Below are 230,337 nucleotides of genomic sequence, written 5' to 3'. Positions count from 1 at the left end.
TCAGATTGAACCCAGGCGTGCTGTGCATCAGGGATTAACCCAAACTACCGCGCTGTCGTCACACTGTGGCCTCAGACTCCTCTGAAATGCTGCTATTTGAGCTGAATTCTAATAAAAGTACCTTAAAAAATACCTTGGATGAGGAGCAGCTGCAGAGGTCTGGTCAGCTCCCTCCACCAACTCAAGTGACATCACTCGGGGACACTGAGACCTTCCACAGCTCCCTCTGGAGGACATCAAGGCTTTGTACAACTGTGCAGTCTGACTCCAACAACACCGACCAGAGTGCATTTGCGCACAGACTGGACGGTGCAGTTTGTCTCTGCTGGGACACTGCAAGGCCACGCAGGACCTGGACCTCAGAGAGCGCCTGAACACCCTGGCCGGTTTAGATAAACTGCATTTCACAGTAAAATTTAACAGCATTTTGAGTGTCATCACCAGCAGTTTCATCATCTGCTGCCTCTCCGATGTGACTGAATGGGCAGTTGTCCGGGTGTATAATTGCTTGGCAGCGAGGGTGAAGCGATTAAAAATGTACAAAAGTGCATCTACTTTGGATTGTCAATGAAAACGTTACCGGAGGAGAAAAATAGTCCAATTAAAAAGATGCCAAACAGCATTTCCGGAAAGGATTCTGAATTATTGAACCAGCAAACAGTGTTTCCCAACTGTAAAGCGTCAGCTCAGCGTGGAGCAGCCCACACTGAATCTGTGCAGCCATCACTTCTCTGACAGCAAAGTACAGTTTGTGCTGCTGTAATTAACATCGCAGTATATCCTCCTCACAGCCAATTACCCCACGTGTCCACGCTGAAACCGAGCGAGGGGAAAAAAATCTGTCAGAGGTGACAAAAGCCACCTAATGGAAAAATCTGTAAGTCCTACAACAGGCCTGCTCTATCAGTGAAAATCAATGAGCCTTTCGCCAAAGAGGTCTCAGCTGGACTGTGGCGTCGAGGTCGGCCGTGGATCAAACGAGCCGGCCGCACCGACGGGATCAGCGCTCTGTGCACCCTCTGATTAAAAACTCACGTACTGTTGAGTTCATGAAGCTTTATTGCAACCAGAAGACGTAACAGAAATGAAAAAAAAAAAAAGAAAGGGGGGAAAACCTCTTTATTCAGACGCAAATGGACGCTGGCAGCCGTCCAATCAAAGGAAAACACAGCTATTAAAGCAAAAGGTGAAAATATAGCCCCGGTCGATCAGTCGGATCGAGCAACATAGAAGAAGAAACATCCGCTGCACGCCAGGTGCATTCAATCAGCATCAAACAAAGCTAGATATTGGATAAAAGAGTAGAAGTATGACTTTAAAACCTCAGTACAAAAACACAGATTAGTCAGAGCACTTCGTCTCTCCATGGACGCGGATGTGACAAGTACACGTGAGCCTGATTGTGAGCTGAATTCATGAGTCGCCGTCGTCCTCGTCCTCGTCGTAGTATCTGTTCCTCTTGATCTGCTCCTCCACCGTCAGGGCGTCGTCGTCGTCGGCCCACAGAGAGGAGCCGCCGCGGCCCGCCGCCGCCTCCCCCGCCTTATCTGCGCCCTCTCTCGCCTCCATCCCGAAATCCAAAAGGTCATCCAGCGCCGACCTGAGGGGCGCCTCCCCGGCAGACTGGCCGAAGATGTCGGATTTGAAATCGGACAGCAGGCTGGAGCCGCTCGTGCTCAGGTCGGCGAAAATGTCCTCGAGGAAGCTCGACGTGCTCAGCTTCGGCTCGGCGGCCTCGTTCTTGAAAGCGAACGCTCCCTCGGCTGTCTCTGTAAAAAAATGCGCGTCTGTGGCTTCGGTACATTTGGCACCCGCTGGCACAAAAGCATCCTCCCTCTGTGCCAATTGCAGCACTTCACTTGGCATCCATTTTGGTTCTTCACAGCGATCAGCTCGGGAGGAATCTGTTGCTCGAGTTGTCTCCGTCACGAAGAGTGACTGATTTTCCTTCCTCTCATCCTCAGCGAGCCCTTCAAACAGGATATCTTTGTCAAGCACCGTCTGGCCGTTATTATTATTATTGTTGGAGTTAGCATTCAGTGCCCGTCCCGCCGTCTCCTCCTCATCTATTAACGTGACCTTTACCGCCTCCCCATTGTTCACGCCATCATTACTTCCTTTACCCGTCTCCTCCTGGCGCTCTGTCTCGTCTGCTGCGCCTTCTGTCTGCCTGTCATGTCCGTTTACTTTCACCTCCTCCACCCTCTCCTCCTTTTCCTTCTCATCCCACACGTTCGCGCTTTCCTCCGCTGCACCTCCGTCCTCCTCCCTCTCCTCCACTCCGGGGTGCACTTCAGAGTCCGTTTGAGGACCGGCTCGCTCCGCGGCCTCGGAGCCGCCGTCTGACTCCTCGGCTTGTCGAGTGTGAGTGACCCTCTCTGATGCTCTGGGGGAGGCCGGGGCCTCACACTCTGCTGGAGTCTCTTCAGGTTTCCTCACGTTCACGCTCTCCTGCGCCTCGTCGTTTTCCCGGGGCCCATTTTCCACTTCAGCGGCGGGAGCATCCGCCTCTCTTAATGAGGGCTGATCGAGGGGTTCGTTTTCCTGAGACGGGCCCTCCTTTGGGGGCCACGATGGCTTTACCAGCTTCAGCTCGTCTTCGATGGTGAAGGACTTCTTCGGGGAGTCTGACAGAGGAGGCCACACCACCGAAATCTTACTTGAGAGCTTTTTGCTTTCCTCCCCTGATTTGCTTTCCTGAGCGCTGGAATATCTGGAATCTTTCTTTTCAGGCGACGGCGATTTGATTTTTGGCTTTTCCGCTGAATTCTCCGTGTTCTTATTACTCCATAGTTCTTTGTGCGGTTTGTGTCCAAATCCCTCGTCGTAATTTCCTTTGGACTTGAACAGTTGTTTGTAGTGTGGCGTGCAGTACATCCGTCCATGGAGAGAGGCGTAGTTACCAAGACTGAGGAAGAAGAGGAGAGAAGAGGAGGTTAAAACGAAGCACAGACAGACAGAGCTGTGTGCTCCTGAAGCAGCCTCACCTTAGTTTGCCTCTGCAGTGTTCGCAGCGGAAGCAGCTTTTATGGAAGTTGTGTTTGTCTGCCGTCAGCGACTCCATGGGGTACACCCTCTTCCGACAGACCCTGCACAGTTCGGACTCTGGAACTCGAATTTTCTGCGAAGAAAAATGAGGTTTTAATTTCCAGGTTCAGGTTTAATTTCCTGGAAAGAACCGCGTCATTTGGCACAAAAAGTTCATTTAATATCAAATTTGTGACTTGTGACCCCCCCTCAAATGAGGCTGTGTGGGCTCGTCTGGTTCTGCTTTCACTGTCCCTTTTTCCCTTCATATGTTGTGTTGTTTGACAGGTTTTTATGGGCCTGAAGAGGTCAAAGTATGCAGTATTTCACAGTAAAAATACAAATAAATACTTGCAGAAAAGCACTAAATTATCTGGTGACCCCCCCAGGTTTACGTTGGGACCCCTTCAGGTGTGTGTAAGTGTATGAGGACTTTAAAGTTTAGCCAACAGTCGCCAATCTAAGCGTGTGTGTGAATTTTAAAGAGGCCTTAATTCTTGTGAATTTAATTTTCCATCCGTAAGAAGAAGATTGTCCTTTTTGAGGGAATAAATATCACAGTCTTGCTTAAATATGCAAGAAATTTGAAACTTTCACTGTCGGCGTATTAAAGTAAATTACTGCAAATTACAATTCAACACAGAGCGATAACAAAGTCCGTTAAGTGGTTAATTAATGAGTGTCTACCTGGCTTTAAATAAAGAGTTCCTGTTCTATCTATAATTGCTATTACATGACACGGCGCTTTCCAGGAAACTTTGGAGGAAACTGTTAAAGGACAAAACAAAGTTGAACCAAACGTGTTAGAAGTGCAGTCAGTGAGCGTGTCATTAGCATCACCATTACAAATGCAGTAACTGTCTGGAATATCTTGTTTTTGTTGTCTCGCGCTGAAAACAGCATCACACACCCACAATCATTAGTTCAATATGTTTGCGTCGCTGCCAGCTTCACACATCAGAGGCATGAACAAACAGGAGCGAGTGTGTGAAAGTGACAGCGGCTAAACGTTTCGGATCAGAGGAGATCAGGTGACGTCCAAAGACAAACCGGTGTTAATGCTCCTTTTCTCTAAACGTCTCACACACAAAGCATGTTAAACACACCGTCACGCCTGTTAAGCGTCCTCATGCCGCACGGCTGGGTTTACCCGTCACGACAGTCTCCTGCTGGCGCGTTACGACCTGCGAGCTCCTCTGCTCCGTCACACTGAAGCCCAGGTTCTGGAAGACTCCCTGGCTCTTGGCCCACGACTGCTGGAAGCTTCTCAGCAGCTCCTCGGTGGAGGCCTCGGGGGGCATGGCGACCGTCGGAACGCTGCCTCTCACCACGTCGGCGTAGGACGGAGGGCTACCGCGGGTCAGGGAGCTCCCAGAATGCACCTCGCTCCTCGTCTCGCTTGTCATGTTTCCGAAGTCGTCGACGCTGCAGAATTGCTCGGTGACTGCTGTGATTTCGGCGCGACCCGCCGGCTCAGAGTACACTGATTCAGGCTCCCTGCGTTCTATCTGTTCCCGGAGCTCTCGGGCCGCCTGAGAGCCGTGCTCTCCCGTCTCAAACACGTCCTTTATGGCTTTCACGTTGAACGTGGGGATCTCCTCGGTTTTGGGGGTGTGCGGGTCAGCCTCGGCCTCCTCTGTGTCGCTCCCCAGCCTCTCCGTGATGACGATAGGCTCTTTCCTGGCGTACACTTTTGGCTTTGGAGACTCAAATTTGTTAACCAGCTTGGACAAGTCCACTCTGGGGAGGTCCTCTTTCAGGAGGTCCACAGTCGCGGCCTCGGCGTTCTCCTCAGCGTCAGCTCCCAGACGTTCAGGGATGTCGATGGGCTCCTTCCGGATGTACGTCCTGCTCACCTCGGCCTTCTGCGCCTCCTCGAAGAAAGACTTTTTGTCCCTCACAGTCATCATGGAGTCCACCATTTCTGTCACATCCATCAGCTCGTGTCTCTCTACGGGGGTCTCCCTGCTGCCACAGGGGGACGGTTGCTCTCTTTCAGGCGCTAAAAACTCCGCCCCCGGCACGGGAGGTGGAGGGGTCGTGATGCGAGACAGCTTGGAGGTGGTGTCCCTCAGTTTCACCAGCTTCTCCGAGCGGCTCAGGGTGGGAGACGGCAAGGCCCTGCTGAAGGTCGATGTGGGTGTGTACGACTTGCGAGGAGGAGGCGGAGGCGTCCCGACTAATTTGTAGGGCGGAGGAGAAGGAGTGACCCTGAGCGGCGAGTCTATCCTCCTCGACTCGATGCTGATGAAAGTGGGCGATGGAGTGCGGATGCTCGCCAAAGGGGAGGACACTCTCTGCTCCGGCGCCTCGCTCAGCTCCTGATGCACTCTGCTCCCCTGAAGCGACCTTTTCTCCTCCGCCACCTTCTTCTCGGTTTTCGACGACCCGATGCTAATTTTTGATATCTTTGCAGTTGCTCCACTGAAAACCGTCTTGTCTGGCTTTGCAGGCACCGGTGGCGGTGGCGGCGGCGGCGGCGGCGGGGGCGGTTCCTCCTTTCCTTTCTCCTGCTTGTCCACGGCTGTCAAACTGTCCCCAAAAAACACGAGCTTCGCCTGAACGATGTTTTTCACATAGACCATCATCTCTTTCAGCTTTTTCTTACTTTGCTGTTTTGCAATTTCGCTTAAATTCCTCCTCTCATCCGAGCCCATCACCCAGTCAGGGAATTCACTTAAAATCGTTCTGACAGCGTTGGAGTCTATTTTGCTCGGTGTGCCCTCCAGCTCTTTTATTTGAGCGAGCAGCTTCTGCATGACATTGCATTTCTCTGAAGCTGTTATTTCTTGTGAATTAGCCTCCTCTTCACGGGTCGTCTTCCCCGTCCCCTTCGCGGACGCGTCCTTGGGGTCACCTTTGGACTTTGCCGCCTTTATCTGCATTTTGTTTGTTTCTGCTGCTTGCGTCTGCACCCGAGCCGCCTCTTGCCTGTGAAGGCTGTGCTGCACCACGCTCTCGGTCACAAGCACCTCCTCGTGTCTGTGAGTGTGCTCCGTCTTCATGCTCTGCTGACTGAGGGAGACAGCACCATGGCCTTGTCCTTGATGACTCGCTGCAGATGTTATCTTAGCCGTCTTAGGCATTAAAACAGCGGCTGATGGGGACAGCTTCGCTTCAGTCTCATTCTTCTGCAGCTGCTTTCCCTTCTTCCCATGAGCCTCCACTTCAGGCTCCTTTAAAGGGAGGGTCATCTGACTCTTCTTCTCCTTCATTTTCATTTCGCCTTTTGTCTCAGCTCTCGCTGACGTCAGCTGGTTCGCCTTTGTTTCACTCATCTGTGTCACATTACATGTCTCCTGCTGTAAGTGCATTTCACTTTTCATCGATTCCTTTTGTCCCAAACTGTCACATTTATCCTCCTTCTTCTCTGTCGGCATCTTAAATGTTCTCACCTTGAAAGTTGGAGCTACCTTTGGGATTTTAGTGGGTTGAGAGGGACTCATCTTTCCCTCCTGTGTCAGAGGCACATTAATATTCTTTACATCCTCAGCTTTCAATGTGACCGCAGTCTGGCTTTGAAGATTTACATTCTCCTGGACAGCACTCTGCACGGCAGCGATAGACTTGACGCTGGATTTCTTAATAAACTGCTGCTGCTCCGTGACTGAGGAAGTGACCACGCTCGAGCGTGACTGGACGTCAACATTCGAGGCCTCGCGATGAGACTGAGACACAGAAACAGTCTGACTCTTGGGTGCAGTTTGGCTCTTTTTAACGACGTCGGTTGAGGACGACTGCTCGCTGACGACACGCTTTTTATCTGAGGACACGTTTGAGGCTGATTTCTTATTTACCGCTGAGATCAAGGGCTTGCTCAAAGGGATCTGGGAGGGGGTTTTCTTGGCAGGTGAGTCTTCAGTTTTAGCTTCTTCTGTCTTTGCTTTTGTCGCCTCAGTGGCCACTTCTCTCTCAGCGGCCTGCGCGACGGAAAGCTCAGAGGGGCACGGTGTATTTCCTGGAGGAGAAGTGGGAGTTGTGACATTGCTCCTCTGCATTTCCTCTTTCTCCATCTTTTGTTGACGAAACCTTTCCTCCGCAAGCATGAGAGGGGTTTTAAACTTGCGAGCGTAAGGTCTCGACTTTGGCGCTGGAGCAGGTTCAGGAGGAGCAGGCAGTTTAACGGGAGGGACGGGCACTCTTTTCGGAGGCTGTGGGCTCTCTCCTTGCTTTGCTTTCACAGCTGGGATGCTCGGGATTTTTGTTGCTGATTCAGACTGAATCTGCGTGCTTGTTTCAATCTGTTTGCCTGTTTCCTTTTTCACCTCCTCAACTTTAGCTTCTGCTTTTGTTGGCACTGTTGTTTCTTGATCAGGAGGGAGCTGAGGTGGAGGTGGTGGAGGAGTCGGCTGCTTTTTCTGCCATTTGGGTTTAACTTGTATGTGCTGCCTCTGTGTTTCTGGCTGCTGGGGCACTTTGAATAAAGGCTTTCCGACGGGTTTCACCAGCTTTGCAGGGGGAGGCTGAGGCAGTGCGCTAAGCTCTTGCTGTGAGGGAGGCGGTGGGAGAAAGTCTTGCCCTCCGACAGAGAGCGGAGGCGGAGGGGGTGGAGGAGGAGGGAAAAATTCAGGCTCAGACTTCATGCATTCCACCGGAGGCGGAGGTGGTGGAGGTGGGAGGTCGCTGTCCTGCCTCATGATAGAAGGCCGGGATGTGGCGGAGGCAGGGCTCTCCAGCACCGGCGACGGGGGTGGAGGGAGGGAGAGTTCAGACTCTGAGGGTGGAGGAGGTGAAGAGGGAGGAGGGGGGAAGTGAATCTCCGGCTTCGCCTTCTTAATCACACCTTTCCCTCTCACGTCCAGGTTCCGGTACTCACCCTTCATATTTTTGATGTTCTGCCTTTGTGCGAGCGTCTTATTCTCCGCCTGCCTTTGCGCCGCCGCCGTCTGCTCTGACACCGTGACATTCTGCTTGTGCGTGACAGTTTTCTCCATCACCGTCGTCTGCACCTGTTTGATTGTCTTTGTTTCACATATTTGCCTGTTGGAAACACTGGTCTGCGAGGTGTTTTGCACCTCTTTCATCATATTCACGTCAGCTGTTTTAGTCTCTGTTTGATCATTATTAGTCATTTGTTTATTCTTCATCATAACAGGCTTAGGAGCTTGTATTTTCTGTGGGGGCAGCGCTTTGTGCTTCTGCTCCTTCATGCTCTTCTGCTGAGAGGCCCCGGTAGTATTGTCTGTTTTGGCTACAGTAACAGAGTGGCCCTCTTGGGTTATTACCTGTGTTTTCACTGATTTGCTTTCGTTGTGCCTGTGCGTGTGCTTCTGTGACTCACCGCTCTGAGAGAGGTTTTTCACAGCGGGGGCTGGATTGACTGCCACACTCTCACTCTTGGCTTCATGTAAGCATTCATGCTCCACTTGCTTTACAGTTAATGGATTTTTCATGGGCACCTTTGCTTTCTTGGGGGGATACATACGTTTTGGCTTTGAATACTGTTTTCTTTGCATGAGACACTTTATCGCCCCTTGAACGTCGCCTTTTACTACCTCCTCTTTCTCCACCTGTGTTGTCTCCTGCCCTTCGTAGAGAGATTTTATGGATGTTTTCACGTCTCCTTCGGTGCTCCCCCTGCGCTGCATTCTGGGAGAAGTCGTCGGCTCTAAGAAGAGCTGGATCGTGGCTTTAACATCACCTTGTTCGCTCACCTGATGCTGGTAAATCTTCTTCTCGCTCGACGCCTCGTGCAGACTTTGCATGGCAGTGTGGATGTCCCCTCTGACGATCTCCTCTTTTTCCACCTCTTTCACCGCTTGCTTCGCCTCCTCCAGGGACTTCAGGGTCCCCTTGATATCACCTGGCACTAAATCTTCAACAGTGGCTTCCGTGTTGGTGGACGCAGATTTCTCCAGTGACTCAAGAGCACCTCTGATGTCTCCCCTGATGATTTCCGGCTTTTCCGTTTCTTTGGCTTGATGCTGGGCCTCCTCCAGAGACTTCAAAGTAGTGTGTAAGTCTCCCTTCACCACCTCCTCTTTCTCTATTACTACTTTCTGATTAATGGCTTGGGTGAGTGAATCCAGGGCTGCACTGAGGTCACCTTTAACAATGTCGTGCTTCTCCATGTTTCTGTAGGTAGCAGTAGGCTCTGTCATGAAGACTTTGACAGAGCTGTGCACATCACCGGGAACTATGTCGTCCTCTGCCACCGTGCGACCGATCTGTTGCTGATTCCTCCTCAGCAATATTTTGGTCTCCTCGATGTCACCACCTATGATCCGCTCCTTTTCCACCTTTTCCTGGGTTTCACCTGATTCATACTGGAGCTGCTTCAGGTAATCCAGGGCTCCCGACTCAATGCACGTGGAGTAAAAGCTGACGTTACCCCTTTCCGTGTCTCCGACCCTTATTTTTTTAGAGCCCTCCTCTCCGGAGTTGGAGAGGAGACGATGAAGGGTTCTGCTCACGTTACCTTGAACGATGTCCTCTTTCTCCATGCTCGCCCTCTCCCCTTTATTCAAGAGGGAGTAGATAGTCATCCTCACGTCTCCTTTCTCGTCCTCTTGAATCAGGATACCGCGCTTGGAGGAGCCCTCGTTCTGGAGCAGGCTGTTTATGGCCTCCTGAATGTCACCGCGGATAATTTCCTCTTTCTCAACATTGACTCCCCTCTCCTGGTTGAACAGCTGCTTCACCGTGGTGTTGATGTTCCCCCGCTCCTCCTTGTCGATAGTTATCCCCTTTTCCGTGGTCTCCCTGCGGTTCAGCAGGTTCATCATTATGTTGCTCAGATCCCCTCTGATGATCTCTTCTTTCTGGATTTGCGGAGCCTCCTGGTTCATGAGTTTATACTTTGCCATGCGGACATCGCCGATCTCATCTGCCTCGATGAGGACGCCCTGTGAGTCGACCATCTTCTGAGAGTAAAGCTCCTCGAGCGTCTCTTTGATGCTTTTACCTATTATCTCTGTCCTTTCCATCCTGCTCTCATTGAAATCATGGAACGGAGTGGTTTCAAATAGCCATGTTGTCGTCTTCACGTCGGCCGGTGGGATTTCCTCCTTTGCGACAACAAGCTGCGTGCCATCAGTGTCTTTGATTCTGTCAAGGGGCTGCTTCTCAAAGAGCCACACAGACTGTTTGACATCCCCTTTCATTACTTCCTCTTTTGTCACTCTCTCCATGCCGTCGTACTCGGCGCCTTCACCGCGGATCTCGTCAATCGTGCGGGTTTCAAACATCCACGTCGCAGATCTGACATCTCCTTTCTGGATTTCGCTCACGCTAACAGTTCTGATGTACTTTTGAGACATCTCATCTGTCTCAAATCGGTGCTTGTTTGTCTTCACGTCGCCGCCTTGGATGTCTGCGACTGTTTTTGACCTGACTTTGATATCCTCAGCGATTTCATCCAGCGGTTGTGTTTCGAACTTCCACCTGGCAGAGCTAACATCTCCTTTGTTGACGCCTTCCTCAGTCACAGCTTTAATGACATAGACCTCCTCTGAGTCTCTAATGGAATCCAGCGGCTTGGTCTCGAACAGCCACCGCGCCCCCACCACGTCTCCTCTCATAATCTCTTCCTTGGTAACTGTAGTCACTTCGTGGTAATGGCCCTCTTTGTCGCGGATGGCGTACAGCGGCTGACTTTCGAACATCATGGTGTAGTTTTTCACGTCTCCCTTCTCAATTTCATCTCTGAAGATACTGGTGAGTTTAGAGATATCGGCCTCACTGGACTCCTCTTTAATCTGATCCAGAGAGTACGTCTCAAAAATGAAGCGGCCTTTGTCAACGTCGCCCCCCTGGACATCGGTGACAGTGCGTATTTCCCTCGCCTCGTCACGGATGGCGTCCATCGGCTGGTTCTCGAACATCCAGGTGCAGTTGACCACGTTTCCCTTCTGGATGTCCTCGGCCTGCTGCGTCTTCAGCCTCTGCATTGTCTCCTCAGAGGTGGAGCTCATGATGTCAGAGGAGCGATTCTCAAAGATGTACTTCATCCTGGAAACATCGCCCGACTGGATGTTTATTTCCGTAACCCTCCTGAAAGAACCGCTGTCCTCGCCCGTGATGTTTTCCAGGTTCTCCGTCTCAAAGAGGAAGCGGGCCAGTCTCACGTCTTTTCCCTGGATGTCCTCCTGCTTCACGGTGCAGGTTTTCAGGATGGTCTCAGACTCAGTCTCCGTATGATCGCGTATGTTGTCCAGTGTTTGGGTCTCAAAGAGCCAGGTGCACGTTTTCACGTCCCCTTTTTGCACTTCCTCAACATCAGCCTCGCTCCTTTCCACCTTTTCATACAGAACATCCATTGGCTGAGTCTCAAATAACCACCTACAAGTCTTAACGTCCCCTTTTTCAATTTCAATACCTTCCTTGGTTTTATGCTCTTCATCCTCAGAATAGTTGAAGGATTTAATGGCGTCCAGCTGTTGGGTTTCAAACAACCACTTGGCTGTTTTGACGTCCCCTGACTGGATCTCCTGTTTGGAAATACCTTTTATGATCTGAAACTTATTGATGCTTTCGTCAAACTCGTCAATCGGCCGCGTTTCAAACATCCATCTGCAGCTGTGCACGTCTCCCTTCACGACCTCCTCACGCCTCACGGTCCTCACCTCATGGTAATGGCCAGAGCTGTCTTGCATAGCGTACAGAGGGGCAGATTCAAAGAGGACTCTGTTGGATTTGACTGATCCGCTCGTTACCCCTTCAACTTGGATTTTCTGTGTTCCTTCACACTTGCTTAAATCCATACTTTCAAACCTTTCTTTATAATTTGTCACATCTCCTTTGTCGAGAGCTTCGACATTCACAGTTCTTGTAATCTCCTTCTTCTCCTCCCTTATATTCTCCAGGGGCTGGCTTTCAAAGACCCACTTTTGATGCCTTACGTCACCCTTTTCTTCCTCAGATGCAACCATTTTCTGCAGTTTTCCCACTTCCAGCAGCTCTTTCAGATTTTCCATGGGCACCGTTTCAAACAGGTGTTTTGCTGATCGAACATCACCTCCTACGATCTCCTCTGAAGGTAAAGGTCTCGCATTGGCGTTGTCTTTCAGAGAATCCATCGGCTGAGTCTCAAAAACCAGACAGTGCTTCCTCACATCAGCACCTATTATTTCCTCCTTTTGCATCCTGGAACTCTCCCATTCCTCATCCTTGATGGAGTCCAGAGTCTTTGTCTCAAAAAGCCACCTCCCTTTGTTCACTCCGCATTGAACGTTGTCCTCCATGGAGATGCCACATATGAGCTTCACCCTCGCCGGGTCTTTGTTTATAATATCCAGGGGCTGGGTTTCAAACATCCAGCGTGACGTCTTGACGTCTCCCCTCTCAGTCTCCTCCCTGCGTATGGTGGTGATCTCCAGCATCTCCCCCGCGTCCCCCCTGATGACACACATGGGCTGCGTCTCAAACATGCGAGTGGTTGTCTTCACGTCCCCTTTGATCTCCTCCAGCTCAGACTTCAGGCTCAGGAAGTGGCTCTCCTCAATGGTTTCCGTCTTACCCAGAGAATCCAAATGCTGGGTCTCAAAGAGATATCTCGCGGTTTTCACATCCCCGCCAGAGATGTCCTTGGTGACGACAGCGTCTGTCTCCTGCTCGTCTTCTTGGTAGATCTTATTCAGACAATCGAGCGGCTGCGTCTCAAAAAGCCACGTAGCAGTGCGAACGTCTCCTCTCGCCAGCTCAGACTTCTGTGACTGCTCAGCTGAATCAGCAGTCTCTGACCCCAGAGCATCCATGGGCTGAGTCTCAAACATCCAAGCCGTGTATCTGACATCTTTGCCAGCGATGATTTCCTGCTGGCCGATATTCCTCACCTCGTTCTCATCCGGGGTTTCATCCTTGATGGTGTCCAGCGGCTTGTTTTCGAACATCCAGCGCACGGACTGAACTTCTCCTTTCAGGATCTCTTCCCATTCCACCGATTCTCTGTCAGGGCTTGAACACTTACTCGAGCTGTTGCCGTCATTTTCAAACATATAACACGTCTGCTGGACATCTCCCATTTCCTCAACGTCCAGGTCCTCCAGCTCTGCTTCGGTGAGCTCCGCCTCGAGGTTCTTGCGGACCTCTGGGTGAATGTGCTTGTAGAGACGCTTCAGTTCAGCCATGCTCTTGTGTTTGAAATACTGCTCCTTACCAGTAGTCTGCTTGTGCTGGGAGGCTGGCTCCTGAGGCTGGGACTCAGGGACTTCCTGTGGCACCTGCAGCAGGTTTGAGGGTGGGGGAGGGAAGTGGTCTGTCACCTCATAAGCCACTGATGAGGCAGTGGCAGTCTTTAAGGTGGAGGAGCTTGTCATAGCTGAAGCTTTGGAGGACTGGTTTACTGGTGTCCATTGAAACTGGTTGAAATCCACATCAACCTGTGGTTTGTAAGCGGTTTTAATTAAGGAGAGAGGGCCAGTTAGGATTGAACTTTCACCCCCAAATAATAGTTATTAGAAATGTTTGTGCAGCTGAGTCAAATCTCTTTCCCAAAAATAGAAACAAAAGCCCTACTCTGGATGAAAAGCACAAATACAGACACACTTTGAGCCAGTCCGACCTGGACAGGTTCAGTTACGCACGTTACTGACTTGATTGAAATATTCATTGAAGATCACTTTAAATGCAGACAGTCACGTGAGTTCTTGATTTAGCCTGCGTTTTCCTTTTAACACTGAGAAGACTGAGAGGCTTTGGCTGCGTAATGACATGAGCTCTTTCATCCAGTCCAATTTATTCTCCATCAACTCCACAATTTCCATATGATGATTTCATGATGTGTCCTCATCATCATACTGATACCTCATAAAAACCCCAAACTAACATTTATTTAGATAAACAGACAGCATCATTACCTTAATTTCCTTGGCTGGTGCAGCTTCCTCGATTGTTTTTTCATACTGCTGCTTCAAAGCCTGAGTGGAAACCTTTGGTAGGTCCTCTCCTCCGACGAGCATAACTGAATTAGACACAAGAAGAAGGCTGCCTCATTAAGTCGTTCGCAGTGAGGGAGCTCAGGGGGATTGGAAAGAGAAATAAATCATTTCATTAAAAACCTGAGTAGTTTTCATTTTCTGAAACCATGCAGCGGTGATTGCCCAATTTCCACTTTCCAATATTTTACCTTCCTGACTTTGCCCTGATTAGATTTGCTGCTATGCACTGAATAGAAAATCATCTGCAGTCATTTTCATAGCTCATCCCTTATTCAGCAGTAGCAGGAACAATCATTAATATACAGGACACAAGCAGTGCTGTGATAAAAATGTGCAAATTACAATATAAAAGGCATGAGCAGAATAACCTGTTTCATTGTAATGGTTCCCGTAACTGGCTGCCACATTGTTATGGTGGACTCTTTCATCACGGATCACCTGTGAAAAGATGGTGGGAAATCATTAGTATACTGGCAACTGCACTGCAGCCTCCAACTGTTTTCAATCAGTGAGAAGTGAAAGGCTTAGCGTGAGGCTAATATTCTATATAAGGCACATCAAGTGCCACAGAAAGTTCTGAAGTAACCCAAGAAGTCAGAGTGGGTTTATTAGCAGCCTTCCGGAGGTGAGGTGCTGCCATCCAGCTGGTGACAAATGGTGAGTGTAGCAGCCGGTACCTCTTGCTGATTGTGAAAGAGGGCTGTGGCGGGGACGAGCTCTCTGGCACTGCTTCTCACTGTCACCTCTGAGGAGCTTGACATCTCCTGTCAAACACAGAGACACGGGAAGGTGGACACACTGAATCCCTCTCACACTGAAAACATATGCACACACCACGCCGTGGTTTTATCACCTCATGACTGTCAGCTGGAAGAGGCCACAGAATAAGTCATTTTTACATTGTGAAAATTAATAAAAACCCCCTGTGGCCGGTAACAAAAGCTCTCCCATTACAGAGCTGCAGCTTTGGGAGCCACTGGGTTTATATTCCACTGATGGAGGATGTCAGTGTTTGAGAGAAAAAGCAGGATATTCCAAAAACTGTGCAAAACTGCATCAGCCGTTTCTTCCGGTGAGATTCATGCAATTTGAACGAGATGAAAGAGAAATATAATATTTGAGCTTGTATCATCTGCTGTTCACATGAAAGATACATAGAGGGTGGAGGTGCTCTGTACCTCTGAAACCACTTATGTCAGAATAACATTATCTTTCCTGCTGCACGGGCAGTTTTAAAACGGAGCGCAGACGTTACACCTGTGAAGAAAACTTGAGTGGAGAGCGGTTTGCTGCTGCAGCACAGACGCAATAACTCGATCAAACGTCCCTTCACAAACCCCTATGCAAAATTTAGCATTCAGCGAGGTCCGCGTGCGCTCGATGAATCCACTCTGCTGCTCGCCTGAATGAGCAGATGGGGGGAAAGCACGGAGGGGCGGCGTTGACCTCACTTCACTGAGATCGGGCCCCGACCCGGGCTGCTAACGCGTTCTGGCATTTTCCTCACGCACTGGATGACAGAGCCACACAGACCTGCAAAGTTCAAGGTGCCCTCTTTGATTTGACCCACGAGGACGCCTCGGAGTCACGGCCAAGTTTTTCCAATAAAGAGCTCCGGCTGAATGTAAATCACTCTCTGGCATTCATATGTTTCTCACTTTACGCTGAGCCGGTGAACAGGAAGGACGGCAGTGCTCTGTCTTCTCGACTACTGAAGTTTTGTTTTAAGCTAAAGGCCCTTATTCAGCTCTGACCAATGGTGGAAGGCCACTGCTCGCACCATGACGAAAGATGGAGGACACCTTTTCATGTCACTTGGCATAGATACATACACCACTTCATGCTCGCTGCGGGAGATGTAAGAATCCGGGATTACGTCCTCACCTGGACAGATCTCTGCTCGAAATGATACTGGGTGACGCTGGACTGAGAGGACGAAGACGCAAACTCCTGGTTCTCGAACTGCCTCTTGACACTGGCCAGGCCGCCGGGCAGCGAACAAGGCTCGGACTCCTCCATCACCTGCGAGCAGGAAACAGATCGCGTGAAACACACCTGAAAATACATTAAACACACTCTGAGCCTCCAGTTAATCGGAGCTTTAGGAGGCTGGATTTGACCTCGGCGAGCCAACACGCTCTCATTGATTGTGACTATATTTTACATTCACTTATGCAAATACGAAAGTGAACGAAAGGCATTATGGGAAGTGCTTTTAAGGCCTCAGTCAGCACCGTTGGTGTTCTTTCAAACGTGGTGTGAACGCTGTAATTCTCAAACATTGACAGTGGAGATAAGATACGGCCAAGTACAGCATGTAATACCTGTAATAACACTGAGAGACTGGATGTAAGTCAAAAGCAAACAGGACAAACTTATATCGCTGTGATACAACTAGCTGAGATGAAATGAAGCCTAAATTGAAGTCCTCTTTTGTGTTTACGTCTGACAGAAATTTCTGAAATAGCAAAGATGGCAGGCACCCAATTTTAATGGATTTACTCTCTGCACATTTATCCTGCAACAGAGAGTGAACCATCAATAGAAAATGTAGTCTTTCAGATTAGTCAGTTTAATGGAACAAAAAAGCTTTTCAATAATTTTTATTGGGCCAAGGCAAGAATTAGTTCTCAAAGCTGGAAAATAGAAAAGCCCGGTGTGCTTTTGCCGGGAGGACGAAGAGGAGAGAGGAAGACTTTGTAAACCTCATCAGTATGGAGGCTGCGGTCCTCGTCCTGCGATCCGGGCGAGAATGCACACCGACTGTTTGATACAATAATCTCCTTTTGGGATTGTCAATTACTTTCCTAATAAAACATTTATATGTAGGCTTCTGCATATACAGCTGCCTGGAAACTGCAATATATATGAGCTGCTTGCTGTGTGTGTGTGTGTGTGTGTGTGTGTGTGTGTGTGTGTGTGTGTCTGTGTGTGTGTGTGTGTGTGTGCTGGCGTGTGTGTATGTTGAACACGCCACCCCGTCACCTTTCCCTTTTTAATGCAAATGAGGGAACAATGCAATTTGCAAGTTATTGCAGAGGAGTTTAGGCCGGTGACATTTCACGGCAGGGCAGCGCGTTATCAATATTTTACTACCTGAGGGCACAACGGCTCCACTGATATGACATGACATCAACAGCTCTCATTTAAAATGACTGCCGCAGACATACGGGCTTCTCATTTGTGTATTACAGAATCTCTTCTCTTGCTCTGACTGCTGAGAGGTCGACGGGCGAAGCCGACACAGAGACAGCTATCTTTGATTAACAATATGTCTGTTATCTGAGGAGATTGTGCATTTGATTAAGTGTTAATTAACTGTCTTACCCTGCTTAAGTATAACCAAATAGCAGCAGCAGCACGCCGTGTGTGTGCGCGGTGATTTGCAGGGGACGGGGTCGGGGGATGACAGCGCGGACTGAACGGTGTCCATCAGGGTTCTGCTATCTTTAAACACCTTGTCACTTGTGTGTGGACGTGCAGACAACAGCTGCAAAGGTAGAGAGGAAAAACAAGATTCCTACGCTGATTCCCTCTGGCAACCACCCCCCGCATGTGTGCCCACCGCCACACGCCCCTCCCCAGCGCACAAACACTCAGCTGTCACCACGGCCGCGTGGAGGTGGGGGCGGCTGCAGCGCTGCCACGCTGAGGTGAAGAGTCAGAGAGTCACTGAGTGAGTCCTGCTTGTTTGGGAGCAGCTGCGCCTCCCGATCTGTGTTATTAAACCACTGATAAAAGACTGTAGAAGATTTATTGAATTTGTCCCATGGTTGTTATTTGTGTTGCAGCCATTTATAAAAAAACAACAAGTCGCTTGAGGCAGTGCTTTACCGTGAAAGCACTTTGTGTTGCGTTAATAACGCCTCTCATCTGCTCTGAAATGGCTGTAAAGCTTGGCCTCAAGTGGCTTGTTACCATGCAGACCTGTGACCAGCCAGCAGTTAATGCACTCACTGAAAATCACCACTTACACTGGGACAATTAAGTAACGCCGCATAGCAGAGGACAACATGGAGATCTGTCATTACTATTAATTAGTTCTGGAATATTTAAATTCCTCAGCTTGAGATTTGTCATCTTTAATTCTCTGAGCTTCGTGTTTTTTTTTTTTTTTAATCACATACAGTAAAGATGCACCTGTCCTGTCCGCTCACGTATGCTGAGCACAGGCTGCAGAAGGCGGCAGGTCGCCCTCTGTATATTTACAGAGTGATGGATGACGTGCTGGACACTGATTACTGATCACCTAACAGACCAACAGATGAAGGGATTTCAGGTGAAGCTCACACACGTATGACAGTCAAAACGGCAAAAAGATTGGCAGCTATTAGTGAAACAGCCTGATGATGCCAGCTCAACAAAATGAGACGTGAGATGGGCGCGCTGTGGTCAATCCTTTAAACTCCTCTGACGAGATTATTATTCTGCAAAAAGGTAAAAAAAATGATTTATTGGCCTACTTAGGGAGGACCTGTTCCTTGCTGGACTGGAGCCGCTGGGAGCCGTTAAAGTCAGGAAAAACATGTTTATGTGGGAGGAAAAGGTGAAGTTCTGAAAAGTAGCAGGTTGTTGCTGCTCTGTCGTCTTGATGTGCGCTGAGTGGAGAACTGGGCAAAGTAACTTCATAATGCATCCTTTCATTTGTGTTTCCTCTGTCACAGCAGTGAGTCAGCGGCGATAAATCAGGTGCAGCAGATCCTCGTATACACGTCCTCCGCTATGCTATTTTCATCCCTACTTTACCTTATTTTTACTATTATTATCAAGTGAGTTTTATTCTCCTTTTCAGTGTGGTTTTATCTATACTGTGCCACACACAACACCTCTTTCTTTCATTTATTCCCTGTATGAAAGGGGCTACTATGAGCATTATTATGACTATTTGTTGCAGCAGCAGTAGTAGTCATAGAAGAAGAAGAAGAAGAAGAAGAAGAAGAAGAAGAAGAAGAAGAAGAAGAGTAACTCTGCTTTTCTGATCAGTTTGTCAGAGTTTAGCAGTCACAGGCGTCACCAGGTCTGCTCAAACCCCTCAAAACAGACACCACAGCACACCTGAAAGTCATATTTCCATTAAGTTGCTGTATTTGCAGACACAGTTAACAAGCAAAGACAGGATATTTTGCAGCAGGTAAGGTTTTGTTTTAGACACTGAGCTGACTTACAGCAGTGGCCTTGGCTGAATAACTGCTCACACGGTTGAATTAGCGGGTTTACAAAGTGCACGCAGACTCTTCAAAGCCGCTGAAGCTTTTTGGTCCTTGGTAATGACTAATGACTCAGGGATATTCAGAAATGTGTTTTGTGTTAAATCAAAGGAGGAATAATGTGTGAAGGCTTGCTGGTGTGCTGCCTGCGTGGGTTCATCTGAATTTGCTGCAAAATACACATTATTTTCTCTCTGCAGATGCAGTTAAAATTACTCTGACATGGTTATTAGTGGCTTTGTGCGCTGCCTCTTTGTAACGAGACGTGTGTGCATGTAAAGCTATCTCTGCCAATGCATATGTCTGTGCAGGCTGAACAATGTCAACAGCTTAAGGACAGGTTCTGCAGAAAAATGCCCTCTGTGGCTAATGTTTTTATTAATACTGATTCGTCAATCAGTGCTCCCTACAGGCCTAATTTAGATTAAGGATTTTTCTCTCTTTAGTCCATGTGTCTTACATGTGATGAACAAAACGTCACCATCCGGTTCACCACATCTCAGTGGAAAGTAGCATGAAATGGAAATACTCCACTGAGGTACTTCAAGCTTGTACTGAAGTACAGAGCTTGAGTAAATGTCATTAGTTATGTTCCAGCAGATGATTCCTCCTGCCTACATTCACTCTCTTTGCCTTTCCTGTCCAGCTCTGAGCCTCATGACACTGATAAATACTCCCTCCACCCTACGTCAGCCCTGTGGCACCCATTCGCCCTCATCCTGCTCGACAACGGAGCCTACACGCAGGCCAGCGCTCTGCAGATTTACCCTTTTAGGAAAACTCAGTGAGAGATTTTTGGTCATAAACATCGGCACCAGCAACAGTTTCCTCCCAAGCCGCCCCCCACCCACCCGGCTGCCCGCATGCCCTCACTGCTGTGTGGAAGCATCGTCTTACCGCAGCAGAGGCGGAGCTGCCGGTGTCCTTCTTCGTCACGGCGGCCTGATACATCGCCAGCCGCTCTTTCACCGACACCTGCTCGGTCTCCTGGTCCTCGGCGCTCGGGGCCCAGTCCTGGGGATGTCCTGACCTGGATCTGCCTGCAGCTACGCACAGACACAGAGAAATCACCTTCTAAGGTGTGAATGGCTCTCGCTGATGCATGTCAGACACAGCTTGACCTTCAGGAAGTGGATACGCTTTAGTAACAGCATATAGGAGGTTTGCTACATTTAAAGGAAGGGCGGTAAAATGAAATGCATGTATGCAGTAAATGTATCCAGGTGGAGTCTTTGATGTCTGGAACATTAAAGCTGAGTTTGATTCTGCACACAGGAAATGACCAGAGGCAAACAACCCGTAACGAACACTGACGCGAAGCCGAAGCAGAACACTCATCAATCACAAAGCGCGACTTCATGATACTTCATATCGCTCAGCACATCCCTGCGGATAGCCAATTAGAGAAGACCACTGATTCTACATTTGACTTTTCTGTGCTACAAAGCATCATTAGGTAAGAGAGAAGGCTCCATTAAGGCTCGGCATACACCCACGCTGGACCTTTCAGCTCCTGGCATGTTCTCTCTCTCCGGGCAACAACACCGTGGGATGAAAGAAGACCCTAAATAGAAATTATTCGCTCTCATTATGTGCTGACGCTGTGACCCTTTGACATTTTGAAATCCTCCTCCTTGTGTTTTCGTGCTCGGCGCTTACATATTTCCTGCACACATATGCATACTGGGATAAGTTTGGCATGGAGTAGAGGTCAGCGTGAGTTCTCCTTCAGAACGGATTGATGCTGATTTGAAAACTCTTCCAGCAGCTGCTTCTTAAATGCATCCTGTGAAGGTGTCCTTGGTGCTGTCGTAGTATAGAGATTAGTAACAGATTCAGCGCTTAGTGGTGTCGAGCAGCCTCCCGCTCATGCTTGGCTGTGCAAAGCTATCTTAACACTTCTCTCAGCCCATTTATAGTACATCTAAGAGTACACTGGCTTGATTTAGCCCACTCCTGGTATCCATATCATCAAAAAAAGAAATCAAACACCCACTAGTTTGACCCAAAGAAGCCAGTCAGAGCTGTGGTGAATTTAAAATGATATAAAAACATGGTGCATGGTGGGAAAAATTGTTCCAAAATTTAACCTGAATCCAAAAGTGATTTAAGCTGCAGATGATAAAATCAGTTCTTTAGCATCCGCCTGCCGTTAGCGCTGTTTCTCACACAGCGTTAAATGGAGGAGGCTGTTGTAGCTTATTAGCTGCGTTGCTTCATCGGATTGTATTTAACAGCTCTGTCGTAGGAAAAACTGCTCCACAGAGGAGCAATGGATTAAAGACAGAAAGTACGCCTTTTGAATAAATTCATTGTCTCATTAGCGACCAAGCTAACGATCTTGTTAACTGCCAGTTAGCAAGCTCATTAGCTTTTTTCTCGTCTTCTGTCACTGTTACTGAATGAAACGGTGTACAGTCGCTGGAAATAAGTGTCAGGGGAGTAAAAATGCAAATAAAAACAAGATTGGGGAGCTGTTGTGAGTCACTAGCATGTTCCTGGGTAGCTAGTGTATTAGCTGTGAGCTGCACCGCTAAGGCTGTTTACCAACTAGCCCTGCAAATAGTCCCTGAGTCACTAAATATTTAGCAACAATGGACGGATGAATTTGTGCCACTTGTTGGTGTGAACAGGTCTTAACAGACACCATGTGACAAGAGCACGCTCGCCTCATCCCACCAATTTTAGCCTTCTGCTACGTCCGGCATGCTAGCGCAACCAACAACCCGTCAGGGAGAGAAACAGGCCGAGGCTAACCTGAGGCCGCGGTGTAACCCAATGCCAGCTCGATGACAGAAGCACAAGGATAATGCTCTCATTTATCACCCCAGATAAATGTTGAAGTCATGGTCTGGAGCTGTCAGAGGGGCAGAGACGCGGGGTTTGACGGGTGGGAGCGGTGACAACAACGCTTTGGATATCTCTGGCTTCTGAGAAGGGTATGTCGTATGCAAAGCTGCCATAACATAGAGGTGAGGTAACCAGGGCTCCGAGGGGGGGGGGGGCAGGGTGGGTGGCTGACTGGAGAAGAAAATAACCCCAGCCTTTTTATAAACCGGCTCTGTCTGCAGCGTCATGTTCCCCCGTGACAGGGAGATTTACGGGGTGGAAGTGTGTGTGAGAGACAAAAGGAAGGAAGGAAGGAAAACAAAGCAGAAGCAAAAAGTGAAGGACTTCTAAGGAGACGAAGTCCTTTTAAAGATCTGAACGTGGTTTCACCAAGCCGGTGCTCACAGTGTGGCTCTGACTTGGCTTACACTTACGCCCTGTGTCATTTCCGCCTTCAATGGAGAGCATACTGCACTGCTTATAGGCATATTTACCGGCAGACTGACCATTATTTTCTTCTCAGAGCATTAGCTTCTTATCTCCTCAATGCCACAGCGGCCGCACAAGTGACAGGGACGGGTGTGGGGGGGGTAATTGAAGTGGGAGAGGCTGGGAAAAGTCAACAGGGAAAGCCATGCTGCTGCCGGTATGCACGACTCAGTGGCTATATCGAGCCCAGCCCGGGGCCACTGACCTCCCTGTCACTGCCTCCTCGCCGCCGCCTGCGCTAACGCGATCAGAGGTGAGGCGCTCGCACAGCCGGCTGGCTAGAAGTGAGGAGGTGAAGGGCTGCATGGGGTGCTGGGGCACGAGACAACAGAGGAGGACGTGTCCAGGAAAGAGAGAGAAAAAGAACAAACGAGCTTCAGGTTTCGAAGGTGCGAGAGACGGCAGCACGGCTCGGTCGCTCAAAGCTAAACCAAGGCCCGCAGATCTGCGTCAAGACAGAGGCCGTCCGCTAATCACGGAGGTGTCACCCCCTTCTCTGACCTCCCCTCACAGCAGAAGCCTTAAGCAACCCAATTTTCTGTTCATTACTTACTGACCGAAGCTTTTGGCTGGCAAGGTTTGACAGGAGAGCCAGAGCGAGCTACACTAATTGAAATGTCAGCCATGGAGGGCGATTTCTTCCTTAGCGTCGAAAGCAAAACAGGCACAATAATTGAGCTGTCAAATCTATCAAAAATAACTTCTTTACATGGAGGCTGGATTGCCCTCTGGTGCTTCCTTATGCTAGGCTAAGCACTTTGTCTCCGATTTGCTATGCTTTCAGAATATTACAGATCAGATTGCTGCTGGTTATGTCTGGTGGAAGGAAACAGGAAGGGCTCATGCATGTTTTATGACAATGCACGAATCCTGGCGGAATCACAGAGACGCACTGCGATATCGCGGCTCGTTCTTTATGAAGCTGCGGCACCTGCCGCCGCAACACAATACAGCTTCACTTCATCTTATTTCCAATTTTACAGCAAAGATTCCTCACGTCTGCGAGGCCCGGGCACATCAGCTCGATTCATTATCGGCTAAAATGTCATCTAGCATTTCCAATCTGGCTCCTTCCACTTCTACTTAGGTAGAAAATCACTCACACGCTGGAAGAACTGTGCTGACAGTGGGGCTTACACAAGAGCCAGCCTTGAAACGCTGATAGCCCACATACATTTCTTACCTTCTTTAAGTGTGTAGGTCGCTCTGTACGTCAAACAACAATAGAATCCAACAGAACAGAAAACGGCCTTGGATCTCCAGAAAATGAAATGGGCTCAGTCGGCCGGCCTTCACCCGACGCAGAAAGCAAATCCTGGGCAGAGGCAGACAGTGAGGCTTGGAGACCAGCTCCAGCAGTGAGACCTACAGCTCAGTGAGGCCCAGGCATCCAGTGACAGCTGATTTTATTTTAGAAGTCCCCCTCAGTAAAAAATAGGATGGACTTAGGGGAGAGGGGACGCGGATGTGGGTTGGCTTTTTTTTAGTATCCTGTATCGAGGTAACCAACATTCCCTTCACCTTATGTCACACTGGTCTTATGGACACCGTGAGCTGGAAAACAGACACTTGGCACACCCTTCATTTCAGCAGCAGAGAGCAGGGAGACACTTGGCATTTGAAATCACTGCTTGTTAGCACGGTAAATACGACGGCATGAGATGGATTCATACGTACTGTACACAGAGACCAACACGGGGAACGTGGGAGTAGTTTGACATTTTTGGTTAGATGAGAAGATCGATGCCACTCTTACATCTGCATGCTTAATGTAGAAAGAGAGTCGGGAACGGATTAGCCAGCACATGAACTGAGATGTGATTGGTTTTAAAGGAAGTTGTACGCAGGAAGTATTTCTTGCCAACAAGCTACGCTAAGCTAAGCTAAGCAGCGGCTAGCTTTAGCTCTATGTTTAGCATAGAAGCATGCTTTTATAAAACAGGCCGGGCCACGTTCAAAGTCGTTGTGTAATACTCCATAAACACACACCTGTGACCGCGTTACATCAGTGTTACTGCGCCAAATCGTCTCAAAATGTCAGATTTGTTGTGAATTTTGAGTTACTGGCAAAGTGGACGAGTGTTGGGAAGAGACGGGATGCAGGAGGAAGATAAAAAGTGGTGGTGGAGGTGCCTGACGGTGCTCCTCAGCACCAAAATATCCAACTATTCATTTAAAAGAGATGGCCGGGAATGAAATCGACTTGCTCACATCATACTAATGGACCCTTTCTCTGCATAGCCATGCCTGTCCATGTGCAGTATTGATTATTGATTCACGTGCTCAGCATCAGGTTGTGTGTTGCCAGTGCTTCTAGATCAATGCTTCCTCTCAGACACTATTTTTGCTGATAGCACGGCTCCTTAACCACGTTCAATGTGTTAAACACCCTCTGTGGTTGGGTCTGACATACATGCTTTTGATGCCCGTCTGGAGTCAAATATCGCCTGTAAAAGCTGCTCAACTTTGGACTTTTTCAACATAGTGAATGATTTAAAACACTCAGCTGAGAGGACTTGAGTGTACCTTCCTCTGTGAAACCTTTGCTCCCTCTAAAAACCCATCTTGTACACTTTACGCCTGCCGTGAAGACGCCTTTGAACTTTCTTCAAAGACGGCTCCTCGGATGGACAGCTGGGCGCTGCGGCTAACGCAAAGCGGGGAAATTCAGTGCAGTTCCTGCTGTGCAGAGGCCAAAACAAGTGAGCCGCCAACTTATCGATCAAGACACGCTCAAGCAGGTAATCAGCCAATGACAGGAAATCATTTCCTTCTTTTTTGACCGAGTTGCCCTGAAGAAACGTCAAAGCTCCTCCTTTAACGCTGCAACCTTACGTTTAAGTCTGATCAGCCTGGGGCCTTTCAATCACCCTTTTCAACCTGCTTCCTTCTTGACAATACAAGGGAATCCAGCTTACATAACCCTAGAATCGTTTATTATTATCTTTTCTTGCCATATTATTTGCTATGATCACGACTGTTTACCAGCCTCGTATATGTAACACTAGGCGCTCACCGGGAGCCCACCCCATGAGGTGCCGTTGGCAGCGCATCGACTGGAGAAAAACGTGGTTATCAGGCTTGTGGAGAAGCTGCACTCTGCTGATAATCCCACCGAAATTGCACATGGATTTCCTGTTCCTAAAGTGGAAAATAAACATACTCCTGTAGAATACCTAATGAAGGGGCCTGAGAATTGAAGTCCAGGGTGAGTCCACATTCAAGCGAGTTTTAAAGGAAAAATAACTTTGCGAAAATGAAGCGCTGAATGTGAATAGTGTGTTTGATTTGTTAAAGTAAGTTGCCAATAAAGAGCTCTCCGCGTTATGTAACACTGACTCTAATAAATCTGGGTTGGAGAGGGATGTGCTAATCAATGCTAATGACTCAAGGAGCATTTCACCTGCTGTTTTTGTCTGTGAGAATGCAAATTCAATATCTTCCCAATCCCCTACTTTTTCACTTTTGGCTCGCCAGGGTTGGAGAACGGTGCCAAAGCAGTGCCATGACATCACTGAAGATAATGAGAAATCACCCTTTCATGTCTCCTCGGTGTTACAAACCAGCTTAATTTTCTCTCTTATGAAAATGAAACGTATTCACAGTATTGGCCTGAATGTAGGAATATTTCTTTTAGATATTATGTTTGAAGAAGTGGGGTTGTATTGTCTTCTTCGTGTCTGTTTAAAGCGTCTTTTACAGCTTTAGAGCAGCGTGAAATGTGTTTAGGAAGCCTGGTTAAAACCGGCTAACTGACGAGTGAATCGCAGTGTTTGAGCTAAGCTTGAAAATAGGCTCAGACAAGCTGCAGAAATGTGAACTTTGCACTTTGATTAAGCTTTAATGGAGGCTACTTTTTAAACCATAAATGAGGCAAAACCTTCAATCTCTAACAGAGAACAAGGAGAGATAAGGGGAAAAATATGACCTGATATTTTTGGATAATATCCCCAGTTTGGGGACCTTTGTTTCACGTCATCCTGGACACCATAATTAAATTACTATGAATGGAACCACAAGCAGCAATGCAAGCGTTTTATTCTAATCTTATTACTTTGATAAAGCCGTTTATCTGTCAAGCTAATGTGCATTAAGTTGAGTCAGACTCATGAATTCATCTGTTTCGTCTTTTAAAAGTGAAATAGTCTCACTTTCATCATTAAATGTAGATAACAGGCACAGCAAACAGAAGAAACAGTGCCAGCAGTCAAGGTGAAACCAGAGATATAAACAGTGTAATCATTGTTCAAATCACTCAGATTGGAAGATGCTATTTGCTCAGCAAGGTTATGAAATGTTCTGCTTAAATGCCAAGGATTTCAGAGAACGACCGCCTTACAGGTTTCCATTCACACTGAGCCCATAGATATTGTATTGATTCACCTGGAGGAACCAGAAAGCAGCCTTACATCAATACACATTACAGCCCCAGTTTTCAATTTCCAAACATCAATCACGCCTTAAGGGCTAATTCGTGTCCCATAATAGCCGCTGAGGCGGTCACGTGCGAAGCTGAGAGGAGGAAAGCCTTTGGTTTTCCCGAGGATAACGTTATAAAGAAGACATCATCATTTGGCATGCAAATCTGGGAGGAGATTAATTAAAACAAAAGCAGTCTTTTGGCAAATGAAGCTCCAACTGGCAGCGTTCGCACACTCGGAAAAAATCTCCTGGGCCGAGTGTGTCTGACAAGTTTAATCAGCCACACGCTAATATAAACACATATACGCACAACTTTAGAAAAATATAATAAAAGCACCACTATTGTGTGCGCCGCAAAGCCAGCCACAGTGTCATGGTGGTGGTTGTGGTGTAATACGAGAGGAAACAAGTAAACAAGGTTGTCTGTTTAGAAAAAGCAGCAGCATGGAGATTTAGAGCTGAGCTTTGCATCTGTTTAAAGCACGTTTTCTCCACCACCGTGCTTTATTTAAATGCTCCGGCTTTGCAGGGAGCAGCTCCCGTAGCCCCCCGCCACCTCCGTCAGTCATCTGACCTGGCAGATTATGCGGCGTTTGCGTGTCAGCTTGTCAGCAGAGACAAAAGCCATCGCTCAGTCAGGACAACAGGAGCGCAGAGGATCGACAAGGAGCTCCAATTTTAGACACGGCACGGAGATTTAGAGGCGTGGAGGGCGACACGAGCGCCTGACTGATCTCAGGTAGAGATGCATGTGTGAGTGTGACGAGTGGGTTCATCACCTGGATGCCACTTTCAGGTCAACACCTCCATCACTTCTGATTCTCACTCTCGACAGTCGTCACCTCACGCATGGAAGACATGCTGGTTGCCAAAACAAGGAAAGCATTGACAGTTTTGATCGGCCTCAGCGGGGCACTGACTTATGCAGGGGAGGCATGAAGGATGTGCGCGTGCACATACACACACACACACACACACACACACACACACACATTGGAATAGCATTAATTCACCATGTCTCATATCTACTTTCATTACTAGCTTCCATACTTTAGTCCTCAAAAGGACACTGTACCTCCAAAGGTCGGCTACATGCAACAGTGGGTTCGAACTGAGGTCCCGCCTCTCACTGGGCAGATAGCCAATCATACTTTAGGATAATGGGTTGGCACTCGGGGTGGCCAATCAATTTCAGGGGTGGACACGATGGCCTGTCCACGAGCTGCCCAGCACCAAACAGCAGGCAGATAAACTTAGCAATTAGCTGGTGAACAGTTAGCGTTTAGCAGCCAGACCCTGGGACCATAGAACCCTCAGGAGGACCTCCAGAATGCTAAAGCTTTTAGAGTATTTTGACAAACTTAGTGCACTTTTACAGAAATCAGGTTGTTTTTTAACTAACACTCGCTCCATAATCAACACACTGTGTTACCTGAATAGTTTATTTGTGCAGAGTTTAAAAAAAAAAAAAGGACTGCACCTCACACTGTAAGCTCCATCTGTGTGTACACCGCTATCAGCATCAGTGGAAAACAAACTGGAGGTAGCCACCATAGCGCTGCTATCACAGTAATGGAAGCGCAGTATCTAGCGAGCCCCCAGCTTCCCATTAAAAAGCTGCCAGGGAGGCGGCCTTATCTGGCCATGAACAATCTAGTTTTCAAAAGCTGCTTTCTGCCAAATGTTTATCTTATAGAACAAATGGGACGCCGCGTTGCATTAACCACCTCGCAGCCTTGTTTGACAGAGCTGGGCCTCCCGTCTTACATTACAACACATCAGATGTGGCATCGAAGCTTTCTGAAAAGTCACATTTAAAAGCACCTTTTGTAAATTAAAAACAAGGAAGTACTCACAAAGACTGGTGTCCGTCGGCGAGGCCATGGTCTGATCTGTGGATGACTGAGTGTGTGTGACAAAACTGGACGTTACTCTCTTGGACGGGGAGGTGTGGACGGTTGTCACTTCCTGGTTGAAGGAAAGGGAGAGAGGGCTATCAGAGAAAACACCTGTGCCGTTTCAACAGGGAGATGGAGAGGTGACGCTCCAGGTCACCTAAACCAGCTGGCTGTGCCCAAACTGCCCGTACACAACCCCAACACACACACACACAGAAAAACAGGACACACATGCTCCCGCACACACCTTAAGTATGAAAAACGACAGGTGACATTTAAGCTCTGGACTCCAGTGAAACGCCGTCGCTGTCGTCTGGTCTGCACACACAGCGAGCGAGCGACCTTGACCACGATGAGAGCGGCGGGCATTGACTGGAAAGTCAGTGCAAACAACACTTGGTTGAATTTTAATAGAGCTGCGTTCACCGTGACTACAGGTGTTTCACAGGCCTCTGTTGATAAAGGTGCAGCAGTGGTTAATGACATGTCCTTGGTGCACACACACTTGTTTTTCCCCTTGAAGCATTTTGTCAAAACTTAGAAGTCAGCCGGTGCTACATGCCTATTCAGTTGCAAATCATCCCCGCGGGGAACAAACACACCTGTGTCTGTGTGTGTGTGTGCGTGTGTGTGCATATGTGTGTGTCTTTGCAAATGTGCCGGTGTGTTTTTTTTTCATTTGCAAATCAAATGTATTCCCAGTAGCGTTTTTTCGACAGCGTCTTGCCGTGCGTCAACGCGGAGTGACAACAAACTCTGCACACGGCGTTGCCACGTGGCACACACACACACACACACACACACACACACACACACACACACGCAAACCTGCATCTGTCTGCCTTGGTTTCCTCCTCTCTGCTGAAGGTGTCAACCGTAATTTCACAAATGCACCAAAGGACAAAACATTGTCTTGAAAAATCCCATTTAGCAAATCCCTGAAAGACGTGCATGGTCATTTGCATACTTTCCTACAGTATCACGCACACACACACACACACACACACACACACACACACACACACACACTATGGCAAAACAGGGTTGCAAACATAATCTCTCCCTCTCTGTCACTGTCGCTCGCTCTCTCTTGCTGAAGTACCACTCACATCAAATGAAGCTCAAATCAGCGAGCTGCAGGGAGCTGAGGCACAGGGTCCACAGCGGCCGCTAACCGCAGCTCCGAGCGCTCCGTGCACGAGGGCTGATATTAAACGAGTATTTTGTCTACACCGGGGCGTTTCTTTGCTCGGGGGATGATTAAGTGCACGAGCGGTGAGGATGTTTCATGTGAAAAATGTGTGCGTCCGTGAGTTTGTGGAACTCATTACGGCTGGTTACGGAAGTGAAAGCCACCGAACGAGAGCCATTAAAGGGATTCAAACATTTATCTCTCTTTGGTCGTCTGATGGGCTTGTTTACACTTGACTTAAAGCCAGTGTCTGTAGTAAATGATGCATCGAGTACATGTGGTGTGTGGGCGTGGGGAAAAAACACGTTTTGAAAGATTTCCTCAGTACGTTAATGATGCTTTCACAGCAGATGGAACAACATACAAACCCATGGAACAATTGGCTGTACAGTAAGTACTGTGTGTCCTAACCAGGCCGAGCCAACGTCTCTAAACCTCCACCCTCTCCGAAACTGGTGCATCAAGGTCAGTTCACCATCGCTCACCACACTGGGGCCGCCCACCCAGTTTCTATAGCCTGAGGTCCTCACATGTCTGGTTTTGTCCACCCAACAGTTCAGAATCCAAAGTTATTGAATTTACAATCATATAAGACAGACAAAAGCAGCACATTCTTACATTTGAGAAGCTGAAATCAAGTGTATTTGTTTGACATTTTTGCTTGAAAAATGACTCTAGATCACTTAACTAACGAGGCATTTTGGCTCTACGTCACTGATATCAGAAATGTATTAATTAAGGTGGTCAACAGGGCTGAGGTCCTCAGGGTGAGGCACTAATGTAGAGCAGCGTGTCATCTGCATCTCATGCTTTTATCATATGATATCAAAGATTAAAGATTGGGGTTTTTTTTCATATGATGTCACAAAAAAGCAATTTTTAAAAGCCAAAGAAAGAAAGGAGAGACTGATAATGTGCAAAAACCAATGGATCTCTTTACAAAGCTGGTCAAGGACTCGTAGAGGCAGAGAATGCAGTGTTGAGACAGCATCAGCTGCAGGACACTGAAACAGGAGACAGTATTTCAAACAGTATCTCAGAGTACATTACAGAGTACAACCAAGCTTTGGCTGTTCAAGAACGGGGGCTAATCTGGAGCTCGCCGTGTGCTGTGTGATGGAAGCGAGGACTGCAGTTATCCATTCTATGAAACACAATAACAGGATGAACAGCAGCAGTGCCACAGCTCAATGTCTCATGCAAGCGTCACCAAGTACTATCCAGCTCTGAGTCCCTGCCATATGTTCTCTTTGGCGCAGGCTGTCGAAGAGGAAGGAGGAAGAGGGAGGGGCTGGTGGTGGCGGCGGTGGCGGGGGGGTGTCTCTGCATATCTCCGACAGACTGACAGAGGTAATAAGGGACAGCGCTTGGTGAAATCTGTCTAAACGTTGCTGGCCTGTCGCGAGAGATAATCCCTGTGAAACAGTGAAAAACACTGGATCCTCAGCTAATGAAATCAACGTCGGCCATCTGGGACTACTGCATGTGTGACAGACGCCTACAAAGAGGCCAGTCGGCGCTGTGATGGCGAAACCATGGTTATGGGAAATATTAATACACGCACTGCTAGCCTGGGGAGGTGACACCGTGACACCCTCCACCTTCACATTGGTGCCTATTAGAAGGAGACATCAGCAGAGCGTAGACCGACCCGGGAAAGTGCGAGCTCGCCATCACACGTGCGGCGACTTTACCGTCTCAAGCTGATCGTCTTTTGTCAGCTGTTGACATTTTTATCCTCTAACAAGCAGCGCTCCTACTAGTAGGACTTTAATGACATGCCGAGGTCCACGGAGGGTCTCTGAGGAGAGCTGTCCGCCTCCCTCCACTCAAACGCTCTCCATCCGTCCTCCCCCTCTCCCCTCTTGTGTCATCCTCTGTTTCAAAAATGTCAGTCTTAATAAGTCAATTAGCCAAGAGCCGAGTCCAGAGGATTTCTTTTCCTCAGCTTCAGTGAGAGAATGTGCCAGCTGGGTGAGATAATGGCAGCTGTGAGGATGTAAAAATTACTTACAGGGAGGGATGCTGTCGAAACCTGAATCAAGAGGGTTTACCTGTCCTGGACTCTTCCCCTTTCCTTTCAACTACGGATCACTGGGGATCATTTGGCGACTGAACTAAAGGCCTGAAGCTTCAAACAAAGAGCTTGTTGGACTGTGAGGCAGTCAGGCAGCCAGCCAGCAACTTACCCAAACTAAGAACCACTAACCAGCTCTCCTGCTGTGGAGCCGAACAGCTGGGAAACGGCTCCTAGTGCTTCTGCTGGAGCCGCGGTTGCATTTCAGATCGATAAGGTCGGACGGTTCGATATCAGATGTGACATTTCGGAGGAGAGAAGGCGCCCACCTCCACAGGATGGACTTCTTAAACACTTTTGAGATCTTGCTTTTGGATTCCTCTCCGTTCCTTTTCTTTCATTTTGCGACCCTGTTAATCCCAGCGCTCCTCTCTCCTCCTGTCCTCCTCCTCTTTCTTGTCTTCTGCTTCAGGCCTTGAATACAGGTAAACAGATATTTTGGGCCTCACACAAACAGGATTTCATATCGCTAAAACAGAGATTTTTGTGCAGATTTTTCAAACTTTAGCGTACCTTTGGTTAGCACTGCCGGGCCGTGTGCCAGAAAGGCTTTAAATACCTACAGATAAAGAGTTTTTAAGATACCACTGAAGGAAAATAAGCTCTCCATACGTACATTTTAATGGAGGTGAAAAACATCGTGTACGTGTGGTCAAGGCCTGAGTGCGTCTGCATGCTCCCGATCTGGACTGTCTTGCAGATGAATGGTGGGCTGGGTTTGTGGGCGTGTGAGAGCACCCAGGAAGACCCTCTCCATCCGTTTCTAATGTTTATTTCTTTGCTCTTCTGTTTCTGAACCTCCTCATAAATCCACTCGGAGGCTTCGCTGATTAGCACGCCACATGTCCTCTTGGCATTTTGCAAATGAAACGGTTAATTTAATGCCTATGACAGAGACTCTGGAGCAGCTCTGTAGTTCTGGCGAGTGACTGAAGGGACCTGCCAAGAAAAGAAGTCACCCACACATGACTCACTGTTTGGGTGCTTCATTTTGAATTACAGTATTCCTTTGTTGGCAAATGGTGCATACATGAGCGAATCTGTGCACGTGGACACAAACACATGTGGCCACATGCACACTCGCTCTCACAGCTCTTGGACCGACTGCTTCTGGCTGTCAAAGCTGCCTTATGGGTTCGCTGGCATAACGCACAAGTGGCTGCTCTCAAAAATGACTCACGAGACTGTACAACAGTAAACAAATCACTGGGCTGACCGAAGCAACCAGCTGCTTTGGACTCATTTCTCCAAACTCGTCTGACCTTCTCCAACAAGTCAACGAGCCAAAGGTCTTAGCTGTCGCTTCAGACTGCTACGGCGCCAGGAGGAGCTCCCCAAAAATTGTTGTTAGGGTTTGTTGCCCAGTTAGCGGTTAGCTGCAAAGATATACAATACAACCACAGGACTAGAATGTGATGCACCCACCATGGGAGCTTAAAGACCCCTAACCTGGACCTGGAAGACCCCGTAGGTCCGGGTTCTACAAAATGCATTTCCTGCTCAGTTTTAAAATGTCAGTATTAAATTAACAGAGGAGCCCCACTCGCAGTAAGAGTCCGACAGAACGAGGCGCAGAGCGAGGAGGCGAGACCGACCGGCTCTCCGGTGCCGGGCGCCTTCCTCGGGACGGATCGGCGGCCCCTGAGGACGCGCCGTCAAGAACACATCCAGCTCCACACTCGCTCCAGCTCAACTCACGAGCTCCTGTGGTGGAAAAAGTCTAAAAGACAGTTCAAAATAGAGTCAGGCAGCATCTGCTGCCAACACGGAGAGGAAAACGAGGCAGCGTGCCTGGAGAAGGGGAATGAATTCACTGATTTGGATGGATTTCGATCCCTCATGATGACTTGGAGACTATCATTTCTAAACTATACACAGTCTAGACTCTTGCTGTCTAGTTTCCATAATTCAAACTTTAGCATTCAGAAATCTGTATATTCATATATAGAAACTGTGTTGCTGCTCACTTGCTGTGTCTGTTTCAATGAAGTTCAGTGAAAATAAAATAATTTCTAACCCAGCTGTGAACCCGAGGTCGACTTAGGAGCCTTTTTGTCAGAGCTTTCAATCACACCTCATGCTCCTTGATCCCCTGATGGCGCTGCTGTTTTTTTAAAATGTCAGACTACTTTCCCACGAATGAACTTTCTCGGTTGCTATTTGGCAAATGTAGCATGGAAAATGGACCCATGCGAGGGGCTAAAAGTCAGGACATGTCATCGTCTGCTGCATCTGAGATTTTTTGCAGCTTTTTGGAGGAACTGTGTCCTCAGGCGCTTCTGCTCAGACTTCAACATTCAGCTGTGGTGGTTGCAGCTGGCTGTGCGCCCTGCAATGCCTCCACCTCTGGGGCTAAATCATTCAGGCTGTATGAATAAATAGATGAGTGAATGAATGCATGAGTGGCTTGAGAATGGCTTTGTTAATTACATGAGCTAACTGTCCTCTTCAACGAGACAGCTATTGTGCACAAAGAGACTGATTTGCACATAGGTTTCATCCGCAACTCATTTACTTTCCATGCTTTTTCCACATTGATGTTTTAATGTAAAGATTAAAATGCTACGGTGCATCCCGACTAACAAAAGTCGGATGTCAGGTGATTGATCGTGAGCATAATGGGAAAGTAATTAGATTCAGAAGTTTCTCTTTTCAGCTCCACGTTCACTGTGATGGATCACTGTGGAGGCTCTGTGTTATGCAGGAGTGAAACTGGACATTGTCCTGAAAAAAACTGGAAAAATAGACAAACCATGTAACACTATCTCTTCAAGCTGTAGGTTTTGTTTCTGCTGTGGCCACTGTGACACTCATCGGACACCAAATACTACACCGAAGGGTCTGTCAGCAGCTCTGTGAAGCTGTGCAGGAGCTCTGAGCTAAATGATAATGTCAGCCTGCTAATGCAATAACAATGCTCACATGCTGATGTTTAGCGGGGATTATGCATCTTAATTTAGCATGTTAGCATGCTAATTTGCTAACTGGCACTAAACACAGTGCAGCTGAGGCCGAGGGGAATGGCGTTAGTTCTGCAGGCGTTCATTCATGAGCTTAAGTACAGGACAAAGTGTTTTTGAACTGCAGATGGCGTCAGATGCTGAAGAGAGGTGGTGAAAATTTCCACCTGTTTGCAGCACTAATCTCACTTATTGTACACGATTTAAGTACCTTTAAAACACCTTTGTAGTAGTATTTGTAGTATGTGGCATGTGAGCACTGGCTCTCTTGGCTCCATTATCCATTAAATCCTGTTCAATCTTCTACTCAATCACAAATAAAATGCACGCCTACTCTAGCCTGACTAAAGCCAAACGTCCATGTCTGCCTTCACTCTGATGAAGACTCAGCAGTGTGGAAATGTTAGACCGTCTCCACCATGACAGAATCCACCACACGGTCGGCGTGCGCCCGTCCTCTCTTTTCCTGTGAAGATTTCTTTCCTTGATCTGAGACGCACTTTGAATCAGCTGCACATTTTTGGAAGGCGCGTGCAGAGCCCTTTTTCATCAGGTATAATGTGCAGAAAATAAGCAGCCTGAACCACAGAAACGGTTTCAAAAGAAGTCATCTATATTTCCAGCGCATGTCAAAAGGCACCAGCGAGCTGGAGATATGGCATCCTTCCTCAGAGCGAAGCCGTTTGTTAAAAACATGCTCAAAGGTCGCTCCATGCAGAGAGCAAGAACACCACTAAAGCATTACAGTCGAGTCTTATAATGTCTGAATTTGGATCTCCAGACTAATTGGTTGCCTTCTTCTATTACTGCTCTTTGTTGGTGTTATGTAACTGTGTGCATTGTTCATTTGAAGGTCATCACAGCTTTCATGCCCCCCCCATCCACTCTTTGGCAGCTGCTTTCTTTTCGCCAGTGTTTTTGTTTGCGCCGGCTGCCATAAGCGCTCTCTTTTGCAATCCAGTAGAAGTATGAAAACCTTTTTTTTTTTCGGGGGGTTCAATCCTCTATCAGCTGTCCTCATTATGACTAAACAGTGGCACATCAATATTTCAAGCACTCTTGGGCAAACGCGGGCACAAAAGAGACACGGTCCAGAAACAAGGAGGGAAAAAGGCCAAAAAAGGACGTGAAAAAGTAAAATAGTCTGAGTGAAAAGTACACGGAGAGACAGAGAATGGCATTATACGGGAAAAACAAACGGAGGCAGAGTGACAGGAGGGTGGAGGAGGCAACTGTGGGAGCTGGAGTCTGGTTTGTAACTGTGATTTGAGTTGTTCTGCTAAGGCCAGCTGGGAGAGAAAGGATTAACGAAAGGCCAAACAAGCAGACAGAGTCACAGAGAAAATCCAGGAGGCGGACAACAGCGAGTCTGAGAGAGTCTGAGAGACAGGAGGAGGAAATGAACAAAGCGACAAACAGACAGACGTATAGTGAGCCAGAACAAAGCCTACGGGGGTGTATGAGTCACGTTTATGGTCAACACAGCTGCAACAGATGGGATGTGTTCATACCGAAGCAATAACCTGTCATGAAATATGAGCAAAGGGGACGTATATCGCTGCTCTGGTCACAGATTCATTTTCCTCTCTGGCAGCGTTTCAGACATAAAAACTTGGGTGAAGTGTTTTCCTCGCATCCCATGTTGGTGAAGAAGGCTGCCGTTTTTTTTGTTGGGGGGGGGGTTACATGATGCAACATTTAGTCAGAGTTTTCCCTCAGCTGTATTTGTGGTTCTGTCCTGTCAAAACCGTCCTCCCATGTCTGCTTGACGAACAGTGCAGCGGTTTCTGCTCTTTATTTTTCACTCTTTCAAACCTCTGATTGGTGGAGCGAAGTGAAAAATGGCTCAAGCTGTTTTTTGATGAATATTTTCACTTGGATTGTGACAGGGGATGTGTTGGAAGCACACTGTGCAGGAAATCTTGGTTGCTGCTTGAAAAACAAAAAGTCTTTGGCTTATTTATAGCTTATTATTGGACGCCTGCTGCCATCTTTGCAAAATATCTGGTTCTAGAAGCCTGATGGTGGTGACTAATCGCTGGGCGAGGCTAACTCACTAGCCACTGCTAATGCTAGTGCTATTCAGTCACAGCAGTTCCAGAGATTCACTCCATTTTCTCTCTATTGATCTGTTTACTATTCCCGAGCTGACGAATTTGCTCATTAGCCCAGGGAGTTAATAAATCAGTCGGCTTAGCTCGGTCGCTAACGGTCAATAAGTTCGGTTTAGATTTGTACCGCTGACCTGCATCATAACTGTCTGAGATCAAGTTGAAGCAGATGTTGCGACACTGCTAATACAGTACAATGGATTCCTCCATTTCTGTCCCCGGCTCTGTGTCCACAGCTCGGTGCTGGTCGATGGAGCAAATTCGGGGATCAAAGTTGACTGCAGTTGTTGAGTGAGTCCACTGGAACCGACTGAAATCAAAGAGAAATTTTGGTGCAGAAATGGGATATTGAAATACTTCTAGTTGGTTCTATGTGACGAACATTTGTGACCCACCCGCTGCAGGTCACTGAGCAGCTTCACTGCAGCTGTTATGCAGGTTGCACTGCAGGTTATGACCAAACCTGCTGCTGCTGCTTTTAGCATCACTCACACTGTGGTAGCTTTGCTGAAGGGAGCGAGTCTCCCCTTAGCAAACACCCATGAACATTAAAGTGCAGTCAAACCAATAAAAACAAAAATCTAGCACATAAGGAGGAGTGGGAGCATCAGGTTGTGACCTCAGTGCTCGGCCTGCTCCACTCTGCCTGGTAACACCAGCATTTATGAAAGCCATCATAACAATGCTAACAACACCCCTCTAGCAACCAAGCTAACAGTTAGCAAGCCGCTTTTTCCACTCTTCAAAAAACTGATCCACAATCCAGAGAGGAAAACAGATCTATTGACCAAATAATTGGCAAAGACGTGCTGATTGAATCTGCTCTGACAACTAGACAAAACATAACATTTTCTGTGACATCGGCAGTTTTTAGCCAGCTTGACGCTGCGTTTCTGCAGGGTTAAGTGCGCTGCTCGGGGACAATCTGGGACAGAAGCTGTTAAAGGAGAGTAATTTAGATTGCCCAACTGGGTCCATCTGCAAATGACGAACTTGACCCAGATCTAGCGAGCAGCAGATAAATTAAATCTTGACAGACGTCCCATGATTTTGAGGTTCAGAGCTTGGCTGCAGAAGCTCCCTGTGTGTACTGTCTGCTGAAAACAGGCCGGTAAAGCATTAATTTATCATATGATCATGCACATGTCTGGTGGTCCTTATAAAATAAACAAAAATAATATATATATGAGCACACTGATATATGATCCCACTCATGTTGTGCATCTCGTGGCCTGTGGCAGAGCTCCTCATTCTGCATTCAATGTCTCTCTCCCCTGATTATCAGTGCTCTGAACCCAGACTGAAACCTGACAGACGTGATCGTCTCCGGGGAAATAAAGTTGTGGGAAACGAGAAAAATGAGAAAATGGCACCAAAAAAATGGCCTGTGTCAGAGCCTGTGCAGCCCTGAAGTGGGGTGTGATGAAGCTTATCATTATCGAAACATGAATATAATTTGTTAATCAGAGTCTGACCTGCTTTACCTCCTAAAATATGAGCTCACTCTTCATTTTGATTTTCTCCCTCTTAACGCCCCTGCTGATCCACTCTGAGTCTCTATCACTCCCTATCAATCTCCATCTTCCTGACTCCCTGCCTTCGCCTCCCCTCCGCTCTCTCAGCCCTCTCTTTCACAATATCGTCCTATGCTCGCTGAATGTAAATCATATTTCAGTCTCTTTCATCAGGCTCCGCGCTCTCTTAATGCTCAGCGAGCAATGCCAACATCACCAGGCACTACTATTTATACATGACGACTCTAAAGTGGCTCCGGCTCTGTTTTCAGCCTCTCCAAATATACACCGAACCACGGATCTGACATCGGCTGACATGCCGCATGCCTCATTGATATTCTGGGGATGCGTCTCTATAATTGTGCAAATGCGTAATACAAGCTCATGCATGTGGACCAACGTCGCGCACAGTGAATCAAATGAGACCAGGACGGTTGATCACTTTGTACCAGACTGAAATATCTCAACAACAGAGGATGACTCTCGTTGACCTTGATAACCTCCTGACTTCTTCTTCTGCCACTGCCATGACTAACTGGGCTAACACTTCACCACTGCATGTAATTTGTTACCAATTACAGTAAATAGAGATGGCGTTCAATAATTACTCACAACTTTAAGTGTAACCTCTTTCAGTCAGTGCACCGCAGGTTAGCTGAAGATATCACCGTGTCAAATGTGCCTACAGGCAAACTTTCGACGTATACAGTCTGAATAAAGATTCAAATCATCAATTAATAACGCAGTTTGCACGAGGCTGTTTTTTAAAGAACTTCCTCTGGAAACCAACACACATAATTAAACTTTTTCTCTGTTTTCCAGAAACAAAAATACAGAAGAGTTCCTCAGAAATCACAGTAAAATGTGTCACCATAAGAAAAGTGTCACCAAATTTGGATGACTTTGATTACTTTGGTGAAGCTAAGCTCAACATAGCATGTTAGCATCGTCACCGAGAGCACGCCGAGAGCGAGTTGGGCCTCACAGAGCCGCCAGCGTGGCTGCAGACTCTGGTTAAACTGTAACCTCGCTGTTGGTCGTGTCTCCATGTTTCCTCTGCTCCAATCAAAAGGTTTAATGATTGAGCTTTTATTTATGACACGCAGCCAAAAAAATTTGCATTGAAAACCGCTTCCTCCTTTTATGAGTCAATTCCAAAGTCCTGTGCGACTCTCAGCGTGAATGTAAAGGAAATAAGAGCGAAACACGGTTGCATCCATTACATTAAAGATTAAAACATCAGCTCAGATCGGCTAAATGTCTGGACAGTCCAAATAAGTCCACTCTGCGTCCTTTGCCCAGAACATGAGAGGACACAGTCCATGGCGAGCTGTGCAGTTTGCCTTGCACTCATTCCCAGTTACAGGACCGTCTGCCATTCACAGCTCGACTCTCGGCCTCTTTCCTTTTTTTTACTCGCTGACATTTTTAAAAAACCACGTCTGAGTCTGCGTGCCGTGATGACACTGACTGACGGACAACTCTCCTGTCATTGGAGGTGTCACCCTCTTTTGATTTTATCATTTCTCGTGTCACTCCAAAGCGTGCAAAAGCCTCGTGTGTGGATTAGAGCAGGGTGTGCACAAAAACACAGGACAAACTGCATCCTGTGTCGACTCACCAGGGGACGACGGTGCCTTTTATTAAAAAAAAAAAAAAAATCTTACACAGGACAGGTGGAAACCCTCTGCAGCCATGAGGGATGGCGTGGTGCGTCCCTCCTGATGGCGCGGCGCCATGATAAATGATTGAGAATGTAAGCCTTGAGGTTTTTGGCTAATTGTCGAACACACGTGCTCTTGAGGGGCTGCGGGTGTGAAACTGCATTAACCAAAAGACAATCTGAGTCACACAACAATCCGCACTGAAAAAGGCCCCGAGACGCTCAGGCATCACTCAGCCATGGGAACGGATTATCGCACGCTGGAGTAAATATGCACATGCTACCACAATACCTCGTGGATAAAAGGGCTGTCTTAACAAGTATTGACAGCAGCACAGATCTGACTTCATGCACGCTTCGATTCGCCAAATCCACACACAAAACAAGCGGCAGGTAGGCAAACGAGCCGTTCAGAGCGTCAGATGAAGCGGGGAGTTTCAACGCTGCGTTCGGCAGAGCACGTCACAGCGCAACTATTCTCAGAGGCAAAGGCGTCGAGCAACAAGTCATCATCACACAACAGGCCAGCAATGCGTCACGCACACACACACACAAACACACACACATGGCTCCGCTGCCAGCTCCATTAAAAGATTTGAATCTGTGAAACTGAGACGAAAGAGATTCCTGGTAGAAGTTAATGGAATTTTTACGAGCTCAATGGACTTGATGAGGACGCCGGTGTCCTCATCAAGTCTGGATCAATTTCTTGCAGGCACATCGCGGCTTTTAGTTTATTTAACGTTTAATTAAGTGCGTTTAGGAACGGTGGCGCATATTGATTGATTTCTTTTTTATTGTTATTTGGGGAAAATGGCTCGCTATTAGCCAAAAGGCTGCCTCGCTCTCATCTCTCAGCATGTCTTTTGACACCTTAAAGTGCCATTTTTCAACATGGCAGAGTGACAAGATTCACGCTCTTTGCTTAAAAGCTGGAGAAAGGTGATTTGAAAAAGGCTGTAGAAACAAACCACGTGAAAGGCCTAATGCATCGCTCCGTTTAGTGTCTTTTAAATTGAACGCTGCCTTCCTGAAAACACGCCCACAGGAGGAAAATGACGAGCATCAGATACATAAAAAACCACGAGCGCCAGTCGGTGACAGCGATGATACGAGTTATGAAAATAACCAAGGCAGCGTTCCAGACCTCTAGCGCCACGGTCTGAATTTATGCAGCTCGCTCAGAGGCCAGAGAGCACATGAGTCCTCCACCCAAAAAAGTTCCCCTCCGCCTGCCTCAGCGTGTCATCCTGTTAGCCAGGTGTGACTCGCTTCATCCCGAGCAATCCTTTTAAACACTTGTGTTCATTTAAATAACATATCAAAATTAGATATTTCCCCCATTACGCTAATCCTGATAATCTGGCTGCCTCGGATCCAAGAGAAAAGCCATTTTAAGACACCTTCGGGCTTTAAAGAACGAGTCAAATTAACAGCAGGTGATTAGTAATTGTCTCACTGAGATGAACTCCTGATTAAGAGCGCATCATTTATCCTCCTGACAGACTCTTGTTTATACAGAGGCTGTTCTCACCATCGGTTCAGCCTCACAGATGCTACACTGCCACCCACTGGCCAACAGCAGCCATCGCAACTAGAATGAATGCCAAGTTGGGTCATGAGTATTAGAAACATTTAAGTTATGTAACTATTGATCAATGCATAATGAGCCGGTGCAGAATAATGGAAAGGCCTCCAAAGTGCAAATCCTCCACATTCTTGGTTAGTGGTCTATTTCTGTGCATATGTGCATGTATGTCAGTACTTCTCACCTCATGTGCATCAGTATGTGTGTATTCTTCGCCGTGTGCACAGTCATGACCAGAAGGTCAGACAGATGTTGTAAACACAAGCCAGCGTCCCTCGAGGATCGGCCTGTCACACAAGCGGAAAAACACGCTCTTTGCACTCAAGATAAACCGTTGCATCACTTCACATCTGCGACTGTTGGAAGCGCGGACCGTCCTCTCCCCCCCGATGAGGATTTCAGCCACGGCTGAGCAGCCACCTGGGAATCCATCAGTCTTTGTTATGGCTGTCCGTCCAATGACATCGCGCCGTTTAAATAAATGAAATGGGGCACAGAAAGAAAAATACAGTGCATCATCAAATATTAAGCTCAGCATTACAGATGAGTTGGAGACAAGGTCATGTTTTATAACCAGCCGGCTGCAGAGCTCCAGTCCTCTCATCTCTCTGGGAATCTGGGAACACTGCCCATATGCTCCATTAACACAGACTACAGGCTTTTTCTTTTCAAGAGAAGATAGACGATGAGCACTCATAACACGAAGCCAAGATGCAGCATGTGTTGCAATACCAGCACATGACATGCAGACGTTTTGACCAGCTGCACGGCTTTTGTTTCAAGAAGAGCATAAATAAATGATTGTTTGCTCTCTTCTGGGTGAAAAAGTGAGGGCTCAGTTTAGAAGTAGAAGACAAAAAAATGGAAAATCTGTTGGAAATGACTCTTTAGTGGCAAATCAGCCAGGAAAAGGTCAATATATTATTCCATAAAGGCTCAGCTTCCCAAAATGAGGATGTTAGCAGGATTCACGCTTTGCCATCTGCCAAATAAATATATGATAAATATGAGCTAGGAAGGTTTAAAAAAAGAGAGAGATGGAGGAGAATGATTCACAAGAAAAACAATAGCGTCAATGGTTTTCGCAAATGTCTACGCAAAGGTTCAAGTCCTCTAGTGGTCATTAGAGGTATGACTCATGTCCATCTGGAATAAAGAAGGAGATTATGTGACGTTTGTCCACACAGGAAGGAGGCTGGGGTGGCTGAATGGGTTGTTTTTGCTTTCCTACCAACAGTCCCTAACCATTTAATGAGGACGCTGTTTTCACTAAACCACAATCGTTACTCATGCCTGAAAACTGCACTTTTTGTAGCGGCGCAGCGGCTTTGGAGTCACTGACGATGACGCCATCCTGCCAAGATGCTGGAAATGATCAGTGAGACTGGACCAAAACAGCAACGGTGCCCAGAAAGCCAAAACAACAAGCCAAAAGATGCTAAAACACTCCACAGCGGTGAGCGTGCAGATAATCTGTCAGTGTGTCGACCTTTGATCTGCGTTAATATGAAAATACGTCGTAGCCTGCAGCAGCTTTAAACAAAGAGACTGATAACAGTGAAGCACACAAAGGGCTCAGTGACCCTTTGTTTATCAAAAGCCTGAGAAAGTTCCCTGAATGGTAAGCAAAAGATAGGAGTTTTACGTATTCCTAATAGTAATGAGGTACTGGAATGTAAAGCAGCCATAATAAGGGCAAAGTGGAGCTCCTATCTCTGGAGACTGCAGTGGCTCATACCACTGTAACCCAAACAGACAGAAATAAGGACATATAAGCCTTAACAGCTGGACTGGAAAACAAAAGAAAACCTCAGAAGAGGCCGTCTGGCTTTAGTGATGTGGATCATTAACCACATTAAAACGTTTTTCATCTCAGGAGCCAGATGTGATTTCACTCCGACACATCCAGAATCTCTCTCCTCTTTGTCTCCGGCCTGATGGAGAAGCTTCGCGCCGCTTCCAGCAGCAGCCGACATGCCAATTACAGGGTTATTTTTAAAACCCTGCTTAACCATAAAGCTCCCCGAAATAGGCCCTAAATAACAGGGTGTCGAATACCGGCAGCCCAGTGGCACAGCCGGCGTGTATCTGTGCCACCAGTCGGCACTGGCACACACTACGCTCCCCGTGATACCGTGGCTCCTCCACCAGTCCTACGAGGAGAGAGGTTTCCACGCATCACTGAGCTCATTGTCCTGGAACATTCTGAGGGGTTAGATTTGATGTCACAACCACATCAGGAGCTAAAAGCAGGTCATCTGGGCCTCATCATCAGACATTTGGTAAATGGGAGGTTTTCTCATAATGACCCGCTTCACTTCCAGCAGACTTAGATTTTCCTCTCAGAGAAGCCAGCTGAGATGGAAAAACAAAGCGGGAGAGCGAAGGCCACCCTCCTCTCTGGTGAAAAACGCTTACAGCACACGTCTCCCTGCCAGAGTCAACGAAATGATGGAAAACCCCAAATCGCCAGCGCGCGAATCACACGGAAGCAAACATGAGCAGCATCTACAGCTTTTCCCAGAATGTCCCAAAATAAGGCATCAGGAGGGTCACCCAATATCATCCTGCGCAGTCACAACATAAAGCAGAGCGCGCAACAGTGAAATCTGAGGCATGACCCCGCAGTCACCACTGACTTCACAAGCTTCTCTGAGGGTTGTGAAAGCTCTGAGTGTGTTGAAATGCAGGTCGCATCAAAGCCATCTATCTGCCCCTTTCAGCACAGAGAGTGAGGCAGCGCCATTACGTAACCCTCAATTCACCTGGAGAAAAGTGGAATTTGACTGCCTTAAAAAAAGAAGAAAAAAAAAAAGAGCAGAGCTCACACCGGGAGATAAAAATAAAAATGCACAGCGGTGGTACTTACTGTGTTTGCCACAGCAGGCTTCTCAAACATCCTCTTCAGGCTATCAAGTGGGATGTCAAACCTCTCAATCCTCTTAGCAGCCTGCAGGTCCTCTCTGCGTGCTGGATCCTCTACCTGCGACCCACAGGGACTACAGGAAACGGAGCCCGAGGTCGCCGACACCGCGCTCGCCACCTCCTCTCCATTTCCTGATTGAATTTCCATTGTTGCAGAGAAACCGTATCTCCTGCTTTTCCCTTCAGGCTGCTGCTCGAAGGGGAAGTCTATTGTGTGAGGTGACCCAGGAGGGGTGAGGAAGTGGGAGTTGTGAGAGGGTGAGGAATACAGATGGAGATGCAGGAGTTGCTGCTGGGGTTGTCTCCGTCTGGGAGGCTCTCTGGGCTGTGCAGGCGCACCGAGCGGCTGGAGGAAGGAGGAGGAGGAGGAGGAGAGAAGAAAAAGTTCACAGGGGTAGTTTTTCCCTCTCTCCTCTGCCCTGTAATGAATCACACACACACACACACACACACACACACACACACACACACACGCTTCTGTAAACTCACATGTGGGCTCAGAAAAGCAAATTGAGATATGAGTTGTGAGCGCAGGCCGAAGGAGGGACGGAGAAGGAAAGAGGAGAGAGAGGACTTTTACTCCCCTCTTGAACAGCTCAAAAACATGCCTAACGTTGTTTCATTACCCCGATGCTTCACGACTTTTCCTCATTTTACAATAACTGCTTTTAAACATTATCTTGAACCGATGACCTCTGCAGAACTCTTGGTTCAGGTCTGGTTTAGAATCTACTTCAAGTGTGCCCACAAGCCAGTGGTGGGAAGCAGTTTAATAAGATAAGATATAACTTTATTGATCCCACGCTGGGGAAATCAAGATGTTACAGGCAGCAATAATGGCAAGAATGAGAGCGATAATAACAAGGTGATGCAGAGAAAGGGCTACAAAATAAAAAGTAAGTGTATCTATGAACATTATACACATGAAGAGTGTAAAAATAAGAATGCTTTGAATATCTGGATGATAAAAATACAGTGTTTTGGACTATTGCAGTAACGCAGTAGTGCAAACATATATATACTGTCTTTGTACTGATTTCAATTGAGTATTTATCTGAAAGGATTAGTGAGTTCTAACATTGTCTGCTTCACGTAGCGTAGGTGCACTGTAAACCCCGAACACACCAGGATTTAAAATCAATTCACTGGAGGGGAAGCAGCAGGATAAGAGGATCTGCCCAAAGAGTCAAAGTTGATTCGTGCAGTCGTTCCGCTCAGGGTTTGGTGACCTTTGACACGACGAGCGACAGATGGAAAGAAATAGTTTGGAGTTGTTAGCGACCAAGCTAAAATGACACGCTAACAAGTTTGCTAACTGACCAAGCTTGAGTAGGTTAAAACTATTTGAGTTTATGTGTTATTTTCCCTTTTCAATAAGTTATTAAAGAGCTAAATGGTGTGTAACAAACAGAGCAGCAGAGAGACAACAGTGTTTTTGAGCTAATGGTTAGCTCGCTAGCTAGCAGTTCACCAACTAGCCCTGGTAGCATTTCACTCCTGAAGTTTCCAGCATGGATGAGCCGGTGTCACTTTGTGGTGTCTTTTGGTACTTTAAACACACGTATTGTTGTTTATACACCGTAAATACAGAATAAGTTGGTCGTGTTGTGAGGCTTTGGTCTGGTTTGGTGCAGATGAGCGAAAATGAAGTAGTGCAATTATTTTCTAATTGAGTAATATGTCACAGACTGAAGTGTTGAAGCACCTTGGCCAACACTGAATATAAAATATTTTCTTAATTGATGTAATAACAGCACTTCATGGTAATTTATGTGTTTTTTCACCTTCATTTAATGAACAAACCCAAATTGTGGCAAACGACAGGATGACCGCTTCAATTATTTTCCACATATTGGGTTTTAATAAGGTCAGAGGAGAAGAAAAAATGGATTTTTAGAGTTATTATTTCTACACATACAGCATTGGGGACTGTGGGACCCCAGAAACTGAAGTGAAGCCAGCAAAAAAAAAAAAAAAAAAAGTAATCAAATCTGCTTTACTTTTTGATCAACTGGTCATGAGGGACCCTCTGCAGGCTTTCAGGAAACAGATTAGCAGCTTTCTGCCTCACCCATCCTGCCTTGAACACCAGGTCGGGGCGGGAATGAAAGCTCATTATTCCCAAACAAATCAAGGAAAGCCCTTAACAACTAACCCCACTGGCCCATGATGGTGGGCATATTGTTAAATTTTCACCAGCCACACCAACGCTTCCACGGGAGTGTTTTCCTTCCCTCTGAAATTAACACATTAACTCGGCTTCCTCCCTGACTCACATGTCATCTGCTCCTCATCCTGTCATGCTCATTCTGGACCGTCACATCCTGGAGGGAGCGGGGCCACGTCAGTCCAAATCTTCACCCTGTTTATGCTCCCATGAGCCGGGAAAGAGGAGCATGGGTCAAGTGATGGAGAGGCGGCTGACAGAGGAAGCCCTGAGAGATTGACAGCTTAGTTACAGGATCAGGTAGGAACAAAGGCCGCGGAGCTACAAGCCCGAAACAGTCGGCCAGAGCCACAATAGGAGCATCAATACGGACGCAGAGAGAGCTGAGAAGCAGCCCAGATAATCCAACCTTAATGAATGAACGGTCATGATATATGCATCTGATAGTACTTTGCAGGACACACTATCACTCCAGAGGCAGATACATTATTCAGAGAGGGCCAAAGGTATGTGTGTCACTTTCAGCTGGATCCTGTGTCCATTCAGGCCACTCAGCTTACAGCAGCTCCCCACCAATACAACAGCGTTACGTCTGATCGCGCTCTGGACGAATTTTCTGCGATGTGCATCTTAATTTTGTGCACAGCGACAGCAGACGCGCACACACATGCACACACATACAGCTTTAAGTGCAGGGCTGAGTGGAATTCAGCGCGAGAGCAAACATAATGCCCCCGAACTCACAGCTCCAGAGCAGCTTTTCGTTAATACAACAAGACAATATTTCAGCCCTAGTGGGGCTTCAGAGAGACTTTCTGGTGAAGTGAAAACACTGTCTGCTTCTATTAAATAAAATATGTTGCAGGTTCTGTGTTTGCTCCCCTGTTGAATTCCTGGCCGAAGGCTCCAGACGACTTTATTTAGAGGACAGACTGAAATATGATCCCTCTTATAAGATAAGAACAAGTGGCAATTCTCATCTTATTTTGTCTACAGTGTCAGAAACAAGCATGCACTCTCACAAACGTCCAGCGTTTCAGCAAACTATTAAAAGCCGCTGTCAGTATGTTCCCCCTCTTAACATACTTTAACTGGGTTTCTTCTTACGGAGCCAAAAGGTCCTGCTGGTTCCCAAGAAAAAGTCTGGAAACACAGAAGAAGTCTATAAGCATCTGACAGGACTGACATAGATTCAAGCAGAAAATCTGTTCAAGGCTGTAGCCAGGAAAATCTGTCACAGCTCACCACACATTTTTCATTCTTGTTGGTTTGTTGATATTACAGGGCACGCCATACTCAGAAGAAACTCTGATTCCAGCTCTCCTCCTCAGCCAAAGATGACATTTAGTGGAAGCTGAGCTCCTCTCAGTCGATCAGTACAGTCTTAAAGAAACTGTGTTATTTAGCATCTTTCAGCTAATTGTTTTCATTTTACAGCTTCATACTGTTCAGGTTCAAACACAACAGGCAGCTGTTTCAAGCATATAGACTCTGCTAAATGCTAACGCTACCTACTAGCAGCGAATTAGCTTCTAGCTGGCGAACAAAGTGGAGCATTTAGCAAATTATATGCCCAGTTTTGTTTGTCACAGGGGGAAACAAAGGCTGAATATTGGACTTCAGCTCATGCTAATGTTGCTATCTGTCTGTTGGATGCAAACAAGCTACCGCTAACATGATAGCCGTCGCTTCTACAGCCAAGCTTCATGTTTAATGATCAGAAACGTTAGCTTATGGCCGCTAAGAGTGATGGGCTGTTAAATACGCTTATATCGTAGCCTATAAAGCTACATGTTCACATACACAGTACATCCTGTGTTTAGATAAATCCATCCTCCATAATTACTGCGATGACTGACAAAAACACTGCTTAACAACACCCTGTAACTGTAAACACTGTGTTTTATTGTCTCCTTGTTCAGTATTTTAACGGTTAATGATTTCTTTGTTGGGTTTTTATATCCCTCTATTTGTCTTGTCTTTCCTCCATTAGTTTGATGCTTCAGTAACTTAATTTTTCAGCGAGGATCAATGAAGTTTTATCTTATTATCTCATCTTAAATGAAAAATCTCCCCGCAGACACTCTCACAATGTTTAGCTGCAGTTTGATTTTTTTTGGCCTGATCATTTATCCTCAGGCTACCTCCTCCAGTTCGTCTTCAGGCCCTGCTTTCCTCCACTTAGCACAACGCCTCTCGACAGCTCTCAGAACAGTGTTGGTTTATTCCTCTATCCTCCGTATATGATCAACAGTCAGAGTCAGATCAGGGTTTAAGCCACGTCACGTCCACTGTTTTGGTGTAGAGGCGACCACAAAGTTGTGCAGCAGACCTCTGACCTCCTTAGCATTTAAATAAGTCTCGAAAACAAGATGGACAACCCAGTTTAAACGGGTTTACGCTGCACTGGTGTGGCTCACAACGTCAACAACCACACAGCCAAAGAATCTCAAGAGATGGTAGTTTAAAAGGTGCAAAGTAAACACGAGTAATTGCTGGATCGCTACTTTGGAAGCTTTGATAGTAGAACTTTATGGATGAATATCATAGTTTTGAGATTTGGAAAAAACAAATGACATTTCAAGTCATTTCTATGTCAAAAACGCTCCAAATTCACTGGTTTTACCTTTTCAAATGTGAATATTTATTTGTTTTCTGAACCTTCTTCGGTTTTGGACTGTGTTAAAAAGGGGCTGTAATCGACATTTTTCTGTATTATCTGACATTTCATATCCAAAAGATCAATCAAGAAAATAAACACATAATCATTAGCCTAATGTAAATATTAATGGACCAAGAATAGACCTCTGCGGAACCCCATTACTGATGGCATCAGGGACTGTAGTGACTCATTGCTCTCAGTAATGGGGCGATAAGCTTCTGTAATAAAGTGAGCCACAGCTGAACATTTATCTTCACATGAATGTCCAGAAACTCCACAACAAATGAACGTCACTATATTTCAGTGCTAAATCATTATGTGTAGAGAATCCCTTGAACTATACAATTCCCTCTACACACACACGCCATGATACTTCCTGCTCACTTTCTAGGCACGGGGTTAGACTCAGCAGTCAGCCAGGATCAGGTGACAGCTACAGCACTCCAGTTACTGAGGTTTTACTTCCTACCTCACCTTCAACAGGTCATCTGATAGGACCAGAGCATAGCGATGCAGAGTAGTAAGAGTCTCATCTAGCAGTAGTGAAAACAGAGCGTTGCATGCGCAGGAGTCTTTTAAGGCGAAGACACGGCGAATGAATGGAAACGCGATCAAAACAACAAAACAGTTAATGGCAGGAAAAGTGGGGCTTTAGAGTGGGACACAGTGCTCTGCGCAGGCAGGGTTTTAAATCTTCATGTCTTGAGGATGGAAAGCGAGAGTGGAAGCTCTGAGATCATCCCGGGCCGTGTAGCTGGCTTGTTTGACTTGGGGCTTCGCCTGCAGTGTTCTTTAAACAGAGCAGACAGACGGGGATGCCATCTGCTCTGTTGACCGGTTCTCAGCCACCTCCTCCTCTCTCTGAGTAGGAAAAAATGACTCGGCTCGTCTTTTTCACATTCATCACAGCTGGCTGCAACATTATAGCCTGATTTAAGGGGGGCAATAAAACATGGTAAAAGATGGACCCGCTGTGTATTGGAAAGGTAAGGCCTTTAGAGAAATTGCAGGGCTGCGTTGGTCTTTCAATGGGCCACTGGGTTGACATGCTTACAAAATCTCATTTACCTCAGGGTTTTATAGAGAAAATACCCCACTCAATCTAACAAGAGAGCCCTTTCTGGTTTCCAAAGCAAGGTCTGGGCACCTTCCAGGGTCTCTGTATAAGCTTCTGCTGGTCCTGAGCAAAGCAGGAAAAAAAACAGTGGGGAATTCTTCCATTGCAGGGCTTATTGACCCATTTCCACATATAATGGTGACAGTAAAATGAATCATTAAGTGCTATTTCAAATAAAATATGCCATTAAATGTGGCGGCATGGGCATTCATCTTAAAATGAGAGTGATAGGATTTTGAAGGGCCCTCAGATTTCCCTGCTCTTACTCCATCGCCACATGTCTACAATGTGATTTCAATGCCAAGTCTGCCCTCTAGTGTTCACTACGTGGAAGCGCAGCAGAGCGTGATTTAACTGAAGGTGATGTCACTCCCTCAGAAACTTAAAATTTCAGGTCAGTGTCTGTTGATGGTGTAAATATCTGCCTCAGGCCTTTTCAAAAATCTTCCATTTGTGGAAAATAGCAGGTTTCTGTGCATATCTAAAGCTCCTGAGTGTGGAGCTTCCCTCTGTGCCACTTGCCAATGAGTTTGATTATTTTGACATTTTAGGAGCTCAAGATATAATCAATTGAATCAGCATGTTGAGAAGGGATAATAGATTGAGATTTGTTCATCAGGATTTTAATTATTGAGGTTTTTCTGGCTGAAAGCAGCACCTGAAGTCATTATTGTTGGTAACAAACAATTAAAAATAAAACTGGGAGCGGAGTGGCGTTAATGTTGCCTGCTGTTATTCATCACAGGAACATGGTTCTGTGAATTTTCCCTTTTATCCATTTGATGAGGGTCCAATTTACTCCTGCGACACCAGGTGAGTGCAGCTGTAATCAAATAGCCACTCTGATACAAATCTGCAGCAGTGTGCATCTAGAGGGCCAGGATTCAAAATAAGTGCCGTTTTAAAGGCCATGTCCGCCCACACAGGTGTTTTCTCCTGTATCATGACTGAGCAGACCTCTCCTCAGGACTGCGTGGGCATAGTATTAGATTTGGTTTGATTAACATCGGCCTCACTCTTTTTTCACAGCGCACATTTTGAGTTCAAGTGTCCCTGCAAACCACGACAGTGGGACAGTGAGCAGACCAGGACCCTGAAGCTGAAGCAGCTTAACTCAGCCTTAAATTCAACTTAACATTCATACCTGTGCCTGTCTGTGACATCAGAATGTCTCAGGACTGGTCACACCACACAGTGGTGAATCAAAGGGGACCTACTGTAGCAAGATAACATGCTAATGCCAGTCAGTCACAATCAAGCTCAGTTGCTAACAGGACTATAAATTCAAATAAAGTTGATGCAATGCAGCAGGCTAGCCTCCTCCATTTCTCTCTGTCAACTTCAAAAACTTGTGCATCAATGCAGATTTATTTGTCCCATGCAAGTAAATTAAGTTGGTGATCACATGTAACTGCTAGCACAGCTTTAACCAAAGTCAACCTGAGCAGAGAAGCTACGTGAAAACACCTGTGTGGTTGTGCTGGGTTTCAATTCCCCTGCACAAAAAGCCACAGTGCACGGCTCAATTCAATTTACACGCAATGCTGCATCCTTAAAAACAAACAATTCGTGTTGCATTTAATCCCACAAACATCCCTCTGAACAGTTTTGTACAGCTTTGTCTGGTTTTACATCCAGCTTTTGTCCCCAAAGTGATGCCAACAGGAGGACAATGAATCACTGATGTGTTAATTACAGCCGAATGGAATAACACCAGTGGAAATATGCATGGCACAAAGTCTCAGAGGGGAATGCAGGTGGGAACATTAACTTGCCAAGTAAGTAATGTGATTCATGCACTGGAAGAGTATTTTACAGACTTTCGGTTCAAGTGAACTGACATTCATGACTCCCAGGAAAAAAAAGCTTTGGCCACTGTTTTTCTTTATCTCTCCCTGCCGTCATATTTGTGAGGACTGAGCTGTGCACGTTATGCATCATCAAACCTGCGTTTTTATGTTAACTACTAGTTTTATCCTGTTTTTACAGTTTTAAAAATCAGCTGTAAAAACGGTTGCTTTGCTCAAAATGGAAATACGATTAATAGATTATATTTAAATGATGTAATTCAGACCATTTATTTATTCCCCTGTGGTAGAGACACACACACACACACACACACACACACACACACACACACACACACACACAAACACACACACAGGTCCATGGGTCACGGAGCAGCGAGACAGCTGAGCCATTTATCTGGATCCCTGGGGAAACAATTACACCCGAGCAGGCAGTGCAGCCGGACAGGGGCTGGGAATTAATGATGGGCTTATGACTCAAGTTAAAGCAAAAAGTTACCGTGAAAGGATGGTGTCACTGACCGAGAAGCGTGCTCCTCCAGACACCATGGTAAATCACTTCATTTCAGACCTCCTGCAAAACAATCAGCATGGTATTCCAGTGGTAAATATCTCCAAATACCACAGCAAAACTGGTCCTATTTCATATGTTATGGTGGTGAAAGAGTGGACAAAAAAGTCACTAAGACACAACACATCCCCACAGGGACGTCATTAGCACGCTGCAGTGATACTGTACTTTCACTCGAGCACTTCAATCTGCATTAATTGATTTTTCCGCCAGCTGGGTGCAGCGCAACAACCTGTAAGGTCAACATAAACATAATATCACCTTACAAAATCGATGAGGCTAACGTGTTAGCAAACAGCTACACATCCGGCAGATCCAGAGCATCATTAGCATCGATTCAGAGTCCAGTTTCTGGATCAATCAAGTCTCATATTCAAGTCTCAACTTCTGAGACAAATATTTGGCTCTTTAGCTGCTACACGCTCCACCACGCTGGCGAGCTAGATGCTGCCATTTGCCGCTGGACGGTTCGTGTACAGTCGGGTTTTTAAAGGCTTTTTCACAGAAAACAGTCACCTGCGACACATAAGACTAAATATTGTCACGACAAACTCACTAATGTAATATTATAGGAAATTCACTGTCACGCAGCAGATGGCCGGTAGGTCACGATAAAGTCATTTAGTAGCTTCCAATGACACACTGCAGGTCCCTTCAAGGGAACAATACAAGATAATTACAGTGATTACTTTGTTTGGTCTTTTTTCCTGCAGACATGAAACACAATAACAGCAGTGTTAATGGATCTTAGTATGTTTTGTTGGTTATTTATTACTGTGCACAGAGAGTCACAGCTACGGCTACATGTGCAGATGGTTGCAGTGTCCTCTTGTGACCTTAAGAGCCACATCAGCACAGACTTTAGCGGGAAGAAGCCTCGTTATATGCAGATAGAGCAGCATAGCCATTAGCATGTGTTCCTGCTTCATGATTTCCATGTTAACAACAATGAAGCCATTGGATGTATCCCATAATTAATAGGTAGGCATGGTCAGAACATGCCTGATGGACAGTTATTCCACAGTCTCATTGTCCTTCATCGTGCCCATTGTTCACACACACCGTGCTCTTCTTCCTCTCGCTGTGAAAAGCAGACCTCTTCCAGCTTTCCCCTCATGCTTCAGCGTTAGGAGCTGCCACATCCCAGCCCCCACCTCCCCCACAACCCCTCTAGCTGCCTCCTCCTCCGACTCACCCCCCCCCCCCCGCTTCCCTCCCCCTCGTGGCCCGTTGCCATGGAAGCTGATTGGAAGGATCACTCCGTCTCTCCAGCACATTGCCACTCCATCTTTGCCAGGAGAAAACAAGGCGATTCAGAGCACAGCACGAAACCAAAAAATGTCCTTCTCCAACAGCAAGTGGAGGTCAGGTATTAGTTATTGAATATAATAGTAAACTACATATAAAAAACCCTGATTATTCAGTTAAAATCACTGCTTTTTAGCTTATTTTCCTTCACAGTAAACACAGTAACTTCTCATTTCACTCCTTAAATTCTCAAACACCTTGTGCAGAATAAAAGATTTACGTTGTGATTTACGCCTTTTGCCTTCACGGTCAAGGACATTTCACTCCACGCACCGCTAGTTTCATCCAGCACCCATCCAAACAGCACCCACAAGCCTTTTAATTACCCTTTAAAGTAATAATTGAAGCCCCTCGCTGCAGAGACGGAGGACAATAATGAGCTGCTGCAGACCTCGACGCGGCGCAGTTATGTTCCACTCAAACAACCACACTTTGGCCTCATCTATGAAACGTTAACACAACATAATAACGAGGTTGATTGTGACCATTTCCATATTAGAAATGCATCAATTACAGCTGCAAATCAGCATTTTTTAATCATCAATCAATGAGATGCTTCTCGTGAGTCCACTTTCTCTGCGCTGCACTGGAAAAAGAAAATGTCTAACTGACAGATGAAGCCGAGTCACTGTGTGTGTGCGTGTACAGTACATACAAACTCAAGGCTAAGGCTCTTGGTGGCTTTATCACTGATGGTTTTTTTTATAATGGGAACATAGAACATTCAGGGTCTAGCATTGCTATAGCAACAATATTTAGGGGCTTGTGAGTGGGGGTTGGGTGGTTAATCACATATTTTTTGAAAGAGATGTCATCCAAAATCTTCCAAAGTGCCTTATATAATATGGTATATAACTGATCTTTATATAATATGGTTTCCATTAGGTTTAAATGCACACAGGTGTAAACAGTGAAATGAAGAATGGCTGAATTCAGCTCAGCTGCTTTAGTTTGCACATTTCCACCTCAGTCAAAATGTGTGAAAGAGGCCAAATGATGATTTTTTAATCTGGGGATGAATCTGCTCACTGAGGTCACGTATCTGTAAATGAACATTTACATAAATATATCTGTAATTGCATGCTGAGTTACTAATGACTCCTCAGAAATTTGACTGTCTGCAGCGATGCTAGCATACTAGCATTTGTGCTAACATGCTGATGCTTAGCAGACATACTGTTTACTGTGTTAGCTTAGCGTGTTATCTAACATTAATGCATTTAGTATTCTCCTACATAAATGGTATCAGACCATAACAAACAGAGGCAAAAATACAGAAAATGAATGAATGAATTTGTAAATAAACAGTGAAATTTTTTTAAATACTCAGAAAATTGTGCAGAGCTTGGTTAGTGGGTACTACAGTCACGACATGAGTATCATCTCCCACACAGCAGACCAGTGGAAGCAGTTTGAAAATCAGTTTGAGTTAATGACTTTTCACGTCCGTCATACAGCTATCGTTAAAGGACACACATGTGACACATGTTAATTACATTTCTGTTGAACACACAGTGTGCACAGACTTGACAAAACATCTGGAAATGGCGTGTGTGCAGCTTCACAGAGGCTTGAGTCATCAGCCCTGGGCAACTAAAGCAGCTTTTTTCTAATTTTGCAAGCCTCATGCTGCATTGAAAGACAATTTTAAGCTGAAAATAAAGTAAAATTTCATCACCCACTGTGACACACGGGCACAGACCAGCTGAAGTGTCTGTTATAATGGTGACTGTGACTGTGACACAGCCGGTCCACTGCATGTCATGCTTCCCGTTGCATTTTTATTTTACGTCCGTCTGCATGTCAGCCAGCCTGGTTCGTCCCTACATATGCTGCCTCAAGTCCTGTTTAAATAACCTTAAAATCCTTGTATGACGCAGAAGAGATGCAGACCAAATCAGACCAAACCAGGAATAAATTCAACTTAAACCCAGTATAAACATACAGTGCAGCCTCATTAGAGTTAACTGTACAGTGCCTGCAGCCACAGACACACACAAGGAGCTGCACAGTGCGCACACACACACGCACACAACTCTATGTTGCCTGGCAACGATGACTCTGTAGAGAGAGTTTCAATTATCAGTGAGTGTATTGCACTCACCTGTCTGAATGACTTCCTGTGAGCTCTGCACCTTCACTGTCCTTCACCGTCTGCTGTCAACTACCAGTCCGCTCAGCTGCTTTGTCCCAGTATAACCAGTCTACTCAGCCTTTGTCCTGGTATAACCAGTCCACTCACCCTCTCTGTCCCAGTATAACCACTCCACTCAGCCTCTCTGTCCCAGTATAACCAGTCCACTCAGCCTCTCTGCCCCATTGTAACTACTCCACTCAGCCTCTCTGTCCCAGTATGACCACTTCACTCAGCCTCTCTGTCCCAGTATAACCACTTCACTCAGCCTCTCTGTCCCAGTATAACCACTCCACTCAGCCTTTCTGTACCAGTAAAACCAGTCCACTGAGCTGTATATTGCTCTGCAGAGTTGCTGGCTGAGCATAAGAACAGTCAGTCTTGATCCACCATGAGGACTTTAGCATTTAGCTTGTTAGCCACACCTAGCATGCAGCTGTGTGTCCGGCAACATGGTGGCTGCGCTTGATTTGGGTCACTCAGTGTCCCTGCCGGGTGGTTCATTAAGTGAGTGACTAATTAAGGTGAAATACAAGCTTTTTTTGTCATTGTTTTTTACTTATGCCCCAGTGTTGAAGCACATTATGCTATAACTTTCACCCATACTGATGCTAACCCATCCTCTGCTAACCAAACCGACCAGCTTATAAATCCATTCTCTGTGAGTTGAGCTGGTGTAGCTGTCAGTCTTTATGAAATATTCACAAAAACATGAAAGACTGTCGAAGTTTATTTTACTCACCAAGAAGCACCTTTGAACATCTTGTATTAGTTGGTTAGCAGAGCTTCTGAATTAGCATCGACTGAGCTGCCATCTTGACCTCTCCGGGAGCCGCCATTGTTGTTTTCAAATGAGCAGTCACACCCATTTAAACGTGTAGCTGCCAGAAGATCCTCATATGGATTCTTGAGTCAATCCAGCTGCCTCACAAGGTAAGAACACTGCCCAGGAAAGGCAAAACAGATTTAGTTCAGACCGGAATATGAATTTTAGACATCTACACAGCTAACACGACAGAGCTATATCAAATGAAAGCTTGCTGGCTAGCTCACCTTAGCTAACTCCAGTCATGGTGGAGAATACAAATCCAGCTAAAAGCTACCTAAAAGCTATGCATTAAAGTGTTAATTTGTCAATTATGTTGACTTCAATGTAAATTATTTTATATACCATATACATTTTACTTTATATATATATCACAGACATACAGACATACAAAGTATTAAACTAACTAGCTAGTTAGCTAACTAGCTCTATGGTAATGATTTTTTTTAAAAAACAATTAGCCTAAAAAAGCATAAAATGATGGCATTTAAACCTTTCTATCTGTCACCTAGTTTACATACCCTTTTTTCTCCACTGGTCCTGTCGTCACAGCGGTCAACAACAGCTGCCCGTTTCTGTTCTTGTGTGTTTTAGCCTCATAAAGACGTTACTGCTCCCTACATGAATGTCAGCGACCCCACTGCGTTCAGAGTATTTATCAGCATGAAAGAACAGTGAAAATGATTGATTTCCCAGTCATTGTCTCTGTTTCCTCTCATCTGTTTGTCTCCGCTATCAATTTAAATTTCAAATTAGCTTTCAGAAACAAAAAGGAGGAACGTCACATGTTAGATTTGCATTATAAATGCTGATTTGTCTTTATTGTAATTGCAGGAAAATCGGAGGAAATACTGCTTATATATTTCATAATTATCCTGACCACTGTGGAAAAGCTGTATTTCACATAGCAGCATCTACTCTTTCCACCCCCACCCCATCACATCTACCACCACATCTACTACCCCCCCTTTCTCTGTGATCTCGAAGGGCTTGCTTCACCTCAGTCAAGCTCCAGCGCTCCAGCCGGCAGCAGCATCGAGCTAACAAGTCTTTGTGAGGAGAGAGAGAGCGAGAGAGAGGGAGGGAGAAAGGAAGGGGGTGCCGAGCTGAGAGGATCAGGCAGTGAGAGAGTTGACAGTATGAGCATAGGATGAGGGTGCAGCGGGAGAACGCATAAGATAGTGACAGAGGCTGAGGTGTTCAGTGCTGCACAACAGTGCCAGAGGCTGCTGGGAAGAGACCGAGAGAAAGCAGGCATCATGGCAGCTCTCACTGCATCATCACGACACATGGGGATGTTTGGCCGCTGCTGGTGAGCACTGTGTGATGCAGAGGAGAGAGTCGAGGACTTCCTGGAAACCAAAGGCGAGCCAAGGAAACAGGTCAGTGACGGTCAAACAGACTCACAGGAAGCCTTTGTGCATGCAGCAACGCCGGCGCGGTGAGATTTAATCACGTCACAGGATGATGCTGATTTGTCAATAAGAATTCCCCTGTCAGTGCTGGGGATGTGGACATGCAAGGGGAGTGGGAGGTTGCGCATGCATGCAGACACGTGAGCGTGATTGTACGTGTGTGTGTGTGTGTGTGTGTGTGTGCAGGTTTGATGCTCTAAATGGCACCACTTAAGAGAGCTCGACCAGGGACGTTTAGGTTAAAGAGGCATGGGCAGGCAGCACAGGAAACCCTCCTGGATCCAGGAAAAACTGCAACACCTGTGACATCACATACATAGAGAGATGCTACGTAGTATGATGTGTTCAGTGTCTCTTCTACTCCAGAGCTCTCTGCTCTTTACAGTTTTTTTAAAAAAAAGCAGTGAGCTGGAGTACTGACTAACATGGAGGCTGGAGAGTGGAGAAAGGGAAATAATAGGAAGAAATAATACATGAGGAGGGCAAGAAATAAAAAATAAAGAATGGAAATGAAGAGGCAGGAAAGGACATGGCACAGAGGAGTAACTGTGTTGCAGTAGGTAGAAAGAGAAAGGAGACAAAGCCTGTGAGAGAGGAAAAGCTTGGGCCAGCATTCAGCTCTGCTGCATATGATGTAATCCTCCACCAGTCCAAGCAGTCAGCTCAACTGTGTTTACAAATTAGAAATTTAAGTATGGACAAAGCCTACGAGGGCCGGCTCAAGACGCACTTCTCATCATCTGCTTTAGGACTGCAGTGTGTGCCGGTTGTCTCTCATCAGAGTTGCTGTGGCTTCAATTTTCCACAAAAACAGCCGCAAAATATCAGTAAATCTGAACCTTAACGAGCACAACAGTTCGTTTGACACGAGTCACAAAGTTTGGCAAGGTCACCTGTCAACCCGTGACGGTGCGGTGCCAAGTTTTCAGCTGCTTCTCTGTCTAAGCGGTCAGTTCAAGACAAAGGTTTACATCACATCCTGCTTCATCGAGTGGTTGAGTTCATGGAGCTGGTCAACAAAAAATCCATTAGAAATAAACAACAGCAGCACTTTGGTGGACTGGAGAAACCAGCCACTGCCTTCTATCTGCTCCTCGTGGTTTTATGAACAAGCTGAAATTATGAGGTGACCTTGGTCATTCAACATGGAGCTTTCAGATCTGAAACTGCAGACTGGAAAAAGACGTTATCTGGAGGTTCATACACATACGTACGCAGTCGATTTGCTCTTCTACTGGAGGACACACTGTGCATCCAAAGCTAAATTAAGCCTGCAACAATAATAATAATAATAATAATAATAATAATAATAATAATAATAATAATAATAATAATAATAATTCCAGAAGAAAATATTTGGAAGTGCCAAAAGCTGCAGTTCCTCGAATGGTCGCTTAAGCCCGACTCCAAAAGCAGGTCAGTCCCCATAGACCCCCACACTGAACTGTCCAGCATCACAGCAGAAGTAAACATGTTTAGCTTATGTTCTGACAGCTGTAAGGAGGTGAATTCTGATATAACTCACTAATTTAATCTGAAACAAACAAAAAGCAGAATCGGACAAAGGTGTTTAGCTGCGTAGCTGAGAGCTGCTGTTCTTCCTCTGGCCGCTGACGCTGGCAGATTAAAGAATATTCAGGACTAAAGCAGAATGAATCAGCTGTGTGATCTGGGAAAAGTGGAAGTGAGTCAGGTTGTCTTTTGAACTGTCCGCACTACGATGATGCAGGAGTCCTCATTTATTCATGAACGTCTCAACAAAACCCTGAAACGCTCTCACACAGATGATCCACATTTCTAACTTCTTTCCCACTTTGTCTCGTCTTCATCGTTGTGATCACTGGGACTTTTCCCCTTGTCCTTCACGCAGGTGCGACCAGTGGGAGGAGCCACACGATGAGTGGGATCCTGAAGAGGAAGCTCGAGGAGGGCCCGGCCCCTTACCTGTCCCTGCAGGGCTCTGATGACGACGAGGTCTCCTGCAGCGACAGCGGCAACAGCAGCGACAGCCTGAACCATCCCGTCCCCTCCGGACTGCTGGACTGTAAGCTCACCTGTCCACCTGATCTCACCTCACTTCAGCTCTGCCTTCGACACATTTAATGAGATGCAGTTGTCTTAGAGGGACAGGAAAACTGGGACCTGGCTCTAAGCTGATCCTGTCCCTCGAGGATCTGCTGGAGAGCCAGCAGGACCTCTAATGAGACCACTGATGTAAATTAGCAGCATCTTGAAACTCACTTTGATTGGAAGACCTTTGTCTGATTTCTTGCTACGTCCACTTGAACTTTAGCTTTGGTGGTTATCCCCTCCCTCGTTAACTCACTCCTTTAGAGAAATTGAACTCTCTTCTTCTTACAAAGGAGAAGTTGAAGCCTCTCTTGGTCTGATATGACCACTGCGCTAAGGTGGCTAATGCTAGCTTTGTTGATCTTTGCATTGTTTTTACTGTGTAACGGATCTTGTTTGTCTGTTTGTAGACTCTTTTTTAACTTTTACCGTTATATTGATGCTACTCAAGGCCGCTCTTGGCAAACGCTCCAGCATTTCAAAGTGCGGCCGCGTCTCTTTGCTGTTACTCAGTCTGTTTCCCGCCTCTCTCAGCCACTCTCCAGCAGCAGTCAAAGCGACTGCGAGGCCGCACCGTGCACTTCGAGAGCGTGACCGTCTACTACTTCAACCGGCGGCAGGGCTTCACCAGCGTGCCCACGCAGGGCGGCAGCACCCTGGGGATGTCGCCGCGGCACAGCGGGGTGAAGCGCTTCACCCTCAGGGAGTTTGCCATGGAGCAGAAACAGAGCCACTGGAACATGCTGAGGGACCATCTGAAAGAGGAGAAGCTCAACGCCATCAAGCTCAAAGTCAGTGGGAGCGCTCAGCGAGCCTCATGTACCTGCAGCGTGGTGGAGTTTCAAAATGATGCATCTTAAGAAAAACAGTCATTGCTCATGTGTTTTAAACGAGTCTTCAGAGCTTCTCGGGGTCTTAATGTACGTGTAGGTGTGTACTTTTAATCTAACTCACTGCGTCTGTCCTCCAGCTGACTAAGAACGGCACCGTGTCATCCACGGAGGCGGACACCCTGACGCTCGATGACATCTCCGAAGACGACCTGGATGTGGACAACACGGAGGTGGACGATTACTTCTTCCTGCAGCCTCTGACGACCAGGCGGCGCCGCGCCCTCCTGCGGTCCTCGGGGGTCCGACGCATCGACGTGGAGGAGAAGCACGAGCTGCGCGCCCTCCGCATGTCCAGAGAGGAGTGTGGGTGCCGCTGCCGGGGGATCTGCGACCCGGAGACCTGTGCCTGCAGCCTGGCCGGCATTAAGTGCCAGGTAAATGGAACTGTGGTGAGGCCCATCTATAATACTCAGAGCTATTCATGTGTGTCTGTGCAGTAGAACTTCTCATAATGACTCCTCCTGCAGTCAGAGGGTCTCGGTCTTCTCCAGGGAGCATTCATTTAATTGGTAGTTCCTTAATTTGCGCGCTGCGTTACCTGCGTGTGTGAACGCTGACAGCTGTCCATCGCCGTCGTTCGCTGTTGCATCGTCCCGTCTGTGATTTGAGCGTTTGCTCGTTTGGAATCACAGAGTAACGCGAGGAGTGCTGAGGTCACACAGCGACTCCATGCTGGGACTTCATTCTGCTTCACTCTGAAGCTTTTAAGACTACAGCGAGCAGCTCCCGCTAACATCTCCCAGGGGGCCCGGCGCCTGCGGTGCCCTCACTCTCAAACAGCCGCTTCTCGTCTTTGTTTGTCGGGTTAAAACCTGATGTTTGAAAAATGTTTTCATGCATCCTTCGTTCCTCCTCGAAGGATCGGGAGGATGATGAGAATGAAGCCGATGAGAATTTCAGGGCGTTCAGTGCACGAGGTTCTACTGCATGAAGGCCTTTAATTATACAACAGCCACGGTGGACTGCTGCTGTGATTGGCTACAGAGTTTACCTTTCTGTTACTACTGTTTTGTTTTGGTTTTTTTTTGTCCTCAGGTGGACCGCATGTCCTTCCCCTGCGGCTGCACCAAAGAAGGCTGCAGCAACACCACAGGACGCCTGGAGTTCAACCCGGTGCGGGTGCGCACACACTTCCTGCACACCATCATGAAGCTGGAGCTGGAGAGGAGCCGCGAGGAGCAGCAGCATCATCATCATCATCATCGTCAGCAGCAGCAGCAGCAGCAGCAGCCGGAGCAGCAGCTTGTAACCAACGGCAACGGTTACCATGGCGACTCCTCCTTGGTCCAGCCGCAGCAGCAGCAGCCGAACCTGCAGTTTCCACTGATGAGCGGTGCGCCGCACGTTCCCATCATGCACCTCCAGAGCACAGGCGACACGGATCCGCGTCTAGATGAAGAGGAAGAAGAAGAGGAGGAGGAAGAAGAAGAGGAAGAGGAGGAGGAGGAGGAGGAGGAAGATGAGGAGGATGAGGATGACGAAGCGTATGAGGAAGACGAGGACGGCAGCAGCGTCTGCAGCGGGCTGTCGGACTGCAGCACGCACAGCTTAGAAACAATCGACCCCGAGGACGGAGAGGAGGACGAGGAGGACGAGGAAGATGACGACGACGATGATGATGACGAGGAGGAAGAGGAGGAAGACTGGGACTGCTCGTTGCACGGAACGGGGCCTCCGCCCTACTCGGTTCCTCTTCCCTCAGTGCTGAGTTACTCTAACAACGCCCTCATGGGCCTCAGTAACCCGTTCCACAGCGCCGCGTCCATGCAGCACTATCAGACAGACGGCTCCGTGAGCGCCGCCGCCGCTTTTCTGGGCGAAAACGCCGCCGTCACCCCCACACTCCCCACAGTAGAGACGGCCTTAGAGTCCGAAATAAACACAGAGCCCCGCTGCCACACAGAGCAGCAGAGCGACCCCTGCCATTTCCCCGACCCCACCGAGCCCCCGCCTCCCCAAACCTGCTCACATGCAGACACCCGTGAGAGCGGCGCTGCCCCTGCTGGCGCAGCCGGCGAACAGCAGCTCCCCACAGACCTCCAGAACAATCCAGACCATCATGACTCACAGACTGAGGCTCCGGCGGGGTCTGCGGAGCAGGCAGAGGAGGGAACGAGGCAGGGAGACGCCGATCAAACAAACGCGTCGCGCTCAGACAGCACCTGATGATTCAGAGGCGTCGCAGAGAGGTCCGCCAACGTCTGCAAATCTTTCTTCAAGAATCGTGACCTTTAACGACCAGAGTTTGATTTATTCTTGATAAGTGCACTTCCAAAGAGAGAATGAGTCACACAGATTTGAACCCAGAAGGCTCAAAGAGGTGGTCTAATTTTAGCTCCGTTCGTCTCTAAACCTTTCTCAGATTGTCGTTTAGGTAATAAGACTATAACACTGCAGAGACGAGGCCCAATAAAACAGTGTTCCTCTGTGTTACTTGTATAATTTATGCCCTGTTATGAAGTCTTCGGTCATCACAGCATGTTTCGTGGTTGTGACTGGCATCTATGACGAATCCAGGTTTTGAGGTGCTCGTATCGTTTCCCTCTTTTCCGCTGTGCTGGTGTCCCATCGTTGCTGCTGATCGTTCTTAAATGCCTGTCTGTAGAGCATGTGTTCACTTTAGATGTTTCAAGGCTCAACACCAACTGTAAAATGATGAAAACACATAAATCAGTCAGAATTCATTCGAAAGGTTTTTTTTTTTTCCCTCCTTGTGCTCTTTGTTCTCGACTTCTATTGGATGATTTGGCATGAGATTTTGTACAGATGTTCATGTTCCACACAGGAAGAGTTTTATGACTTTGACATCTGTTGAAGCAGCTGGAATGGCAGTGATGACCTCATAAACACTGATCAGTTTAGCTTAGCATTGTTTTGGTTGTCTGGCCTCTAACTTTGCCTCACTCTCTGCTGCCCCGGCTGACCCCACTGTACACCACCCGTCCTTCACCAAATGGCAGACGAAGCTAGCAGCTAGCACGTGCACATAAAGCAGCGTTTAGCAGCTAAAAGGAAAGCGAATACAGGACTTAAATTCATCAGGTGGACACAAAAACGCCTCCTAATGCTGCTCTTTGTCTGCTGGATGTGTAAGTAGGCGCCCGTTTGCTAATGTTTAGCCATATCAGCTTAAAATGTGATCTGTCAGTGCCGTGCTCACATCCGTCTGATGCCTCCGAGTAGCCGAAAAGTAAGCAAGTTGAACTTTCCATGCAGCAGCATCGTTAGCTCAGAGCTCGACTTTGTTCAGTACCAAAATCCTGCAGTTAGCATCAGCTTGTCAGTGTTAGCATTAGCCGGCCTCACAGAGCCTCTAGCATGGCTGCAGGCCTTCAGCCCGAGTTTTGACCTTCTCATCGTCAACATAAAACACAAAGCCTCCGACCGCAGGATGAAGGAAAACCTGCACACAAACCTGAGCTGTTAAAACTAACAAACCTGCTGATATCTCCCCCAATTTGAATGATTTCAGTTCTGTAAGTCCTCCTTCAAACACGCCTCTCCAGGCCTTCTGTCGCTGTCTCTTTGGTGTGAATCCACCTGAAACACACACACGTGCCAAAGCATCTCGTAAGACTAGACACACGTTTGTCTGTGCATGTTACTTCTCATTTTACCGTCACGTGAACAGTTTTAAGGTCAGGCTGATTCACTTTGTCTCTCAAAACTGCCAAAACTGGGGGCCAAATCTATTTCGCGTTCTTTTTCAGATGATTGTACATTTCTGAGTGTGTGAATAAAAACCTTTTTGACATCCGTCCACTCATGGTGTTGGTGGTCACATGTCTTTCTTCTGACTCTCCAGAAACTGTCCCTCAGTGGACTCCACGTGATGCACATGAATAAAGTCATTTCTCACAGCTGTGACTCTCTCAGGCGTATTCTACGTTTCCACCAGCAGATGGCGCCCGTTGCTTAACAATCAGCTGCTCGTTTCCTCCCTCTGACATCGTCCAGCCGGAAGGGGTTAATCATTTCTTTCTGACGTCAGTAAATTTGTTGATTACACGTCTTCTGCCTCGGGACAGTCTGTCCTCTGTCTCTGTCCTCTCACTGAAAGCTGGCAGTGATGCTCACAGCAGCTCGGGCTTCGGGGACATGTTGACGTCAGCTCCCGTCTCTCCAGCTGCTGTCCCGTCTTCATTCATACCCACCAGTGCTTCCAGTTTGGATGCGTTGCGCCTCGTGGCCTCTAGAGGGCGCCGCTGAGTTAACGCTGTGTTTGGGTGAGGCAGGAGGACACTGCCCCCCCCAGCAGCCTGTTCATGTATAGCTGCATAACCACGCAGCAGGTGATGCTTCATGATCGTCCGACAGGACCAGCAGGTTTCATCAGGAACACAAGGTCATCACGTGACACACCCCCCCCCCCCCCCCCCCCCCTCCCATAAGCGAGCTCAGAGCAGGACTGATCAATCACAGGCAGGGGAGCTGTACCGTTAGGTTGCCAGGCAACAGGGAGGGAGAAGCAGCACAGCCTCTGGAGGGGTGTGTGTGTGTGTGTGGGGGGGGTCTCAGCTCCATCCCCCTGCTCCGCCGGCTTCGTCTCCTCGCACCTGCCCGTCGGCCTCTTACGGTTAGTTACGCGCAAAGCGGAGACGCTGAGCGGATGTGACGTCACTCAACACGCCAAATACCCGGCTTCAGGTAGTTTCCTCCTTCAGCGAACACGAGCTGAGCGTCACTCTCTGCTGTTCACTTACTGTTTTTCTTCCAGCCAGTCAATCAGTTTGTAGGTTTAGTCACGTGATCACACATCAGGTCGTAGGTGTTTGTAGTGATGAAGGTCAGGAGATGAGTGTGAAAGCTCTGGAAGTTTTTTTTTTATTATTAAACTTACCTTTGAGTTTTTTTTTTTTCTCAAATTTCACACTTCAAACCCATAGAGTCTAAGTGGATATAAAAGCATTTTTAAGTGTTTCTTAATTGATTCATGTGTTTATCAGTAATTACATGATTAGAGCTTCTGCACAGGCGGCAGTTAATGACTGACTGACAACATAAAACAGCTGCAATCATCAAACTTCTTCGTTTACTAATCTTAATGTCATGTTTCTTTGAGGGGCGGCACGGTGGCGCAGCAGGTAGTGCGCGTGCCTCACAGCAAGAAGGTTGCTGGTTCGGGGTCGGGCCACAGACCAAAAACATGCTCATTAGGTTAATTGGTTTCTAAATTGTCCGTAGGTGTGAATGTGAGTGTGTGAGTTGTCTGTCTGTGTGTCTGTGTATGTTGCCCTGCGATTGGCTGGCGACCGGTTCAGGGTGTACCCTCTCTCGCCCATTGCTAGCTGGGATAGGCTCCAGCCCCCCCGCAACCGCGAAATGGGATGCGCGGGTAAAGAAGATGAATGAATGAATGAATGTTTCTTTGAAGTCTCAGGACAGCTGAGCTGCTGATGAAGACCATGACGTGCAGCTGAACTCAGTAAGCGGACTTTGAGTTGAGAATCTGCTCATGAAGGCTGAGTGTGAAGCCCGCCCTGGAACATGAATGCATGAATAAACGTCCTCCTGTCTGTGTCCATGAAGCGTCCACGTCCCGCTCTCGCCTCGCAATGAACGCATCCCGCATGCAGGGCACGCTTCCCAAAACAGCTTTTATTTTGGAAATTTAGATTTCGTGTTTCGTTGCCACATCTTTGGTCATAACAAAAAAAAAAGAAATTAAAAAAATGCCACTTGTCACATTGTGCAGATACAGAGTTTGAAGCACGTGAATGATCCTGTTGGAGCCGACGTTCCCGCCACGGCGAGCAGTCAAACCCTCAGGACCAGCAAACACAGAAGAGGCTGCAATAAACCAGCGCTTACAAAAAATATGTCCTTTATTCTTTTGGCTTTAAAATGATGTCACCATATGAGCGGACAGTAGTCACTTCTTGCATGCAGTTCACTAAAACACTACAAGCGCGATGAGAGATGGCTACTGGTTGCTTCATGGTTGGTATCTACAGATATGGGACCATACATGTGTTTCATCGTGTGTTACGGCGCAGAAAGGAACAAACCAGGTCTAGAAAAAATGCAAATCAAACCCGAAGACGGAGAAACGCACTCGTATCTACAGTAAAAACCTTATTTATAATGGGTGGAGGTGGACGCTCCCGTCCTCACAAAGACGCCAACACAGACGCTTTCTCTCTCGCCACACGTGGGATTACACAGCAGAGGGGGTAAAAAGTGCTCTTACATCGAGTGTAAGTGTGATGCATACTGTGGGCCCACATAGCTGTTATTTACAAACCAAAGCACTACATGAGAACCACTCGCTGCTCAGCTGAAACAACATGGACGCCATACAAACATGTGATATCGTGACCTTTAAATGTGACAGTGTCGTGTTAGCTTGACAGCAGTTAGAAAGATTTTCTTTTTAGTTCGTTTCATGACTTCAGGTGTTTTCTTTACAGGAGCTCTGGGAGGTGGGGGGGGGGGGGGGGGGGGGGACAAATGCATCCGAGGAGACACAGCAACACGACGGCGGAGGAATAAGCAGACCATGAGTGCCACTTCTGAGTCACAGTTTGGACATTTCGGGAAAACTTCGGAGCTACAGCCGGGAGCTAATTAGCTTAGCTTAGCCTGAGACGGGGAGCAGGAGGAGGTCGAGGCTCATATAAACAACAGGCTGGGGTTTGGAGAGCGGACAGAAACAAAGCCTGCACGCTCCAACAAAGGCTTCAACGTGTGTGTAAAGCCAGAGCTAACGCTTTCCTGTTTCAGGGAGTTTAGCATCTTAATTAACAGGCTACAGGTTGTGAATCAGGCTTAATTAACGCTGGCGTGGATTCATTTACATTGACTAAAAACCATTTAAAGGTATTTGTGACTTCTGGCTCAACATCAGGCGACCACGGACTTATTACGAACTGAACTCGCGAGTGATGACGGCGACACTCGACAAGGGACTGTTGATCTTGGAGTGAGCTGGCTGTTTGGCCCTGATTCCAGTATTTGTGCTAAGCTAAGCTAACGCTCTCTAGCTTCACCTGAAGGACAGGTGTTCGAGCGATCAATCCTCTCAGCAAAGACTAACTGAACATTTCCCAACATGTCAAACAGTTTCTTTTACGCGCGTCTCGTTCCTTGCATACATTCAGCTTCTCTGTTTTTAGAGACTTGAGACGGGGGGACGCCAGTCCAGATGCGCAACACAGATGTCAACAATCGCTGCTGGCACACCAGTGAGTACAACGTATCTGCTTCACATACTGTGTGAACCTCGAGCTGCCTGGCACTGAGCGTCAGGCGCTGCGTGAGCGTCAGGCGGCGGCGGCGGCGGCGGCTTCCAGCGTGGACGTCGTCTGCCCTCGGTGACTTTACAACAGAGAAAGCAGCGGGCACATTCTCATGATAATGACACAGAAAAGTAGAAAACATTCTTCCTCATTAAAAAAGAAACCTTGCGACCAAAAACAGAGTACTTGCTAAGTGATACAGCGATTGTTAAATTCAAGACACTGGATTTATAGTAGTAGCAGCAGCACTAGCTACAGACAACTCAACAGTACACTCAGTGTGTCAGATAGTAACAACAACCAATAGGAAAATCACAAGCGTGTTGGAGAGAGGCTTCCAGTCCATCTCTGGCAGTGTCTGCTGGATCATTTGTTTCCACACGTATTCACATATGACTCATGTTCGGCCGGCCCGGCGGAGCCTTCCTCGCCTCTGGACGATCAACACACACGCGTACGTCTATCTACCCCCTTCAGAAGCTGTAAACAAGTTTCCCTCGCGTCTCTGATGCATTTTCTAGTTTTGTTCCCTGTTAAAAACGTCTATTTCTTTCTGTCTTTCAAGTCTTTCCCTTTGTTCTCCTTTTCCTGGTTTTCCTTCTCGTATTTGTCCTTGTCCGATTTCGTCACGCTGTTGTAGGAGGGCGGGGAGGCCGTGGAGGGGGTCATGTCCGTTTTTTCCGAGGTGGAGTTCTCGGTGAACTTGCTGATGACCATCACATCCTTGTCGGGGTCGCGGATGCCCTCCTTCAGCTGCTCCTTGTAGAGGGCGGAGGCCTTCTTCATGGCCAGGCGGATCATGTAGCGGCGGAAGGCTCTCTGGATGATTATGGCTGACATGTCCTCCTGCTTGCGGCGGAGGGTGGTGGTGATGGGCTCGTAAGACACCTTGGAGGGGTTAGAGGCCATGAAGCGCTCCTCCATCTGCCCGCGCAGCACGTCCATTTCCCCGCCTTCGCCCAACACTCGCTTGGTGAAGGCAAACAGGATGTCGAGGCAGTGGATGCGCTCTCCGCTCACCATCGGCAGGTCCATGGAGATGAGCTGGATCATGTTGGGCTTGGGCATGCGCAGCGGGGGGTCGAGAGCGTCTGCGAAGTCCGACAGCTTGCTGTACTCCATGAACTGAGTGGCGTCGGGATCGAAGCGCTCCCACACCTCGTAGAACATCTCGAAGTCATCCTCGCTCAGTGGCTCGGCGCTCTCCTCCGTGGCCACGCTGAAGTTCTCCAGGATGACGGCGATGTACATGTTGACCACGATGAGGAAGCAGATGATGATGTAGCTGACGAAGAAGAAGATGCCCACCGACGGGTTGCCGCAGTTGCCTTTGTAATAGTTGCCCGGGTGCTCCATCTGGCTGTCGCAGTCGGGCTCCCTCTTGTTCAGGATGGGCGCCAGCAGGCCGTCCCACCCGGCCGAGGTGGTGATCTGAAACAGACAGATCATGCTGTTCCCAAACGTCTCGAAATTGAACATGTCGTCAATGCCCGCCTCCCGCTTCACGTAGGCGAAGTTGGACATGCCAAAGATGGCGTAGATGAACATGACGAGGAAGAGGAGGAGGCCGATGTTGAACAGGGCGGGGAGCGACATCATCAAGGCGAAGAGGAGCGTCCGGATGCCTTTGGCGCCTTTGATGAGGCGGAGGATGCGGCCGATCCTCGCCAGACGGATCACTCGGAACAGCGTCGGGGACACGAAGTACTTCTCGATGACTTCAGATAAAAACATGCCTGCAAGAGCGAGAAAACATCACGTTCAGCACGCCATTTTACCCACAACCCACTGGGAGACTGAGGCGCCTTAAACATCTCCTTACCTACGATGGACAGGATCACCACCACAAAGTCAAATATGTTCCAGCCAATGGTGAAGTAGTAGTGACGCAGGGAGATCATCTTCAGCACGCACTCCCCGGTGAAGAGCACGATGAAGACCAGGTTGATCCAGTAGAGGATTTTGTCCATTTCGGGCGTCTGGTCGTCCGTCTCCACCATCATGGTCACCATGTTGAGGCAGATGAGGATCATGATCACGATGTCGAAGGCCTGCTTTGTGATGCAGTCGAACACGCAGCCTTGAAATGCATTCTGGCGGCAGAGGAAGAAGAAGAAGAAGAAGACAGCGGCGGTCATTCACACCTCCGCCTGTGGTCCAGTTAGTCGAGCCCACAGTGTGAGCGCACAGAGCCCATTTAGAGTTACCATGACGTCTGCATCCGGACGTGACAGCGTTTCACAAACAGCTTTGAGGGAGTCTGAGTCTGACCTGCTGCCGGTTTTGTTTTGGAGGACAGAGACCAAACACCAGCTGTAAACAGGATCAGATGTGTCTGCATGCAGACTCACTTTCACTCCAGGTGTAAACGGGGTGTTGGAGGCTTACCGTTGGCCGAGGGATAGGTTTCTGTGGTTTCTTGGAGCCCAGCTTCTTCATGGCATTGTAGTATTTCTTCTGTTCTTCTGTCATGAAGATGTCCTGACCTCCAAAGTAAAAGGAGCACAACAAAGCTTGGTTATAACCACGTACTCTGAACACAGTTTAGAGAGCAAAGCGAGCAACAGAGCCACCTTAAAGGGAAACGGTGGTCCTTTAGTTGACTGACAGAAAGTTTTACAGTCAATTAAACATTTCTTTGAGGTAAAAATGCCTGAAATTCACACATTCTAGCTCCTCCAATGTGAATATTTGCATCAAGATTCAAGTTGTTCTTTTATTTTCTAGACCAAACTATCCATTGATTACGTCCGTCTGTGGAACTCTACATTGTGAGGTGTAAAGTGATCGTTTTTGGAGCTGTTGCTGTCTCGTGTCTTGCAACCTCACACGGACACCTGAGCCAATCAAACAATCAGCCAGAAACACTCACACCTGCAGGAAGAGCCTCCTCTTCTTTTCTTTAAAGTCTGTGTCTTATTGCTTGTTGTCATTGCTTTACTTTGTGTGTGGGTGAGGGTCACCACAGTCACGACGCTCGCACTAATCGAAGAAATGAAGCCCCTGTGTGATATCACGCACACATCGCGCTGTGAGTGCGGCTCACTGACTGTGTGATGTGTGTCTGGAGGGAGGATTGGTGTCAACGCTGAACAGCCATCTGTGTGACGCTGTGGCTGCGGGGCTGCTGAACCACATCGACTCATCCAGCGTCTCAGTCAGTCAAGTCAGACCTGCCAGCACACAGCCACCACAGTGTAGCCCCCCCCCCCTCCTTCTGGGCCATGCCAATCCCGCCTGTTAGTGCTTGGCTGAATGGAGGGCACATTCACTCTGACACTGTGTGTGTGTGTGTGTGTGAGAATGCAGGCGGGTGTTTCTCAGTGACTCATGCACCCTCAGTCATCCTCAGCAGCAGCAGCAGGTCCTCATGGTGCTGCAGATGATCAGCTCCTTCGCGGCTCTGCTTTGGATAAACCTGCACTTGCACTCAGACTAGCTGGCCCAGGACTGGTGCCAGTTGGTGTTTCACCGCAGGAGCGCAGCGCAGAACCAAAGCTGTGAGCGTCCACGCTAATAACAGCTAGCAGCGTGGCCTGACAACCCGGGGCTGCCTTGGATTTCATCTGACTGCCCACTGAATACACTGATCTGCACGAGTTCAAACAGTTTGCGATACTATAATGTGCAGAAAAATGGTGCTCTCAGTCTGCAGACTAACTGTACACAGTAAACTACAGTAAGTATTGATCGTCATACAATGCTGTTTGTGCACAATTAGCCGCTTAATGCTAACAAGCCGTCAGATGTCGCTTTAAAATGTCTACAATGCCGGAGCCAACGGCGAAAAGTCTCCTAAGACGTCACCTTTTGTTTTCACTTTAATGTGCAGCTCATACAGGAAGGCAAGGTTTCCCATTTCTGACATTATCTGACAGAGACTGTTACGAAATGCAACTTATCTTCTTCTTCTGCTGGTTGAAGTTGTCGATGATGACGCCGATGAACAGGTTGAGGGTGAAGAAGGAGCCGAAGATGATGAAGATGACAAAGTAGAGGTACATGTACAGGTTGACTTCGTATTTAGGCTGGTCTTCCAGCTAGAACGAGGCAGAAAAGAAAAGAGATAAATGGCTGTTTTCCGCTTTGTGAAAGCAAACAGACAAACGTCTCTGTGAGGCACCGGGACACTTACATTACGAGAGTCCACTGCTGCGTACATGATGTCCATCCAGCCCTTAAAAGTTGCCTGAGAGCAGACGAGACGTGTCAGTCTGGTCAACCTAAAATCATCTAATTCTCCCGGCAGTCAACCTCTGATGCTTGGATGTCACTGAGACGAGAGCGGCTTGTTATTTTAATTCTCATCAGGGATTCGCTCGACACACTAAACACCAAACTCACCACTTGCAGCAGAGCCAGGTACCCGGCCCCGACGTTGTCGAAGTTGATTTTGACGTTCTTCCAGCGGGCGCTGTCGTTGACCAGGTTCAGACAGTCGGTCTTGTTGTTGACGACTTCGATGGGGAACATCTCTTCCGTGGTGGTGTTGACGCAGTGGTAGTACTTCCCTGCGAACAGGTTGACGCCCATGATGCTGAAGATGAGCCAGAAGATGAGGCAGACCAACAGCACGTTCATGATGGAGGGGATGGCCCCCAGCAGGGCGTTCACCACAACCTGAAGAGGCCGAAGCACAGAGACAAACTCAGCCGTCTCCTGTCGGTCAATCAGAGCTCTCCGCTTACCGAAATAAAGAGGCTCTTTGATTTTAGGCAAGTGGCCATTACAATCATCTAATCGCTTGACTCTTAACCTGATTAGATGGAGCTAGACTGAGCCAAGAAATTCAAAGTGTGTCTATGTTATTCAAAGCTGCATTTAATATGTAAAGTCTGCACACATGCAAATCTACAGAGAGAATTTAACAACATGACAGTTGGAAAGAAGAAGGCGGACAGGCGAGAAAGTCAACATTTGATAGGTAAAAAAGCAAAACAGAAAAAAACCTTAGAGAGGCGGGATGAAGTCACAACATTTTGATTGACTGTAAATGAAAAGACACACAACAAAGAAAAAAATTACAGGTCAAAGGCACCACACAAGCAACGTCAGAAAACAATGCCTCAGAACAGCTGTGTACAGTAATCCAGTGACACGATGCGAAGAGAGTCATGCAGATACGAGAAGTACAGAGCTGACTGCAAGAGAAACACAACTGGAGTCGTAGTGGCATGCAGTCAGGCCCCCGAGCAGATAAAACCATTAAACCAACACCGAACATTAACCTGGAAATATAAACCACAGTGCGGCTTTGTCCTTCAGCACCTCCAAGCAGACACATAAGGATAAAACTGAAGGATAATCTCAGAACCTGCACAGGTGTACTGGCTTCCAGCTCGCCCACAAACACTCATCTAGATGTGGGTTTGTGTCGCCCTTAGTCCAGATGTCCTTACCCTCATGCCCTCGAACCGAGACAGGGCCCTCAGGGGCCGGAGGGCTCGCAGTGTCCTCAGAGACTTGATGGCGGTGAGCTCAGAGTAGCCCAGAGCGTTGGCTACGAGGCTGACCAGAGACACCTGAGAGAAGACGAGCGGGGGGGGGGGGTGAGTGTGACAACGGTCCCTCAGCACAGCAGGTGAACAAAGGTGGTTAATTAGGCTTTAATGACTAGACTGCACACGATTAAAGAGATAAAGATTTTAAAATGAGTAACAGAAGTGTCTGCAAAAACTGGATTTCAGATAAAGAGACGTGATGAAGAGCGACTTCGACAGTCAGCCGTGTTTATGTCTGTGTGCTTCCACTACAGGAGTGCACACATGTACATACGTCCACGATGAGGAAGTCGAGCCAGCACCAGGCATTGGTGAAGTACTTGACGAAGCCGTATGCCACCCACTTCAGCAGCATTTCCAGGATGAAGACATACGTGAAGACCTTGTCTGCATACTCCAGCACTGTTTTGATCGTCCTCCGCTGCTCGATGTAAATGTCCTCAAACGCCTGCACACAAGGGGGTAAAAGATAAAGACCGATGGTGTAAACAACGAGCTGTCAGACGTGTTCACACTCTGGGGTCACTCAGAGTCTTCGGCTCACCTGACCTGCAGCCTTTGGACCTGCTGTGGCGTGTCAGTGCACCACTTACCCAACATGCTCCTCATAATTCAACACATGCCATCAAATCATTGAGGGTACACTGAAATCAGCTGCTTACCAGCGCTCCGCTGCTGAGCAGGATCATGAATATGATGAAGGATTCAAACCAGTTGTGCTCCACTATGATAAAGCAGGTTTTCCTGAGTGTCCACCAGCTCTTATACTTTGCTCCCTCCTCGTTGATCTGGCAGCACTGGAACCTGCGCACACAGCCTGCAGGCGTGGGGGGAAACGTGGGGAGAGAGGAGTAAGAAATGACCACAAGAGTGACTGTGGGGTCCGTGTTGATGGTGTGGTCGAACCAAAACGACCGTCTCTACATGCTCTGCTTCATTATTCATTCACTGGGTTTGTTTTTATCGCACTTGGTCGCAGTTTCTTTTCATTAATGCACCGACTTTTCCACCTCTGCCGAGCGTAAAAAGCAACATTTGGATCCTGAACCGTCACGTTTGTTTCTGTATTCCGCGCTCAGGACAGACCTGTTTGAGCTATTTGCAGGTTCAGAGTTGTACTGGAGGCGTGTCAGGTTGCATTACAAACCCCGACCGTCCCACAGACTACTTTTCTTTCTGTCCTGCTGAGCATTGGTCTTCAGTGTCGCTCAGCGGTGAGTACAACAGACCGGTGCTAAGCACGAGCAGTTACTGCGATTTAGTCTACGCCTTGAAATGTGCTGCTGAAGCATTTCATCTCTACCTTTCCCGCTCTGTCCCACTTTTCCACTACCCATCATCCTCCCTGCCTATCACCCTCACATCCCTCTCACCCTCTGTGAAGCAGGCCTCTGGGTCCAGTGACTCCTCCGGCTCCAGCTCCACCGAATCCACCCCGTCTCCCGGGGGGCGGATATCGACCGTGCTCCCCTCCGACGAGCTCAGACGCTGGGGCTCTGTATCGAGCTTCTGCACGGACGAGGAAGAAGACGAGAGCACAAAGTTAGACAGCAGAGCCTCAGCGGTCAGAGGGTCAGTGGTGATTGGAGCCAACCTTCTGAGCTGGTTATCACTGTGATTCTCCGTTCACATGTACTGCAGTGCCACGACTGTACACCTCGGCACTGTAATAGCTCACAGAGTTGGGCTCTTTAAAGTCACTGTATTATCATCATCATCATCATCACATGCAGCATCGATCAAATGTACCTACAGGCTTTGGTATTAGTTTTATCTGATGGCTCAAATCAGATTATGTGGCAACACATGGCATGTGGAGGTTGGCCTTACGGAAATGCGCTGTGGGTACGTTTGATGTGACCTCAGTTCGAGGAAGAGTGCATGCAGTATTCCAGTGCATTATCAATCCAAGCCTGAAATAGTACCAAGCAAACGTGTGCTGAAGTATTTTCATGTCCACTGAAAAATGACCCCAAATCAGTTTGTCTACAATTTATCCCATTTCCAAAGTTGCTTCTGTGAATAATAATGCCCCCCCACCCCTGAAAAAAAAAGCTAGAATCCACCCACACAGGGACTGCTGAGCATTTTCCTCAGTGACATGAAAACACGTTATTTCCATTCCTTGAAAGCAGTGTACAAGCTTCTTCTGTTTGTGTTGAAGTAGACGGATAACCACATTAGCTTACCAGCAAAAACCAGTACTGTGCACTGTTTATAAGACAGCATGTGGTCTGGCGTTCTTTTTGTTCCCATTGGTAAAACATGTTGAATTAGCACCCATGCATACCCAGAAAACACACAGGACTAACTGTGCTGCTCATCCATATTCCTGCTTCTTCTCAGCAAGACACATGTGAGGACAAGTGCTGCTGTCTTCGATGCTAACTCTGAATTTTGAACCCTGCCAACACTCCTCTGAAACCCTCCGCTGTTACGCTATGTGTGACAACGTCATCTCCGTGTAGTGAGACTTTTTGTTGTCGTAAGGCTTCCTGTCTGTTTTTCTTTGGGCAAACATGGTGTTCAGTGGCCTCATGTCTGATCTGTCTGGCTGTGACGTACGGGAACATGTCATCCTAGACAGTGCAGCAGCTCTGATTGCCGTGGGACCCAGCTAATACGGCATGGGAATGATGGAAGCATGCTGCTCACAAGTGCATCGACTTCTGAAGGGGTGTTTCCCTCCAGTTTCTCTTTCCCTCCTTCAGCAGAAACCCATTTTACCTCCTCTGGATGTGGATTGCGTGAGGCTTTTCCTCTCAACCTAACATGCTTTTATTTGGAAGGTTTTTGGCAAGTTTTACTGTGTTTGTAAAAGCTGGATGACGAGATAGTTGCAGTGGAACAAAAGTGGATAACACAGGCGCAGAAGCACAAAGGGCGGGTAGCTTCAATGCACATCTCCTCAGTGTGGAGTCAATATCAGGGTAATTAGAGTCAGTTAGATAGAAAATGGCCCTCATTAATGCACCATCATAAATAAGCCTAATGGCCACGTGTTATCTGTTTTGCCGCCCTGCAAAAATCCACATTTGTGTTTCAAAATTATCTCCTTGGAAAGAATTCTGTAAAGAATCTTTCATCATTCCACGATTAACTCACGGAAAACAAGTACATACAAGTATTTCATGTGTGGGCTATGAACCAGACAAATGAATTTTGTCAAACTACAGCAAAATTCATTCCTCCATTCCATCTCTCTCTCTCTTTTTTTTTTTTCCTCCTCATTCTCCTCCACCTCCTCTCCTCCCTCATTCTCAAGCTCGGAGTGTTGGATGCCAATCAAGTCCCACAACCAAGTCAAAACCAAGCAATGGAGTCAAAAGCAAAGATCATGTTAGATGAGTTTGTCTATCGATGGAAAAAGGTGGTGTTGCTCATTCCTAATGGTTTGTAACTGCAATACAGCCTGAGGTAAATCATGAAAGGGGGGGAGGGGGTAAAGGGAAAACTCTGTCTGTATGGGGAGGGGGAGGTATAGGGCAGAGAGGGTGGGGTGGGGGGTGGGGTACGGAGGGCAGACCAGGCAAAGAACGAAAATGGGCAATCCATTGAAGGTATGAGAAAAAATATGTTGTTTGTCTGTAAATGGCATAGGCAGTCCTCATGGTTAGTGCTATGGTACAATAAAGTGGTCTTACAATTCTCCTCTCACTGAAAACCTTGAGAGCGCCTGTGACACAGCTGCAATAACAAACGGGGGGTTAAACAAAGTAAGTGAAACACACCAAAAAGCCAGCATACAACCTCAAGTCTGCTCCCGCTGCGAGGCACAGCGGAGCAGCACGTTAGCCACAGAGAACAACAGTTTAGAGCTCCCTCTAAGCATATTCCTGACAGATGCAATGCCAGAGAGTGGGATGCTGTTTTTAATCTACCAGTGACACATGACACTCGTGTCACACACAAACACCACGCACCAAATGTTCCCGGTGTAACTCTAAATGCATAGATTTATATTTAGGAACTCTGATTTGATCGAACTCCGTGACACAGTGGGTAAGAAACGTCCAAATATGGTTTAACTGGAGCTTAATTATCACAGCTCACCAACCCCTGGCTACAGGGCGTTAGCATCAGCGGTGACATGTGGTGCCATAGCTCCAAATAGTCTCCTGGGCTGTTTTGAATCACAGGGAATTGGCACCACACCCACAGTGGCAGGCTGACATCACTGGGGAGCACAGTCCAAACGCTCTCTCAGCACTAAACGGCAAACCTGGGATTTTCTGTAGAATAGGTGCTGAGTTACAAAAAAAAACTGCTTTGACTGTATTTTCTCTCTCCATGCAAATCTTGACATTTTCATACATCGGCTGACTTCTGGTGACGATCAGGTGTTAACTGTTACACGAATAAAGGAGCTAATCTGATACAAAGACTGTGTGACTGGAGAGATTTCCTCCAAACTGACAGAAACGTCAGCCGTCTGTTTTACCTCTTTGCTGCCCTCCACGTCCGACGAGTCGCTGCTGAAATCTTCTGTGTTTAGGTTCTCAAAGTCCGACTCGCCCACAGCAATGGGCACTGTGACCGTCAGGCTGGGGTTATGAATAAATGACATGTAGTCGCACTCCTCCATTGGGTACTTCCCCGTAGTGTCCCCACCAACCACGACCCCCACTACCAGCCCTCCTCCTGGCCGCCCATTGCCCTCCGTCATGTACACTCCACTGGGGTCTTTGGTGATCTCCACTGAAGTGTGGTTGGAGATGCAGTTGCCCTTGCCATTGCTGTGCAGTTCATCCAGGGGTTTGCTCTCCTCGGCCAGACCGGAGCCCTTACCGCCGGCGCCAAAGCAGAGGCTCTGGAGGAAATGCCGCACGGTGGATTTGACGAACGCGATGCCCCGCTGGATCCGGCCCACCGCAATCTGCAGGTTGTTCATCTCGCTGTCGTCGTCGGTTGCTGCCAGGTTGTCAGCGCTGAATGAGCTCAGGAGGAGAGCCAGGAACAGGTTCAGAACCTGGAGGAAGAGGACATGAGGCAGGGAAAGTGAATCCCACTTGACCTTACTGCTTGTAAACATTCATTCATTCATCTTCTTTACCCGCGCATCCCATTTCGGGGTTGCGGGGGGCTGGAGCCTATCCCAGCTAGCAATGGGCGAGAGGCGGGGTACACCCTGAACCGGTCGCCAGCCGATCGCAGGGCTACATACACAGACACACAGACAGACAACTCACACACTCACACTCACACCTACGGACAATTTAGAGACCAATTAACCTAACGAGCATGTTTTTGGTCTGTGTAAACATAATGTTCATAATCCCGACTACATGAAGCAAACTCTGGTCATAATTTTCACGGTGTAATCCAGATTATAGAAAGACAGTACGGAGGAAGCGGCCCATACCACCAGGTTTCCAATGACCATGACCATCATGAAGACGATCAGGCACATGCTCTGTCCAGCCACCTCCATGCAGTCCCACATGGTCTCGATCCACTCCCCGCACAGCACCCGGAACACGATGAGGAAGGAGTGGAAGAAATCGTGCATGTGCCAGCGAGGCAGCTGACAGTCATCCGAAATCTTGCACACACACTCCTTGTAGCTCTTGCCAAACAGCTGCATGCCCACCACGGCGAAGATGAAGACGATGATGGCCAGCACCAGGGTCAAGTTCCCCAGAGCACCCACCGAGTTCCCGATGATCTTGATCAGCATGTTCAAAGTGGGCCATGACTTGGCCAGTTTGAAGACCCTCAGCTGTTTCAAAGGACAATTGAAAGCAGCGATGATTAACATTAATAGACCAATGAATATATAACTACTTACTGCACCTTCAGAGAGACATTTTGAGAAATGCACTCTCACATGTGAGCACTAAATATACGAGCCAGGAGACAGTTAGCTTAGCTTGGCATGAAGAAAAATCCTCCAATCAAGACATTCAACACTGACTCATTCACATGTTATATATCGTTATGGAACTTGTCCTCTGCTCTCGGTTTGTGTATGAATTAAAAAAATAAGATGCAGTGTGTTCATGTGTGAGCATGAGAGGTGCTGATAGGAGAGGCTAGCATTTGGTGGTGACTGACTGAAAGAGAGCAGAAGCACAGTCGCAGACAGCTCCTCAGGTGAACAGAAAAAAACACACTGTGCCCCAAAGGCAACAACAACTCTCAGTGGGGCCTTTCATGCACTGCACAAAAGCTCTCATTACACCATTACCTCATTAATAACAGGCATGTTCCTGAGACAGCCATTGAGCCCTGACCCTGGCAGAAGAGGCACATCTTAACTTTTCTCATCGCATGAGCAGACAAATCATGTAATTCTCACCAGTCTGAAGGACCTGAGCACAGACAGGCCTTCCACGTTGGCCAGGCCGAGCTCCATCAGGCTCAGGCTGACGATGATGGCGTCAAAGATGTTCCAACCCTCCTGGAAGTAGTAGTAGGGATCCAGGGCGATGATCTTGAAGCACATCTCTGCTGTGAAGATGCCTGTGAACACCTGAAGACAAAGAGAGCACACTTCCACCTTTAAACCTGAATCCGAGTCATGAGCTGTGTCTTGTATTTATGTCTCGTATCACACAGTACTTGCCAGGTTTCCAACTGAGAGGACGTTATCAAACTCTCTAGTCATGGGGTAATGCTCCATGGCCATGAAAAGGGTGTTGAGGACGATGCAAATTGTGATGGCCAGATCCACAAATGGGTCCATGACCACCATGCTGACTACCTCCTTGATTTTCAGCCATGCGGGGCAACAATCCCAGATCAGGCAGGTGTTGGCGAATCTGTACCAGCAAGGGGGGCATTTCTGTCTCGACTCTTCAAGCTCTGGAAAAGGAAAAATTACAAAATTCATTAGAATACAATGCAGTTTATTTCTGTAAGGCTGTTCCTTCATGCTATGCTTCCTGACTCGTACCTTCCATGGTGTTGGTGAGGATGCTGGCCACGCTCATGGCTCTGGGCCTCCCCCCTGGCTCATCTAAATAATCCATGGACGGCTGGTGAAAACCTGAGCGGCGTTTCTTAAGCTCAGTATCTGTCGTTGTCCCCTGGAAAAAAATATATAGACGTAAAGAGAGAAGAAGTGAAAACCCCTTTCAGGGCCTTTAAAAGATGAGTTTTTTCACATATCGTTCATTCATCAACAACGTGAGAACAAACTCAAAGCAGGTCAATCAGGGAAAAGCATGAAACAGGCAGTTAAGTCACCTCAGGCAGCAGGAGACCTACAGGGGAGGTTGTTACAGAAGTTCCACCAACCAGAGACACCACGCCATTGCAGTCTACGGCGCAGTGCATCTTGCCATTGGCGGGAAGCACGATCCGCGGCGCCCCCAGGCTGGTCTGGCTGACGGCGCTGCAGCGGCGCTCGAGGCGGCGCGGCAAGAACAGGGAGCCCCGTCGACTGTCGCTCTCCTCGAAGGTGCTGTGCTCGTCGTCGGCGAAGTCGTTCTCGGAGCCCATGTCACGCGCCCGGCCCCGGAAACTGAAGAGGCTGGCACGGCTGTTCCTCCGAGGTGAGAAGAGGGATCCACGGACACTGAGGAGAGACTGATAGAGACGGGGAACATGGGTCAGGGGGTGGAGGCCCTGGAATACTTGTGGAAGACCGGGAGCAAAGAGGAAACACCTGATTGAATACTCACTGTAATATGCGCATAAAGCTACATTTCATGCCTGCTTTTAAATGTTTTTTAGGAGCTTTAATTGTCTCACAGTCGTGACGTGTGTCTGAAATGTCCCACTCATAAGGCAGCGATCACTGAACTTGTCAGAGACGTATTCACCTGGTTGGGTGACGAGCATCTCTTCTCATAAGAAAGCCTGTTGGCATCAATGGAGAAGCGGAAGCTGGACCTCTTGATGCTGTCCTCGGACTCAGACTTGTGGAAGTGGTCTCGGGCCCCCCTCTCCTCCTCCTCCTCCCTCTGCTTCCTCTTCTTCCGCCTGTTGCGTCGCTCCTTGGCACTTTTCGAGCTAAGCTTAGAGGTCCCCGAGGAGGACTCAGAGGTGGGGCCCCCTCTCCCGCTGTACTCTCCGCTCTCCGTGGCTGCTGCCGCGGCAACCTGCCAGCCAATCAGAGCACAAGCACAGTTGTCATGGCGACCTCATGCCTGTCTCAATGGCTCTGAGTGGAGGAGAAAGCCTGGCAGCTGAGAGCAGCAGCAGCAGCAGCATGAAGAGCCAAATCAGCCTCAGACACCTTCTAAAAATGGACGCCTGAATGTTTTCATGCAAAGCAAAACATTTCCCAAAGCGACGCGTAGAGAGGCACGGGATTCAGGAGCATGATCTACGACCACGGTCACAGGATAGCCAAAAATATCTGAGACTGCACAGCCAGTAATTAAGCAATCAAAGAATACACTTCATTTAGATTTCCATGCTTCCTCTTGCTCATCTTTATCTTTGTTCTCGTGGAGAGAAACGCCTCTCTGTCCCACAAAACATGCAGCACAAGGATTTATGGGCCTGTCATGGCAACTACAGCACAAGCAGCAACAATCTGAATGTGCACAGGGCTGATAAGACGCTGCAGAGCCTGGCAAAGCAGGCGTGGAGGGATCGAGCAGAGGTGGAAACATGAAGCAAGGCAGCAAAAGACGAGCCATCTGACCTGTGACTGACGCGGATCAGATATGAAGGATATCAGGTGTTGTACAAAATGAAATGCAGACAATAAAAGGGGAATATGGCCTTATCTGTCACTGACATCATGAATGATGGACATCTGAATCTTTCAACAACCATCTATTCAATGCTACATACATCCATTTAGCTAACCATGACAGCCGTTTCTCCATTTCTTCCAGCTAACTATTTTGATCTCTGCTCACTTGCTGACCTACTTTAATTCATTTTCATGCACGTTCAGTGGCAACATGTGGCTTTAAGATGTTATATTTTACTCAGGTCGGTGGAGCGGTCGACCTTTTGTTGCTGGTTATTGTAAAAACACGCGAACTGAAGATTGGCATCACACATCACAATGTTTCCAAATCCCCTCTGGCAACTGCAGAGGTCGTCTCGGGGGCTCAAACACCCCTGGATGGAAATCACCGTCATATATCACCAATCTGTGACATTCAGCGGCGTGTGGCAGGACAGAAATAGACTGTCTGGCTTTGTCGTCACCAGCTTTAAAATGAACGGCCGGCTGACGAGGAGGACAAGGTACGGTTGTCCCTCGATAATGAGCCTCTTGTACGGATGACATAGAGACCATTGGAGCAGCAGTTACCTACAGTAAGTACATCATCCAACATTTTACTTGGACATCTGCTCATTGTTCTTTCTGCAGGTCGGCCAAGGACTCCTGAACCTCGTGGGAGCAGCGGCAGAGGGGTGTCAGTCATCCAGGGAAGTCAATCCCCTGGTTGCAAACAACAGACAAAGAACAGACAAAGAAGAAATGTCCTGCCTGTGCCTCCTCCTGCTGCCTCTTCAGCTGCTCCAGCATGGCCTGGAACTCCTCCTCCTTCTGCTGAGCCTCCTCGATGGTCGCCTGGTTCTGCTCGTCGTACGCCATGGCCACCACGGCCAAGATCAGGTTGACCAGGTAGAAGGAGCCCAAGAAGATCACCAGCACGAAGAAGATCATGTAGGGTTTTCCTGCTGCGCGCAAAGTCTGGGGGATGGAGGACAGAGAGGAGAGGAATACATGAGAAAAATATTAATCAGCGTGAAAGATGTCATGACTGATTTCTGTCCTTTCTGCTCTTTGCAGTTGAAGTAACACTTTACGTAGCGTTCGGCTGTGGTCATCCCATTGTGTCGTGACTTTGCAAATGTCAAGTTGCTGCATTGTGCTGCTGCAGTGCAAAACAAAAGACAAAAAAACTTACATAACAGGCCGAGTCTGTAATTACAGAATGACACACCCTTTTGAAAAACTCATCAAACTAACTGTTCAGATATTGACTTAAACACTACGAGACAGCAGACACATTTTAAGATGTGACGCGTTAACGAGGCTCTGTGAGGCTCACCGTCACCATCCTTTACAGAGAGCACATCCAGTAAATATGACCCCCAGACAAACACGCTCTGCACTCTGTCATGATCAGACATGAGTCACAGACGTCCACCAACCTGCTGGTAGAGGTTCTCCCAGTAGTCCTGGGTCATGAGCCGGAACAGGGACAGGAACGCCCAGCTGAAGGTGTCGAAGCTGGTGTAGCCATAGTCTGGATTACGACCAGCTTTCATACATATGAAGCCCTCTGGACAGAGCCTGCCAGGACACAGAGGGACCAGGACAAATCAGCATTATTACAGAAAAACTGACTCTGGATCAAAAATCATGTTTTTTCTTATTTACAGCCACCTCTACCTCTACCTGACACCTCTACTAGCTCCTGACGATGGTTTAAAAGTCAAAGTTTGAAACTTCTGCAACGCCTGTGTGCCTTTCTGCAGTGAGCCTCAACAAATGGCTGAAATATCAACTTAAATTAACAAATGTCCCGAAGCAATGAACACAGAAAGGAAGGGGTTTGCCAAAACACATTAAATGAAATGCACCCATAGTTAAGCAGCAGTTTAGACTCCTGTGACGCCTCAGCGCGGTGGCGAGTGTCGACACTAATTGTGTACGCTCAGCTTTGTGGTGCGTCTAATTGGCCATATAAATAAAACATGTCAAGCCTTACCCAGCGCCGCTGCCATTCCCGCAGAGCAGAGCGTCCCTACGGCCGGGGAGGTAATAGTAATTACCTAAAGGAGAGGGGAGACAGAGGGACAGTCAGTCAGAGCCACTTCAGAGGTGAGGCAGCGGATATGAAGGAAGGGAAAGGATCGATGAGGGAGCAGAAAGACCATATGAAGGTTTTGTTTGTGCTGTAATATTGTGCAGTTGCTGGGAGGCAGAGAGGAAGGTGGTGGTTTGTTGTTTCGTTTTAACAGCCAACCACATTAGTCATCGGCTGGGCGACTTCTGATGCAGTCTGCCCTCCTTTAGCTCTTAACTGTCACCAAATCACATCTTTTTTTTAAGGGCAAACAGTCATGGATGCAATTAAGATGGCTGACGTTATAACATCCATGCAGCTCTAATCAGCCCTGTCTTCTTCTTCTCCTCTCACTCTGGCATCAGCTTGTCATATAGCCGGTGCACGTCTCCTCGATATCCTGCTGGCGGCCAGTGACTCACCCTCCTCTCGCACTTCAGGCTGCTCACGCCACACAGATGGGCTATGGGAGAATGATGGAGGGTAGTGAGGGGGTGAAAGTAGAGGGTATACTGTTGTGGCGATTATCTGCCACATTGGCTGCATTCTCCCACCAGGCCTTGTTAGAGAACGCAGCCCCTGCTCCAAGCCACTGCTGTCACTCCTCATCAACAGCAGGCCAGCGCGCCTGACCTCCACACACCACCACCACCACCGCCACCACCACCCTGACCCATCTCTGCATAAGAAGTAGCCAGCATCTGACTCAGGCTGCCTGTGTCGGACGCTAACTTAACCCCGGTTGACCCCTCCGTGCGCCTGGCAGACATGTAACAGCACTTTCACGCCGCCTCACTCGGCTTACTCTCGTCGCTGATGTACTCCGTCCAGTTGAGCGAGTTCTCCGTGGTGTTGTGCGCCAGCATGGTGATTTCCTGCAGGGTGCCGTTGAGAAACATGGCATCGTCGGCGGTGACGTTGGTGCTGTTGGTGGCGTTGCTGCTGATGGGCATGCGCACGCACTTCTGCCTCAGGTTGCCCATAAAGAGCTGCAGGCCGATGAGGGCGAAGACGCTGAGGCAGAACACGGTGAGGATCATGACGTCCGACAGCTTTTTTACCGACTGGATGAGAGCGCCAACGATGGTCTTCAAGCCTAACGAGAGAAAGGGCGAGGGGGCGGGAGGGGGACATCGCAGAGTGATTACTGCCTGCTAATTACAGCCACAAGCTTGTATAGAGAAGAAGCTGCTAATAAGAGCTTACAGTAGCAAGCAGCCAGGGGGATCTGCAGTGGAGGTTCCTGTATGAACCGTGTGCTGTCATACAGGAACCAGGCTGACACAGATCACTGCTAATCATGGATAAACCACGAGAGCAAGTGCTGCTTCTCATGCGCATTATAGTGCAATGGTATTGGTCTCTGAGAGGGTGATCACTAATGACTGATGTCTTTGTTTGTGTAATTGCATGTCCTATACTTCCACAGGTCCTGTGCTGTCGTCTTCTGGTTTGAATGCCACTGAAACAGTTCAATTGAGTTCTTTTTTTTTTCCAGTGCGGGCACAAAGACCGGCGCACAATACTGAGCCATGTGCACAAGGTCAATGAGGATGCACATGCTGTTTTTATCCATATCGGCACAGTCGTATGCGCAAGGGGGTTGACTGAAGTGGTATATAAATTGGAGGGCGATTGTGGTGATTACTCGTTATCCTCTCAGCCAGTCACATTGCTCGTCTCATACTGTTCTCATGCAGCTGGTTGTGGAGTACGAGCAAACACAATCTAATAAATGAACAGTTTGATATTTGGGGAAAAAACTGATTTGCTTCCTTGCTGAGAGTTAGATGACTCCACTTTTATGTCTGTAGAAGGCAGCTTAGCATGAAGGCTGAAAGCAGGGGGAAACAGCTCGCGCTCATTAATTAAGACATTGTATTTTGTTCATTAAATCCATACAAAAACCAAACTGTAATTCATGTTTTTGTACAGATCAAACACCAGATAAAGTGAGTCAATTAATGAGCTTTGATGGTGCTAGAAGGTGTATTTTTTAACTATGGAGGAGCCAGGCTAGCTGTTTCCATCTGCTTCCAGTCCCTATGCTAAGCTAAGCTACTCGCCTGCCGGCTCTAGCTTCAAATTTAGCGAGCAGACGTGTGAGTAATATCAGTCTTCATCTGATGCTCAACAATAAATGCAGTGAGCTTATTTCCCAAAATGTCCAACCGTTCCTTTACCTGAGTGATGCTGTGCAGAAAACAGACCTTTGGATGTCTAGTCTCAACAAATCCGACCAAATTTCCACAAAGGGACAGGCACGATGCATTTCAAGGGCAGGAAAATACCAGCATGTGCTTTAATAGGCTTTGCACTGCCACAAAAATGAGCCCATAATGTTTAAACTGGGTCCAAACGCAGTTGTGACAGCTGGAATAAGTAATGTATGTGGTGGAAGTGGATGATCCCCTTCATACAAACAGCCAATGACAAGTCTTCCTGGGTGCTTTACATATGACCTTTTGTTAGTTTGTGATGTGAACAGTGTTAGTGTTTGGAATGCCGTTACCCAACCACCGCTCACCATTTCACAATTTCTCCAAAAACACACAACATTGAACAAGACATGCACAGGAAAACAAGGTAAGGAGGAACCCTACACACACGAGTGCTTGCCACCAGAAAATCGGCTTTTGCAATGTCTCATGCAAAAAGGAAAAAAAATGAACAAAGAGTGCACAAAATCTAATTGTAAGTCTCCCAAGGCAAGAATAGATTTCAACCAAAAAAAATTCTGCCTTAAAGGATGTTTCTAAAAGCTAAGAATCCTGTCAATCTGTGCAGATTGGAGCCAGATTCCAGCTTTTACTGGCCAGCATGAGAGACGGCGACCAGCGTCATCAGGCTTAGCTACAGTGAGATGTGCTGAAGGGGGGGCGGGGGGTGCTCGGATGTTAGCGAAACGCCAGTTAGCCGTTAGCATTTCATTAACCCTACGGGCCTTGATGGCTCTCTCACCTGGGATGACTGATATAGTTTTCAGGGCTCGCAGAACCCTGAAGGTTCGCAGTGCTGAGACATTGCCCAGGTCCACAAACTCTGTGACATATCTGTAAGGGAAGGTGGGGGGAGGAGGAGGGAGGGAGGGATGGAGGGGCGGGAGGCGGGTAGAGGGTATTTTGGGAAAAGGTGGGGATGCACACGCACATACGCGCCCACAGCGCACACAATTCAGGCACCCACACACATGGCGTGACAAGACAAAAGGAGGGTCATGGGAAGGGGAGGGGAGAGGAGGGAACGGCAAACGGTCACGCACAGAGGACAAATGGCAGGAGTGCTGGCAGCAGGCACGGGCAGCCTTACCTGGGATTACTGAGATAGTTTTCAAAGCTCGCAATACTCTGAACGTGCGCAGAGCTGAAACATTGCCTAGGTTTACAAACTCTGTTATATACCTGCAGGATCAAATGCACAGTTACCACACAGCAGAAAGCCATTTCACGTGCACAAACATCAGTGCCTCTCATAACAGCATCATGAATTACAGGAATCTCTCAGACAAAACAAGGTTACAGTCTTATTACATTAACATTCGCTGTGTAACCTAATGCTGAAGGCAATATTTTAGAGTTTCAAGACAAGCAGGCGAGGCTACTGAAGCGTGGGGCAAATATGGACCGAGATCCTCCACGCTTTGGGGGCTCGCGTCCATTACGACAGAGCAGAGATTGATGGCCACGCTTCCAAAATGCACACGACTGAGCTGTAGATTACCCTCCCCTCCTCATTCTCCCTGCTCTCCTCCTCACATTCACTGAGACTTAACAGGCCGCCGTGCTGATTAGCGTTGAAAACATTTGGCCTCTTAATCTACGCCACATCATGTTACGCTCATCCTAACTCTGCTTGTCAGAATACTTACGCCATGAGGATAACACTGAAATCCAGCCAGTTCCACGGGTCCCGCAGGAAAGTGAACTTCCCCACACAGAAGCCCCTGGCCAGGATCTTTATCAGGGACTCGAAGGTGTAAATCCCTGTGAATGTGTACCTGGCAAAAAAGGTGAGGGAAGACACGCAGAGACAGATAATGATGTTGATTCACAGCGACGCTGCTCAGAGGCACCGTGACAGACTCGCTGTATGTCCACCTATTCCATTAGTCCACCATTGTCTTGATTATTACACTATGTCCTCACTTCACAGCAGTGTGTGCTGATCTACTTTAAAAGACAGTGGTTCAGTTTGCTCCACTGCACCCATTTGTATTGGAGGCAAGTGCTCATGTGAAGCTAAAACTGCATTTCAGACAGCGCAGCAGCTGGCTGTACCTGAATAACCCTGGTCTCTCCTGAGCTCCATATTTTATCAAATTCGGCTCAGTCTTCACTCCGGCACAGTCACCACGCTTAAGCTAGCTATGCTATGTGCTGTTATTGATTTCAGGATCAGTTTGGCTACTCAGAAATTCCATCAATTTGCATGTCGCTGATAACATATGTGCTCTTGTACAGATGCCATGGGAAATACAGACAACCTGAACGAGAGGAAAGGGGACTTACTCTACATTCTTGGCCCAGTCCGGGGGATTACTGAGGGTCATGAAAGCACAGTTGGTCAGGATTGTGAACATGATCAACATGCTGAACATCGTGGAGACAAAGTCAAGGAACACAACGAGACATTTGTGTTTTTTAGCACTTACCCCTGTTCTACAACCAAACCTAACGACAGTGAAAACCACTCAGCAGCAGTCCAGCCTGATGTCTGTCTATACAGAACGTCCAGACCATTACAACGTTTAGTCTTCACAGTGAGCACATTTCAATCCCTCTTTTGTCTGATAAACCCTTTAATCCAAATTACACTGTTTCCATAGCAAACTCAAAAAGGATATGAGTGTACTAAAACTCTGATAGCGACCCTCCTCAGAGGGTTGAAGGGGCTTAAGATGTACAAGGCAGGAGTGGCGTTGAAACGGAAGATTGCCTTCCCGCGATTCAATACTATGAAGGTCTGAAAGAGAGACACACAAGATTAGTTAAAACCAGTAACACACAAAGCTCGTCTGGTCTCTGCTTACCTGATTTGTTATGTGAGAGTGATGCAGCACCCAGAGGAGACATAAAACAGGACTGAATTGACATTTCATAACCCTGCATGTGTGACACTCATTACTACGCCTCTGCTGATTGGCTCTGATTGAGAACCCGGGGACACGCCGTGGTCGCAGCTTGTCAATCACAAAGCAGCCACGCTCTAGAGCGTACCCTGCTTGATGGTCAGTTTTACTCCAAATGGGACCAAGAACTAACGATTGAGACCATAAACTCATCAGGAAGATATTTACTGAGGTAATAAATCAACTGAGAAGTCGGGTCTTCTGTTTGCCCCCTGCTGGCCATTAGAAAGAATGCATGTTTAAAGCGCTTCTCGTTGGCTTCACTTTTTGGAGCCAGCTGCTCCGTCATGTAGTCTATGGCGATTAGTCATAACAGCAGAGAGGACTGAGCTGTCCAGCCTCTGCTCGGGGGCCCTGGCTGTTATTCTAATGAAGCTGGATGAGTTCACTTCAGGCAGGACATGTTGGCACCGCAGTTCAACTGGCACAGCAGCTCCGATTAGCATTTGGCACCTCTGTTGGCCCGTGCTTTAAAGGCTCTTACTTGGGTGAGCGCATTCATGTTGAAACGAAACACCAAATGCTAATGCTGCTAATTGTTTGAAATTAATGCAGTAAAGGATTTGATTTTTCACGATGAAGTTGTTGCCAGTGGTGGAAGAAATATTCAGATCTGTTAGTGAAGCAGCAACATAGAAATGTAAAAATACTCATATTCAAATTTAACATAAAGGAACAGTTCAACATTTTCTGCTTTATTGCAGAGAGTAAGAAGAGAAGATTGACACCTCCCATGTCTGAGTACGATGCTATAGCCAGCAGTTGATTAGCTTAGCTTAGCCTACACTCAGGATATGGGAGAAACAGCTCACCTGGCTCCACTCAAAGGTACCAAAAGCTCACTTATTAACACCTTGAGTCATAACTTCCTCTACAACCACGATGTGTTGATTTGGTTTTTGTACAGGTGAGCCACAGAAGTGCTCGCAGACAGATAGTAAATAAGTGCATTTCCATAAATGATGAAGTATTCCTACAGAATACTTGAGTAGTTATGTCCAGGCAGTACATCTACATCTGATGGATGTGGAATGACAGACCTTCTGATTGCTGTAGTAGGGGTCCATGTCCTCCAGAGGGGTGGACACCAGGCGGGGCGGGATGTCCCCATAGATGAAGGGGAGAGATTTCCCCGCCTCCAGGTCACTGTTGGGCTTGGGCCCATTTTCGTCGTCGCTGTCGATGCGGCGCTCCGCCCGCGGTCTCCGGGCCTCCTCCTCGGCGATGCGCCTCTCGATGGCGGCCAGCGACTCGGGGACGAAGGGGCGGAAGCTGTCAGGTCCGGGCGGTACAAGCAGCTGTGCCATCTTGTCATCCTGCTCCTTCAGAGGGCAGCGAGGGGCTCAGCTGGGACGAGGAGCTGCAAGGAGAAGGAAATGAGGGAGGAATGGGTCAGAAGTCACGGCCAGGCTTCTGAAAATACATTCACCTGTGCAGGTTACCGTCCCGGATCAATGCTGCATGGACACATGGGACGGAATATATATGAGATTAAAAACGGTTTTGGATGTTATTGACTCAAAGTTTGTGCCGTCTGTCACCTCTTACAAGGTCTGAGTCACATAAAAGTGACTCAGGCACTTATCCAGACATGTCACCATTACGTTAATTTGCCATCACAGAAATATAACCTGAGATGCATCAATGACTGCCTCCATATTTAACCATAACTATCAGCTTAATGTATAATGATGGAATTTCTTCCTCATGACACGAGCACACAATAAGGAAGAGGTGACAGAGACGCATCTGAGAGGCTGGAGGAGAAAAAACATACAAGAAAAAACACATTTCACATGCAAATAGTCCCGAATAATGAGTACCAACTGAGTGCTTGTGACACCTGTTTTATAACCGATGACTGATGACAAGAATTATGCCATGTGGACACGTCACAAACCTAATATATTAATATGATTTTGCTTTGTCTGGAAACAAACCCAGTGTCTGCGAAAAGGCGCATCAACGTTTCTAATTCTTGAAAGGAAAATAAAGACTGTGCCGTGTGTCACGCTGATCTCTACCTGGAATCAAAGCAGTGAGAGAGGTCACAGGTAGGGTGGAGGCTTTAGAGAGGCGGCAAATGGGGGGTCTGACGCCTTCAGCTGATTCACAGGAACACAGAAATAGCCAGCACCAACTGAGTTAAACAGCATGAGAAGCATTAGACTCTCTCATGAGAACATAATCTTGCTGTTTTCCCCGTTTATCGCTCCATGTGAGCCTCTATTTATTGCTGCAGTTGGGTAAAGTGGTGTCTGGAGAGTTAGAGGAAGTACTTTTATTGCATTATTAATTGGTGTCTGGCCTCAAATTAGTAAAAAATGAACCGTTTTCACAATGCAGCTGACAGTATTGATTTGTCAACACCAACAGCAGATTCCTCCTGTAAACCATCTGCCGCGCTCACACCCAGAAGCCCATCATGATCCCACAGGAAACAGAGGGAAGGCGCACAAACAAGACCTTCCCAAAAAACCCTGGTGAGCTATTATCAGCGAATCCTCAGAGCCTCCCAGTCTCTGCAGCCACAGGTGGGTCTCGGTCCTCGTGGGACGCTGTACTGGCCCAGAAAACAGGAACCGCCCCGCTGGCACAATCTCAAAAGCGATTCTCCTCGAGTCACCATCTTCTCTCCTCTTTCCAGATAGAAATGGAGGTTGGGCAAGAAGCAACTTTAAGCTAGGCTGATCTAACAATGTCATTTGATCAATCAACTCAATCGATCAGTATGAATTAAACGCAATGACCCTGTTAGCTTGTATTAGCATTACCAACACCTTTAAAGCTCATTAATTAACATGCCACACCTTGTTTGTTACACTCATAGCTCCAGGCTAGCTGTTTACCTCTGTTTCCAGTCTTTATGCTAAGCTAAGCTAACAATCTCCTGGCTGTAGCTTCATATTTAGCATGAGAGTGGTATCAAAAGCTTGAGATGAGCTATTCTGCAGATGGCAAATGTATTTCTAAGGATTCATCAGACATAAACGGTGACTTGAGTAGCTTCTCATAAAACACATCTGCTCGTGTCCCAAAGACTGCCCCGGGACCCAGTGCTGTGATGTGTGGCCTGACAGCTTGTCGACCATGAGCCTGCCAGGTGGCGGCGGCGACGGCGGGGGTTGTGAGGTGTGATCGACCCCGTAGGCCCAACATCCACACCCACCTCTGAGCTCAGCTATCAGGGTGGTCATCCCTGGTGTCAGATACAGCACGGCAGACTGAAAACACGCAGGGACAGCCAACATCTCGGCACTTGAATGCATCCTGACACTGAGAGGAATCACAGCGTCCATGAAGTCAGAGACAAGCCTGTTGCACATGGACACAACACCTTCGCTGCTTTTGGCTCACTGACATTGAAAAGCCCTTGGAAAACGCAGCGTAATTGATCTCAATAAAGGCTCACAAAATAAGATAACATCCTTAACCTTTTGAAAAAATGTCCCGAACCTTGTTTCAATCCCACAAAACTAAGCTGGTTTAGACAAATGAAGCATCTTCCAAAGTGACCGTCCTTTCAGTACAAAATGTCTTCTTTGTGTCACCTCCACCAAACCTCAGCAAGCAACTTTTAGTGGATATGATCATGTCTGAGCTGCTTTCCAGCCAGGCGTCCATCACATCCACAGCAGCCTCCTTTCAGTGCCCTTGAGCCAGCTCTCCACCTGTGGATGCTTCACTGTCCATGGTGCTAAAGCCAGAGCGCGTGCAGCCGCCTCAGAGAGCCGGGAAACCGGCTCAGACCATCAGACATTTTGTCCAGACTCTGGATCTTAACCACATTTGAGCTGGACGACTTCAATCTCGGCTGACGTGGTGTCAAAAGGGCGCTGGTGGCCGTGGTGCTCAGAGAAGAGGAGGAGGAGTGAAACATGAGACATCCTGAACCTCACTCGCACCAACGGTTCTTTAACGTTACATCCATACACAATGGCGTCTCTACGGTTAGCTTACCGTCACCTTAAAGCACTTTGATTTGAGGACAGCTGTATTGATTTTCAGAACAACCCAGAGCTCCAGGAAGAGGCTGACGCGAGAGGAGCTTGTGAGGCTGGTTAGAAACAGAAAGAAGGAGTCGGAGGGTGTCAGGCGATACCTTAATTGTTGGTTTCAAAACGAGCCGACGGGGCCGCGGCAGCTGTCGCCATATTGATGTCTCCGCGTTATCTCCGGGACTTTTTGCCAGCTCGTCGAGTCATCCGCGGCCGTCATGTCTTCCTCCCCCCTTCCCTCCACTTACGCCACCAGCAACGCCAATTGATGTGAGCGCACACAAGAGGAAAGACGGAGGCACGTACGCACCGGCGGCCGACCGAGGTTGAGGCTTCCAGGCGCTTTGGCGGCAGCCTCCCATCAACGTCCCCTGGAAACCAGCGCTGCCAAAGCTGGGGCACGGGGGCCACCTGGGGGTCCGTGAACTGCGGTCGAGTGCGTTCGGTCACTTTATTCGACTTGTTTTCTCCTCACTTCTGTGTCACCTGTGCTGCTACACTATTAAATACTGACTGATCCCGCGTTCTGGTCAAAGCATGATGAAATGGAGAATATGTCAAAGCTCTGGGTGGGTTTTGGTCCTGATGTTTAAGGTTGACATGAAGCCCCCCTCCCCGGCATGAACGGGTCCCAATGAGCCTGGGCGTGTCCTTTCCAGATGTATCTACAGCTGCTAATCACACCGCGTTTGGCACAAATGGAGATGACCGTTGTTTTTTCTGTCACCTAACGCCTAACACCTACCAAAACCTCTTCATTTGGCCCTTCTTGCGCCACATGTTATAAATAGGAAAGGTTTTCACACCAAATAGGCCTGTTGCTGTCATGGCTGTTCCCTCCCAGCACGTGGGGGGGGGTTTGCTTATATCTGAAGTCCTTTTTTGTTTGTTTGTTTATTTGTTTATTTGTTTGTCACGACGCTGAGGTTATTTTGTTTGGAAAAGACGGGAAATACGCAGTTTATGCTCGGAGGGTCCATAAGTGAGCTATAATAAGTCTAAATGAGGCAATTAAAAACACAATCAGTGAAATGGTCACCTCTATGAAGAGCAAATGTGATTAAAATACATATTTAGGTGAGGAAAAACCTTGAAATATCTTTTGTACTACCGCTGCAGCGACCTGTCACGCGCGCAATTAGCGGAAGAGAATCAAAGATGAAATATATTCAAGATAATTTTAAAAATCCAACTATTGCTCATATCGCGCCCATTTCACGCATTTAAAAAACTTATGTGGTGCCGTCTCGTCAAATAACTAACACCTGAGTCCGACTGTCGTTCAATAGTAACCTGTCACGTCAAAAAAAAGGCTGAGAGCTTCTCCACGATCGAGCACTCACCACCATTACGGTGCCCAGCAGGTGGGGACCCTGAAGGTAGATCCCATATCCGAGAGAATAATCCTCGATGTAAGCGGATAGTTTGCCAAAGTCAGACTTAAACGCTTGTCTCCTTTTGTGAAATCCCGTTCGAGGCTTGATGGATTAGCATTTAATCAGCGCTTCTTTGATTTTTTTTAGCCGCCCTTGCTCGCCGTGGAGAAATCAATGCGCGCTTCCGGTTGGTTCGGCAGGGAGTGAATGTCCTTAAAGCTGTGACTGTCACAAGATGGCCCGAATGTACGGGAATAACACACCTGTTGTCACTTATTAAAAAATATATAGAAGGCAGACTGACTAAATTAATACAATTACTTATATGTAATTAATAGTGGCTATTTGTTTTACTTTGGTCGCAGCTTGTCCTCTAATTACAGAGCTCATCATTCTGCTTATTTATACCCAAATCACTGTCTCATTTCTATTAGACCCATATAGCAATATTACAGCTGTTTAGTCACAGAAAACACATGATTTTTATTCAAGCTTTTACAGCAGTGGTTACATGTAGAATAATGGAAACAATAATAATAATAATACTAATAATAAACTTTATTTGTATAGCAGCTTTCATACAGGAGTTGCAGCTCAAAGTGCTTTACAAGAAAGGAATTACATGCACCAAATGGATGCTTTACATAACAAAAGACATAAAAACAGCTAAAATGCAAAATAAGATCGAAATAAGTGTGCAAACAAAAATAAAGATAATGCATAAAACCAGACAATAAAATATCAAAATCTAGGTAAAAATAGAGAAACAAAACAATATTAAAATCTATTTTGTTTCAGCATGAAAATCTAGTTTTAGAAGTTAAATTTTGTTTATTTATGACAGTACATCAATATGCTGCATGCTTGTTTCACACCGCATCTATGACGTTATATTGATGGTGTCAGAGGGTTGGAGGCTCTGTTACAGATTTATTTTTTTTAGGATGAAAAGTAAGATTTCTAGACTATTGCTGACATGGAGGAGGAGATAAAGGTGTGAAGAAGCTGGCATGTACCTGCTCACGTGGAGACCACATTGCAGGGAACTGATATCAGTGCACAGCGCTCCCTCTGCGGTTTGTCTTATGGATCTACGCCATCTGCTGGACAGTCGGTGAAATTACACCCGTAATACTCGATGTGACACCATAAGATGCAATTAAGTTTGTTTTCTCCTGCAGCTGGAAGCAAACTACATATTGCAACTAATGATTTTTCATTCTGGATTAATCTTCTGATTGTTTCCTCCATTAACTGATTGATTGTTTGGTTTTTAGACATTCAGAAAATAGTGAGAAATGCCATCACAATGACCCAAAGGGACACCTTCACAACATCCAACCAATCATCCAAACATCAGAATTGTTCGAAAATAAAAATAAGAAATGATTAGCAAAATAGTTGCCAGTTATTAAAAGTAAAACAACACAATCCTGTTGGGAAATGAAAAGGAGGTTAAACTCCATTGTTGACAGAGTCACGGCCGGCCTGGGGGGGGAAACACCCTGCAGCTCCATGTCACTCTCACATGGGTGCACACAGTTTCAAATCACCACTAAAAATTAAATTTATACTTTGATTCACGGGTAATTTTATGAACCTGATAAGGAAAATGTTGCTACAGTTGACAGATCAGACAGGAAAGCACAGGGTTTCTGAGATTTCTGAGACTTCATGCGTGCACACAACGCTCTCCACTCGGAGGCAATGAGAGCCGAGGACGTCATTTTAACGGACGTTTATGGTTCACAGTCAGCAGAATTGAAAATAGCACTCCTGCTGGTGTGAACGGTGTTTCCAAAGCTGAGTTCACTGTCCTCCCTCTTGGCAGCTCTCTGTGACTCTGCTGCATGTTTCATTAGAGGCGAAGTGATGAATTTGGAGGCCTTGTTTCAGCAGTGGGGCGTCAGAATTAGCTTGTAGCATGTCAAAAAAAAAGCTTTCTTTGGGGGTTTGTTGCTTTCCATAACGCTCCATGTTCACCCTCTGTTCGAGGCCGGGCTGCTGGGAGAAAACAGTGCAAACAAAGACAGTTCACACGAGTTTGTGTCTCATCCTGATGTCCTTGCAAACATGTCTCTATAAATGTCCAGAGTGAAGAACAAGCAGTACAAACTCTGTGCGCTGCTGGATGAAAACTTCCTGAGTTTACACTAATCCATTCGAGAATAGAGTTTGAGCCTAACACGGGAAACGAATTCACACTGTTTCCATTTTGATTTCCCGTGACAGGAAAAATAAAGCATGTCAGCGTCACGCCACTTATTCCATCACACACAGCAGAGTTATGTCATGTCTGTGTCCTCGAGTGGATGCATTTAAATCCGAAACAACCTGACAGTTTAACACCATGTACCTGTTTTAAGCTGTGTGTGGGCCTTCTTCCATTTCACAACATGATACGCGGTGATGCAGAGCGGACAGAGCGTTAGTTAGTCATCAAAAGAAGTTCATCAAAGGCGAGCGGTGATATCCACTGAGACTCCGCTGACAGACTTCACAATGAGATTACAAGATTACAGTCAGTGCAGACATGTGTTCCCTGCGCTTAATTTGATTAAATCTCCCACTTTACTGTATGCTGCCGCTCACCTACTGTATGCAGATGAATCAGGCTTTGAGTGACGCGACAGCAGCGAGCCTCCTGTTAACGTTCATCAGTGACTAATCACACATAAAAGCTGCAAAATCCTTCTCTGAGTCAAAGCTGAAGAAAATAACTGTCCTATAATTACTCTGCCCCACCTCCACTACAAGTGAATACTGTAGAAATACAAGTACAAAGGAGGTTGCTGGTGTATTTTCCCCCCTGTGTCGCAAACTTTTGGAAACTTCCTTTAAAATACAGTCAGTTTTGTGCCTGAATGATCCAATAATCTGTCAATGCTAATGTCAGCATGCTAACATTGATAGATTTCTCCTTGTACTGCTGCTGTTGTGCTGAAATGACTCTATCATTAATCTGTGTATTCCTTTAAACACAATTAACCACTTATTGTCCACCAATTTCATTAGAAAGGGGATTAATCTCAGCATGTTTCCATGCTTTACAGTATAATGGACCATAGAATAGCTGATCAGCAGTAATTTTGCCAGATCCTACAGAGAGGATCAGCAGATTATGTGGATTGGAGACCCTTTTCCAAATTGAGTGGTATACTACCAGAGGTTTCACACTGCAGACTGGTTCACCAGGTTACGACGAGCGTGCCCGCCCGTGCAGACACCCCCCCACCTCACCACCCCGCCCCGTGCAGGACACACACAGACATGCAAAGTGCTGTCACATGACTGGGCAGGGCCTGTAGGTGTGGTGGGTTAGTCTGCTAAACAGGGATTACAGAGGAAGGAAGCCTCTCTCTTCCTCAACCTGCCTCAATAACACAGAGGAGAAAGTCGAAGGAGAATGGGAAGAATCTGTGGACACAGGTGAGTGTACGCGGCTATGGATGCATGGAGAATGAGGTGTTTCTGAACGTGGTGCGACGGAGAGAGACAGCCTTTTAAAAGCACTAATCCCTCTTACTCAAGAAACTGTGTAAGCTTATTTGGCATTACTGCTTGAACAACATGGCTGACCAGACAGGGGCTTGTCCCGTATGAGCTACTGAAATACATGATTGAGGATAAAAATGACCTTTTTATGGTGTCACTGTAATATTAATCTAAGAGATGACAACTATACAGCAGCCTCAGCCTCTCAGAAATACAGCACAGAATATTATTTGGCTCTTTCTAACAATGATCCTGGTGTGATTATGCTGTACTTTTGGAGGAAATTGTTTATTTAGTTGGCTTTCTAGCAGGAGCAGGGTTAGGATAACAAATAAATAAATGTATAAAAAAAATAGGCCATGTTAAAAATAACAAAGTAAATTAAAAGAGTAAATAAATAAGTGTGGCTAATTTTAATGCGTTTAAAGAAGCTGTTATCTGTGTTTGAACACTGCTAATTCAATCATTATTACAGGTATTTGTACAGTCAAATTTTGTTTGCTCTGTACTCAGTCGCCTCTTGACAAGCGCGCGTGTCAGTCAGGGGACAGTGCCGCGCGCAGCTGTTTTGTTGGCACGCGCCGGTGAACTCCTAGCTTAAAATACACCGAGGGCGTTAGCTTTAATCAAAATGAGTGCCACACGGGGTCAAAGGTGAAGGAAGAAGGTGCTTAAATTCCTGGAGGGAGGCGAGGAGTGTCTTTAATTTACCGGTGACGGTGCGGGTAACCGCCGGGAGCCCGTAGTTTTCAGGAAAACACAACAAAAGTTATATATTTTTAGCTTAGCCGGTGCTCATAAGCTACTCTGGAAGCGAGACTCTGAATACTTTGTCGATGTTTCTGTGTGGAAGTAGCTCGGTTGTTAGCTTTGGACCGTCACCTTTCACGTTTGAGGAGGGGGCTTCTCAGGTAACCCCTCTATATATTTGCCTGATGGGGTCTGGCATTTCACAGGCTAATAACGTGAACGGATGCGCGAGCTAGCGTACAATTCAGAAGCTCCATTTAAGGTTTTATTTGTAGGAACAACCTGCTAAAATTAGCCTTCCAGCGTGTTTTTATAGGAGTTAGAGTCAGGCCTGAACTTCAGATGTCACTCTTCAAATGTTTTCGAGCTGCTGGAAGACATTTCACACCGACACTCATGTAATCAATTACTGAAATATGTCCCATCTCTCAGGAGGTCTACCTGACACTGGGGGCCGCGTCAGATCTGGAGAGGCTTTTGAGTTCCCTTGAGGGACCCTCGAGATGGATGAGCAGGTGAATCCGCTGGAGAGGGACCACTCTCTGTCTGTGGTCCTGCCAGGGGGGCTGGAGAAGAGCGCCACGGTGCACGGAAGGTGGGCCGGAGCACGAGCTGTTTAATGTGACGTGCGTGCGGAGTGTGCTCAGTGGACATGACTGCAGGCAGCATGGCCGCTTCATTCTTGAATTTAATGCCACTTTTTTGATGCATTGTGGGAAATGTAGGAGCTTGGAGTTGAAATGTTGGAGCTTAACCTCTGCTGGGACCTAAAACTTGCATGTCTTGGCCTCAGCTGCATGTGTTTGGCTTTGGCTGGACGGTCTTCTCTTGTCTTGGCTTGCAGATGGACACATCTCAGTTGTAACTCCAACATTTTTACATCTATCTTTATGTATTTAACTGCTATAATTTAAAAACCCTGGTGGATTTTGTAACCTTACAAGCTCACAAGACATATTCGGTTTATTATCATGTGTTTTCTTTGAATTTTCTTAACAGTAAACCAGTGATGGACTTGCTGGTGACCCTTTGTGCGAGCTACCACCTGAACCCGTCAGACTACACGGTCGAGGTCCTCTCGCCCAACAAGAACAACATCAGCTTTAAACCAAACTCTCCTATTGGCTCGCTAGAAGCGGAGAAGATTGTGCTGAAGCCCAGAGGGGTGGAGGAAAAGATCAGGAGGCCGTACATGCCTGAGGTGAAAAGAAGAAAACATTTAAGACATAACTGATGGGATATCCGTATTTATTTTGGCATATTTTAAGTAGACTTTCAGTCCACAGTTGTGTAAAATGAGTAGAAAATGTCATTTCTCTTCGCAGGCATCTGTGCGTCTGCTGATCAACTACAATAAGTCCCATAAGGCCGTGGTGCGAGTGAGTCCCAGAGTGCCCCTGGAGATGCTGCTGCCGGTGGTGTGTGACAAGTGCGAGTTCAAAGTAGAGACGACCATCTTACTGAGAGACTGTCAGTCCACAGAGCTGCTGGACCTGACCAAGAGTTTAAATGAGCACGGGCTGAGGGAGGTGTTCGCCAAAGACACAGCTGTTGACCACGAAGACCAACCGGCAGCAGGTATGTTGGAGGAGACATCACATGACTGATCAGCTGTTTCCGTTTTGAGTTAAGAAGAAGAAGAAGACGAAGATGTTTCTGCTGATTAAACCTCATCTCTCCACACAAACCTGATGCAACCGTCCTCACATTAATACATGATTCTAACAGAAATTGTGTTTTCTGCATTTCTTTCCCACCATTTGAGGTCCGACTGGCGTTCATGTGTGTAAATCCGCTTTAAATTTGCCCTTTCTACCTAAATATACTGTGTTTTATTCATTTTCTGGCTTGCACTTTGTAGATTTTTACTATAGTGACCCTGAGAGGCCGACGCACCGCAGCTGAAAACAGACAAAATACAACCGAATAAAGAAAATGTCCACACATATGCAGCATATTAAAATATCTATGCCTGTGTGTGTGTGTGTGTGTGTGTGTGTGTGTTTATACCGTACAACCTGATCCGATAATGCCATTGTTTTCTGTGTGAAACAGCTGTCACGCCAACGGAGGTCATCTCACCTCCTCCACTTCAAGGTAACGCATTCATGCACAGCCTCCGTCGTATCTGCTGCTCGCTGTCTTCTGCTGCATATTATGTGCTGATCAAGATCATTTACATTCCACAGAGCTGCCAAAGAGGGAGAAGAAGCAGAAGGAGAACACAGGATTTCTCAGCTTATTCAGAAGAGGGAAGAAAAAAGCTGAAATGGTACAGATGATGTGGACTATTGTGTGTTTGCTTAACTTGAATGTAGACTTTCTTAAGCCTTGTCATCAAATGTGCGTTTCCCTCTTCGTAGAAAGGGGCGGTGAGTCCCCCGTCTTCTCCTGGTCTCAACAAGCCAATGGGAGTCGGCGTGAACGGGCAGTCCTCTAACGCCCTGCAAGCAGACGTGCCCAAGAAGAGACGAGCCCCTCAGCCGCCCATGGGTGCGTCACAGAGCGTCCCCAGCGACCTCAGCACCTGTCACCTGAGAGGACCACAGGTGGGTTTTTCATCCTCTTCTTCCTCCACTGAGACGAGCAGAATATCTCAAAAACTGCTTGATCAATTTCAATAAGATCAAGCGGAGAATTAGCTTGAAGAGCTGGTTTAATTTCGGTATTGATGACACCGTCTCTCTAACAATGAAGAGACACTGAGGAAAGAAAATCCAATAACGCTCCTGTCTCGCTGCAGAGGTCTGCAGAGTCCACCCTGAGGAGTACCAAGCGTAGGGCCCCACCCCCTCCCTGTGCAAACACCCACCAGGAGCTGCAGCCAGACACTGAGGTCAAAGGTAAAGTCTTCCTTGATGATTGAAGACCTTTGTGATAGAGATGGCTCTTCTGAGCCCTGTGCTGAACACAGCTTAATGACTGTAGCCTGCAAAAACACTGTTAATTGTTCAATGCAGAGTCAATATTGACTGTCCAAACGGAGCCTGATCCCGCTGGTGAGCTTTGTGTTTGTTTTGCCATCTAGTGGTGATTGTTGAGGCAGCCTCATTGAAGCAGCAGCAGATATGAAATATGCTGGTGCAACAATCCCAATTGACCTTTTACAGTATTTCAGTGGAAATCAAATGGGTTTAGAGTGGGGTGAATTCTCGTGTCTGCCAAATCCTTACGGCTTCAGACGGCGCCGCGCGAGGTCGAGAGAGATTGAAGTTAAATCAAGATTAAAATGTCAAAGCGAATACCATCAAATGGAAGATTTAGCAGTTAAATCCGGCGCAAAACGCAGCTTTTATCAGTCAGAACAATTTAACCCCGTTCAGGGCAATTAAAGTGACCCGGAGAGCCTTGTTCATAGAGCATATTGGCTTCAGTCGCTTCCAAGATAAATCCCTCTATTGTCCAAGCTCTCACTCCCTGGTATTAGTCTGCCTGACGTGCTTTCACCACCTGGCTTCAGGATCTGTCGGTGCAAGGCTCCTTTTCACTGATCTGGCTTTCACAGACCTGAATGGACAATGATCACCTCGTTATTAGGGATCTGCAGTTATGTGAGGCACTGGAGGGGAAGAAAGGAAGAAGTGCTTCAAACTTCTGGTTTCTAATTATCTGTCGGCGTCTCGGTTCGTTCCCTTGTTTTCTTCCGGCGATGAAGGCGCGACGCTCTGCTGAGTTTTTATCAGTCCTAAGCAGAAACAACAACTCCCAGTTGATGATCACACTCTTCCTCCCGTCCTCCTACGCTTACATAATCAAGGCCTGATTCAATCAAAATCGCAACGCTGACCAAACTGGTTTTGGCGTCGACATCTTGGACTGGTGTTTGTTTTGCTGCCCTGCCCTGAAGCTAAGCCTTTTCTCCTCCCTGCTTACAGGTGATTGAGGGCTGCAGCTGCTGCTGTCTCCTTTTCCTCTCCTCCTTCCACCATCCTTATTCCTCCTCTCCGTCCTCCTCCTGCGTTGGCCTCTTCTTCCTCCTTCCCATCTTAGTGGCTTTTATGGACGTGCGTCACTGTCGCCTGCTGCACTTAAATGCTATTTATTTGTCCTATTTTTATTCTGTCCTCTTATTTTTCTTTTCTTTCTGTTATTGTTTGGGAAAATTCTGTAAATTTCTTTGTTACTTCTCTTATGTTTTTGTCCTTTTTTGTGTGTTTTCCTCTTAATGGGTTAAATTCAAGCTAATTGTTGTGCCTTTAATTCAAAAGAAGCCAGATGAACTGTTGCATGTGGTGAATTAATCAGCTCTTGTGGTATATCTGTCAGCAGTTAGTATTATTTTTCACACTCTGTTGTAAGATGATAAATATACTGTCATGTTTTTAATATTTTGATGATGATTTTTGCTCTCGATTCTTCTGCTTTTTCAGAAACATGTAACATTTTACAGTTTTATATGCAGGGTCCTTTCCTTATTAATCTCTTTATTACAATAAAATTGTGAGTAATTTAATAGTTGATTTCATTTTAAAATGTGTTTATGTCTCTGAACTTGTGACGAAAAGGGATTCAGGTAAAAAACAGATAACACTGAATTTGAGTTCAGTATCACTTCATCTGTGTTTCTTACTTTTGTGCGATATTAACGTGATAAATATGTTTTTAAATGAGAAACGCACAGTTGCGTTTTGTGTGTTTCCTGTGCAGAACTTCCATTTATGAGCTGAGTGAAGTTTACTCTTGTTTACTTTTTCCGTGTTACTGAGTCTTTCCTGTCTCTCCAGGGACTGTAGACTCCCTGAACCCTGTGGAGGAGCTGAGAGAAAGCGATGACTCAGACTCTGTAGACCTCTCACTGTCCTCATCTTCATCACCACATCCATCACAACCACGGCCATCCTCATCCTCCTCACGTCCATCCTTCGCACATCTCCATGAAATAGCTGACCCGTATCTGCCTTCGTTTCGGGGGAAAGACTTCTCTGATGCTCGCAGCGCTCTTGCCAAAGTCCTGACCTCCTCCGTCTCCAAAGGAACGCTGGTCAAGCGTTTGAGGAATTCTGCCACTTTCCCAAAATCACACAATGGCTCCTCCTTTATGTCCATGCCTCCGGCGTGTTCCGATAACGGGGCTTTCTGCGCAGAGGTTGAACCTGCTCTGGAGTGGGAGGATCCCGTACAGAGGAGGGGAATGACCACCTTCAAAGTGGTTCCCTCCAAGAAGCAAAAGTCCCACGATCGAGAGCTCACCTCGGACGTTCCAGATCAGATTATCACAGAAGATAACCCCGAGAGCGAAGGCTGTCCTGAGCTCGGGAAAAACCAAACTGAGGCTGAGGAGGATCCAGCTTCTCCTGACAGATCAGAGACCCAAACGCCTTTGCTGAGTCCCGAACCCTCTTCTCCGCAGATACAGGCTCCTGACCGGCCAGCTTCTCCACGTCCTCTTGTTTTGGACCATCAGGATGGTCCAGGCTCACCTGTCTCTCAGGGTGGGGACACCGTTGAGAGGCAGGAGGAAGAGGATGAACCTGAAGTCACATCTGAGTTGATACCGCTGTCAGACTGCAGCGATGGAGAGCTTCCCAGTGATGGTCAGATGAAGTCAGAGGATCAGAGTGAAAGTCTTCAAAGCCCCAGTAGACGGTCTGTAAGCACAGACATGGATCCCTGTGAAACATACACTGATGAGAGGGAAGCTGAGGAAGAGGAGGAGGACAGCTTCCCCCCTCCTCCTTCACCTGTCTTCTTTAATGAAGACTTAGAAATCGCTGAAGCGGGGAGAGAAGATCCTGCAGCTTCCTCTCCGCCATCTTCTCAGCCACCAGCTCCTACCTCAGACGAGCCCACCTCAGCCACGCCTGACCAGTCTGCAGCCGCTCCAGACCCTCTGGAGAGGACCAGCGCGGGCCCGTCCAGGTTTGCCCAGGCAGTGGCGTTGGCCGTGCAGAGGTCTCGTCTCCAGAGAAGTGAGAAAGCTTTGGGCCCTCAGGCCCCCGGTGGGCCGCACAGTACCCTTCCCTCACCATCCAGGTCCATATACCAGTTCGGTGAGTACCAGCAACCAGTAAGTTTTGATCATGGACATCTAATAAATATTGATTATGTGGACATTAAAGGCCCAGAAAGCCTATTTTCTCTCACAGCTTCTTACCAAAAGTGCTGGACCACAGCTGTGTCTTAAATTTCCTTTTCCCTGCTTTGAGTTGTGCCGGCTCACGTGTCTCAGCGCACCGTTCAGAGTTTAGCCAGTCAGTGTGATGACAGTTGTGGGTTGTTTGCTCCTGTTGCCAGCGCTGCCAATCAAATGTGATCAAAGCACGCCCACACAGCCCTGATGAGACCAATTAGCTGAGATAAACAGATAAATAATACCTGATGCCATCATTTATGGTTTCTGTTGCAGCGAATGTAGGAAACTATGCAGCAGATAGGATGTGATGTGGGAAAAGGACCTAAAAACTCTTTACATGTACAGCAGCACAGCTCTGACGTGGTATATTTCAGTAGATGAGGTGAATTTGTGGACATCTGATGACTGAGTGCTTCCAGAGGCTCTTTAAAGACGTCCTTAGAGGAAAGATGTGATGTAAATATTTCTCTGCTGCAGGTGCCTGAGGGAGGATTCAGAGCTGACCGAGGACACCAGACTCTGTTTGTGACCTTCAGATAACTAACAAAAGGTTAGCTCAATCCTTTCTAATACGACAAACTGCATCATTTTTAATGACGCGAAGCTTGATTTTTTATTTTTTTTTGTCTCTTTCTCTCTTGTGAAGACACCTCGTGGTCTCATTTTATTTTGGACTTTATGTTCGCAGGTTGAACGTAAACATTTTTCTGTTGTCGTGTAAGCCAAATGTTCAGGACGCCAGTTGTTGAACTGACAGCGTCCTGTTTTTTTCTCGACTTCCTTTTAAATTGTCATTGAAGATGTGCCAAGGCGGACGTGACGCTGACATGAGAGCTTTTTCTGTTTGCGTGAAACAAAAGAAACCATGAACTCTCAGTAATTTATTTATTTTTTGTGTCGGGGTGTACGTTTTTATGTTGAAGACATGAAGAATGCAGTAAAAGCCATGAACTCTGTCTCCGCCTGGTTTGCTTTTTAGCCACCAGGTGGCAGAAGAGCATTGTTTGTGAAGACAGTGCATCTCCTCACATGAGCTCTGGTGTATGTATCACAAGTTGGTATGATTTTAAAAGAAATATCAGTAAATACTGGCTTCTATGGGGCCACAGATGAATGATTTCAATGAATTAAGGGACATTATTGTAATATTTAATTATCCTTAAATGTCTCTGGATGTCCTTTTTAAGCACTTTCCCACACAGAAAACGACCATGCATGCTGTATTTAACGGGGACACGAGAATTTCCTGCATTTTCAAGCAGCACAAACAAAGCAAAAACATCCTTGTTGGAAGCATCGGTTTCATGCCAAGCATCTCAACACCTTCCTGAATAAACTCAGTCCACTTTGCTCACATGCACACACTGTTATGTCTTTAACGGACCCACACCTCAGGGCAATACTGCACAGCTATACTTGGGTGCCAAAAGAATCCGCACTACTATACGTATTGATCCAGCCCTGGCCTTGGAGGAACAGCAAGGAGCGATGCGAGGCAGAGACCTAGCCAGAACCGCCTGTGGCTAAAGCTCCACGTTTGCCAGGCCTGGACTGAGTGGGCTCGCTTCAAGACTTTCTCTCTCTCTCTCTCTCTCTCTCTCTCTCTCTCTCTCTCTCTCTCTCTCTCTCTCTCTCTCTCTAACATTCCTCGCTCCACCTGAGGAGAGAGAGAAAGAGGAGGACGGGTTGCTGGTGGATGATGGGAGGTGACCGTTGACCCTGTCGTGTTTCTGCGGCGCTCCCCCCAGAGGGGGCGCCCGGCCCTCAAGGGCACAGCCGTGTCACACTGCCGTTGTCATGGAGAATGCCATTACCGCCCCTAAGGGAGAGCGCCACGTCTAACGTTTAGAGACAGAAAAAAAGGAAGAAGTCTGAAAAAAGAAACGCACATGCTGGAGAGAAGCTCTTTTCCTGCCTGAAGCAATGATATCCAACGTAAGTGACAACTCTGGCATTATCCTTTTTTTTAGCAGTGAAAGGTTGAATCTCAACCCGAGCGGCTCGTTCATGATGATGCGGACAGAAGAACGGCGGATTTATAACGCAGCGTAACGTGAAATGCTACTCTGTCATGTACGTTTATGATCCGGCACGTGACGCTCGGCGCCATCAGCGCACATGAACCTTTGAGCAGACGTCCGCACAAAGGGGTTTTTGTTGATTATCGTCTCAGGAGACGAGGTGGAGGGACACACGAACAAACAGGGGACTGGAAATCCTGGAGGACACTTCAGTCACACGAGCGCATCCTGCTTCAAACAACTGAACGAGGAGGCCGTGGGATGAATTCAGGCTCCCTCCTGTTAAAACACACAGGCCTGTGTGTGACGGCACGGATGAACAAACAGGACGTTTGAGCGTCAGATAAAGAGGGCTCATTTCTTAAATACACACATGCAGGTGCAGAAAGACGATATAATGTATGAACAAATAGTATTTCTGCACCACACCCACACAAGCGTCCTCCACCTATGACCTCAACATGAACCCGTAATAATATGAAGAGATTGCAGATGAATAAACAGATCAATATAAATGCATGAAAACAGGAACATTTACTACAAAAAAGTACCTCTCTGAACCCACTAACTCCCATTTCCTCATGAAGAGGAAAAACAATAAGTAACCAAGCTCACATATGGCGTGAAAACATTCACTTCATCACACAGCCGACAGTTTTCCTGCAGATGTAAATGAAATGAGCTTCATTGTTGGTGGATCGTTAATCAGCGCTCCATGTAAAAGCACTCTTACTGACTCTGATGAGGATTTTTGGAAGTATTGCTCAGCCACGGACCAGTTTCACAAAGAGACTTCAGACAGAGAAATGAATCCATCTGCTGTGCGGCTGTCTGCTTCTTCACTACCTCAAGTGCAGCTCATTTTCCAGGAGCTCTGGGTAAACTGTAAACATGGCGGGCCGAGCTGCTCGGCTCCTGACGACGACCGTGCATGTACGAGGCCTGGCACTGCAGACCAGTCTGAAATATGTGTGTGAAATTGGTCCCAGGCGTCTCTCGTGGAGCTGCTCTCGGAGAAGTTCAGCGTATGAACATAACTTTGCAAAGCCAAAGATAAAAAAAAAAAAAAGTTTCTTAATGAATTTCATGGCACGCACAAATCACTGAGCATTCTTATTCCTTTGTCATGATAAGACTTCCTACTTATCGTGCTCCGCTGAGAGAAATTAAAAATTCCACGCATTTCGTATGGCACACATTAGGCATAACAATATGACTTGTAGCCCACCGCCAGTACGCACAAAAAAACAGCAGCAGCTCAGATCAATAGCGCAGTAGCTGGCCCACACAAATAGCGGTAATGCGCATTTATCATTTATTTATTCCTTCATCTCTTCATTCATCTCTATTTAGTAATCCATCAGATGCATCTGCCTTGTGGTTTGAAGATGCCCACGAGCTGCTCGAAGTCAGAATCTGATTATAAAACAGTGAGGAGGCCCGAGGCGCGCTTCGCCGGACCCACTGTGTCTGCATGTGTGTTAGGGGCGCACATGTGCATTGTAGACCGCTAATATATGTGTGTTTACATGGCACGTCCATGCTCGGGTAGAAATAATCAATAGATGAATCACCTAAAGCGGTGGAGCTCTCCCCAGGCAGTGTGGTGCAGCTTAATGCTATTCTTTCCATCCACCTTGGGAACGGCATCCATCAGGCCTCCCCCCAAAGTGAAGCACGGTTGCCTAAAACATCACCAGTGCTTGAGGGGCTGCTTGGAAAGGGATGCAGGGAGAGCACAGTTGACCTCTCACCTCCTCCATGTTTGCGCTCGCTTCCCTCCTCTTTGGCGGAGCGGCAAATCACAGAGTTCCTGCCTCATTGGCGTTGTCAGGCGCTTACAGTAGTGTTTATCTGCATTGTGCTGGTGGTTAACTGGTTCAAATGTTATGGAAATGATATTTACCTCTGCTTTGATCCTGTAAACTCCAAACAGGCAGGCCTTTTTTTCCCCCTGGTTGAGGGAAGACGGACTTAAAGATGTGCTATAAATACAAACAGCATGAAAAAATAGTGCACGACTGAGCCGCATGGTGTTAAAATCAATCAAATCTCTGCTCTCTCCGCCGCAGCTGAAGCCTCTCAGATCGCTGCTTCTGGTCCGTTAAAGGACACAGTGAAACATTTTCACCACAAAGTCAAGCCGCTTTGATTCATGATGCTTGGCGGCGTTATATAAAATAACCAACTAGGAACAAAAGCAGCAGCAGCGTTCGAGGGTTGAACATACAGTAGACGGCCCCTGTTGCTCTGTGATAGATAGTGGACGAGCCCTATCTCTCCGTCATTTTTCTTCATTCATCCCTTATCACTGAATCCTGAGAGAGGCTCAAAAAAAAGCAGCTCTTCTCTGTGATGAATGGCCGACGTCTGCGATTCAATGCAGTGACAAACTGACACGATGGCTGCAGTTAATTTGTCACCGGCGGCTGTTCCTTTGATCAAAACGCGTGCCCCTGCCCTCTGGTTCTACACGAAATGCGCACTTTAATGCAAACTAAAGTATTTTTCTGCTGCTGATCGACCGCCCTCACGTTCCTGCAGAGTGTACAGTATCCTTGACTCAGGCCCAGCCACTCTAATGATCACACCAGTTGGCTGTAATCTTGCTGTGAGGCTTGTAATGAAGCTCTGAATGACAATGCAATGCTGATTTATAACCAAGAGGGGGCACAGTAATCCCTGCTTCAGATCAGCCACATTACCACGGGCCTCAGGAATACTCTGACTTTGATGGTGGTATTGAGATACAAGCCCAGGACGGTTAACGGTGATTGTAAAAGTTGCTGCAGATTAGGCTGTTTGTCTGCAATTAGGTAATCCAGGCAGCTGGAATTAACTCGTATTATGAATGCTTTGTACGTTTAGTTAAGTGGGACTGCGCCGCACGCGTATTTTTTGTGTAATACGTCAAACTCAGGCCTCAGCTCTCCTCCATGATCCATCTAATTTTATAATGCAGCCTAATTTCATGGCACCAATCAGACGCCGGTTCAACACTTGACTGCCACTTAAATGTAAGCGTGGTGGAAGAAGACAAGGCAGCGTGCAACGAGGGCGTTTCAGAGGAAACAAGCTTAGAAGTGTTTTAGAGCTGCGTTACAATATGCTGAACAATAGAGGCTTTGGGAGCAGAACATTAGATATGTCGCAGCCCAGTGCCGGACTGGTGTTTTGGGGTGGGACGCTCAAAGAAAAGGGGTTCAAATCTCAGGCTGTTTGACTGAACACAAGCCCACCGCAGAGGGGATTCAGCCCACCTGCTCGTCTTCTCTGGACAGTGTCGAGTTCCTTTACAGCGAAGGATCAAGGAGGGTAAAAAAGGCAAAAGCTGCAGCCGAGAGGAGAACCCCGACCTGAGAGTTCACTCATTAAGAAAACTTTATTTCACTTTGTAGGAACGTAGAATATACCTTCCCAGGTGTGAAAACAAACACACCTTTCTTAAGCGCACAGACGAGGAGAAACTAACACAATGAAGCCGTGTAATAAGATAACATATGCAAGTTTAATACGTATTATTACACTAAGAGTAGCAGTGAAAAAAGACTGTTCCTCCTTTATTATTCTCTAATTACACAGCGAGTCCAAACTATATGGGCTTTAATAGAAAGTTATGAAGTGTTATTCCCAGTTTACAAAAATACTTTGATGGCTCATTTCCTCTAAAATGCAAAGCAGCACTTTAGGAAATATTTTATTAGTACGTGTTTCATGCAGCACAATTACCCTGTTAGTGATGGGCTGCGTCTCCTACAGTCTTACTCGCAGGCCTCTTGATGGAGCCGCAGCACTCGGCAGCATCCCTAAAAATACCAGAGTTTTCTTTTATTCTCCTCTTTCTTTTTTGTCTGTCATCATTAATAATTCATCTCTTTTCTTGGATGCTAAAACAACAACAAACAGAACAACAGCTCAGATAATGTATTCAGTCAAAAGCTCATTGTCTGGGGGAGGAGGAGAGGGGACAGCGAAAATGTGCACTGGAGTGAGACAAGAGAGCACCCCGACAGGGAGAGGCTCAATGTCACTCCGCAGCATGGCGGGAAGGAAGAAAAACAAACGCCAGAGGGGAAAAAAACGGAAAAAAACCAGAGGAAGATACAGTTTGTAAGTCATAAAAGCCCAATTAGAGGCATTAGGGTCCTCAAATGGAGGATTACAATGAATAATTTGTGACTGCAATTTTTTCAGGCTGATTGTGCCATTAATGTGGCGGACAAAAAAAAAAAAAAAAAAGATATATTTTTGAGAAAAGCCAGCAGAAAAGCTTTCAATGGAGGGAGAAAAAAAAACAAGCAATAATTCAAGGTTACATGAATACTGCCAAATCTGCACCCCGGCCGTCCATTGACTCAGCTGCCTTACTTTAAATCTCTTCACTCCCCCGTCACCCCTTCATTTGGAGTAGCTCGACCTTGAATGTCTCCGGTGTGAACCAGTGCCCCAGCTTTCACATTACGCCAGAATGGATCCTGACTCATTCAATTTAAACCCATCAAGAAAGCACAATACAAGGCAAATTAGCTGCCATTATTTAGACACTTTCATGCCCCCAATTTGAGGTTATATGACAATTAGTTACATTTCGCCGTCTTCGCCCTGTTCTCTGCAACATCCAGTGCACAGGCCTGCAGTGGGGTTCTCATGTTTATATCTTTAATTCTTAAAGAGGAATCAGGCCTAATTACGGCACACGTAATCCGCAGTGAAAAGTTAAGGATCTCTTTTTCTTATTTATTCTGCAGCTGTTACTCAGCCGGGATTTCTGAGGTGGACGTTAAGACCGCGTCCATGGCAGTAAAAGTAGAGGCGTTTGACAGCCTTAATTCAGCGTTAATGGGAATGTCCAGACCTGCAGCCGCTCTTGTTGAATGTATAAGCTATGACATTGATGAAGCAGTTCCTCTGGACCTGGAATTTACCCAGAAGGCTGTGTTACAACACCTGCTTATTGGCCCGGATGATAATTACAGTGTTCTGAGGAAACATGCCTTCAACAGGGATGTTGACAGAGGAACTATTTGTCTGTGCTTTTGTACATTTTTTTAATATAATGTCGTCAACCTGCCAGGGGCTGCAGAGGAAAATTAGCCTGTATGGCAAAACCTGGCACGCTCACCTGGACCCAGGTGCTCGTGTTAATTAAACAAAATAAACACAATCCCACATAAAGACATTTTTGGAGGTCACAAACACGGCTGCTTTGAGTTGAGTTTGTATGTTTTACAGTGTATTTTAAGATTCAGTTCAAACATATGTGCAAAAGAAAACTAACCTGCGGGTTTGGAACGTACCACTATTGGACAAAACCATTAAAATACACAGATTTAAGGACACGTTTTTCTAAGCGCACTTCTGGATTCTCTAATTTCAGGTGCTGCAGACTTTTCCCAGCTGAACGAAATTAAAAGAGTACTGGTGCCTACCCACAATGCACCTCCACCGCCGACAGTTGAGGCAGAGAGTCAGGTGTTACGCTGGTGGTGGCTAACGCAGCCTGGAGCCTCAGGCAGAGACGAGGAGGGGGCTCCAGAGGTCTGGTAAGCTCACTTCTTTCCAGCTCCACACCCCCTGATTTTTTCACACTCGTAGTCTTCAGACTCAACCGACGCTGACTCAAGTGACATCACTTGAGGCAATTCACCAGACTTCACACAGCTCCCTCTGGAGACTCTACAGGCTGCATACCACTTTTTTAACACCTGGAAACACACTTTCATGTGTAAAATCAGCAGAGTTCCCCTTTAACCGGCGTACAAGTGCACCGCTGTGACCGTGCATCTGACCCGGTCACGTGGCTGTTCACGTCTGATCACGTCCCAGATGTTGCAGTTGAGGGTTTGGTTGTGTTTGGTGTTAAATAACTCCAAAATAGTCGTGGATGGAATCAACTTTAAGGTTTGTTTTGCCAAGTCTGACTTGCTCGCCCACACCTGATGCTGCTCTTTGAGAGGGATGCTTATTAAGAGCTCGCTGATTGGCTAGCCTTGGCTAGCCTGATGGAAGCGCAACCACAAGCTGTTTTCCAGTTGTGTCGTGGGAATGAGCAACAGCATGCGGTTTATTTCTTCATGTACGCAGGCTGTCGGTAATGTGTTGTTTCCTTTATTAAAACGGGAGGGATGGAAAAAGTGAAGGAGGCACGGGAAAGAAAGACCTGGCAGGAATCCATTCCAGGCCAGCGGGAGCACAGAGGCAGTTTACTTCCGCGGGGAGAAGATAAAAGACTATCTTTGAATGCAGTTAATGACTTTCCTCACCTGAAGTCGGTGTTGATAACTGTTTCCTGAGTTTACCTCTTACCAGGCCAAACCCGGCCCGGGCCAGGTTTTTCCTCAGAAGCCGAACCTCCTCTGAAAGCAGACTCTGCAGCCTCTCTCTTATCTTGTGCGTTCTTATGCTCGGGGTACGCAAACTTCACGCCCATCTCTGCCAGGAGTTTAAGGTGGAAAGTTCAGAGCCTGAGAACGATGCACTAACGCTGCTTTCAGATCTCCTTTTAAAGAGTTTGTTGGAGAGAAACTGTCAGGGCAGCACCATTAACAGGTGTTCGCGCTGCCCTCCAGCTTCGGCTCTTTATAAAGCCTAAAGGTAGCTTTAACCTCGGCGCCATCACACTTAGGGTAAACAAACATGAACCGAACACGCAGCAGGAATCCACTTTTCAGAACCTGTGAATGAAATCGTGATGTGCAGACAACATGTATGGACTTTAATGCAAATCTCCCATTTTATCTGTGGAGGCTTTCAGATTTCTGGCAGCTTTTTCTGTGCGATGTGCAACAAAGTGAAGGCGGACGTCTAAAAACCTGGTAAGGACACAGATGTTTTATGTAAAAAAAAAAAAAAGCAGTTAACAGAAGGTCTTTGTGACCCCACAAGTCTGCCAGAAATCATTTAGAAGACGTTCAGTCTATATTCATGTGTCTGACTCCTGCCAGTAACGTTGTTTTGTCTTATCTGGAGAAAGTTTGCTGAGCCCAAATGTTCCTCGAGAGAAAATAATTCTCACTTCCGCAGCTGCCGCTTATCTCGTCTTAAATTCAAGTGGTTTCAGTTAATTGCGACAAATGTGGCGTCCCCGCAGCGCCGCCGTGTCCTTTGAGTGTCGCCCTACGTCATCACCAATTAAAGCCGAGCATTCGGGGACGTTAAGCTGCGTTAGTTTACGGAGCTTCGACCATAAACATCGCCATAAAATCAGATTATATGAATAAAAGGAGAATTTACAACAAAGAAAATCTTCATTTAGAAGAACCTGAATATGTGTGTGTGTGTGTGTGTGTGCGTGTGTGTGTGTGTGTGCGTGTGTGTTAAGCAGTCTTACATACAAGCAGCAGTTCTGTCTTTGTCCGCACAATCAGTTTTCAAGGCAATAACCGAAGTTCTGCACTGAGCAAAGTGCTTATTTTTAATTGTATGTTTTTAGGATATTGTAAAAGGAGAAGAGGGCCGTATACCTGGCTCCATCTGTCTCAAACGTAATATGAATTCATGGTGCGATACCTGGAGTTTATTAATTCAGGGCCACAGAGACGGCTGAATAATGAAATTTAATAAAAATTTTAGATGGACTAAAAGTCAGAGTGCTTCTGTCATTAATTTTAAAAGCACACATACCGTTAGGCTTTGCACAGTAATGGTGAATTCCTCCAGTGGGCTTCATGGTACACAGTCACTGTGGCCAGCAGAAAGGACTTTAACTTTCTCTGAATCCACATGAATTCAAGGTCCTCTTATAGTCAATGGGATTCTGCAAAAGGTGCACAGTTGAAAAAGAGTTTGCTTTAACACTCATTAGGGACTGTAGGAAAATTATTTGCGGATTGGAGGACGGCTGAGACCCTCTTTGTCCCTCTATTCCTCTTCAGATCAGATGGAAATCTTTTTTTTTAGGTGTTAGCTCTGCTGCAGTTTACATAAAAACACATGATCTTCTAAAATATGGCGCGTTTCTGTATGTAAAGTAGTCAAATAGCTCCACTTTAAGCAGCTGCAGCATTAAAATGCTGCTCACACATTTCTGCACCGCTTATAAACCAATTAATTAACAGTAATGTAAAACTTGCTTTTAGGGAGGAGGCTTTCGGTATTTGTGGCTGATGATGCAGTGCTTTGAATGCATCACCATGAGGCGGAAAACAGGCCTGTGTTAGCGGGAATAATCCCTCTTTTTTGACCCCCTGCTAACTTCTGCACAGTCCCTTGTTGAACTCGTTCTCAGCAGCAGGTTATGATGCTAATTGCTCAGAGGAGTTTTGGATCTGAACTTTAACTGCTTCATCAGGACAGAACGAGGACACGTAAATCTACACAAACTGATCTTGAACAGCTAAAGGTGCAGGTGACAGGTAGCTGAAGTCTGATGTTTCTCCATAAACACACACTAGCAGCCGCCTGAAGTACTCGTTACTGCTGCCATTGCTGGGCCGCAGCAGCTTCTCCTGACGCTCTGTTGGTATTTCTGGTTTTGGCATCATAACTTTTCAAAGCCGTTTCTTCAAAGGGAATGTTTTCTCATCTTCCTGTGACCCTCCTTTTTTTATTCCAACAGAAACTCTGAAAGACTCTGGTGCAGAGGTAGGTTCATCACACTCGACTAGATAACTTAGCACTAATGCAGCGCTTTATGTCATCGTCGGCACGCTAAAACTTAATTTCAGGTCAGAACAATAAATGTGAACCAATCAATTAAGTTTTTAGCGGCATGTTCCAGAGGTAATTTTCAGAGAGGAATTATATTCACTGAGAAACAGCCTTCAACATTTTATCTTAAATGAATCTTTTTAAAAGAAGTCCAAATTCTCTGCATAGCAGACTTCTTCACAATTAATTGGGTTATCAACTTCTTTTCACATATGATAAATTAAGTTTGGAGACAATTTGTGCGTCGCTAAACATGAACCAAAAGCTATACTTTAAATTTTTTGTATTTCCAGCCTTCAGGTTTTTTTTTTTTGGTTTTTTTTTTTTGCGGGGGCTTCATTTTTTTGTTATATGAGCTTTAAAAGAATAAACAAAATTGCGTCCTTGTTGCAGCAAATCTCCGAGGATCTCAGCACATCTCCGCCTGCCTCTGCTCGCTGTCTGTCCCTCTTTGTTTCCGTGTTGCTTATAACACATTGAGGCGGTACAATAGGTCCACTCCTGACCAAAAAGGATGCTGGCAGGAAAGTAAATCCACACAGATCCCTGTGGTTAGCTCATCCAACCTCACGTCCCGTGGACTTGCCACTATACCTCTGGCCCAGCGTGGGCTGCACTCAGCCATGCATGGTGCTATTGGACCAGCCATGGAGGCCCTCTGTACTTTGACCCCAGAGGAGATTGGATCCTTGGTCATGGAGGAAGTTCGCGGCGGCTGCCTCCGTGGCACCGCAATACGACTCCTGACAGTGGGACAATGTGTTAGTTGTGGAGTGATAAGACCCCAGGCTGCAATAAATCAGGAGTCAATAGAGGATAGAAAGGATGACCCGCTTCACTTTTTTTTTTTAGTTTTCTGTGAAAGTTTGAGTGCAGTCGATTCGTGCGGCTTCAGCCACCTATCGAACAACGTGATGAATCCTGAAGCGCCAGCAGGATGAGTTTGGTCTTATTCTGTGTTTTTCTCAGAGCTTGAAAACACACCACTGAGCCGCACCGTAGCTCCGGGTTTAGCAGAGTTTGACTCGAGATGTGGTGACAGTTGAGGGGTTGTTTGCTCGCGTTTCCAGAGACCTGTCAATCAAACCCGATCGAAATGCTAATGAAGCGTGCTAGCTCTTTTTTGAGTGTTAAAACCTCAATAAATATTAACGTCGAAAGATTGTTTTTTTGCTAATTTAGTCATGAATATTAAATGTTATTGAGCCATAATTCAGATTTGCAGAGTTTTCAGGTGCTTTAACCATAAAAAAGGTGCGTAGACATTAAATGTAGTAAAATATTCACCAGTTTGTCCACATTCTACCCTCAAAAATGACCCTTCCTCCCTTTTTGACCCCTCTCTCCCTCCCTTACATCTACACTTCCATCTGGAGGTCAGAGACGCGTTGTTGGCTTTATTTTTCCTGCCGTCCGCTGACATTTTAAAAAAACTGTACGCTTCCTTTAAATCTAACAAGACGACAAATGCGTCGGACATTGCACTGATCTTTCTCTCTATCATCCGTTCATCCAGCTGCTCGTTCCAGCAGTCGTTTTGTTCATAAAATATAGAGTATTGAAGGCGTGCGCCAAATGTAACCTTGATTACGTTTGAAATGCACTCCTCAAGTCCTAACGGCTTAAAAAAAGTAAAATTAGCCCATCAACTCGGTGTACATTTGGCAGCAAAAAGGCATCCCTATATTTTGTGAGCAGGTATACTTCCTCCTCTTTTGAAGGTGTTTGTCTATGGAGTGTCAGAGCTGTCAAATGATGTTGTCACATAAACATGTCACGGCGAGATCCAATATCTAGCCCCCGTCCAGTCGCTGACAGTGCGACGCTCGCTCCGTTAAATCCTTTCCTTGCCTGCACAGTGTGACTCTTCACAAACAAACAAACAGAGACAAAAGACAGCCGGATTCTCACATGTCGACATCCAACTCTTTGAAAGCCAAAAAAGAAGGGAGCGCTTCCAGTGAGCGGGTGTAGCATCCAGCAACTGTCTTCCACTTAACTACCCATAGCTTTTGAATTGCATTAGAATACATGAGGACTCCTAGACAGCAAGGTGCTCTCCCCTGGTTCCTAATGTATGACTATTTCATATGGACAGCAGAGGGGGGCGAGGGGGAGCTGTCTGTGGGGGTGATTGACACGGGCCCACATTAGGAGCAGCTTTTGGAAATGGGTCCGTGGAGACTTGGCGGACTGGGTCTGCTGAAGGAACGGTGTCTCCGCGAGGAGCCGTGCCTTCTTAACCCCACTCATTGGTATGCCGATGTGCGGGTAGCGAGCCGTGCTCCAAACGGCACAGCCTTCCAGACTGCTTCACACACACACACACACACACACACACACACACACACACACACACACACACACACACACACACTCCGAACACACCGCTACGCAGGCACAATCCCACCGAGGACCCGTGACGATATGCAGCGTGGAATACTGAATCAAAATAGGCTCCAATTAATAATCACATAGTTAGTTCATTTTTAGGCTCCCTGTGTGCACACGGTGGCCTGAAGGAGCTCATCCTTCCAGAAGTTTCAGCAGGGAAAAGTTTCTCTCTCTCTCTCTCTCTCACACACACACACACACACACACACACACACACACACACACACACAAAGCGTCAAACATGTCAAGTTGGTGGAAATAAGAAAGCACAGGCCCTTGAGTCTGTCCCTCCCATCCCTCCCACATGTGACAAAACACAGGCAAAATAAAATGTTTAAATTTGGTTTCAGATCTCACTTCTGGTCTCCAGAATGGGAGGAATAACATGTCAGCATTGAGACATACTCTGCTGTCAGGTAAGAAGACAGAATATCACTTTACCCTATTGTGACTTTGAACTATATGACGGTAAGCAGACAGATTGTTTTTGTCACAGAACTAAGTGACCTTGAACCCAGCCGTTCTCTTTTCAAACTCTTCCTCCGTACATCTAAAAATATTCCCATCAGAAGCAAACTGATAGAATTTACAAGACCTAATGTCATTGCAAAGAAATATTACCACAAACATACAGTACATATTTTTGTCTTTATCATTCGAAGGGAGTTATCATTTAGCAAGCTTTGAGGTCCAAGGTGAGACAGGAATATTTGAGTACGCCTAATGAAAGGCAATATAAAAGGTGCCTCTCGTGTTGTTTGAAATCAGCTTGTTTTGTTTTTTGGCTATGTTACATGTGCTGGCACTAATTATACAAGCTAGGTAGTCCTCGCACATTCAAAAAAGAAAACTCGACCATTTTTGACATGTTCATTTAAAGTTACTAATCAGATGTAAATATGCAAAGCAGGTCCCGATGGGATTTCTTTGATATGCAAATTGAAAGTGCAAACAAAGGTGGGGGAGATGAAGGGTTTTTTTTTTTTTTTTTTTTTTTTTAAAGAAAATCTCAGAGATGGTATTGTCATGACATCCTGTTGGGAAAGAAAAATGCGAGATACCACCTTTAACGGCGTTTTGTCAGACCGAGGCCAGAGCCGGTAGCACGGCTGCGAACGTGTGGGCGCTACCGCAAACACGCGCTCACATTTTCACCACAGCCAAATTTTTGACTCCTCTTCATATATCAAAGGCCGCCTCCGATATGAATCTAGTCCTATTTGCCATTCGCCTGCATCAGAACATGTAAACAGGCGTGACAGTGTTCTTGCCCCCTCCTCCTATCATAACAGCAACTTACTGGCCAGTTATCTGTTTGATGGGATGTAAAGGGAAGGTCAGTGTTTCCATAATTCACTCCAGAACCATAAATCACATTATATGATCTCCTCTGCACGGCGAGCTGGAGAGCGCCGTTCGTTCTCGATGCAGAGAGCCACCAGTTCACTGCCGTGTAATGTGCCACTTATAGGCACAGGTGGGGGGGGTTTAAAGACTTTGTTTTCCTCCCTCTGTCGCTACCTGTGCCTTCAGATTCATCGTTAAAATCTCACCAGCCCTAAATGCAATCAACATTTTCGGCACGTTGGCGCAATATTAGCCACGCGGCGCCCTGACTCTGGCTGACAAAAGTCCCTTTGTGGTCAGCGATGGGAAGCAATGGAGGGAAACTGACTTTTATTGACACGAGGCTGTCAGAATGGAGACGGCGCCGCTGTTCATTTCCAATTTCAGCCCACAGATTGGAATCCGCCGCTGGGCTCTCCAGTGTCTCAAGCACCATTTTCTGAACCTATGGTGTGGAAAACATGATTTAATTCCTGTTCAATGCTTTTCATCAGATTCTCCATCTCTCCAAATCGTCTTTGTGTGGCATCATATTGAAGGAGTAATTGTGCATCACCGTGGATGGTGGAGTGCAGCATCCTCTGGTAAAGCCGGGGGTGAGATTACAGCTGGACAGCCGCGCTGCAGAATCTCATGTGAATGAAGTTGTGGCTTGATTACTTATTTCTGTGGCACATTCACCTCTTGTGAGTTGCATAAAAATGAGTCATCTTATCGGCGTTGCTGCCGTCTTTGCTCTGCGCCGACTGCCCACAGTCCTGTGCTGATGTTCTCTTTCAGTGGAAGTGACTCAGGCCCTGCAGTCACAGCAGTGAAAACAACTGCGACTAATGAAAAGTGACTGCAAACCAATACCTGGCTATATGATCAATATTTTAATTACATCTTTGCGGAAAGCAGCCCGGTGCTGCTCCTTCACTAATAATATGTTTATTCACGCAGAAGTGGAAGGTAAATAAGTTGGATTTCCTCTTGCACTGGGCTCTTTTTTCCTGAAGCTTTCAGCCACATCTCCGGGTCTAAAGTACTTAGTAACATGACTTATGACATTACTTTTCATTACTCTGCCTCTGCGTGCTGCACTTTAGAAATACTCAAGTCAGAAGCAACGTTATAATACTTTTAATTTTCAGGTTTATTTAATTTTAAAGTAGTTTGTTTTTGCTCATGTGAAGTTACGTATGCAAGCAAAATAGGTTTAATGCAACCAAAGGCTTGAAATTCAAGTGTTTCTGTTTGTGTTTTATGTATATATTATGGTTTCAGCTCCAGTCTTAGCTCCTGATAATAACCCTGGTCAAGTGTTAGCATATAGCTCGTGACTCAGATCTTGAACGCAGCTTCTGCTCCTGTGGTGTAACTCGTAGCTATTTGTTTTGTGTGTGAAGGTCAGGTGGAACATAGAGTCTGAGAAAGGCTGCAGCAGGCCTGTCATTCACACAGCTGAGGAGTGGGCTGCGTACCCAGAGCCGTTCTGGATCATTCTTAAATGATCTCAAAGCTGTTTCTTCCATATTAACAACGCCGAATTAGTGAGGTCGGTTTAGTAGTTTATATGTTAAAAACTCTCCTCGTTGGCGGGCCTGGTTTCGCTTGCATGGCTGCTGTGAAATGTGGATGTTTGTCTGCAGAGCGAGCGATTTGAGACACTGGTGAATATTTGGGTTTAGTCGGGTTCAATCCCTCCCTCACGTAATCAATTCTGTATTTCAGCCGGTCCAATCTGGCGACCCTTCGCACATTTAGCAGGAAAAGAGCCATCAGCAGCTTTCTTACCAACACTGAGTCCTCTTGAGGCTCCTGGGGCTTCAGCCCATGATGCATTCACTTGCACTCAGTCTTTGGAGGCTCGCTACTGTGAATTTCCAACCAGCCGCTTGATGTAATATGCAGTATTTTGAAGTAAATTGTCCAAAACTGACCTGCAGATCCATCCTGACACATTCTGTCTTTATGATGATTATTATAACCAAACTGTAGATTGTAAGAGTGAAACATCAACGCTGCAGTCCTTGGTGAATTCACCTGTAAATTAACTTGGAGACCCTTATTTGCAGACATTTGTTGCCACATCTGTTGGTCTTTCATGGATAAACGCCGCACTTAACCTCCGTGATGAGACGCATTCGTTATTCTGAAGGTAGATCGATTCATTTAAAAAAAAAAATTAGCTTTCAATGTGATTTTTTTAATGACTTGGCAGACGTATTAATATCTCAGTGACACAGTTGTGTGGTGGAGTTCAGGGCAAATGTATCATAATTGCTTCAGGACAAAGAGATTTATCACAGGAGGCAGAAATATATCCTTCACGCCGTGTATGTTTTCCTACTTGTTGACGGGCTATTGTAGCGCTGGAAGTATGGAGGGAAAAATAGAGAGAGGGATTTATTATCCTGCATTGAAGTTCACCCCAAAAGAGCTAGCATTTCACAGGAGCTGCACGCTGACCTTTCTGACAGCCAAAAATGTCATTGAAGGTTTAAGGCAAAGAAATCCAGTCGTATTTAACCAAGCCTTCAAAATCTTTGACATTTCTTCTGATGTTGCCACAGGATGGCACCCTGAAGACTGAGCGCTGGCCTTCTCATAGGGAGCCGTAGCTTTCCACACATACAGGCTTCACATGGAAGCAGCCCCTGTGCAAACACCAGTCTTCACTATGAAAAGAGAGGATTTAGAGATATGGCATCGCAGCTGATGGAAGATATGATTTGATCCTTTTTTTAAAGCCTCCTTTTGTCTCCTTTTCTCTCACATGAATGGGTTATTAATTAGGAAAGACACACACAGGTCGCATGGCAGCGGCTGCAGATTATTTTAGAAAGATTACAGAGGTGAAATCAAGAGAGTGTTCAGCTCCTAAAGCGCCCTCTTTCTTCCTTACACACTTTATTTACTTCTTAATTCTCTCACTCTTTGCAGTGTGCCCCCCCCCACCCCCCACCTTCAATAAACCCACACATGATGGCTCACACACACGCAAGTACACACACACACACACACTCCTGTGAATCAGTATGGTGTCAGTCCGCATCTTCCCTGCCACTCACTAAATTGGAGAGAGAGCTGCTCTGCGCTCAGGCAGAACTAAACTAGGAAGTGCTAAAGCTGGAGGCAGAGACAAGGGACAAGGATGGGGGTGGGGAGGGGAGGCCGGGGGGGGTTGTGAAAGAGAACACAGGGGTGGAGGTAGGAAGGGGGGGTCATGGTGTGTGTGTGTGTGTGTGCGTTGAGGGGGACGCACTCTCAACACCACTGGATACCACCGCGGTGGTCCCTCACTGATTCACATTCCCCTAATGCCAGTTGGCAACCTCTTGGACAGGCACACTCTCTCCACACACACACACACACACACACACACACACACACACACACTCAGAGCTGCTCGCTACCCCCACGCCGCTCTAACTCGCTCACTCTTTTAGAAAATGGACACAATGGCATGGATGGGTTCGGCTTTAGATGAGGCACAGCCGCAGATTGAGGTCTTTACACTGGCGCAGTCGTCTCAGCAGATTGACATCACCTCCAGGAAAGAGGCTGAGGCTGCCGGGAATATCAGAGCGAACCCTCCGTCAAGGAAAACACACGATGTGCTATTTACTGAACCGCCAAAGCAAGAGCAGTTTGACGACGCAAACATTTCTTCTCATTCACCCACCTTTTGCCACAAACAGTCACAGATCTTAAACCCACACTTTCCACATGAAAGTCAATGATTATTTTAAGGAAGAGCAGAGGCAAACTAGTTGGAAGACCGAAAACTCAACTCCTCTAACCTTCCCGTTCTCGTACAATTAGCCTGAAACGCCTGTCCAAGACACGCTCAAAGGAAAATGAAAGGTGCTCTTGAAGCGTTTGGAGTGCACGCATGATTTTGGTCTCTTTTCAAACACTCTGAAACAAGTGCTGCTGGCATTGAGTCACGGAAGTCTGAACACACCGAAGTGGAAGGTCCTCATTTCCACCTGAATTTTCTTTTTTTCTTTTTTTTTTTTGCAGATAGATCCTTGCAGATGATATATCTGGGCCTTATTAGCTGGAAACACAATGGGGGCACAGCATGAAGCCTTACCCTACTTTAAGTTCAATAGAAACTGATAAGAGCACCACAGAAAATTCAATGTTTGTCGAGGCGTTCTCAAACTGTGCTGCATTTATCCAGATGAATGTCTATATTTATATTCAGGCAATCTATATATCATTCTAAATTGCCATTGGCCATATGAAGCGCCAGTCATCTGTACAATGGGCTGCAATTGGCTGGAATTTTAAACAAAAGAAGATAACAAGGCCCTTCTTTACTACGAGGACTCTCATTGGGTATTTGGCTGTGAAATGGAAGATCCTGACTGGTCAAGCGAGGTGTCAATCATCGTAGGCTTTCCATGAGTTCTTACAGCGTTTTGGATTGGTTGGACTGTTATCAATCAATCAATCAATCAATCACTATCAGTGCTGATAGTGTTTGACTGCAAGTTGGCACCTTATCAGTGATATTTAAACCTGCGTTAGTTGATGTTTTTGGCCACCTGGGGGCAGCAAAGCAAGCTGGAAGCTCAACATCGACATATGGAGTTGTTCCATCAGCGTGTGTTGGTTAGCATGTCAGCTTTGAGTCGTGTTTCTGACCATCTGGGGAACCAAAGTCCAGTCTCCACTCTCCTTTGAGCCTGTTTTTGGTCTCTACCAGCTCTTGAGAAAATATCTGTCTGTTTAGCAGCTAACTCACTTGAGCCAGCGTGAAATGATAAAACATGGGGATGTGGAGTTAGCTGCTCCTCATTGCTGCTGCAGGCCGATGGCTCTAGACTGCATCCGTTGAACCTGGTCTCTGTCAGCCCTTCTGTCCTAATAGCCCTTATTTGATCCAGCATACCCAAATGTAGTTGCTAAATTAGTAGCCACGTAGCTGTATATCAAGCTACATTTCATTGCTAACCAGTTATCAAAGCAGGTTTGGCATTTCTTTCTGTGTAGTTGAAGAGGGGAGGTTGTTGGCTCTTCAGTTTTCCCTCCACCATGGAAAGTTAACTACTATATGTGCAACAAAAGCAACTTATCCCTGCACATTATGAAGAAGGTATAATTGAATTTTTCAGTGCTTATCTAGATGGTGGCTATTATCTTTTCAAGGTGGACACAAATAGTTGCTATTGGCCAGTTTTGGAGGACAAGAATTGCAGAAATATTTCAACGCAAGGCCGAATTGTTGAGGCTACTTGAATGTCTGACTCGTGTTTAAGCACTTCATGTCAGCCAAGAAGAAGAAGAGGAAGAAGAGGGAAGAAAAGAATAATAATAATGAAAACGAAGATCTCTAAATATGTATGTTAATCTCTGTGACGCATGAAAAAACACAGTACATGCTGTGTACTGGGAGTATTGTACATCACAGAACTTTTCGAGGATTAACCTGAATCGACTTGAACACACACACACACACACACACACACACACACACACACACACACACACACACACACGCACACACACACACGCACACACACACACAGCTGTGTCTTTGGCTCCCCTCCAGGACTTGTGACACGCAGACAGACTATACTTTAGTCCATCTGGCTGCGTTTTCACATTTCACTTTCCTTACATTTGTACAAGCGCATCTTTATTCACACTCAGAGGCTCAAACCTCTGTCATTGTATTCAGGGCCCGGTTTCGTGGGAGCTCTTACCTTGAATCTTCAATAGCGTGCGTAAACAGATGTCTATATGAGCCCGGAAACAAGAAAGAAAGAAAAACTTGATTTAATGTGAGCGTTTTGATACGTAATTTTCACGTGTGCCACTTGTGTCTGGTGTCCTTTCACAGAAACAATAGCGGTTACCTTTTGCTGGGGTCTATTCACGGCCAGTCATTTAAAGAAAGGGGGGAAAGATTTTCTATATGAATTAATTACAAATGCTTGGAAATGTCAAGTATAGATAAAGCTTAATACCCTGTCTCCTCCCTTCTGCAACAGAGAAGCTTTTAAATGGCTCTCTGCCAGCCCCTATCTGCCAAACGACACCAAGGTTACTGGGAGAAGCTGAAATATTCATAATATATGCAAAACCACCGCTGTCCATGGACAGTGTTCATTGGAATTCAAGAGCGAGCTTCAAACCTTTGACAACTGCTTAAGTAATTAGTTGCTGGGAGAGCGACACCCCCCTCCTCCGCTGCCTCCCTCTGCATTGCTGCTGAAACTGGCAAGTAAATATTAGAGCATTTTATCTCTTCAGTTTGATAGTGTAATTGAATGTGTTAAGGAAAGGTTGTTAGATTTCATGTAATCTAAACTCATCTAAAGATTGTTTGATATGAAACGCTCCACTGTTCACATGCAGCTGTATGACTAAAGGGATTTCGCTCAGCTGATTTGAACTACAAAGCCCGCGTCGCTCTTTTCCTCCCTTTAAAACACTTTGAAGACTTGCACCAAATTGCACTAAAGGCCCGCTCTGTCTTCTGAGTTGAATTCGTAATGCGAGTAAACGCCTGCGTTTAAGAAAGCAAACGCATTTGCAGGAAAAAAAAAAATCTCAAATCAAGGCGTTAACTTTAATCAGGAATCCTGAATTTTGCATGACAGAAAAGTCCCACTGCTCGCTCATGAGTTATGTAACACTCAGGTTGCCTCGTGCCAAATTCTGCCGTATTTGACTTACAGATTTTGGCCGATGTATTATTAATAGCAGACAACAAAGAACAACATGTTTTGTGTTGAAACAATGGGAGAATTCAGCGTCGGACATGTTCCTGTGCCGCTTCTCTGCTGTATCTTCACTCTCCCCCTCTGCAACTGCTCGTCACTGGTCAGTTCGTCAAGGCTGGGAGCCGCCGCACAATGAGAATCATGCCCGAATTGGAGCCGAGCCAAAGCCCATTCAGAGCGACTCCTCGTGTCTAACGCATTACCCCGGCTTATTAATCTGGAGAGACCGTGTTTTTGTGTTTACTAAGCATGATTCGCTTCTAATTAAAGCAAAATAATTATACTTCAAAGGAGCAGGGAGGCAGGATAACTGTTCAAAGACGAGAGCCCCTCTTGTCACAGGGAGAATTGCTTAACACAACAATGCAGGACAGCGAAGTGAAGCCAATGGACTGCAGAGATGCTGAAGTCTGTTTATTTTCTCCAGCTAAAAGTGCTAAATCACAGTCAGTTTCACACATACAGCACCACGTGTTAATGAACATTTCTGAACACCTGCGTGTCATAACTAAACGATTTGATTTCACCGTGAAGTTCTTCGTAATGTACAGTGCGGCGGATGTCCTCCCTGATGATCAATCATTGAATAGATTCATAGCTTCCGCACGCTTTAGTCTTGAATTTGTGCAGTTTGTTGATGAATTTACAAAAGAAAGATGGCATTTAATGGGATTAATACAGTCAGAATCATCATCAAAGGCTGGATGAAGCAAGTGAAAATAAACAATATCCTAATTTGAATTTATTCGGCATCTTAAATCAAAGCACTTGTGTGCAGCCGACTAACTCGCTGTAATATGAACATGTAAGCCTGACTCCAAGGTTTGGCTCAGCAGCCATGGCTGATGTGAACAATTGGACCACCCCTTTTTACGAGCACAAGTGTCCTTGTCCTTGGTAAGGCGAAGGTCGACGTGTTCCCCCCCTCTCCCTCCCGCTGTGGCGCTTCCACTGGCCATTCATTTGGGCCTGTGATGGCTCTAATAACATCTCCATCACATTAAAACCGAACCAGGCTGAGGAGATGTTAATACTCCCCTGCACTCGCTGCTGGGGAATTGGTCATGTATTACAACAAGTGCTTTTTAAGAGCCTCTGTGGCCAAGTCTATGGAAACGGCAGATATTCATGGCTGCCCGCATGTGAAGCTCTTAACACGGTGGATTTTCAAGTTGTGACAGTTCAAGGGAAGCGGCGCTGTTAACATATTCAGAATGGTCCTGTAGCAAGGCCGTTCCTCCAATCCCTCTTTGCATCTCCACTGCTCGGCTGACAAGGTTGCCTGTTATTTTTTTTTTTTTTTAAGATGGAGATTAGAGAGGAATGCTGCAAACACTCAACTCAAAAGCAGGGTCTACTAAAAGGATAAAGCTGAATTCAAAACACCGTGTGAATAGACAGGAAAACAGGCCAAATATGGACAGACAGCCTAAATGAATTCAAAAAGCATAGGTTGTATCTGAGTCCCTGCTTTTCAGAAAGACAGCCTAAACTGGGTCTAAATAAAAGCTCTGGAGCTGTTAATGTGTAAAAATGAAAAGGCAGGTTTTTACAGGGGGAGCAGCTCGAGTCAACGTTGCACTGGGTGTTCTGCATTGACGAAACGTGGCACAAAGAAAGAGTCCAGATCCGAGTAAAGCTGGTTTTATCGAGCCTTCTCACCCTTTTGCACTTTCCAGACGGTCCCTAACTTCAGCTGGTCAGCGTCCCGTCTGCAGGCCTCCCTGTCGCGTCATGACCTCCTTTTTTCTCTCATTTCTGAGCATCGACGCACGTTTATTCTCCTGCGTGTGATCTCTGAATAACGTGTTTGATCACATCCCTAATAGAAAAGCAAAAGATAGATAGATGATAGTTAGAAGGAGGCTGCGGTCCTCAGCTAGCTGTCACCACCGGTCACCGTGGTGAGGGGGGGATTGATGGCACCCATTGGCTGGTGAAGATGTATACATCATGTTGGTCCAGGGCTGCTGCATCCAGATGGACCTGGGTCATCCATTGTCTGTCAGGGACACAGCTGTCTGAGAAGCGCCGTCCTCCCCGCTCCTCCTTTCTTATGGTGCTAACGAGTGTTTCGCCGCCACAGAGGATGTGCCGTCTATAGGGGAAGGAGGGGTCTTTCTGTCAGCGCTCGGGGTTTTCAAGAAGCGAGATGAAGATGTGCGTGCACGCTTTTCTGACATCATGTCAGAGCAGCAAAGCTCACAGTGATTTGTTATTTCCTTTTGTCTGACAGGAGGAAAAATTAATTTCACTCTAATATTTTGAAGAGTCGGGACTTGAGAATCAAAAGGGAGTCATGTGAAAAGGTGAAGGATGTGGTACAAGAGGTGGTTATTACTTGTTTCCAAAATCAGTGAAACTGAAGTGCTGCGATTTTCACTTTTGTTTTTGCAAGGACAAGGTGCAGCTCAAGTATCAGTTATTGATTTTCACAAACAAAAGAGGTGTGTTTTTATTCCAGCATCCTTACTCCATGTCTGAATGAAAATACCAGTAAATGTGTATTTAAAGCAGATATGCGCCTCACATTTCAAGCTGTTTACTGGATGTCCTTTAAAGGAGATTTTGGTATTTTTCAGTCCTCGTCATTGTGTTTTTACTGTCAGTGGGTCATGACGACTTACGAGCTCACAACATCTCAAAGCTTTCCAAATAAACAAGCAAATACAGCACCTACGATTTTTCCACTCTCGTACCTCTAGTCTGAATATGAGGCTGTTAGCTTAGCTTAGCATAAAGCGCGGGAGCCAGATTAATATGTGAGCTTTAGAGGTGCAGACAGGCGCTAGCTCCTTCAAGTCTTAGTGCTAAGCTAAGCTAACCATCTCCTGACTGCAGCTTCATGTTAAATGAGAGCCAAACCAAAATGTCGAACTACTCCTTTAACCAAACTGGAAGCAGGTGTGACAACCGCACACACATACACACACACACACACACACACACACACATTCCAGCCAGCCAACCAGCCAGTTCATCGCTTACCCCTGAGGTGTGAGGTGGGACTAGGGAAGCATGGAGTTATTCACTGTCTGCCTACTTGGTCCTAATAGTCTGGCACAGCATGACTGACGCTGCCCCTCTCAGCCGTGATTGAGTGTATTGATCCTGAGCCGCTGCCGCCGGCGTGCTCCCTGGACGCCAGGCGGGAGGAGACCAACAATCAGATCCTTCACTGGGGGAAAAAGCCCTCCTCATCTGCCTTAATCATCAGATCGATGATTAGCGCGCCGGCCCACTCATGTCTTTCTCTCACTGACAAAGACATCTCTTCAGCCTCTGCTCGCCGCTTGTGTTTTTTATCTTTATTCCTTCCATCATCTTCCTCTGCGTGTCTTTTCTGTGTTTGAGCGCCGCATTGGATTTGCCGTAAGTGTGTGTGCGACTGAGGCCAAACAGAAATACTTCAGCAAAGCGGCCTTCTGCTGACCGTCCATTTTTTCTGTTGAGCCAAAGTGAGGAAGACGGGGAGAGAACTTGATTAGAGGCAGAGAGAAAGCAAAGCAAAGACAGAGGGGATGTAATGGAATCTGACAATAGGAACTGTTGAATCACCGGCTGCGTTTTGGGGTTGGGATGCGTCCAACCCTCTCCGCGAGCCCCCGTAACCCCTCCCTGCTGTCGTCAGCAGCCAATGGTGCACTTCTCCCTCCTTCCCTCGGCGTTGATTGGGCATTAAATTGCTCCCATCACCTGGCATTAGTCCAAGTCTCACCAGTCAAAGCTTTTAATCTGATCATTATCCCGGTGCTAAGCGGCAGCACCACAGCTTCTGTTTACTGGAGCAAGATATTGTGGCTGATTGAGTGAGGCAGACGGCTATAGAATTTCAGTTCCATCGCTGTCGAACCGTTTAAATGTGTGGATTATCAGAACTGGAACGGGATCACGTGACCTCGGTCTGTGAGCTCTACCTCTCAGGGAGCTCCTCTCGCTGTCTCTTTCTCCCACTCCCAAGGTCCCCTGTAAATAGATTTGTGTCCACGTGGTTTATCTGATACCACTGTGTTCGTGTTGCTCCTACACCACCGTAATTAATGATGATGGTGCTCCAGGACCATGAGTGCAGCTGGTCAAAAAGCAAGGTCTTGGTGGATGAACGGGTCAAGCACCGGACTCTGCAGGCTTATTCATTTATTTTTTCATGATTATTTGTTGGTTGGGTGTCCGAAAAGATGATGGTTTGGGTTAAAAAAGAAGCACGTGTTAGCATTAGCTGCATCTTTGTCCTGCATCACAAAGCTATGACATCATAAACACGCAATTGGTCAGGAGCGACGTTAATTGTGACACCAGAAACAAACGGCAGCATTGTTTTTGAAGGAAGCGTTGGCTGAGAGCGTGCAGGGGAAGCTCAGATCTGTCTAAAGGTGGTGAAAGTAGGCACTGTTTGTCCTGAAAGGCTCATTCAGAGACAGCAGCAGAAAGACAGGAAGAGAAGCGGCAAGAATACTGAAGTGGAGGCTCTTTCTGTGAGCCATCCACTTCACGTCCTCCGGCAGCCTACTCAGTGAATTTTGTCATATTTCAGCAAAACTTTTCAAGGCTGCTGCTCTCTGCCCACCAGCGACAAGAAGTTCAGTGTGAAATCTGCCAAAGATGTTTCAGCCAGCTGCGAGCGCACGAAGCTTCTTTGAGCGTCTGCATGTGAATGTATCTTGAACACCTATGTAATGCATAGTATCCACTAATGAGCCAATCCACGGCATGTTGAGTTGAGTCTAGCACATGATTACGCAGCGCACGAGGAGAATACCAGCCAGCGGCTTCTAAGTGCTCGTTCCAATTACCTTCTATTAGGAATTCCAGCATCTACGGCCCCTCGCAGAGAACCTACTCCTGCTGCCCACCCACTAACCTACACACACTCAATCCGGCACACGAATGGGCCAAGAGCCCGCAAAACATGCCAGCCGGCGAAACAATGCATGATGTAAGTTTTGAGAGCGTGGAGAGGCACTTCAGGCAGAGAATCAGCCCGCGCCATCTCTCCAGATACAAGGGTGGGTGGGGGGGGAAGACGCGGGAACAAAATGACTGTTTTTAGAAGATCCACTTCTTCCTGATGAGGTAAAATCATTCCCCCCCATCGTGCAAATGGCTCTTGTGGAAACAGAGGATAACTAACACTAGAGATGGGCAGTTATTGTTCAAGTGGCGTTCTCTAACTTGCAAATAGCCCCTCAAATCTGCGCTGAGGGCTTTTCTTTACTATAAATGCTGCAGGCTTCCCTCAAAGCCAATGAGGCAAAGAAATTAGAAAGCAGCTTCAGACGATAGAGACATTTGCAGGGTGTGAGAAGTTAATCCAACACTTTCAGGGAGGATAAATCTGTTTTTATGTTGAACAAGTGAACAAGTTTATGGTTTGTTGGCTCAAGCCCAAACAAAGATGAAGAAGCAGAGCAGGCGATGGACAGAAATGGATCCCCCCCCGTAAGAGACTAATGCAGGACATCAGTCTTCACTAATGCCCAACTGACTGTCAGTCTATTTGGCGTGACATGAGTCAACCACCCTGTTGTTTCACTTCCCAATTCTGGAGGAGTTGATGGAGGGCGTCGATTGTTGTGTTGTTCCCATGACAAACAGGAGGCAGGGGAACCAATTAGCTGCGACGGCTTTTAACATTCCCCTCAAACCAGGAGGAGACGTAGAGGTTTGCTCGAGTCTGCCAGTGGCTTAATTATAAAGAGGGAATGTTTTCCCAAGGCCGGCGCATGCAGACATATTACTAATTCATTCTCCCAGCTTGAATACATCGAGTTTTGCATGCAGTGTGTGCTTCGGACACATATATAGCAGCTTTTTTTTACAATCATGACCGTGCATTTTAGCTCCAGCCTTCAGGAAATTTGAAGAATTCATTGGAAAAAGGGCTTTATTGCTTTGATTGCAGCTGTCGTTCTCTCCATAATGAAGAGGGAGAGGGCCTCTGCTGTCTGGGGTCATGCGTGGCTGAGGGTTATATCACCATTCTGTGTGTGGAAGCCCCCCCCCCAGCTCACCAGTCTGTCACAGGGTCATTGATGACTTCGTTGTATTTCCAAAGATATTAAAAGTAACGAACTCTGCTCGTATTTCCAGGTCTCTATAACCTTGCTATGATGCCGTCAGTCTGCGATCTGCACTCCAGAAAATTAGCTCCTCGTTTATTTATTGGTCTATTTGCGAGAAGCTAATTTCTTTCAGGTTGCTTTGTATACCTGTACCGTCTCTTCGACCCCACACAACATGGCTGAATTCAAATGCAGGTTTTATTTTGTGTTAACTTGTGTTAAACATTGGAATTGTTTATGCCGTTCATCCAGAATCTAAGTTTTTCTAAACTGTCTGAAAAAGTCGTAACATTTTCACATTTTCATTAACGGTAGCTTCAGTCCGTAATCTTCCTAAAGATCGCAGGATTAACGTAGACTATTACTTTACACTTCAGCTATTATTCAAGTTAAACCCAAGCAAACAAAATCTACATGATATAAGGCAACTAAACTGTGACTGAAATGACTAAATGTGGCTAAAACTATAACGCATTTCCATCGGGAGACTAAACCTGCTGCCAAATTTAACCCTGGCTGTGTTCCATTTAGCTGGAGAAGCTGGTTTCTGTGTGACTGTTGAACATCATCGCGATGTTGGAGCTTTTGAAGAATCCACTTGCTCTTTGATTCTGAGTGAATGAGAGCTGGAAAACGTCTCGCTTTGAATCTCCGCCGCTGAAAACATAAGAAGTGACATAACCTCGCCCGTGTTTGGCACGTTTCCCCTATCTGTAAAAATAAAGGCATACCGCCAATCAACAAAATACGGCCCAGAAATGTGAAGTGCGGCGCCATTAGCTGTCTTTCCAACAGCGTTGAAGTTTTTCACGGTGGATTTTTTTCTCTCTCTAGCAAATCATCTGCCGGGCTGCTGCTGACTTGTTGGACTTCACTGTGTAAATGGTTCAGCACATATGGCAGCTGCAAGCTTTCGGGCCAACTTGTTGAACTTGATGGATAGTGAAAAGGCCTTCGGGCTGCATGTGTTGGCCCTCCCTACCTCGTGCTTTCTTTCCTTCTTTCTGTCTTTGTTTCCTCCTCTCCGACTTACTCTCTGCGCCTATTGATTATGAGAACTTCCTCTGTACACACTCGGATACGTTAGCTCCCCTCCTCAGCGTGTCTTCGCTGCTCTGGCTGTTGGAGGTTCTCCAGCGCTCTCCGAACCGGTCTGATCCTTAACAAAGGTGAGGGGCTGGAGCGCGTTGTGTTCCAGCACAGCAGAGGTGAACGGAGAGAGGTCTGTGTTCCTGGCACACGATTCCTTCAGCACGCTGTCACGTCTCTTCAACTCTCCCCCTCTCTGATGTTACCTGACAGGTGAGGGTGTGTGTAGGTGTGTGTTGTTTCATGCATTCTGCAGGCGGGTATGTGTGTGCGTGTCGGGGAGGGGGGTTAGAGGAAGAGGGGGGCCGGGGGTGACGAGCAGGTGAGGGAGGAGGACAAACAACAGGATATGGATAGGGTAGAATCGGAGGGGGCACGAGGGAGAGGATGCTAGGAAGAGAAGAGGTGGGAGGTAAGTAAGTAGGAGACGAGGGGAGCAGGGTGTAGATGTGCATCGTGGATCTGTGTGTGTCTGTAAGAATGCGGGCATCTGTGTGTGTCTATTGATTTGTGTATTTGTGTGTGTGTGCCGTGGACAGGGAGGTTGTGTGATGACAGTGCCTTCAGGCTCCTCCAGGCGTAAGAATCAGTGAGCAGGTGGAGCGCACCGGCATCACTGTCTTCTGACGAGTCCCCGCCGTCTCCTGTTTTGTCAGGACCCCTGGAGCGAAGACCGGGGAGTGTGTCTGTATGTGTGTCTGCGTGTGTGCGTTGACCGGTTGGGATGAACTGTGATCATTAGGATTCACAATGGCTTTGACAGCGGGGCTCTGGAGCAGTGGACACAGCATATGCCCAGGGAGATAACTGGTTGGCTGGCTGGTTATCTTACTGGCTGGCTGGTCCGCTAACTGCGTCCAGTCTGCTAATAAATTCAGATCCTTTAATTCAAACAGACTTGGCTGTGGCTACAAGGCCCACTGTGCAGCAGAACTTGTCTGTGTTGCATCAGGCAAAGAGCACGAGTGTGAATTATTTGTTTGCTCTCAAAGTTGTGATTAATTTTGCAGCAGTCTTGCTTCATTTGAAGTGAATTCAAAGCGTCGGAGAGAGAACATGTTGTTGATTTTGTAATGTGAATATTTGGGACCGCTGCTACAAGATGAGGCTTTTCACTTGTAATGAAGAGATAAATAACAGCCATGTTTCCCCACAAGCCTTATTCGTTCTTACATGTAAGCTCTTTAGACTGAGCAGGAGTTGAATGTATGTGTGTGTGTGACTATCCTAAGTGTGTAAGTGGCTCAGGTGGTAAAGAAAGGACGTCCTAATAATAGCCCCCTGTCTCCACACTGGTCCACAGGCTGTAGCCGTATCGATTCTGCCTCTCCATCTTCTGCGTTGCCCGGCATCGTTATAGACCAGATATCGAGGGTTTCGTTTGGAATCGTGTGCAGCGCGGAGCAGCGATTTCTCCAGCCCGAGCTGGATAAAGCCGGACGCCCTGGGGGGAGGCAGCAGTGGTTTTTAATTGTTTGTAGTGTTAGTTGGTCATGCTGGAGGCAAGCTCTCCAGGGACAGGCCTCCAGCCCGGGTCCTGACCTCGCTACTTGCACACAAACACCAATGACAAAATGAACACACTGATGCGCACAGGTACACCCAAGCAACAGTGCCTGAATACACACAAACATTGCATGCATGCATGTACATGCGTGCATACGTGGGAGCTCCTGGTTTAACGCTGTGCTAACGCTGAGACTTCCCATCTAGTCAAAGGTGGAATAGGTGACGCTGTCTCTGCATTTAATTGGACATGAATTAAAAGGACTAAACACATTAATAGTTTAATAACTCCACAATAACTCTGAGCAAGATCCACAGTCCTGTGCTTCTTAGTTTTGGAGATGGATGAGGTAAGCTGCTTCGATGTGCTTTGATTTTTTTGCTTAAGTGCCTTTTAATCGTTTGCGAGACTATAATCATTCATAACAGTGAGAACCCAAATGGACTTCTCATAAAGAAAATCTAAAATCTTCTCTGCACTTCAGGTATTTTTTTTCTCATCTGCAGAAGCGGTTGTTTTATCCTTTGATCTGCAGTACATTAAAGTAATACTGTGGGTTTGAAAAACCATTAGATGGCCTTTTGCGGGGCAGCAGGTCTCTTTTAAAAGCACAATGAACCTCTATACAGATCAGGTTAGAAACTTAGTTAAAGGCACAATAACACATAGTCTCAAATTAGTCTTAAATGGTGTTAGCCCTCAAATAAGACCATTGACTCCTGACCTGCGCTGCTGAGGTCCAATTACACCTACGGCTTTTTCCTGTTTTCAGCCGTTTGGAGCGAGGCGGCGAGCTCTCGGATTCAGTCGACAGTTGAAATATTCACATGCCGCGTCTTTTGTCTTTCCGGCCGCCTGTCTTATTGTCCGTCATGCTCTCTGTCTGTCTGTCTGTCTGTCTGTCAGGGTGGCAGGTCTTGTTGAATAGAGAGTGGGTCATCTCCCTGACAGAGCTCAACTGGTAGTTATGGCAGCCTCGCCACGGCTGGCTGGCTCCACACAGTCACCAGGAGACAGGGGATCATCAAGTCTGTCCTCGTGCTCCACACACACACACAGACACACACGCTTGTGTTGCACACGATCGTGCGCTCGCTCTCATAGACACACAACATGCACCTACAATAATAATGTCTGGATAAAGCTGTAAGATCATTATGACAGACAAGGACACGTGTGTCCATTTCTTAACCTTATTGGCTGCTTACAGACTGTCACATTTCTGTACCGTCAGTGCAGATTTCCATCAAATTTGGTCAAAACTGTTTTCGTAAAACAGTTTTGGAACTGATTACTGGAACTCATGATTAAATAAAATGATTCAGTAACAATGAAATCTATGCTAGCAGCCATGCTAGGTGGCAGCCAGTGTTGTTAGCCGTTGCGTAGCTCTGCTTTTAATGGGATCACTGCGCATCCTTTCTCCGTCACGTGCTGGGTAACGTACAGAGTTTCAGGGCTGGCCTTCGTTGCTTTGGCAGGCTGGTAATTTGCCAAAGAGAGACTGCTAACGTTTAGCTAAAAGCGCCGAGTGTGCAGTCGCCGCGAGCAGAAAATACATCGCAAAGTTGCCTGAAAACAAATGAAATGCGTCAATCAAACCTAATTTCTAGGAGACTTAGCAAGTCCTTATACAAGAGGTTAGAAGAATCCAACACTGAGTGTGACTTTGATATATTTTGGCTGCTCAGAACACGCAGTTAGAAGTTAAAATAAAAAAGAAAAAGAGGCATAATACCCCACCAGTGAACGTCCCAGTTATTCCACAAAGCCAACAGTGTTTTAATCTTCTATGCCACTTAATGTCCCATTTAAATGTTCTGCAGCCTTCAAATATGAATCATGAATATCTGCACCCGGGGGTTGGCCAGCACAGTCTATTAGAATACATCACTACCGTACCAGGGGACCACTTTGTGCATCCCTCTAAAATGTATCATATCTCCACTGTAGAGAGGGAGACATGACTTCATGTGTCTTGTGATGTAAGTATTATTACAATTCATGAAATTCAAACACTTATGGCAGGGCCATTAATTTGAACCATAAGCCGTTGGGGAGAGATTTACAGTGGAGTTAAGGGCGATCACACCATTAAAGGACTTGGGAGGAAGACAGAGGGAGATAACTGGTTAGAGCTGGAGCTACCGCCGCTGTTTGAGTTTCCACATGTATAAGTGCTGCAATTAATATTTCTGTTTCGCGCTCTCAGGTCAAATTCGCAAACATTTCAGTCAGAATTAGAGAGGGAATAGTGGAGTTCTGAAGGTTCACCAGTTAAAACATAACCCCTGCCTTCTGCCTTGGCTCCGTCTCAGTCTACATACAAAGTGCTGAATTTTGCATGAGTGCCTGAGCGTATAGCAACTGGAACCCTATAGCGTTGTTTACTGATACTTCCTTGAGGCGCCTCGCTCCGCACAGCCCATTCTGATAAGTGTGCGAGCAGCTGAGACCCGTCTCCCGTCGGTGCTGCGTGATGGTCTTGTTATACAGCAGAGCATGAAGAAACAACGGGCAGAGGTCAGGACATGCAGACGTACTTCTCTGCTTCAAAATGACCAATCAGGAAGTCTGCTCCCAGCCAATGTTCATTTCTCAGATAGTTCTGCTGCAAATTGACATGTGACTCACAGAAGAAATAGTCTGGGTTGTGCTTCATGCTGTAAGTGCAGCAAAAGTTATTTCCCTGCTCGGAGGAAATCGATATTAGGACTTTACTGCGTTATGGCACGACAAATCGACGCTTTAGATTAAGTCACCCTGAGAAAGAAATCCCTCTCATGACTTGTGTTTCTGAGGTGAAATCTGTGTCACGCTGCACCTGTTTGTTCCAACAGACAAAACGTAGTTCAATATAATCCTCGTGTGTGATGGAGTTTGATGCTTTTTCATCATTTAAGGGTCGCAAAAAGCCGTAATTCCCGTCACTAATTTGCTGGATTTGACAGAAGGCGGGCCGGATGAAAATGCCTGACTCCACCTCTAACAGACAGACATGAGAGCCGTATCAATCTTCTCACTCTGCAAAAAAGCACATAAGCATATACATCAAAATACTCCCTTGAGGTTATTTGATTTCACAGGTTGTTGCAGGAATACAAATAGGGTCTTGTCAACTGAACCAGGCTAAATAATGATTGCAAACCTAACGCGAACAGAGAAAGCCTGCGAGCAGAAAAAAGCGCTTTACCTTTTTTGAGTTTTATTTGAACTCGGCTGACTATAATCTTCTCCGAGTGGCTCGGGCTCCGTGTTTGCTATCATTTGTCACATGGCCACAGTGTTATGGGTTCAAACAGAAATGTGCAATGGCTCAGTGCACTCCAACAGCACAGTTTTCCATCTCCGCTCTCCCCTGGCCCAGTTTCATTATCCTCAAGGTATTCAAGGAGTAATGGCTTCTAGGGCCAGAAGCCCTGTTGGCCATTTCAAGTTCTTTGCCCAGACCTTCTTAGTTATTGTTCAGGAACTGCGTGTAAGTGTTTGGAGAGATGGGACTGAATACTGAAAAGATTTGTACAGCTAACTGCGGCTGTATCTGCTGACATCCCTTTCTGAGCTGCACATCTGCTCTGCATCTGATTTCAGGATAAGTAAATGATGTGATCCCCGCGCCGCGCCTTTGATGATTTAAATACACATTTGAGTCTTATTTTGCTTTAAAATGGGTTCGGACGGTTGAAAGGGCAAAAGAGAGGAGGAGGAGGAGGGTTTATTTTAAGTGTAGCCTTGAATCTCACGTGCTCCAACCATGCAAGGAATCTTCAACGCTCGCTGACAGCCAGCAAATAGGATGTAAACCCTGCATGAGAACATGTTGTTTGTACAATGAATTAAGCAGCGCTGCTTCATGTCAAGTCAAAAAGGCTTCGCTTACACACTTAAAATTCAGGTTTTCTGTGGTTTGTGGGGAGTTGTCTGTACATGTAAGCATGCTCTGAGAACCAGGCTGCCTTTTCTCTGAGGAGCTGCCGTAGTGTAACTTCAGCTCCATTGAACAGCACCCTTCACTGGATTTGAGGTATCTGATTGAGTCCATCCATGTGGAGCGCTATTGAATCAAAAGAGTAAACCTCAAGGACATGGTCCACCACACACACATCTACAGTGTGGAAGGTAAGAAAGAGAAGCCCGCACACACACACACACGTGAAATGTCACAAATAAGACGCTCCTTCAAAATACAGCCGGTTAAATTGTGTAAATCCGCAGAATATGAAGTCAAATAGACATTTCATTGTCCCAATTCAGAAGCTGTAATGGAGCAGAGCAGCCAGTGAGTCCCAGCATGTGTAATCTGTTCCTCCACAACCCCGGCGAGATGTTTTTCTCATAATTATATTGTTCCTGGTTGTCAGCCGTTGATTCGCATTAGTGGTAGAAAGGCGGATTCTTGCTCGGAGGGAGATGTGTCTCATTTGAAAGAGCCAGCAGAGAGAGCTGCAGAGAGCTGCTGAGAGATGGACTGGTCAGCAACAATAACCCTGCACTCACCACTGCAGGAGACAACGCCGGGCTACTGGAGACCCGGCTACACCTCTCAAGTGGTTAATTAAACGAGTCCAAGCATGGAGCTAGCACACAACGCTTGGTTTACCATAAACAATGTGATTAAAGCGGCCATGGGCCAGTCGGGATGTGGAGCTGGAAAAAATAATCCAGATCACCATGGAGATGTGTGAGAAAAAGAGGTCTGAATACAGACAGGGTTGTCATTATTACTTTTTTATTCATTATTTTCATAATGACTGTCATTACGTGCGGGCTCTGATTGAATTCCATTTTGCCAGTCAGGTTTGTGGCGAGCAGAATAATTATCGCTTAAGTGATGTTAAGATTCATGCTAAACATTTTCATGGTCATCCGCATCGCCGGCAAAAGGCGGATCTTTGATTAGAAAAGAAAAGAAAATGTTTCTTTTGCTGTGAAAATTTGTCCTGACTGATTAGAAAAGAGACGATGCAAACCGTTTTTACACCATTATTTCCATTTTCACGGTCAGTCTCTGCAGCTCGGGGTACGACTATTCCACATAAATGTCCGTTTAATTCAAATCTTAGTGCATTATTGCTCCGGCTTATTGCTTATTGGCAGATTAGATGCATCACCGCCAGCGTCATGTGTCCTACATGCAAAAATCAAAAGCAGCTCTCGTCGGCTCATGTATAAAAGTGATGAAAACAGGCGATGACATCACAGGAAGTGTGATCATCGGCGGGCTAATCCATTTGCAGAGTGTGACATATAAGAATTGATTCAATCTGTGCAGCCGTTAAAAAGTCTCTTTCATGCAAGATGGAGGATGATGTGTGTTTTCTGTGTTTCCTGCCCGGGTTAGCCTCACCGATCATCCTCAGTCTGATGACCCTCAGCAGCCAGTGTTTGCATGTACGGTGCAGCAGTGGTGGGAAGTAACTAAGATTTACTGAAGTACTGCACTTTATTCATTTTTAATATATATATATGTGAACTTAGGATGAGTGCTCCTTGCTGAGATTTAACTTAAGTAAAAGTTTTAATGTACCACTTTTACTTCAGTGAAGGATCTGAATGCTTTCTTCAGCCGCTGTGTGTGGACTGTACGCATGTATGACATCAACATCTTCAGCTCGGCGCTTCACGACTTTAAGCTATTTTATTGAATTTGCTCATGATGGTGAATTTGATCCGATGACATATTTCAGACGTCCGCTGCCGACAGTGACACTACATCTGTTTTAAGGTGTTTTTATGAAGTGCAAACCTCTAAAATGCGTAGTCACCGTGCAGGATATGACGGTCTGTGAAGGACTTTATGTCAAACATATATTCACACATAGATTTTTGTACATCCAGGTGGCGTTTGCCGTTTGAATCGCTGCTGACTTGATGCAGACACATGCCCTCACACAGCCAGCAGAAGCATGTTTCTCATCCCTCCGTCTTCTCCTCTCCCTGCGTCTCCCTCCGCCTCACGCAGCAGCGGCAGGCGGGCCTGCAGCCTACCAATGTGTTCAGTGAGGGGATTTGGCCGGGCTCTAATCAATCACTGACAGATTACCTCCAAAGCCACTTCCACAGCCATTAAAGCAGGACAAATGCAGAATTGCAACTGAACAAGTTGGAGTTTTTAAGCCAACACCAGGACTTCCTGGTTATTTGTCAAAGTCACTGCCGCTGAGCCGCATGAGTGGCTGCGCGAGTGTGTGGGGCTCAGAGGCAAGCCAGCCAGGCATTCGCATTGTGTGTGTGTGTGTGTGTGTGTGTGTGTGTGTGGGTGTGTGTGTGTGTGTGTGTGTCGGGGAGAATGAGGGAGAGAGCCAGAGACAGTAACAGAGTGAGTGAGTTATTGTTAGTGTGTGTTTTTATGCTCTCAGGTGTGTGTGTGCGTGTGTGTGTGTGCACGCCGGCGGCTGCGTCGCTCTCGGCCCAGTGGAGCTTACAGTAAATCACATTCCCTTTATTGCCAAATTTAGCAGCTTATGCTCAATAGGCTCTGCTCAAATCTACGCCGTGTCCCATCAGGGCGTTAGTCTGGGCTCATAAAAGTGGATTGGCCACACACACTGCAGCCTCAGAGCGCAGACGACTCATCCCCTCGTCTGCTCCTCCGACATTATTTCCCCTCTTCTTTATCTGAGCAACTGGAAACACTGTCTGGGCTTTTCTAATCTCCCCCTTTTCTCCCTCTGGATTTCCTGCTTTGAGATTCTCCTCCATTCACTGGGGCTTTGTTTATATCAGCCTATATTTGATAGAAGACGCTAAGAAATTGGATATCATCATTTTCATGGGCCGTATCACCAGGGGAGCACGCTCGACTCTAACGTATTGTACACTTTGTAAAGAATGGACATTTTATCCTATAAGCTTTCTTCTTTGACCAAATTGATTTTGACGTTTTCACGTCTTGGCAGACACGGCGGGTTAAGTGCTGATAATTATTTGGAAGAGATGAATAAAAATATGAAATGTGTCTAGAGGAGGTGACATCAAAGCGGCCGGTTTGTTGCATGTTTTTCCTCTTATACTGTGAATATGGAACATTTGGAGTAGAGGTTTGATTAGTGTGACGTTCAATGGCTCCTTTGATTAGGCACTTATTGTGTGTGTGTGGGGGGGGGGGGGGGGGGCGCCTTTGTTTCGGCCTTGCATTAAAGAAGATGCCTTGTACTTCATTTACAGCAGCGATTTGAGGGGTAATATCAAATCTGGCTTGTTTGTCCTCTTTTTTTTTCTATTTGTTTTGGACGGTGGGGGAGAAAGCACAAAAAAAGTGCAGTGGTGAAGTGATGAGGGCCGACACTGAAGTCCGCAGGCGCTGGAGTTGAAATTTAGCTGGTCATGTGACTATGACTCCCCCCCACCCCCCACCCCCAACCTCACCCCCCACATGACCCTGGAGAGAGAAAGGAGGAAAAAAACACCCCATACCAACACAGGAGGCAGGACTGTGTGTGCCTGTGTGTGTGCGTGCATCCTTTTGTGCACATAGGGTTGTGTGGGTGTCCATGCAGTGTATATATATATATATATGTGTGTGTGTGTGCGTTTCTCCAACCCCCCCCCCCTCCTATTCAATTAAGAGCTTAAGCTCATTAGTGGCAGACTTACATCATTACCTCTCCAATGGCTAATGAGTTAAAATCTATTTAGATTTATGTTGCCGTTAAATCTCTTCCACACACACAGACGCACTGCATGCAGTGTGTGTCGGCCACAAATCAGAAAACGTGTCATAAAATTAAACCTGAGCGCATCCTGTGACTCCACATAAGATTTTCCATATCAATGTGGGAGCCTTTTATAGTAACACTGCATATTCAACACACTTGAATTATACCTTTGCCTTCAGTATGTAAATCAGAGAGGAGGGAGAGCGTGCTCGGTAATGTATCTGCTCACTATAATATACTACAAAGCCCTGTTTTCCTCACATAAACATTAAAGCGGCTAAATTAAGGCTTTTTCTAATTACTAACTAATAATTAGCACCGCATAACAAAAAGGAACAACACTTCTTTACAAAGCTATTACACAGCGATTAGTTGAGTTTTCAATCAATTCTAATTACGCTAACAAATCCTTGATTGCATTGCAGGCTTGACAAATTTAATGAATTGATGGAAGGGGGGGAAAAAAAGAAAAAGAAAAAGGACAATTAATGCAAGACAATGGAGAGTGAAAGGTGGGGTTGTGGCTCCAGTCGCGCGGAGCTCAGGCCTGCAGGAGCGTAATCTGCTGCAGCCGGCGCTGCCATAAACAAAGCCTGGACAGAACAGCAGGTGGAGGGAGGAAACGGTCCACTCTCCTGCATGTGCTGCTCACTGGTGACTCAAGGGCATCGTGCTGGACTGTGGCGGCGCGTGCACGAGGGCGCGCGCGCGGTGACCTCAGCGCAGGATGCGCCCTCCAGATGTGTGCGCCTCCCGCCTTCCTCCACCTATTTATTTACATTCCGCATTATAATTATTATTATTGTTATTATTATTATTATTAATCTTCAATCTGATTGGACCACACTGAGGGGTTTTTTTTGTTTTTTTTTAAGCGGCACGCGCGCGCTATCAACTCGTGGGGGTGATTAGGAACAATGAACTGACAGTTCCTCCATCTTTGATGTCTTGTTTAAACCTGCTCTCCCCGCTGATGCTTTGATAACTCGCTAACTGGGACATTTTCATTCTAATTAGGGCTTCAATTGCTAATTCCATATTGCTGCTATAATTATCACGGGGAGACACGCGGACACTGCAGCGAGATTTCGGGCAGACGGGGAGGCGGGTGCGCAGATTTGCCCCCATGTTCACTCTTCAGTGGGTTCCCAAACTGCGGCCAGGGGGCCCCTGAGGGTCCTCCGGCGCGCTGTAGAGGGCCTACAGCTTCATTTCCCTGAGCTTTTTTTTTTTTTTTTTTTTTTTTTTTTTAATAGGCTTGAGAGTTGAGTTCATCTGCGTTTATCTAAACTAAATCTCATTTCCCAAACATCAAACAACTTTCCGGGGATAAAACGCCTCTATGACTCATAAATAATGAATTCAAATTATTTATACACACCTTACCAAAGTAAATATCTGTGTTAGCACGTGGACTCCTCACTGAACTCCACGTATTCTAGCTCTGCCTGCCACCGGTGCTCCTCACGTGAATGTGCAGTAGAAAGAAAAATGGCTGTCTCACCTTTAGTCTGTTAATTTGGGCAAAATTCAGTAGAAGTGACTTGTGAAAGTGCACATCTCCTGCGGTGCAGTGGCTCCTCAGTGTGTCCTCTTTCTATCTCTAAACACTTCCCCTGCTCGCGCTCCATCTCTCCTCAACATTTGGACTCAGTGTGTCAGCCTCGCCATACAAACTAGACGCCCATAATAACCTTATGGGCAATAATTGGAATTGAGGATTTTTTTTCTCCCCTCTTTACCCCTTTGGGCGCATGCGCAGTGGGGAGCGTACTGGTCAGTGTGAGAAGCAGCTGTTCAGGGCTGGTGAAATTCCAACATGGCAGTGGCTGTGGTCAGTGTTTTCTGCGTTAACTTGGGATGGTTTCAGCTCGCACGCAGCCCGGCTTAACCTCGGCACCCCGTTCATCAGCAGAACCCCTCCCCGGGATCGATGCGACCCTGACCCCCCCGCGTGAGAGGTCGACCTGTCGCTAAAAAACAGGTAAGGACGGATAGTCTTGGGGATCCGCTGCGTCTGCAATTAGACAGAGTGGTCTGGGCAGACAGGCTCTCCAGGCAGCGCGTCTGTAGAGGAGAGGAGGGGAGCTCCGAGCTGCGCCGTTATGTCGGAATAATGCATGTGCACTTTGAGATTTGACAAGTTCGCCGATTCGCAAACGATACCTGCGCGTGAATTGCCGTGTGCGTTTCTTTTCTTTCTTTTTTTTTTAAATGTGATTTTGAAGGAGCGCACCTGCGCCACGGTGAAATCGCAGAGGCGCGGACACGCAGGCTGCGCCGAAGGTCTCCGTGTGTCGGGCTGTGCGCCACTCTCTCTCTAAATAGAAAAAAAAGAGAGAAAAATCCTCAACTTGCATGCACGCCGAGGCTTTTCCAGCCGCTCTCCGGCGGCTGCGGCGGTACGGTTACAACAAGTTGCCCCGTGCATGCGTGCGGACAGCGGATCCAATGTCACCGCGGCATGTATTTTTTAAAAGCTGGAACATTTTAGGGCGTTATCGGGAGATTTAACTTGGCTCCGCGCTCCGGGCATCATTTCCAAACAATCCGCGAGCTGCACCAGTTGATTTGGCGCTCGTGCCTGTCATCCCGGGCTCCACTTTCTAATGAGATGCATGTAGGTTAGATGCTTCTCCTATTGAGTTGCTCGCTCGCAGACTTGAAGGGCCCACCTTTCACACGGCGTGAAATCCGAGCGGAGCTGGACCAGGAGAAAAAAAGTGTGTGTAATGTAAAGCCTTTTTTTTTTTTTTTTTCGTTTTTGGTTGAAGGGGAATCCTTTCCGCTTTTTTTCCTCCTTGTCTCCACAAATTAATTCCTGATCTCCTCTTCCTCTCCCTCTTCCTCTCCAGCACGAGATGATCAGCAGCAGCAGCAGCGTCTATGGTAGGTTGATTTTCCATCAACTTGAACACTTTTTCCTGGATGTGCTGGAAGGTGTAAAAATGCACAGATAAGTTGGAGAAGCAGGTGAAGGTGCTGCAGAAGCGCCGGCGCCGCACACTGACTGTCACACAGGGCTTTTACTGAATCTGATCATTTGTGTGCATCTTCACACCTTCAGCTTGAATTAAAATTGTGCATTAATTTGCTTTTTTGTAGGATAAATCTCCCAAATTGTGGCTGCCATGTTTAGGTTTATTTTCCACCTTTGTGTCTCACTGATGTCACACACGACCTGGGAATTATTAGAAGAAGTGGGCTGCATTTAAATGATGAATTAGAATATTTTTAAGATGTTAAAATCTGCTGTCAAATGTTGCTCTGGAGCTTCTGTAAATAATCAAACCTGCAGAATAACAAGACAGGAGTGATTTTATTTTTTACTCCTAAATGCACTCACGCAACCGGGTGCAGTTTTATTTTGATTCTGATATTAAAAACACAATTTCACTGTGAATTTAGAGGAACAAGTGGCACGTGGAGGCACGTGAGCGGACAAGGCCTCAGTCCCTGCTCAGTCAAAATGCATGTTTATCAGCTGCGTATGTTGACACCTGAAAGCTGAATCCACTGATAATTATTAACGACACGGCGCGATGGACTCGTGCATTAATCACAGGAATTAACGGCGTTAATGAGCAATCCTGCTGCAAAAACATGCCCTGCCTGACTCCATTCAAATTTTTAGGTATTTAAAAAAAAAAAAAAAAAAAAAAAAAAATTCACATGCAGCCATTTGTGGCTCTGCAGGAGTCGTGTTCCACATTCACGTAGAACAATGGTGGATTGTTGAATGTGAAAATAAGCGTCCCACCTGTGTGCGACAGCGGAGAGTTTTCTGACCAATGATCGCGCCTCGTGTGCACGCGCAACTTCCACGGCTGCACGTCGCTGGTTTTTCTTGCAGTTATTAGCGAGGCCTCGACCTTTCACCTTTGGTCCTTCTCCCCGCTCGCTCGCTCTCTGCCTCTCACATACAGTATTTTTTGCTATTTGCTTCACGTCGTGTGCTGTTTCCTCCGCTCTCCTGCTGATGCTGGTGTGTGTGTGTGAGTGTGTGAGTGTCGGTTTGACACGTTCAGCGTTTAATACCTTCTAAATGTTTCTGTGTCATATATGTGAGTGTGTGTCCATATTGTCAGACTCTGAAATAATGCTCCTCTCTAAACCTCAGAGGCTGCCATCTAAAATGATATAACACAGGTATGCACTCATTGAAACGATGCACGAAATTCCACATTTTCTGCAGCTTTTTCCTGAGAATCTGACCGACTTCTGATTGCGTGTGTTCAGATTTGTGGAAATGATTTAAATTAGAGATATCGGAGCACAGGTGAGCAAGCCTCAGCCAGTTGTTAGCATGCTTCGCTGCTGCTTTTTGCAAGGAAAAAAAAAGGAAAGAAATCGAGATAAAAATATGGGCAGTGCACGAGTGTGTGTGTGTGTGTGTGCGAGTGGAGCAAACTCAGCCATGCGTGTGTCGGTTTTGTGTGTAATGTAAATAATGTAGATACTCAGCGGTTTGTTTATTCCTCTAAGTCTATTTGTTTGCTACAGTCCCCGGCTTAAGATCTGTCCCTCTGCATCCACTGTCTGCGCGTGTTGCAGTGACAGTAGCAATAATCCCCCTCATTATACACATAACATATCGCCTCACATCTCCGGCAGCCCCCCGATACAGCTAATAGGGACAGAGAGAGGGGAGATAATAGGAATAGAAGAAAAACTGCTTTACAAACAGGCACCCCCTTTACTCCTGCCTTTATTTATCTAAATACGGACTTTTCCCTCAAATGAATAGCGAGAGCTGCTGTGCGGCGAGGGTGGCTCAGCGACTCCCCGTGGGACCGTATAAATAAATTATCCTGACACTTTCTATCAGTCTGTAATGTTTACCATTAAAAGCTGTTTTACCGTCCCGGAGCCACCGGCGTGCGATCCAGCCCGCCCCGTGGGACTTCTGCCAGATGTAAGGCGATGTGGGGAAATATTGTGCTTTTTTTTTTTTTTTTTTTTTTTAACGCACACACACACACACAGAGAGACAGAGACATTTGTTCGTCTCCGCTGCATCCATATCAGTGGATTTCTCCCGTCTGCACGTCCTGACAAAGGGCCTCTTCAAACGAGATCCAGCCAGGGTTGTCATCTTTTAGCAAATATGTTAAGTGTTATCTTTTGTGCTCTGGGCTCGACGAGCGGAGCCGGACCCCATGGGAGCCCGGCGCATGCAAATAGAACAAATCCCTCTCGGACCTGTCTGTCTGTTTCACTCTCTCCATCTCTCTCTTGTCTTCTTATCTCCCCCCTCCTCCCCCGTCTCTTCTCCACGTTTGCTCGACAGTGCGTCAGCCTGTCTTGTCTCCTCGCTCTCTCATCTATTTCACTCTTTGTCCACTTATTTCCCCTCCTCTCTCTCTCTCTCTCTCTCTCTCTCTCTGTGTCTCCGTCTGTCTCTCTCTCCCTCTTCGTCCCTGAAGACAGTGCCGGGGCTGTGTGTCAGCTAACTGTAGCGAGGCTGTTGTAAGTCTTTGTGTGTTTCCCTGCATGCTCGCTGACAGCCCCTCCTCGCTGATCTAAGTTCCTCTCCCGGAGACGGCGGGCAGCTGTCGGTAGCGCCGCTGCCCGAAACGCCGTCTCTCCGTAGATGAGTGGACGCCAGTTCCTTAAAATCCTTGACACCATGATCCACTCCATCCTCCTCCTCCTGCTCCTCCTCCTGCAGTGTTGGTACACTGGTTGCATTTTTCCCCCTCTCAAATGGGGGTTTTGGGATTTTGTTTTCTTGGGTGGGGGGAGGCCGGCGCTGCTGTGACTGACAGTTGCCAGTTGATGGGTTTTTTTTCTGCATGTTGAAGTTCCTCAAGCACAAACACACACACACACACACACACACACACACACACACACACACACACACACACACCGCTCGCCCTCACACACTCCAAATTATATTCATTCTGCCCTCATGTCTTTCTCCCAGTGCTGACTGGTTATTATCCAGTCAGAATCTGATGGGTGTACTTAAGGCGAGGGGGTATCCACAGCACACTGACTCACCGGTGGAATAATACTTCCAGCTTACTGCTGCACACCTGCTTTAACCTGCGATGCCTAACACCAAGATAATGCTTTTCTGTATCTGTAGCTCTTGAACAATCAGGGTTTGATGAGGTTTTTTCGTGAATCTCTTCTAACCAGCGCTGAGGACGTGATGCTGCTGATAAAGATGAGTTTAGGTAAAAAATCTAAGTTAAATCGTTGCGTTTCAACCGCGGTTTTTATGCGAAAGAAAAGGCCTGAAATTGAACTTTGAGTCTGAATAACAGATGAAAACAAGCATGTCAGAGGCAGAAAACAGCAGCTCCAGGGTCAGTTCAGGTCCCATCGACAGCTGGGGAAGCCAAAACTGATCTAAGATCAGTGTCACCAAATTTCCAGACTTTTCCACCTCCTGTTTTCCATCCTCGCAGAGACGTTCTGCTAAATTCATTTCCACGTTAATTCCAGCATTAAAAGCATTATCGCACTTTCTTTGAACTCCGAATCCCCTCAAATGTTTGAAGTTTCCTTGGTTTATGTAATGCGTCATTTTCATAGGTTTTAATCAAATCAAAGCTGCAGATTTTTTTTTCTCTCCCTCCTACCTTCTTTGCAATCCGCTGCCCCCTTTTTCTGAATTTTAAGCAGACCCCCACTCACCTCCCTTTACTCTTTACCAGCAATCTCCACCACCCATGGCCCGGATTCTCTGGCAGATATTAAAACATTCAGCATGTGGAAGCGTTAAATATGCTAAGGACTTATTAAAAAAGGGAAAAAAAAAAAAAAATCTAACTTCCACTTTGGAATATTCTGCACCATTAGACCTCAATAGACATGGCGGCACACAGCTTATCCTTTACATTGTGCCTTCAAATGAGAAAGCGCCGTTTCTAATTAGGTTATTGCCATGGAAGTCTTAAGTTAAATTGTGCATTGATATGCGCAGACGCTCACCAATCATTTGGCCCGATGATGGAGGACGCAGACGAGGGCCTTTTTTTTTTTTTTTTTTTTTTTTTCACAAGGGCCAAAGAAAATGACAGCGAGGAGAGAGGAAGGATCTGACTGTAATCTCTCGCCGCCGCTGCTCTTCTCTCTCTGGCTCTGGCTGGATGATCTGATTTTGTTAACAGCGAGCCTTGGCTAGATAGTGGCCGTCTGCTCCCGCACGCCCCCACCCCCTCCACCCGCCCCCACCTCCCGTCTGCAGCTCAGTTTGAACGTCTTGATTAGCGAGGCATCTTACGCGAGCGGCAAGTAAGTCGTGGCACTTTTGTCTGCGAGGCAGCAAAGGTGTGCGTGCGCGTTAATGAACAATGGATCATTGGGTGCGAGGGTGAATCGGTGTGTGCGTGTGTGTGCATGTGTGTGTGTGTGTGTGTGTGTGTGTTTGGGCTTGGCAGGCTGCCAGGGGATGGACACAAAGGATGTTGAGTGGCTGGGCGTGTGGCACAGCATCACTGAGCTGCCTGTGGCCTCTGGGAGATGGGCACAAACTGGGAGCGGAAAAACAACTGCTATCGCCACAAAGCGTCACGTTTCGCGGCGTCTGTCGCAGGGCTGCAACCAGCAATTATAGTCATCACCGAGCAGGCTGCCAATTCTCTCTCCTGTTATTAGTTTGGTCTGTGAAACGTCAAAAAATGGGGAAGAAACATCAATCCCAACTTTGAGGAGCAGCGAATCCTCCTGTTTGAGAAGCTGGGACCTGCATTTTTTCCCTATTTTTGTTGATAGATGTGTATTGATCGTTAGAATTGCCATTTCTTTTCCTGTGGATAGATTAATCAGCTAATCGTTGCAGCTCCAGTCAACTGTCTAACTTGCATCTGTGCTCGAGTGAAGCATCTGTGCGCATGGTCGTGCCTGAGGATTTGATTTTATTATCGGTGAACCTGCCGTCCCACTTCCCCAGAGGCCAAGGTGACATCTTTAAATGTCTTGTTTTGTCCAGTCCAAAAGCCCAAAGATGTTCCGTTTATAAGCATATAAAGTGGAGAAAAGCAGCAAATCTGCATATGTGGAAGCTGGAGGCAGAGGATTTTGAGTTTTTCTTGAAAAATGACTTAAAGTCTGCGTGTGCACGGGCAGGCTGGGGATGGAAGGTGTTTGTATGCTTACCTGTGATTATGTACATGCATGCATGTACTCTGTGCGTGTGTGTGTGTGTGTGTGTGTGCGCATGGGCCAAGTTTCCCCACTGGAAGCAGGCGAGAGCATTAGGGTGTTGCTTGTACAACTCTGTTGGCAGGATGGACACATGTGGTAGATAGCTAATGATAGCATGCAGCGTATAATGAGATCCTACTCTCCGTCTGTCTCCCCTACCTGGCATCATGCATTAACCATACAAGAGGAAGAGGAGGCACGCATGGTATTGACTTTTGAGTGGGTGTCTGCTTGTCCGTTGTTGGTTTTGTTTAGCACTCAGAGGTCAGCATGGCTGCAAGCGCCGCACATTTATAACAAGTTTTTTTTTTTTTTTTTTTTTGGGTGTATTTTCATGGCAGGAGCTTTTTTTTTTTTTTTTCTCCTTATTTTGTGAGGCGAGAATCTCTCCTCATCTGCACCTCTTGAGCTCTGTTAAATGGTGGTAAATTGATTTTGGATGTGCTGCGATGTATACGCTTAACAAGCCAAATGGGTTCAGTTTGCGGGTTAGTTTGTGTGTTAGGAAGATTAATCTATTAATGTATTCCACACACTCATAATCCACTGTATGTTGTGTGATGGAGGGAGGCGTTGGCAGCGGTCCATCTTCTTGCCCAGTAACATATATTTATCCTCTTCACTACACAATCCTCTAGGCTGCTCAAATCCCCCAGGGGGTCCCAATGACATGCTTACTAATGTGTGCTTTGGAAACGGAGTGCTATTGTATCCCCTAAATCTCACAAAGCACTGTATGATTTGCCCATTGTCGTTAAATCGCTTTGCTTGTGCCAAGTACTTGCATCTCACAGAGGCTTAATGCTTTGAGGGTTTCAGGGACAGCTTCGAGTTCCTCTTTTGTTGATTTCGGGGAAAAGTGCCAAGACTGCTGCGCTGAATATTGTTTTGAGTATGGAGGAGGGAGGGGAAGAAGGGCCATTGCCAAGCGACTCCATTGAGCCCCGTGAATGGGCCATTCATATTTAGGAGAATCACCCAGATGCCATATTGTTGGCTCAACAACGCTAAATATTCTCCAACAAGGATGGGATTGTAACAGGTTTTTGAATTGTGCGAGTGCAGAAAAGGACGTTGGGAAATTGGAAAAAAAACAGACAACCTCTCAGCCCCTCTGAAAGGGGTGAATAGTGAAGCAAAAACCAATAAAACAGCGACATGATAGCGTTCCTGTTTGCTGAAAACATTTTATTTATACTTTTTTAGCCATGCCGGGAGAGCAGCGTCGGTCAGAGTCGTCTTCACGCTGTGGACAGTGTCTCTGCGCTGTCCTGCACAGGACGGCAGTGAACTCATCGTGTGCACATTTAATATGTAGCAACAGTTCGCTTCAACACACTTTTATGTATTTAACTACCTTAAAATTGTTTAAACGCTGCTTAGAAATGCGATTTTTAGTCGCCTCAGCAGTTGCTAATCTGTATTTTAGGCCTTTACCAATGACTCATTTTCAAAAAAATCTTGACAACATGGCTGAAGAGGTTTTGTTTGAGGGCACGCTGCTTGCTGCGGCGGCCTCAGGACAGCAGGTGCTGGTGGGATTCGATCCCAGGCCAGCAGGGGCGGACAGTATGTGGCCGCTCGGGTCCTCGAATCCCCCTCGCTGCACACGGAGCTCGCTCAACGTCCGCCCGCACGCCAAACAACCTTGAAGCCGCCTCTGCTCGGCCGAACTCCTGTCCCCGCACCGTCAGAGGGTCTAAGACAGGACTTAACAAAATGTCATTGTGGTCTTTTATGTCATGCATGCACTGAGTATTAATCACGGCTGGATCTGCGCCTGAGAGGCTGATCAAATTTATTGTTTGGCTGCACGGGACAGTAATGGGTGTTTAATTACTCAATAAAAGCCCTTTTATAGATTCCCAGGCCTCCTGTGTGTTGAGCAAATGGTATTGATCTGTCTCCGGGCTGCAACATGATAGCCTGTGAAGGAGAATTAGAGCCGTTAGCCTGCTAGCGCTTTCTCATTCATTAGCTGCATTAGCCAGAGGGTGGTTAAGACGTAGCATCATTGTTAATGCCGGAGTCTCAAAGGTTTTTGTGTCTGCCTTGTGTTGTAAAGCTCCGCGCACCTCATTTACACAAATATGGATTAGATGAGCAATGAATAACATGGACCACCGTGGAAAGCGTTTCAATAAGAGCCTCCAGGAGAGTCGTTTTTCTCTCAAACGTCTCCCTCAGTGTGGTTTGTCAATGGGCTCACCGCTGTATAATCCACAGGACTAAACTTGACGACGCCCTCAGCCGAGCTGTGAGCTGCATTAGTCGGGCTACCATCTAGACCGCATGTTTAATCCCACCGCTTCCCCACCTTCTAATCTGTAATCTGACGGCTCCTCCTCCTCCTCCGCCTCCTCCTCCGAGGCCTAATTCTGGATCTCCGTCCTCCTGCTGGAGCTGCAGCTCTCACAGGGAGAAAGAGGCTGAATGACAATCGCTCGCTGCGTCTGGTGCTAGCGCTCTGCGCTCATGTCCAGGCCTGCACACTGTCCACTGTATTTTTTTTTCCGCCTAACTGCATCTGCATCCATTGTTCTTTTATGTTCAGGGCATATTGCTGCTTCTGTGAACCGGCCCCACTTCTCTTGATGCGCAGCAAAAACCACTGCAACATCTCCCTTGATGTGTCCATATCAAATGAATGTGGCCTATTACAGACGTGGTGGAGTCAGTTGGGTGGCTTTGTGGACGAGAAAGGGCCTGCGAGGGACCATGAAAGAGACATTGTCCAATAAGGAGCGTACAGTTCCTTTGTAGATAAATGGATTTTCATGCTTATCAACTCGGACACTGACATGAGTGAAAACTGTGGAGAATGTGGAATTATTCTCACTCCTCGGCCGTACACACGGACAACTGTAGTTTCAAGTGTGTGTGGTCTGTCATTGTCCTGCTGCAAGGTTTTTTTATTCGGCTGTAACATTCAATTTGGAACAATGTGCGCCGTTAATGCCACAAGTGCACCATCGCGCTTGCAGCCGACTGTATCCTTGTGGGAAAATGATGCTGAATGTGTGCACGCAGTGTTGTTAAAAATCCATGCAAAGTGATGAAATTGACGTTATGCAACACAGCAAAAAACAACCCCTTCACATGTATAAATAATTACAGCTTGCTTGGAATGTAGAGCCGAACGTTCAACCGCTTCTTAGCTAACGTGGCGGTTGGTTAGCCTGTGCGATACGGCCCGAAAGGCGTCTTTGGCGTTTGTCTTCTGTCGAACGTTTATACCGCCGGCAACCTGGAGCGCAGCAGTACATCACGCTTTTGATATTTCAGCTTCCCGCCCTCAGAGAAAAATGGGTGCCACTTGCTTCACACGTAGCTCAGTTGTTGAGTGCAGCTAAACATTAAACTTTATCATAATTCAGACTGTGAAGTAGCTCTTCAGCATCAATGCTGCAATATTTTGGAATAAGGTCAAGTATGCAGCAAATACTTCAATAAATACACAAAATAACTGCATTATTTCATCTGATCCTAGTCGATTAATCCCAATTTAAGCCACAAAATTGTTCAGTTTCTTCTTAAACCAGCATTAAAAAACACTGAATGAGGCCAAATGTTTGGCCTGATGAAGCTGAGAATAAACCCCCGCAGACATGAACCGGCCCCCTTGTTTCGTGCTCTGAACCGAAGGACACGTGTACATACATGCAGGCGTGCCCACACAGACACGCATTAAACCCTGTTCACATTCCGCTGCCTGTGGGGCGCGAATGAGAAGCGATGTCTGCTCGATGCCGAGCCAGTGATCTAGGTAATCTGCCTGTGCTGTGGGACAGGTCTATTGGTCCACAAATCAATTGGCTTCATGTCCGTGCCATTAGGCTAACATGGCGCTGCTGAGGCGCTGAGAGCGGTAAACAGACTGTTTAATTCCCCTGGACACCGGCCAGGTGGACACTCTTCCTCCTGCTGCTTCCTCCTGATCCCGACCGTTTTCTTTTCTTTTTTTTTTTTTTCCTCCTCCCCTCGTTCTATCGTCCTCTTACATTGACTCCACTTCAGTCAATGCGGTTATTCTCAGTGGACGAGTGCTTACAGGAATATTGCTTGGAGGGATTGTGTGTGTGTGTGTGTGTGTGTGTGTGTGTGTGTGTGTGTGTGTGTAAAGAGGAGAGATTTTGGCCAATGAACCCTTGCTGTGCTCTGTCCTCCAGTACTGTGTCTATACTGAGTAAGTGATCCCTTGGGATGCAGTACACACATCCAGCATCCCTCCCTCTCTCTCTCTGTCTCTCTCTCTCTCTCCCTCTCTCTCTCTCTCTCTCTCTCTCTCTCTCTCTCTCTCTCCCTCTCTCTGTCAATGTCTCTCTCCCTCTTTCTCTCCCTGTGTTTGTCTCAGTCTTTGTTTCTCTCTCAGTCTATCTGTTTCCCATTCTGTTTCTGTCTCTGTCCGTCTTTCTCTTTATGTATCCCCCCCCCTCCTTTTTTCTTCCTCTCTCCAGACAGAAGCAGCAAACGAGTACAATAATATTATGGGCTGCATCAGAAACAATCACACTTACAGTATGATTAGAAAAATGCACATTCATGTCTGAATTTTACAGCTTTTACGCCAAACAACGCGACACCTTCGGCCCCTTGTTTCAGCATTTAATGACTTAGCTCGTATAATGTCAACAATTCAGTTTATCCACTTCGCCGCCGCGCCGCACATCCTGTCTCGTGCAAGCCTGCGCGTCCTGACAGATGAGCGTCGCTGGCAATATCGCCGTCGTCTCATTTCCTGCGTGCTTTTGCAGATTGCCTGATAAGATAGGAGGCCCGTAGCCACGTCCGAGAGCTCGGGCGCAGCTAGCAGCCCGTGCTAAAGCGGGGTCGGGCGCTCGCTGGGGAATGTGGGCCCAACAGAGGGTAAACACAGAACCCCTCCTGGTTTTTAGGAGTTAAACACACCGTGGCAGCATTATCTGACAGCTCGCCATTAGGAACGACACAGTATGGACGTCTGTGTTGTGGTTTCAGATTTACCCGTAGGGCCACAACGTTTTTCTGTTGCTAGGAGACGCCGAAACCCTCGGACACATCTGGTCAGCTGTGAGTACAAGTTGTTGACAAGGGCTGGAGCGTCTGCAGCAGCACGCCGTTGTTTACAGAATGAAAGCATCTACAGAATTAATGTCAGCCGGTGTTTCGGGCGGCGCAGAGCTGCTACCTGACGGTGTTTTGAATGGACGATTAAAGCTAAAAGCGGCTGCGATGAGACAGTAGGCACAGAGTTTCACAGGAAATCGCTGTATTACCACAACTTTCCGAAGGCAGAAATATCAGGGCCTGAATTTCAGGCCCGTCGCTCCTCGGCCTTGACTCGTCTCCCTCCTGGGACTGGCGTGGTGGAATGACATTCATCTTCCAGCAGGACGGCGGAGTCACTCCTTATCTCCTGTCAGGGCTCATCTCTTCAATAAATACTGCACGTCCCTTCCTCTCTGTCGAATCGCAGCCTTTTCTCTGCTCCTCTACCTGATCACATTCCCCTCGTCTGTATGGACACGAGATGTTTATCTTCCCGGCTCTTCCTGTCGGCCAATCACAGCCATTTTCATCCTGAAATATGGCGTGAAAATCCGAGGCTCACACTGGGAGTATGGGTTTCACAGTGGAGTGGAGAGTCCTGTCCGTCTGAATAGGAAATGCTGGGACATCATCTTCTGGAGATCCGGTATTTGGTTTTTCTCCAGATGACAAACAAGTACAGCTCCTGCGTTAGCCTGAGGGCTGGAGCTGCACCCCACAGTAATAAAACTGTAATTATTTATTTAGTAAGAGTGAAAACAAGACTTTCTAACTGCTGCTGCTGTGAGAAATATTGCGCTGAAAATATGTGAAAGTACATTAAGTTGCCAACACACACACACACACACACACTGTTATCAAGGTCCTGGTCTTTCTCACTCCAGATCAGGCAGAACCGGAGAGAAAATGCAGAAAAGTGAACAGAGGTATTAAATACGTCGTTTTCTGTTTGCTTCACAGCTTCGGCGGCTTTGAGTTGGGATGATCTGCTGGAAGCATGTGGCCGCCGATACCATCTGTAGTGTAGTAGTACTGCACTTTAACCTCACAGCGTACGAACATCTTGTCAGCGCGCGTACTCGGAGCTGAGGAGTATTTCTGCCGGTTGAAGACGCAGGCTCGTCACAGGGAGAGGTTGTTCGAGGTTAGGGATGCCGGACGTCCGTGCTTCACGTTTAGCGTCGACAGCTGCTGCGCGTACAGCCGCCTCTGTAGCCGACAGCAGCAAACTGCTTCCAGGTCACGCCTTAACAACGTCCACATCTTTATCGAACGATTCTCGGGTCGAGGCAGAAATGCCGTCCGTTGGCCTTAATCGTGCACAAACGAGTGCTAACCTGTGACTGAATATCGCTGTTACTGTCACTGATCATGCTGTCTATTAAAAACCTCTGTAAATATGGAGGTTCCCGAGGAAGTCAGTCATTTAAGGGAACGTGAGCTCGTCGTGTGCAACACAATACAACAGGTGTTTGCTTTTGACCCACCAGGAAGTTTCAGTTTTGGCTCTTTAGATTTACTTTATTTCGACTGTTATACATAAAGCAAGCATTGTGACGGCTTATAATGACATATAAGGATTAACTAATGCGTCATTAGACAGGTAGCAGTTCATGCAGGGATGGTCAACCTGTTGTAGAAAATATACACGGGGCTTTAACATGACTATGAGCCGGCTTGACACTCTCTTTAGCGGCTGCACAATAGCCTTTATTGTTATTAATAATCAGAGCGTGACAGGCTGGGTGTCGTTTCCAGGCGTAGCCACCCTGAGCTGTTGAGTGTGGACGTTAGCTGAGTGGAAGCGGCCTGGACGGCGGCGGGCAGAGCGCAGAGCTTTATTTACTCCATAAGTAAATACTGTATGTTTTTTTTTTTTTTTTTTATTACCTCGCGCACAGCTGATAGAATCTGCCGGCGGTGGTTGTCGTCTCAGCCCGTGAAATCAGCGGTCGGCGGATAAAGTGAGAAGCCTGTGTTCACAGCGCGCAGCCCGGCGCCGTGTTCATCGCCTGTGAATGTGATTACAGCTATTGATCGATAGACAATGACACGATGCTGGTGGATGTCACCTGAGGAGAGAGTGTGTGTGTGTGTGTGTGGGTGACTGGGAAAAACAGCCGTGCAGGAAGGAGCGGGAGCGTGTGTGTGTGTCCATATGTTGGTGCGCGCCGCTCCATATGCTGGCGTGCGTGCGTGCGTGCGTGTTCAACCCAGATCCAGCGTGGTAATGTGAGATCAGACGTAGCCTGTTAGCCGGAGTCTTACATCTGCTGTCAGCCACTGGCTCTAACTCCGTTAAGGACGTTATTGATTGCTCATTATTACCCCGTTCCCTGAAAGATGAGCGTCCCCTATGATCACATTAAATCTCTCCTCTGTCCAATTCTCCTGAGATGCCTTCTGCTCATCGGTGCCCATCAAATTTCTCCTCTGAGATCTGATATCAAGCAGCCTGACGTGTTTTATTGCCTCTGGTTCTCTTTGTGTCCTGTTTGATTTACTCCAAATAACTGTCTTCTTTCCTTCTTGGTCTTTTTTTTTTTTTTTTTTTGAACAGACGCGGTTTGGCTAATTGATGTCTTTAGTCTGTGTAATGGAAATCAGCGAACACGGATGAGCAACATTTGAAATTATGATTTGTTTTCTTTTTATTAGACGCTTCAGGTTCTCGTGTTAACTTTGTGATCCGTGTTTATTGACTTGATAGCAAACAAGAGGAGCTGACAGGAGAGTCATAATATGTACTTTATTTTTCGGGCTGGGGCTATTTTAGCTCCTGTTACGTTTCCTTTAAAAGGCGCCCACGTGTGTTTGTGAAGGGGGTCTTCAAACCGTCGCGTCGAACTCACCGTCTCATTGAAAACCTGCAAATTTGCCTTTGAATTTACTTACAAGCGCCCCCCCCCCCCCCCCCCCCCCCCCCCCGTAAAGTCCCGTGCCCTTTCTCGGGCCTCACGTTGTCATTTTCGCTGACGATAAGCAGTTGTTGAAGGTGTCACGCGTCCGCCAGCCCCTGTAAAGTTTGGGACCGCTGAAATCCAGCCCTCAGTGAGAGGCCATCTCATCGGCCCCCGACGTCCCCATGAATAATGCAGAGCTATCGACTGTGTCAGTTGAGCGCGAGGAGACGCGGCGGCAGCAGCCAGCTTGATATTCAGCTGCTGAAGCTGACTGGATGCCCTCACTTTGAGACAAACTGCTGGCAGGCTGCTCCGACTTGAACAGACAGGACCTGAATCTGCTCGTTTGAGATGAGCGCCGCCGTGTTGGTGTGGAGGTAGTTTGTGTCCCAAGGAAGCCTGTAGTTCCTGATCGAGTGGGCAGAGAGGCAGACATGCGTGGAGAAAGAGTGTGTGCGTTCGTAAATGCATGTGCTCGCAAATATCTGCAGTTTACACCACAGCAGATCCTCGGCTGTGCCGTCTGTGTGTGTGTGTGTGTGTGTGTGTGTGTGTGTGTGTGTGTGTGTGCGCGTCCTCCAGCTGGCAGCCTGCAGAGAGCTCCAGTGAGAATCTCCTGCCCCCTCGACACGACCAGTTCAGTCTCAATGCCACCGATCGATGGGCGTATTGATCCGCTGTTTGACTGTTTAGACAACCTGTGTGAATTCCAGCATAATGCGAGTCACAGTGGATTTAAAGGCGTGCGTGCGAGCGTGCGGGCCTCACGCTCTCGCGCCCAAAGGTGCGCGCGCCGCCGTCGTACCTGAGCTCCCGGACATGCGGCACGCGGGAGCTCAGGTGGAGACAGGCTGTGGTGGCGTCCTGGAGACTCGGTGTGGGCTGGAGCTCAGCTTTCGGCAGAGTTTGAATCCAACTCCGTGACCTCAAGCGGCGTGTCCTCCCGTTTCCCTTTCACCTGTCCTGTCAGTCGCCGCTGTACCCTGTATACTCCGCTGTCACGCAGAGCCAAAGGTGCGACATTAAGATAAATGACTCCGCAGTTTCTTCTCAGCTCAGCGTCCGCAGAGATATTGTGTAGGTAAATTACTTTTTATTTGCATGAAAGCGTGACCTTTCACCTCTCCTCCCTCCTGGGTTTATTCTACGTGGGACAGTAAAGCATCAAAGGCAGAATGATAGAAAACAGTCTGAGAGGCTGCTTCACGTTTCTGTTTATTTTGGCACAGCGAGGGAAGGCGTGAGTTGGCAGATCTTGCCAGAATCTATATGAAGTGAGCAGGATTTGACACTTCAAACATGCACGGTGAAGGATCCTGCGAGTTCACAGGCTGGGGTAGAGGTTATCCCAGCCAGGGCCTCTTCAGTAATCCACACACACCCCACAGGCGCATGCACACACACCCTCGCACGTGTGCTACTCACGGCGGGCGTTAATCTCCACCAACTGCTGTTGAACTCTAATCTCACTTGTTTGCCAAGTGTTTCATGCACTGCAAAAACTCAAATTAAAGACTCATTTAACATAGCGGATCCTTTAAAATCGGCCTTTTTTTGAATTAGCGCTGGTGATTGAATGACAGTGCAAAATGCTGTTTTTTTAGTCTAAGTAGGAGGTTTGTCTTATTTGAAGACTGATTTTGAATACGTTATGCAGTTTCCTCCGCTCTTTGTCCCAATGCTTTACTTATTTTGAGGAAAAAAAGGTTTTCAGGACGTTATTTTGAAGCAGGAAAGTTGTTAAAATTGATCGTTTTTGCAGTGTACTTCGTATTTGGCACCGAGTTGGCCTGCTGTTGTCAGAAGCAGCAAACTATGGAGCTGTGGTCCAGTCTACTGTCTGACTGAGTGCACCCCACCCCCCCTTCCCCTTCCAAACCACCCACACACACACACACACACACACACACACACACACACACACACACACACACACGCACACACAAACACACACTGAGACATACACAGCCCAGTGCAGACAGACATAATGCATCCACAGATGGTGACACTCCGGCAGTCACTCCTGGGCTGTCTGTCTACGTGCCAGCGATGATAACACACACACACACACACACACACACACACACACACAGACATATGCACACACATACACACAGCCTGGCGGCAACAAACATGGTGATGCATCATTGAGCATCGGCTGGTTTTTCTCTAACTGCTGAGGGAAAATCAGTGTGGTGTTAAGTAACCATTCATGTGGAGCCGAGACCACACACAAACAAACATCGCACCTACACTTCTAAAAATACATTTACCTCGCTGAATGATACGATACGACTGAATAATATGAAAGTTCTCCCGCAGACACGACTTGCGTCTGGATATTATTGACTGCCAAGCTTTCCCACAAGTGGGATCATTGATATGTTAATACACTCCAGCATCACTATTTAATTCCTGTGACAAATATCTCTTGTGCGCTTTCAAACTCTTACTTGGATTGTGATATATTCATTTGTTGATGCATTGTTAATGTTTCCACTCTGGACCAGAGTATGCTGTGTAGGTAATCGCCCACTCTGGGGCTGCGGCGCCGCTGTTTGTGATGTGGATCTTCCTGAGGATTGTATTTGAATAATGAGGGAGGCTGGAGCGTTCTCTTGTGCAGAGTGTCTCCGCGCTGCTGCAGCAAATGACCTCTGAATAGTTGTTTTGGATTAGCCATCAAAGTCTTCTCTCGAAGTGGCCAATAGATAGGTACTTCCAGAAATGAGTCACTTGAAAATGATCATCGCCGCCGTTGCCGTATAAGATAATGGATAACCATTATACTCCATTTTCCCCAGCTCCTCACCCACACAACGCCTGCTCTTGAAATATGATGCATCCACTGTGCTTAGTGAGCACTTAATGTCCAAAAGCACCGTGTTTGTTGAGATTTACAACTGCGCCGGCAGGAGGGGGGTAGAAGAAAGAGTGCGTCGTCGGCGTATAATGTTGTTCACTCAATAATTATCTCATTTTATTTACGAAGACAGACAGCTTTAGACGAGGTTAGAGGCTTCCTCTCTATTATCTCCACCTGCCACCCCTCCCAGCCAGGCCCTAAATGACGTCCTTCATGTCGAGGACTTTCCAAAGTTTCCACGGAGGAGGAAGAGGGGGAGAGCGCCCTCGCCGCCGCTCGAGGAAAAAAAAAAAAAAAAAAAAAGTTACACCACAGCTCTCTTTGCACTGGTAGCAGGATCGATGTCATTTCTAAAAGGATTAGGCCTCCTCTCAGAAATCTATTTTAATTACTGAACACACAGGTAAACAAAGTGGTGGTGGTTCACAGGTATGGATCCGGGCGTCAGAGGAGTATTGATAGCGTGCGGCCCCACGTTAACCCCGGGGCCGCTCCGAGAGATCCCTCTGACTGCCCCCCGGGTGGGAGCGCGTCAGCAGCGGCCCGTTCGGAGGGAATGCAGATGCACGGCTGCTCCTGCAGGAGCGGACGGTGACGATGGAGGAGTCTGTTCTTTAAAAGTGACTGAAACGGGTTTATGAGCTGCAGAAAATGATTTATTAAACATCATCTCCAACAACTTCTAAACTGTTAAAGTATTAAGAGGTTCAGTGCTTTGTCGCTCTGCAGCATGAATGGATAATTAACTGATTAGAAACAGTTTATAAACCTTTAATAAAGAATGATCCATTAAGGGTTTTTAAGCTGTAAATCCTTTATTAATGTTGACAAAGGATTTATTAACGTACGTCACTAAGTCTGCTTACTAAGGGTTTATATGGTGTTTCTTCTTTATTTAGTCAATAAATTGTTTATTCCTGTTTAATAGATCACTAATAAGAATTAATAAATGATTATTAACCAACAAAAGCCAGAGGTAACAGCTTCTAACCCTCCAGAGGACATCTTAATTATTGTTAAAATGAACCTGTTGGTCAAAACTTAGAGTGGTTTGTTAAAGCCAGGAGCAGCTTGAATTATTGATCAGATCAGCAGATCAGTAAATAAATGAAGCTACAACATGTAATCTCAGGAAGTCAGTGGTCACACGTGTGTTGTGTCCCCCCCCCCCCCCCCCCCCGTGATGTGTGTGTGTGTGTGTGTGTGTTTCTGGCACAGTGGTGGTGAGAGTCTTTACAGATGTTTTGTTCACCAGATGAGAATAATCTATCTGCCTCAGCGGGCCTGATGTTTGCGTGCGTGCTCGCGTGTCCTGCGTGTTTCTGCCTTCCTTCTTCGCCTGTGTGACCGCGTGTGTGTGTGTGTGTGTGTGTGTGTGCGCGGCGCTGTCTTTGAGGAAGGAACCCCGCGTCGAGCCGGGTGATTAGGCACGCTGTGCTAGTCACAGGAAATGGAGTAGCTGACGGACAGGCCGAGTGCATTATAGATGAATGCCATGCGTTAGCGGCTCCAAGCCCCCGCCGAATATCTCTCAATTTCCTCTCTGAATGACAAAAGAAGCCACGCACAATTTCCTTGATCCGGAGCATTTGTTTAACTGCGCCCTACCCATTTAACCCACCCATTCAATAGTCTGTCTAGTAAAAGGAAATTTAGACAGTGTCAATTTATACAGCTCGAAGGAAGATCTGATACCGGCGGGCAGGGCGACCGTGCTACGCCTCTGGAATTCACTGAGAGATTTATGGCGGTTAAGTCAGATTTCTCCTGCGAGCTAAATTTAGAGCCGTCATTAAATTTTACCCTAATATTTTTAAAGCCTCAACATCTTCGTGCCACCGCCGAGCTGTGCTTCTCAAAGCCGAGCCTCTGCTCCACAAAGACACGCCGATTTCAAAGTTTGATGGTCGAAAGCGGCGGAAACTTACCACGAGGTCAGAGATCGCAGATTACAGTGAATATTTGATTTTTTTAAAGACGCTGTCATTTGTCAAATATCCTTATATCGCAGCTCGGAGCTGTCATCCTTACAGCCATCTCTCTCCCCCCCTCACTGTCTTTGAGTTACTGACAGCTCATCTCTGCCGGTCACTGCTCGCCGTCTAGACTTTGAACTCACTGTTTACTCCCATATCTGTTGTTGTTGTTGTTGTCGTCGTCGCTTTGCGGCAGACCAGTCGTCGTAATGGTAAGCTGCAGCTGAACAGCCGCCTTCAAAGAGGCAGACTGGGGCTCGTTGGTTGCTTTCAGAGGGAGAAGCTGGCTTGGAGAACAGTTTTGCCGCCTGTCACCGCAGATTTGGTTCATCTGTTAACACACGTTTTGTCTTTTTTTGTCCCGTTTTGACTCAAATAAAGGTTGCTGATAATTCAAGCTTTTTAACTTCAGCCACTTCAGAGGAGAGGACGAATTACAGATGAATTCACCAACGCAGAGAGTTTTGACTGTGTGTGTGCGCGTGTGTGTGTGTGTGTGTGTGTGTGTGTGACACCAGCTCATGACTAATTTCATAATTAATTGCCTTTTGGAGGACCTAATCACATTATTTGACTCTCTACTGTAGGTTGTGTGCCAATACAGCGTAGCCCGTGGCTTAGTCACAGTGTGCTGGACTCATTAACAAGGTGGTCCAGAGGTTGTCAAACACACACAAGGCCTGTGCGCTGGAGAATACACACTCTCACATAACAATAGCTACATAGACGGCACATCCAGGTTTTTTTGTGCTTCTCCGTGCAGCGATTTAGAGGTTAAAAGATGCCCTCTGGTGTATTTGATAAGAATTTGAATAACTGGCTGGTTAGATTTCCCTGGTGGTGTGTGAAAACAGGCCCCTCCTGATGAAGTTATCGCTTGTCACGCAGCTCCTTCTCCTCCTCCTACACTCAATCGGAGACAGGTTATTAGAAAAATATGACATGATCGTTTGTTTTTGAAGGTCTTCCGTGTCTGTTTATGTTAGAAAGACAGCGAAGGGCGCGCGCTTGCACCCCGCGTCTCGGATTGTGTGTGTGCGTGCGGGCATGTCGGCGTCGACATGTGTGCCGGCATCTCTGTTTCCACACACACACACACACACACACACACACACACACGCGGCTTAATTATGACGTTACCAAAATGGGCAGTTTGCTCTGACACCCCGCTTGCAGAATCACACAGCGGACAGTCTTAAAAGAGCTCATTAGCTCTCTCTAAAGAGCTGTTTACTGCACATACACACACGCACAGTAACAGGCAGCTCTGTTGATGCAGATGGACGCCGAGTGTAATGAGAATGATTAGGCTTCTCTATGTGGAGGCTGTAGGAGGGGGAGAAAGAAAAAAAGCGCTGGCAGACTTGACGCTTCAGAAGGTGGAGAAGATTTCTGTTGGATGTTGTTTCAGCTGAGTGCACGATCTCTCTCTCTCTCTCCCTCCTTCCCTCCCTCCCTCCCTCGCCGTCTCCCTGCAACACAAACACACACACTCGCTTTTCGGCTCGCACACGTTGCCGCATGTGTCCGTCCAAACGCTTTGCAAATCTCCCTCAGGCCTTAAAAACCCGTTGAAAAGATTGTGCAGAGAATCAAATAAGGTTGCAAAGCTCGCAGCTCCGTCGAGGTGCTGCAATCAGGAAAAAAAGAAAAAAAAAAAGGGATGAATGGGAAGAATTCAGCTGCTCTTCAGGAACGTCGGACGACGCTTTTAACCGCTGCTATACATATAATCCTGTAACCCTGACGAAGGCGACTGTAGTCAAAACGCACTCATTTCGACATTAAAGCTCAGGCAAATTGAGCTCCACAAGTAGCAGAATTCTTTTCATGATTGTAATACCAAAAGGGCCTTGAAAGTTTTTGGAAATGAATGGGTGGCATTCAAAGACCCTGATTGTAATTTTTTTTTTTTTTTATTCACGTCCAAAGAAAAACACTGTGATTTTGAGTTGATTTGCGTCCTTGTTTTTCACTTTGACAATGAATCCAGGGACTATTCAGTGACTTTCAAGGTCTTTCAAAGTGAGTAAAGGAGCGCAGGAAGTCAGGCTACCTTGAACATGTTTCCTGGTTGACCCCACCCTTCCTGCACCACCACATTAAGTGACTTTCCTTTACTCGTTGCCCTTGGTTTACATCACATTGAATTAGAGGATACACACTGAATGAGTCCAAAGTCAATCCTCCTCCATCCCTTTCATATGTTTTGGAGAAGGAGCAGCGAGTTCAAAGCGCTCAGTTCAAAGCATCTGTCCTCATTTGAATAACGTAGAGTAATCGCTATTACCTTATTTAAATAGTGCAAGTTATCATTTGGCCTTCATTTGCATTGCTGGGGTAATCACTGCGTCTCTGCATTAACCTCATTATAGAAGAGATGAAAGCCCTGATGGAGCCTGACACACTCTTTTATATATGTTATCTTTATTAATGATGGTATTAGAAAGATTCATGTTTCTTTAAATGGAGGACATATCGGAGTTTGATGGAGTGTCAAACTATGTGGAGAGCAGAGCGCGTGTGATTCACAGGACTTGTTTTATTTTGTGTTTTTCTCCTCCCGCTCATCCCCCTCTCCCTCCTCCACCCGCACTTCTTCTGTTTATTTCCAGCTCCGTCCGTTTCTCCGTCCGAAGCCCAAACAGGCCAGTTCGTCGTGACGGCGCGAAGACGCGTCCACCTTAACACGTCTTAATATGCTCCCATCTTGCATGTCACCTCACTGCATTTCTTTTAATGATTTGGAGAGTAAATGGCATCTTAATTCCTGCAGTCCTATAATCCTGAATTACCCTCAAAAATCACTGGTATTGTCATAAATTAACCTAATTTTGAACAAGCATGTTTAAGAAAATGAGCATTATTTTGCATATTTCCAGCTCAGAGTTCATAATTCCTTCATATCTGTATATTATTATAGTATATTATAATGTAGCCTATTAACATTTATGTTGAAGTTGATAAATGATTATTTAATATACATTTAAATTTGGGATTTAATGGAAGCTGCAACAAATTTATGGCATTGTTGCTACACATGTTAGCTAGCTGGTTTATGGGTATTGTTCAGTTACAGGTTAAAGCTATCAAGCTAAGGCTAACCGTGGCTATCTTAGCTGTAGTTTGTCCAGAAAATACCAATCCAGGCAATCACTGCAGTTTGGTTTCAACTTCATTTTGAAGTTAATTCACATTTAAGATGCTGCGTTCGTGGAAATTATACAAATATATGGCGTAATATTTTTATATAGTAAAACATCCGTTCTGGTGTCAGTATTGTTTTGTTTAGTGATACTGTAAATTACCACGTCACTCCATCGTACACACGAGTCTGTCGGGTCCCCACTATAAAAACAGGACTTTATTATTATGTTAGTTATGGGCCAAGGTCGAGCACTTGATGACACGGTCGCCACTCGTTGTCGATGATTCGATTACTGAATGGAAGGTGGCTGAAAGCCCCGTTAAATGACATGTGAAGGTGGATGTTTCTGCAGCAGAATCAGGAGACACATGGCAGACTGACCCCAGAGTCACTGAGGCAGCTTCATAGCAAGCCTGTGCTTCTGCAAACCTGCAAGACCAGACGCTGTGAAAAGACGTGCAGCGACTGTAGCTCTTGAATCTGATGTAAGCGTGGGGTGGGGGCGGGGGGGGGGGACTGTGGATTAGCAGGAGACAGCATGCACTGATGGCTGAAGACGTGGCTGAATCTGGCTTTAGAGCCACGTGCCTTCCACTTTCTCCTCAGCTCTATATTATCTATTTATGCTGACGAGCTAATGTAGAAATAATACAGATTTGGTGTGCGCTGCCAAAGCAGCATTTTGCTTCTGGCTGCAGATCAAACATGTAGCTCCAGAATACGATCGTAAGAAACAAGCCCGACTTTAAAAGCCCTTAAAAATGTTTTATTTACCCTGCTTCCATGACACAGTTCAGCAGTTCAACAGTGATGTTATTCATTGAGGATTATTTTCGGTTCATACTGCGTTGGGATTAGACCGTAAAAGGGATGATAGAATAAACAAAGTGTGCCTGCCAGTTATTGGACGGAGGAACAAACTCTTTAGGGTCCTTACATTGTATTACCATTGATTTTATATTAAAAAAAAGTGGCACATAACAGCAGTACAATGCTGTGTACAAACCAGGCTGCTTTTGAAGGATTGTTTTGAAACCTTTATTTGGCCCAAAGCCTGATTTTCTCTTATTTTGTCCAGCTTCCCCGACTTGTAATTTTCTCCTTGAAATACTGCCCTTTTATAGCGCTGCTTCCACTTAATATGTTCTCAATATTAAAGGAGCCTCCCAGCTAATACAAAACTTTCCTCTGCTCAGCTCTTTGTCTGAGGCGCTCCTGCTCGGTACACTGGGAGGGTGACAGGCTTGCCAGCCCCTGCTAGACTCCCCTCGGCTAAAATGTTGTAAATTAACACAATTAGCAGATCGCCATTCTGCTAATTAGCCACTGGCGTCTGCCGAGAGGCGGCTAGAGAGGAAAATCAGAGAGGAAATAGGAGTCTGGGGATTCCCCCCTCCCTCCCTGTGTTGTTACCAAACAAACACAGGGCCTTGGAAAAGAGAGCAAGAGAGTGTGAACACGTATGTGTTTGTGCCTGTGTGCTTTTTGTGTGTGTGTGTCTGTGTTTGCAGTGGCGTAAGTGGATGGGAGGAAGGGAAGATTTGCTTCTCCATGAATGGATTTTATTGTGCATGCCTGCTTTACTCGCACCAGCACGAAAACACACACATAAACCAATTCTGAAGCAGGCATTGCTCACCAGACCCCCAGCTGTGGATCTCTACATGCAGCCGCTGCCAGTCAATAAGTCGGAGGAAGCAGCCTAAATGACACCGATATTATCCTTTATTTGTGTGCACTAAGTCAAATCAAACGGGGTTCAATCTGCCGTGCGGCTGCTGTGATTACGCCCCGTCCAGCCTTTGATAGCGCCACGGCTTTGATAGTGAGACAACGATGGAGTCGCTGTGTGACTGTCAGTGTTTGCAGATGGCATTGGCTGGGATTAAAGGAAACAGTGGCTCTCCAGCCTCCTGAGGCAATAAAGGGGAGAGTCAGGTGAGTGTGTCTGAGATGAGATGGAGCAAGGAGGGAGGGAGGGGAGGAGGCGAAGCAAGCACAGAGGGAGTAAATAAGAGGAGGGCTGGCCGCGAAGAAAGAGCAGAAAGGGAATGAAAAGGAGAGATATATATCAAAATAGATGGAGTCAGAATAAAAGGAGGTGAAGAGAAATAAAGAAGGATCTAGCAGGAGGGGAGGTGGAAAATGGACGACAAAAAAAAAAGCAAAGGAGAGACCGAGAGGAAAGACAAGGCAGCAGGGAGGCATAAAGAAGAGAGGCAGACAGAAAGGTAAAGAGAGCGGCAGAGAGAGAGGTCAAGGTGGAGCTGTGCAGACAGGAACTAAGCTTGAGACACAGTGTGTTGTAATTCATTGCTTGCTACAGCTACTGTGTGCGTGCCTGTGTTTGTCCGTCTGGGTCAGTGGACGTGTGCGTGTGTGTGTGCGTGTGTGTGTGCGCGCGTGTGCACGTCAGCACGCCTGAATGCAGGCGTAGATAGTTTTTTTTTTAAACGCCTGTGTGTCCGAGTACAGGTTTGCGTGTGTGTGTGTGTGTGTGTGTGTGTGTGTGTGTGTGTGTGTGTTCGATGAAAGCGCCATGAGCGGAGGGGGGTGGATGTGTGTGAGTGTGTGTGTTGCTTTGTGGCACTCGGCGAGGCGCATTTTCAAGCCCATCTCCAGCCACCTCAGATGAGCCGGGGATTATAGAGTGACCCTCAATGCCTCTGTCTTATTGGTCTGGCCAGGGTGCATTAGGCTGCCGTAACCAGCCATCCCACCATCCCTCTGTACCGCTCTGTACCTGCGTCCTTTTCATGGTCGGTAAAATTAACCAGCCTCCAGGTCAATATCACCTTTTTAATTGACCACCTTCCATCACGGGCAGTTTGGAGGTGTTGTCATTTTAATTATTGCTAAAATGATTTTAGCATGTCAGTGTGTTCACGTGTTCGCTCTGTCTCTGTCGTTTCTCTCAGGCTTAAAGATGCAGTGGACCCCCGAGCACAGCCAGTGGGCCGAACAGCATTTTGACATCTCCTCCACTACGCGCTCGCCAGCCCACAAGGCTGAGGCCTACAGGGCGGTACCTGGCCACCTGCAGCGCTCAGCCAACTACCAGTACGCCTGGGCCAACGACGACATCTCGGCCCTCACCGCCTCCAACCTGCTCAAGAAGTATGCCGAGAAGTATTCCGGTATTCTGGAGATGCCCGGCTCTTATCCTGAGGCCCCCGGTGTCCCAGGAGTGATGAATGGCCGGAAAGGTGAATCAGAGCCCTGGCAGGATGGCGTCTATCCCATGAGCTGCATCCCAGAGGGGGTTTCAGTCAGGAAGGGAGGGGTGGCGGCGGCTTCAGAGGTGGTGTCTGGCATGTGCAGCTCCCCAGGCCTGGCCTCCAGCACCCTGAGTGAGCCCAGCTACTCCAGCAGCAGCTGTGGGAGCCACACTGCCACCGCCCTCCACTCCTCCTCCATGCCCTCTCAGGAATACGGCCCTGCGTACAGCAGCTCCTACCTGCACAGTAGTTACAGCTCCCAGTCTGCCCCCGCCCCAGCACTTCCCTCCCCACTGCACAGCTCTGGGCTCCTGCAGCCACCCCCTCCACCGCCCTCCCACCCCACATTAGTCCCAGCTTACAACGGAGGCTCCCCCAACTTGTCTAGTTATAATTACCCCCCAGCAGGCTACCCAGCGCAGAGCTCAGTTGGGCCAGGGTACAGCCCTGGGGGAGCACCCCCTCCTTCCTCATACCTCCCCTCAGGCATCGCTGCACCTACACCCCTTCCCCCTTCTTCTGCTTTACCTGGATACCCATATCAGAGCCACAACCTGACCCCAATTGCCCCCACCCCTCTTAACAGTAGCTCGTCCAACTCGCTGAAGAGAAAAGCCTTCTACATGACAGGCCAAGGAGAGCTAGACTCCTCTTACGCTAACTTTGGCTACGGCCAGGCTCGGAGCTCGGCCGAGAGCCCCATGTACAGGATAGCAGACAGCAGCAGTGTAAATGGAGGCTCCAACAGCGCCAGCGGTGGTGGATTCGACAGAAGTGCTGAAAAGTCGTCTTTACCTTTTAATCCTCAGAAGCAGTCCACGATGTCCTCAGAGCAGCAGCAGAGGAAGTACAGCAGCCAGGCAACAGGTGGGCCACTGACTCCACCAGCCTATGTCACCTCCACCCTCGGGGGTTCCCGCTCAGCAGATTCCCTCGTCAGCTTCACCTCCCCTTCCCTCAGTGAACAAGGTGCTGATGATCACCGTCTGCACCTCTCCCACTCAGCGCCAGGGCCTACCTCCTCCTCATCCACTTCCTCCACCCGGCCTGCTGAAGAGCAGCTAAAAACCAGTGACCCTCACCTCCTAGACATGGTTACCTCTGAAATTGTTCAGCAGGGGCCCCCAGTGGATTGGAGTGACATTGCAGGACTAGAACTAGCCAAGGCAACCTTGAAGGAGGAGGTCCTGTGGCCCATTCTGCGCCCGGACATGTTCAGCAGTTTGGGACCTGCCCCTCGGTGTGTGTTGCTGTTTGGCCCCAGGGGCAGTGGCAGGACGTTGCTGGGTCGCTGCCTGGCCAGCCAGCTGGGTGCACCATTCCTCCAGCTCAGCGGTTCCACATTGGCCACCAAGTGGCTGGCAGACGGAGAAAAAATTATCCGAGCATCCTTCCTGGTGGCGCGCTGCCGGCAGCCCTCAGTACTGTTCATCAGTGAGGTGGACATGCTGCTGTCAGCCCACCTCAGTGAAGAAAGTCCCATCAACCGGCTGAAGGGGGAGCTACTTGCCCAGTTGGACTCACTTCTCATGGGCTCGGGCGACGACGGAGGCAACCAAGTGTTGGTGGTTTGCTCCACTAGCAGACCCCAGGACATGGACGAAGGGCTGCGCAGGTACTTTGGTCGGAGGGTCCTTGTGCCCCTGCCGGACAGCACAGCCCGACACCACATCGTGAACCAGCTCCTGGCTCAATCTCAGCACAAATACTGCCTGAGCGAGGAGGAGCTGGCACTGCTGGTCCAGCGTACCGAGGGTTTCTCCGGACTGGACCTGGCCAGACTCTGCCAGGAGGCCCTCGTCGGTCTGTTACACGTCTCTGCACAGGGCATGGACATGACGGGCATGATGCCCCGGGGACAGGTCAGGCCCCTTGCCTACCAGGACTTTGAGAGTGTCTTTTGTAAGTTCCAAGCCAGTATATCGCAGAAAGAGATTGACACGTACACTGAGTGGAACAAAATATTCGGCTGCAGCCAGTGAAAAGATAGATTCCGCCCTTGAGAAAAAGAGGCATCCACAATTCCTCCCCTCAGGGCAGAAGCATTGTGCTGGAGGGAAAGGCACACAGAAGGCCAACACAAGCCCACTGAGTTCTCACAAGCAGGGTTTAGACGCACTGAGAGACCTGGTTTGATGAGACAACTGGCAGTTTTGCAGTTAATGAGCAAGAGTTTTAATTTGAATGCGTGACACTCCAGAAAACCAGGCTTTGTTTACACATTGCAAGCAAGTTGGCTTCAGAAGAGACGCCCCAGTGTCTGTGTATATACCTTTATGTTCTTGTTCTTGAGATTTAGTTGGCTATCCAAGTGCCTGAAGTGGTGCTTTCTGGTTTTCTTTCTTTATTTGCCTCACAATCTACATTCATGGCATGAGCTGATGATTATTAAGAGCTTTAAAACTTCAGCAGTGAGTCTGAAAAACACAGATTGACGGTTGCCATCGGTGGTGGTCAATCACTCTTTATTGTCTTGCTAAGAGCAGCAATCCATCAGGGCAGCAGTAGTCTGGGCCCTGACTCGCGCTCATCTTCTGATCCTGCATCTGCAAAACAAACAAACGTAACAAATAAAACTCAGGAAAGCGTTTGTGAATTGTACAGTACCTCAAGATATTTTGACGAAAAGCACTAAGATCTGACGGGAGAATCCAAGGTGGTTTGGCAGTTTAGAGGAGCAGTGTTCGGTGTACCTCAACTGGCTAGGATAAATAGCAAAGAGGTGACAATGAATGTACTAGATATGTTCTGGAATGATGGAACATAATCAACAGTGAGAGTAAAAACATTATTCCTTTTTCTTTCCTCACAGCAGGTGCTTCGGTTACCTGTTTCTACTTGACCAATAGTGAAGCTTATTTCCATCGCTCTTAAAAAAAGTTTCAAACCGCGTTGCCCACCTTTGTTGTTTGGGGGTCTTAAGGACGGGCAGGTGTTGGGGTGTTGGGAGTTGTATATTTATTAAAACAACCATAATCAGCATTGTTTATATTATGTGATCTAGGCTATGTGGTTTGGCTGCATGGAGGCTCCATCGGTTTGTCGGCTAACGTGTCGGCTCATCCGTCACTTATCCTCTGATGGAGATGAGCCTGATGTAAAAGCACCTCCAAAAACTTTAAAGGAACTGTTCGACTTTTTTTGGAAATACACTTAATTGCTCTTTTACCAAGAGCTAAATGAGAAGAAGTCAGTTTGCTTAGCTTGGCAGCTAACCTAGCTGTGAGGTAACAAACTCCCAATGAAAGGTGTGAAAACATCAATTTGTAGCTAAGCTAAGCTAAAGGGCTTCTATGGAACAGACAGATATGAGAGTGTCATCTAACTCTCAGCAAGAAAGTGAGCCCAGTTTATTATATCTCTTCGTGTCGGCCTTGAATTAAATGTTTCACTTAGTGTCATTTGGTTGAGTTTCAGACCCATATAAACGCTGCACTGGATATCAGTTAAGCAGCTCATCTGATGTGTTCAAGGGAAATCTGCTTTCAGAACAGCAAGCTAGCCTCAAGGGAAGCTAAATCCAGATGTCCTCCTCGGTTTTGAATTTGATAGGTCTCACAGCTTGGATGTGGAAGCATGGATTTTGCAAAGTTGGCTCTGTCAGTCACACTGGACTGGATTAGCTGGAGAATGGCACACCACTCCTGTAATTTAAATTCAGTACACGCATGTCTGTAATTTAGTATGGGAAGTTGAAAATCAAGAGTAAATTATTATTTTTTGCCAGAGGTCAGGGGTCATTTGATAATCGCAATTCTGATTGATTGATCTCTGTAATGCAGTTAGCATAACCAGCGCTCGTGTGCGTAGTTAGCAAAACTGTAAAGGACGCTATCAGAGAATCTGTTTCAGTCTAAACGACCACCCCAGACGACATGATCCAACCCAAACCCACTGTTTCTCATCTGCAAAGTGTATCATCAGTTTCATCTTTCACCGTATTCACACCGAAGCGTGCAGTCTAAATGCATTTGGACGCATGCCTCAGCTGACTGGAAAGCTCTGTGACGTGAGTGAGGAATTTTGGCGCTGGTCTTCGAGTCGTTCATACCTGAGGGTTATCTGTTGCCCATTGTATTGCATTGGAATGTATTTTTGTCTCTTCCTTGTCACAGTGTCAGACTCCTTCAGCTCTGCTGCTGCGACACGGGAGCGTTAAGTTTAATGTACGTGCACTAAAGCATTTTGTTTGTGATCTTGTTTTGCTGAGATGCATCAACGCCGTTGGCAGCCCTTGATTGGTTTTGTTCTGTCTGTTGGATGTTTATCCTAAAGGAGATTTCTTTTATCTGATTTACGCTTTTATTGTACTTTTTTTTTTTTTTTTTTTCCTTCTAACATCAGTGGTGAAGCAGAGGCTACATGCTGCATGTGCAGGCCCGCTCTGTGTTGATATCTCTGGTCCAGGCAGCGTCAGTGCAGCACCTGATGTGGGGGGAAAAAGTTCTGCTGAGCGTCAGCAAAATTGACGGAAAGGAAAGACAGCCAGGCAGTGTGGCGGCGGCACAAGGGGAAAGCAGAGTGGTCCGTCAGAAAACCTCCCTCAAAACAATCTGTACCAGAATTCCTTCTGTCAGCAAATCCTCTGGAGAGAGAGTCCCTTTAGACAGAAAAACCTACTAATGCACTTCAGAGCACACATCAACAGCACAGGCGTTCTCTCTCCACGCTGACGAGCAAACCACTTGAAACACGCCGGTCAATGCTACGCTTGTTTGTTACGTGTTTTGTGGTCCTTCTTTTGCGTCTTGACCTTTTTCTACATGGTGTTTAAACCGAGCTTTTTGTTCCCTTTTTTCTTTTTTTTTTTCCTTTTTTTTTTGGAAACCTTTCTTTAAACGGACGCTAAAGTTCTTCTTTAAAGCATTTCTACCTCATGGCTACAAAACACACGTGGTATTTGATTTACGTCTTTCCAAATGTCAGACATTTGTGAAAAATGCATTGAAAAAAAGAAGAAGAAGAAGAAGAAGAAGACGAAGAAGAAGAAGAAGTGGAGAGAATAACACCATGAAGTTTTGCGCAGTCTACCTCAGATGACTGTACTTAAAACATTTAGCTGATGGTGCAACCGCAGGCTGCAGCATAGCCTAGTGTGTGTGTGTGTGTGTGTGTGTGTGTGTGTGTGTGTGTGCGTGCGTCTCTGTCACTGTGTGTCAGATCCGAGCTATAGGCAAAACACACACACACACCTGATAACACTGACGTCAAGAAACACACTCACAAGCGATTTGTGAGGAAGGAACAGTTGGGGTCGACCTAAAGGTGACCTGGAAATGTATAATCCAATACATTTGCTTTAATCTTTTGTGAACTACTGTGGTTGTGCGCGTGTGAATGTGTATATACGTGGGCACACTCTTCTTTTTTTTATTTAGTGTGTTGAATTTTATAAATTGTTAGTATATATAACACACTTGCACAACTTTAAACCAGAGTGTAACGTGTTTCTGTTGTACATACCTATACATACAATACAAAATGCACCACTTGTTTATATGTGTGAATATGTTGCCATACTTGCAGTCAACTTAAATGTATTTTCATGTAATCTTAGGTACAAGCAGCAACAAACAATTCATTAAAGACATTTTCTTGGGAGATTATACCTTGTACATCTTTTTTTTTTTTTTTTTTTTTTAAAGTCACTGGTCACATTAAGGCTGCGAGGGATGAATAAACCAGTCGTAATAACAGAATTTATTTATCAGTAGAATGGAAAAATATATGTATTGTCCTGCCAAAAAACAGCCCAGCTGAAAAATCGCCTTAATGAGCCTTGAGTTAGTCACCCTTGTGTGCAATTATAAAATCGTCCGTGTTGCAGGAAGCCAGCGCTGTCGCTTCTCTCATTAAAATGTAACAATTCATTTCTCTTCTCTGCGGTAAGAGTGGCAAGACAAAAACATTAAAGCATTAATTATCTTTCTCATCGCAAAGAATTTGGATTACGTGCGTACTCTTAATGAAAATGATGTGCATTTGCCCAGCACATTTCCAAGGTATCATTATATAGCTGCTGGTGAGGTGTGGGAAGCTGCTGTATAGCCTCTATAATTATCTGTGAAAACTCAAACGCTTCACGAGAGGTTAGAGTGCACCGGGGGCTGCTGTTTTCTTTAGTTTTCCACTTTGAAACACGCTATAGCCACGATCAGAAATAATTTATGGCGCAAGCTTTTTTTTTTTTTTGTCCATCAGAAATAAAGCTTGTAAATGTAATGTTTTTCTTCCAGATTGTGAGCCTAGAGGACAACCAGCAAGAAGAGACTTGATTATTTTGCCCGTCTTTATTTATTTTATTTTTTTCGCTGTAAGCTTCATAAATACTGTAGCAGCAAGCTGGTCTGTAAATAACCTGTATTCACAAAGCTGCAGTTGGTCTCGGCTCGACTCAGCGGGGGGAGTGATACAGGAAATATTATCGACAAACTGACCTGCAAGTTTTTATCCAAATCAGGGTGCAGCAGGAAAGTCTGCTTTAGGTGTATTCTTTAAGGTTGCTGCAAAACAGTATAGAGTGTGTGTGCGTGATGAGCTGGTGCATGTGTGTGTGTGTGTGTGTGTGTGTGCACCCCGGGGTTATCTGCCACAACACCACTGTGTCCACTTTAAAGGCTCCTCATTCCTCAAGCTTTGCCTCACACCTCTGCTCACTCTTTGCGCGACAATTAAAATATGCTAAGTGATCATTTTCCTTAAGTAGTCTTAAATGTGCAATCCATTCAAATATGAGAGGAAATTGCCCACAGCTCGCAAAAAAAAAAAAAAAAAAAAATCTGAGGTGGTTGAACGGGGGGGTAAAGAAGGAATAAATTATGCAAATAACACAAAGGACTTTACCACTTGAAAGCCTAATTTTCCTATAATCAGCACACTGTCGCCTAATATTTTTTTCCCACCTCTTATTAAAAGTGACTGTTCTTTTGCCGATCATCAGATGGCTCTATCTGTCCCCGGTCTGTGAAATGACTGCAGCCTGCCAGACTAAATGCTAAAGCATTTTGCTGGAGCTTTTAGATGATGGTCACATTCCCACACAAGTAATTATGCGTCGGAGAGTCCAGAAATAAGGTTTAATTATACAGTAATCGTCTGTGATGGACACTAGGAAGTGGTGAGTACCGCCAGACTGCAATCCATCAATGACAAACCTCTGGCCAGTTTTAATTCCTCCTCATTTGCATCCTAACCTCCACACCAAGTTGCGCAAACGCTGTTAAATGTTAATAGGACCTGTCTCGCCACTCAAAATGAATGCTTAAGCCATTTTTTAGTCACTTTTCTCCCCCCCCCCATCCCTCTGTACCACCACTCACTCTCGTTTCATCTCTCTTTATCTAGCTACCTCCATAACCCACTCCCTTTCTTTTTATTACTTTCCAAAGCCATCGTCTTCACGCCATTCTCTCCTTTCCTGTCATCCTTCCTCCAATCTTTCACTCGCCGCGGCCCCTCCTCCCTCCCTCCTCGCAGGCCTCGCCGTGGAGGAGGCACAGAGCGGTCACTGATGCACTAATTGGGAGCAACACTTACAGTTTTATCTCCCCCCACCACTAATAGCGGTCTGCACTGAAGCAACTCACCTTAGGATGAGGAATGGATGGATGAGTTGGAGGTAGGAGGTGGTGCTGGCGGTGGTTGGTGGGGGGCTGGTCGAGGCCTTGAATGAGAAATTCCTCCATGCAGACCGCGGCGCAGACTCAGTGTGAGATTGGGCCCTCAAGCCATCATGGTTAATCCATATCCCGCAGGACCTCGGACTCAATTCCCCGCTTCATTAATTGAAAACGATGGCCTTTTTTTGGTGTGAGTGAATAAAACAAGGCGCCATCTCTGAAAAAAAAAAAGCATTTTGTCTGGTTTTGTTCCTGAAGTGTCTGCAGTCTCATTATGCCCCTGTGCTGCATTTCAAAATATGCTATCATCTTTGTCTTGATTGTCTCCCAGCGTCGGGAGAGATAAATACACACGCCGCTTTGCTGTGCTGATGCCAGGACTGTTTTTCAGTGAATCATTTGAAGTCTTATCAGCCTTTATGGAAATAAAGCCTTTGCCTAATAAACTGTTCCACAGGCTTTGGGAGAGTAGCACATAAACACCTTTTTTCTCCTGACAACGCCATCATTAGCGCATCTTGTTCAATGCTTTACACATAATTGGAATCAACATCTATTGTTCGTGTTCTTGACCTTCCACTTGTTTTCCAGCAGACACTCAGAAACATTGTATTACTGCTGAGAGGGAATCTTAACTAGGAGAACACATGCTAAGTGCCTTTGCTTTGTTTTATCAGGGGCACATTGCTTCACTTTGAATAGAACTTGAAAACCCATACCTTTCTGGTTTAATGATAAAAATCCTGCCGTGTATTGTAACGTACAATTGAAATTAATCGCATTGTCTGCTTTCTGTCACATGACACCTGTCCATGCAGGACAACAGTATGAGTGCAGCACAATTACTGATATGCATAAGACCTAAACTGCACCACAGATGTTATAGAAAGTGGAATTATTGAGAAGCTAGCAGTGTTTTCAACTATTTTACTATATAAAGTCCTATATTGTGCTTAACTACTACTTACGTAATGGCACATAAGTGCAAAATGTTCTCAAAGCTGCAACATTTCTGGCAGCTGTACTCAGCGAAACACATCTGAGGGTCCACTGTGCACGACCTGCCCAGCACCAAGGTGGTGGAGCCCAAAACCAGCGCTAAAAGAGAGCGCTTTTGTTCGTTTTAGCTAACATTAGCTACCATTAGCCTCTGGTCATGTCAGGGCACGAAGTCCCGATTCTACTAAACTGAGCAAGTTTACCTCTCGTGCATTCAACTTTTTATGTGTAAGCTTGAAAGTGTCAGAAGTAAAAGCAGTGCTCATCACGCAGGCAGAGCGGCCCCTGTCGTTGGTATATTACATATTATTGATTTTTATTCATGATGCTTAACGTGTAAGTAGAATTTCAGTGGTGCAGTTGGTTGAGGTGGCGCTGCTTTATATAACAGTTTAATCAATATTAATGCGTTCTGTTTTACATAGTTGTCATATGTTTTGCAAAATCTAACAAATCTAGTGGAGTAAAAAGAGCTGCAGTGAAGTGGAAGTATCATATAGCATAAAATAGTACTTGAGGAAATGTATTTCTCACCAGTACAGGCATTACTGTTGGAGCATGTCCCTTCAACCTTCGTGCAGTCGCTTCAGAGATCTTTTCTGCATGAAGTCAGACACTCTGCTGGTTCCACTGAATTACAATAATCATGAAGACAACGTTCACATGCAGAGCACATTCCAGCTTTGGCCCTGATTCTGAAAACGACGATATTCCTACAAAGCCGTCAAATACCGTCTTCAAAGGGTCAAAAACCTGTTGATATCCAAGTCTTTGTTAGTGTTTCAGTCGGTGTGTTTCTTTGGCTCTGCAGCACGCAGAGCTGACCGTAAAGAGGCAAGAAACCCCCGAACGCCTGTTCCACTGCACACGTGTCCAAAGAATGCTCTTAAAATTCAACGAATATCGGCACGTCCCACATGTCTTGATGGGAGAACGCTCAGACTGGAGTGAGGCCTGCTCACGGAGCTCTGACCTGGCTGAAGATGAAGATGTCATGTGGAAAGTGAACTGGCCTTCACCTTTTGCTGATGCTCTGAGGTCCTCTGTGGTCCATAAGAACATCTCCCATGCAAATGCTGCTCTTGATTATGCTAATATATTATTATGTTAATGGTGTCCAACTTTAATAATGCATGATTTGGGCATATTGATAAGTGCATTGCATTTATTGTCATGCAAATTCTGTTAGATGTTTATTAATTGACACAGAAATTCAACAGCAGCAGCAAGAAGCAACAATTAAATAGCATTTCTCATCAGAATGAAGCGTCACGTGATTCTGCGTTCCCTCGTTCAGGCCTACACGTCTGATCCATCACTCCCTGTTCGAAATCAGAGCTGATCTTTAGGTTTAACAGCTGGCTGTTATCAACGCAGCTCTTCTCTTACCAGACTCCTGTTCAGCCATCATCCACATTCAAAGGCGCCAAAAAATCTGATCCATTTGATCGTGCAGCCCCCTCGCTAACAGGGAGTCAGACGTGAGTCATCCTCGCTCCGAAGCCCACCTCCCTCGGCAGAAAAACTTAAAACGAGCCTTTCCGGCGTCACAGGAGGGTACCTTCAGAAACACTCTTTTGCTTTTTTTTTGCGTGTGTGTTGTCAGATTGGCGGCGCTTGTGGAGTGCTCACAGGCACTCGGGGATGGGCTGTCGTGTTAGCGGTGAGTGGCAGACCGACCGACTGACAGCCAGCGAGGTTGTCTCTGGAGGATTCCTACTGAGGAGGTGTCGCTGAGTGAACTATCAGGGACTGTGATGTGCATTAGGCTGTGCAAGAGACCTCTACAAAGACAGGGATTTTTTTTTTTTAGAGTGGGTGGGGGTGTTTTTGTTTTTTGTGGGTGACATTATGAGAGATTCATTAGCTGTCTACCTTCTTTCAGATCATTACTCATCAAAGCCTTTCATCTCTCTCGACAGTGATGGACAGGTTGAAATAACTCAATTCCTGCCTCTTTGATTGATTTTATAACAGCACATACTGTACCAACGCCATCAACTGATCATCATCTGATTTTTTTCCCCCCTCACTGCTCAACTCGCTGCATTTTCTCCACAGTATATGGTGTTGGAGGTGCACTTTCCTGTGTGATTTTCTCCCTGCTATAATGCCACATCGTGTATAACTGCCGATGGAGACATCCAATTAGTATCCAGTCAGGCTGTGTTAGCTTAGTTAAGAACACACACCTACACACACTCACATCACATGTGTCGCAGATGTACAAACACACACACCCACACACAGGCGAGGGGCGGATGCACACGAAAAATGCACACAACCACTTGCTGTTTCCACATGAGTACACTCAGTGGAGATGGGGGATGGGAGACCTGAGATGTGAGGGGAGAGCGGGGATCGTGGCTGCGGCAGCAGCGGCGGCGGCGGCAGCGATGGTGGTGGCGGTGCGGTGGCAATCTCACCCAATCATGTGTGCTGGGAATGACTTCATTAGGAGGCCCTGTAGAAGTCCGGTGCCTGGGAATTGCGTTTGCGGTGGGGATTGCAGGGAGGAATGAAGCGGAGGGAGAAGCAGGAATGAGTCCTGAATCCCTCTTTTATCTGGCGTGTGATGGAGAGATCCAAATCAACAGCTGTCAGTCAGGTGGGCCCCAGGGTGAAGGCCTGTGGCGGAGGGGGAGGGCGGGGCTGAGGGTGGGATGGGAAGGGGAGATCTGGTGGAAGTCTGAGGGGGGTTGGGGTTGGCGAGGACAGGGCCTGACTGATGGGGTGAGTGTCAGCCTTGGTTCCTCCACAGGTTTATCACATCACCTGCTGGTTCACACAGCTGATTTGCATTGTCGGAAATCAAAACTCTTCACATAAATATGGTCTGGACCCGCTTCTTCAAACAGCTGGACTGAAGAAAAAAGACAAATCCCACATTTATACTCCCGTATGAACATGTTTGAGCCCGTTCTCACAGCCAGGGTGACTCACAAGGTACCCTGAAGAGTCTGGACGTATCACCCAGGGTGGTAGACACAAAGTCCTCAGAGGGTGGAGGTCGGGGTGAGGTGTTGCTCTTTCATCCAGGAACCCCGGATTCATGTCCCCATGTGAAACCAAAAGTCAATGATACGTCATTTTGGTTCCTAAAATGAACCAAACAGCCACAGTTTCACATCGTTAGCCACGTGTCCAAAAGGCTTTTCCTAAATCGATGTTTTCTCAAAGCCGACCAAGTCGTTTTGCTGCCTGAACCTAATCAAAGCGACTGTTTCACATCGTTAGCCACGTGTTGGCAGGAAGGCTTTGCATGTCGCGCACAGATGCTACGGGGTACCTTGTGGCTGTAAGAGCCCCCGAGTGGTGTCAGTATTTGCTGACCTGGGATCAGAACGTGTTGGTTTTGAGTCACTGTACAAAATCTCACTGGTCATGATGAATAATATGTTGTCTGAAGCGATGTGGAGAATCCAGAATAGAGGACTTTTAGCCTGCTGTTTGTGAGTTACTGCACTCACACGAAGGATTTTACACAAAGAAACCTTTTAAAAATGAATATTGCAAGTGGGTTCGCAGGAAAGAAAACAGATTAAAGACTCATTACGTGGTGTGCATTCGGGACATGCTGATTGGATATTCGTCCTCTAATCATGCATGTGATCAATCATGTGATCAGTTTGACTCTTTGCTGTAAATGAAGGTAAGTCTCTACTCCTACACTGACCCTACATACAAGAGTAAGTCTGACAGGTGAATGAATGCAGGCTGAAGTAGTGCGACTCGGGCGAAGACACGTGCATATTCCACAAGGAACAGATCTTCATTTGTGACAGTGAGCTTATTAAAAGACAATTTTGGCCAAAATGAACAGTGTGTGATTTGACTGGCCTGCTTATCAAAAGAGAGCACATGCTCTGTCTGCAAAATGCAGCTTTTCAGCAACTAATAATTCCAGCAGTAATGAATCAAAGCACTCGCTCGTACGGCTCCGCACACCATGTGCAGGCTCATTCATTTCCAAATCGCTCGGCTTGAAGGGAAACAAGCGGCGTTCAGGCAAATCATGGGTGTGTGTTTATTTAAAATTAGACGTTTTTAAGAGATGTGTCAGTGCAGCAGTGTGGATAAAACAGCACAAAGACAATATATTTAATGTTTTAGCTCATCAGCTTCATTGATTTTTATAAATATCTGTTTATTCTGAATGTGATGCAGCGACACGTTTGACTGGGAAAGTCCAAAAACACCCGAACATGCCACAGGTGAACAGGGTCATTTGTAACAGGTGATAGTCAGGTAAGAGAGGGGCATCCTGGGAAGGCTCGGCGAGGGTGGGGCGAGGTTCACCACTTTGTCAACACATGATTGGATGAAGGAGATGAGGAGCGCAGTTGATGAATCCTGTTTTTACTGACACAAAGTCCCAACTTTTTTGGAATCTGGGTTGTATTTCCGAGGATTTCACAGGCAATATTCCTCATTACAGTATAAAAGCAGGCCATTATGCAAATTGTATATTTCTAGTAGTCAAATCCCTGTAATAAACCCAAACACCCCCTGCTACTGGCGACTTGTGCTCAGAGATGAGGGGGAGTAGAGTAGATGCAGAGAGAGGTGAGTGTGTTTGAGCACCACGAAGGTCACTCCAGATTGAGAAGTTTGTCAAAATGTGATGACATCAGCAATCTGTAAACTGTTATTGGCCCTGGCTGGCGTCGGCTACGTCCAAACTGTCTGAAATTACACACACACGCACACAAAAAAGAAAGAACGCACACACACACACACACACACACACACACACACACACCCAAACTGACTGCCACCGCTCTGCCAGAAATGATTGCCTCCGAGGTTTCTTTTTTCTTCTCCCATCTCCCCTTGTTCACCCATGCCTTTCCTCCTCCTCCTCCTCCTCCTCCTCCTCCTCCTCCTCCTCCTCCTCCACCCCTTCCCAGCACCACCAACAACAACACTCATATCCCCATCCCCCCGCTGTCTCCCTGCCTCGCTCTCACATGCTCATACTGTAGAAGGCAGGCGGCCAGATATGTGTAAGCTTCCAGGAAAGAAGGGAAGGAAGAGGCAGAGGAGGAGGAGGAGGGGGGAGCTAGATCTGGATTTAATGACATTAAACATGGTTTTTATGCTCAATAAGAGACCTATATTATGATTGATCCAAGACAGCCAACACTTTATCTCGACACAAATGGAATCGTCTGTCACTGAGTCTATTGAGTCATCAATATCCGGTGTAGTTATTTCTCTTTTTTCCCCTCCTAGATCGTTTACAGTGAGTAATCATCTGTCTGGTCACTCGCGTCTCAGGGGTTTGATCGGATAGTGCTTTTGAACACCGGCGGAAACCTGCCTGACAATCCAACAAGCCACTCACTGAAGATTGAGAGGGCCCCATTATGTCGGCTGCCTGTGGCCATATCAGAAGGCTTTTCTTCTCCCTGCTCTCGCCTCTACATAACACACAGCGGTAAATAAATCACAGCTCCGACTCTGCTTATCGATCGGCCCCGCTGCGAGCTCCTTCTTTTCTTTTTTTTTTCCCTCCCTTTGCGCGTCTGCTCGTTCTCCTCCGCAGGATGAATTGTTGCTTTGTGTATTGAGGAGGGCGAGATTGTCAAAACACAGAGGTGTGCAAAAAAAAAGGAGAGCGAGAGAGCAGGAATACGCCGCGACTGCATGACCCACTGTGACGCTGCATAGTTAGCCTCGATTAGGCTCCACATTAATCGAAATAATTTCAATTAGTGGCAGCGTTTGCGTTGGCTTTCCTGGAGGGGAGGCCCGCGTCCTGCTGGGACTACTCTATTGCTGCCATTGTTTCAGGCAAGATCAATTAGTTACAGAGAAGTAATTGAACCCATTCTGAATACTTATTTAACCAAGACATGCATACAGCTCAATTAAGGACAAGCCAGGAGATTCAAGGTGATTTGCTGGGACGCAGGACATCCGAGACAAAAAGGGACAAAATCATTGAGTGCAGATAACAGTGACACAGACTGGATCCTCCTGACTCATATTTCTCCCAGAAAGGCAAACTTAGTATTCAAAGTTCACAAGTGAAATAAATGGATCTATCAGCTTGATCCATATGAGACATAAATTACGCTGGAGAACCGACCCGTGGCTCCAACATGTCAGAAATTCATCAGAACATCCGGCAGCCAGTCGAGAGCAGTTGATCTGGTCGTCTGATGCCCGACGACTCTAAAATGAGTCGTGCAGCTGGAAAAGCTGCTCAGAAAAAGGGGCTCAAACAGGAAATATCTGGCTCTTTAACCGTCAGCTTGCTCAGTGCTGGGCAGACCCCCGGTGTCTGGAGCAAGCCAATTAGCAATTAGCATGTGAAACACATCTGTTATTTCAGTGTGTCATATTCTCATCCTATGCTGCTATTACAGATTTTCTTAGTGTCTGATTTAGCTTATCTTAGCTGAATGAGCCTGCCGTGTATTTTACATATAATGCAGTTATTTTGAAGTCTAGGTAGGAGTGTGGAGGTCAAGGGTGAGGTTCACTTTTTAATTAATCTCAACCACGATCTTTCCCTGTGGTTGACATGCACTGAAAGGCACGAGCTGCAAAACTGTTGACATTAAATGTAAAAACTGACCCAAGGTTTTCCAGGATCTTGGATGTTCTTGCCTGGAAGCAGCCTTGAATCTAAATACAGCTGGCATTTGAAAGGACTCCAGTTTGGTAAGTGGAGTCAATACCGGATTCATATTTGATAAAAAGCTATCAAACCCCAGCCCTGGTAATGCTACAGTCCCTGTTCATCTGTGAAAGGGTTAAGTAAGGTGTGTTCCCGAGGCAGAAAACGTCCTATGACTAGCAATCAGCGCTAATAAGATCCATCTTCTCTTAAAAGACTCAGTGAAAAGCCCTAAATCCATTGCGAACACATTCAAAGGGGAGATAGGAGAAGGAGCCATGTGCTGTGATGTTTTCATGTCCTTTTTCTCTCCCTCTCTCCCTCTCTGCCTCCCCCACCCCCCTCCTCCTCCACTTCATTATCATTCCCAGGTTATCCCAGCAGCCAAGTGAATCTGGAGCACAAATGAATTAAGGGAGAATTAAGGAGCCTGTGCAAAGTGAAGTCTTTCCAAATCTCAGCACAGATGAAAGGTGGACCTCCTCATACATGTGCACACACACTACAACACCTGCTCACACGCGCCCACAACACTTATCCACACACACACACACACACACACACACACACACACACACACTACCCACGTGTGCCATGTAGCAGATACGCGTCTGTAGATTTGTGGACGTCAGTGAGTGTTTGTTGGGAGTGTTTGTCCTCACCTTGCTTCTGGGCCTGGTGCCAAGCACAACTTCCTGCAGTCCTCGGCCAAGGCAACACAATGGCGCTTAAGGTAGCCCACCACCCTCCCAGCATATTATATCAGCTGGGGGAAACAAAAAAAAAAAAAAAAAAAGTTGTTCAAAGAGAGGACAAAGGAGTGCACAGAAACATATACAGGTGCAGCGGACACACACGGATGTATATGTGTTAAAATGCAAATGATTTGCTCCATAAGTGGAAAGTGGGAGTCGCAGTGTACGTTTGCCCTCCACGTATGACGAGGAGGACACGGCGCAGAAGTTTGACATTGAAATTGTTCGCTGGAATGTGAAAATGTGACTTTCCCTTCAGTGACCCCGCTTTCATTCCCAGCTGATGCAACTGATGCAAGTTTTCCACAGTGAGCGAAAGTTTTCTGAGCGTGCGTTTGAGCTGCTTTGACCCGACATGTTTCATGGAGAAAGCTGGAAATGTTGACATGTGTAAATCAGGGCTGCAGCCACTTTGAGGACTTCCTCAATACACTCCTGGAATTTGAGTTTATTTTCTACTGTGACACACAAATTATGCTATTTTGCGAGGGTCAGAATTTAAATGCTTGCTTAAATAAAAGCATCTCTACCACAGTTATTACTATTATTGGCCCCGAAGAACACCTTGAGACAGAAAACAGATCAAATTCACTGGAAATATTTTGCAAAAATGCTTAAAGCTGCTATAATCAGCAGCCTGTTTTCATGTATTACAGACATCAGTGGAGCCAGAGAGCATATCGTGACTTAAATCCAGCAGGTGGCTCTGAATGCTTCACCTTAGGTTTGAAATATGGGACTAATGAGATATGTTGCCAACAATTTTTGTGGCTTTTCTAAAGAAATACTTTGACATTTTGGAAAAGTAATGTACTGAAAGTTAGGTGAGAGGATCGATTCCACGGGAAAATTCGTAGCTAAAGCTAGCAGGCGATTGGTTTAGCTTAGCATAAAATCTAGAGAGAGCAAACCCGGAGTTAGAGCGCCTTAATGCAAAGAGTTAAATGACACGATTTAGAGCCAAACCGCTGCAGAGGCCTGCTGGTTACAGCTTCATATTAAGCTTAAAGCTTGCAGACTGGTCGATTACTGTAAACAGGTGGAGACAAATGAGCTTCACGGTGGAGAAACTCAACCCCGTCCGCTCTCTGTGTCATGAAACACTGATGTGAGGCTCAGCTGTGGTGGCAGCCACCTCTCTCGCATCTCTAGCCTGCTCAGGAGCCATCAAAGGCAGGGAGAACAGAGACGGCACGAGGGAAGACAAGGCCTCCGCTGTGACTTTCACAGTGTTTAGAATTGAAGCGGTTTTTCTCTCACGCTCTTGTTTCCGTGTTGACACGCTGTACTTTCATTCGACAGCGGTTACATTTCAAGCCGGCGGGTTCCCTTTGTTTTGATTTAATATAATCTGTTCTGATCCTGTGTTATTTCTCCGGTCGTTATCATCTCATCTCCTAATCATACAATTGTCTCTGAAAGGGCTGCAAAAAGCTGTTTCATCGATCCTGCAGGAGCGCGGATTGATCCGGCTGAATTTGCATGGGAATCCATTCTGTTTGAGCCGGGAGATCATAATCGATCAGATGGGATAAAGCCCGTTTCTGGCCCGCTCGCCTTTCAAAGGTTAAGGTGAAAATTAATTTGTTTGTTCGTTAGTTACATTTCAATCCTGCAATTAAGTCTTGCAAATGATTAAAATGTAAAACAATGGAGCAACGAATGTGACTTTGATTGCTTGTTCTTTTTTTATTCGATAACATGATCTGTTGGCCTGATGACCGCGCTTACAGAATCCTAATGAAGGTGAGTGAGCGGCTGATGGCTTACACAAACCCTCTTTTTTTTGTTGTTTTGTTGTTGTTTTTCTCAAAGGCGCTGTTGTTTTAATTGCTCCTCCATATTTGACCTCAGAGAAACATCTGAGGCAGATGTTTTGGATGTAGGAGATGCATTTTTTGTCGTTTTGCAGTTTCGTTCTTATTTAATGGATGAATGATGGCAGGAGGAGAGACGGCCGTGAGGAGAGGTGATGGCCGGCTGGGCAGAGCGAAGTCCTTGGGGTGAGGATGAGGAGAATGATCCGATGGCGGGCCGGCAGATGAAGGAGACCTGGAGCACAGGGGGATAATCGTAAAGGCCCAGAACACTTGAGGTTTGGCCTGGAGTGACGGCGCAGACGGGAGCGACAGGCGGCTGCAGGTGATGAGATGATTACCTGCAGCAAGACCCAAACAGAGAGACGTACAGGGAAGACAAAGACAGCAGGGGACAGACACAAAGACAGGGGAAACGTACGGGTAGCAGCATGGGCCATGACGTTTTAGTGGAAAAAGAGAAAGATAGACTCCAGGTTAAGACTTAAAGGTGATTTGCAGGAACTGTTTGCATGAAACTAAAACTAATGAGGTCTCCAAAGCTCTTCAGACTTCAGGAGACTGAAACCATTTAAAAAACACCAGATCCTGCTAACTATGTTTTTTTTCCCCAAAAAAATTAAATATTGAACGAGCAGAAGTGAATTAAGTGTTTCTGCTTTATCCACATTAGAAATTCACTAAGATCGCATCCATAAAATCATTTACTCTGTCTGTGAAGATATGTAGCTGTAGCCAGCAGGCCGTTAGCTTAAATTAGCATAAAGACTGGAGGCAGCTAGGGGGAAACGGTACCCTGGTTCTGTCCAAAATGAAAAAACCGTACCAGCACTTCAAAGTTTTTCTAATTAACACATAATCTCATTTGTTTAATCCGTACACAAACAGATGTAAGCATGTACGGTTTGTGTACAGACGAGCTAAGCTAGCTGTTTCCCCCTGCTTAGCTCACCAGCTGCTGTAGCTTCATGTTTAGCGTACACACACGAGAGTGGCATCAGTCTCATCATCTACTGTAATCTAATTTTTTTTTGGACAAGCTTGCATTGCTTTAAATTAGCAGCCTTCTCGCTGTTTTTGACCGTCACTGCTGCTGGTTAACCACGCTGGGGGCCGATAATCAGCTCATCTCGGGCTCCGTGGTGCCTTTTTCCAAGCAGGCGCGAATATTTCAGCGGCTCATTCTCAAATACGAGGGTGAAGCCGAGAGGCCGCAGAGCTGTTTGTGGTATCGACCGCTGAACAAACGCCACACGTACGCGAGGAACTTCTGCACATTGTGGACGTGCATCTGTGCATGTCCGTGCACGCGCTTGTGTGTGTGTGTGTGTGTGTGTTTGTGCACAGGCTCGAAGCCTTCTGGACAGGGCCGAGGGTGAAGGGGAGTGCTAACACACTCTCCTTGTCAGCGGCAAGGGTAATTACTCCTGGCTGAAATTACTCAACATTTGTTTATAAGCTCCCCTGAGCACACTGTAAATAGATTGTCTGCTCAAGTCCAATGCCATTGAAGCCCTGCTGTCCCCAGCAAACGCACACACACACACACACACACACACACACACACACACACACACACACACAGGCTTTATGTTCACTTCAATGCCATCTTTACCCCATCTCACACTCCGAGCCAGAATCTTTTTATGCATTTTCTTTTTCTTTAATGAATTATGTTAAAGACCTTGGCATAGCTAAATGTTGCAGCGCTCCTGTCATGTCGAGTGACTTCCTTTATCCTCTCGCTGGAGCTTTTCAGTACTCGGCTAGAGCCCTTGATATTTTCACTCCTCGTATAACTTTGCATGTGGTTGAGTTGAATCTATTAATCCAGTATTGATCTCTGCTTTGCCACCCTTTTCACAGCTACACTCCACCATCCCTATCTCTCCCATCCCTCCACCCCTCCCTCTTTCTGTACCAACAATAGCCAAGATCTTTTTAGCATGTATATGAAGAGAGGCGGGAGAAAAAAATGAAAGCACTCCAAGTCAAGGTCCATCCATGTAGTTATTGTATGAGATGGTTCCTGTCAAAGATGACAGTTTGAAACACTTGACCCACAAAAATGAATTCTTGGCCAGGGCCAAGTGACAGCCCAAAGTAATTCATTCTTTTGAAATGTTTAGGGAGATGGAGAGAGGAGTGAGGAGAAGGGGAGTGACATGGAGAGCGATGGAGCAAGACAGAGAGATGGAGAGGAAGGGGAGGGACGAAGACGAGAGAATCAAAGACAGAAGGAGAATCAAAGCGAGTGGAAATAGCAAAAAACAAACGTGAGAGGAGGAGCGAGTGAGGCATCGGCAGCTTTTAGCATTACATCCTGTGTTAAGCTATGATCTGCATAGGCTATTTAAGAACATTTCACCTGATTAAAACAAGCAACTCACAGAGTTTTACCACGAGCATCAGCTAACGCTAGCTAGCATTCGCGAGCATTTCAGCCAATAAAATCCGCCCATCGACTAAAAATGAGAAGCCGCTGTCGTCCTCAGACGTCTGTAATCAAAGACCTGTTGTTTCAAGAATCACTGAACAGTGCAGGTGTGCAGGTTGAGGATGGAGACAAAGGCACAGAGACGAGCTGAGACAACCAAAGGCAGCATGGGTGGAGAAAGAAGTAGCAACGGCGAAAACAAAGGTGATGCAAGGAGCAAAGAATGGGAGAAATAAAAGAAATCAAAGCATCTAATTAATTTAGTTCCAAGGTGGAAAGAAGGTTTAGTCTTCGAGCCTTACATCATGTGCATACTTAAGAAGCTTTTAGCAGGTTCTTCTTTTATAACATGTCAGCTGGAAACAGGACAATTAGCTTAGCTTCTGCTCGCTAGATTCTGCTCGCAGCATTTTTCAGCCAACAAAATCCACGACTGTCGACTAAAAAATGAGACGCCGCCATTGTCTCGTTTCAAATGACTTAATCGAGGCCTCCCATAGGTCCAAGGTGGAAACTAGCTTTAGGCTACGTCATGTGTTGCCATTATGTGCATATTTCAAAGCTTTTACCAGATGGAAACAATGTGTCAAACAAGTTTTTGAGGTTAAAATCAGCTGATGGCAGCTGGCCAAAAAACTGAAATCCACAGCTTTTGACTGAAAATGAAAAGCTGCTGTTGTCTTCTTCTGTCTGAAATCAAGGACCCATTGTTTCAAAACCCCACCAAGTAAAGATAATCTGGATGGCAACAGAGCCAGGCAATGCAAAGCAGAGGGAAGAAGACGAGAGAAACAAGGAGAGCGAGTTAAGGAAGGAGGCGACAGTGAGGAGAAAAAAAAAGATGATGCAAGAATGAGATAAATAAATTAAAAGAAATCAAGGCAACTTATTAATCCACAAGGTGGAAAATGTGATTCTGTTTACTATAAGTGATCTGCTAATGATGATTTTGATTGTATTCTTCTGTACACAAACCTCCCAACATATGTTGTTGTTATTGCAAGCTGCCATCCGGGCTAATTTGTCTTAATTACACTGAGTGTGGTTGCTGCCTACTACCGCCGTCCACTGAGAGAGACAGACACGTTAGATAGAGTGGAGGGCGGGGAGCGCAACATCTGTCTGCTGAAGAGTCACACACACACACACACACACACACACACACACACACACACATTCATAATTTCAGAAACACATACTTGCAAACACTCACACACTCACACAGGCATATACAGTGAAATACAAACACACGCACACCTCTCTAATAAAACCTTGGTCCAGCCACCTCACCGCCATCCCTTAGCCCTTACCTCCCGTGTCCCGCTAATGGCGGCCACCACAGAGGTGACTGTGTGCAAATAGGGCCGTAGCGCCGATGGCCATCCATCACAAGGCCCCGGAGCAACATTACACCACTCTAATGGCCCACTCTGGCCTTCCTTATGATATTAATCCACCGCCTCACAGCACTGATTTCATTTGTAAAGTGGTGGGGGGAGACAAACTGTTCATTTTTTTTTTTTCCACAGGGTGCTAACAGACGTGGTCGCTGTGGTGCAGACACCTCTGCTCGCACGCAGAAACGAAACGTGCAAGCTCACACACACGCTCTATACGTGCCCTGCCGCTCACCTTGGTCTCCAGCATGCACAGGTACATGCATACATACACAGAGACATAAAAAATAGATCAGCAGATGCCCGCGCTCTCACGGACTTGCTCCGCAGTCTTTTCCCTGCAGCCCCTCAACCTGCCATTACAGGCAGTCTAATTATATAAACTAACTACTGCAGGCTGCATACATCTCAAACTATCTCAGCAAGGTAGCAAAACAGAATTATTGGTATAGATGAGAGTTTGCTTTTCAGGCTGAAAAAGAAAGTATCAAGAAAACAACAATTAAATTGCTCAGTGTATCTTAGAGACCGCAGGATGCATCAATCCTCAAACACATTTTTACTTTGAACATCTTAGAGATGTCTGCTGGTAAATTCAGACTCATGCAGGCAGTCGCTCGGAGGACACATAACCTGCACTTAACACTTTACATTTCACCGGTTTCTGTTTCTCTGCAAAGAAGACCATTGCAGCAAAATAGAAGATATTTCTGCCTACACATTTATCACCTGAGAAGCTGATGCATTCTGAAACCCAGCAGCCAGAAATATTGACTGCTACTGTCGAGTTTTTGTGTCAGTTTAATCACCATCAGACATGCTGGTGATGTTAAAGAATTAATTTGCTATTTTATACCGGCCTCATATAATATTATTTGCTGTATTTACTTTCGTGAAATCATGTATGTCAGCCCTCTGGCCTGCTCAGGTTTGCCTGGTGGCTTGTTCTCCTTGTCTTGCAGGTAATTGATAGGTGGGGCGTTCAAATTAGTCTGACAGGGAGCCCCTGGTCCCAATGCTCTGCAGAGTCTATAAATGCTAGCGCCTCAATTGCCTCAGAGAACCTCTCTCCATGTGTTTCTTTTGGCTTCCTCATTAGGTTTTCTCATGCATTCCCTCTCGATTTAGCAAGAACTCTTGGAACATCTGCTGACTAATTGAGTAGGTGAGTTTAGATCAGGGGTGGGGAACCTGTCGCCTCCGGGCCATATACGGCCTGCGAGACCGTTGGACCCCTCCCCCAAGACAATTCATAGATACAAAACCAAGCACTTTAATTTTTTTTTTTTTTTTCAGCGATAGAGAAAATAACATAAAATTGTACAGACGTTTTTCCGAGCGGTCAGTGAACGCAACTCAGGTTTCGCGTTGACAACACGTCATTAGGTGTGTCCCAATTCAGGGGCTGCATCCTTCGGAGGACCCAGCCTACGCGGTCTCTGGAGGCTGGGTCCTGCGGAGGATCCTCCGTCGGCCGCATCAACTATCGGTAAATGGGACGGTCTAGCCTTCGGAGCGTGTCCTGATTGCGTCACGACGTCATAACTTCTTCCCTCCTAACCCGGGAAAAACACAAGTACGGGGTGCAGAGATGCGCCTGTACAGCTCCTATCGCTTGTAAGAGGCGCGAAATGTAGCCTATTATACAACTTACAAATTCACCTGATGTGAATATCTTCACAGCTTCGCGTCGGACGGCGCAACTGTTATATTAGACCTAATCAGTGGAGGGAAGTGACATGATTGCTTAACGTTATGTTACGTGATACAAAGTAGTTAGTTTCCTAAATCATTTTTATTGCAAGAAATATTATCCACGATTCACTCTGATCATTAAATGTGGTTAAAGGAAACTATAAAATCACTCATGTTGTGTCCTGTCTTGCCGTTGTGTTAAATAAACTGTGAAATAACGTATGTTCTGAGTTTCTGTTGCCACGGTTACCAACTAGCGTTTGAGCCAGCGCAATAATTTAGAACAATCAGGCTATTTGACCGGAACTTTTTTATAGTTGTCCTACAACTCTTTTTAACGGAGACCCTGCAGCCAATCACAATCGAGTATTCACCCAAAATAAGATATCAGTTGACATGCGAGCTTGTAACATTTGTAAGTGAAGAGTTTTAATAAGGCTAACTGTTAACTGAGCTCCTCATATCAACAGGTCGCCATTATTAAAAAAAAAAAACAATCGGTGCGCAAAGCATCTTGGGATATGGGAGGCCGTGAAGGATAGTAGCGACGCATCCTCCAAATACAGGGAAAAGGAGGACGCATTTGTCGGCTGCATTTGGAGGATCCTTCGAATTTGGACGAATTGGGACAGCCTTCGCGCAGCGTTATGACGTAAGCGGCCTTCAAATCCATCCTCCGAAGGATGCAGCCCCTGAATTGGGACACAGCTATTGTATCATGGCGCCTGTCAACAAAACATAGGCAGCTGCTGAGTTTCGCGCTGTCTAAGAGAAACATTCAAGCATTTATTTTGTTGTTGAAGTTAAAGACAAGTGAATGTCTCGAAGTTAGTTTGTGGGGACGAGCTCACGGTGATGAAAAAGGCTAATATCAAGAGGCACTACAGCGACAAACATGCTAACCTGGATTAGCTACGCGCTAGGACAAAGCTAGCTAACGCTCTTTGGCGGAGTTTGGGAGCCCAACAAGTTCTGTGGTGAGTGAGCTAACAGCTAACAAGCTAAAACCTCATTCAGAAGGAGAATTTGTGAAGGAGTGCCTTGTTACTGCTGCGGAGCTGCTAGCATCACACAGTAACACTGTTTGTTTGGACTGATTCGGAGACGTGAGGTGGAAAACTCATCTTTGACTGACCCAACTGGGATTATCATCATCATCATCATCATCATCATCATCATCACTATCTGACACCAAACGCCTCACCAAAGAGAAGCAGCCATCGCAGAGGTTAGTGTGATATGTGTGTTGTATAAATACAAATACAATACAATTACTGAGTCTGTTTTATAAATGAGCGTTAAATCTGCCACAAATCTGGGCTTTAGTGAACTTTTATGTTTTTTTTTAATATCTACGACATGCCTCCAAGGTCAGTGGGAGGCGTTTCGACATCTAAGTATGTAAGAAGGAGCCGGATGGCAGAATTTCCTGCACTAAGAGATGTGTTTTAAAAAAGGCTGTTGGGGGAAGTTGCAGTGGACAGAAAATCAGAGCTCGGTCTCTAAGTGCTTCACACATCAGTGCATATTGAAACCAGTTACTAAGCTCGCAGGCAGCGAGGGAGGGGGGGTCGGTCTGGTGACCTGGGGAGCAGATGGTGGGCTGAGAGGAAGGTCTGCTGGCTGGACGTCAGAGCGCGAGACGTTCTTTGTTGCTCTTTGTATTTTTTTTAACAGACCACCGCTGGCACAGGTGAGGTACACAGATACAGACACCTACTGTACACACACACACACACACACACACACACACACACACACACGGGCCATATGAATGTCAGAAGCTAAAAGTGTCAGCCTAAAAGGACACAGAAACAAGGCTTCACGTTTTCCTCAAATACCATCGTACATTTTGCAAAGGGAACATTTTACGATTCAACCCTTGTGCCTGTGAACCAGGATCCTGTCCCTCCTGGTCTGTCTGTCCCTCTTGTAAACACACACACACAACCAAGCCCCCCCCCCGCCACAAAAGCCTGAACGCCGTTAAAACCACAACGACAACCCTGCGGATTGCAGCGTGGCCCTTTTATCAAACATTTAGTACATCACCACACCATAGTCTGAGCTATCCGTTGCTGCTCTTCCCCATACTGTGTTAAATTATAAAAAAAGGCAGTCTGTCCTATGTAAAAATTTCATCGCTCGCTGCGGATGAACAGAGCAGTTGCAGACAAGCGGAGGAGTGGAAATGAGGAGAGCAGAGGAGCGGTGATGTCTGGCGCTGAACGTGTTGAGCCAGAGGTCAGCCCAGCTCCGGCGAAACCCAGAAACAATAACCCACAAAGATGCACACACACACGTACACATATTCACATTGTGTGCTTGTAAATTGTTCTATTCACTTACTGAAAAACACTGGAATTTGAATAACCCCCGGTCATGAAAACAAACTTTGAATACTGAAAGATTTTGATGCCTTTATTAAGGATTGACGATGCTTTGAGTTCATCTGAATCGTCTTGTATGATGTCCATGAAACTTCTAATACGTTGTGAATACTAATGGCTCGGTGGGCAGTGTGTGATAAGTGATGAAACATCTCTGAATGCTGCGCTGTCCTTGGCTGACTGTTGGGCACTGTTTCATTATGGTTATTCACTGTACTTTGAAAATTAGCAAAACCTGGCAGGTATCAACAGCCTCAAAAGCTGTGTCTTTAAGCACTCCTCTGTGTTCTTCGCAGCCCTTGAACTTAAAAACGGAGTGGATTGAAGACGCATGAGAGACTGAAGTGATATTGGTGAGCAAAGAAAATTAATATAAAAGTGAAACACTTAAAATACAAAACTCGGTTGCCAGAGGTAAAATAGCTGTCAGGGATGGCCTTCTAGCCTAATGACAGACTGGGCTCATCATGAGAGAGAAGCAAAGACAAACAAAGGCGGGGACACATTATTTCTATGGATATACTCTAATGAAAAGATAAAAGGAGGAAATAAGACGGAACAAGTGAAGGAGGTGGCTCTTTACTGCAGCATGCTACATGAAAGACATACAAACATGGCAAAGACAGCGCTGACAAGTGGGGCGGGGGGTGGGGTGGGGGAATGGGGGGGTGGGGGGGGGCAGTGAAGGAAATTAAAAGTTAGACTGTACTGTTGAAATCAGAGAAACCCTTTGCAGAGGGGCCAGGAGGGCAAACCAAATATTCCTTGACTTAACGTCTAATTCTGAATCTGAATATTAGCCGGCGAGGTTTTAAATGTAAATATGCCATTATGCTGTCATTACAGTGTTCACATCGGCGGGCCGCGGGTCAGCCCAGCCACTGTTAATTTTGCCGGCAAAAGCTTTTTTTTCCCCCTCCCCGCACTCTTGAAATGTTAATAACTTTCTATTAGTTAATGTAGCGTGACTAAAATTCCGATTAGATATAATTCATTTTAATATCTGTGACTGGCCGGCCTGATCATTTTCCGCCGCGTTCTCCCGGCCGCATTACACGATTCTAAATTGGACTCATTTACATTGGCTGGTTAAATCAAGGCCTTCTCTTGCAATTTAGCTGTCATCAAATCAATTTTGTAATTTTCTTTGCTCTTTGAGGTACGACTGTTTCTGAATTGAATAATACCAGCCATCACATTTAATTAGCCATTATAGCATGTGTCAGAACAGGAGGGGATGCGGCAACATCTCAAATGCGACGAGACAGCGTCGGCAGCCACAACTTGGACACATTAGATACGATATTGCGTCAGACAGGCGTTATTTTCCCTTCATTTACGTTTAAGCAGCAAACTTCTGCTTAATTATCCGTGATTATTGCTTTTTCTTAGTTGGGATTAGTGTTTTTGAAAAGCAGAGCCGTTAGATTGAAGTGAAACGTGGACATTTGCACCGATGACCTTCAGCGGTTCAGCCTGACTTATTTCTTTATGCGGCCCAAAGTTGAAACTTCGGACATCTCATCCTCTCTGGTTCCAGGAAAAAGAACAACACACCGCACAGTGGGCATGCTGGGAGTTTCGGTGGGACCGCTGTGGGTTAGGCAGGCGCTGGAGTGGAGCTCCCATGTGGCTTTGCTCAATGGTGACTGAACCATAAGAACAGAGGGACAGAGGGCTGCACACCACAGGGACTCGGGGAGAGCTCAGCCCTCTCCGGGAGGACCGCAGCCTTGGGTAAGTGGCGGTGTCGCTCCAGATCAGAGGACAGTGAGGCTCTTGAGGGGAGGCGGAGCAGGGTGGGGCAGCAGGAGTCGGAGGGGGAGGCAGGGGGGAGATGAGGGTCGTCCGAGGCGGCGAGGACCGGGGATAGGAGGGCAGATCGCAGAGGGAGTAGCAGTGAATCGGTTAGTTTTCCCTGACTGGAGGCGTGCTGTGACGGTGGGCTCGCTGATGACGCTGCAGGTGGATCAGCAGCAGATTCTATTGTTTGAGCGACACAGGAATAACTGAACGTTGTCGCGTCTCATTCGGCCTCTGATGCAGGATTTAGTTTTCAGATGTCATGTCAAACATTTCCTTTGTCGCTGCGACACTTCGATTTGTAAAGCCACCAGGGATGGACGAAAAAATGGAAACACCTGCCCATGTCCGGATCAGGTTTTTTAGGGTCCACGCTGAGATCATGTCCTCCACATTCGACTTTTAACGTGCATTTGATAATCAGAGAGGGTACAATGAAGAATGCTAGCGTGTTGCATTATGGGAAAAGTAGGAGTTTTTTACAGCTTGACCCTGAGTAGGGACTAAAGGTCAGGATGATTCAACCTCAGCTGCTTTAAATGTGACTTTAGGCCATAATGGAGAGCTCTGACTGGTGGGTTAATGTAATTTATCTGAATTTACTGCAGTATTCGATGCATTGGGAGTGAGATGTCTTTACAAGAACTGACTCGAGACGACGCTGCAATGAGGAGAAATTCAGTGTGACGTTACGAGCTTCATAGTTGTCCAGATTACTCTGATAACATCCTTCTTGAAGCAGCCCTCGGTGTTTATTTAGAAATATTATTACATGAGAAGTACATGAAATGGATGTATGTCGGTGAAAGGCCTTAAATCTAAATAGCTCTACTCCTGTGGGCCTTAGAGGACCTGAGGAGCTCAGTGACTGGCATTAAACCTGCCTTTGTAATTATGATTGAGCTACTTCAAAGCTCAGGGTCCCGTTTCAAGTGGTGTTCCAGTTATTTTGGCCGTCCCTGTAAGCTTTTTGAATGGTATGCACCTTGGCTCATTGAAGCACTTGAGGGATTTGCTATCTAAATCTCCCTTCAGTGAGATACATATCAAAGCCACAAATGTCAAAGGAGATAGCAACATTGCAGCAGTGGTAATCCACTGGCTGTTGTAGTCTTATGCAAGCGCGTCTGTGGGCTTGACTGAAAATTTTCACATGTCACACTCCGTCTTAGAAGTGTGAACGTGACTTGTGAAGCTGAAGTAGCTTCCAGTACTGGAATGTGCGAACAGTACGTGTGTGGGGGATATGATGTACAGTGAGGAATAAATGAAGCCAGACCCCCTTTTTGACGGCTTTTTCAGCTCGTGAAATGATGTACAAACCCCTCTTTTAATCAGGAGCATCGGCAGCTGATGGAACTAAACTCTCAATCCCTTCATCTCTTTTTTGTGATCTCTTTTCCCCCTTCTCTCTCTCTCCCCGTCAGCGTTGCATAGAGAGCGGCTGATGTTTTAATCATGGCCGCAGGGCTCATTGTGATGTGCAGCCACCTCTGGGGTCTCTAATTGTCTCAGGCCAGGCTGGCTCTGCTGATCACCCTGCGTCTGGAATGGCTAATGACTCACAGCGAGGTGGAGAGACAGAGATGCTTCACATATAGAGCTCTATCTGTGTGTGTGTGTGTGTGTGTGTGTGTGTGAGCACAATCATTCATGCCTATGCATGTAAGCACATAATAGAACATAGAATTAACTGCACACAAAGCTTGATTACCGCCACTCTCGAATCAAGGCCAAGTCATCACCACAAACCTCCCCGCTGCCGCTCGCTGCTGAAACATTACCTTGAATGACACTTCAGGTTGGTGTCATCATATGTACCGTACAGGAAGTACAAACCCACAGTGTGGAAAAAAACCTGTTTAAATATTCACATGGTGTTGAAGAGAAGAGTGTGTGTTCGGCTCATGGAGAAGATTCTGATTGGATTCAACAAGGTGAAGACGGTTTCGTGAATTCAGGCAGACGGACAAAGAGCGGTCGACTCCTGTCCTCTTTTTAAAACATTACTGTAAATCCGTGGTTCCCAACATGGGGTTCAAGACCCCCAAAAGGGTCACGAGATCAAAGGGGTTGCAAGATGATCGCTGGTGAAGGAAATAAAACGAGAAAATTCAGAATTATTCCACTGAGAGTCTGTGAGAGGAGCTCTTTCAAAGGGATTCTAGTGCTATTCTTATATTTCCTGCAGAAATTTGGTTTTAAATCTTAAATTTTCCTCTAAAATGTAAAAAATATTGCTAGATAAATATGCAACAATCCAAGTTAAAGCACATCTAAATGCATTATTTATGCAGAGAGCAGGCGGGCAACATGAGCAGAGTTATCAGATTTAGATTCGAATAATAATTTGAACGATAAAAAAGACAAAAGCCTTTCTGTCCCAGCTTTGATAGATGAGTTATGGCTCTCAGCTTTAAGCCCTTTGGTTCCTACAGAAGATTTAAATCTTTTTAAAAAATATATAGAGTTTAATTGCAAACATGTAATTTCCTGAAAAGCTACTCAAACAGGAGGAAATGGTGCATTTGCAGGGGACTATTTTCAGCAGCGGATGAATCTGCGTTTGGCGCTGTAGCGAGCGTTTCTGGCAGCAGGACGGTGTGTGTGGGATCGAGTGTGAATAAACCACAGTGTGTGTGTTGGTGGTAATGAAGGAACATGTCAGCCGGTGCAACAGTGAGGCTCATTGATGTGGACAACAATGGAGCTCTGTGGCGCAGAGGCACGAGAAACATCAGGATTACACACACAGCGCTTGTCAGTCGGACACATCCACTGCTGGTTTGGGTCTTTTCTCACATGCAGAATATCAGCGCACTTTTCCTTTAAAGCGGCAACCAAGCGTGGCTGTTGACGCTGGTGGTTTGGTGCCGCAGCCGCAGCTTCAGCAGCTCCTTCGACCATCTGAGAGAGGGACCGAACGCCGCCGGCTCCATAAACTGACCCAATTAGAAGAAGTAAACAAATCCTGCACATGCTGTGAAATCTTCACCTGAGCGGGGATTCATTTGAGCCAGAGGTTAAATGGTTAAGACATCGTCCACCATTAGGAAATGTTGCTCTATGAATGATACATCGCTTCCTTCACCAGATCCAGACCTTAATCTCCTTCTAAGCTCCGAGCGGCACCCTGGGTCTGCATGGCCGGCCCGCGGATGATGTGGTCTTAGGCTAAAGGGCCTATTGCTTATGTTGCTGATTGTACACCTGTGGATAAGGCTTTCAGGTGCCGCGGACAGAGAGCCCTAAGTCCTTGACGGCCTACGCTCACAGAATACAGATCTGCCTCCCCTCCAGCTTCCTCTCCAGTGTGCACACAATGACACGCTCTCCTGATCACGTCTCCTTCGTTCTGTCGCTGTAATTCTTCATCACCGTCAAATCTCCCGTCGCTCTTTGTCTGCCTCCCGGTCCGACGGTACTTGTGACGGACGCACACGCGCGCAAATGCAACATACGTGTAGGTCGGACTTCTTTTTTCAACAATGGGCCGCTCCATAATAATAAATGCTGATTGTCCTTCAAGCTGATCTACAGCGGGTGAAATGAGAAGTCAAGATTTTGCTAAAGACTACATTCAATTTCTTTGACCTTTATACAATACGTACATACTGTATCGCTGTGCAAAACCAACATAATTCATAGCATCCGTGCAGTGTGGGACCATGAACAGTAATAAGCAGCAGGAACTCAAGTGTTGCGTACACTTAATAACAAAGCATGTCTCTGGCTCTCCTCCCCTCCATCCGCTGCCCTTATTAGCATACAATCTGAATGCTGAGAGCGCCAACAATGGTGAGGTCAGTGCCGCTGGATGGGGTCAATTCTGAGGACGGCTTGGCAACATGCTCTGTATGTGTCTTTGCATACTGTAGGAAATCTGTTGCGGTGGAAAGTTAAGTGGCGGTGAATGCCAATAGTAGACCTTCCAGACTGCCTTCTTGAAAATACAAAGCATGGCCCCGCCAATGGCGTTCTGCTCCATTCTACCTTTTGAAGAAGCAATCCAAGAGTTTAACCCCCAGAATATTATCTCTCTCCCTTCTCCTAAGAGCAGAATGGCCGGCACTCATCACTCAAAAAAAAAAAAAAAGAAAAAAAAGAAAAAATACAATTTTGTTCTGTCGGTCTGGTCCAGCCTGCGATAATCCGAATCCACTTTTAGAGCACTGATAAGACAACCTATTAAATGTAATTATAAAACGGGTGGTACAAATTGTTAGTGCTGTAGCTATCTTCAAAATGTCTTAATGTCTTGAAATAGCCCTGGTGATTTAAATCATTTTAGCATTTCCTTGCAATTAGCTTTCACATAATAATACTGAAGCTAATTTCTGCACCACGTTTGACATTATAAATGTAATTGGCTCCCATTCACATCCCCACTGTGACACATCTATCAAGCCTCATGGGCGACATTTATCTGCGTTGTGTGTGTGTGTGTGTGTGTGTGTGTGTGTGTGTGTGCGGTAGCAAACACACGCGCTAACTCTTGCATGCGAGCCGCTTTGCATCTCCACCATAAACGCTCACCTTTTTGTTTTTTTCTCTCCCCAAATCTATCACCCCACGCCGTTATAACGACTCGCCATTGATTGCGCTCCCCCTTTCAATTTAACGCCCTCAATAAAAATAAGAATCTACAATGCATTCTAATTACACTTCTTAGGTGACCTATGTAACGACTGTTTCCCAATGAAGGCTCATTAATTGGCCTGTCACAGTTCAGTTGGAGGCTACTGTGGCACTGTCCTTTTCGTAGGCACGCCGCCATGACCAGCATCACTGAATGCTCATATATAAGAGCCCCAATAACAGTTAAAATGCTATTAAAGTGGATGAGGCACGGCTATGCTGCCGCTCTCGCTAATTTGAGACACTGACTGGAGGGCTGTGTGGAAGACTCTCTGGGGAAAACTATTCCCAATTGACTCCAGCATATGTTGTGAGTGCACACACACACACACACACACACACACACACACACACACACAGAGGCAGGCTTTCTAATTGCAAGTGGAGTGCGAACCGCAGCTGATAATGTTATGGTCATAACAGTCTCTGTCTTAAACAAATATTCCCACGTGTGTGCGCGCACACACACACACACACACACACACACACACACACACACGCATGCGGTGCCTTGTGTCTGCTGAATGGTATAGAAGGCGTTTGGCTCGGAGCTCTAAACAGTCAACAGCAGATTAACGTATCAATAGAGGACGTGTTGAAGTAAGAGTGTCTTCATGTGCTGCGGCTTTTGTTGTGCGTGGATAGATGGCCATTGATGGTTCAGGGACAGCACAAATTACTGACTTCATGAGTAAATAAGTGATTTTGCTGCACATCTTTCAGAGAGTTTACATCTTCCAGAGGTTTATTATTCTGAAGAAATGAATGGTCAAATAATGCAGTGAAATTTGAATACAAGGCAAGGTAAGCTTTTGATACGAGGCAGAGCTCTCTGAAAAGCAGCGGCTCTTGATGGATTATTTGGTAATTTCAGACCATTGTGTTGATAGAAGCTAGCCTTGCAAGAGATAACAAAGCAGAGCTCTCGGCGTATGAAAATTATTCTGTTTAAGGGCAACATGTGACCTGTGAAGTTTCCAAATGAAATGAATAAGAGAATAGAAGGTTGTTTCTCTTGGATAGATGCCACTTTTCAAGAAGCACTCCTTGCTTACCAAAGCCCCTTTCTAAAACACCGTCTTTTATTTGCGGCATGAATGATGCTTAAATGAGTGGACGTCGACCAGTTGATTTTAACCAAAGCGCATTAAAAACTTGTTCAGTGCGGAGTGGAGAGGGAAGGAAAATGTGGAGAAAAACATGTTTGCATAAAGAGGAAATTAGCGATGATAAACATTAAAATCCAACCTCAGTCACACTCTCATCTTTCTCTCCAGAAAAACACACAGAACAAAGTAATTATTTTTAATGTGTATATGCTTGGTCTCATTTCAGTATCATCTTTTAATAACACAGATTTAATGGACTGGTATTTAGAAAAAGGCAACTCCATACATACTTAATACCATTACTGACCAAATTAACCTTGAGTAGATCTTAATTACATTTAGTTCCATTTGGTTGGTCATGCATGTCACACAGCTCAGGATATTACAAATGGATCCCCAAAGTTTACTTTCCACCACAAACTGACATTATATGGACATCTCCTTAAAGGATAAGTCAATCTTTCTCTTATTGTCTACAAACCAACCATGAATTTATCTACTAACAAGTAGCGTTTGTGTTTCCAGACCGTCATATGTCTCATTCCTCTGTGCCACAGACCTCCACTGTTGTCCAGAAACTATTAAAAACACAGCAGTGAGCCTCCCTGTTGCACTGTGACGCGTCCCTGCAGCCCCAAATACTCAGACTGCACCAAATGTGGATTAATCCACCGCTGAAAATAGTCCTAATGTACACTATTTGCTCCAGTTTTAGTAATGTTTTATAAAAACTACAGTGGCCAGCTGTTGTAGATAATGATTTAGCCTTTTTTAAGGTCAGCCGTATATCAGTGACCTATGGGCAGAACCATTGATTATTTCTCGCTAGCGCTGGTTGCAGATAACTTTTTTAGAAAAAAACCTCCAGAATATGGCTTTATATCCACTAACTAGATTATGAAAATAAACTTTGCCAAACCCTCAGTCACATCGCCTCGCAATAGCTTTGCACAGACAGCAGTAAACATGCTAGCAGTCAGTCTCACTATCAGTAATGCTAGCTCAGCTGCCCCTGTTCGTACATCGAGAGTCGTCCTCCAGCTAGCTACGTTAGCATGCCACAGTTGGTTTTGGGCTTCTTAGACGTGTGTGCAGCCTCACTCTCCCCCGTTTCTGCCATCAGATCTGCCTCAGTCTCACACACTGGACCTTTTAATGCCCTGAAAGGCTGGAGAAGGTTTTAGTAAAGCTCATTAATGTTTGGTAAACTGCTTCTTAAAATTATTAGACCAAACGGGAACATACAGCATCAATGGTTTCATACAGACACATCAATTTCGGCCTGACACCGCTCCCCCTTTTGATTAAAATTCACTCCATGACAAGCTCTCAGCTGCCACTCAGCCAGTCATCTGTCAGTGTGATTCAGTGCTATACAATATTATTCAAAAGCATACTTGAATCCTAATGAGGATCCCATTGACAACTTATTGCTAGACCCGCTGATGAACATTGATTGAAAAAGGGGTCCGGCGTGGAGTGGAGCCCCCTCGGTCTAATCTGAGCTCGAACAACAGCGGCGGGGTAGACCCAGAACAGCACTCCATGTTCCTCCTCTTCATTAGCTCCCATTCAGGCTTGTTTTGCATAGAGAAAAAAACTTAATTGCAACTTTCTTGATGGGAAAGTGGCCCGAGTCGCAGTGCATTTCCGTCTCTCTCCGCGTCACTGCATCTGTCTCAGTTGGTCTGTGTGTATTTGTTTACAGCTTGTTTATCTGCCCAGCAGAACAGGGTGTGTTCTCGTACTTATGGCCCCTCAAAGTCCAAGGCTGGCGTGCAATAACGAAGACAGCACTTTCAATAACCTTGACAGACAGATTAAAAAGAGGATTCAATAGCTACTCTTCCCCATGAGCACTCCATCACAGAGGCCGCTATCCTTCAACGCCGCTCCTCTCTCCCTTTATCGTCAGCTCCTGTCAATCACTCGGTGGCTTGGCAAAATGGCCTCTGCTGCTCCCGAGGAGCCGCTACTGTGTTCTCGCTTATCCGCCGGTTGTGGGTTAGAGAGGTACAGCAACAACAGGAAGAGCCTTATCGTTGAACTGAACGGTTGGTGGTGTGTTGCTCGCCAGGGTATCACTGCACCCGCCACACACATTGGATGGTGTTTCTATGAAGAGGTACGCTTGCACAATCACATTCGGGCACATCACGTCCCTCTTGTGCAAACGCCTCTGCCTGTCCTTCCCTCACATGGGTGGCCTTGTCAATCCCCATTACTGCCCGCATTTCTATGGTTTCTAAACAAGCATCGCCTCCGCCCATCCGCCACCCCTTTCAGCCACGGAGCTCCCGAGCTCGCAGGCTTAGATCCCCTTCTCTGAGTTTTCACCGCGGCTTTACTCGCAGCCTTTGAAAGTTCACAGCCTGGCTGGGAGGCACAGAGAGGAAAATCAAACTGCTCAAGGCGGGCTCGGATCACAGGTGAAACCCACCAAAAAAAAGAGAAAGGGAGGAAAAAATCCTGATGTAAATTCAGGAGACACATTGCCTGAAGAGGGGCCAGAGAGTTGAAAGCGTCTTTCTCAATGCCGGGCTTCGAGGTTCGATTACTTATTTGGTATTTTCTTCCATTGGGTGACAATTATTAGAAAGACTGAAGCGTAATGGGAATATGATGAGGTGGGAAAACTGGCCAGAGGTTATTTCCAGCGTACAGTACACAGTCTACGTCAACAATAGTGTAAGCGATGTATCAGCTAATTAATGGTTCCAGCTGCTTCCTAATTGCTGTGCCCCCTGACCTCCTGTTACCTCCTAGGAGCTGGTCTCCGCCCCAAGGGCATCGGAGATGCCTGCGCTCACGCAGACACACTCGGACACACACGCACACACACACACACACACACACACGCACACGCGCACAGCGAGCTACCCCTGTGATCCCTGAATGTCAGGCTAAGGGCATCCAGAGGCCAGCAGTCCTCTCAGCCAAGCATACCAGGAGTTGATAAAGAGCATGAAAACACACAGTGGGCAGTTTAGCCACTATAATCTTGGGGATTACAGGTCAAAACGATTCCAGACACAAGAAAAAACAGATTTGAGACACCCTTTGCTGCAGAGAATGTATATAATGTGTGCTGCCATGTACTTCATCCCCATCAGCTCAGTTATTACTCACCAAAGCTGTTGGTCGTGATCAAGTCAGACCTGAAAATAGATAACAACAAATTCTGTGCCCTTTGAGAGGCACCTTTTAGAGCCGCAATCAATATTTTAATACGAGCAATGAATCACATGATTATGTGTAAAGGCTCCACGTGATGATCACGACCGTCATCCGACTCTTTAGTTTTTATCCGATATTTTGTCTCCGGCTGTTTTCAGCATCTCAGCGTTGTTAGAGACCAAAACGGAGCTAAAATGAGGATGAATGTTGGATTTATGTTTGTCGTGTAGCCAGAAAATGAGCCATAATGTGTTAATTAATGCGCTTTTGAGGTGCTGGTGTGCAGGTTTTTATGCTAAGCTAAAGGAATTGGCTTCATATTTCGACATGAGAGAGGTAAAGATCTGCTCATCCAGCTCTCTGCAAGAAAGCTGGAGTTATTTTTTAACTATTCTTTAAGGAATATCTGTTAATTTAGCGCAGTCATATGCAGTGCAGCTGAAATCTGTCCAGACATTTCATGCAATGCTTAAGATCTGTTGAAAAAAGCGTCTTCGTGTTGAAAATATAGACGTCTGTGTCTATTTTCAACCCCATTAGATATCACTGACTGATTATATTCTGCTGTTTATTAGAGCACTCATGGGATTCAATGTATTAAACCATCCCTTCAAAACTTAATCTATCGCTTAATTAAAGTTGTCCAATATGAAAACAGAACCAGCCTACTAAGAATTAACTTCAACCCTCCATTGTCCCTCCATCTAAGCTGCAGACACTTGCGAACTGGCTAATGAAGATGTGTTAAGATACAGATTCAGGTCCATTTGCATGCAATTACAGCACATTGCTTAAACGCCAGAGCTGTCAGCATCCATGCGTCCACATATCCTGCATCTGCAGCCCTCTGGAGAATTACAAATGCCCCCCCCCCCCAACACCCCCCTTTTCGCAAAAGTCATCGCTCTGCCTCTGCAGTTTTGTTGCAAATGGCTGTAGTCCATTCAAACGTGTGAAATTGTAATCATAGCTGTCTGTGGATGGGTGTAATTAATGTGCTCTATCACAGAGATTTTGATGGCCAGTGTGGAGTATGTGGGGAGCCAAGCCAGCGAAGGACATCGGCTAAATGATGTGCTATTATATGGAGTGTTTGGTCATTTGTAATAGCATGCGGTGCAGAATGCATGATGAGCAAAGAGGAATGTCCTCCTGGCGCTATCATCATTGTGTTCATTAATTGCATTGTTGATGGTAGCTGGTAACACAGCAGGTTGGACGTGATGAGTGTTTGTGTGACAGAAATACTTCACATTCTGGCAAATTTCGTTTAGCCAAAAAGTGAGAGTCACATTCGCGAAGAATGTCTGGTGGGAAATTTACCTGGCATGATTTTCTAACAGCTTTAGGATTTTCGTTTTATTGCTCAACATCTCCCCGGGTGCCGGCGCTGCCTGCAGATTGATTGATTTTACAACACAGTCATTAGTTGAACAGATATTAGAGGATGTTGTGTTTAACTGATGGTGTCAGTAAACAAGAGGCCGACTCGGAGATAAGAAGCAGCGGCGAGAGAGCTGGGAGAAGACTGATAGGACGACACGCGCGCAGCGGCGTTCATCCCATCAGTCTGCGCGTCGGGCCCCGTCTCCGCTCCGACAAATTAGGATTTGGGATGTGGGGTGGGCGCTCTGAGACAGAATAAATATATCTTCTCTTTGTGATGGATTCATCAGCGATGGGTCCACACATGACGAGCAGGCATTAGCGTCACAAGAGCTGAAGTGGGGATAGAGAGGAGGAGAAGGAGTGATGGAGGATGGAGTTCAGCTGCACTGTGCGTGGCTGGAGGTGTGTGGAGGTCCTGATATGCTACGACAGGTTCATAGTTTGGTAGAAAAGTACCGAGTGATGGTTCGTGGTTGACCCCTGTGTCTCTGGTTCTCACTCCTCGTTTCCCTGTCTGCTTGCAAATGAAGGCATTAAACAGCCACAAACACCTGTGGATTGGATCAAATGTTACTTGAACAGGACGAAGTAGTGCATTTGATGGGGACTATTTTTCACGGCGGATCAATCCACATTTGGTGATTTGAACTATTGAACATTAATATTCAAGCTGTAGGTGTTGTGCTTTAGAGCTGTGCGCCGACTCTTCCTTAGCTTCCTCTTACTAATTCAACTCCAATCATAGATTTCCTACATTTCCCAGCATGCCCTTCACAGAAAATGGACGCGAACTTGCTGCATTGAGCTGCGAGCTTATGCACAGGTGCAGAGAGCAGCAGCGTTCGTTGTAATGATAGCAGCGGCGGAGCCAGAGGTCCTCCAGTGCAGCGAAAGTGAGAGTCAAGCCGGTGACTCAGAGCATGTCTCAGGGCTGTGACGCAGCGCTGCAGCGCTACGGCTAAGACATTTATCTCTGATGTGTTTCTCACTGCGTAATTGGCGAATGCTGCTGCAAAATGATGAAAGAGTCTTTGATTCTGGAGGAGTGACACCAAAACCTGACATTTACCGCTGATGTTAAGATGGATCCAAACATCGTCCATAGCTGTGCTGGAAATACCTGAAGGTCTGCGTTTGGTCAGGTGTCACACATCACATTCAGAGCGCTTCATCAGCATACAGCATCCACCTCTGGAAGAACTGCCGTCAACAAAAATACTCCATTACAAGTCAAAGTACAGAAGTATTAAAATATGAAAAATAAAAGTAAACTGTCCCCTGTGACTGACATATTATTATGTCTGACATTTTTTACTGTTGTAGCTGCTTGAGAAAGAGTGCAGGGATTATTAGAGCATTACAGAGATGACATATACACACTGAGTGCAACTCTCTTCAAGAGACAGATATTAACACAAAATATTAAACATTCAGGCAAGAAATGCATTTCATACAATATATTAAAAAACTGTTAGCATTAGCATTGGGGCTAATTTTACTTTTGCATACTGATTTGACATCATTTTTAAAGGTAACTTAACAGCAGGTTGAAAAGTGTTTCACTACTCAAAGTTTTGAGCCCGTTTCACCTGTAACGACACCCAGCAGTGATGCCAGGGTCCTGGAGTACACCGAGGTACGCTCCACCCTTTACAGGTATTTATATTTGTACAGTACTGGACTTTGTTCTGAATCCGATGCAGCGACATGTTGGGACAGGAGCTGCAAAAGACTGGGAAAGATGTGGAACGCTCCAAAAACACCTGTTTGGAACATTCCACAGGTAAACTGGTAACAGGTGATAGTATCATGACTGGGTAAGAAAAGAAGCAAAGAACAGAGAAACATCCTAAAAATCAGTGTTTTTTGGGTTTCCTCTCCTGTTAATCATCTCATGACCCTCATATTCATCCGGCGACCCTTTGGAGGGGCCTGGCCCACAGGTTGGGAACCACTGGACTGAACTAACTGTATACAAAGTCGTTCAGATGAGCTCCACCTCACTGTCTGATGCTTCAGTATTAGCTTGAATCAGTCACAGTCTGATACTTTCAGGGTATATTTACATTGTTTTATTGTTTTAATACCAAAGCAAATAACGCTTCAGTTTCTGACCATCCAGCGATGAAACAGAGGCGGCGTGGAACCAACGCTTTCCTCAACAGTTTTAGCTCCAGCAATAATAAGTGACACGTATGGCAAAGGCAATTAGGATACCTGATCTCAGCTCTGCTAATAAAGACGGTCTGCAGAGGGTATTTAGACGTCAGTGGGATTAGGGAGATCTTTGTCATGTAGATCTCTGGAATGCCCCTGGCGTCCGAGATAAAATGAAGACGAATCCTTAGTAGAGGAAGAAGAATAAAACCGAGGGAAGGGAGTGGAGGACACAGAGCTCTCAGCTAATGACAGGGCTACTCTGCATCACTGCACTGACTAATGAGCACTCCAGCAAGGGTGAGCTTAAAGACCAGTGCATGTGTGTGCACGCGAGCGGTGTGGCGACACGTATGTGCGTCGTACGGGGCAGGAAGCGTGTGTGCACGCATGAGTAGGGGCGTGTGTTCGTGTGATGGTAAAAGAGGGAACTTACACGGGGATAAGAAGGAAGGAGGGAGCGCATGTCTCGGAGCTTGAGGTCCACGGTGCGTGACAGCAGAGGAAGCTCTTAATAATTCACATGATATTGATTTAGTTACCTGACTTCCTGCTGGACTCCCACGCCCCGGGCGAGAAGGCCCACCTGTGGGCTCCCGCTCTGAGTGCAGACCCATGCGTTGGACTCAGAGAGACACTGCAATCAGCTTGATGACCTCGGATTCATCAGATTGCGCCTGTTTGGATGCCATCGAGTAAGACGTGCACGGAAACAGACAGACGAGTGGATCGTTCCAAAGCGTCATTAGGGTGATGATAATTATGTGCACCATGGCAGTAATCATTTAACCTGTCAAGTTATACTCATGAGATTTAAGAAGAAAAAAGGCTCTAATGACACCTCTGGGTGTGAAAGTGTGATTTAAATAGGTCGCAGTGTAATAACAAAGCAGACCAGCGTATGTACACCATCAGATCTCCCCTCAGTAAACTCCCCCGCTTAGATATTCATCATCTGCTCTTCATCCTGTTTTAGAATTCAAATGCAGCCACAGCTGAATTAGTTCCCTCCTTATGAAGGCATCTCTCTCACACCCAGCTACAGTTTAAGGAGGACTTTAAAAAGTATCATTTGACTCAAGTATTAACAGCTCCTTATTTCATCCACTCCTTAATCGCACATGAAGAGGTCAGGCATGAGTTTAATACTTGGAAACATTTTTTCCCCCTGTTTCCTACATGGAACAGAAATGAAGCGGCCTTACTTGTGCCGGCTTTGTTTCCTGATCTTTATCGCCACCTTGAGGGCGTGCCGGGTATGAGCTCAGCTACGGCAGAAGAGACCTTTTTCGCACCGAAAAGATCATTCCACATGGATCAATGCAGCGTTACAGGGCCGTGTTTCTCTGAAGGTAACTCACATCCAAGGCTGGAATTGAAGATGGCTGAAGATAACGCTGTAGATGTTGGAGATGCTATTAATCCTCTCTGGAGGAGGGGAGCAGTTAAACAAAGCTGCAGTAATCTTGGCTTGAAGAGGAGTTAATACCACGTTGCTCCACAGAGAATTAAAGGACTATTATGTGCATTTTGATCAGAGGGGATGCAGTTGAAGCCCCAAAGCTTTGTGTCATGAGAGGTGGCTGACTCGGCATAAAGCACAGATTTTAGTGGAAATAAGCAGGTTAGCAGCAGGAAATTGATTGTATTTTTTAAATTTTCTTTTTGTTTTAGACAGAATAATAAATAACCACAAAGATTCTTCATTCACTTTCCTATTAAAGCAACAGTACAACAATAATTGGATGGATGGATTTGATGCTGTATGAACTCATCATGGAACTGTAATTGAAAATGGATCAACGAGCGGTTTAGATGGAATTTGTTTGTTACAGTGTTTGTCAGTGGTTTCAGTTTCTGTTGTTACATTGTTGCAGCTAAACTCAGAATGTAGCAAACTACATAAAATGTAATAACTTGTCACATTATGTGCGAAAAGTTACATTATTCAACACTTTCACATGGTCAGTCTTTATTTTATTTTGTATTATTTCATTATCTGCAGTTGTTCCATAGTGACTTTCTACAGCACATCATATTCCAAATATGCCTTTATCGCTGTACTTCCACGAGGCTTTGAGGGAAACCTGTTTTTTCCAGATGCTCGTCGTTGCCATTAAACGTGTCACTACCGGCCATTTTCACACAGGCGTTTTGGCTCGTCGCAGCAGGAGAAGCTCATGCTCCTGTGCATGTTTGCACACCAACATATGAAATGGTTGATTATTTAAAAATTAAGATTAACAGAAAAGTATAGGAACTGACATATGCACTAAAGCCCCGAATAATTGTATTATTTTGTTCATTATGGACCAATGTTAATGCAATAAGGCCCTTTAGTTTATTCCACACTCCCTAAACAAGCTGTTTCACATACTTCTTTTCTTCTTCGTGTGTCATGATGAGTCTGGTTTCCTTCTGTTTTCATAGTTAACAGGTTTAACTGCAGCTGTAGGTACGAAGCACAGGTTTCAGCAGCAGAACAAACCTCTTCAGTTCACCGAATAATGAATGTTTCCAGGATATATTTCCCTCCTGATATTCCCAAAGATCATGAGGCCTCATCTCCTCTTATACAACCTGTGCATTTAGAGGTATGGACACATTATGGGATGGAGCAAATCACACATGCACTCCAATGTATTAAGAGCTGGAGTTCTGTAATGGCTTCTCAGTCGATGCCTCTTAAACAGCCTGTGTACCAGACACACCGCACACGCCCCACCCCTCTGTATTCACTCACTCATCACCCACCACCACCTGTTTCTACTTCATTTTTTCACTTTAATCTACCTGTTATTTTCTTTTTGTTATTTTTCTGTCACTTCTCGTCGTGTTTCTTGTGTCTTGTGTAGATTTACCCGCAGGATTTTGGCACGTCACAGCTTTGATTGATTAGTTTGTCTGTGAGAGTCTGGCATAGATCAATCTTAAAGTGGGGCAACGTAAAACCAAAACGCCAAAATCACAAAAAAAAACACATGAAAGCAGCTCTTCACCTGAATATCTGCTCACCTCTTCTTTAATTTCCTGCCTTCCTTTTGGATGTTTGATGGTTTTTGTTTAATTGTATTTATCTGCACTGCAAATTATCCCTGAAATTAAAATCAGAGACAGAAAATATTGCAACAGCCTTCGTCAACCGGTGATAGCTGTGTCCTCTGTCCACCTCCGGCAGCTGGATCACTGTTGTACAATCCTGCCTGACGACACATGACTTCCATCCCATGTTCCCGTCAGTGGCCAACAAAGCTGTAAATGTATGCACCCCAAGAATGCACCTCGCAGCTCGGCTCTGGATAGCTCTGATCCAGACAGGTGTGATGTGGACACTTCAGTGACGCAGGACACGCCTTGTGTCCAGCTGTTAAACTTCTAAATGAACAACATCTGCATATATTCTGAGGGAGAAGGAGTCTCAGTATTTTGGAGCAATTTTTAAATTTTGTGGGAAAAGAGTCAGACGAATAATTATCAAAGCAGCGTATTTATATGTATATAAAGCTTAAAAATGAAAATCAAATGAGACAGAAGCCAGAGTGCTGCTGCTGTTTGAGGTGGTCTGTTAGAAGATGGCATCGTTTGTGTTCTTCATCATTTATGCGGAAAGAGTGCCACCTGCTGGACCTGAACGCAGCAGACAGGCTCGTGTGAAGAACGAGTGCAGATCATTTGATATCTTGCCTTCTTATGTCGTCTGAAACCTTATCTTATGCCGGCCACACATCTTTTGGACAGTGCTTGGTTGCCAAAAGAGGCCGATGTTCAGACAATCATAGTTTTAGACAAGAGCTGGGACTTTGGTCGTTTTCTTACGTGACGTTCAGGGTGTAACATAAGAACAGAGAGTTAATGTGACATACAGTGGTTTAATGGAGCTGTATAGTGACGGATCGTGTGCTGTACTCTGCCTAAGTGGGGCTCGTAATTTGATGAATATTGGTGTTTTATTGATAAAGTCAGACAGGCTGAAAGGAAACTTGGCCATTCTCTCCTTATAGAGTTTCTGTTGCTGTGTAGACGCATGAATATTTAAGAAAGTTCTTTTCCGTTTGCTTCTTTTCCACTTTGACACCTGTGGATTCATGCTGCATAAAGCAGGCGTTAAAGCTGGAGGCAAAGCTTAAAATCAGACAGACAGGACCACTAAAAAGAAAAGTCCTCAAGTGCATCGAGGTGTTAAAGTGTTGAAGCGTCTCTCCTGCCGTTCAGACTCTGGGCCCTCCGTGTTTCTCATTAACCAGAGTCTCATCAGGAGAATCCCAGCGAAACCCAAACAACTCCATGTGACCAGCCGGAGACCGGATTGGGTTGCCTTTCACCGCCCGAAGTGCTCCGTTCGCCCGAAAGTGACTCCTGCCACTTCGGCTCCACGGAATGAGATGGCCCACGTGAGAGTTTGATTGACAGGCGAGCTCCTGGTCTTTAAACTGAGCCCGGCCTGAAAACAGAGATGTTACAAAGTGCAGTACAGTAAGCATTCTTCTTGAAATCTTTAAGCCCTGGCCCATTAGACGTACAGTGTTAGTGTCAGTAAACCTATAGCCCGTATAGGGTGATCCTCCATGGGGGACAGAGCATGCAGTTAGTTCACTTTCCAAGTGAAAAGAACTGTAACGTTAGAGGAGGTCGCTTTAGTCCATCTTCATCACTCACACATCACACTCATCTACGTCTCGGCTCATGCTGCTTTACTCGTGTTAGCTTCAGGTGCTTCGGTGTTCGTTTACCGTCTGACTGAACTTGTGGTGTAATATGCACCACTAACAAACAATATGAAGTAAGAGGGTAAGGGTCTCGAGGCGGCTCTTGCATTTTTGCCCCATCTTGAAACACCACCACCACCAACAAATGCACTTCTTATCCCTGCTTTAGAAACAGTCGCTCAAAGCCACAGCATCCAGATGTTGAAGGAATCGGCTGAGCCTTTTTTGAAAAGTGAAGTATCTCGCCATCGACCTGTTTTTCAAACGGCCTTGAGGCTGAGAGCCCGAGCTCATTGTTGACGGGGACAAAAACACAGAATTGGCCAGCCTTTTCTTTTAACTCGAGTTTGAACCTGATATGGGAACACAGCATCAATGGTGACACTGAGAAAACAAAAAGCAAACACTTGCCATTAATAGCTTAACAAATGCATCCTGCGTCTATAAACCCGGACTGTAAGAGGAGATAGATGAGCTGGAACCGACACTGATGCCTGTAAAGCTCCCCAGTGTGACAAATGTGTTTTTCTGAGCTCAGCTGCTTTTGAAAGGAGGAAAAAAAAGCTGCACAGCGTCTCTTAAGAGGCTCTTGGGAATCGAGCTTGAAGGGTTGGAGATAGAGTGAACTAACAGGGCACTTAGCCGCTATCTGTGGCTAAACAGGGCTACTGCAGGATCTTATTCTCTGCAGAATGCTGCGCTAGGATGTCTGAGGGGAGCTCAGACCACTGCTCATCCTCTAAGTGGTTTAGACCTCTCCAGACATGACAAGGCCCCTCATCTCGACCGGGTCCTGGTCGGGGTCCGCGGTGCCGACGCACACACTCAGCCACGCGTGTGATTCAGGCTGAGTCATGGAGAAAAGGAAGCAGACAGAGGGAGATAGACTGGCAGATGGGCAGGTGTATTACTGTCAGACGGTGAAGCTCACTCCTCCAGTTTCCTTCTGCTCCTGCTCTTTAGTCGTTATATAGTTAATGGCAGCAAGTGATACTCGGCTGCACTGGTAACAGGCCCGGCCGACACCAGCTTTACTTAGACGAGGTGCGGTAAATGATTGATCGAGACACAAGTCATATCACGAAATCAAGCTCGCCCTGAGCTGTGACCTTACAGCCCGGGTCAAATGACACCTGTGATTGTGCGTTCCTGCCGTCTGCCCTTTCAGACGACGTGAAAGTCGTAGCTCCTCTTTCAGACGGGTCGCATAATGGCTTATTGTGTTCCTCCTTGAGAGCGAGACTTGTAAATGATTGCAATTAATCAAATTAGGCCTGTTCAGGCCAGTGAAGACCAGGGTCGGATGTGTCTGAGTGCTTTCAGAGCTTTTTCACAGCGCTATTTAGTGTCAGGCCAAAGTGGCCGCTGAGCTTTTCAAGTCAAGTTTCAGGCGTCCAGGTGGACAAGTGTTACTTCTCATGACTGTCATGAGTTACTTGTGTTGTCTTCAAAGTACTTTTACACAAACACTGTCCTTCAAACCGGAGTTAGACTTTTTGGAAATGCGCTTATTCACTTTTTTGCAGAGAATAAGAAGAGAAAATTGATACCACTGTCTTGCTTGTATGACAGATATGAGGCTTTCCCCAGCAGCCAGTTAGCTTAGCTTAGCACAAAGACTGGAAACGGAGGTAAACAGCTAGCCTGACTCTGTCAGAAGGTAACAAATTGTGTATTGATTAGTCAGAAGTGCTGGTAGCTGTATGTTATTCCTGTTTCCTGTCTTTGTGCTAAGCTAAGCTAACCTGCTGATGACCCCAGCCTCTTCTTTGATACACAGACATGAAAGTAGCATCATTCTTGTGCTTTGCGCTACTTAATTATTACCTTATCTTATCTTATCTTATCTTATTACTTTACTACATTTTCCTGAGAGCTATTGCTACCAGTCATTTTTGCAGATTGCAGATTTTACGAACAAAACATGACGTTAAAAGTCGTTCCACCCCTGCCAGATGCAACAGTAAAGGCTGCTTACATGCTAATGCATCAATAAAGACAATTAGTTAACATTATATATAATAATAAAACACTAATCAGGGCCGTTCTGTTCCATAAGAGGTACATTTACTTTTGACACTTGAGACTTTTCAGTCAAGTTTGGAGTTCTCAAGGGAGAAGGAGGAGATGTCATTTTAATTCTTTTCAACATGATAATCAAACTTTACCTTTATTCAGAGGAGAGTATGTCAGTATGGCTGGAAACACATCTGGAGGGGATTTTTAACTGAAGCTGATCGGAGCACCTTTTCTCAACAAGCCAGCGAGCTGGCGTGGGTCCAATCCGTGACAGTTTTCCTGATAAAGTTTCAACAGCTGACCTCCCTGTGGGGCCCCAGGGCAGAGAAAAGAATCGATTTCTAATTTCTAATAGATGGAAATCACGATTATGTGACGCTGTTATATATAATAGGTGTGTTTAAATAATATGGCCAACAGAGGGCGATATAAACTCATTTTTTCTTCCATGAGAGCTTAGAAATAAAGCAGCACATTTATGTTATTACACTGAACAGAAGCTTTTCAGTTCATTGTAAGCATGGAGATTTAACATTTCCGTCCACCTGTGACAAGCTCACTGCCTCCCTTCCAGCTGGATTACAGCCTCTAACCAAGCCATAGGTTCCACAGTGAGACACGGCAGCTGCTTCATATACACACTGGCAGCCACTTCATGAAATATTTAGGGTGGTGCTGACACCATGCAGCGGGTCACCTCTATCACCACCTGCAGGGTTACATAAAGGCTGAAGTGATTTCAGCTCATATCACTACAAAACCAGTGTTTGTTTTGGGAAAGCTTGCCATTTAAAAACCCAGTTTCTACGTTGTGTGAAGCGATTCTCCAGGTGGCATCCCTCCTTACCTCTGCCTAACTTGGTAGCATCTAATGAGGCCAGCTGCTGTTGGAGATGCCCTATAAGAGAAACTGAATCCCGCCGGCGCTGTAGCAGTCATTGTCTAAGTTTATAGGACGCTTCTATAGTTTCCCTTGGCCTCGATAGGCAGCGGCTGAAGCACAGGCTCCTGTTTCACCCAGGCCATTTAAGGAGCAGCGATGGCGTCACACCGTCAGCTGCTGACAGCTCTAATTAATTGTCCTTAATTACATCACTATAACTTGAGTAAACCAAGACTCTGTGTGAATATCTTTGGTTACAGATTACTGGTTGTTTTTCGCCCTTGTTTAACTGACACCAGTTCAGCGTTTGCTTCAGAAACCAAGCAGAGTATGATGGACCCTGATGTGAAACGGTCCTCACAATCTGTTGACCAGCCAGGAAATAGTTCCACAAATCTGCCCACCGGCACCTCTAATGCTGACTAATTATCCTGTGTGTGTTCTGCAGAGAGTTACATGTTACTCAGTTAGACACCGTCAACTCACTGATGCTACGCTAAGCTAATTTGCCTGCCTGTAGCTTCATACTTACAGATATGAGATTGGCACCCATCTTCTCATTTAACTCTCAGCAAGAAAGCAAACAGGCATATTTCCCAAAATGCCAGAGAATACTTTCATAATTACTGTTGATTTTCGGGGATGGGGTTTTGACTGATGGGCTGTTTGCGTGCTCGCAGAGCTGCTTAACTCTGATGGATGTGGAGTTTGTGTTAGCTCCGTCAGAACTGAACAGCCTTTGATCCAGAAACAGAGACAGTCAGGAGTGTAACAGCTCACTCAAGGACACATTTCCCCACCTCGTTTGGAGATTTCCTTCTGTTCCCAAACTCACATTTCTGTTTTCAGTGACACCGGACTGTTCTGCAAGTCATGATTTATGTCCAATACCAATATTCTGCACCAACGCAGGCGGTAGCATGTCCTATGTAGCAAGGTTGAACATTAGCGTCTTGCTCAGAGGCACTTCAGCTGTTAGGACACTTGGGGTTTGATGCCAGGTCACTTTCCTTTGCTCACTATCCCAATTATGCTTCTGGAGACACTGAAGCACTGATCTTAGTCACTGATTACATTTTAAAGAGACATCCAGGAGCTGTGCTATAAATATCCTCGTAGATTAAAGCCACTTTCTATATTCAGCCCTTTATACTGACAATTAGCCGGCAGGTAGCTTTACCATCCTGGAGAATGATTCTCTGTCAGCGTTCTGGCACTTGATACAGCACGTCAATAAGCTAAATGTAGGAGCTTTTTGCAGTCATCTCTCAATGTCGTTAGCCATAAATCAATGCAGGAGATTGATCAGTGGGCAACTTCACCTTGTATGACATCTTTTAAATGGATTGTCCTGTCAAGATATTAGGCAGGGTCGATGATATGTGTGTGTAGCAGTAGTGGTGTGCTCTGTCAGATTAGCGTTCGGGGTATTCAAGCATTCTTCAGAGCCGCGGAAATGTTACGAGATTTAGCAACTTCTCAGGCAGCCCAGGTGACTCGCTTTGTCAGGAGCAATCAGACACAAATTTAGCTGTGTTATTTGGACTGTGGGGAGCAACGTGTCGACTCCCAGAGCTTGTGGTGCTAAATTGGTCCGGCTGATGCCAGCGCACGTTCACTGGCACCGCTGTCGTGTCTAATCCAAAGCGATGTGGTGATCACAGTGCCTTTAATGCAGCGTCGGTAGGCCTGTCCTCTGAGAGCTGGCCGCGGCAGGAAATATATTCAGGTGCAAATTAATAACATTACCTGGCAACTTGTCACAACTCCTTGATCAGCCAAGAGCTGCTGTATTTGAAACTTGGCAAGGCCGGTCTGGAGGCAGGAAGAACCTAGTTTTTGGAGGGCAGGTAGTTTGGATGGTAGCTAAAGGGCATGAGTTAATGTAAAATACATCAAAATTCTGCGTCTCCTTTTTCGATAGAGGTGTCGTTGTGAGTGTGAGCATCCTGACGTCATGCCTAACAGACCTGCTAGCATGACTGCAAACCCTTTATTTGTACTTGGAAGAACAGCAGGGTGAACTTGCTCACTGTATATGTTGCAGGTAGCAGTTTCATAATATCCCTTGTTTTACCCTCTGCTTTTTCTCCAGTCTGCTGCTGCTTTTTTGGAGGTTTAACTGATCCAGCAAGATTATTTCTGCCTCTGATGCCGCTCACCCTCTTAGAGATGCGCCTGTGTCCTAACGAGCACAGCAGCATCCTTGTCGGTGTCTGCTTGTGCATTCATGCGTCTGTGTGCTGTCCACATGTGGCGTCTACCTGTCAGAGGTATGACTTCTCGCTCTCTAAAGCTTGTACAGCTGCAGATATGTAAGCCTGCCCTGAAGAAGCCGATGCTTGCCAGTGCAGCAGGCATGATGGGATATCCCACAGAGGCACGGCTGACCCTATAGCTCCACTTAAACAAGCCAGTGATAAAGGCAATGATTTCCTCTGACTCAGCTGCCGTGCAAACTGTAAGATCCCCAATCTGGCTGACTCAGGGAAACACAGAGCCCCAGATCAAGAGAGAACGAGAAAAAAGGAAGGAAAAAATATCAAAAGTAAGTTCTCCTGTGGAGGGAAAACCTCGCTGAAAGAGGCAGAGGTGAAGAAGTTGGCGCGTGTGTGTCTGTTTTGTGTGTGCATTGTGGGGAGCTGGAGGTGGCGGGGTAACACAATCCAGGGATGATCCATCCAGCGATAGGGATAGGACAAGTTGCCACGGCAACCCTGGCTCCTGATCCCTCAGACCGGCTGGAGCTGGCACAGAATGAGAGCGAGCGAGCGAGCGAGGGAGAGACAGACTGAAGGAGAGGGAAGCGGGGGGGAGGCGAGATGGCTTTGGTGGGCTGCCAGAGGTTTTGACAACAGTACGGTAATGAACAGAAGGGATGGAGCCATGGCATAGGAAGCCAGAGTCTCCAGAGGGACAGCCTCTTAATAGTCAGGCCATCTGAAACCATCAACCTTTCATTAACTGACAAGCACGTGTTCACTTTCAAATCCCCAGCAGATACAGTGAGGAAGAGCAGGGAGCACGCTTCAAAACGTACGATATACAGACAAACACAGGCACAGCGGTGAACCAAAGGTCACGAGGCAGCAGAATCATCTACAAAACTGTTATTTTTCACAAGATCGTGCATTACATTTTCGCTTTTTCTATTAAACACTGAACACTTTCGATTCTTTGGAGCCTCTGAAACATCTTAAGTGTGGTCCTAAGTAGACTGTTGCATCACCGTAAGGGAGTCTTAAACCAGAAAGTCTTGGAACCACCACCGGCGTAGGTGTTTCTAATCCATAGTTTTTAAGATTTGTATGCGATGGTAACGCAAATCGATGCCTCGCCCTGAGAATAAATGTGAGTATTTCAGGAAAAGATCAAACACTGCATAGCTACAGGAGTTTATCCTGCTCACTCTATTTATGAATATGCACTGTAACCAGAAGAGCTAGAGGGCGAGATGCAGACCAGCTACTGTACTCCCTGCAGATCATCAGGGAAATACAAGGGATTACCAGGATAGTATGTAATTCAGTAGGTAAACAAAACCTAAAAATACCTCAGAGCTCTGCCTGTGTGCTCTGTCAACACCAATCGCAGTGCAGCATAACGTGTGCTGGTGATATGATCTCCACGTTAATCTCTCTGAATCAATTAGCAATTGTTGATCTTACAGCTGTCTTGAATGCTGTGACATTAAGACCTCATTTTCAGATGAAAACTGTTTCCAAGGTGAGTTAATTGGAAAAACACATTGTTCAACAAAGAGTGGAAGCGGGGGTCTGAGCGTTGCGTGCGTTGCTTCACGTTTACGGCTGTATTCTTTTTGTAGAAACGAGTTCATATCTGAAATTTAATGTTGCCCAGAGTCGTTCTGCTGCCAAGCGAGTGATATTTTTACCAGACTTTGTTCCAATATCATTCCTTAGATGCAAACGCCAACTCACTATTGTTGCAGGACGATGATTCATGTGACTTGTTTGTAATTCTGTAGCTGGGGAGCATCCAGCTGCTCTCATAAATAGATGCAATTGTCACCATCTGTAATGGCAATCACCGCTCCGTGTAATTACACACATAGGTGTATGACAAGTGCAAATCTCGGGTGTTAACACGTGTTTACAAGACAAGCTGTGCGTGACGAGGAGACAGAGTGAGGAGCTCTGTAACACTGGAGCTCGGCACCACAGCAGCAATTTCATAAATGACAAAGATTTTCATTGAGGTCTCTCGGCAGGAGTCATTATAGGGCAAAGTAATGCTAAATGCAGAAACAGGACTGAGTGCTATGCTCATGGGTTTGGTGGGAGGAACTGGCACAAGAAGCTGATCTGAGACCTGGCTTGGGATTTGTGCTAATGACAGTCTGAAAAGCAACTCTCTGCTTTATAAACCCCTGCAAATTTGGATTTATCCAGCAAGGAATGCTGCATGTTTTTCAGCAAGCTTTCACACACATGCAGAGACAAAGATGCACATGCAGGAGCTAAAAAGTCAGCAACTAGTTAAGATTCTTGCTCAGCAGTAATTCATGATGGTGATGGATGAGAAAAAAGGCTTGTATTTGATAGAAATCAAAAGAAAATCAGCCTGATATAAGATGTGTCAGCCTAACTTTACCCTGACTCTCAAATCTCAAACAGCAGCACTCAGAGTCTACAGCTAAGCTAACGTCTCTGTGAGGAGTTGCTTTCAGCTACACGCTAAAATCTGCATGCTAACATGCTGACAGTAACAATGCTAACATGCTGATGTTAAGCAGGTAATGTTCATTTCGCATTTTAGCATGTTAGGATTTGCTTTATATCACTTCTCCAGGTATGTGGTCATAAACCATGGCATTGGAGAAGGTCAGTGATGCACGGTGCTAGATGAAAAGGAGACATTAATGTTTGCACCAGACTTCGTGGTAATCCATCCATCAGTCTCAGTCACAATAAAGACACAATAAGACTGGGACCAGGTAGTCCTCCGGCACAGGAGTACCATTTGGCTCGTGTGCTGTGTGCACTGTACTTGGTTGAGACTTCGAGGCGAGACGGGCCAAACAGCCAGTTTGTGCCCTGGGGCCTTCAGGCTAATCTGGTCGTGGCCATAATGTCATGAAGAAGCAGGAACAGGCCAAAATGACCCTACTTTACCAAAATGGCCTCCCTCTAGCGGGATAAAACTCAAATCTGCTCTCACAAGGACAGCAACACAAGTGCACACACACACGACCCTGAGTCAGAGTCACTCCACTTTGGCACCTCGAGTGGACTAGCAAAGAGACGGGGACATGTGCAGGGTGATACATCTCTGGGATGACACCTCTGTTTGGTGATGAGCTGTGCAGTCACAGGCATTTAGCTGTGATGGCGACACTGACAGAAGACAAAGCCACGGGTTTACAGAGAGCCGCTGGCGGTATCTCGGAGTGACACGTGGGTTATCGTTGACACGCCAACACTGCATCCCTGCCACGTATTTCCCACGAACCGCTGAACTGCCTGGCTTTCAAAAGATAGCGAGACAGCAGATGAGGAAGGGTGAGACATTTATCTATGGAAGGGGCCTGCTGTGGAAAAAGTGTGGGACAAAGTTGGACGGGTGGCTGCAGCAAAAACAAAAAGGCCAGCCAGCAGCAGCAGTTCTTGTCAGTCTTCGTCATCTACCTTTCTCTCAGGCCCGCTTCATTTTCAGAGACTTTTCTGCTCTGCCTCACTCTGTAATCGTTCAGCTGTGATCTTTCGATGGTCAGCCTTCTCCTATTGTCTTTTCCTGGCTCAGAGCCAGAGCGGAGATCAAGGGCTAACAAAACAAGAACAGGCAGAAATAAACCGAGAAAGAATAGAGAGACCGTGGGGGTCATTCCTGGGTGTGGGCAGCCATTTGCCCTGGAGTGATCCGTGGATTAGAGGCCAAGGCCCGGCCGCCCGATCTAAATTGCTCCACATGCTGAACCGATTAAGCTAAAAAATGAATGGACCAACCGAGCTGATAGACTCAGGCTTATGGGGGGATATTATCCTTTCAAAAACACTCCCAGCGGCAGCAGCAAGGAGGCTAAAGGCCGATACCAGTTGGGAGATTAACATAGAGGGCAATTTACTTTGTCGGGGAGGAACGCTCTGAGTGGCACGGGGAAACCCTCACTGATGCTACTTTGGGAGCGTCATAATTATCACCATCAAGATAAATTGTCACTGTCAAGCTTGATGCCGCTGTCATCATCATCAACGCTTACATCGTCATCATCACCGTAGTTTCACGGCCACTGCAGCACCATCGTCTTCATCTTTTTTAGCTAGGCTAGCAGACTGGCTCTCGGGACGGCAACATGTGCTGGTCTGTCGGCCGGTCTGTGCATAACTTTGGTCCAGACTGACATATCTGATACTAATACTGATCCCCTTTTTGTGGTTCCTGGTTGAAATGTCCCACCAGCCACTGGACGGATTGCCATTACATTTGGTGCAGACGTTCATGACGACCTGAACCATCAGGTCAAAATCAATGCTTTGATTTATGGCCATGCTAACACACAAAAAAACATGGTGGTCTGCGCTGCCTTTGCATGAGTAATAAGTGTACACTAATAATTAGAAGAAGAGTTAGAAGAAGAACTCACTCCTGTTGGTGAAACCTGCTGAACTGCCTCTCTGAAGGTCCTCCTGCTGTTCAGTGATAGGCTGTGCTCCAGATACATATAAATACTCATACACTCACATGCACACTTACTAGTCATTCCTCCATGTAGTCGTGAATGAGCTGATGTTGAGTGGATTAGGCCGCGCGGGGTTTATTTAATGACTGCTGCACAGGCTGCAGTACACTGAGCCTCTCTCATGGGCTGAGGTCAGAGAAAATGTCTCGTAGTAATACAGATCTTTTACAACCACCGGGGGAAATCACTGCTGGTTTGTTGGCAGCCCGTGTAATTAACCACGTTAGCTTTCTTACACTCACAGAATATGGAGAATAAACCGCTCGCAGGTCCTAACCTTTAAATCCTGTGTCACATGAAGTGGACGGAGGCTATTTGACAGCAGGCGGCATCCCTAAATTCTCCATGACATAGCCAATTTTAAATGATCTAGTGCTGACAGTGGAGGGGGAAATGATGCGATATTCTATTGATTGAAGAGGAAAGTTCTCATTTGGCTGAACATCTCAGGAGCAGGTGGGAATTCAGTGTCTGCTCGTGCTCCAGGACAGTTCAGTAGGATGGATGTTTGCTGTCAAAGGGGCGTGAACCCAGGTTGAAGGACAGTCTCCCTGCTCACCTCTCACACCGTCTGCAGCGCTGCATCACGCGACCACATGCAATGCCAAGTCTGGACCTCTTTGCACCGAGAGTGACAGCCTGTCAGGAACTTGCAGTGTTTGTTATTAGTCTTTCTAATTAGCGGGGCCCAGGGCAAGGTTACGCTCTACAGTAATAACCATTTTTTCTTTCTCCAATACATCATAATGATCGTGATGATCCCATAGGGCAAAGTTGTAATCATTCACCTGCTGACTCAGCTCCAATTATAAAGTAGCAGTTTCAGCTCTATCCTTTCTCAGTTTAGGCCTGTCCTCCCAAAACCCACCAAATAGCATCCATCCTTGCTAAAGCCTTTGCCTCAGACAGACTTTGTGATTGTTGCCCCTTGAGGCCGGGTCAAAAAGAAGCTTTGAAAGCTGAAATTCAGCAGCAGATTCTGTTCATTTCAACACATCGCTCTGATCGTAGGCCTACATCGAATCTACGAGTGATAGTAGGGGCGAAGTAAATGCGCTAAAATGTTCAACGTACGGTTCAGCGTGGCTAAATTTGCACCGTTGACCAATAGCAAACTGTCTTGTCTAATCTTTGAGGAACAGAAGAGCCGGAGAGTCCAAAATGGAGAAAGCTGTTGTAGCATATTAGTCGTGTTGCACCATCCGCTGATTCTCCCTAAGAGAAATAATCCATGAGACACACGCAAATCTGAAAAGACTTGTTCTGAAAGCCTAAGAGTCAGAAGAAGGTCCGAAAAGACCAGTATCCCTCTGATTTGCTCATGATCGTTGCTTGGTTAGAGTTGGATGGTCAGGGTCTGAATATGGGTGGGGAAGCAGAGTAATGGGCATCAGAACAGTGGCATGGCACCAACATATTATCTCATTAGCAAACAAGCTCACTGACAGTTAGCGAACTCATTAACTTGGAAAGTTTTTGTCCCCCTTCAGTAACTCTGTCATGAATGAAATTATGAATTCCTGAGAGCAAAATGCCAGCGGGAGTAAATGATCACGACTACCGGCAGCATGCTTCAAGCTCGACAGTGTGTCATCTGTTGGCTCGCCAGCCACACTGTCGAGCAGCAGCAACATGATCAGTCCCACATCAGCGAGCCTCCACAGCATGTTTGTGTGACTCACATTCTGTGTCTGTAAGTGGAGTTTCATTATTGCAGCTGCAGAACTCAGTCACCGGGTAGATTAATTTGGCCATAAAATTGTTGGACAAAGTGACTCTCCTGACAGTATTTCCCAAGAGGCAAAGGGTCTTAACATTTCACTCCGATCGAAATGATCACTTGGTTGCACTTAATGGAATCCAGCTGAACTCATCACCACTGAAAATATCTCTTCTGAAATGTCCTCAGACCCTCCAGCTTTCCTTCACAGTTCCCTCATGTTTCACCACGAAGACCCACAACGCTGTTGCATTGTTAAATTTCCACTTAATTATTCATTGCACCTTTAACAGCATCCTCGGGGTAAAACTTAATTTCCTTCTCTTAAACCTGATCAGTAGGATGCAACCTCATAAAGAGCATAAACAGAGAGGCGATGCTGCAGATAAACGGGGAGTAAATACAGTTTTATCTATTTATAGCTATCAGTTCCCATAAACCACAGAGCTTCCGCACCAGTAGCATCTGGTAAGAGATAGTCAAGGAATACATGGAAACAAGACGTGAGCACGTTATTATATTACTGTCACTTCTCAGAAAATATCTCCTGATAACCCAGAATGAACCTCTTATGAGTCTCCCGGTAAGCTCACGGTTGTTGTCTGGGCTTTTTGGTGCAGCACAGTCTGAGTTGCGACGGCTCTGTGAAACATTTCTTGTGCTTAACTCAACCTAAATGAGCCATCTCACCTCCAGAAAATCCCCATGGTGCACTGCGGTTTTCAGAGCCAGACCTTTTCATGTTGCTTGTCTCTTTCTAGCAGAAAACCTGCTCCTGGATTTTGGGATATAGTTTAGTTTCAGAGGGCTCGCTGAACAGACTGTCATCAGTACGATAAATCTAATGTTATTTCATTATATATTTGTTGAAATTATAATTATTAACAGTGTGATTTCAATAGCAGTTTATTATCATTAAGGTAAATCGAGGGTGACGCTGCTAATGATGGCAATAATGATTCAACAAAGGCAAATTTAAGCACCATAGCATTCGACATTGACCCCTTCACTCATCTTCCTCACCCAGTTAACAACAGGGGATGGTGCCGCTGCAACATAAAGGATATGAACAGACTGAAGTGTGTAAGAAACTTGTTTTTATATGGCAAGACGAGGATCCATCGCCCTAAACGACTGTGAGAAAGTCTGATCTACTTCTACACAGACTGCACTGTTTATTTGACCAATAGCTATTTTTTTATTTATTCATCCTTAGAAAATGCTTAAAATGTTTTATTTATAGGGTGTCGGGTGTTTAAAGGAGATAAAATTTCTTTTATTTCACTTTAAACAGTTTTATTACAGGCTCATACTTTAAGGAAGACAAACAGCGTGCAGCCATGGCGGCCGAGTGAGGCGGCACTTAGGCACAGTGGCGCTTTGAGCTAAATGCTAATGAAGGCATGCATCACAGTGAAAATGCTAACGCACTGATGTTAAGCAGATTTAATGTGAACCATCTTCATCTTCATTTGGTGTGTTAGCATGCCGGCTGATGGGGAAGTGTTAGCTGTTGAGATATTTCATTCTGGGCCGAGAGGATGGACTGACCGGCATCGTGTGCTGCTAGCATGGCTGAAGATTGGGTCAGTTTTTAGTTGATCGTGCCCAAAGGACCTCAGAAATGTAAAGAAAAAAGCTGCTCTACAATCAAAGGGTTAAGCCTGAGGTGCTGCCCTCTGTGCTGCAGCGGCCCCGCAGGTTGCAGCTCTTCAGTGCTTCACTCTGGCTTTTGGCCTCAAGACCATCATGTGTCTTACTGGTACTGGATTCCCACACTGGTCTTTGAATTGGCTCTCTCCTAACCTGGTGGATGCATTTTGAAATCGATGAGGTCCTTACAACATGTGTGTAACCGCACACTCTGCCCCTCTGCGGTACCCCAAACAGGAGTTCCTGCATTTCTTCTGCACTAAACTACAATAACAAAGAAGCTGCTCTTAGTGTGTGTGTGTGTGCCGGAGCTACTTAAGGATTATGCTCTCCTGTCTGAAAATGGTGTTCCTCACCACTAGTGAGCGTATTATGAGCTAAAATACAATTAATTAATGTTGTCACTTCCTTTAACGCGAATATGACTCAAGGGCGGGCTTAGCCTTTGCTGCGTCGCCGTGGTGGGTCGCGCTCGCCGTGTGTGTGAGACACAAAAAGGGGAAAGTGAGAGGGAGAAATGAAGATTAGTGCGACAGATTAACTTGTTTTTATGAATTCAAATGTCATTACAGTGTTCAGTGTGATGAGAAATTGGATGTGGGGCAACAAAACGCAGATCAGCACGTCCAGAGAAAGCTGCCGGCGCAGGACGAGGAGGACAGCGTTAAACAAAGGCTGCCTTCACGTGGAACCTGCTGTCGTTGAAACAAAAGGTTGTAAAAGCAGCATATGCCACCTTCTCTCCAGCCCCCCCGTGTCCGTGTGTGTACCGAATCGCTTGTTCAAAGGACCAGATGGAGGGAGAGCTGGTGCAAGACCAGGACAGATGTTTCACTCGACTCTGGGTGTGTTTGTTTGCCTGCGCGTGTGAGGGTGAGGCGCTCAAAGCGACTCAGGGAAGGGAGATGAATTGGATCTGAAAGGAAAGTAGAACGAGAGGAGTAAACCGAGAGGAAGGGAAGGAGTGTTAAAACGATTCAACCTCCGGTCCAGATTACCTGACGTGCTGCGGTACCATTTAGAGGCGAATTTACTGAAGTATTTTAATTTTTTTAGGGACATATTGTGCTTTTTATTCCGCATTTATCAGACAACTGCAGGTACTTTGAATATTAAGACCAGCTCCTAGCATCCTGCTTTGCATCACAAGTAATAATCAGATAACATATCGGGACAATCAGTGCTTTTACTTCCTGTACTTTCATTCTATCCAGGTGAAGAATGCACACATTCTTCTGATTTGAGGAGATTTGTGCAGCTGAGTATTAGTTGAGGACTATCTGAAATATGCTGTCATGTTTGCTGTCATGCAGCATATTCTGCTTTCCCGACACCCAGCAGAAGCAGAGGTGTCCTCCCTGCCCACTTTGTCCCGTGTCCTGCTCATGCGTCCCCCCTCAAAATGTCTTCTCGTGAGCTCATGGGGACAGTGAGCAGCCTCGGCAGCACCATGGCCAGCGCCTGCCGCAGCGGCCTCCTCCGCCCCCGAGGCAGCGCCGGTGGAGCCCTGTCTCATTTTATGCAAACTGTGTGTGGAAAGCAAGGCGGAAACTCGAGGCTACGGAGGATATTTAAAACACGGCCGCCCAACCAAATCGCGGCTGAAGGGCTCTCACCTAATGAGCCGGCCGGCACACCTGCGTTTGCTGCCCTGCCGGCGCTGCTGGTCACATGACTCCGCGAGAAGTCACAGGTGCCGACAAAAGTAATCACTCATTAGCGTCAAAAGTAATGTTTTATTAGTTTTATCTTTGTTAAATTATGCAGCTCTGCGTCATAACATGAACATACGTCTTCAGCTTTAGCAGGTAAAGTTGAGCCAGCTAGCGCTCGCTAAGCTAACTTAATTGCACCGGCTGTAAGACCGGAAATGAGCGGAG

The 230,337-nt window shown here is 46.5% G+C and overlaps 5 protein-coding genes across 12 annotated transcripts; 3 read left to right on the top strand and 2 right to left on the bottom strand.

The window, feature by feature from the left end:
* Window positions 1–980: 980 nt before the first annotated feature.
* On the bottom strand, window positions 981–47,134 carry xirp2a (xin actin binding repeat containing 2a). 3 transcript variants are annotated; one of them, XM_076724096.1, is made up of 11 exons: window positions 47,056–47,134; window positions 44,724–45,198; window positions 28,708–28,819; window positions 20,009–20,157; window positions 15,789–15,926; window positions 14,582–14,668; window positions 14,273–14,342; window positions 13,824–13,927; window positions 4,178–13,346; window positions 2,988–3,121; window positions 981–2,908 (listed from the first exon to the last, which is right to left on the bottom strand). In XM_076724096.1, coding segments are annotated over exons 1-10 (10,401 nt in total). In that variant the 5' UTR covers window positions 47,058–47,134; the 3' UTR covers window positions 981–2,908; window positions 2,988–3,026. The 3 variants fall into 3 exon arrangements, with proteins under 3 accessions (XP_076580211.1, XP_076580213.1, XP_076580212.1); XM_076724098.1 differs by lacking the exons at window positions 28,708–28,819; window positions 44,724–45,198; window positions 47,056–47,134 and adding an exon at window positions 23,613–23,703; XM_076724097.1 differs by lacking the exons at window positions 20,009–20,157; window positions 44,724–45,198; window positions 47,056–47,134 and having other exon boundaries at window positions 28,708–28,751.
* Window positions 47,135–58,367: 11,233 nt separating this feature from the next.
* Window positions 58,368–65,512, top strand: LOC143316251 (uncharacterized). Of its 2 annotated transcripts, none has more exons than XM_076724111.1 (5): window positions 58,368–58,754; window positions 60,658–60,831; window positions 61,392–61,648; window positions 61,828–62,124; window positions 62,786–65,512. In XM_076724111.1, the coding sequence occupies exons 2-5, from the start codon at window positions 60,684–60,686 to the stop codon at window positions 63,914–63,916; spliced, it is 1,833 nt and encodes a 610-aa protein (XP_076580226.1). In that variant the 5' UTR covers window positions 58,368–58,754; window positions 60,658–60,683; the 3' UTR covers window positions 63,917–65,512. The 2 variants fall into 2 exon arrangements, with proteins under 2 accessions (XP_076580226.1, XP_076580225.1); XM_076724110.1 differs by having other exon boundaries at window positions 61,828–62,139.
* A 2,045-nt stretch (window positions 65,513–67,557) lies between these two features.
* On the bottom strand, window positions 67,558–95,907 carry LOC143316246 (sodium channel protein type 2 subunit alpha-like). Of its 4 annotated transcripts, none has more exons than XM_076724102.1 (27): window positions 95,668–95,907; window positions 91,367–91,686; window positions 90,042–90,160; window positions 89,707–89,796; window positions 89,067–89,195; window positions 88,160–88,251; window positions 86,004–86,294; window positions 85,121–85,184; window positions 84,561–84,702; window positions 83,890–84,096; window positions 82,256–82,534; window positions 81,678–82,019; window positions 81,385–81,517; window positions 81,055–81,293; window positions 80,788–80,961; window positions 79,852–80,208; window positions 78,931–79,458; window positions 75,863–75,998; window positions 75,152–75,306; window positions 74,764–74,937; window positions 74,388–74,510; window positions 73,333–73,608; window positions 73,124–73,177; window positions 72,891–73,028; window positions 71,377–71,481; window positions 70,811–71,081; window positions 67,558–70,724 (listed from the first exon to the last, which is right to left on the bottom strand). In XM_076724102.1, exons 2-27 carry the CDS (start codon window positions 91,631–91,633, stop codon window positions 69,532–69,534), a joined length of 6,078 nt encoding a protein of 2,025 aa, XP_076580217.1. In that variant the 5' UTR covers window positions 91,634–91,686; window positions 95,668–95,907; the 3' UTR covers window positions 67,558–69,531. The 4 variants fall into 4 exon arrangements, with proteins under 4 accessions (XP_076580217.1, XP_076580214.1, XP_076580216.1 ...); XM_076724099.1 differs by having other exon boundaries at window positions 88,160–88,599; window positions 89,707–89,797; window positions 90,043–90,160; XM_076724101.1 differs by having other exon boundaries at window positions 81,699–82,019; window positions 88,160–88,599; window positions 89,707–89,797; window positions 90,043–90,160.
* Window positions 95,908–99,016: 3,109 nt separating this feature from the next.
* On the top strand, window positions 99,017–107,286 carry LOC143316250 (uncharacterized). The gene is made up of 10 exons (XM_076724109.1): window positions 99,017–99,129; window positions 100,378–100,540; window positions 100,945–101,146; window positions 101,271–101,523; window positions 102,001–102,042; window positions 102,135–102,217; window positions 102,309–102,494; window positions 102,689–102,788; window positions 104,670–105,935; window positions 106,496–107,286. Exons 2-10 carry the CDS (start codon window positions 100,449–100,451, stop codon window positions 106,501–106,503), a joined length of 2,232 nt encoding a protein of 743 aa, XP_076580224.1. The 5' UTR covers window positions 99,017–99,129; window positions 100,378–100,448; the 3' UTR covers window positions 106,504–107,286.
* On the top strand, window positions 106,495–176,373 carry LOC143316249 (fidgetin-like). 2 transcript variants are annotated; one of them, XM_076724108.1, is made up of 4 exons: window positions 106,495–106,568; window positions 113,417–113,582; window positions 146,323–146,356; window positions 170,467–176,365. In XM_076724108.1, exons 3-4 carry the CDS (start codon window positions 146,329–146,331, stop codon window positions 172,746–172,748), a joined length of 2,310 nt encoding a protein of 769 aa, XP_076580223.1. In that variant the 5' UTR covers window positions 106,495–106,568; window positions 113,417–113,582; window positions 146,323–146,328; the 3' UTR covers window positions 172,749–176,365. The 2 variants fall into 2 exon arrangements, with proteins under 2 accessions (XP_076580223.1, XP_076580222.1); XM_076724107.1 differs by lacking the exons at window positions 106,495–106,568; window positions 113,417–113,582 and adding an exon at window positions 145,243–145,451 and having other exon boundaries at window positions 170,467–176,373.
* The last annotated feature ends 53,964 nt before the right edge of the window (window positions 176,374–230,337 follow it).

This window comes from Chaetodon auriga, chromosome 23 (assembly GCF_051107435.1).
Source record: "Chaetodon auriga isolate fChaAug3 chromosome 23, fChaAug3.hap1, whole genome shotgun sequence".
NCBI classification, from domain to species: Eukaryota; Metazoa; Chordata; class Actinopteri; order Chaetodontiformes; family Chaetodontidae; genus Chaetodon; species Chaetodon auriga.
Note: the sequence above shows the minus strand (reverse complement) of the source record. Positions and strands in the feature narration are given on the sequence as shown.

Excerpts from the sequence above, each read along its gene's own strand:
- LOC143316251 (XM_076724110.1), top strand. The coding sequence starts at position 60,684 with ATGAGTGGGATCCTGAAGAGGAAGCTCGAGGAGGGCCCGGCCCCTTAC. Across the intron at positions 60,832-61,391 it reads CCCCTCCGGACTGCTGGACT|CCACTCTCCAGCAGCAGTCA; the intron begins GTAAGCTCACCT and ends CGCCTCTCTCAG. Across the intron at positions 62,140-62,785 it reads GCCAGGTAAATGGAACTGTG|GTGGACCGCATGTCCTTCCC; the intron begins GTGAGGCCCATC and ends TTTTGTCCTCAG.
- LOC143316250 (XM_076724109.1), top strand. The coding sequence starts at position 100,449 with ATGGATGAGCAGGTGAATCCGCTGGAGAGGGACCACTCTCTGTCTGTG. Across the intron at positions 102,218-102,308 it reads GGAAGAAAAAAGCTGAAATG|AAAGGGGCGGTGAGTCCCCC; the intron begins GTACAGATGATG and ends CCCTCTTCGTAG. Across the intron at positions 102,789-104,669 it reads GCCAGACACTGAGGTCAAAG|GGACTGTAGACTCCCTGAAC; the intron begins GTAAAGTCTTCC and ends CTGTCTCTCCAG.
- xirp2a (XM_076724096.1), bottom strand. Across the intron at positions 28,820-44,723 it reads AGCCTGCTGTGGCAAACACA|GAAGTGACAACCGTCCACAC; the intron begins GTAAGTACCACC and ends TCCTTCAACCAG. Across the intron at positions 14,669-15,788 it reads TCGAGCAGAGATCTGTCCAG|GAGATGTCAAGCTCCTCAGA; the intron begins GTGAGGACGTAA and ends TGTGTTTGACAG.
- LOC143316246 (XM_076724099.1), bottom strand. The coding sequence starts at position 91,633 with ATGGCACAGCTGCTTGTACCGCCCGGACCTGACAGCTTCCGCCCCTTC. Across the intron at positions 90,161-91,366 it reads CCTACTACAGCAATCAGAAG|ACCTTCATAGTATTGAATCG; the intron begins GTCTGTCATTCC and ends TCTCTCTTTCAG. Across the intron at positions 89,798-90,042 it reads TATCAGAGTTTTAGTACACT|CGATGTTCAGCATGTTGATC; the intron begins CATATCCTTTTT and ends ACTTTGTCTCCA.
- LOC143316249 (XM_076724107.1), top strand. The coding sequence starts at position 146,329 with ATGATCAGCAGCAGCAGCAGCGTCTATG. Across the intron at positions 146,357-170,466 it reads CAGCAGCAGCAGCGTCTATG|GCTTAAAGATGCAGTGGACC; the intron begins GTAGGTTGATTT and ends CGTTTCTCTCAG.